At 39.9% G+C, this 281,393-nt stretch overlaps 4 protein-coding genes across 13 annotated transcripts; 1 reads left to right on the top strand and 3 right to left on the bottom strand.

Moving 5' to 3' along the window:
• The first annotated feature begins 10,552 nt into the window (after positions 1 to 10,552).
• On the top strand, positions 10,553 to 25,231 carry chst14 (carbohydrate (N-acetylgalactosamine 4-0) sulfotransferase 14). The gene is made up of 2 exons (XM_043690547.2): positions 10,553 to 10,849; positions 23,517 to 25,231. The coding sequence occupies exons 1-2, from the start codon at positions 10,565 to 10,567 to the stop codon at positions 24,333 to 24,335; spliced, it is 1,104 nt and encodes a 367-aa protein (XP_043546482.2). The 5' UTR covers positions 10,553 to 10,564; the 3' UTR covers positions 24,336 to 25,231.
• Positions 25,232 to 46,509: 21,278 nt separating this feature from the next.
• On the bottom strand, positions 46,510 to 182,323 carry cep135 (centrosomal protein 135). 2 transcript variants are annotated; one of them, XM_043690562.2, is made up of 27 exons: positions 182,225 to 182,323; positions 181,550 to 181,842; positions 173,163 to 173,311; positions 169,499 to 169,689; positions 164,637 to 164,804; positions 161,443 to 161,584; positions 149,003 to 149,087; positions 131,386 to 131,514; positions 127,360 to 127,575; positions 116,176 to 116,241; positions 109,260 to 109,410; positions 101,459 to 101,682; positions 99,559 to 99,714; positions 96,511 to 96,654; positions 94,515 to 94,592; positions 91,026 to 91,177; positions 74,307 to 74,422; positions 73,590 to 73,744; positions 72,888 to 72,943; positions 72,010 to 72,178; positions 70,009 to 70,119; positions 65,401 to 65,586; positions 58,463 to 58,672; positions 52,428 to 52,630; positions 51,452 to 51,556; positions 50,692 to 50,846; positions 46,510 to 48,209 (listed from the first exon to the last, which is right to left on the bottom strand). In XM_043690562.2, the coding sequence occupies exons 3-26, from the start codon at positions 173,273 to 173,275 to the stop codon at positions 50,699 to 50,701; spliced, it is 3,474 nt and encodes a 1,157-aa protein (XP_043546497.2). In that variant the 5' UTR covers positions 173,276 to 173,311; positions 181,550 to 181,842; positions 182,225 to 182,323; the 3' UTR covers positions 46,510 to 48,209; positions 50,692 to 50,698. The 2 variants fall into 2 exon arrangements, with proteins under 2 accessions (XP_043546497.2, XP_043546516.2); XM_043690581.2 differs by having other exon boundaries at positions 181,550 to 181,760; positions 182,225 to 182,289.
• A 9,333-nt stretch (positions 182,324 to 191,656) lies between these two features.
• exoc1 (exocyst complex component 1) lies at positions 191,657 to 257,057 on the bottom strand. 9 transcript variants are annotated; one of them, XM_087988246.1, is made up of 21 exons: positions 256,994 to 257,057; positions 248,549 to 248,673; positions 247,547 to 247,677; positions 245,015 to 245,174; positions 244,270 to 244,290; positions 237,606 to 237,793; positions 235,746 to 235,973; positions 234,356 to 234,488; positions 232,602 to 232,711; positions 228,972 to 229,025; positions 220,663 to 220,812; positions 218,114 to 218,219; positions 213,921 to 213,965; positions 207,875 to 208,038; positions 206,088 to 206,198; positions 204,028 to 204,107; positions 198,692 to 198,929; positions 197,221 to 197,404; positions 196,925 to 197,124; positions 195,662 to 195,856; positions 191,657 to 192,085 (listed from the first exon to the last, which is right to left on the bottom strand). In XM_087988246.1, exons 2-21 carry the CDS (start codon positions 248,670 to 248,672, stop codon positions 191,987 to 191,989), a joined length of 2,721 nt encoding a protein of 906 aa, XP_087844372.1. In that variant the 5' UTR covers position 248,673; positions 256,994 to 257,057; the 3' UTR covers positions 191,657 to 191,986. The 9 variants fall into 9 exon arrangements, with proteins under 9 accessions (XP_087844372.1, XP_087844340.1, XP_043546559.1 ...); XM_087988214.1 differs by lacking the exon at positions 191,657 to 192,085 and adding an exon at positions 192,118 to 195,119; XM_043690624.2 differs by lacking the exons at positions 191,657 to 192,085; positions 256,994 to 257,057 and adding exons at positions 192,118 to 195,119; positions 256,463 to 256,896.
• Positions 257,058 to 268,172: 11,115 nt separating this feature from the next.
• Positions 268,173 to 278,663, bottom strand: LOC122554977 (exocyst complex component 1-like). Its single transcript, XM_087991141.1, has 3 exons — positions 278,537 to 278,663; positions 270,607 to 270,737; positions 268,173 to 268,927 (listed from the first exon to the last, which is right to left on the bottom strand). Exons 1-3 carry the CDS (start codon positions 278,661 to 278,663, stop codon positions 268,670 to 268,672), a joined length of 516 nt encoding a protein of 171 aa, XP_087847267.1. The 3' UTR covers positions 268,173 to 268,669.
• Between the last annotated feature and the right edge of the window lie 2,730 nt (positions 278,664 to 281,393).

The following is a 281,393-nucleotide window of genomic DNA, read 5'->3' as shown; positions in this document are numbered from 1 at the left end:
TAATTATACATCCAATTACGAAATCTACACACTCCCCTCGTTCTCAGCTTTGTCGTCTTGTTTTTTTTCTATTTGCCCCTGAGAAGCTGCTCACCAACGCAACATTTCTGGGCAGCACAGTGCAATCACTTGGGTCTCAGACTGCTCAGCACAGACCGAGCTTCAGGCAGCGCTTTGAGCAATTCGCTACCCGAGCGCATTGACACGTTCACTCCGTTTGCCTCATTCGAACGGTTAAACTTACAACTCACCAATCTCTCTCCCCGATAACTCCAGTGACCCAGGAGGTAGCACCCAGGACCTGGCGTCTGCCACAAGCTGTGTATCAACTTGTATCCGCATGCACTGGCTCACCCATTCGGGAATAGCACCATGGGCAACTAAAACTTAGATGCCATATTATCACCTTTGTGTGGTTGAATACCAAATTTCCTATTAATGATTAAGTATCTTTTCTGCGATCAATTTGCTTAAATTTAAAATACTTTTGACAATTCTTTCTGTTCACAGACATGCCTGTCTGATGTTGGTAAACAAACATTATGTGTATTCAGAGTTATTCAGTTAATAACTGCGGGTGGCGCGGTGGCATAGTGGTTAGCACTGCTGCCTCACAGCACCAGAGACCCGGGTTCAATTTCCCACCTCAAGCAACTGTCTGTGTGGAGTTTGCACATTCTCCCCGTGTCTGCGTGGGTTTCCTCCCACAGTCCAAAGATGTGCAGGTTAGGTGAATTGGCTATGTAAATTGCCCGTAGTACAGGGGTAGGGGAATGGGTCTGGGTGGGTTGCGCTTCGGCGGGTCAGTGTGGACTTGTTGGGCCCAAGGGCCTGTTTCCACAGTGTAAATAATCTAATGTAAAATTGCGCGTTTTAAAATATATTGTGAATTTGAACAATAAATACAGTTAGCGTAGACTTGTTGGGCACTGTTTGAAACAATAACAGTAGACACAGTTTCCACTTTACCAGGCACACCATTACAAAGTACATAATAGCAGTCTTCCCATTCTATTCCATTTTCCCTCATCCTGAACTTGTTTTTGACAGAACATGGTTCAGAAATGCAAGGGGCTCAATTCTGTTCAGTCTTTTGACAATGATGAATCCAAAAGAGCTAAGTTTTACTGCATTGATTGATTTCTTCTCTTATGCCTATTTTTATTGCAAGCTGTGCACCTCCCACTCATTATTAGTCAGAGATTGGAACATTGTCAGGTAGGTTAGTAAATAGAACCAGAGCTGAAAACGTGTTGCTGGAAAAGCGCAGCAGGTCAGGCAGCAGCAGGAGAATCGACGTTTCAGGCTTGAGCCCTTCTTCAGGAATGATGCTGCCTGACCTGCTGCGCTTTTCCAGCAACACATTTTCAGCTCTGATCTCCAGCATCTGCAGTCCTCACTTTCTACTAGTAAATAGAACCAATTGAACTGGAAATCTGGCTATTTCTTCTATTGTCAGAAATACACATTGATGTATATTTTCAATTTCTTTTACTCTTCTCTCCTAAAATTGCTACCACTTGTACCATGGGTGCCAGTAGGTCTTTTGTGAGTAATCCAAGTCATCATTTTTATTGTTTGCTTGAATTAAAGCCGACAAGTTATTTAACTGAGGCAGATATTGCAGCCCTGTTCCCATTCTGATCCATTATCAGCACAGAGTTATCTTCCAGCAGGAGTCATTCACTAGCGACCAGAAGAAGATTTATATTTCCAACTTGATAGCCAATTATGACACCCCAATGTTGATTCAGTTTGTCTCAGTTTAGTAGTGACAAGGATAAAATGCAACAAGGGCTTCTGAGCCCAGGGCTCATCTGCTCCACTTTCCTTTTAGTTTCTTTTCTTGTTTTCTTTCCCTCTCCTTTCTTGCTTTTTTTTCTCTTATTTTACTTAACTTTTATTGAAGAGCGATGGTGGAGGCGGGTTTGGCTTCTCAGCAGTGTCTGCATCCAACGCGACTCATGGAGGCGCGACTCATTGTGGCGGAGGCGAGTTTGGGTCCAGTACGAGACCCAGCAGCATCGACAGTGGCTGCATTGGCAACCAGACTAGACTCAATTTTTTTATTTCAAAAATATACTTTATTCATAAAATTATTTGGATCTCTATACAATTGGTCATGCCATTCTAATGCACACATTATATTACTTTACATACAGATATTGAAATTGATTTTTCCTATATACAAGTCTGTACATTGACTATCCAGCTATTCTGCTGAGACATCAGCGGAGTCCAAATGACTGGGTGGGCCCCCTGTTCTTCTTAAGCAGGCAGATGTTACACGGTGGTCTTTCCCCACCGCGCCTTGGCGGCAGCTGCCCCAAGCTTCAGCGGGTCCCTCAACACGTAGTCCTGGACCTTGGAATGTGCCAGTCCGCAACACTCAGTCGGGGTCAGCTCCTTCAGCTGGAAGATCAGCAGGTTTCAGACCGCCCAAAGAGCATCTTTCACCAAGTTGATGATCCTCCAAGCACAGTTAATGTTCGTCTCAGTGTGCGTCCCGGGAACAGACCAAAGAGCATGGAGTCCCACGTCACGGCGCTGCTTGGGACGAACCTTGACAAACACCACTGCATTCCTCTCCAGACTTCCTTTGCATAGGCACATCCTAGAAGGAGGTGTGTGACAGTCTCATCCCCCCCGCAGCCGCTTCGAGGGCAGCGTGCGGTACGGCTGAGAGTCTGGGCATGCATAAAGGATCTCACTGGCAGAGCCCTTCTCACCACCAGCCAAGCCATGTCTTGGTGCTTGTTGGAAAGGTCTGGCGATGAGATATTCTGCCAAATGACTTTGACAGTCTGCTCAGGGAACCGCTCGATAGGATCCGCCCTCTCTTTTTCCCGAAGGGTCTCAAGGACACTACGTGCTGACAACTTCCTGATGGACTTGTGGTCAAAGGAGTTTTTCTTCATAAATTTCTCCACGAAAGACAGGTGATACGGAACAGTCCAACGACTTGGAGCGTTCCGCAGCAGCGAGGCTATGGCCATCCTTTGCAACACCGGGGACAGGTAGAACCTCAGTATGTAGTGACACTTGGTGTTTGTGTATCAGGGATCCACGCACAGCTTGATGCAGCCACACACAAAGGTGGCCATCAGGGTGAGGGTGGCGTTGGCCGTGTTTTATCCCCCATTGCACCGATCTTTATACATTGTGGCCCTTCGGACCCAGTCCATCTTTGATCTCCACATGAAGTGGAAGATGGCCCAGGTGACTGCGGCGGCACAGGTTCTGGGGATAGGCCAGACCTGTCCCACATATAACAATACTGACAGAACCTCACATCTGATGACCAGGTTTTTTCCTGCGATGGAGAGCGACCGCTGCTCCCATCTGCCCAGTTTCTGCCTCGCTTTCCTGATCCGACCCTCCCAAGTCTTGGCGCAAGCCCCAGCCCCCCCGAACCAAATACCCAGCACCTTCAGGTGGTCAGTCCTGATGGTGAAGAGGATAGAGGATTGGTCGGCCCAGTTCCCGAAGAGCATGGCCTCCCTCTTGCCTCAGTTTACCTTGGCCCCCGAGGCCCACTCGAACTGGTCACAGATACACGAGTCTGTGCGCGGACAGCAGATCCGAGCAGAAAACGTCAATGTCATCCATGTACAGGAAGGCCTTAACCTTTCGGCCCCCACTGCCAAGAATAGTCACCCCTCTCAGGCTCGCATCCTTCCTGATGGACTCGGCAAATGGCTCTATGCAGCACACAAACAAGGCAGGAGAGAGACGGCAGCCCTGCCTGACTCCCCGAACCAGACTCATTGCAGAAGTGGATTTGATTTGGGCTGGTGCAGTATTTGGCGGCATCAATGGCGGCTGCATTGGTGTGGTCCAGCAAGGACTCATCATGGTCAGGGTGTCCTGTGGTGGTGTGGCGAAGGGAACTTGTGCCTGGCCACCAGGCATGTGGTGGAATGCTTAACCAAATATTAACTGTTTCTGTCCTCATAGATGCTGTTAAAACTGCAGAATATTTCCAGCATTATTGGGTTTTTTTTGCAGATTTCCAAGGTTTTACCTTTGGACTGCATGTTCAATGGTGTCTACAAAACATCATTGGCAGAAACCTGAGATCAAATCACCAAACTGCTCCCAAAAGAAGAATTGTGATTGAGGATTCAAATATCATTAAATCCCTACAGTGTGCAAACATTGAACATGTTTACTTTACTTCTTTATTTTCCTGCCTTTATATTCTTGTTTGGTTTATTTTTCTGCATTTTAAGATGGCACCAGAGAGTGGTGGCACTATACTGTACATACTTTTCACTGCATTTTGTAAAAGATTTAACGTGACATAAATAAATCAATAAAATCATTGTCAGTTTACCCATTATCGACCAGGAGAGCTAGCTATTCTTCTTCTTACATGGTGGCTCAGTGGTTAGGGCATTGGTCAGGGGAAATGTAAAGGAATGGGTCTGTGTGGAATTCTCTTTGGAGTGTTGGCATGGACCTGTTGGGCCAAATAGCCTGTTTGCACACTGTAGGGATTTAATGATATTTGAATCCTCAATCACAATTCTTCTTATGGGAGCAGTTAGGTGATTTGATCTCAGGTTTCTGCCAATGATGTTTTGTAGACACCATTGAACATGCAGTCCAAAGGTAAAACCTTGGAAATCTGCAAAAAAAAACAATAATGCTGGAAATATTCTGCAGTTTTAACAGCATCTATGGGGACAGAAACAGTTAATATTTCAGGTTGTGACCTGTCTTCATAGTCTGACTTAAAATGTTAACATAGATTGCTACTGGATAGATGGCGCAACTTCCAATTCATTTTAACTCCTTCCCTCCTTTATTCTCTCCTTCCCAGTTCACCAAGTCAGAAGACCATATGACATAGGAGCAGAAATAGGCCATTCAACAGTTGGACAACAGTTGGAGGAAGCACTTTGGGTGGCAAAGGTGCAAAATATACTCTGAGTGGTGTATTTTAATGTACAAAACTAATAGGGGCTTGGCAGAAGCAGTATGAGTTGATAAGGGGATAGTAGTAGATGCAATGTATTCAGCTTTCCAACAAGCAAATATAGTGAAGAAAAGATTCTGGGGAAACTAGTGGGACTAAAGACTGATCAGCCTCCTGGATTTGAACGGTTGCAAACTAGGAATTTTAAGAAGGAAGGTACCAAGACAGTGAATGCACTGATAGTGAACTTCCAAGAATCCTTTGATTCTGGAAAAGTCCCAAAGTATTGGAAAACAGTCAATGTAACACACATTCGAATAGCAAGAGAGACAGATAAAAGCTAATTCTAGACTAATTAACTTAACATCAATCATTGGAAAGCTGTTGGGGTCCAATATAAAGGATGCAATAACAGAGCATTTAAAATACATGATAAAAACCAGAGTCAGCACGGCTGCATGAATTCTTTGAGCCGATATCAAGCAGCATAAACAAAGGGGAACAACTAAATGTAATATATTTAGATTTCCAAAAGATATTTAATAAAATATTGCACCTAAGGCTACTTACATTAATAGCCCATGGTGTTGAGGCTAGTTAATTAGCTTACTAAGAGAATACAGAGAGTGGGATAAGGAGGGCATTTTCAGGATGACAGCCTGTGACTAGTGGAGTGCTACTGTGATCAGTGCTGGGTTACAATTATTTTTAAATACGTATTAATGATTATATGATGGAAGTGAATGTACTATCACCGAGTTTGTGCAGGACTCAAAAATAGGTGGGAAAATGATGTTGCTGATGATACAAACAGTCCTCAAATGTATATAGACAGGGGAGCGGGCAAAAACTTGCAAGTGGAATAAAGTGGAAAAATATAGGTTTTGCACTTTGGCAGGAAGGCTAAATGACCTAAGTAGATAAAAACTGCAGAAAACTGCAGCATAGAGTGATTTGGAAGTCATCATGTACAAATCGCAAAAGAAAACATAAAAGTTCAGGAGAAGGTGACAGGAAATGCAAATTGAATTTTGGCCTTTATTTCAAAGGCAATGGAGTATAAAAGTGGGGAGGTCTTACTAAAACAAGGCGCTAATTAGACTACATGTAAAATAGTGTGACAAGCACAGTGAATGCTGGAGAAACTTAGCAGATCAGGCAGAATCAATGCAGAATCTTTTTCAGACTGAAGAAAAAACGATAACTCAGTTCTCTCTCCAAAAATGCTGCCAGACCTGTGAGTTTTTCCAATAGTATTTTGTGTTTGTTTCAGATTTTCAACGTCTACAGCAATGCACCCTTTAAACTGCACATGCAGCTGCTCCAAAGTTAGGCTGACTAAATTAATCTCAGACATTGAGGGATATTCTCGTGAGGAGAGGTTGAGTACCTTGGGTTGTGCTCAATGCAATTTTGAAGAATGAGAGGAAATCATGATGGAAACATATAGATTCTTAGAAGACTTGATACAGTAAATGCTGAGAGATTACTTCCCTTGTGGGAGAGACTTGTGGACCAGAGGATATAACCTAAGGGGGAGTGATTGCCCATTTAAAGCAGTGATGAGAAGGAATTTCTTCTCATAAAGAACTGTGAATCTATGGTATTCTTTACTGCAGAAGGCTGTAAAGCCTAAGCCAATATACTTATTCAAGGCTGCAACTGACATATTTTTATTCAGTAAGAGAGTCAAGAGTAAAGGCAGGAAAACGGATTCAAGGATTACCAGATCAACCATAATCTGATTGAATGGCTGAGCAAACTCAGTGGGCTGAGTGGCTTATTTTTGCACCAAGTTCTATGGTCTTTCACCTTTATAAATATTTACAAGTCTAACAATCTTGGTGTTTCCAATATTGCCTGGTATTTTTTAATTTCACATTCGTCATAGGTACTGCATTTTGGTTTTGTCATCATTTTGGCATTTCTTCTGACAGATTATGGAGTACTTTTTCAGTATTATTATCCTAGAATATTTACTGTTTGCTTAGTGTGAAGATCAAAATATAGTATCCTGACTCGAAACAGTCTGCTACAACTAAGGCAAGCAATCCATAAGTGGCTAAACAATCAGACTCATGATGAAATTGCTGCATTTAAAAAAAAAATCTTTGGATATGTTTGATTCATTGGCAAAAATACTGGATGACTACAATATCATCAAAGTGCTTAGGAACAGTATACACTGCACTTAGCATTATTAGGCAACCAAAAACAGTTTCTAAATTAGCACATAAAGTTTTGAGAAACATCATACTGTCATCAGATGTTCTTTCTCAAATTCAAGCCAACTGGAAATAAATATTATCTAGCTGAGCCACAGCATTCACTCAAAGATGCTGTTTTTGGCAGAAGGACATGGTTTCCAGTGAACAAGGAAGACTTTTTCTAGAGAACTCAAGTATCTCTGAATCATAGAGAAAGACTAGTGTTTATAGATGTTACAACTTAAGGGGGAAAGAAAGCAGATGTAATTTATACACCGTGCAATTGCGCAGAGTGACAGAATAAGAATGAGGAATTAATCTACCTGCCTTTAATTCAAAAGTAACACTTTTGGGAGATTATTGTATATACTGAAGATGGTAAATCCTAGTAAATTAGTATGCAGCAATCTCACTGGGATACTTAATTTACTTGATATTAACATTTTTGTGAATGCCATTCAACAGGTGATGAAGTATGTTGACAAAGACCTTTGATGGCAATAAAATAATAGACCTAAACAGTGACAGGGAGACTGAAAATAATTTTAAAATACCACGCTTAAGGACACCTCCCATCACTTGCCTGATGACCGACAATAGACTGATGGAGTGATATTTGGTTGGACTGGATTTGTCAGGCTTTTTGTGTAGAACATATACCTAGGCAACCCGGTAGATACCAGAGTTATAGCTGTAGTGGAACAGCTAGGGATGCAGCATGTTTTGGAGCACAAATCTTGAGTACTATTGCTGGATATTTGTGCAGTCTCCTAGTCCAGTCAGTTGTTTAGTTGTCCACTTCATCCAAGATTGATATGGCAGGACTGCAGAGCTCTGATCTGATCTATTGGTTGTGGGATCGCTTAGCTCTATCACTTGCTGCTTATACTGTTTAGCTTGCAAGTAGTCCTGCTTGGTAGCTTCACCAGGTTGACACCTCTTTTTTTTAATGTATGCCTGGTGCTGCTCCTGGTATTCCCTCCTATTCTCTCCATTTGTGTCAAGCTTTCCCTGGAATGCATCTGTTCTATTCACTTCCAACTACTCCCTGTGGAAGCATGTTCAACCATTTTATCACTTCTTGGCTCAAGACATTTCTTCTGATTTTATTATGGACTTTTTTTGATGACTATTATATACTGATGGCCTCTAATCAAGCTTTGCAGCGCAATAGTAAACATTCATTCCGAATCCTCTCTGTCAGATCTCTACCTAATTTTAAGTACCACTAAAAGATCATCTTTACAAGTTTATTAAAAATAAAAGACACTCGGCTTGTCATTCCATTTCTGATATGTCTATCCATGCATTTCTGGTATCATTTTTATAAATCTTCTGTGTGACCTTTCTATAGTGCAGGAGAGGTGGTGGTGTCATGGCAATGTCAGTTTGCTACTAACCCAGTGGTCCACATTAATGCTCTGGGGATAAAGTATTGATTCATATTTGTGGTAACACTCCATTGTGTGCAATGCCATTATCACTGTACTACATAGATTTTGAACAGGATATAGAGGACACATCAAACCTGGACAATTACCACATTAGTCTATTTGTGATCATCAGCAAAATTATAGAACTGGTCATCAACAGAGCTGAAAATGTGTTGCTGGAAAAGCGCAGCAGGTCAGGCAGCATCCAAGGAGCAGGAGAATCGCTTTTCCAGCAACACATTTTCAGCTCTGATCTCCAGCATCTGCAGTCCTCACTTTCTCCAAAACAGAGCTACCAATTGGCAGTTAATGAGCAATAATGCAATTACAGAAGCTCAATTTAGATTTCAGCAGGGCCAAACTGTATTACTGCATATCCTTGATCCAAATATGATCAAAACCAGAACTCCCAAGATGAGGTGACAGTAACAGCAAGGTAGTATTTGAATAAATGTAGCATCAAGTAACTCTTGCATAATCAGATGTAAATTCTCTGCTATTTGGAATCATGATGGTATGGCAACTGAGTAGAAAAAAAGAGAATGTTAGCTTTTATTAAAGTTGAATGGAATTTAAAAGTAGAGAAGTCTTGCTCCAAATGTACAGCACATTACAGCACCCACACCTAGAGTACAGTATACAGTCACCTTTCTGATGAGTTGTTATTTTTGCATTGGATCCTCCCCTGTCACCTTGGAACCTCTACCAATATCAGCTAATTCTGTGTGGCTGTTGATTTCCTCACTTTGCCCTCTGAATGCATAACAAGGTAGCAATAGATCACCTGAATCTCTACCTCCTCACCACAGATAACTTGTACCATAGCACTATGCTTCCAGACCCAGATCTACCAACTCCTGTCATTCAACATCAAATTCACAACTATAACTGTGAACATATCCTCCACCACTCAGTACACTAAACATATACCTCTGTAAATGACATTCACACTGCAAGGACCACATCCTAAACATCCATCACCTTGTGACACTGTCTCTCCAATGACAGACCCAAACGTCTCAGGAGAAGACAGAAACTGATGCAAGCTCCATTCTTCCACACCTGGATATACAGTAATTTCCTTTGCCATTGTGTTTTAGTCTGCCCCTCAGCCACAAACATCCTCCCTCACTTTTACTATTTGCACTTTAATCTGCCCACAGATACAGCATGCACCTTCCCTTTCAACTTGGTCCATGCTTACATTGAAACTAGGGATGCATTTTTCATTTTGGTGGTAGTTAATTGGAATCAACCACTGATTTCCAGCGAGATGTGCTTCTCATGAGATGCTAATGCCTGTAGATAAACTTCGTGGCACCTGAAATTAGGAACAAACACAGAAAATATGGAGCAGGTCTGGTAGCATCTGTGGAGAGAGAAAGACCGAATTAATGTTTTTTATCTGGGACCTGCAGTCGGGAGTTTCAACTCACCTTTTGAATTCAGAGATCGCAAAACTTTATCCTGCTGGCAAGAATCTGAATTTTGGACTCATCGAATTTTGTTCAGCTTGTTTCTAAGTTAGCCAATCTTCTATCTACACCAAGATGTCATACCCTTTTGGTGGATCAATGTTTCATGCTGCATATTATCAAGCGCCTGTTTGAAATCTGAATGCATTAAATCTACGACTATTCCTTTATGAACCCTGCTGTTGAATATTCAATGGGCTACAATTTTTGCAGAAGTGTTGCAATGTAGGTAATATGATCAGATCTCCAAGAATGGTTTCAACCAGAATTAGCGAGACTAAGAAACTCTGCATCGGTAACTTATCTGGAGACGGGAAATTCGGTCTCCCCAGGCGCGGACGAATTCCGGCGCATGCGCAGTGGAGGGTTTGATGTGTCAGCAAGGAAACTACAAATCCCAGCGTGCCGAGCGGGCGGCGCTGCGCATGTGTGTTGTGGCCGGAGGTGGGGTTGGAGCCGGGGATTGGGGTGGTCCGTACCGGGCCGGGGGGAGGGGCGGGCTGTGCCGGTGTGAGCGGAGCCGGGGCCATGGGCGGCCTGACGCTGGCTCGGGCCGTTCGGAGAGCGGTGCTGCTGCCGACTATGTTGACGTTCGGTGTGATCGTGGCGTCGGGTGGGCTGCTGCTGATGATCCAGAAGGGTATGCTGGCCGAGGTGGACACTCTGAGCGGCCGCTCGTACGGAGCCCGGGGCCCGGCCGGTGGCGGCGGCGACGACGACGGCGGTGATGGGGGACCAGGGGGGCGGCGAGGAGTTCAAGCTGCTGCCGGCATCGGGGACAAGTGGAAATGGGACGAGGACCCCGAGTACCAGGTGAGAACGGCATCGGCCCTTAATGTGACCAGTGACTGCTAACCACTAGTTACCACTGGTTATACTAGTTAAACCACTGTTATTGGTTTTAGATTCCCGACAGTGTGGAAACAGGCCCTTCGGCCCAACCAGTCCACACCGTCCCTCCGAAGAGTAACCCACCCAGACCCATTTCCCCCTGACTAATGCACCTAACACTATGGACGGTTTAGCATGGCCAACTCACCTGAGCTGCACATCTTTGTGACTGTGGGAGTAACGATGACGGGTTGTATTGTCACCAGGTAAGAGTCAGTATTGGATCAGTCGAGCTCCTCTACAATGTACCCTGCTACAAAGCAGAAACAATGTTGACACGTGAATGAGTAATATAAGGAATTTGTTTTTGTATGTGGTTTGTTCATGCAATATAGGTGTCACTGGCTGGGTGGTATTTACTGCCCCTCCCTAGCTGCCCATTTGAGGTTGGTAGTGAGCTCCTTTCTTGAACCACTGCATTCCATGTGTTGTAGGTAGATCCACATGGCTATAAGGAAGGAAATTCTAGGATTTTAACTCAATAACTTTGATGGAGCAGTGATATATTTATAAGTCAGCATGGTGAGTGACTAGGAGGAAAACTAACAAATGGTGGTGGTTGCATGTCTTTACAGCCCTTGACCTCCTATAGGTAGACATCATGCATTTGGAAGATGTTCTTCAAGGAGTGTAAGTGATTTTCTGATTTTATTAGCTGGTCAGCATCAGTGGTAGAGGGAGTGAATGTTTGTTTCCAATCAAGTGGGCTATTTTGTCCTGGATGATATTGAGCTTCTTGAGTATTGTTCAAGTGTCAATAATCCAGGCAATTGAAAAGGTTTCATCACATTATTGACTTGTACCTGTCTCATATCTTATCAGTGGTGGACTGGTTGATTGATTTGGTTTATTGTCATGTGTACTGAAGTACAGTAGTGCCTCAACATACGAACGACCCTGTTCGCGAACAAATCGGTTTACGAACAGGATTGTATGTAAAATTGTGCTTCAACGTACGTACGAAATTCAAGGTACAAGCGAAGGTGCGAATGCAAAAAGCCTGTGTGCGACCACGTGGTTTCATTGTTCTGCTTTGCCAAGCACGCTTTGAACACAAAAGCTCTCGAGCCCCGCGTGAACATTTTAAATGACAATATGATGTCCCATTTTCAGAAAATTCTGCAACAAAGAAAAAAACAAGTTTCTCTGGATTGTTTTCTTGTGGCATCACCAACCTCTAAGAGACAAAAAAGAGAAAAGACTCCAGAAATATCCGAACAATGGGAAAAATTGATTCAGTTCGCAACCTTTTTGGTTCGCGAACCGGGTCCCGGAACAGATTAAGTTCGTAAGTCGAGGCGCTACTGTACAGTGAAAAGCTTGCTTGCGAGCTGTACAGGCAAATCGGAGTAAGCAAGGTTGTACAGATCATTGGGTGGAAAAAAATTGGACAGAGTGAGGCAGATAGTTTACACCACATTGGATGTGCGTGAGGCAAGATCAACATTAACAAGATAAACATTATTTGAAGTTAGAGAGTCCATTCATCAGTCTACTAAAGGTAGGGAAAAAGCTGTTATTGGACCAGCTGGTGCGTGTGTTCAAGCTTCTGTACCTTCTGCCTGACAGAAGAGGTTAGAAGAGAGCATTACTGGAATGGGAGGGGTCTTTGATGTTGGCAGCCTTTCCACGGCAATGACAAGCGTGAATGGAGTCCATGGTTGGAAGGTTAGATTCCATGATGATTTGGGTTGTGCACACAACCGTCTGCAGTTTCTTACATTACTGGGCAGAGCAGTTGCCGTACCAGGCTATCATACTCTTGGACAGTATGCTTTTTGTGGTGCATCTGTAAAAGTTGGTGAAGATCCTTGTGGATATGCCAAAATTTCTGAGCTGCCTGAGGAAGAGGGGGTGTTGTTGTGCCTTCATGTGTCTTCACTGATTGCAGTCTACTGGTCAGGAAGCTGAGGACCCGGTTGCAGAGGTGTCTTCGTTGTCTGCTCTGAACATGTTATGTCAGGAGGCAAATTGCAAGGGACTGAGGTAGGCTCGTAAACTAGAGTTGATGTGGGCCATGACCCACCTCGTGAAGCACTTCATGATTATGGAGATCAGAGCCACTAAGTAGTAGTCATTAAGGCACATTGCATGTGTTTTCTTTGGTACTGGGATGGTGGTGGTCTTCCTGAAGAAGGTGGAGACTTCGGCTTGGAGGAAGAGGTTGAAGATGTCATTGAATACCTCCGCCAACTGATCTGCACAGGATCTAAGTGTTTGGCCGGGGACACCATCCAGGCCCGTCACTTTCCTTGGGTTGACTCAGGAAGACGGATCTGATGGCTGCAAAGGTGATGGAAGGAACAGGGGCATCCAGGGCTGTCAAAGCAGATGACACCACACTGCACAAACCGAACATAGAAACCATTGAGCACATCAGGGAGAGGTATGTCTTTGTCTGCTATTTTGTTCTGCTGCAATTTGTATCTCATTGTTGTTTAGGCCTTGTCACAGGCAGTGGGAGGTCGTATGGGCCTCTGACTTGGTTTGGTACTGCCTCTTGGCATCTCTGGCTTTGCGGAGGTCATATCTGGATTTTCCGTCTCGGTGTGTATCATCTGACACCAATGCCGCACACCTGGTCTTCAGTAGGGAGTGGATTTCCCAGTTCATCAAGGTTTCCGGTTGGAGAAAACCTGGGTTGACTTCCTTGGCACACAGTGCTCCAAGCATTTGCTAATGAATTCTGTCATGGTAATTGTGTACCTATCTAAGTTTTTTTGCTGAGTATTTGAATACAGTTAAGTCCACTGATTCCATGCAGTCCTAGAGATGCTCTTCTGCAGACGATACGAAGATTGGTGGAGTTGTGGATAGTGAGGAGGGCTATTGTCGGCTGCAAGGGGACTTAGATATGATGCAGAGCTGGGCTGAGGAGTGGCAGATGGAGTTCAACCCTGTTAAGTGTGAGGTTGTCCATTTTGGAAGGACAAATAAGAATGCGGAATACAGGGTTAACGGTAGAGTTCTTAGTAAGGTGGAGGAGCAGAGGGATCTTGGGGTCTACGTTCATAGATCTTTGAAAGTTGCCACTCAGGTGGATAGAGCTTGTAAGAAGGCCTATGGTGTATTAGCGTTCATTAGCAGAGGGATTGAATTCAAGAGTCGTGAGTTGATGTTGCAGCTGTATAGGACCTTGATAAGGCCACATTTGGAGTACTGTGTACAGTTCTGGTCGCCTCATTTTAGGAAAGATGTGGAAGCTTTGGAGCGGGTGCAGAGGAGATTTACCAGGATGTTGCCTGGAATGGAAAATAGGTCGTACGAGGATAGGTTGAGCGTGCTAAGCCTTTTCTCATTGGAAAGGAGAAGGATGAGGGGTGACTTGATAGAGGTGTATAAGATGATCAGGGGAATAGATAGAGTAGACAGTCAGAGACTTTTTCCCCGGGTACAATAGAGTGTTAAAAGGGGGCATAAATTTAAGGTGAAGGGTGGAAGGTATAGGGGGGATGTCAGGGGTAAGTTCTTTACCCAGAGAGTGGTGGGGACATGGAATGCGCTGCCTGTGGGAGTGGCAGAGTCAGAATCATTGGTGACCTTTAAGCGGCAATTGGATAGGTACATGAATAGGTGCTTAAGCTCGGACAAATGTTCGGCACAACATCGTGGGCCGAAGGGCCTGTTCTGTGCTGTATTGTTCTATGTTCTATGTTCTGCTGCCTTGGACTAGCATTGTATTTCTTTCTGTGAAGGATCTTCCTGTTTCAACTTGTAAGCTGGGAGAAGGAACATGGCATGGTGATCTAGTTTTCCAATTTGTAGACAGGAGTACTTGAATAATTTGGATTCAAGATGGCGTCAATACTGGGCAACACCTTGTGAGCTCCCTACAGCAGATCTAACTCTGCTATTTCTTCTAACCATTCAACACTTTTTAAAAACCTAAATTCTAAGCCTGTAAATCTATTCTTGTAGCCACAGCGTTTAGTTGTCGGTCTAATGCAATTTCTGATTAATCTGACACTGGTATGAATGTCACTTGCCATTAATCAACTCAAGATTGAATATTGTTCAAGATTGAATATCGTGCATTTGGACATGCACTTCAGTTTCTAAGGAGTTGAGATTGCACAATGTTCAGCAACAATCATCAGCAAATATGTTCATTTCTGTCCTTCTGATGGAAGAAGGGCCTTTGATGAAAGCTCAAGGTGGTTTGGGCCTAGAACCTCCCCTGAGAAACTCCTTCAATGATGTTCAGTGGCTAGGATCATTAACCATCTCATCCTTTGTTATATGACTCCACCCACAGGATTTTCTCGCTGATTTCCCATTGACTCTAATTTTGCTAGGGTTTCTTGATATGTATTCAGTTAAAGGCCGCCATGGAGTGAAGGGCAATCATCCTAATCTCTTGAGTACTGCCCTTTTGCCAATGTTGGGACCAAGGCTGCCAAGAGGTCAGGAGCTGAGTAGTTTTGAGTAAGTGCTGCTTGATAGCACTGTTGACGACAGCTTCCATTAATTAACTTAACTTATTATTGAGAGTAGACTGATGGCGTGGTAATTGACTGTATTGAATTTGTCCTGTTGTTTGTGTACAGGACATACCAGGGCAAGTTTACATATTGTTGGACAACTGCCAGTGTTGTAACTGTACTGGAACAGCTTGGCTAAGGGCATAGCTAGCTCTGGAGCACGAGTCTTCTGTACTTTTGCTGAAATCTTGTCAGGGCCCGTAGCCTTTTCTGTTTCATTGCCTTCAGCTATTTCATGGTATCATGTGGAGTGTATCAAATTAACTGAAGGATGATGGGAACCTCAACTGGAAGTGGTACAGAACATACAATATCCCAGATACCTCCATCCTGGGTACGGTATGATTTTCAGGTTGTTGCTTGACTAATGTGTGGATAGCCTTTGCAATTTTGGTACAAGGTACCAGATGTTTATAAGGAGGACTTTGCAGGGTCAACAGGCCTGTATATATTGATGGTTATTTCCTGTGTTTTGTCTGTTCAGTTTAATCTGTTTCATCAGATTTTGTAACAGCTGTAAACAAACGCTGGGCCATTAAGAGTCAGCCACATTGCATATTGGCCAGATTAGATGATAGATTTCTTTCCCTAAAAGGACATTAACAATTTACTACAATTGTCAGTGGTTTTGTGGTCACCAAATTCCAGACTATGTAGCAATAGAATTTGAATTTGTGTCTCCAAATTGGGTCTCTGCGTCACAAGTCATAGAGATGTATGCCTTCGGTCCAACTCATCCATGCCAACCAGATATCCTAACCTAATCTAATCCCATTTGCCAGCACTTGGCCGATATCCCTCTTAACCCTGCCTATTCATATACCTATCCAGACATGAGCCCAGTGACAATATCACCAGACTACTGCTTGCCCTAACTGAAATCAAAGAACAAGGCATACGATGACTTAAGAAAACAAAGAAGAAGCTGGCAGAATAACTATGGAAAATTAAGAAAGTGAAAAATCATTTAGCAATGTGAAGGGAAACAACAAAAGAAATATAAAGATAGGGCCACTGAGGGGCATACAGGATGAAATATTCAGTAATGGTAGAAATATTTTTTGAGTGAGTAATTGTGTCTTTCAAACTTTATTGTGTTTTTTTGAGAACTTAACCAAAAAGATTTGAGGGTAGGGAAATAGATATCTACACTGAAGTTAGGAAAACCTTTGACAAGGTTCTCAGTATAGACTAATTAGTAATGTTAGATCGCATGGGATTCAGGGAGAGCTTGCCAATTGGATACAAAACTGGCTAGACAGTAGGAGACAGGGTGGTGGAGGGTTGTTTTTCAGACTGGAGGCCTGTGACCAGTGGTGTTCTGCAGGGATCAGTGCTGGGTCCATGTTTGTTACGAACGATTTGGATGAGAATGTAAGGGTACGGATGACACCAAAATTGCTGGGATAGTCGCTAGTGAAGAAAGTTATCTAAGAATACAAAGGGATCATGTAGCCTTTTCTGGAGCATTTTAGCACTGGGTTAAGCTCCTCCAACTCTGTCTCTGATATAGGCCTCTTGTGTCTGGAGTGTCTCAGAAGAAATTAATTCACTTCAGATGGCAAAGGCGTTGAGGTTGCAACATCCGCCATGTATCTTCGAAGCTTGACAGAGAGGCAGAACCCACGGGTCCCGGAACAGTCAGAAAGGCTGTCAAGGAATCAGCACTGTTTGCAAGTTTGCAGCTTTTGTATTGTCCACGTGCTTGTTGAGGACCGTCTTTATACATCACTGGACCTGACTTCGTGTCAACCATGTCACTCACCCATTTGGGGCTGTTCCCATGGTTCCAATACCAAACGTCCCCTGAAGTCTGTCTGCCTTAGTGGAGTCTTGTGTCTTGTATTGGAATTCCCGATGCTGTTACACATGCCTGAGCATATATACCTTGCAAAATCTGGAATTGCTTTCTGGTCAATAAGCAAGGTGGCCTTGGCTCCTTTTGTTAATCTCCAGACTTTCCTGAAAAAGTTTGGGTATTTAATTAGCAGACAATAATTTTCTAATTTCGAAACACTGAGCCAATCTAGGTGAATCTTTTCTCAACCTATTTTGCCCCATCAAGCTTAGGCCCAAGCCTTTTACTATAATCAGTGGTAACTGAAGCAGCTGCTTCTCATTGAGACCGGAACTGAAATTGTATCCTTAATCTCTGTAAGGCCTCAGTATAGGGTCTTTAGTGTAGCCAAGGTCTGATGCAAACTTGTTTAGAGTCAAAAGCAAATTTTGTTAAAGACTGGTTCTGCAATCACTGAAATGTCCATCCCAGTATTGACCTCCATTAAAACTGGTTGATCCTTTTAACCAGATGTTTATTTTGGTTCAGATTTGGATGTTGCTAAGTGACTTAACTGTTCCAAACCAGATGTAGGTGTACTCCCCAGGTATGCGCTTTCTTGGATACTCGCCTGTAAGTTCTCTTAATCAACTTTTTAGGTCCAGTGGGACTCCTTTGCCTTGAGTCTGCATACTGGTAGCAACCACAGTAGCTTGCTGAATGCCAGGATGCTGAAGAAAATTTTAACCGTTTGGCTGAGGCTTGGCTTTGTTTTGGCATTTTGCTGTGGACTGACTTGCAGTTTCTCTGTTCAGGGTGTACCTTGAGTGAGGCTGTGCAATTGCTTTCACTCAAATGGTGTTCCCCAAACTGTCAGGAGGATTATTCATTGCTTTTCATCTGCCCCAATGCCATTTGCCCACAAAAAATAATATTCTTTCCACATACTGGGCCCAGTCTTTGGCAGGATCAAACAAGTCAAGCTTCTCAAATACTGGCATGATGCCAGAAATGCTGACCCCCCAACTCAAAGATGACTGTTGCGAGCAAATTTATTCATGTGCCTTGACACTTATCCAGCTGCCTTAGAGCCAGCTCTCTGAGTGAACAATATGTCTAACACCCCTGGCTGACAGATAAGAACAGGACTCCCTGATTGGACCAGATTAACGGCCCCAATCAGGGAATTCCTATTCAATGGCAATGACCTGCCTGACCTTGTGACGATCGCCAGACTTCCCTGTTTTGTGTTCTGTACTCTAGCTGAAATACACTGAACAGCTGCTGATAACCAAGAGAGTATTTCCCCATTCTGATTTCCTATCATGAGTCCATCTGTATGAAAAAGAAGAAAATAAAATACAAGTTACAAATTCAAAATGTTGAACTTTTAATCACTGCATATGATGAAATAATCTGTATTTTCTAAAGTGCATTGTCCAAATTGTGAAATCCATCTATATCATCATTTCTGATGTTTACTGTGATTTCAAGTTAGTCCTGGAGAAGCCTCCTTTTCTTCTGGAGAATCTATCTTACAACTAAGCCGTAGTTTAGGAATCCTAAGTTAAAGACATGGTGTAGCCTCTCCAAGATAATTCTGAATTCCTGTATTGTATGTAAAATAAGTAATGAAGAGACTGTTATTAATAGAAGTGTCACTTTCTGGCCAGTTGACCTAGACAGACTTCGATTAAGAGAACAGGCAGGTGATTTGCTGTTTTAAAACCACAATCTCGCTGGCATTTTTCCATGATCATCTGCTGAGTTATACAAATAATCAGGAGAACTTGCACAGACATAATTCTTGAGTTACTAAACTGAAAAGTACAAGAATAGTGAGATTCTGTTAGTTGAAGGATTGATGTTGGCCAATGTGCCATTACAACTCTCCTACTCTTTCAAATAATGTCATGATTTATGCCTACCTAAAGGGACCTGTGAATGAATTCCCTCATCCTGAATTGGCAGCTTGTGTGATGCTCAGAGAATGAACTTTCTGACTTGAACCCATCTGTTTCACTAATGTCCTTTTTAGGGGGGGGAAATCTGCCATCCTCACATGGCCTGGCCTACATGTGACTCCAGACCTATACAAATATGGTTTACTCTCAACTGTTGCGTTAGGAATGGGCAACAAATAGTGGCCTGGCCTGCGCCATCCATGTCTCATGGATGAATGTCCTCCATGGATGTGATTACTTACTTGCAGGACAGTGGGAGAGGGGAGATGGGCATCTGCCTCATCAGCCTGGACCAGGTGAAGGCCTTTCACAGGATATCACACTCCTGCATGAGTGACATACTGTCCAAATGGGCTTTGGGGAGAGAATCTGAATTGTATCCGACTGCTGTATACCAACATTGTTAGTGAATCTACAGTTGGGAATTGAAGTTTCCCAATCAGGTCTGGAGTCTGACAAGACTGCCCTCTTTCTCACCTGCCTTGTTTGTGTATTGAATAGAGTCAGTCGCTGAGTTCATCAGGAAGGATACAGATCTGAAAGGGGTGTCTATTCCACACAATGGAGGCTTGTGGGTGGATGACATCACTGTTCTCTGCTCACATATACAGTCAGTGCACAGACTCATGAGCGTTTGTGACCAGTTCAACTTGGCATAGGGAGCCAAAGTAAGAGCGAGGCCATGTTCTTTGGGAGCTGCGCCAACCCATCCTTTATCCCCATCACAGTCCAGACAAGCTATCCAAAGGTTCTGGGAATATGGTTCAAAGGAGCTGGGGCACACACAAGAACTTGGAAGGAGCAAATTGACCAGGTGAGACAGACACTGGCAGATAGGAGCACCACTGTCTCTCCATTGCAGAGCAAAGTATGGTAATCAGATGTGAGGCACTCTGTTGTTGTACATGGTGCAGGTCTGGCCCATTCCCAGAACCTGTGCCTTTGTAGTCACCTGAGTCATCTTCCAGTTCATCTGGAGGTCAAACATGTACCTAATTCTGCCCTCTTCCTGATGGCCACCTTTGGTCTAGGCACAGCTTGATGCAGCCATGCCATGTATCGAGGTTCTACTTGTTGCCACTATTACGAAAAATGGCCTTGTTACCGCAGACCGCTCCAAGTAGTTGGACCTTTCTATATCACCTGTCCTTCATGGAAAAATTTGTAAAACAAAATAGACCTTTGATCACAAGTCCATTAGGAAGTGGTCAACACGTAGCGTCCTTGACCCCTTGCAGGGAAAAGGAGATTCTGCTCCCTCTTAGAAGCAGACTGACAAAGTTATTTCTGGTGATGAGGCATTTTTCCAACTTTCCAGCAAACACAAGACATAGCTTGGCTGATGGTGTGAAGAGCACTATTTGTCAAATCCTTCATGTATGCCCAGCCTCTCTGTGCCACCACATGCTGTCCTTGAAGTGACTGCAAGGGCAAGACACCATCACACACCACCTTCTGGAATGTATCTTTGCAAAGGTCTGGAGAGAGTTGTAGTGGTTTTTGTAGAGGTTTTCCCCGAGCAACTCAGTGACGAAGGAATCTGTGCTCTATGGTCTATTCCCCAGAACGTACCAAGACAAACATTGACCGTGCCTGGAAGACCTGTCATCTGGGTGAAAGAAACTCTTCAGTCTGCCAAACCTGTTGGTCTTCCAGTGTAAAGAGTTGACCTTGAACAAGTGTTGCAGACATTTAAAATGCTTTAAGATGAATCCCCGGGACCTGAAAGTATATCCCAGGACTTTTTGGGAGGCTAGGGAGGAATTTGTACGGCCCCTAGCAGAGATATTTGTATAAGTGACAGCCATGGGTGAAGTGGCCAAAGATTAGAGGTTGGCTAATGTTGTGCCATCATTTAAAAGAGGCTTTAGATCAGATTCCCTACAGTATAGAAGCAGGCCCATCAGCCCAAAAGGTCCACACTGACCCTCCAAAGAGTAACCCACACAGGCCCACTCCACTACCCTATATTTAGCTCTGACTAATGCACCTAACACTATGGGCAATTTAGCATGGCCAATTCACCTGACCTGCATATCCTTTGGATTGTGGGAGGAAACCGGAGCACCCAGAGGAAACCGACACTGTAGGAAAATGCATGGAAACTACAGACCAGTATGCCTAATGTCTACGGTGGGTGAATTGTTATAGGGGATTCTGAGAGACAGGATCTATAGGAATTTGGGAAGGTATGGACTCATTTGGGATAGTCAACATGGCTATGTGTATGAATAATCGTGTCTTGCTAATTGATTTTTTTTTGAAGGAGTGACCAACAACTTAGATGAGGACAGTACAGTAGATACCTGCATGGACTTTAGCAAGACTTTTGAGAAGGTACCACATGGCAGGTTGTTGAGTAGGGTTAAATCTCACAGATTCGGGAAGAGCCAGCCAATTGGATTCAAAAGTAGCTTTTTGGTAGAAGACAGAGGGTGGTGGTAGTGTTGTTTTTCACACTGGAGGCCTGTAACCATCAGTGTGCCACAGGGGTCAGTGCTGGGTCTTTATTATTCGTCATTTATATCAATAATTTAGATGAGAATTTTGGAGGTATGGTTAGTAAGTTTGCAGATGACACCAAGATTGATGACATTGTGGATAGTGAAGAAGATTATCTGGGAATGTACCAAGATAGAGTCATAGAAATGTACAGCACGAAAACAGACCCTTCGGTCCAAATCGTTCATGCCGACCAAATATCCTAGTCCCACCTGTCAGCACCCGGCCCATATCCCTCCAAACCCTTCCTATTCATATACCCATCCAGATGATTTTTAAATGTTGCAATTGTACCAGCCTCCACCACTTCCTCTGTCAGCTCATTTCATACACTGAGAAAGTTGCCCTTTAGGTCTCTTTTATATTTTTCCCCTCTCACTCTAAACCTATGCCCTCTAATTCTGGGCTCTCCAATCCCAGGGAAAATACTTTGCCTATTGATCCTATCCATGCCCCTTATAATTTTGTAAACCTCTATAAGGTCACCCGACAGCCTCCGGCGCTCCAGGGAAAACATCCCCAGCCTGTTCAGCCTCTCCCTCTATAGCTCAAATCCTCCAAACTCGGCAACATCTTTGTAAATCTTTTCTGAACCCTTTCAAGTTTCACAACATCTTTCCGATAGGATGGAGACCAAAATTGCATGCAATATTCCAACAGTGGCCTAACCAATGTCCTGTACAGCCAAAACATGACTTCCCAACTCCTGTACTCAATACTCTGACCAATAAAGGAAAGCATACCAAACGCCTTCTTCACTATCCTATCTATCTGTGATTCTACTTCCAAGGAGCTATGAATCTGCACACCAAGGTCTCTTTGTTCAGCAACACTCTCTAGGACCTTACCATTAAGTGTATAAGTGCTGCTAAGATTTGCTTTCCCAAAATGCAGCACCTCGCATTTATCTGAATTAAACTCCATCTGCCATTCCTCAGCTCATTGGCCCATCTGACCAAGATCCTGTTGTAATCTGAGGTAACCTTCTTCGCTGTCTACTACACCTTCAATTTTGGTATAATCTGCAAACTTACTAACTATACCTTTTATGCTCACATCCAAATCATTTATATAAATGAGGAAAAGTAGTGGACCCAGCACCGTTCCTTGTGGCACTCCACTGGTCACAGGCCTCCAGTCTGAAAACAACCCTCCACCACCACCCTCTGTCTTCTACCATTGAGCCAGTTCTGTATCCAAATGCTAATTCAACTGGATCAGTGAGCCGAAGAATGGCAGGTGGAGATTAATTTAGATCAATGCAAGGTGTTGCATTTTGGCCGATCAAACCAGGGCAGAATGTACAAATGAATTTTTTAAAAGTGAGACATGTACCCCTCAGCCAAGGCTGACTCCTTAACTAGGAGAAAGTGAGAACCGCAGACGCTGGAGCTCAGAGTCAAGAGTGTGGTGCTGGAAAAGCACAGCTGGTCAGGCAGCATCTGAGGAGCAGGAGAATCGACGTTTTGGGCATAAGCCCTTCATCAGGAATGAGGCTTGTCCATTCTTCCTTCCCAGCTATCTGCTCTATCTTCCTTTCTTGACCTATCACCTTCACTCCCCACCTTCATCTACCTATCACACTCTCTCAGCTACCTTCCCACTCCCCACCCCAGCCCACAAGCCTCATTCCTGATGAAGGGGTTATGCCCGAAACATCGATTCTCCTGTTCCTCAGATGCTGCCTGACCGGCTGTGCTTTTCCAGCACCACACACTCGACTCGGACTCCTTAAATAGTTGAAGAAGATTTTCATACGCTAGTACTTTTGTTTTAGCATTTGTCTGGAAAAGTTACTGATATTGACAGAGGTTTGTATGCTCTATCTTCCTAATTACTTTCATGTTTTCCATGTCTTTTTCCAGATTATTCAAGATATTCGGAATAGGACCATTCAGAATGTATGCAAACCCAAAACGATGCCGCATAATATTTTTGATTTAACATCACCTCAGCGACGGAATTTACTGAAACACATCCTGGTCAATGATAAATACAGATTCTTGTATTGTTATGTACCCAAAGTTGCATGTTCTAACTGGAAACGTGTTATTAAAGTTCTGAGTGGTGTGCTGGATAATGTCCATGTCCAGATAAAAATGGATCACAAAAATGACCTGGTCTTCCTTGGAGATTTAAAAAACAGTGAAATTAAATACAGATTGAGACATTATTATAAATTTTTGTTTGTTCGAGACCCAATGGAGCGATTGTTGTCAGCTTATAAAAACAAGTTTGGGGAAATTGAGGCATACCAGCGGAGATATGGAATGGAGATAGTGAGAAGGTATAGAAAACACGTGGGACAATCCAGGGGAGATGATGTTACTTTTACAGAATTTCTTCAGTACTTGGTGGATGAAGATGTAGAATCAATGAATGAACATTGGATGCCTGTTTACAATCTATGCCAGCCATGTGCTGTGACATATGACTACATTGGTTCTTATGAACGATTGCAAAGTGATGCGCACCATGTACTTCGAAGTATTGGAGCCCCACTTCATGTGGAATTCCCTCAAAGGCAAGCATGGTATAAACCCATCACTAAAGAGACCATACATTACTACCTGTGTAAAGTGCCACAAGAACTTCTCAATGAACTTTTGCCAAAGTATATTCTAGACTTTTCACTTTATGCATACCCTCTCCCAAACGTTACAAGTGAATATTGCAGACATTGAAGGGCCAAGATGTGTTGGTAGAAACCCTTCTCTATTTATATTCTAAATGGTAAATATGGAGTTGTTAGTATTACACCAAGGTTATAACATTATTTTTGTGTGATGTCATTATATACCTGTACAGCACTAGGATTGTTACCTTCCTAAAGCAATGGTGGTTCTTTGCCGCTAATCCCTCCCTCATCTTGAGTTTAGCCATCATCAGTTAGTTTTCAGAAGTGAACATTAAATTATTGTCCAAGACCAATATTATTGGCACTAAGCTTCAACTACATTTCCCTCTATTTTTTCATCAGTAGAATATTCTGCAGTTTCTTGCCCACTTATTAATGATTACCATTGGAATAGTACTTATTATAATTTAGTGATGTTTATCATTCAATTCCATCTCATGTCAAAGAAAATCTGAGCAGAATAGCAACACAGTGAATCTTACTAGAGTGTAAACATATTTTTCCAGATTCAGATCTTTTGCTGTCTTTTAAATCTCATTTTCTTATTTAAGAAAAAGAGCAGGTCTCAAATCCTGAATCATTGATAATTCTCGAGTCTGGTTTTTAATTGTGCCACAGTAGCAAAAGCCTTAACAATGCAATCGAGAATTAGCTGTATTTGACCAGGCCCTGTGTTGCTTTTTGTTTATTCTCCCCACTATAATGAAGAGATTGAGTGGAGCAGAATATGCTTTTTTTAAATGAGCTTCTATAGGTTGGTGGTGGAAAATCAGTTGTATTTATATATTCCAAAAGCTGATATCAGTTGAGCGGAATACAAGGTATTGGGAGCAAGTTGGGCTGATAATAGTTCAGTTTTTTTAAAAGGGTCTATTTTTTATGAAGATATTACAAATGAAATAAAATATTACCACTTAAAATGAGTTTGTTTTCTTTTATTTGCTAAAAGTGTGAGTTGCAATTTGTTACATATGTTTAATGCCTATTTTAAAATGTCTGTTTTGACAATGATTTGATGTTGGTCTCCTCATTACAGACATTTCTTGTAATCCTTTCAGAATACTACCAAGAAAGTGGGGGTATTCATTTTTACAATGACAATTGAAAAGTAGAGATGTTAACTTTAGGAATTTTGATTAGACCATAGTTGAGAGTATTGTGAACAGTTCTGGTCTCTTTAGAAAAGAAAAGAACATGGAGGCAATGGGGAAAAGTGTCATGAGCTTTGTATGTAAACAGTGATCATTTTCAAAATGAGCCTTATTAAAGAAGCTGGACTGAAAAGGATTTTACTATGCCTTGGAATTTAAGTTAACAGTTTAATGAGTGCTTTGGCTGATCCCGTACTTACAGAAAGTCAATAACTTTGGAGAAAAGGCAAGCAAAGCTTTTAGGGAGAGGAGGTGAAACTTATAACTGTTAATTGCTGGATAACCTGAAAATAAACTATGGGGTGGGTCCATGTTTGTGGTTGCCTTGCAACCTTTCTCGGATTTAAGTCGATGAAAACACAAAACTAAGTGGTCAGTAAGGAAGATAGGTTAGATACAACAATAATCTCTTTTCTCAGCTGTCAAATTAAAGCTACGATTACTATGTAAACCATGAAAAGCAGAACTGTGACTACTTCCCAAAAACTCAGATCCAGCTTGGTTTCAATCTGAATTGAAGATCTTTTATCATTCTATCACTTTGAGCAATTTGTTTTCATCAAAAAAAACCAAGTGGACTGTTAGAAATCATCAAATTCTATCCTATCCTTTGTTTTCAAATCCTCAATGATCAGTGTTTTTTTTTTTCTCTTAGCTCCTCCACTTGAAATAGAGAAATATTATGTATAAATGTCACACTGTACCAATTATAAAACATGGCAATCTGTAGCAATGTTATTGGATATGAAGGTCATAAGATATAGGGGCTGAATAAGGTAATTTGGCCCATTGAGAATGCTCAGCCATTCCATCATGGCTGATATGTTTCTCAACCCCATTGTCCTGTCTTCTTCCCATAACCTTTGATCCCCTTGACAATCAAGAACCTATCTATCTCTGTCTTAAAGACACTCAATGACTAGGCCTCCATAGCCTTCTGTGGCAATGAGTTTCATATTTTCATCACCATCTGGCTATAGAAATTCCTCCTCATCTCAGTTCTAAAGGGTTGTTGTTTCACTCTGTGGTTGTGACCTCAAGGTGTAGTCTTTCCGACTAGTAGAAACATCTTCTCCATGTCCACACTATCCAGGTGTCTCAGTATTCTGTAAGTTTTGATGAGGTCCACCCCTCATCCTTCTAAACTCCATGGAGTACAGACCCAGGGTCCTCAATTGCTCCTCATGATGAACCCTTCTGCCCTGGGATCGTTCTTGTACATTTCTGGACCTCCTTCAATGCCAGCACATTCTTCCTTAAATATGGAGCCCCAAACTGCTCACAAGATTCCAAATGCAGTATGACCAGAGTATTATACAGCCTCAGCAGTACATGTCTGCTCTTGTATTCTAGCCATTCAAATGAATGCTAACATTACATTTTGTTTTTAACTGTCAACCGAACCTACATGTTAGTCTTAAAGTCCTCAACGAGGACTCCTAAGTCCTTTGTGCTTCAGATTTCTGAAGCCTTTCCCCATTTAGAAAATAGTCCATGTTTCTGTTCTTTCTTCAAAAGGGCATGACCTCACACTTTTCTACATTGTATTCCGTCTGCCACTTCTTTGCCCATTCTCTTAGCCTGACTAACTCCTTCTGCAGCCTCCCTGCTTTATTAACACTGCCTGTCCCTCCATCACTCTGTTGTCTGCAAACTTAACAACAATGCCCTGAATTCCTTTGTGCAGATTGTTAATCAACTAGGAGAAAGTGATGAAGGACCTATGCCCATAACGTCGATTCTCCTGATCCTCATATGCTTCCTGACCGGCTGTGCTTTCCCAGCACCACACTCTCGACTGCAGGTTGTTAATGTATAACATGAAGAGTAATGGTCCACAACTTCATTAATCACGAGCTGTCATTATCAAAAAGACTCCTTTATCCCTGCTCTCTGCCTTCTGCCAGTCAGCCATCCTCTATCCATGCCAGTATCTTGTCCCTAACCCCATGGGATCTTATTTTGCAGCCTCCTGTGTGGCACCTTGTGAAAGACCTGGAAATCCATGGGTTCTCGATCAAACAAACGTGCTTAACTCCTCAAATAATTCTAACATTTGTCATACCTCCCCTTGATGAACATGTTGACTCAACTCTATTTAACCATGCACTTGCAAGCATTCTGCAATCTCATCTTTAATGAAGGATTTCAAAGTTTGTGTAAAGATTTGTAGCTCTGGTGCCAGTTGCAGTTGTGAGTATGTTCATCGAGTTGGGAAATTGGTTTGCAGACATTTCATCCCCTTTCTAGGTAACATCCTCAGTGCTGTGGAGCCTCCTATGAAGTGCTGCTATACTGTGTCCGTTGGAATTTGTGATTTCATTCCCATTGTTTCCGGTTGCCAGTTCCAGTTGTTCGTTGCAGTGGTTAGTATAATTGGGTTTAGGTCTACGTGTTTAGTGATGGAGTCTGTGGATGAGTGCCAAGCTTCTAGGAATTCTCTGGCTGTCCTCTGCTTTGCTTGTCCTATTATTGTTGTGTTGTCCCAGTCGAACTTGTGGTCGTTGTCGCCTGTGCATATGGTTACTAGGGACAGCTGGTCATTGTGTTTAGTGGTTAGTTGGTGTTTATGAATGCAGATTGCTGGTTGTCTGCCTATTTGTCCTATAAAGTATTTCGTGCAGTATCTGGATAGAATCTTATACACCAAGTTTGTGTTGCACATAAGGGGAATTGGGTCTTTTGTTCTGGTGAGTTGTCTGAGCGTGGCTGTTGGTTTATGTGTTGTCATAAATCCTAGTGGTTGGAGGAGTCTGGCTCTGTCAGTTCTGAGAGTTTTTTATGTAAGGTAGAGTGGTTAATATGTGGGATGTCCTCATCACCTTGTTTGTCTGCCAGGTATCAACGAATGAAATTGCAGGGTTATCCATTCTTGGCAAAGACTTTGTAGAGGTGGTGGTCTTCTTTTCACAGGTCAGGAATGCTGCAGTATGTTGAAGTCCTATTGAACAGGATCCTAATGCAGCTTCTCATGTGTGTTTGGGTGGTTGCTGTTATAATTAGGATCTGGTCCATATGTGTGAACTCTAAAGTTAATAAAGGACTCTAAAGTCTTATCAATGACCAAGTTCAGGCTAACCAGCCAATAATTTCCCATCTTCTGCCTCCCTCCCTTCTTAAACAGGGGTGTTACATCAACCATTTTCCAATCCTCTGAGACCCTCCTTTACTCCAGTAATTACTGAAAGATCACCACCAATGCCTCCACAATTTCTTCAGCTATGTCCTTCAGAAATCCAAGGTGTAGTCCATCTGGTCCAGGTGCTATATTCACCTTTAGACCTTTCCACTTCCCCAGCATCTCCTTCATGATGGCCACTACACTTACTTCTGATCCCTGATTATTCTTATGTTCTGGTATGCTACTGGTGTACTCTACCATGAAGACTGAAGCAAAGTACCTATTCAGTTCCTCTGCCATTTATTTGTTCCCCATTATTACTTCTCCAGCCTCATTTTCTAGCAATCAAATGTCAACTCTTGCCTCTCTCTTACCTTTTTTACATCTTTAAAAAAAAACTCTCACAATCTTTTTCCTAACCAGGAAGGCTGTTTAACAAGCAGTGAAACTTAAGCTCAATTATATAAATTTGATTCACGACAATCATTAGTTCTATTATAGGGCAAGAACTTAAACTCATATAGGTGTATATTAGACATGTTTTCATAAAGTAACAATGAATTTAAAACCTTCTTATGTACTTTTTAATTAGAACTTGCAAATGTAAGTGGCTGCAGATAATGTATTTAAGTAAAGAATAAAGCAAAATCATAGAATCCCTACAGTGTGGAAGCAGGCCAGTCAGCCCACCGAGTCAACACTGACCCTCTGAAAAGCATCCCATCCAGACTCACCCCATTGCAGTAACCCTGCACTTTCCATGGCTAATCCACCTAGCCTGCACTTCCCTGGACACTATAGATAATTTAATATGACCAATCTACCCTAACCTTTGGACTGTTGGAAGAAATCAGAGTATCTAGAAGAAACCCACACAGACATGGAGGAGAACATGGTGGAATCGAACCTGGGCTCCTAATGCTGTGAGGCAGCAATGCTAACCACGCCACCCCAAAATTTAAGAACAAATATGGCAAGATGTGTTCAAAATTAGATTAAGGCAAAGGATTAAGCAGAATATTCTTGTATTGTCAAGGTGAATTACACACAAAAATAAAGACCATTTAAATTGAATTAAAGAATATGCCAGCCAATCAAATGGTGACACGCCCCCTTTAACATGTGGAAAAGTGCAAGATTTTGGGATGCACCATAACTTTAAGATGAAGTCGCTTATAATTCTAAAACTTAGGTCACCTGATTCAGAAGTAGAAAAGGAATCTTGTGCTGCAATGGTACCATCTCTAACTCTGAGCCAGAGGCCTGTTTTCAATTCTTACCTGCTTTAGAGGTGTGTACTAGTGTCTTTGAACAGGCTGATTAGAAAAGTATTTCCAAAATTAGGACATCAATTACAATTATAGTTTTACAGAATTTATTACATTTATTATAATATTTTTGATTCTTAATGGTGTTTGGAAGCTGCTGTAATTCCAACATTTTAAAAAAAGGGACAGACACAAAAGATCAATTTGGCCAAAGGTCAAATATATTAGTACGGTTGTAAACAAGAACAGACATGTCCAAGTCATTCAAGCTAACAATCCATATGGCTTCACTCTTTTTGAACAAAGGAAACAGCTTCTCTAAATTCCAAGCCCTTATATTTCCAAATATCTTTGATCCCCAAATTATCCTGTTTCTGCAGTCTAAGCTAAAAAACAGTTTGAATGTTTTAAGTTCCAATTAACAACATTCGGAGTCAATGCAAACTCACAGGTCTGAGTTCATATCTGCATTAAGATAGAATTTTTTTAAAAAAGAGGGCAATTAGAATTGCAATTTTGATCACATACTTCAACTTGAATTTCACTCAACATTTACTATGTTTTAGTTACTTCCTTAATCAGAATTCAGTGAAACTTAAGCGAGGGGTCTCTGTTGAAGGGACCTTTTCAAATAGCTAAGTAAAAACTCAAGGAAAAGTGAATGTTCACACATACAAAGGAATTAATTTAAGACAAAATAACATTAAAATGTATTAACTCCAAAATGTGCAGTTCACAGACCACGGGGAAGACAAGGCGATTCTTTGACTGTTCACTTCTGGAAGTATCAGTGACAAAACCAAAAATGAAAGTAACACTTTTCGAAGTGCTCACTAACCCCCTAAAGGACTGGTGCTCTCTCTCTCTCTCTCTCTCTCTCTCATATGTATATATATATATATAGTCTGAAACAAAAGCACAATTGTTTCTTCTTCATTGACATTCACTGTATCATAAAGTATTCAATGACACAAACACTGGACACTAGCTTGTACATACAAAATCAAGCAGGGGACACATAAACAAAAAGTTACCTTTTTTTGGAAACAGCAAAACTCACTCTAAATTGTTTCCAGATTAATTGCTTCTAGCTATTGTCTTTAACTTCAAAGTTTATTTTTGTCAACTTATCTGTATATACAAATGTAACTACAGCTGTGAAACTATTCAATTTATACACAGAGACCAATTTTAATCTTTTTTTGTTGTTCCCTACTCTGAATATATACAAAAAAATCCTTAAACAGAACTCTCAACAAGAATTCAAAGTGTTTAGCTTTTCCTGGAACGTTAAAATATTGAACTGTCTTTCCTCATCCATCTGCCCTTCAATAAATATAACTACCTCTGTATAGGAAACTATGCTGCAATTCTCTAAATATTTCCCTATTACTATCATGTCTTAGCTTGAAATAACTCCCAAAGATGTTTCTTCTCATTATCTTCATGTAAAACTTGGTGCACTTTTGAGAGACTCCACTTCCTTCTGTCTCCTCATTCATTCTTTAACATGTTAATCACTTTTTAAGATCCTCCCTTTTAAACCAGCTTGTCCCTCATAGCTTACTAATTCTGTAAATCTTTCCTAAATAAGGTGGCACCAGCAATGATGTATGTGTCTGCTTAGAGTGTGTAGTATTATCATCTAATGATTTACTAGCATCCCAAATGTCCCCATTGATCCATCACGAAAGAGCAAAACAACAAAACTAATACAGCAACTCCTTTCAAAGCGTCCACAGGTCTTTTGCATACTTTAATTTACAAAACTAAACCGCTTTAAAACATAATTATGTTTTTAACTAAAAGCTTTTTGCCTTAAAGCATTCTCACATTCATCAGCCAAAGGTTATATTAGCTTGAACCACAAAAGCAACCATAAAACATTAACCCGACGACCTTAAGTCACATGACTTTTTTCCTTAGAGTGTTTTACAACTAAAGCCAATTATACAAAGTATAATTTAATATACAATATAATACATTCATTTGCTTAATCAACTGAAATTTATCAATGATTAAAAATTAACTCAATCCTACAGAGGGAAGGTCTTGAATCTTTGTTGGAAAATAAAAAAAAAATTATGGCCAGAGACCAAGATAGTTATAGCCAGAAGGTGATAAATTTATATTAGACTGAAGTTTATTGGATTCGATAAGTATAATTCCACCTCTTTGAGTTATTCTGTTAGAACTAATCCAGTGTAAAAAAAAGACAATAAATTATAGATACCAAAAATGTGAAATCTTAAATTTAATTGTACAAAGCAATGATTCTTTTAAATTTGGATTTAACAAACTATATGACAAATTAAAAATTCACCACAAATTTACTTGAATTTATATTTCATTATAAATAAAATATATTTGAATCTATTTGCATAATATTCTTGTCTACATTTTGAAAGAAATATCTTACTTGGACCTTAATAATTAGAAGTCTTTTCTGGTCAAATGGCGTAATTTCAATGAACATCCATACAGAAATAATGAAAGAATTTGTAAGAGACTCATATTAAAGATACTCAAACTGAGATGTTATATCAGTCCAGAATGGCTACACATGATGGCAATCTTTTCTACAGCAAAAAAAAACTTGGTGTGGGTGACTTGAAAAAGTTTAGGAAATAGGAGGGAACATTGTTTCCCAGTCTCTTTGATATCGGGAATAACAGGAATAATTCTGCCTACAAATATTCCTTCCAGAATCTTATCCAGGAAAAACAAATTTGGAAAAATGAATTCAATTTCAATAAACATGTTCATATTTAGTGTGCCCCAAAAGTCTACTGCTTAGCCTTTGTTATTTTTTGACTTCATGCTGCTACTTGGCAACATTAAGCAAGGACATGGCATTAGCTTTTGCATGTACGCTGAAGACAGCTAACTTTACCTCACTGTTACATCTCTCAACTCCTTCACTGTCACCAAGGTGTCAGATGCTTATTTGACATCTAGTATTGGATGAACAAAAATTTCCTCCATTTAAATATTGGCAAGTATGAAGCCCTTGTTTTTGGTATCTGTTCCAAGCACCTTTTATAGGTACTGACTCCATCCCTCTCTCTTTAGAAACATTCTGAGTTTAAGTCAGTTCGTTTGGAATCTCTGTGTCACAATTATACCAGAGCTGATCTTCCAACCTCCTCCTCGTGCCATCGCGAATGGTTCTTCTTTACAACTCTCTAACATCGAAAAACATAAAAGTTAATTGGATCTCAAAGTGTGGAAAGAGGCCTTTCAGCATGGGTTCACACTGACCTCACCCCACCCCCCCTGCCTGAAGACCATTCCTCCCACCCAGCCGATCCCTACAAACCCCACCTAGCCTGCACATTCTTGGAGGCTATGGGGCAATTTCATATGGCCAATCCAACTAATCTGCACATCTTTGTACTGTGGGAGGAAACTGGAGGACCCACAAGAAACCCACACAGATAGGCACCCAAGGCTGGAATCAAACCTAATTCCCTGGCTCTATGAGATAGCAGTACTGACCACTACACTATCCCAGAGGTAACTTGGCAGGGGTGGGATATAAATTCCTGCCTCTGTAGAGGCTGGACCAATTCTTTTTATTCCCTTAATATTTGTTTTAATAGACTTGGGTACCATTGAGCAACTTCAGTTATAAGGATAGATTGAAAAAGTTGGCAGTGTTCTCCCTGGAGAGAAGGCGGCTGAGAGGAGATTTAATAAAGGTTTTCAAAGTCATGAACAGGCTGGATAGAGGATACAGGGAAAAGCTGTTCCCACTTGTAAAAGAAAAAAGCAATGAGAAGTCATGGATTTAAAGTAATGTGAAAAAGAAGCAAACATAATGGGAGAAAAATCTTTTTCACACAGCAAGTGGAGAGGGTATGGAATACACTGTCCAGAAATCTGGGGGAGGCAGGTTGAAATGAAACATTCAAGAGGGCTTTAGACGATTCTTTGGATAGAAATGATGTGCAGGAAAAGCGAAAATTGCAGGAGATTGGGATTTAGTAATAGTAATAATTTAGTCGGCACAATGGGCCAAATGGCCTCTTTCTGCATTGTAACATTTCTGTGATTCTGTGAACAAATAACAGAAATGTCAATAGTTCTGGATACATCCATAATGAGGATCTTGTTCAGTCAATGAGGAGACCAGTGTGGACCATATTCTAGGATAGAATGGGAAGAAGTTTTTTTTTATTAATCTTTCACGGGACGAGGGCATCACTGACTAGGTAGCTTTTATTGCCCATTGGCGGGGTTAAGAGTCAATTACATTGCTGTGGGTCTGTGGCAGTGTCCTTCCCTAAAGGGCATTAGTGAACCAGATGGGTTTTTTTTTCCCACCAGTTAGCAATGGATTTGTGGTTATCGTTAGATTCTCAATTCCAGATATTTATTGAATGCAAATCCTACCATAATGAGATTTGAACCTGGGAACTAGAACGTTATCTGGGTCTCTGAATTAACAGTCCAGTGATAATACCACTAGGCTGTCGCCTCCCTAAGTATTGCTATTCAATTTCTTATTGTCCATTTGCCTAAATCCTGATAATAAATTGCCTTTTAAAAACTGAACAAAAAAAATAAAAAACCAGTGAGAATTCCAAAAACCTTTGACTTTCTAATACCATTATACAGCAATTTTCATCCTTTAAACCATATGCTCACCATGTATTTAAACCTTTTCACTGCATTTTGTGATTTTAAGGTGCATATCTATATCTTGAATTTTTTCCTTCCTTGAAATCTGTGTGCTGAATATTATGTTCTCATATTGATGAAGGACCTATATAGAGTCATACAGCATGGAAACAAACCCTTTGCGCCAACTCATTTGCACTGACCAACAATCTCAATCTGACCTAGTCCCATTTGCCAACATTTGGTCCATATCCCTCTAAACCCTTCCTATTCATATACCCATCTACATGCCTTTTAAATGTTGTAATTGTATCAGCCTCCACCACTTCCTCTGGCAGCTAGTTCCATACATGCATCACCATTTGCGTGAAAAAGTCCACCCTCAGGTCCTTTTTAAATCTTTTCCCTTTCACCTTAAACCTATGGCCTTCTGCACCCTCTCAAGTTTAACAACATCCATACTATGGCAGGGCGATCAGAATTGTATATAATATTCTAAAATTGACCTAACCAGTGTCCTGTACAGCTTCAACATGATGCCCCAACTCTTATTCTCAATAAAACCTTTTTACCGCCTTGTCGACCTGCAACTCAACTTTCAAGCAATTATGCACCTGCACCCCTAGGTCTCTTTGATTGGCAGCACACCCCAGGGGCCCTATTATTAATTGCATAAGTCCTGCTCTGGTTTGCCGTACCAAAATGCTACACCTCACATTTATCTAAATTAGACTCCTTCTGTCTCTCCTTGGCTCACTGGCCTACCTGATCAAGGTCCTGTTATATTCTAAGATAATCTTCACTGTCCACTACATCACCTATTTTAACATCATCTGTAAACTTACTAAGTTGAAACTTTATTGCTGGAACAGCACAGCAGGTCAGGCAGCATCCAGGGAACAGGAGATTCAGGAAGGGCCTGTGCCCGAAACGTCGAATCTCCTGTTCCCTGGATGCTGCCTGACCTGCTGTGCTGTTCCAGCAATAAAGTTTCAACTTTGATCTCCAGCATCTGCAGACCTCACTTTCTCCTGTAAACTTACTAACCATTCCTCTTATATTCATATCCAAATCATTTATATAAATGATGAAAAGCAACAGACCCAACACTGACACTTGTGGCATACTGCTGGTCACAGGCCTCCTGTCTAAAAAAAGGAACGCCCTACCACAACTCTAGTGTTCTCCCTTCAAGCCAATTTTGTAACCAATTGGCTAATTCCCCCAGATCCAATGTGATCTGACCTTACTAACAAGTCTACTTTGCAGGATCTTGTCGAATGCTTTGCTGAAGTCCATATAGACAAAGTCTACTGCTCTACCTTCATCGATCCTCTTTGTCATGTCTTCAAAAGCTTCAGTCAAGTTAGTGAGACATGATTTCCCACGCACAAAGCCGTGTTGACTATCCCGAATCAGTCCTTGCCTTTCCAAATACTTGTAAATCCTGTTCCTCAGAATCCCCTCCAACAACTCATCCACCATTATAGTCAGTCTATAGTTCCCTGGCTTTTCCTCACGGCCCTTCTTAAATAATGACACCAAAATTAATTAATTTCCAGTCCTCTGGCATCTCATCCATGGCTATCATCTGAAAAAAAATTACTGCCTCACGTTTCTACGAACTGATGTTCAATCATTTTTGAAAGCCATAAGACCATAAGACCATAAGACATAGGAGCGGAAGTAAGGCCATTCGGCCCATCGAGTCCACTCCGCCATTCAATCATTGCTGATGGGTATTTCAACTCCACTTACCCGCATTCTCCCCGTAGCTCTTAATTCCTTGTGACATCAAGAATTTATCAATTTCTGCCTTGAAGACATTTAGCGTCCCAGCCTCCACTACACTCTGTGGCAATGAATTCCACAGGCCCACCACTCTCTGGCTGAAGAAATGTCTCCGCATTTCTGTTCTAAATTTACCCTCTCTAATTCTAAGGCTGTGTCCACGGGTCCTAGTCTCCTCGCCTAACGGAAACAATTTCCTAACGTCCACCCTCTCCAAGCCATGTATTATCTTGTAAGTTTCTATTAGATCTCCCTCTAATCTTCTAAACTCCAATGAATACAATCCCAGGATCCTCAGCCGTTCCTCATATGTTAGACCTACCATTCCAGGGATCATCCGTGTGAATCTCCGCTGGACACGCTCCAGTGCCAGTATGTCCTTCCTGAGGTGTGGGGACCAAAACTGGACACAGTACTCCAAATGGGGCCGAACCAGAGCTTTATAAAGTCTCAGTAGCACAACAGTGCTTTTATATTCCAACCCTCTTGAGATAATTGACAACATTGCATTCGCTTTCTTAATCACGGACTCAACCTGCATGTTTACCTTTAGAGAATCCTCAACTAGCACTCCCAGATCCCTCTGTACTTTGGCTTTACGAATTTTCTCACCGTTTAGAAAGTAATCCATGCTTCTATTCTTTTTTCCAAAGTGCAAGACCTCGCATTTGCTCATATTGAATTCCATTAGCCATTTCCTGGACCACTCCTCCAAACTGGCTAGAGGTCTAGAAGAAGCCTGAGGTTTGAATTTAGCAAAGTAATCAAGTAATCTGGCCTCTCAAACCTGCTCCATTATTGAAAAGGAACTTAGAAATGGGAGTGGAATAAGACCAGATCAGCTCCACAATTCAGTTCTAACCAATCGTCTCCCAAACCTGAGATTTCTCCTTGTGTTAGATTTCTCAACCAGTGAAACAATGGGTGGAGTTTTCCCAGCTCCTGAGTGATAAGGGCCATGATGAGAAAGTTTGGGAAATCACAGGATAAGTCCAGAGTGGTGTTTCTCAACATTGAGACCAAAAGTCCGATTTTTCCAACCAGATGCTGATTAGTGAGGTGAGTTTCTCACCAGTGAGCAGCAAGAGGCCTATTACCATACATTAGCATCATTAACATCTCAGTATTAGTTGCCTCATTAATATGTAGGTTCCCATGATGATATTCCCTGACATGAAAGTCAGATTGGCTACCTGGGACCAGCATCTTGAACAGCTGGCATCATCATCTCAGAGCAGGCTTATGAGCACTAACTGGGCACTCTGTTCATCATGGATATTAACATAATACATACCAGCCTCACCATATCATCACGGCATCTCTCAAGTCCACTTTCAATTCAAACTGCACTTTGGAATGCACCAGCTCCTTTCATTGGAATGCCACTGCACAGGACACTACTTGCAGAGATGGACACCACCCATCTCAGAGTTTCAACCAGGAAGCAGTTTTGCACTCACTGATTTTCTGCCTAGTTCGATGCTCACAATTATGGTTTGCAATTTTGTGCATTTTCCCCCAAGCCAGAATTTAAAGGCTCACAGTACGCCTACATTAACATGTCCTTTAGTGCAGACACAAAACGATGCAGCTTGTTGTGATTGTCAGCAGTGACCAGTCAAAGGGAGCAGACATGTTAGTCTGACACCAGTCCTACACCTGCACCACGTGCCAGCTGAGTATATGGTAGACACACTGCATATACATCAACCAAGTAGCCACATCTCAAGGTCCAAGTGGATTTGTCCTCAGCTGAGTTCAGGGAAAGACCCTACCATCAGCGAGACCCATATCATAAACCTCCGATACCAGTTTAGGGGCTTTGGCATGGTCAATCAACTATACAGGGCCTGTACGATCCAGGGAGTGAGTCCTGTGCATCCAATCCCAGGGTGTCATGGGGCTGTACAGATATCAGTCAGTGTTTGATCATTCATTGTTCAGATCTGTCTGGCTAAGACACTTAAAGAAGTGGCCCACACATAGTTCTGGGGTTCCATCAACTAAATATCAATAGGATTGGGGGTTTTATTGGGGGCACCACTGTGGGAGTTATGCTGGAGAAATCTGTTGTGTGGATTGGAGATAGCATGTTGAGATGTGAAGGGGGGGGTGGGGGTAGTAACTCCACATGTAAGGAAGGATGACTATAGATCATTAAAGAAAAAGAGGTAATGTACCATAGGAGGGGGTAATTAATTGTCTGTCAGGAGTACTATCCTGGCTTCCACGATGGGGTGGGTGGGGATGGTGGAGGAGAGGGGAATATGCACTCCTATATCTGGCATATTGAACCCAGATACAAGGGAATGGAGCTCTAATGTAGGAAGATGAAGATTGGTTAGATAGTTTGGGTGTATGGACATGGTAGTCTCAGCATCATAACAATGCTTTTTATCCCTTGATAATTTTCAGAAAACAATCATGAATGGGATATATGCCAATTATATCTGCAATCATAGAAACTAGTCAACAATAAATAAAGTCCTGTACATCAATCACATTTGATTTTGAATCATATTGACAATTATTTTACTAAGATTCACTTGATGTGACTTTTTTGACATGTCATATATTTCCTTCTAAATAAAATGAAATCAGAAAAAAGTCAACCTTTCTTACCTATTGGGCTTCTGTGATGTTCATAATGTGGAGGGCCAGCTCAAGCAATTCTTACAACAATCGTACTTATAAACTTTGGAAGAATCCTGAGTTCCAGCCAAAAATGTTACTGATTTCCTGCCTTCAATCCAGCAGAATCCCTTGGGAAAATATGAAAATATTGCAGGAGGATTTCAAGGCCAGTGTATTTTAAAGATTAGGATGTTTCGCTAAGATTTGTAGTCATTGATGTAAACAACAGGTGCTCTATAGAACAAAAATCTGTTATGTTTGGAATCTATTCATTATCAAACAACCCTTTGAATAGTCAACAATGTGGTGCTGGCAAGCATCAGAGGAACAGGAGAATCAACATTTTGGTAATTCATGTTGAAGGGCTTATGCCCGAAATGTTGATTCGCCTGCTCCTTGGATGCTGCCTGACCTGCTGTGCTTTTCCAGCACCACACTCTCAACTCTGATCTCCAGCGTCTGAAGTCCTCATTTTCTCCTGATTGATTTCAATCCTTTGAATAGGTAAAGTACAACCAAATGGAAGGTTTTCAGTACTCTTCTCAATTTCAGTTTATTGTTCACTTGTTTTTTTTCCCCCATTTCATTTGATTGTGATATTTGAAATTGTCAACTTTTAAAAAAAATGTCATTATTTTTTGAACTGTTTTCCCCCAATCCATGAGGAGGTGGACTTGAGTGAGCCATAGAGCCTTAAAGGGATTTACCAGGATAAGTTTGACACATAGATAAAAATGATGTCTGATGAACGGAGACACCATCATATTTTAAGATTCACGTTTGAAAGTAATGCCAAGGTCCCAGTATAATGTAGGTGTGCAGGAAAGAAAAAGGTGTCTAAAATTGCTGTCCTTCTGTTTTCATGTTTTGTGGCTATTCAGCTTCTATGAACAAAATATGAATGACCTGCATTTTAGATTGAATTTCAACCATAATCCATTTTAATAAACATTTCACATTTGAGCGTTAGAATAGATAAGGTTTTTAATGTTTTGCACCATACTGCAGAAGGGATGGAAGGTTTGTCTGTCTGCTCTTAAAAACAAATGCTGACTAGAGTGGGGATTCCCTTTGCTGGGAGCTCCCACTTTCCGAGTTCATTTGAGTGAATATGCTGAGGCTGACATGATCAGTGAAATCAAGGATACCACAAACACATCACTGTCCTGTGTGTTCAGGCCACGTAATTGCCCAAACCATGGAAAATATTTTTTTTTGATAATTTCTTTATAAGCCAGTTTTCCAGGGAGCTAAAAGGGAAATGAATGGGGCGCCCTCAGCAATGTGCATTAACAAAGAGACTGAGGGAGGGATTGAGGAAAATAAAGCTATGAAGTTAGCAAGTAAAATGTATAACTACATTTTTTCCTGAAAGTGTTAACCAACCAAATATGACCAAAAAAACAGATAAAATAAACTTTGAATGTAAGCTAGAAAGCAATAGCAAAACAGATATTAAGAGCTACTTTAACAATGTAAAATGAAAGGAATGCTGCAGTGAACATAAGCCCCATAGAAAATGAATCTGGATTACTAATACAGACATCCATGAAAAGACAGAAGAGTTGAATAAATACTTTGCATCAATTTTCACTGCAGAAGATACTAATAGTATTCCCAAATTAATAAATGTATAAAAGTGGGGAGATGGTAAATATAATAACAATTGCTAGAGGAAGGATATTAGGGAAATTAATGGAGCTGAAGACCAAATAGTCTTCTGGACCGAATGGGATGCAACCTAGGATATTAAAGGAAGTAGTTACAGAGATAGTGGATGCACTGGTAGCAATTTTCCAAGATTCTGAAAAAGTCCCAGAGGAGTGGAAAAATGCCAATCTAACACCCTGACACAAAAACCATATAGGATGGCTACCTTAACATCTGTCAATGAAGAAATGGTGTACTCTATTCTAAAGGATATAATAGAGCTTTTAGAAATACATAACTTAATCAAGCATTCAGCATGGCTTCATGTAAGGGAAAACACACCTGGCAAATTTATTAGAATTTTTGAGGACGTAATAAGCAGGATAGATAAAAGGGAACAAGCAGATGTTCATATTTCTAAAGAGATTTTGATGAGCTACTGTGTATAAGGCTTCTTCTTTAAGACCCCATTGTGTTGGAGGTATTTTATTAGCATGAATAGAATGTTGACTAATAAATAGAATATAGAAAGTTGGAATAAGCAGGGCCATTTATAAGATGGCAACCTGTATCTCTAGTGGAGTTTCACAGGGATCAATGTTGGGGACACAATTATTTAAAATATGCATCAATGACTACGATGATGGAAATGAATGTCTTATCACTAAGTTTGTTGACGAGATAGAAAATAGGTGGAAACTATGAGGATGATACAATCAATCAGTCTGTAGAGGTATATAAACAAGCTAAGATAGTAGGCAAAAACCTAGCAGATGGACTTTATTTAGGATTTTGAGGAGTTTGCACTTGGGCAGAAAGAATACAGGAGTTGAATCATAGGATCCTTACAGTGTGGGAACAGGCCATTTGGCCCAACATGTCCACACCAATCGTCTGAAGAGTAACCCACCCAGACTCATTCCCTTACCCTATTACTCTGCACGTCCCTGACTAATGCAACTAACCTACACATCCCTGTACTACGGGTAATTCAGCATGGCCAATTCACCCAACCTGCACATCTTTGGATGTTACTATTTAAATGGAGAAAGATTGCAGAAAGCTGCAACACAGAAGGATATGGGGGCTGTCATGCATGAATCACAATAGACAATAGGTGCAGGAGTAGGCCATTCAGCCCTTCGAGCCTGCACCGCCATTCAATATGATCAGGGCTGATCATTCCTAATCAGTATCCTGTTCCTGCCTTATCTCCATAACTCTTGATTCCACTATCTTTGAGAGCTCTATCCAACACTTTCTTAAATGATTCCAGAGACTGGGCCTCCACTGCCCTCTGGGACAGAGCATTCCACACAGCCACCACTCTCTAGGTGAAGAAGTTTCTCCTCATCTCTGTCCTAAATGGTCTACCCCGTATTTTTAAGCTGTGTCCTCTGGTTCGGCACTCACCCATCAGCGGAAACATGTTTCCTGCTGCCAGAGTGTCCAATCCTTTCATAATCTTACATGTCTCAATCAGATCCCCTCTCAGTCTTCTAAACTTAAGGGTATACAAGCCCAGTCGCTCCAGTCTTTCAGTGTAAGATAATCCCGCCATTCCAGGAATTGACCTCGTGAACCTACACTGCACTCCCTCAATAGCCAGAATGTCTTTCCTCAAATTTGGAGACCAGAACTGCACACAGTACTCCAGGTATGGTCTCACCAGGGCCCTGTACAGCTGCAGAAGCACCTCTTTGCTTCTATACTCAATTCCTCTTGTTATGAAGGCCAGCATGCTATTAGCCTTCTTCACTACCTGCTGTACCTGCATGCTTGCCTTCATTGACTGGTGTACAAGAACACCCAGATCTCTCTGTACTGCCCCTTTACCTAAATTGATTCCATTGAGGTAGTAATCTGCCTTCCTGTTCTTGCCACCAAAATGGATAACCATACATTTATCCACATTAAACTGCATCTGCCATGCATCTGCCCACTCACCTAACTTGTCCAGGTCACCCTGTAATCTCCTAACATCCTCATCACATTTCACCCTGCCACCCAGCTTTGTATCATCAGCAAATTTGCTAATGTTATTGCTGATACCATCTTCTATATCATTAACATATATTGTAAAAAGCTGTGGTCCCAGCATGGATCCCTGGGGTACCCCACTGGTCACTGCCTGCCATTCCGAAATGGAGCCGTTTGTCACTACCCTTTGTTTCCTATCAGCCAACCAATTTTCAATCCAATCTAGTACTTTGCCCCCAATACCATGTGCCCTAATTTTACTCACTAACCTCCTGTGTGGGACTTTATCAAAAGCTTTCTGAAAGTCCAGGTACACTACATCTACTGGATCTCCCTCGTCTATCTTCAGAGTTACATCCTCAAAGAATTCAAGAAGATCAGTCAAGCATGATTTCTCCTTCATAAATCCATGCTGACTCTGTCCTATCCTGTTACTACTATCCAGATGTGCCGTAATTTCATCCTTTATAATAGACTCCAGCATCTTTCCCATCACTGAGGTCAGACTAACTGGTCTACCCACCTTTCTTAAAAAGTTGTATAACATTAGTCACCCTCCAATCCTCAGGAACCGACCCCGAATCTATCGAACTCTGGAAAATAATCACCAACGCATCCACGATTTCCCGAGCCACCTCCTTCAGTACCCTGGGATGCAGACCATCAGGCCCCGGGGACTTATCAACCTTCAGACCTAACAGTCTCTTCAACACCAAATCCTGGCAAATATAAATTCCCTTCAGTTCAGGTCCTTCAGCCACTGTTACCTCAGGGAGATTGCTTGTGTCTTCCCCAGTGAACACAGATCTGAAGTACCCATTTAATTCTTCTGCCATTTCTTTGTTCCTCATAATATATTCCCGTTTCTGTCTTCAAGGGGCCAATTTTAGTCCTAACCATTTTTTTGCCTTGCACATACTTAAAAAAGCTTTTACTATCCTCCTTTATATTATTGGCCAGTTTAACTTTGTACCTCATTTTTCCTCTGCATATTTCCTTCTTAGTAATCCTCTGTTGTTCTTTAAAAGCTCCCCAGTCCTCCGTTTTCCCACTGATCTTTGCTATGTTATAGTTTTTCTCTTTTAACTTTATATGTTTCTTAACTTCCCTCGTCAGCCACGGCCGCTCATGCCTCCTCCTGGGATCTTTCTTCCTTTTAGGAATGAACTGATCCTGCAACTTCTGCATTATACACAGAAATATCTGCCATTGTTCCTCCACGGTCATCCCTGCTAAGGTATTGCACCATTGAACTTTGGCCAGCTCCTCCCTCATAGCTCCATAGTTCCCTTTATTCAACAGTAGTACTGTCACTTCCGACTGTACCCTCTCCCTCTCAAATTGCAGATTGAAGCTTAATGTATTATGGTCACTACTTCCCAATGGCTCCTTCACTTCGAGGTCTCTGACCAATTCTGGTTCGTTACACAATACCAGATCCAGAATTGCCTTCTCCCTGGTCGGCTCCAGCACCAGCTGCTCTAAGAATCCATCTCTGAGGCACTCCACAAAGTCTCTTTCTTGAGGTCCAATACCATCCTGATTCTCCCAGTCTACCTGCATGTTAAAATCCCCCATAACAACTGTAGTAAGATCTTTGCGACAGGCCAATTTCAGCTCCTGATTCAACTTGCATCCGACATCCAGACTACTGTTTGGGGGCCTGTAGATGACTCCCAAGAGAGTCTTTTTACCCTTAGTATTTTGCAGGTCTATCCACACTGACTCTACATCCCCTGATTCTAGGTCCCCCCGCGCAAGGGACTGAATATCCTCCCTTACCAACAAGGCCACCCCACCCCCTCTGCCCGTCAGTCTGTCCTTATGATAGCACGTGTAGCCTTGAATATTCATTTCCCAGGCCCTGTCCACTTGAAGCCACGTCTCAGTTATCCCCACAATATCGTATCTGCCAATTTCCAAAAGAGCCTCAAGCTCATCCATCTTATGTCTAATGCTTCGTGCATTCATGTATAGTATTTTTAATTTATTACTGCTCTCACCCTTCCCATCAACTCCTATTTCACTCAACCTTACAGCATGATCCCTTTCCTAGTTTTCTGCCTCATTGATACAGTTGTCTTTCTTGACTTCTCTTGTCCTAACTTTCCCTTCAATTTCCTTTTTAAACATCCAGTTTGTCCCCCCCCCTCCCCGCTACTTAGTTTAAATGTAGCGATGTTGCAGTAGCAAACCTGCCTGCCAGAATGCTGGTCCCTAACCTATTAAGGTGCAAACCGTCTCTCTAGTAGAATTTATGCTTACCATAAAATATACCCCAGTGATCCAAGAACTTAAATCCTTGCTTCCTGCACCAGTTCCCCAACCACACGTTCAAGTCGATTATCTCCCTGTTTCTGGCCACACCAGCCGAGGAACTGGAAGCAAACTGGAGATAACCACTTTGGACATTCTGCTTTTCAGCCTTCTTCCTAGTTCTCCGAAGTCCCGCTGTAGTATGTTCCTCCTCTTCTTCCCGACATCATTTGTGCCAACATGTACCACCACCTCTGGCTCTTCACCCTCGTCCTTGAGGATTTCCTGCACTTTGTCCGCGATGTCTTTCACCCTGGCACCAGGAAGGTAACACATCATCCTTAAATCCTGTCTGCTGCCACAAAAACCCCGGTCAGTTCCTCTCACGATGGAGTCCCCTATTACCACGGCTCTGTGCGATGTCTGACTCTTCCACTCTGCCTCTGCGCCAATTTTTGATTGACAGACCTGGCCGCCTTGCAAACTGGCAGTGTCATCAGTCTCTACTGTTTCCAAAAGCTTCAACTTGTTCCCGACAGGTCCTTCTCCCGGGGTCTCTTGAACCTGTCTTCTTTCTGCCTTCCTCATCGTCTGCTCTCTTCTGGCATGATTGGTGTAATAACCTCGCTGAAGGTCTTGTCCAGAAAGATCTCGTTCTCTCGGATGAGCCAAAGGTCCTCGAGTTCTTTCATCAGCGCTGCAATATGCTCGGTCAATAGTTGAATGTGCACACACTTTCCACACATATACGAGCCAGACACACCAGAGTCGTTGACCTCCCACATCAAGCACGTAGCGCACTGAACCGGCAGGGAAGTCATGTCTTCACCCTCTTCAACTGTGGCGTAATCACTTCATTCAACCTCCTTGTCAAAGACTCCTTAGCTGAAGCCTCACTCTTCGATCCAAACTTCCTTAGACCCTCTTTTTGTGGCAATCATGTGGACTTTTAATTTAGGTTAGAGGAGGAGGGAGGGAGGGAGACCCTACTTTGTAGGACCTGGGGTTTAGAACACACCCACTCTAATAGCAATCACTTACCTTCCCGACGGGCTTTGCGCTCCGCCTGAACTTCCGCCCAGCTCTCGCCGGTCTCTGCTGCGAAAAGACGAGCAAAAGCTCGCATAAAAATTCAGCAGATATAAGGGAAGACAAATGGAATGTTTACCTTTATTTCAAAGGGAATGGAAGAGAAATTCTTGCTAAAATGATACAAGGCACTAGTCAGACCTCAATAGAATACAGTGAAAGATTTTGGTTTCCTTACCTAAGGCATTGGAGGAGGTTTGGAGAAGGTTCACCAGGTTTATCCCAAGCATGTACAGATTTTATGAGGAGAGGTTGAGTAGGTTGGGCCTGTACTGAGTGGAGGTTAGAAGTGTAAGAGGTAACCTTATTGAAACATACAAGATTCTTAGGCAGTTTGACAGGATGGATTCTCAGAGGTTGCTTCCCCTTATGGGAGAGTTGAGGACCAGAGGGCATAATTTCTTTTCTAAAAGGTAGTGAATTTTGTGGAATTCTTTACAGCAGAGGATTGTAGAGGATGTGTCATTAAGTATGTTCAATGCTGAGATTAACAGATTTTTAATTAAGGATTATGGAGAAAAAGCAGTAGAGTTAAGGATCATCGAATCAGACATAATCTCATTGAATGTTGGAGGAGACTCAATGGGTTAATGGCTTAGGTGTGTTCCTGCGTCTTATACTCTAAATCAGAAACAAAGACTGACTCACTCAAACAGTATAATAATCGCCATTTTTATTAAAGTTTATTAAAGATTTTATAAATACATGCTGAATTAAATACAATTGGCAAATAAAACTCCAAAAGTTGGCATCTATTCAGTATTAAAACAAAAATATAACCAAACCTAAAATCATTTAAATAATAAAGATAAATTGAAGATAATTTAATGCAGTTCAAAATTTGGAATACTAAATAAGTCTCACAGGTATGCATCATAAAAACAAATGTCCACTTAAAGGTGAATCTTCACTTTGCAATGACATCAACAGCTGTAAACATTTGAGGCAGCTATGTTATATGACATTAGAACTACAGAACTGGAATATCTAATTGGATAATAATGTGAATATCAGATTTGATTTTAATGGGGAAACCATTACTTTTTAAATCAGTAACTTATTTCACTTATTTTATCCCAGTGGAATTTCGATGGCATCAAGAAGTCTAAGCAAAATATACTTGATCAAAATGTAAAGTTGCTATTTAATGATTATTATATATATTTATGAACTACACTCAAGAAATCAATACTGATTTCTTAGTAGTTATGTTAAAACATTGCTAATTCCAGCGTAAGAAGCTCATTTGCATTTATTAACCATGTTGTTAGCCTATTTTACTATTGGTATGTCTCAAGAGAATAAATGTGAAGATGGTAAGATCTTGGTTTACGCTGTATGGTCAAGGATGAGATAGCACATCAGTGACAGTTATTAATAATGAGACAATTTTGGGAATGGTAGCAAAAGTACTAGTCACAGTTAATGAGAACAAACATATTAATAAATATCTTGCATATAAAATAGAAAACCTAATTCAATACAAAAATATCTTTGCAGAATAAAAAGTATCTTCATAATGATTGACAGTATTGTACAGATATATACAGCTTAAGATGGGCATTGCATTAGATTGCGTAAATCTCAGTGCCACATTATCTTGAGGTCTGTTTAAGAAAGTATATGGGAAAATATATAATTAATAACACCATATTCAAATACTATAATTCACATAGTTTATAAACCAGCACTTTTTTTTCCTGTTTTTTTATATACCTTCTTGCAGCTTTACCACAGCAGAAAACATTTTGTTTTATGGTTCACTTCTCATTACACTAATATGGTAGATTTAATCCTGTGAAATAAAGGTATGCTCATGTAAGTAAATATATGTTCTATAAAGGCATTAAGAAAAACTAACTGAAAATTAATCATTTGCAATTTCCAACTCTAATGCTGTGCAGTCATTTGACAATGAGAAAGGGGCTAAATGTTGCTGCTGTTCTGTCACACATCACAGAACAAAAATATGGTTGGGCAAGCTCTTTTGTTTTAATAAGTAATATAATGCAGAAGTTCAAACCTACTTTAAGCACAGGTAGATGTTATCTGAACAATTGGAAAAAACGCTGTTCTTTTAATAACACTAAAATGTTAAACAAGCTGACAAATGTGCATAGAACATTGATCTATCTTGGAGTTATCACAATTCACTCCAATGACGAGAAATGTAATTAAAAAATTTGCCTGGAACTTAGAATACTTCATTTCAAAATTTTGCAAAAACTGATGAAATCAATACTGCAAAAGATTCAGCTTGCAACTTTGCAAACGCTGTTTTGGTGAGAACTATGGATCCATTTGTGAAACGTTCAACTGGCTTTAGTGATGGATACTCCTTCAAGAAACTTCTAAAACTGGGAAGAGAAAAATAGAAGTTTTAATTACAACATAAATTAAACAATTTTACATTATATAAAGCTTTGTATGAACCTGTGTTTGAAAAGGCAGACTATTGAACTTTATATAATGAACAAATGGCCTCCATTTGACCTTCAATATATATGCACCATCCCAGCTCCATAAATGTATATCTTCTCCACTTCATTTATCCTGCCAACTCATAAAAAAAATTCATTCACATGATATGGGATTTGCTGGAAAGGGTGGCAAATATTGTCCATCCCTAATTGCTCGAGAAAGTCGTGTTAAATTGTCTTCTTGAGCCATTGTAGCTCATGTGGTGCAATACATCCACAGTGGTGTTGGGGAGTTAAAAATCTTGACTTATTGTAGCTCCAAATCAGGATTATTTTTAATTTGGATGAGAACATGAAGGCGCTGGTGTTCCCATGTATCGACTGCCTTCGAGGAGTGGAGATTAAAACACTTCATACATATGTTTAACTGAGCCAAAGGCAAATATCACATTTCTGGGGTTCGTTTCTTCATCCTACCTTTCTAGTTATCCTTGTTGTATAGATTAATAATGCTCAGCCAGGAGGCAGCCACCCATGACACTGTTGAACTATAAGTCATTCTGTTATAATCTGTGTTTTGTCTCTGTGAATTTGCTGTATTGCGATTGACAAATTGGGGATGCTGTTTCTATAGCACAAACTTTTAACACTTTAAATACTATTTCTAAAGTACCATTTCTCTATAACATAGGGTTGCAGAAGAACTGACTGTACTAAGATTTAAAATGTCCTGAGAATTACTTTGAATGTTTCCTGAAAAATGCATCCTGTTAGACCCATTGAATGCTGGGAAAGAAAAGGGTTAATTAAATGTGAAGCCTAATAAAACGAATTCCATACCGGGAGGAGAAAATATACCTGCATGGCTACAGATCTCGAAATAGCTTCTTGAGGGATGTTAGAACATTTACAACTTTTTTAAAAAATCATTTTTGAAACTGTGAGATGAGAGTTGAAGGTGACCTTTTGTCAGTGAGCAGCAATTTGTTTTAAAAAAAAAGCAAGAACAAACAAACTGGTATTTGTTTATAAGACATGGCCTGGAAGTTAATTGCACATCGATTCTTGTGTAAATAATACTATAGACATTTTGGATCTAAAGGTGCATTGTGCTCAAGCGATGGCAGATGTTCGGACATTAACAGGGGCCATCACACGTCAGTGCTAACTCTCTAACAAAATGAATGTTGAAAAAAACACAAAGAGAAACCGAAGTTTGAACTGCATATTTTTGTTAGAAGGATTACAGTTGTGAAATCTATAGGATGGAGGTTTAATTACACCATGGTTATCCTCCTTTATCAACTTATTGCAAGTTCACAGAATAGAAACTCAATTATAAGAATTGAATGAATATTCCTCAGACCCAATGAAAACTACTTACATTGAAATGTGCCTTTAGAAATCAAGCAAGATATAATCCTACATTCATGCAATACTATGCATCGTGGAAACTGTTCAAGTGATCTGGCCAATTACGGCTCGTTTTTCTCTTTCACTTTATACCTTAATTGTGTCTGGCTATGTGCAAGTGTGGGCTATAATCAAAAAAGATTGTGAATAAGTCACAAACACTAATTAGATTACCTCGTTATATAGCTTTGCTCAGCTAAAGCTACTGCACTAATAATTAATTAATTATTTTACTTCAGCTATAAAAACTTGGTGCCTTGTATCAGTTAATCAAAACATCGGGTTTGGAACCATTGGGGCAATTTTGATGGCTATTGAATGCTTTAATTTTGCTGTGTTGCAAAGACAAGGATGGGGATCATTTAATTTGACTGTTGGTCTCTGTGTCATAACAGGGGACATAAAGGTATCCTGTCTTATCTGTACCACAGCTGTAACCCATGTTTCATTGAGTAGAGGTCATTAGAAAAAGCAATACGGGTCTTCTATGATTGTGATTTCAAATAAGAATTCTTTGTCTTGTCAACACTGAAGGATTCCTCTGTAAAACTGGAAGACATATCGCTGACAGATGATAAGATTTAGAAGATTATATTCTAATGCTATAATAGAATATAGCTGGATAGAAATGAGGCACTTAAGCCCCGGAAATGAAGGGAGGCAAGATTTCAGTTAGCTGGTTTAGACAGTGCTATCAGTGTGAGAAGTAAATTTGCTAAGGTATGAAGATTCTAGGAGGAATGGATAGCATCTCAACAGGGTATAGACTCCAGTGTTCTCTCAAAAGTTAATGAGTAGTGTCTGGCGATGACTCTTTGCCTTGTTGTGAGGAATATCTGCTTTCTGACCAAAATGTGTGCAAATCTTCCAAGCTTAATACTATACTATAAATGTGCAAAAAAAAGAGTATATAAAACACTAAATTGCAATGGCATATTTTGATTAACTAGTACGTCTCATATACCACTAGACTGTTAGATTTTTGAGGGGCTTATAAACTACTTACTTGTCAGTTAATAGTTAGTGCAACATTCTAATCCTTTTTTAGGCGAGCCCATATCCTGAGAATGTGAAACAGGGCTCACTGAGGTTCTCAGTGGAGACAAGGAGCTGATGGTGGTAGAAAGACCATGCCGATGCATCTCTTGAATTGCCCGCTCTCTGTGGAATGAACAATTTGTCAGACAAAAAGATCCTTTATTTCTGAGCATGTACTCTGGAAACTAATGACTTCAGTAACTTCATTTTGTGAAACCAACAGTACATGTTAAGCAAATGATTACTATAATACAAAGTAACATTCTGTAAAAATGGTAATGTATAGCTAGAACTAATAGAATACCCAGTGTGGAATTCCCTCTACCCTATCCCTGTAACCCTGCACCCATCCAGCCTGCACATCCCTGGACACTGTGGACAACTTAACATTGCCAATCCACCTAACCTGTACATCACTGGACTGTGGGAGGAAACCAGAGCACCCAGAGGAAAACCACACAGACATGGAGTGAATGTGCAAGTTATACATTGTCACCCAAGAGTGGAATTGAACCAGTGTCCCAGATGCTGTGAGGCAGCAGTGCTAACCACTGAGCCACTGTGATTGTTTTCAGTAATATTTTCCAGTGACACAAACCAATAATGAATCATCAAAGGTCGATATAACAGCCAAAACACAATAATCTGTTCTTTACAAGTTAATGCATTTTAAGATCTTCAAGTAGTTTAATATAATTGTTAAATATATTTTGTATTTTAAACATTACCTTTCAAAACGCTCTGTCGTTAACTGACGTTTGATAAGGTCAAGCTCTGTTTGAAGTTGTGAAGACTTAGCACGAAGCTGAATTATTTCTTTATTCTGGCTTGACCTGTGAGTAATTATTAGTTACATTAGATATAAGTTATGCATCAACAATTTCAGATTCAGTTGTCTAGATTTTTCACGAGCTATGTCTGTTCTCAGGCATAATGAAAGTGGATTGTATAACTGCATTAGAAGCAATTCATCAGACTTTCTTCATACAGTCACTTTCAGGATTTACGAGTGAAAGCCCAATACAAAATTTTGCAGAAAATACAACACAGCAACAAGCTCTTCCCTCCAGCGCAGAAAGAGAACATTCAGCCTATTGAGTCTGCACTGACACTTTGAACAGCATGCCACCCAGACCCACCCCTAGCATGCGCGTTTTTAGCACACCTAATCCACCTAGTCGGCATATCCCTGGGGCAGTGGTATTATTGCTGGACTGTTAATCTAGAGACCCAGGTATTGTTCTGGGGACACAGGTTCAAATTCTGCCACAGCAGATGGTGGAATTTGAATTCAATAAAAATCTGGAATTAAGAATCCAATAATGAGCATGAATCGATTGTTGGAAAAACCCATCTGGTCTGGCCTACATGTGACTCTAGACCCACAATGTGGTTGACGCTTAACTGCCCTCTGGGCAATTAGCAATGGGTAATAAATACTGACCTAGCCAATGACGCCCTCGCCCTGTAAATGAATAATTTAAAAAAAAACCCCCGATAGGTAAGTTTGCATGGCCAAATCACCTACATCTTTGGAGCAGGTTTGAAGGGCTGAGTATCCTAGTTTTGCCAGTTGCTCACAAGTTTGTAACCACAGCAGGCTTAATTCTGAGGAATACTCAGGATTCTTTTGCGATAGTTTCTATATTTTGAAAGAAACACTGAAAAAGCAGATGCTAAAATTAATAAATAATTACCACTCACACTTTGCTCTCTGCTAGAGTCAGCTTGTCCCCAAGAAGCTGTATTTCGGATTCTTTTTCATTCTTTGACAGGTGACACTGAAATTCCTTTTCTCGAGATGATGTCAACAATGTCTCAAGGTTCTTTACTGTGACCCGTTCAGTACACATCTGTTTCTTTAAAAGTTCAATTTCGGACTTCAAATCTTCCCGTTCACTTAAGGTCTAGATAGATACAAGGAAGAGTTTTTAAGCAGATTCAAAACATGTGCCACTTATCAAATTTTGGCTTATAAAGGGAAGATTAAATAAACCAATCAATTTTTACTGTTCCAATTAAGTTCATTCTAAGTTAAAGGGCAGATTTTGATTGAGAGATTTACAATCTTTCACAACACTTTACTTAAAACTTGCAAATCATAACTGGTCCCAACATTTTTCAGTGACAGTGGTTGGTGATGACTTGGCTATTTCTATTATTATGGGGCCAAACACCCTCAAAATATAAACAGAAGATAGCCTAGACCCTAACTTTCCTATTTTAAAGGCAAATGCCACGTGATGCATTCCGGATGCAATTTGATTGGTCAAACTACCAGTCTTGAAGAAAAACACACTTTATTCATACTCCATAGTGAAAATATAACAAAAGAGAGAAGCAATTGGAATAACTTAACTCTATTGGAAACTTAGTAGAGTAATAGATTATTTACCTACAAAATAGTAACTTTTCCAATATAGTAACATCCCATAAACACACCCTTGACAAAAGCAAATTCAGTTAAATAGATAGTCTCATATGCAATTCTCCAGTCCAGGAAGAAAAAACAGAAACAGAGTAGCATGGAGAAATGTACTGCAGCTTCCAAACACAACTTCAAGACCCCAGCAACTAAAAATTCTGGCTCTGTGGGAAGTTGACCCCACCCATTCAGGCTGCTTCTAATGTTCCAACTTTCATATAAATCCAAGGCCTCACAAGCTGTTTACTTTGTGGGCTTTGGAGCTGACTGCCAGCCACCTCTGTCACAACCTCTCTTCTGAAAAAAAACAAGGACAAAATATGCCTCTTAAAGTCATAGTATCGTTGCACTATTTACAAGTCCATGTTACACCTTTGGGTCATTAGTTCACCATCTCCCTATACCACTATCCCTTTTGTCAGTTTATTGTCCTCCTTTTCACCCTTGCATAGCATTTCTACTTTTTTCTTTCAAACAGTCTCGTTGCCTTTGGATTTTGCTGCTTTTTAATTTCAGTTTTTTATTTCAATATCATTGATTTGAAATGCTGACAGTGTTTCATTCTCTACATATTCTGCCTAACGTACTAAGAGTTTCCATCACTTTGTTTTTATTTGAGATTTCTTGCATTCTATATTTTGCTAAAGTAGATATAAGTTACGCCAACAAGGTATGAGATACTACACATTAGTAGGAAAAATAGGTGCCACATGATTATTGCTAAAGTAATTTAAGAACAAAGTAGAATGAGATCCTAAGTAAACAGAAAGTTTGCTTCTGGAGAAACTCAGCAGGTCCAGCAATGCCTGTGCAGAAAGCAACAGAGTAAATGTTTTGAGTCCATTGACATTTCTTCAGCATTCATTCAGCAATATGGAAAATTGCCCAATTATAAGTTGTACCCAAAATGCAAGACAAATCAAACCTGGTCAATTAAAGTCCTATTTGTTTACCTTCAAACATCAGCAGAGTGATGACAGGTATAACTGACAGCCCTATCATGCAGATTTGATCAATCGCTGATACCCAATTTGGCCTTGCAGTTCCTGACCTCATTATGCTCTTAGTATGAAGATGGACAAAAGAGCTGAACTCTCGAGGTGAGGCAAAAATGACTGACCTTCACAACAAGACTGCAGTTGACCAAGTGGGGTATCAAGGAGCCCCAATAAAATTAAAATCAACGTGAATCAAAGAAAACTCTCACCCCAGGACATCACTGCTGGACATCCTCAAGGTTCTAGTTCCAGAAGTCATTGTTGTGCATGGACCTTGGAGTTCCATGCAGAAGACAAAAAATTAGCGGTAACTCTATTTAGGTCATCAATATATCATAAAAGAATAGTGGTGCCATTGCTGACATTGGAGGAATACAGCTGGAGAGCAAATTCTATTCTGAAAATCAACTGTTCACTACTACTCTCTAATTATAGCCCCACTTCTTTTAATCCCATTGATTTTACTTTTGTTAACAAGGCTGTACTTCATTAACTGCCTTTTGAAAGTCTATATGGGCAGTTTGAGGGAGGCAGTGGTGTAGTGGTTATATCACTGGACTAGTAAAAGAGATTTTGGGGAGCTGGATTCAAACTCCATCATAGTGGATAGTGAAATTTAAATTCAATAAAACAAAACTGGAATTTAAAAAGGTGGTCTAATGGGCACCGTGTCAGCACTGTAGATTGTCATAAAAACCCATCTGGATGACTAATGTCTTTTAGGGAAGAAAATCTGCTGTCCTTACCTGGTCTGAATTATATGTCACTCCAGTCGCACAGCAATGTAGTTGACTCTCAACTGCCCTCTGGGCATTTAGGGATGGATAATAAATTCTGACCTTGACATTCATGCCCACATCCCAGGAACAAATTAAAATTAAACTTCAACTAAATTACCCTCATCTGGGGGAGCATAAGATCACCCTATATGCTGACAATGTCCTTTTGTTCTTGGTCAATCCAGAGAAGTCTGATCTTCGATTGACTCAAACAATTAATTTATTTGGCAGTTTCTCGGGCTACAGGATTAACTTTACAAAATCGGAAGCCATGCCGGTGGGGGGATTAGTGGAAGTGCCTGATCTGAAGGATGGAATGCAATTCCCGTTTAGATGGTCGTCAAAAGGTTTTTTGTATTTGGGAATTTTTATGACCCCTTCATTCCACCTGCTGTATAAAGCTAAATATGTACAACTACTGGAGAGAATAAAACAGGATTTGCAGTGGTGGGAGGGGTTACTGATATAATGGTTGGGCCAAATAGCTCTGATTAAAATGCACGTTCTTCCTTGCCTGTTGTATCCCATGAGATTGCTCCTGTTGTTGCTACCCAAGTGAGTGTTACGGAGGCTCACTGGTTGGCCAGGGTCTTTTATTTGGTGTCACAGGCACCCTCTAATTAAATTGACTAAATTACAGCTTTCGCAGGGTAAGGGAGGGGTGGATTTTCCGAATTTGAAGAAATATCAAATAAATGCCCTGTTAGCATATGTTGGTGACTGGGTATGGGGGGGATTCAGAGTCGATTTGGCTTGATGTTGAAGCCTCGCAGTTGAGAAGTCCCCTAGTTAATCTATTACTTATAGATAAGATGAAATCCGTGACTGAGCAGTGTAAGAATCCAATCACTTTATATACGGTGAAAACCTGGAGGATAATGAGGCAAGATGAGGGCAATTGGTCTAAGACCTCGCCGTTTACCCCATTGGTGGGAGCCCAAGATTTAAACCTGGGGCAACGGACTCTGGCTTTAAGTTACAGGAGAATAAGGGAATCTCTTGCCTGGGAGATTTGTTCAAGAGGGAGGTCTTGATGTCATTTAGCCAGTTAAGTCAGAAATATGGATTGGCTAATAGGGACCTTTTCTAGTGCTTTCAGATAAGGGAGAAAAGAGTACTCCAGGAACGGGTGCTCTTTCAGTCAGTACTTTGTATAATTTACAGAAAAGTCGTGCCTTGGGGTATGTGGAATCGAGAGCTAGGAGTGGATATTTTATCGGAGGTATGGGAAGATATATGGGGAAATGTAAGAAAAAATTTCATTATGTAACAGAGCGTAGGCTGGAATCAGTGGAAATCAGGTGCAAATTTGTTGCTGGCTGGAGTCATAACTGGCACATAGAAAGATGTTAGTAACTGCTGGAGGCCAGTCATCTCAGCTTCTGGACATTCTTTGCCTAAGTTCTTCAAGATAGTGCCCTAAGTGCAACCACCTTCAGCTGCTTCATCCATGACCTTCCCTCCATCATGATATCAGAAGTGGGGATGTTTGCAGATGACTGCACAACATTCAGCACCATTTGCAACTCCTCAGATACTGAAGCAATCCACATTTAAATGCAACAAGATCTGGTCAACATCCAGGCTTGGGCTGACAAATAGCAAATAATATTTGTGCCACACAAATGCTCGGCATTGGCCCTCTCCAATAAAAGCAAAACTACTACTACCTCTTGACATTCAGTGGTGACATTCAACCTTCACTGAGTCCCTCATCATCAAAATTCTGGGAGTTATCATTGACCAGAAACTCAACTCGACGTACCATATAAATATAGTGGCTACAAAAGTAGGGGTCAGAGGGTAGGAATACTGTGGCAAGTAACTCACTTCCTGACTAGCCAAAGTCTGTCCATCATTTGCAAGGCTGGATGATTGCAACCCCAAAAACACTCAGACCATCCAGGCCAAAACAGCCCGCTTGATTGGGACCACATCCACAAGCATCCACTCCCTCCACAACCGACGCTCAATAGCTGCAATTTAAGATGTACAGCAGAAATTCACCAAAGATCCTTAGACAGTAATTTCCAAATCCATGGCCATTTCTATCTGGAAAGACCCGGACAGCAGGTACATGGTAACACCACCACTTGCAAATTCCCCTCCAAGCCACTCACCATCCTGACATGAAAATATATTGCTGTTCCTTCACTGTCACTGGGTCAGAATTTTGGAATTGCCTCCCAAGGGACATTTAAGCGCTACCTACCTTGAATTGCAGTTCAAGAAGACAGCTCACCACCACCTTCTCAAAGGGTGACCAGAGATGGACAATAAATGCTGGTCAGTCAGTGACACCCGTGTCACATGAATGAATTTTTTAAAAAGCCTGAGTTTTGAACAAAAATTTAAATTTGTATAGTGCCCTTCCTTGCTAAATCACTTCAAAGGAAACAGTATTCTTTTGTAGCATAGTTACTGTTATAAAATGGGAAACATCAGTCCATTTGCACAATCAAACTCCCACAACCAGAAAGAACATAACAACTGGATAATCTATTTTGTGATGTTAATTGAAAGAATTTTAAAAAATGGTTAGGACACAAAGAGTAACTCCCTTGTTCCTTTCCAGAAACTATCAGGGGAGCTTTTACATTCATTTGAAAGCAGCTAGATGTTGATACCTCATTTGAAAGACAGATCCTCTAATAGTTCGAAATTGTTCAATACTACATTGGAACATCAGCTTCAAGTATACACTTAAGTCTTTGAAATGAATGCATTTGAATCTAATGTTAACACACCAGCTAACTGTGGAAATATTTATTCTGTTCAGGATCAGGTAAATCAAGTGTGAAGAATGTTATACCCTATAAGGAATAATAGTCACTTAAAGCTCCATGATAGCTATCATTTAGAGGATGATCTGTGAAAGTATCATAATTCAATCCTATCTTACTATAAAGGATAAAGTCAGAAGTCACAGAACACCAGGTTATAGACTAATAGGTTTATTTGAAATCACAAGCTTTCGAAACATAACCACTTTGTCAGGTGACCAAGGAACTATGTTCAGAAAGCTTGTGATTTCAAACAAACCTGTTGAGCAATAACCTGCAGTTATGCGATTTCTGACTTTATCCATCCCAGACCAACTCCAGCACCTCCACATCATTACTGTAAAGGATAACATGGCGTAAAATTACTATAATATCTTCACAATTCATCCTGTTAAACATTCTCTAGGAATACCACACATAAATAACAGCAAACATCCAATATATGAAGGAGGCTCTGGTAATGATATTAAATCTGTCGAGCGAATGTATAATTTCAAAAGATAATTGTGAAGGTGACTTGTTTTGTAATGTGCTCTTGATCAACTGTTCCAAAATCAAAGAAATAAAATGTTGTCATCTACGTTTGCATTCTTGCAATCAAAATTAAAGTCAATATTTAGGAAGTGGTCTACAAAAGTGGAAACACAAACTTACAATTTCTAATGATTATGTAAATAGTTCTTTCTTCATATTAATCGAACATTGCAAAATGTTGCTTTAAATCAAGCATAGATAATATTTCATCTAACCATACCCTTTCATGTTCCATATTCTTAGAAGTAAGTTGCCGTGATAATAATTCCTTATTCGAATCCAGTTGGGCACACAGTTCTCTGAGTGAAGTCAGGTCCCCTAAAACATGACATTTCTCAGCGTGCGTTTGCCGCAACTCTTCCTCCAGTTTGCTCATGCTTTTAGATATACAGGAAATCTCTTTCTCATATACTTGCTGGGCAGCTAGGTGCTAAATTAAAGAAGAATTCACACAAAAATATGACATTATATTGAAACAAAAGTTTAGTGATAGATAAGTTAATTGATGGTGCAATTTAGAAGTAAATATGAAATAAACAATATTTGATGTGTTTCTTTATTTTTTAATCAAAGTTTGACTTCTGCACACAACAGTACGTCTTCAAGGCATCACAAGGTGTAATCACCTGGGGCATTGCTTTTAAGGAAATTCCAGCTGCAGCAGTCAGTGATCATCCTACATCACACTGTATAATGCTCCAGGCTGTACTTACGAGACTCCTGTCCAGACAATATGGGGCAATCAGTTCCCCACAAAAGATGGGGATTGACCTTTCACTCTCCTACTACCAGCAATGATTCACAACCAGAAGTAAAGTAGAAAGCAAAAATAAAAGACAGTCAAAGCAAAGGGAAGCATCAAATAGGATAAGAATAAAGTTAAAAAGGCAAAAGTAAAGCCACTGTTTCTGAATGCGTGTGCTTTCATAAAATGATTGACAACTTGAATGCACAAATTGAGATAAATGAATATAATTTAACTGCCATCATGGAGACATAGATGTAAACTGACCATGACTGGGCACTCATCATCTAAGGATATTTGGCATTTATAGGTCACTAAACTGCAGAGGCAATTATAAGCATGGTATAAATCAGGAAATCAGAGATGCATGTAATGTTGGTAATACAGTAGTTAAATACATGTCGACTGGGTTAACCAATCAGTGCCAACACAGTGGAGGATGAATTCATGGAGTGTATAGGAGATGGGTAACAGTATATGTTGAGGAGCCCAAAAGGGATCAGGGTATTCTGGATTTATGTTGTTAACTTGAAAGGGCTAATTAATAACTTTTCTGTAAAGGAGCCTCTGGAAAACAGTGACCATAATATGATAGAATTTCATAATAAGCTTGAATACAATATTGTTCATTCTGAACTAGGGTCTTTTATCTGATGAAAAAAATGAAGGAAGTATGAGAGGCAAGTTGGTTATGGTGGATTGGAAAAATACATCAAAAGATTAGGCAGTAATGGTTAGTATTTAAGAATTACTTAGGAGAAAGTGAGGACTGCAGATGCTGGAGATCAGAGCTGAAAAATGTGTTGCTGGAAAAGCGCAGCAGGTCAGGCAGCATCCAAGGAGCAGGAGAATCGACGTTTCGGGCATAAGTCCTTCTTCAGGAATGAGGAGGGTGTGCGCCAAGCAGGCTAAGATAAAAGGTAGGGAGGACGGACTTGGGGGAGGGGCGTTGGGAATGCGATAGGTGGAAGGAGGTTAAGGTGAGGGTGATAGGCCGGAGAGGGGGTGGGGGCGGAGAGGTCAGGAAGAAGATTGCAGGTCAAGAAAGCGGTGCTGAGTCCGAGGGTTGGGATTGAGATAAGGTGGGGGGAGGAGAAATGAGGAAGCTGGAGAAATCTGCACTCATCCCTTATAGTTGGAGGGTTCCTAGGCGGAAGATGAGGCGCACTTCCTCCAGGCGTCGTGTGGCCATGGTCTAAGCCATGGAGGAGGCCAAGGACCTGCATGTCCTTGGCGGAGTGGGAGAGGGAGTTAAAGTGTTCAGCCACAGGACGGTTGGGTTGGTTGGTGCGGGTGTCCCAGAGGTGTTCTCTGAAACGTTCCGCAAGTAGGCGGCCTGTCTCCCCAATGTAGAGGAGGCCACATCGGGTGCAGCGGATGCAGTAAATGATGTGTGTGGAGGTGCAGGTGAATTTGTGACGGATATGGAAGGATCCCTTGGGGCCATGGAGGGAAGTGAGGGGGGAGGTGTGGGCGCAAGTTTGGCATTTCTTGCGGTTGCAGGGGAAGGTGCCGGGAGTGGAGGTTGGGTTGGTGGGGGGTGTGGACCTGACGAGTGAGTCGCGGAGGGAGTGGTCTTTCCGGAATGCTGATAGGGGAGGGGAGGGAAATATATCCTTGGTGGTGGGGTCTGTTTGGAGGTGGCGGAAAGGACGACGGATGATACGATACATCTGGAGGTTGGTGGGGTGGAAGGTGAGGACCAGTGGAGTTCTGTCCTGGTGGCGTTTGGAGGGGTGGGGTTCAAGGGCGGAGGAGCGTTAAGTGGAGGAGATGCGGTAGAGAGCATCGTCAACCACGTCTGAGGGGAAAACACGGTCTTTGAAGAAGGAGGCCATCTGGGTTGTTCGGTATTGGAATTGGTCCTCCTGGGAGCAGATGCGGCAGAGGCGAAGGAATTGGGAATATGGGATGGCGTTTTTACAGAGGACAGGGTGGGAGGAGGTGTAATCTAGGTAGCTGTGGGAGTCGGTTGGCTTATAGTGAATGTCCGTGTTGAGTCGGTCGCCCGAGACAGAAATGGAGAGGTCTAGGAAGGGGAGGGAGGAGTCTGAGACGGTCCAGGTAAATTTGTGGTCGGGGTGGAAGGTGTTAGTAAAGTGGATGAACTGTTCAACCTCCTCATGGTAGCGCCGATACAGTCATCGATGTAGTGGAGGAAAAGGTGGGAGGTGGTGCCAGTGGAGCTGCGGAAGCTGGACTGTTCCACATATCCGACGAAGAGGCAGGCATAGCTGGGGCCCATGCGGGTGCCCATGGCTACTCCTTTGGTTTGGAGGAAGTGGGAGGATTGGAAAGAGAAGTTGTTCAGAGTGAGGACCAGTTCAGTCAGTTGAAAGAGGGTGTCAGTGGAAGGGTACTGATTGAGTCGGCGGGAAAGGAAGAAGCGGAGGGCTTTGAGGCCTTCGTGATGGGGGGTGGAGGTGTATAGCGACTGGATGTCCATGGTGAAGATAAGGCGTTGGGGGCCGGGAAAGTGAAAATCATGGAGGAGGTGGAGGGTGTGGGTGGTGTCCCGAACGTAGGTGAGGAGTTCTTGGACTAAGGGGGACAGGACTGTGTCGAGGTAAATTTGAGGTCGGGGTGGAAGGTGTTAGTAAAGTGGACCTCAGACTCCTTCCTCCCCTTCCTAGACCTCTCCATTTCTATCTCGGGCGACTGACTCAACATGGACATTCACTATAAACTAACCGACTCCCACAGCTACCTAGATTACACCTCCTCCCACCCTGTCCTCTGTAAAAACGCCATCCCATATTCCCAATTCCTTCGCTTCCGCCGCATCTTCTCCCAGGAGGACCAATTCCAATACCGAACAACCCAGATGGCCTCCTTCTTCAAAGACTCCAATTTCCCCTCAGATGTGGTTGACGATGCTCTCTACCGCATCTCCTCCACTTACTGCTCCTCCGCCCTTGAACCCCACCCCTCCACCGCCCTTGAACCCCGCCCCTCCAATCGCCACCAGGACAGAACCCCACTGGTCCTCACCTACCACCCCACCAACCTACAGATACATCGTATCATCCGTCGTCATTTCCGCCACCTCCAAACAGACCCCACCACCAAGGATATATTTCCCTCCCCTCCCCTATCAGCGATCCGGAAAGACCACACCCTCCACGACTCCCTCGTCAGGTCCACACCCCCCACCAACCCAACTTCCACTCCCGGCACCTTCCCCTGCAACTGCAAGAAATGCCAAACTTGCACCCACACCCCCCCCCCCCCCACCTCACTTCGCTCCATGGCCCCAAGGGATCCTTCCATATCCGTCACAAATTCACCTGCACCTGCACCGTCACAAATTCACCTGCACACACATCATTTACTGCATCCGCTGCACCCGATGTGGTCTCCACTTCATTGGGGAGACAGGCCGCCTACTTGCGGAACATTTCAGAGAACACCTCTGGGACACCCGCACCAACCAACCCAACCGCCCTGTGCTGAACACTTTAACTCCCTCTCCCACTCCGCCAAGGACATGCAGGTCCTTGGCCTCCTCCATCGCCAGATCATGGCAACACGATGCCTGGAGGAAGAGTGCCTCATCTTCTGCCTAGGAACCCTCCAACCATAAGGGATGAATGCAGATTTCTCCAGCTTCCTCATTTCCCCTCCCCCCATCTTATCTCAGTCCCAACCTTCTGACTCAGCACCGCCTTCTTGACCTGGAATCTTCTTCGTGACCTCTCCGCCCCCACCCCCTCTCCGGCCCATCACCCTCACCTTAACCTCCTTCCACCTATCGCATTCCCAACGCCCCTCCCCCAAGTCCGTCCTCCCTACCTTTTTTCTTAGCCTGCTTGGCACACCCTCCTCATTCCTGAAGAAAGGCTTATGCCCGAAACGTCGATTCTCCTGCTCCTTGGATGCTGCCTGACCTGTTGCGCTTTTCTAGCAACACATTTTTCAGTTTAAGAATTACTACCCAGTCTAAAACAGATATTGATTCTTTTAAGGCACAAACACATAAAGGAACAGGCAATTCAACCATGGAGAACAAAATAAGTTAAAGATTGCATTGCATCAAAGGATGTGCCTTATAAGGATGCCAGAAAAACTGGTAAGTCTGATGATTGGGTGCAATTGAGAACCCAATAAATCAGGTCCAAGAAACTGATTAAGAAAGGGAAAAGAGAATACAAATACAAATCAGTGAGGACCATATGGATGGATAATGAAAGCTTTGTTAGGCATGTGAGAAGGAAAAGCTGGGTCAAATGTGGCCTTATTACAAGCGAGGACAGGAAAATTTATAGTGGAGAACAAGAAAATGGCAGAGAAACTAAACAGCATTTTTTAAAATCTCTTAAGAAAATATGGAATATCTTCCAGAAATACTATGCAACCAAGAGTCTTGTGAAACTGAGGAACTAAAAGAAGCCAGTACTAGTAAAGAAGTCGCACATGAAATGTTAACTGGATTGCAGATTCATAAATCCCACAGACCGGATGATATTCAACACATTGTGCTTAAGTAGTAGGTTACATAGATAGTGAATGCATTGGTAGTTATCTTTTAAAATTCGATAGATTCTGAAAAGGGTCCCATGGATTCAAAGCTAGCAAATGTAACTCCACTGCATATGAAGAGAGGAAGAGGGAGAATCAAGAACTACAGGCCTATTAGCTTGAAATCAGTAGTGCAGAAAATGTTAAAACCTATCAATACAGGCTGTGAGAACTGAACATTTAAAAAGGAATGGTAAAATTGGGCAGTCACAAAATTGATTTATGATAGATAAATCATGTTAGACATAGTTTTTGAGAGACTTTTGAGAACAATACACTGTAGCATTGATAAAATGGAACAGCGTATGTGATCAGAAGATATAGGAGCAGAAGTAGGCCATTCTGCCCATTGAATCTGCTCCATCTTTCAATTATATTTCGGCTGATCAGAATTTTCAACTCATCTTTTCTGCTTGTTCCCCATATGCTTGATGCCTTTGTTGATTAAGACCCTGTCTGTTTTCAACCTTGAATACACCTAATGACCCAACCTCTACAGCCTGCTGTGGTAAAGAATTCCAACAGCTCACTACCCTCAGAAAAAAACTGCTCCTCATCTTTTTCCTAACTAGATGATCCCTTACCTTGAGATTTTGCCCTTAGGTCCTAGATTTTCCCACAAGGAAACAACATGTATTCTGTCAAGCTCTCTAAGAATGTGAAATAATATCTGAGATAATAACCTTTAATAAGGTTGTCTCAAATTTTTCAAAGGTGCCAATGAATACAGGGCCAACGAATACAGGGCCAACCTACTCATGCTCAAAACCTTGCGTGCCCAGATAAACCGAGTGAATCTTGTCTGGACTGCTCGCAAATAGTATATCTCTTGCCTTAGAACTAGGGGCCACTGTTTAAAAGTGAAGATTACCCATTTAAAACACAGATGAGTTTTTTTTTTCTCTGAGGGTCATGAGTCTTTCATACTTTCTTCCTGAAAAAGTGTTGGAAACAGATTCTTGAATATTATTCATGCGAAGGTGAATAGATTGCTATTAACAAGGTGGTGAAAGGATATCAGGAGTAGATGGGAATGTGGATTAGAGGTTACAATCAGATCAGCCACAACATTATTGAATGGTGGAACAAGCTGTAGAGGCTGAATGGCCTACTCCTGCTTATTATTCAAATGGTTAATAAACAGACTTTGAGCAAATGTGAGGTCATCATTTGGATCTGAGAAGAATAGAACACCAGCCTTTCCTAATAGTAATTTCTGGAGATCCAGGTACATGGACCATTCAGTACCATAAAAACACTCAAAAATCTTGATCCATTTGTATCTGGGAAAGGAAGTCATGCTTCAGCTGTGCATGACCATTGTTAAACCTCACTTTCTGAGCATAGTGAGCAGTCTGGTCACCATACCTTATGAAGATATAATACGGAGCTAGCACAAAATAATTTATTTGAATGATACCTGGACACAAATTAAGGACGACATTATAAGGAGGGATTAAAGGATCTAGCGTAGTGTCACCTGGAATTTTCAATCTTAAGGTGCGATTTGCTGAGTGTTTTCAAAATATTGATGTTCCTGCTAGTTTGACTCTAAGATATAGAAATCAAAGTCAGAGCTCTGAAGAGTACTATTAGAAAACATATCTAGACACAAAAATCAGTAGAGTTCTCTTCCTCAAACAGCACTTGATGCTAGAACATTGGTAAATTTAAAACCAAAGATTGACAAATGTTTGCTTTTCAAAGGATTATGGAATATGGAGTGAAGGTTGGAACATGGAGCTTGTTTGCGGATCAGCCATGATTTCACTGAATTTCTAAATAAGCTCAAGATACTAAATTAAGTAATATATTTCTATATTACTTAAAATGACCAAATAGATACTAGACTTTATGTATATTATAGTTTTACAGATTTTATTGATAAATAATACCTCCTCTCTTTCCTTTTCAAGCTTGCCCACTCTTTCCTCAAGATGTCGTCTCTCTGTGTCCACAGACAGCAGCTCCAAACGAACTGAGCTGCTTTCGCCCTCTGCCTGATGAGCCTTGTGCTCCCAGTTCTCAGCCTGATTACTTGCCATTCGGAATTGTTCCAGCATATGATGAAGTTCTTGTTCCTATTGTTAGCAAAGAAATGTATAAATATTAAAAGACTGAAGAGTACATGCACCACGTAGACAATCATCATGATTTTCCTTTCATCTTCACCTTTAGGGTGGTGATCCATTAGGGAATGAATCAATGAGGTGACTTTGAGTAGAATAGGTCTACATTCCCCAGAAATTAGAGACAAAAAGTGACCTCATTGCAGCATAGAATCTTACGGGATTTACACATGGTAGATGTTGAAAGGATATTTCTACTAAACATACAGTCTCAAACTGGAGGTCACAGTCTCAGAAAAACATCAGGACTGATAGGAGGATAAATTCCTTCGTGCAAAAGGATGTTGGATCGTTGGAATTGTCGGTCACAGACAGTTGTGGGTGCTCAGACATTAAGAGGCAGTTAAGAGTCAGAGGCATTAACCAAGGGTTAATAGTTTTCTTCATTTCTAAAAAAAAAGTAAGAGATATATTGAGATAGAAGATCAGTTAATGTCAAAAAAGCATCAAATGGCCAACTTCTACTCTCGTTTGTTACATTCCACTTGAACACATATGCAGCAATTCCCACTGATGGCCAATGAGCAAGGTATTCTGAGTTTTGTACATGCATTTTACAAATACAGAAGTATTGCTATATGACCTCCAGTTACATTTCCAGAAAGCAGAATTATCTTTAACAGAACTGGTCAATTTGCATAAATCCAGCAGAAGCACCCTTCTTCTGCCAATAATTAGGAAACAGTGCATGAAAAGTACATCCTATGGAACTCAGAATCTGGATTTCCAAAATTCTTTTGGAATGTCAACTTGATATTGTTGATGCATCTGTACTCAGTAATGCCTACTGCCACATAGAAGGGAAGAGCTCTGGATGCATTTTAAACTTTTAATTGGTATTTCACTTTAAAGTCCACAAACAATGGAAACCTCAGAAGAGGGAAAATGTTTCAAGAGGAAGATATATTAGACTTGGAGCGAGCACAAAACAATTTATTCAAATGATAACTGAATTTAAATTAAGGAAAGATTACAGGAGTTAGCATAGTATCACCTGGAATTTTCAATCTTAAGGTGTGATTTGCTCTGTGTTTTCAAGATATTGAGGTTCCTGCTAGTTTGAGAGTCCAAGGTATAGAAATTAAAATCAGAGCTCTGAAGAATATTATTAGAAAACATATCTTGACACAAGTGTCAGTAGAGTTCTCTTCCTTTCAAGATCTACTGGTGATTTTAACAACAATTACCTAACATTGCAACTGGAGATTATTATTGATGTTTTTAAAGTAGGTTACATACATCAAAAGTTCTCTTCTTTCATTACCATAGCCTTCTTCTTTAATAAAATGCAGTGACTTGTTTGAATATTTTTGCATTGCTGGACTATAATTGGGCTGGGACAACAACACATCGGCTGTTGGTCCAGTTGCTATTAAAGACTGCTCAGAGAAAATGGTATGAGACCAGCATCATTGCTTTAATACAAGTTAGTTCTGTTGGTTCCTCATATCATCCTTGTAATTTTGCAAGGAATTATGAAACCCCAATGCTTTTTGCAGAGGAAATTTTCTTCCTTATCTGCTTTTGCTTAGATTTGACTCCAGATCATGAGCAATGCGATTGACTCTTAACTGCCCTTAGCAAGCTGCTGAGTTGAATCAAAGTGCCACAGAAAATTAGATTAAGAATGAAATTAGATTCAACACAAAATTGACCTAGGTGTCTGAAAGAATGAAAGCACACACTCCCCATTGAATGCAAAGATATTCTCCTCACTTATCCACAAAGTGAGAAGAACTATCCTAATGGCTAGTTAACAGCCTGAAATATCCATGCTCACCAAATTATACATTACAGCCAATGTTTCATCTTCTACCATCACCAATCTTAGATATGTCCTCTACTTAAAGGCAGGACAGATTCACCAGAGGTGGCTGTCTAAGGCCATGAGAAGGTGGGCTTTAGGGTCCTCAACATTGACTCTGTACCCATGAACTCTCACCCAGGTCAAACATGGATAAGGAAACCGCCTGCTGATGATCGCCTCCTGACCAGTGATAGTCAATGGATCAGTAATCTTCCGTGTTGAACAAGTTTGAAAGAAGTAGCAACGTTGGGGGAACTTCAATATTCACTGGCCTGTGGCGCATTATTGGACAACCAACAAGAAGGAAAATCCGACTTGTTTTTATCCTCATGAACTTACTTTTCATTAATGCATCGGACCACGACAACAGTAGCAGGATTGATCTCTGCACAATCCTTGTGGACTGTGGTGTAATGGAATTTGCAAATAACTGTAATATAATTGATATTAATCTGACATCAGCAAATTGATCAAAAGAGATTAGACTGGAAGAAGCATGTAAAGAGAGAGGTTTTAGACACTACACTAAACAGCTGTATTTAGTAACCTGTAAAGTTCAAATGTAAATAAGGAATGTTAAAGTACTCAAGAAAGTGGGCGTGTCTTATTCTAGGATAAGGATCTGTCACCATTTAAGAGTGTATGTGTGAACATCCACAGCTCAGAGATACTAATCAGACATATCTAACTATGCTAATAGCAGGGTAAGCTATCAGTAAAGACCAAGTACTGTCTTCTCACAGTATGACAACTGTGATAAATGGAACAGACTAAGAACAGATCTAGCAGGCTTAGAACTCAACATCCATAAGGCACATGACTCTCAACATCAGCAAAATTGTATTTATCCATAAACTCAAGATTCAGCAAACTCACAAACAACGATTACCATCAAGTCAAGGAAACCAACTCTGGTTCAATGAAGAATGCATGAAATCATCCCAGAAGCAGCACCAAACTAATTAAAAGTAAAGCGTCAACCTGGTGAAGTGTCAATGCAGAACTACTTGCATTCCAAACACTAAAAACAGCATAATAGGGAGGGCTAAGCGATATCATACTGTAAATCAGATCAAAGCTTTGTAGATCTGCCACATCCAATAGTGAAGAGTTGTGTACAATTAAACAACTAACAACAGGTAGAAGCATTAGGGCTTACCCATCCTCACCAACTTCAATTATAAGTACTGAGTGAATGGTCTGCTGGCATCTTCTGCTGTGGAGCTGCCGTTATAGATGCCAGCTTTCAGACAATTCAATTCACCTCTTGTGATATCAAGATAGGACTGAAGGCATTGGATATTGCACAAGGGCTAAGGCCCTGACGGCATCATAGCAATTGTACTGAAGAACAGATCTCTTCCCATGTCAAGCTGTGCGAGTACAGCTACAACAATAGAACCAACCCAACAATGTGGAAAGTTACTTGAGTATGTCCTGTCCAACAAAAGGAGAATAAATTAAATCCTGCCAAATACAGCTCCAGACATCAATACCACCTTCATCCAAACATGGACAAAAAAGTTTAATACCAGGTGAGATGAGAGTGACTTCCTTGATATCAAGGCACCAATTGATCAGGTATTGCATCAAAGACTCTAAGAAAATTGAAATCATATTTTTGAAGGCATTCAAAGGTTATAAGGTGCACACAGGAAAGGACAGCTATGTTGTCTTTAAATGGTAGAGCAAGATCGAAAGGCAAATGTCCTAATCTTGTTTCTAAGCCTACATTCCAATGAAATCTAAGGGGATCAGGCAGCAAAATGCCCACTGATTGGAGTCACATCAACATAACAGTAGATTCATCAGGTTGTTGGAAATGAATCAACTCTGTTTCAGTCCACTACTGCAGGAACTGTCCTAGGTCCAAACTGCTTCAACAATCAGCTTCTCCCCAATAGAAGGTCAAATCAGGATTGCTTGCTGATGACTTTAACTCAAGGACTAAAGTATTCCATGCTATATGTAGCTATAACTAGACAACATTTAGCCTTCAGCCGATAAGTCACGTGGGGCACATGTTGGACCATGCTGCCAATTTTGAAACATAATCTAGCCATATGCCCTTGGCAGTCAATAGCATCAATATCAGAGAGAATCAATAAGCCTAAAAATGTGTATTTTAGAAAAACAGGGCTGAGCTATGAAATAATCTCTTATCAACTAAAATTTGCTCTCAAATGGTTCAAACTGCAAAATTCTAATAAGGATTTTTCCACAATGTTCTAAATGTTAAAAAACATTTTAACTGATCAATATTAAATATAGAAAAGGCATTTTATTAAACTAAAGGACAGGTTAACGTTTCACCATGAATTATCATTAGAATGTCACAATTCTTCTGTAAGCAAGATTTGTACGAAGAACTTAACATGTACCTAGTCCTAAATTACATTCAAACCAAAGAACAAGCAAATAGATAACAAATAATTTGGTGGAGAATAATCAGAACAATAATGGATTAAAGCTTACATTCAGAAACCAACTGTTAGAAATAACAAACAGTTTTATGGATAACAATATGAAAATGTATTTAGTTTCTGATTATCTTTTATCATTGTTACCTTGGCAACCATTAAGCTCTCTATTCTTGCCACTTCGTTGATGTAGTTATGCACTCTTGATTTTAACTCATCCTTTTCATGCAAAGCTTGTTCCAATTCATTTGTGATTGTCTAATAGGAAAATTAGTGAAGGTTATCATAAGTTTTTTATTAATTAGTATAATAATTATAGAATCATTAAACTGCCTAGCATAAAGGCAACAAGGACCAAATTATCACAATTCATACTGGCACAACTTTCTAACCACTGTGTTCATCATTTCTACAGCAAATAAAAAATTTAAAGTTTTTGGATGGTATAGGTTAAAGATTGATCTCAAGTGTAACTAAAGTAACTCATACATAAAGGTGCGCTAAGTATCAATCATTTTTCTTCTTAGCCATAACATGGTTGATACACATTATACTCACACATTATCTCAATAACATTTCTAGTATAACTTTGACAAGGAATTGGTTGGCCAGAAAAATCATTGCCAAGGAGAATGCACCAACTACTTGATGACTGACAATTAACTGCCAAACTTTGAATAAATTTTAAATGAGGTAGGTTGACTCTGATTGGTCAAAGCACAGTTCTGAGAAATGAAAAACAGAATGAATATCACTTTGAATTGTTGAGGTGAAGCAGGTTCAACGTGTATACGAGTATGTCAATCCTAAATTGGTTGTCTGCCCAATTCTTACCACACCAGGGATTAATTAGCAAATGTTAGAATCACATCTAATATGGATACTGTATTTTGATTTTTACAGGTCTGGGCAAGTTGAATCAGTACTGTTCCTGAACTGTTTCATTCGATCCTTTACTGGTATGGACATAAAGCCACATACCCAGCATCAGTGGGCACTGAAATTCATAAACTACATTACTCAGTTGTGTGCTAGGTAGAATCTTCATTTGGCTTGGAGGCAGCATCTTTGTAGTGGTGAACACCAGAGCCCAGGACAAGGGGTTAGGTCAGGGTCCAGGGGCCCATCAGGTTCATGTTGAGGCTATGACTGGGGTCTTTGATTTCTCTCCTATTCCACACAATTCATGTTGCTATTACTTACCAACCTCACCTGTTGCCTCAAACCCCCATTGAGCCTTTTGATAGGATACTTTTCAGGACCAATGTTAGGCTCATTCATTATTTTGTGTGATGTACAGCAGAAATGACTTGAATAGGATAGTTGTTATCCCACACATAAAATTTTAAACAAAGTTTGGCAGTTAATTGTTGGTCATCATCTAATTGGTACATCCATCATGATAATGCCTCTACCAATCAATTGCTAACAAATCAGTATTCTCTTCTCAAAGTATAAATATTATCTTCCCTATATATTGGTGTTTCTCATTAATTATTCTGATGTGTGCAAGATGAAAAGCTTGGAAGAAATATGTCCCCTTTCATTCAAGTTCTATATTATTATATGACTAAATTAACAGATATGAAATGAGGAGGGTAAACAACTTACATAAATGCTGAAAGGGGAATTGGTAAAGAGTGTTACTGGTATGAGTAGCCATATAGGGAAATATATATTTTAAAAGTCAGAAAGGCAAAAAGGAGTTTCGGAGGTTGAGGCAGGCTTAAAAACAACACAAATGCTAAAACAAAAAGTGTAATCAGAGAAGCAACTTAAAGCAACTAGTCAAATTTACAAATGACAAAATAAGGGTATTGGTATTGACATGTTACTTCAGTTTTTACAGCATTAATTAAGGTGGAAGGAATGATGGAAGATGGAATCTGATGGCAACTAGTATGAAATACTAAACACGAAAGAAAAGGAAATAATATCGATGATGCATGAATTGCAAATTAAAACTGGAGACCACCATTAAGAGTTTGAAAAACATTCTGAATTTGGGAAATGTTTTAAGAGTTCAAATTTAAAATCAAAATTGAAATATAGCCTTATATGCTGAAAAGAATATTTCTATCTAACAAGTGTGGACAGGGAAGGGACAATTTGCACCTGATTAAATGTCAAATAAATAATTCATATTACCTGATTTTCCCTCGTCATTTGAGTCAAGTCATCTCTCAAACAACGATTTTCTTTAAATGCAGCATCTCGACACTGTTCTAATTCCTCTGACTCCTTATGAATAGAATCTAGTTGCCGACGTAAGGAATTTATTTCCCGGTCTCGGTTACTTAGAGTGTCATTCAAAAGGCTGAGCGAAAATAAAGTTTAAAAAACAAGTCAAATTTTCAGAAGATTTCAGTGTGACTATATTATAGCTTTAAGAGGTGCATTTTGTCTTGTTTTTTTTTCTGAAGAGAAGTTTTAAGAAAAGCTACTGAGCTTTCTATTCAAATCCAATAAAATAAACAGCCTGTGATGCCTTGCTTTTTTTTAAAAGTTGGAACAACAGAAGCAGCCTGAATGGGTGGGGTCAAGCTCTCACAGAAGCAGGATTTATAGTTTTAGTTTATCAGCTGCTGGGGTTACAAAACTGAAAGTGGAAGCCGTTTTGTCTCTCTCTGTTATAGCTAAAAGCTGGGGGTTCTCTGCTGCTAGAATTGCATGCAAGACATCGGTTTTACTGAATTTGCCTTTTTGCTATGGGTGTACTTATAGGATATTACTACATTGGAACAGTTACTGCTTAGTAGTTAAATAATCCATTATTTTGTTAAGTTCTCCAGTAGAGTTAAGTTATTCCAATTTCTCTTTTCTTTTGTTGTATTTTAACTACAGTGTATGAATAGAATATTTTACTTCAAAACTGGTAGTTTGGCCAATTGAATTGTATCCGGAACACAATGCCTAGTACTTGCCTTTAAAAGTCCGGACTATCTTCTTAATATATTTTGTGGGGGTTTGATCTGGTCCATAACTAAAGTTATCTATGAGTTCTGTTGTGTTACCACTATACTTACTCCAGGGCAGATTCTAATTCAGTCACAGTAATTTTCATATTGGTTATCGCCTTTTCCTAGAAATGGAGAAAATATGAACTGTATCAGTCAATTTCAAGAGCCATGAATACATAAAAAATTATTACTGGCCCATTAGTATTCAAGAATGGGTACACATGCGTAGCTCCAGCCTCCTGAAATCCCTTGGGAAGCCTATCACTTTCCCTTACATATCCTATTAGGATAATTGTTTACATTTCATCTGTAGCACCAATTGCTTGATCAGAATTTTAAGTTGATGCAACAACACAAATTTAATACTACTTTAGGGATTATAGAGTATGAAAATGTCTTTAATGGTGGACACACACACACACACACACAAGTTTTTTAATGCTAAGATTAAATTCTTTCTCTCCTCACATTAGGATATCAGGCAGGTTTGAACTACTGTTGCTAAAAATCTGCAGATTTCTCAAACCAAAAATTATAACATTTTTCACAAGACAATTCAAATCCAATATAATAAAAACAGGAAATACTGAAAATACTCTGCAACACAAGCAGCATTTGCAGAGAGACAAAGATTTTCAAGTGCCGAGTCCCACATCAAATTTCCTAGTATTCTCCAACAGGAATAAATATTATAATCTACTTACTGTTTGCTGAACACACAACAGAAAGGTTAACTTAATTTTGGAATAGTCATATTAGTGTATTCACCCGATTGGCAAGGTTCTCTTCTAAGGTAGCAATTTTTTCGGTTTTTTCATCCACAGCATCCTGCAAGCAATCCTTCTCCTGGTCTAGAGCAGATACTGTAGTTTTTAATAAATTGATTTCTTCTCGTAGACTAGAATTCTGTCGATTGTACTCACCTAAGCAACAAAATATAATATACTTTAAATTTGTTTGACCACTTGTAATGCACCTCCACAGTCTACATAATAACTTTACACTTGTATTTGCCTGCTTTTATACCAATGAAGTCATATACAACACTGTCAATCACAACATTCAATACGATAGGTTCTCAGTGCTTTCCAATTTACGGCTCCATCAGCCTCACATGAAGGTTGCTGTTTCTAATCCCATGCCCCAGACTGCTCTACCACTCTGCCTCTCTTTAGCTACTCATTTAGGACTCTGTACTTTGGCTACTGATTTAATATTCTCCACAACTTAAAAATTCCAATTCTGCCTTTGGAGGGGGGAGGAGGTTGGTGGTGTGTGATTTGCATATTATTTTATGTTGGATGTGCCAAATAAATAGCAAAATAACAAAATAGTACAAATAATAAAGTGGTTGCATGTTTTTACAACATTTTAAAACAACAATACAAAGGTCTAAAGTCCAGATTTAACCTGCATGGTTTGGACATAACGGTTTTTGAACCTGAAGAATTTAGCTTCGTAGATGCAATGTTATATTGGTATTACCGAGTCTCTCCTCTTGTCTGTCAATTCTGTCTTGAGCTGTCTGAAGTTCCTTGCTTTTCACACTCAACCGATGCTGTATGTCTACAAGAGACTTCTCCAGGTGGTCATTCAGCAACCTGAAACATTAGTACAATGCAGTCATTTCTTGGTAAGGATAATTATTGTTTAACATTTGAAAATGAGAAGTACAGGTAGTTCTTCTATAATGCGATGGTTGCGTTCCTGTGCAACCAAGCATTATAGAAAAATTGTGCTTTAGGTACAGTGCTTAAAGCATTGGTAATGTAATTATATTATAGCCAACACGTTTTAAAAGTGTGCATTTTATAAACATGTGTGCTCAATTTGGCAATTGCGTTAGTGAATTCGTATTAATGAATTGCATGTTATAGCAGAACAACCTGTATCCAAAAACATGATTTATCTTTGAATTTATTCCTCCCCAGTGCCTCGGGCCACCACCCCTTATCCTAGGCCCTCCTCTCCCTGCACCTCCTATCCGGCCGGTGTGGGTAAGTCTGATTCATGGAATCATCTTTAAGTGACTAACATGACTCAGGTATCCTTTGTTTCAGTATGTTTTCCTGAATGTGTTCGTGGAGTGTCTGGAACTTGTTATGGGCCAGGCAAAACCCCCTCAAAATATATCAAGAAGATAGCCTTGATCTTAACTTTTATCTTATTTAAAGGCAAGTGCAAGATTCTGTGTTCCAGATGTGATTAAATTGGTCAAACTGCTGGGCTTTAAGCAAAACACACTTTATTCTTATAACACAATGAAAATACACACAAAAAAAGTTATAACTCTAACTCTATTGAAATATTTAATAAAATAATGTGTATTTTAACCTAATCATCAACTGTTTCAATAATAGCCGCATCCCATAAACACAACCTTGGCAAAGGCAAATTCAACAAAACAAATTTTCTCACTTGCTATCTCCAGTCCAGGAGAAAGGAACACCAAAATATTGAATCCAGCAGAAGAGAGAGAATTTAAGCTTTTAGCTGCAGCAGAGAGAGCTGAATCTAGCTTCTTCAAGTTCAAAAACCCTACTTATACTTAAACTTAAAGCCAAACTAAAGTCCTGGATCTGTGTGAGGCTGACTCCATACATTCATTTTTTGACTAATTAAAGAAAAACCACATAAGAAGTGCAAAACGGTTTATCCACTATTTCTGAAAAGACATTCTGACACCACTGATAACACCTCTCTGCAAGAGAAACAGCACACAACAAATCCCTCTTAATGGCACAGTATCATCACAAGCTCCAAATCTTTAATAGCTCCTGCCTATCCATGTGCCACATCAATGAGAAGCCATACAGTATGTTGAGTGTACACTATGCCCAACACAATCACTTGCTTCTTCAATAAAACACTTCCACATTTATTGAGCGTTTACCTTTTGGATGGCTGATGCTCCGTATGAGCTGCATCCTGATGTCAACCAATATCTTCCACTGCCTGGCTTGGCGAGGAAAGCTGTGGTGCCACTCACTGCCTTGTCTGTTACAGCATTGCTTGCTGATGCTTGACCTATTCATTTTAACATATTCACTTCTCACTGCATGCTGTGATCCTCTTTCTCAAGTTCAATGGTTTACCTATTATGATCTGGCTATACATAAGCTCTCTAATGGGATTGTTCCACTGTTGGTTTCAAAGTTTTAAGCTGAACAGCTTGGAGATAAGAAAAGGATACTCTATTGGCAATACTTCAGAGAATGATAGAATCCCCACAGTATGGAAGCAGACCATTCGGTCCATTGAGTCCAACTGACCCACCGAAGAGCATCCACTTGGACCCTCCCACTACACCCATCCCTGTAACCCTGCATTTCCCATGGTTAATCCACATTGTCTGTACACTCCTGAATATGACGGACAATTTAACATGGCCAATCCACCTAACCTGTACACCTTTGGACTATGGGAAGAAACCGGAGCACCCGGAGGAAACTCATGCTGACAAGGGGAGAACGTGTAAACTCCATAGATAGTCACTCGAGGCTGGAATCGAATTGGGTTCTTGGCGCTAAATTAAAAGGACAGCACAAGATGATAAAGGAAGGTAGCAATAAGAGTGATGAAGATCAGAGTGTGGCAAAAAGGGATATACCATACAAACCTTAGAGTGCACCAACAGATACAAGGCGACAATTTCTATAAATAGAAATTCATTGCGCATTATGTGCATAAATAAATAAGTATAACCTGATAGCAAGTACCTTCAAATATTTGGAATCCAGTTGCTGTCAAGTTGCATTTTAGGAAGCTAGGAAAGGTGATGGACTATCATTATTAATTAAATATGACATTAATATAGTGGGCACACATGATCTTAATTCTACAGATCAAGATCTACAAGCTTGGGTAGAGATTATAAATAGCAAGGCTATTAAATCACTTCTGGAAATAGTTACTGTTGGGGATTGTAACCTATGTTATAGGATGGAGTATATAGATGATACAGGGCGAAATAAAGGTATAGCAATAACCGTGATTCATTTTAATCTACGTATAGATTGAGTGAAATAGATAGGCAAAGATAGTCTGGAGGATGAATTCACTGGTGTAGCCCAGACAATTTCTTAGAGCAGCACATATTTCGAACCAACCAGAGAGCAGAGTGTTTTCGATCTGATAACATGCTATGTGACAGAATTAATGAATTACCTCAAAGTAAAGGCAGCAGTGATCTCAACATGATTGAATTTTACATCCAGGTTCAGGGTGAGAAGAGTGGGTCTAAGACAAGTGTTTTAAAGTTAATTAAAGGCAATTCAAAGAAAATTAAGTTAAAAGGCAAGCAAGTTCAGACGAAGTGGCAAGCATTTAAGAATAACTTGCAGCAAAAGTATATTCCAGCGAGGAAAAAAAATGCCGTGAAAACGAGGCATAATCCATTACTAACTAAGGAGGTTAAGCATAGTATCAAATTGTATGTAAAAATGTACAGTCTGCAAAGATGGCGACCATCACCAAGGAGAAGGTGCTAGAAAAACTAAAGGTCTGAAGGTGACGACACCCCAGAGTTCTTATGGAGAAAACTGAACAGATAGTGGAGGCGTTAGTGGTGACCTTTCAGGAATCACTGGCGTAAGGGAGGATTCCAGAAGACTGGAAAATCGCTAATGTGACCCACTTGTTTACTAAGGGAGAAGTCAAAAGACAGGAAATTATAGGTCATTAGCCTGACTTCGGTCGTTGGCAAGATTTTTGAGTCTAATGTGAGGGATGAGATTTCTATATACAGAGGAACCTCGATTATTTTATGGACACGGGTTGGGAGTTTGGTTAATCGAATTCCAGAGAATCGAATACCAGATAACATGTTTTAGCCAAGTATCGGGACCTTGCAATCTTGCCGGATAATCGGATATTCAGATAATCGAATGGTGGATATTCAAGGTTCCTCTGTATTGGAAGTGCATGGTAAAATAGGGTAAAGTCAGCATGGTTTAATCAAGAGGCTGTGCCTGACAAATCTGTTAGAATTCTTTGAGGAGGTAATGAGCAGATTAGACCAAGGAGAGCCAATGAATGTTATCTACCTGGACCTCCTGAAGGCCTTTGATAAAATGCTGCACAGCAGGCTGCATGTTGTTAGATGAAAGGTACTAGCATGGATAGACTACTGGCTATTTGGCAGAAAGCAGAGAGTGGGGATAAAAGGGTCCGTCTCAGGATGGAAGCCAGTGATTAGTGGTGTACCACAAGGGTCAGAGTTGGGATCACAACCTTTTACTTTTTACATTAACAATCTAGATGGAGGAACTGAGGACATTCTGGATAAGTTTGCAGATGATACAAAGTTAGGTAGAGAGACAGGTAGCATTGAGGAGGTGGGGAGACTGCAGAAAGATTTAGACAGGTTACGAGAGTGAACAAAGAAGTGGCAGATGGAATACAGTGGCATAATAGGAAGGTGTGAGGTCATACACTTTGGTAGGAATAAGAGAGGCATGGACTATTTCCTAACATTTAGAAAATCCAGAAATCTGAAGTGCAAAGGGACGTGGGAGTCCTGGTCCAGGATTCTCTTAAGATAAACTTGCAAGTTGAGTTGGTAGTTAAGAAGGCAAACACAACATTGGCATTTATTTCGAGAGGTCTAGAATACAAAAGCAGGGATGTACTTCTGGGGCTTTATAAAGCTCTGGTCAGACCACATTTAGAGTACTGTGTGCAACTTTGGGCTCCATACCTCAGGAAGGATGTACCGGCCCTGGAGCAGGTCCAGAAGAGGTTCACAAAAATGATCCCAAGAATGAAAGGCTTAACAGATGAGGAACGTTGGAGGACTCTGGGTCAAACTCGATGGAAATTAGAAGGATGGGGGGGGGGGGGGAAGAAACCTGATTAAGCTGACAGAATACTGAATGGCCTGGATAGAGTGGACATTAGGAAGATGTTGAAATTGATAACAGACACTAGGACCCGAAGGCACAGCCTTAGAGTAAAGGAAAGAACCTTTATAACAGAGATAAAGAAAAAAATCTTTAGTTAGAGAGTGGTGAGTCTGTGGAATTCATTGCCACGGAAGGCTGTGGAGGCCAGGTCATTGAGTATATTTAAGATTGAGATAGATAAGTTCTTGATTACCAAGAGGATCAAAGGTTATGGGGAGAAAACAGGAGAATGCGGTTGAGAAACTTATCAGCCACAATCGAATGGCGGAGCAGTCTCGATGAGCTGAATGGCCTAATTTCTGCTCCATGTCTTATGGTTTTATAAGTGGTAGATCGTGACACTGGACAGAATTTAAAAACAAACAAAGAATGACCAAAGAAACGAGGTCAGGAGGGCTAGGGAGGAAGCTAATTAGAGAATTAATTTTGGGAAATGTAGACGTGTTGAGCAGAAATTTGATTAGATTAGATTTAGATTAGATTAGATTACATTACAGTGTGGAAACAGGCCCTTCGGCCGAACAAGACCACACCGACCCGCCGAAGCGCAACCCACCCATATCCCTACATTTACCCCTTACCTAACCACTACGGGCAATTTAGCATGGCCAATTCACCCACCCTGCACATCTTTGGACTGTGGGAGGAAACCGGAGCACCCGGAGGAAACCCACGCAGACACAGGGAGAATGTGCAAACTCCACACAGTCAGTCGCCTGAGGCGGGAATTGAACCCGGGTCTCTGGCGCTGTGAGGCAGCAGTGCTAACCACTGTGCCACCGTGCCGCCCACGGTGTCTGTCTTCACTTTCAAGTTCACAAATAACATTTCAGATATCTTGCATATCAAGAGGGGAAATTGAGGTAGGAACTTAAAATAAATACAATAAACAGGGAGAGGGTAACGTTGAAACTAAAGGCTTACATGTTCCCTGGTTGGGATAGCATACATCCTAGGTTTATAAAAGAAATGATTGTGAAAAGAAAAGATGCAATGCTTTTAACTTTCCAAAATTCTTTAAATTCTGGAAAAGTCCTGCCAGACTGGAAAATCGCGACTGCAGCTCCTACATTAAAGAAGGCAGGAAGCTACATTTAGTCTAAAATCAATCTTGCAAAATATCTACAATTATGGATGTTCACAAGGGCACTTAGAAAATCTTAATGTGATCAGGCAGAGTCAACATGTAATGTAGGCAGAAATGAGGATTGCAGATGCTGGAAACCAGAGTTTAGATTAGAGTGGTGCTGGAAAAGCACAGCAGGTCAGGCAGCATCCGAGGAGCAGGAAAATCGATGTTTCGGGCAAAAGCCTTTCATCAGGAATGGAGGCAGGGAGAGTACAATAGGTGAATGGGGGTGGGGATAGAGGTGATACGTCAGAGAGGAGGGTAGGGGAAGGTAGCAATCTAATCTAAACTCAAACATGTGAAGAGGGAAACCATATTTAACTAATTTATTGGAGTTCTTTGAGCAAGTTACAAATAATATGAATAAAAGTGATTTGCAGATGTGGTATACTTGTGAAGGAAACATAAAGAGTCTCCCAAGAAATATGGATAAGTTAGTATCATGGAAATGAATAACATAGAAAGGCCCTTCAGCCCATCATGTTCGTGCCAATCAAAAACAACGATTTAACTACACTAATCCTATTTTCCAGCATTTGCCTTATAATGCTTATATGCCTTGTCATCACAAATACACATCTAAATACTTCTTAAATATTAAGAAGGTTTCTGCCTCTATCACTCTCACAGACATTGAGTCCCAGATTCCCACCACTTTCATGGTGAAAAGGTTTTGCCTCACATTTCCTGTCAGAGGACCACGATTATCTGCATGTAGTCCAAGAGGTTGACCTCTCCGAAACTCTGTTAGACAACCCAGACATGATCCTTTTCACAGACGACTCCTCTTTTCGACCCTCAGATCATCAAATGCTAGCTGGCTACGTCATACGTACACCTTGTGAAACCCTTGAATCCACTGTGCGGATGGAAGGATCTTCTGCACAGGCGGCCAAACTGTGTGCCCTTACCAGAGCCTGTATACTTGCTGGCAAAATGTCTGTTAACATTTACACTGACTCCAACCTCAGTACAGCCTCTCGCAAACACCCCCAGCTCTGTTCCTCACTAATACCACAGGAAAGGGTACACCCATGGGAACCATCTGCTTTAAAAGCAACCACACGTCATGGTGGAATGCTGGAACAAGTAAATGTGTCCATTCCCTGCTCCTTACCCAGTCCACATGCCGATCCACTTCCACTGGGAGTATCTTGAACCTTGAAGTTCCCTGCAAGACTACTACAACTGCCACGTTCGCAACTCTTTAAACTGGAACTCAGACCAATTACTTGAGAACTTATAATGGCACCTATTTCATTTGCTGCCACAAAGCCTACTCCTTGCTGCAATTCTCCTGGACTGATGGTTGCTCTCTAGTGTATGTGGTCCCCTTTATATACCACTCACATTCCTCCTCGTTCCAACAGCCTTGGCCTCGCACAAGGGAGCTATAACTGGGCAGCTCTTTGCCATTCTCTTCCGCTCTTATGGGGCCACTCTACTGGCAACAGAGGTCAGAAAACTGTCCTCAGTTCTTGAGGAAATAGCAAATGACACAGCGACAACCCTTAACCAACTTAGTGCGGAGGTGGTCACCATTCATACAGTCACCCTACAAAACAGATTCGCCTTAGATTATCTACTAGCCGAGAATAGGGGCACTTGTGCTCTCATTGACTCTGAATGTTGCACCTATATTCCCAACTCCAGTGAGAACATTACCAACCTTGCTGATCACATTCGAAAGTCTGCCTCCAAGCTCCGTGACACCAGTTCTCCTTGGGATCTGCAGTGCTGGATGGGTGGATGGTTTGGTCCCTTGGAAAGGCACTCTTGCAGGGCCTTCTTATACTTGTCATTTTCATTATTGTTTCAGTTCTTATTATCTGTCTTATACAGTGTTGAGCACGCTTTGCCTTGCTATTACTAGCTCAGTCCCATTAACTTCCCAGTTGGTCAAGATCCCCCTCACTGAAATCACACACCCTGATAAAGCTGAGTACCCCAATGAATCTGAGCCTCCACCACTAGATAAACCCCCAGGCTCCGGTTACATTCTCCCTTTTGCAGGAAATTCTGATCTGCTGCTTTGATCTTATGATCAGAAATGGGGGAATGCGGAAGCTGATTTTGCTGGATTGCTCATTTGCAGAGATTTTGGTCTGTCATGGTGTTGCTCTCGCCTGGCTTATCTCTTGCCCTGGATGGCTGTAGCCTGCTAAAACATTCTGTAACAACCACATAACGTATGCTTTCCCCACATACCACATGAACTGTTTCTCTGTAGAAAGCACGACTCAGCCAAACATTATCAATAGGCGAATACAGTAAATGGAGTGTGCATTGACTTGAGGTCTCAGAATAATAGCTCGTTATGTACAGTCCTGAGAAACTGTCAGTTCAGCATCTTTTATACTACATAAAATTGCAGTGATCAGGAAGCGCTTTGGAGATGCACCTGAGTATGCAAAGGAACGGTGTGCTCCCTATGATATCATGCAATAAAGTTTGTCAATGCTCAAGGCCAGAGTCTGGGGAATTTCTTCAACATATACATAGATTAGCTTCTGTTAAACCTTTTTGTGGAGAAGGATACAAATGATTTCAAGAGGAAACTATTCAGTTTCTGAGAGGTTTCCCTGAACTCCACCATCAGTAATACTGACATAAAGAATGGTCTCCCATGTCTTGAGAGAATTTTTCCCTTTGCCAAAATTCTTCGAGCAGATTTCATCGAGTAAGATCAGCTCATCAAATATTCTAATAAAAGCAAAATTCTAGAGACGCTGTAAATCTGAAACAAACGAGAACGTGTGGGAGAAATTCAGCATTGTCTGTGGAGACAGAAACAGAGACAGCTTTTCAAATCCGATGTGACTCTTCTTGATTGAAGAAGTCATATTGGACATGAAACATTAACTCTATTTTTCTCTGCACAGATGCTGTTAGACATGCTGGCTTTCTCCAGTATGTTCTGTTTTTATTTCATCAAATATCCTTCCCAGCTAGGTTAAAAATACCTGTACCTTTGAATAATCTGTTTTCTGAAGACAGTCTGCAAGGCTTCAACTATATTTCTGAATGAATTTCAGGCAGAAATTACTTCTAGATAACCTCTCTCTTTGGTCATGACACTTCAATGACACCAGCAGCTTAAAACCAGGCAGACATAATACTTCAATTTCAAAGAAGATATACAATATTCAGGGTTAGTTTTAAAAATAAGAATAAGAATTGAATAAGACTGAAGATTAGAAGAGCTTATGAACACATGAAATAATCTTTCATCAATAACAATTAATTATTTTTGTTGCTTCTGTACGTCAGACTTTGGAATTGCAACCATAGTGATAATTTTAAAATTTTGCATCGGTCTCTCTTTAGTCCTCTTTCCTCCAATGAAAACAATTTGAAATCTCTGAACCTTTTATTTAATATATTTAACCTGTAATTCTTAAAATCTTTTATGCTAACAGATAGTTGTAAGATTACTCAAAGGTTTCCTCTTGGCATTTAACTAGCAAGTGGGTAGCGAGAGATGTGGTGGATTCTACTAGAAAAGAAAGGCATGCCTAAGGGGGACGGGGTTATTGTCTGTAAAGGTAATGGAATGAAAATGATTTCAAAAATATCCTTAGACATGAGAGTCAAAGTAGACCATTTAGTCATGTTGCCTCATTTAGTTTCGACGTTACCCTCTCCCTGTTTATTGTATTTATTTTAAGTTCCTACCTCAATTTCCCCTCTTGATATGCAAGATATCTGGAATGTTATTTGTGAACTGGAAAGTGAAGAAACTTCTTCACCCAGAGAGTGGTGGCTGTGTGGCATGCTCTGCCCCAGACGGCAGTGGAGGCCCAGTCTCTAGATTCGTTTAAGAAAGAGTTGGATAGAGCTCTCTAGGATAGTGGAATCAAGGGTTATGGAGATAAGGCAGGAACAGGATACTGATTAAGGATGATTAGCCACGATCATATTGAATGGTGGTGCAGGCTCGAAGGGCAGAATGGCCTACTCCTGCACCTATTGTCTATTATCAAATCTCTGCTCAACACGTCTACCAACACATATTTTGTTTTCTTTTCTTTGTATTTCTTAAGAGCAAATGTTAAGTTTTTATTATCTCTAATTAGCTTCCTCCCTGGCCCTCCTGACCTCGTTTCTTTGGTCATTCTTTGTTTGTTTTTAAATTCTGTCCAGTGTCACGATCTACCACTTATAAAACCATAAGACATGGAGCAGAAATTAGGCCATTCAGCTCCGCCATTCGATTGTGACTGATAAGTTTCTCAACCGCATTCTCCTGTTTTCTCCCCATAACCTTTGATCCTCTTGATAATCAGAACTTATCTATCTCAATCTTAAATATACTCAATGGCCTGGTCTCCACAATCTTCCGTGGCAATGAATTCCACAGACTCACCACTCTCTAGCTAAGATTTTTCTCTTTATCTCTGTTATAAAGGTTCTTTCCTTTACTCTAAGGCTGTGCCTTCGGGATCCAGTGTCTCTTACTAATTTCAACATCTTCCTAATGTCCACTCTGTCCAGGCCATTCAGTATTCTGTCAGCTTAATCAGGTCCCTCCTCATCCTTCTAATTTCCATCGAGTTTGACCCAGAGTCCTCAAACATTCCTCATCTGTTAAGCCTTTCATTCCTGGGATCATTTTTGTGAACCTCCTCTGGACCTGCTCCAGGGCCGGTACATCCTTCCTGAGGTATGGGGCCCAAAGTTGCACACAGTACTCTAAATGTGGTCCCAGAAGTACATCCCTGCTTTTGTATTCTAGACCTCTCGAAATAAATGCCAATGTTGTGTTTGCCTTCTTAACTACCAACTCAACTTGCAAGTTTATCTTAAGAGAATCCTGGACTAGGACTCCCACGTCCCTTTGCACTTCAGATTTCTGAATTTTCTAAACTTTAGAAAGTAGTCCGTGTTTCTATTATTCCTACCAAAGTGTATGATCTCACACCTTCCTATTCTGCCACTGTATTCCATCTGCCACTTCTTTGTTCACTCTCATGAACTGTCTAAATCTTTCTGCAGCCTCCCCACCTCCTCAATGCTACCTGTCCCTCTACCAATCTTTGTATCATCTGCAAACCTAGCCAGAATGTCCTCAGTTCCTTCATCTAGATTGTTAATGTAAAAAGCAAAAAGTTGTGATCCCAACTCTGACCCTTGTGGAACACCACTAATCACTGGCTTCCATCCTGAGAAGGACCCTTTTATCCACACTCTCTGCTTTCTGCCAGATAGCCAGTAGTCTATCCATGCTAGTACCTTGCATCTAGATTAGAAAGGCAACATGACTCAATAAGTTGAACAGCCTCCTTCTATGCCACAAAAACTCAAGAAAAATTGGACAAAATACTGGCAGAGGTAATGACTGGAGTGAAAATTGAAGACAGAATTATGCTGAATGGCTAGCTATATGCTTATAATAAATCACCTGGTCCAGATGATTCTTTCACTAATAGTTGTAAATCTGTGTTCTCTGGATACTCACAGTAGCATCACTTTAAATAATTTCTCTCACTTTTATACCTTAACAAATCTGTTACTGATTTTGAACTAAATCTCTCATCTTTCTCTGTCCCATGAAGAACTGTCCCTGCTGGTACTGAAAGTCTTTTATCCTTGGGGCAATTCTGGTAAATCTCTTCTTTACTCTCTAAACAGCCATTCTTCCTCAAGTGCTGTTATCCAAACAGACCATAATAATCTAGCGGAAGCAAAGCCCACTGCATTATTTAACAAAAATTCCTTACTTTTCTTTTTTATATTGCTGCTAAGAAAGTCAAGGATTTCATTGGCCTTTTTAATAGTCTCAACTTGTCAAAGAATAGTACAGCAGAAAGAGGCCATTCAGCCTGTCATGCCCATGCCTATAGTTTGAAAGAAATATTTAGTATCACACTCCAGTGTTTTTCTCTATAATTCTCAAGTTAGCCCTCTTTAAAAGCAAGTCCAAGTGCCGTCAGAATTTGCTTTCACAACTCTTTCACGTAGTATATTCCACATCTTTAACAATCCTCTTTATAAAAACAATTTCCATTTTCTATCTGTTTCGGTATCCACCTTCAAAGACCTGTGCACACACATGTCCAGATCTCACTGTTTCTACAGCACTTTAAAACTGCACTGTTTAGTTTACAGAACAAAAGAAAATACTGAGAATACTCAACACAACACAACAGCAATATAGCAACACTGATGCCTCACAGCACTAGGGACCTGGGTCAATTCCAGCCTCGGGTGAATGTCTTTGTGGGGTTTGCACATTCTCCCTGTGTCTGCTTGGGTTTCCTCTGAGTGCTCCAGTTTCCTTCAACAGTCCAAAGATGTGCAGGTTAGGTAGATTGGCCATGCTAAATTGACCATTGTGTCTGGCGATGTGCAGGCTAGATGGATTAGCCATGGGAAATGTAGGGTTATAGAGATGGGATTGGGCCTGGGTAGGGTGCTCTTTGGTGGGGTGGGGTGGACTCAATGGGCCAAATGGCCTGTCCCACACTGTCAAGATTCTATGATTATCAGGAGTGGGAAACAGAATTAATGGGTGGAATTTAGTGTACGTGATGTGGGTTCAATGAGAAACCACCCTCTCCATCAATTCTCCAATGGACATGCAACAAGAAATTCAATTGCAATAACAATTAGAAGATGGTCATTTAAAACGTGGGCAATGAACAGTATAATGGTAGATAAAGAAGAGGGGCTGGAAAGGCTGGTAACACACCAGGTAGAGAAGTTGCCATGCCTTGATGGGATACATTCCAGATTGCTGACAGGTAAGAGAGAAAATCACAGGGGAGTGGAGCATTGTAAATCTGATGCTGTTGTTTCATACAAGGGTAAAAAGGATAACTCAGGAAAATACAGACCTGCCAGCTTGACACCAATAGTGGGAAAACTGATGGAAGCCATAAGATAGGTTAAAATAAATACACATTTAAAGAAAAATAAGTTATGACTAAACAGTCAACATAACTTTGTCAACAGCAGGTCATGTGTGACAAATTTAATTGAGTTCTTTGATGAGATGACAGGCAGTGGATGAGGGTAATGCTGTGGATATTGGCCTTTCAGAAAGTAATTGATATTTTGCCACATGGCAGGTTGGTTCGCAAATTAGAAATGTTTGGGACCGACGGGTCTTTGGCAGCATGGATTAGAAGTTGGTTACAAGGTAGGAAAGCGAGGGTAGGTATAGATGGCCATTTCTCAGACTGGAGATGAATTGAAAGTGGTGTCCCCCAGAGATCAGTGTTAGGACCCTTGTCTTTTCTGATTAATAACAACAACTTGAGTGTTGAGGACAAAATCTTTAAATATGCAAAAGATACTAAACTAGGGAGAATAGTAAATTGTTAGGATGATGCTGAGTGACTTCAGAGGGACATTGACAACCTGACCAAATATGCAGACACCTAGCAAATGAAGTTCAACGTAGAGAAATGTGAGGTACTGCATACTGGCTAAATGGTACAATTTTGAGAGGAGCATAGGAGCAGAGGGACTTCGGGGTTCAAGTACATAATTCTCTGAAGTTGAAAGAGTTATTAAGAAAGCTTGTAGGATCCTTTGGTTTATATTAGATTCCCAGAGGATCAAAGCAAGGAAGTGATGCTACACCTCTACTAATCATTGAACAGAACACCAGTATTGTGTTCAATTCTAGGCACCACATTGAAGGAAAGATATTAAAGCTCTAACACAGAGTGTAAAGGAAATTTACGAGAATTATACCAGGAATAAGGAATTTTAGATCCAAGGAAAGGTTTGAGAAATTAGGCTTATTCTCCTCGGACAACACAAAATTATGAGATGACATTATTGAGGTGTTCAAAATTATGAACAATTTTGACAGTGGAATTGGTGGAAGCGTAGTCCACAGGAGGTTTTAAACGAGAACTGGATATGTAGTTGAAAGGAATACAGAGATAGGGCTGGAGAATGGGACTGGCTGGGTAGCTCTTTTGGGATGCCCGAACAGACATGATGGGCTGATGGCCTCTTTCAGTACTATAAAATTCTATAATTCTATGAAACATTTATATGTGGTTTGCATCAGGCCTATCAGGTTATCACGTGTTGAATATTTTCAAGACAGAGTTAGACATAGTTCTTCAGGTTAAAGGGATCAAAGATATAGGGACAAAGCGGGAATAGATCATATTGAACTGCACATCAGGCTTGAAGAGCTGAATGTCCTACTTCTGCCCCTATTTTCTACGTTTATATCCACGGATCCATAATTATTTTCAGCAGTCTTCAACCATCCACGTCAGTATGAAAGTTCAAACAGCACTGTGACAGAGCTCTATCCTGTTGCATATTATGAGACCTTATATTTTAAATTTTCTTTATGCTTGCCAGAATTGTGGTCATCTTAAATTGGTTACAGTATGGTTGCAAACAGCCAGTCTCAACGGAGCATACAAATCTGAAACCATACTCTTGCCATCTATGCCTCTCATATTTATAGAGATCGTTTGACATGGTTTTTCCTTTCTTAACATCTTTAATGATTTCTGAAAGCACAGGCACATAACTATCTTCCATTGCAAACAGTGAAATTTTCCTCAAATCAAAAGTAAAAGTTTACTCATAACTTGATTAGGGATACAAACCACAATATTTCATGTGAATTACAAGAGGCCCTTGAAGTCCATCAAGTGATTATATTCAGTTCAACATGTCCAGTTAAAAAGTTATTCTGGAGGAAAAGAACGGGTAGCTTTGAACTCTGCTTTGATTGATTATATTGTAGTCACATGAAACCAGTAATAGACATGGCTTGTGTTGGTGCCCCTATCTGCCTCCACCTCTGACTGGAGGTCAATGTAGTGCTCCATTCAGACTGATCTAAAATATCTTGCCACAGACATGGTCAAAATTAGGAGTTTATTCTTTAGATCTTTGGCAGTTGGTTACGAAACAAGAGTTTATCTTGGTATAACTGGCTATGTGGGTGGCAGTCCTATATACATTTTAACACTTTAACCAATTTGTAAAGATGTTCCAGGATTTTTCAGTCATTTTTCTTGGCTTGAAGATCTAGTCAAAGCTTACATGATTTTCAGGAGCTACACTAACTTTCCATCAGATTTCCACAGAGGTCTCTGGATCGAATTCAGGAATACGATAGTAAACACCTTATTTGGCACATTGACACTTGCATTCTTACATTTCTTTCTGGTTCTGCTTGCATAAGAGAATTATTGTTAGTTTCCCAACTAAGTTCTTTTTTCTTTGTTCAGAATGGTTGTATAACACAATGAAGTTCTTTCACCAACTTTTCTCCATCCCGCCTTCATCGTTGATTTTTCAGGAACAATTAGCATAAACCTGAGGCTTTCCCTTTTCTTATCTGCCATACCATCCATTCAACCTCATTCCAGAGAATGAATGAATACCATTCTGGAGAACAGAAATATATTATGATATGTAAAAAGGGTAGCTTACGAAGCTAGAGTCTAGTTCATATTTTTGTAGTGCTATGAGCTGGTTACAGCCAAGGATATGGAAAACACATCAGGTGCTTTTGGAAAGTGCTGTGAATGAAGAAAGCAGGGTATCAGTGTTGAAAAACGTTGCAGAAATTATCTATGTGGAGTAATAAAGCATTTTTCAAGAACGGGCTGAATTCACATTATAGCTGAAAAGTTCCACTTCATGCAGGTGAAATACTGGATTTCAGCTTCAAAAATAGCACATGCAAACCCAAAGCTGTGAAGGTGGAATCATGATATGATTTCAAGAATAGCAATAGGAATGGCTTCTTAGTATACCCCCCCAGGTCATCTAAATTAGGCCAGAGGGCAAACTCAGCATACAACTGATTGTAGTAACCAAAGTGTTTGTGAATTGTAAGGAATATTTAATGAGCCAGATGGTTGTGGTTCGTGAAGGCCGATCATCTTAGTTCCAGCAGCGTTGCTGCAGGAATCCTTCAGAACAATGAGTTAGGCCTGACTGTTTAAAAGCTGTTTCAAGTAGTGACCTTCCCAACATGATAATGCCCAGAGGCATATTTGATGATGACTGCACAATGTTTGGTATCAATTGTACTGCTCAAATAATGAACACACTGTGCATGCATACAGAAGGTCTAATAACATTTGGGCTTAAACTGGCATATGAAATCACATTCATGCTGCATAAGTAGCAGGCAACAAAATTCCAATAGGAGAAAAATTAAGCATCTTTTCGTGACAGTCAATAGTAACAGTGTTAAAATCTTGAACATCACCATAGACTAGAAATTAAATTGAACCATCTGCATGTATATCCTGTAAAAATAGCAGGTCAGAAGTTGGTAATTCTGTAGTCAGTTACTCAGCTCTTGATTCCTGTAAGCCTTTCAACCATCTATAAGGCATGAGGAATGTGATGGATATTCTACATTTGCCTGGGTGAATGCTGTTTAAAAAGCAGTCAAGAAAGCTGAAATGAAGTAATTCTTTTGTCTGGACTGCCTTAAGGAAAAAAGTGCAGTGTATACCTTTTACACCGTAATAACTAACCAAAGGAGCTTTGTCAGCTCTTCCCAAACTTGCAATGTCTACAGCCTAGAACATCAAGCCATTTCAGAAAAACATTACCTCCAAGTTCTGAAAACTATATCGCTCATCCTTCATTATCACTAGATCAAAATCCTTGTATTGTTTATTTCCCATTGTCACTGTGGGTGTACCTTCGTCACATGGACTGCAGACGTTCAAGGCAGTGGCTCATCATCACCTTCTCAAAGAAAACTTGGAAAGTGCAATAAACGCTGGACTTGGCAGTGTTACCCATAACCCATGAACAAATTTCAAAATAAATTCTACTGATCAGTAGTATCATGAGCAGTACCACTGACATCCGTATGTTTCACGTAAGGTTGAAGGATTATTAGACAAACTCCCCAGATTAATATTTACTTTCCATAAGCATTGGAATGGCTTAACTAGCAAGCTGAAACTCCAATTGTTCATAATATCTGCATGAACATAATGCAGCCCCTTTGATCATTGTGACTAACACAAGAACTCAAGTCTAACACAGGGGTTGTCCATACTAAGCAGGAGCCACTATATTACTATACTGAACTAACAATACTAAACTGTCGAGCTTTGTCACAATACCATTCCACATCTGTACAATTTTAAATTTTATATACAAACATCAGTTTTTCAAACCAACATATGAAGATAAGAACAAAAAAAACCCAACCTAATTGAACTCAGCTCGCCCTTGTGCTGTTCAGCATCATCAATGGTCTGAGAGAGTTTTTGTGATTGACACTTGTTTTTTTCTTCAAGTGCTGTTATTTCTTCCTTTTGTTTTGCTACTTTTTTCTTGAGGTTGAAGCATTCATTATCAAGCTGTATAAAAACAAAAATAAAAAGTACAGTATACAGTAACAATCTGCAATTATATTAAACTTACAATTAAAAAATATCCGCAAGCCAGCACAGGTTGGTAAGAGGCCAGAGAAATAACTTTAGGAATCAGGGAGCTGTAGCACAGAGGAGAAAGTGAGGACGGCAGATGCTGGAGACCAGAGTTGAAAAGTGTGGTGCTGGAAAAGCACAGCAGGCCAGGCAGCATCCGAGGAGCAGGAGAATCGATGTTTTGGGCATAAGCCTTTCTTCAGGAATGAGGCTGGTGTGCCAAGCGGGCTGAGATAAAAGGTGGGGGGGGGGGGGGGGCGGGCGCTGGGAATACGATAGGTAGAAAGAGGTGAGGGTGGGGGTGATAGACCGGAGTGGGAGTGGGGGCGGAGAGGTCGGGAAGAAGATTGCAGGTCAAGAGGGCTGTGCTGAATCCGGGGGTTGGGACTGAGATAAGGTGGGGGAGGGGAAATGAGGAAGCTGGTTGGATCATCCACACGGGATTAATGCAGATTTCTCCAGCTGCCCCCACCCCCTCTCCGGCCTATCACCCTCACCTCCTTCCACCTTTTGTATTCCCAGCGCCCCTCCCCCAAATTACCGCCCCCCGCCCCACCCCCCCTAACTTTTATCTCAGTCCGCTTGGCACACCAACCTCATTCCTGAAGAAGAGCTGTAGCACTGAATAAAAGTACAAAGATAAAGAGGAGCACGATCATAAAGGGATTTAAAAACTGCTGGAGTCTTAAATTTTGAGCTCAAGGATCGATTGTATGTTATTAACAAAAGTGAATGCAGAATGGCATATGGTGTGGGATAGGATACAGGCAGCAATGTTTCCGATGAGTAGAGGTTTATGTGGAGTGGAGGATTGGTGCCATCAATGATCCATCTAAGCTGTGTGGCTGTACACGCAGATGGTCACTCCAAGGTTTGTGACACTGACGTCTGGTTCTGGAGGTCTCTGCCACACACAGCCCTTGGATGCCCACACAACAGGAAATATAATTAGAGGGAATTATTATTTCGATTAGGGCAGGATCAAATTCTTTGAACAGATTCAAATGAAGGAAGACATATAGGGATATGAACTGAAAGCAGAAATAAAACTGTTGGCCCTTGAGGCTGTTCTGTACTTCTATAAGGCCGTGACAGATCAGTTTGTTTTGAATTCTATCCTCAAAACCCTTTGATTCTCTTGCCTAATAAGAATCTATCGACCTTTACCTTAAAAAATATTCAATGACCCCACCTGTTGCACAAACCTAGTTTAAAAAAAAATCGCCATTTCCATCCTGATCCCTCATTTTAAAACAGTGCCTGCTAGCTCTAGACTGAATCCACATCTTTTCTAAATCCACCTTGTCAAGACCCACTGATGCTCTTAGACACTTCAACCACGTCACCTCTGACTCTGAACTCCAATGGAAACAAGCCCAGTCTGTTCAACCTTTCCTTACAATATAAGCTGCTCGTTCTAGATATCAATCTAGTAAACCTCCTGTAACTACTTCCAATGCATTTACAGCTTTCCTTAAAAAACTGCACGTCGTATGAAAGACATTGTCTCAACAATGCCCAATATAACCGAAGCATAATATCCTCACTTTTTTGCTTAATTGTGACTCATAATAATCAAAAGCCTTTCATTTGCATTTTAAATACTTTCTATACCTGCATATTAACTTTGTGACTCATGTATTAGAACACTTATATCCTCTGTGTTTAAGAAAGGTATTTGAAGAGGAAAGACCCTGGAGATAGGACCACATTTTGCAAGTGAGGGAGGTCAAGTTTGATTTTAAACAAAGAGGAAAATGACAACAGTTTTGAAAAGGAGAGAGATAGTTCACAAGGAGAAGAAACTGTTTACAACATGAGCTGGTATGGGGTTAGAAAATGAGGGTGGGTTGTAATCAGAAGAAATGAGGTAACGAACAGGAGTCAGGTCTCACAGGCAAGATGACTTGCAGAGGGCATTAGCAGAGACTGACTTCAGGTTTAGAACAGAAAATAAATGTTGCCATTTTGTATCTGTTGTTTTCAATGCTTAAACCTTACTATTAATTTAAATAAATCACCACTTGGTGACTAGGACCAATATTACCTGTAAGATGCAAGTTCACAAGCAAAGGTCTAATGCAGGCCACATACATGAAATTTGTGCACAGAGCCATACAACAAAAAAGATTCAAAAGTGTTACACACTAGAGAAAAAAAAATCAACAACTCTAAATCAAAATTAAATGGCTGTTGAAGAAGAATTTTAAAAATCTGCATCTGCTGCCAATAGCTTGGCTTCCTGGGGTTCAGCTGTTCTCGATAAATTCCTTCATTCTGCTAAAGTTTCATCATGTGCTTGCAAAAGAGCTGCACTGCTGGAATTAACCCCAAGCAGTTGAATAGCAAAGGTAGAACTGATCTCATGTTTGTTTTCACATCAACAATAACATTTAATAATTCAATAAAATCTTAAGCAAAATGGTACAGGATATATCACTTATCTATCATATCCAATTAGGAAACAGAGTTCAAACAGAAAACAATACTGTCTGTTTACTGATAGTGAAATTGAGTTCCTCCAATTTAGGCACTTCTGCACTATCCTTATCCCTTTTCATGTCTTTGAAACTTAAGAGTTATGATCACTATCCCCAAAATGCTTACCCACTGAAACTTCAACCACTTAACCAGCTTCATTCCTTAGGATTAAGTCTAACACTAACCCACCTCTAGTTGGATTACAGGCACAAAAAAACTCTCCTGGATGCATTTTAAAATTCACCTAATCCTTTCACACTAAGATGATCCCAGTTAATCTCAGCAAATTTAAAGTCCCCTAAAATTATAATCCTGTTTCTCTCACACCTTTGTGATTTGTTGACATAGCTGCTCCTATATCTCCCTCTGACTGTTGGGATGCCTGTAGCATAATCCCGGTAAGGTAATTGCCTTTTTTTTATTGCTGAGCTCTACTCAGATAGCCTCATTTGAAGACTTTTCTAGGACGTCCTCCAAATTGAGATCATTTTGCACTCAACTAATGCGAATCATCAAAAGGTTTTTGCATTTTAAAGGTTACACTCTAAAAAGCTATGAATAAAATGTTGCAATTTAATCTCAAGACTTTCAAAGAATATTTAACAGTTTTGCTGTTATAGTTCATAGCATATTTGAAATCAGCTTTAGTAATTCTCAACCAGCCCACAACTCTACATTCAATAGATGTATTACTAAGTACGCCTACAGAGTAGATGTATTCAGACACAAAACGTATGAAGGCAATCCATTAAACTATTATTAACACTGTTTGCCTCGAGATACTTACTTCGTATGTTTTATTTTCTAACTGTGATATAGTCTGTTCCATTCGTTTTGTGTTGAGATCAGCTGTTTCAAGGATGCTCTAGTAAAGAAATTGCATTTTAAATACTTATAATTTGGCACAATTTCAGGAAATCATTCTTTAATTATTCAATTTTAGCACTGGTTAATAATTGGAATCTCAATCATCAACAGATACAGGCACTTCAAATCATTTCTATTTTCAATAACTTGCTGGTACCACATTCTGTGCACATCAGGGAATGTACAATTGATAAGGCATGTGATGCTCTCTTTATTTTGTCATACATATGCCTCACTCTTAAAAGTGCATTGATATAAATCAAAAATAGTTAGGTTGCAGGAACAGCACAAGCTTAAAAGAGAACGCTGAGATTTATTATAGACAGAATGGAGCTTAAAAGAAAAATGTTTCCCATAATTAACTATGCCATTGGTGAGACCATCTGCAGTGCAGGCTTTGGTCTCCTTACTTGAAAGAAAAAATGTAATAGCATTAAAAGCAGTCCAGAGGAAGTTCCTTCAAGTGATTCCTGGAAGAAGTGATTGTCTTATGATGAAAGATCGAACATCCGTCTTCTTTGGAATTCAGAAGAATATAAATATTCTTGAAACATGCAAGAGTCTGAGGAGAACTGACAGGGTGGGTGCTTAGTGAATATCTCACCTTCTGAGAGTCACAAGAACAAAGCAGCACAGTTTAAAATTGAAGGGCCTCCGATTTAAGACAAAAATAAGGAAAAGTGTATTCACTCAGAGGGCTATTGGACTGTGGAATTCCCTTTCCCAGAGGAGTGGAGACAGGATCACTGAATGTTTTTAAGGCTGAGTTAAACAGCTCCTTGACTGACAAGGGAGTCCAAAGATACAAGGGTAGAGGGGAAGACTGGAACTGGGGCCACAATCATATCAAATCAGAAGCTTATCAAATGGCATAGCAGGTTCAATGGGTTGAATGGCTTATTGCAATTCATATGTCTGTACAACACTCCCTATTCTTTAAATGTCTGTTACACTCTGAGGAGGAAGAGTGTTATTCAGTACAAAATTAGAAGAAAAGCTTTAAAGCATCCACAACCACCAGGAACTGCTGCACCCTTAAAACTCAAGAGACTTTAATTCCATGACTCTAGTTTGAATTTTAATGCTGTTTGTTTTACTGCAAGTCCAGAATACCAGTTGGGAATTCTAATTCCTAATGTGCAACAGAATTTGAGCTCTCAAAACAGCAATAATGGCCAACTCATTACTGACTTGATAAGTTTAAAATCAGAAAATAGAGTGGAGGAGTGTAACACAACAAAAAAAAAGAAATTTGAGAAAATATATCAGGGATAACGTGAAAATAAAATTAAAACTGTTAGAGATACATTCATTAAAACAGACAATTCATCTATCAATAAGTGAAATCAAACGTTGGTATTTAAAAAATTATTATATGCTATGTGAGGATAGGCCCCTCTAGTGGCAGTAAACATTTATCATTAAACAGCTTTTTAAAAGTGCAATGATCATGCAGTGTCATAATTTAAGTGATTAAAATGTTAGATCTTAAATAAGAAAGGGAGACAATGGCATAGTAGCACTGTTGCTGAATTAGTAATCCAGAAGCACAGGGTAATGCTGATGATTTATTTCAACCCCATTGTGGAAGCTGATGGAATTTCACTTCAAATAAATCTGGAATTAAAAGCTAGTCCTAGTAATAGTGACTGGGAAGCTATTGTTGTCATTAAAAGTCATCGGATTCATTAAACGTCCTTCAGGGAATGAAATTTGCCATCTTTACCTGGTCTGATCTACATGAGGCTCCAGGTCCACAGCAATGTGGTTGACTCTTAAATGCCTGAGGAAGCAACTCAATTCAGGGCAATTAAGGATGGGCATCAAATGCTGCTTGTCAGTGATGCCTACATCCCATAAAGAAATAAAAAAAATGTTTGTATGACACACTCAATGTTTTAATAATTATAAAATACCTTTACTCTCTCTCTCAAACTCTCTTTCTCAGCTGCCATTCTTTTCAGATCTGCTTTAGCTTCATCTCTTTCTTCCTCCATACGCATTTGGCAGATCGGTGATATTAGTACTTCCTTTTTTAATTTGTTCAACTCATCTTGATTCTGTAAGAAAAGGTTCATTTAAGAGGAGCAGGAAAATTAATTTCAAATTATTTAAATTATGCTTATACACAGGACAGCATCATAATTGCTAAGCTTGAAGACATCCAAAACTGTTGTCTTTGTCCTAATTTGCACCAAGTCCTGTTCTCCTGTCATAGAGATGGACAGCACGGAAACAGACCCTTCGGTCCAACCTGTCCACGCCGACCAGATCTCCCAACCCAATCTAGTCCCACCTGTCAGCAACCGGCCCATATCCCTCCAAACCCTTCCTATTCATAAACCCATGTTGCAATTATACCAGCCTCCACCACATCCTGTGGCAGCTCATTCCATACACGTACTGCGACCACCTAGTGGTCGCAGTAGTCTGGCTGTCAGTTCTGACATGCCGCAACCCAAAGGACTAGCCACACTACCATACATCAGGAGCATTTCAGAACTGACAGCCAGACTACTGCGACCACTAGGACTTATAACAGCACATAAACCAACAGCCACTCTCAGACAACAACTCACCAGAACGAAGGACCCGATACCCAGCATGAGCAAAACTAATGTAGTGTACAAAATCCCATGCAAGGGCTGCACAAAACACTATATAGGACAAACAGGAAGACAGCTAACGATCCATGAACATCAACTAGCCACGAAACGCCACGACCAGCTATCCTTAGTAGCCACACACGCAGACAACAAGCAACATGAATTCGACTGGGACAACACTACCATTATAGGGCAAGCCAACAAAGAACAGCCAGGGAATTCCTAGAAGCATGGCACTCATCCACAAACTCCATCAACAAACACATCGACCTGGATCCAATATACCGGCCACTACAGCGGACAGCTTAAACTGAAACCGGAAGCGGCAGGGACAGGCCACTATAAATGCCGGAGGAAACACCACAGAAGCGCTTCACAGGAGGCTCCCAAGCACTGAGTATGTCACCTAGACAGGGGACGAAACGTTTGCAACAAAAATTTCCAGCTCGGCGAACAGTACCATCTATGTGATCGCTGATCTAATCAGCTCTGAGTTAAACATCTTAACTATAAAATTCCTATCCTTGTTTTAAAATTCCTCTGTAGCTTTGCCAACCCTATTTATACAATCTTCTCTCAAGCACTCTAGCACAGCATGAATCACATAAAACCAGCATCCAGGTTCAGCAGGTAAAAGGAAAGGCAGACCGACTCAAGCCAAAATACAGCTAGAAATCTGAAATAAGAAAAACTAAAAATTTATTCCAGGACTTTCTGTTTTTATTTAATGAAATGGACCTTTGGCCTTTATTTCAAAGAGAACGGAATATAAAAATAGAGTTGCTAGAACTATAAATGGCACTATTCAGATTACACCTGGAATAGCTTCATTCATTTTGAATAGCTTCTCAGCAGATAAGTGCTCTTCCAGCACCACTAATCCAGAATCTGGTTTCCAGCATCTGCAGTCATTGTTTTTACCTACCTTCTCAGCAGCCAACTCTGAGAAACCTGTGCACTCTGTTCACAGTGTGATTCATATTTGTTGTGAAATGCCTTTAATTAGGGACAAGGTATTCAGATTGCCATGGTTGAACTAGAGAGAAGCATGGTAAAACATGGAAAGCTTGTGCAATTCAAAAGTGCAGAATAGTTACCAGATTGTTGGCTATTCCCTCATTTTAAACTTTACTAAGCTGATGGCGAAAAGCTCTGAGATGCATTGGCAACATATGACTTTCGGAAGGCAAACAATTTTTCTTTACACACAAGAACTGCTCTATGCTACCTCACACTTGATCTTGTCTGCAGAATGTGTCCAAAAAAGTCAATTTTATTTGCTTCCTTAAGAATTGAAGCTGTCTTAACTTGTGCCTTTGTTGGCCATTTAGCATTTCTGCACAGAGCAGCTTTAAAATAACCATAAAAAATCTGTTGTTAAGTTGATTTTGGGCAACATACTCTGACTTGCGTACGTTTCCAACATGTGCACAATTCACTGGAACATCACTGGAACATTAATGAACATGCCTAGAACAGCATGTATTTCAAGGTGTGTAGTGTCCAAAGGACGCTGCTGTGGCTGATCCTGTACTAGTGGACAATGAGTCAACTCACAGCTAGGCACATCAATTATTTGAGCGTGGGACTTGGTGTAAATTAAGGTATGTCTTCTAGAGATTTGACTGCTAAAATTCTGACTGCAATATTCTTGTATTCCCAAAAAGGGCAAATCAAATGCATTCCACATTATATTTACAATTCATTTTGGAGATATTCATGTTGTTATTTTTAACAGATCTAAATACTATATAATTAAATACATTTAATAAAGACAGCAGAATCTTCTTTTTGGTGTTTAATATTCGCTAATGTTCTGTACACACCTTCTGCAATCTATATTACTTTGCATTTATATGCATATTAATTTTAATTCCATATAGCCTTAAACCTGTCTGTTGATGTGCTTTAGATTATTTTGTTGAGAATCTCCCTTTATACAGCCCAGAGAAAAGTATGCAATATGAAAGAAAAATTCACCAAGGCAAAAATGCACATTTAAGATGGGTAACATGATTTGCCTTAAAAACTGGATAGTTTATTCAATGTTTTTTACAAGGATAGGCCTGCTGACACAAAGGTGTTTGTTCAGTAACAGTGATATCTCTCAAAAATAGGGTAGCAAATAGTAATAAAACCCAATTAACCAACAAACGATTTTAATTTAAATTTCTATCAGGTCAGAGCAATAAAGTGGGAAACAAAGTAGAACTACAAGCGGTACTTGCTTGATGTTTTTCAAAACTACTTGAAAATGGTCTTACACCAAATCCTCTTAGGAATACGGGCACTGAACAGACACCTTTCTATATAATGCACCAAATGACAAATTCACAATTTATTCTTACTCCATCATACCTGTTCATAAACCATAAGTAACCTGTCTCGTTCTGCAGTCACCATCTTGACATTGGACTGGATTTCTGCCATGTGTTGCTCAAAGTTATCCAACACTGCTTGTAATTCATCTCGCTCTCTGATAGCCTGTAGCAGCTCAGAGCTGAGGGTACTAGTCTGTGTGAAGTAACACCATAAATCTTTCATGAATTAAGCCTAATATTCCATAAGCAGGGTTTGTAAAAGAGGCTTTTATACAAAGCAGATGGACAGTGAACATACAGCATTGTAATTCTCACCTCATGAAGTTATGGAGCAATATAAACAAATGTGTTTCTTTCCTAAAACCATTGTGAGTGTACCTACACCACATGGACTGCTCTGACAAAGAAGCAGGCTCACCTCCTTCTTGAGGGCAATTAGCGATGAAAAGTGTCTAACCAACAACACACATATCCTATTAAAAAAAATATTTTTTAAGATACATCTAGGTTCTCAACTTTGTTTCTGAGGCCAGAGCTTCTGTAGCATACAAGGGTTCCTTTTTTCTTTCAGTATTTGTGATACAATAAAACAAAGAACCAGAAAATCACAATCTGCTGATTGACTTCCTTCTGTTTCTATAACTCTATAACAGATGATTCAGTCCCTTTGGGTGGACGACTGGTTTGTGATGCACAGTGAAGTCAGCAGCATGGATTCAATTCCTGTACCTATTGAGGTTAAGTAAAGGTCTCACATTCTCCAGCTGATCTCTTGTCTGATATGTGGTGACCCTCAAGTTAAATTCACAAGCCACTGCACTCTAATGAAAAAGAAGCCCTATGTTCTTCTTACACGATGGCAACGTTTCCTTTATAATAAGTATCAATGGCATCAACCTTTAAACTGTCTATCTGAAAGAAAAGTCATATAAATTAAATTAATAAATATGCTTAGTTAAGAATTAATTGGACTGGTGGTGTGTCATGACTACAGTTTGTGGGAATCCATCCCCATAATTTCCGCTAGGGTCAGTGTTGGCAGGCTAGAGCTCTGCTTCATTGTCCTTCTACAGCAGGGGAAGTTATCTCTTATAAAATTTTGCAACCAATTGCATCCTCTAAATAAGACTGAGTTCATAGGAAATTCAGTGGTAACACATGGTCTTGTATATAGCAAGCACCATCTGTAGTTATGCTGCACTTGTTTCTACAATTTTCTTGCATTTTTTTCTATTACATTTTTTGTAAAGGCTTCTGAAATACATACATAGTTCTATTTTAACTGTACTTCAAATGCTCCTCTTTGGTTATTCTTCCCACTCAATCCACTTCTAGTGCTCTTGGATAATCACTTATATCTTCAAGCTATGGTTGGAACACTCCTCAATAATTTCTAACTGCTCCCTAACATTTCTAGACTCTATACACTTACTCCATGCCTATCACACTAAACTAGTATTTTCAGAAACAGGATTATAGTTTTACCATTAATTACTTTCATTTCACTCCTCAGACTCTACATACCTCCTTACCTAAATGTAACCTCAAACACCTTCTCGACCATTCCTCTGTATTTGGATTTAAAAACATTGATGGCATATAATTAATTATTACCAAGGCATTTTCATTATGCAATTCAAATCTGACAATGCTAACACTGTCAGAACACTGTGGAATAAAAATATGATTTGACTTCCTTATTCACAGATCAGCAGCCTTGATAATCTGTAGCAGGTTACATTAGATAGTCATTAAATCCTGTGAGAAGTTATTTTACAAAAATCAAAAGTTTCAAACCTTTACTAGTTTAAAAGATGTATATCAAGATTGGAAAGTGAGGAAGAGTAAACATAAATGTGCAAGTTACATGAGTAAATTTAGTTAGTGAAAACTAAAACCCACTTCCTTTTGAAAATATTCATCAATGCTCTCAGTACCTTCACAGGTGAAACTCGCATTGGACTTCGCCCACGTCTTGGAGAACAGACTGGGCTGCCTTTTGCAGATATCATATCCTGCAGGTATTCTACTTCACCTTTGTAATAATCCCTTTCTTCTTCTAATGTCTTCACAAATTTATCTAGGCGAGACGGTGAGGTGTCCCCTTTCAGAACACCATGCTTTGTTCGCATTCTTTCCAATTCCAACACTATTTCTCGTTCTGAAGATTATTGAAAACATAAAAAGCCAAATTAACCAAAGCAAGAAATTAGAAAGCAACAAGAAGACTGCAGACACCATAATATCTGATTAATTCTTTGGTATTTTAATATGCCTGAATTACTTCAAAACTAAAACAAACTACTTCAAATATACAAATGCAATTTCTTTTGCTCACATTCAGAACTGATATAACAGTTGTTGATGGCCAGGTTAACATACATTAAAACTGAATACATTTCAAATATTCCAATAACACCATATTTTCTTCTTGTTCTCCCAAAATTACCATAGGAATAAATGTAGAACAAAGATTGGATGTGAAGTGGAGGGGTGTGCAATGCCCCAACCTACAAATGTTCTGTATCCCAGCCTAGCTACTGGCCATGAGTAAATATCATCTGTTTGAGATAATCCTACATATCATAGCCTCATTTTATCATTCTATCTCATGATTGTTGACAAACTTCAAGACAGAATGCCTGTCACTTAAAATTGATGCTTGTGAAGACTGTATTCCCCCATTGGGGTCTTTGAGGATGTTGCACAAGGACAACATGCTCTTTTTTTCTCGTGATATTTGTTGATTACTATCTCTTGCTTTTGTATGAAGCTGTAGCCAAAGAAGAAATTATTGTGAGTATATTTCTTGTCATGTAAAGGACTTATTAAGAGAGAGTTCACTATATTAGAGATTTCCACTTGTTCAATACCAACTACTCGTGGCATCCTCTTCCACAAAGCAATAACTCTAAATTAAATATCATGCATCATGAGGAATATCGGGCAATAATTCTCCGTTGCAGGATAATATAACCTCCTCCGATCATCTGTTTCCACCTCCCCATTCCACAAATTCTTTTTCAAGAATGATTTAAATCTTGATCTGCACAAGGTTAAACTACCTACAATTAACAGAACATGACAAAACCAGAAGACTGCCCATACAAAAGAATCTGACCACCTAATATATAATGTCTGTCATCTGGGCCCTTCTTATGATCTTTCACTGGGAACCGAATATACTTATGCTAAAAATATTTTCTTACAAATTTTTTGATGATTTGTCCTACCCATGAAACTTTAAGGTTAAATTCTTTCTTTTTCAATATACCTTCAGCAAAAAGGATTTGTTTAAATGCTTCATAATTTTTGACTGGATTATAGATCATCTTCATCGCCAAAGCACTACTGGATCTCTTTGTTTTTCACCCTCTTAGTTACATTTCTCCCCAGACTGCACTTACAAACTTGCATCTCCTCCTGAATACAACACTGGCATCCATGACAAAGATTAAAATCATTTGCAGTAATGAGTAGACTCAGATCTGTTATCCTCATCAATTCATATTCTCTCTCCCTGCAAAGTTACTGTTGAGAGCAATTAAAATCTAGCTTCCCTGTGAGCCTCTGTATAAAAACTAGGTTACCATAGTGAGTTAACTGGTCTTAGCTGCCATGCAGCTGCACTTTATTTTTAACGCTCTTTGTGTCTTTCATTCAAAGCAAAGTTACTTTCGGATTAGTCACTTGCTCATGGATTTTGAAGATCAATACTTTTTAAGAACAAGAGATAAGTCTCCAGTGAGCCACTAATGTCAGCAAGTAATGCGGCCATACTGGTTTCATGCCTGGCCTTTTGTCTATACGCTACGTCTTTACTTTGTTTGAAATATAGAAGCTATAGGTTTTGATAAGTTTGGAAGGGAACTATCATCACTGCAAGGTTTCTTCAAAAGAAATGTTGTTATATTTTTAGAAGAGGCCAAAGAGAGACATATCAAACAACAAAGAAAAATACAGCACAGGAACACCCCCTTCAGCCCTCCAAGCCTGTGCCGATCTAGATCCTCTATCTAAACCTGTCACCTATTTTCTGAAGATTAGATTAGATTAGATTACTTTCAGTGTGGAAACAGGCCCTTCGGCCCAACAAGTCCACACCGACCCGCCGAAGCGCAACCCACCCATACCCCTACATTTACCCCTTTAACCTAACACTACGGGCAATTTAGCATGGTCAATTCACCTGACCCGCACATCTTTGTGACTGTGGGAGGAAACCGGAGCACCCGGAGGAAACCCACGCAGACACGGGGAGAATGTGCAAACTCCACACAGTCAGTCGCCTGAGTCGGTATGCCTCTGCTCCCTACCCATTCATATATTTGTCTAGATACATCTTGAATGACGCTGTCATGCCCACCTCTACTACCTCCACTGGCAACACATTTCAGACAGCCACCAGCCTCTGTGTAATTAACTTTCCATATCTCCCTTAAACTTTTCCCCTCTCACCTTGAACTCGTGACCTCTAGCAACTGAGTCCCCACTCAGGGAAAAAGCTTCTTGCTACCTGTCCTGTCTATATCTCTCCTGATTTTGTAGACCTTAATGATGACCCCCCCTAAACCACTGTCTTTCTAATGAAAATAATCCTAATCTACTCAATCTCTCTTTATAGCTACCACCCTCCATACCAGGCCACATCCTGGTGAACCTCCTCTGTACCCTCTCCAAAGCATCCACATCTTTTTGGTAATGAGGTGATCAGAACTGTATGCAGTATTTCAAATGTGGCCAAACAAAGTCTTATACAATCGTAACATGACCTGCCAACTCATGTACACAATACCCCGTCCAATGAAGGAAAGCATGCCTTATGCCTTCTTGACCATTCTATTGACTTGTGTGGTCCTTTTCAGGGTACAATGGACTTGAACACCCAGATCTCTCTGTACGTTAATTTTATCCAGGATGTTTCCATTTACTGTATAGTTTGCTCTTGAACTGGATCTTCCAAAATGCATCACTTCTCATTTACCCGGATTGAACTCCATCTGCCATTTCTCAGTCCAACTCTCCAATCTATCTATATTCTGCTGCATTCTCTAACGGTCCCCTTCACAATTTGCTACTCCACCAATCTTACTGTCGTCTGAAAACTTGCTAATAAGACCAACTATTCCTTCCTCCAGATCATTTACGTATATCACAAACAACAGTGGTCCCAACATGGATCCCTCTGGAACACCACTGGTCACAATACTCTATTTTGAGAAACTCTTTTCCACTACTACTCTGTCTCCTGTTGCCTAGCCAGTTCTTTATCAATCCAGCTATGCGACCTCATTTTTTCCATCAGCCTACCATGGGGAACCTTATCAAACGCTTTACTGAAGTCCATGTATATGACATCTACAACCCTTCTCTCATCAATCAACTTTGTCATTTCCTCAAACAATTCTATTAAATTGGTAAGACATGACCTGCCCGCACAAAACCATGTTGCCGATCACTGACAAGCCCATTTTCTTCCAAATGGGAATAGATCCTATCCCTCAGTATCTTTTCCAGCAGCTTCCCTACTGCTGACGTCAGGCTCACTGGTCTATAATTACCTGGATCATCCCTGCTACCCTTCTTAAACAAGGGGACAACATTAGCAATCCTCCAGTCCTCAGGGACCTCACCCATGTTCAAGGACGCTGCAAAGATACGTTAAGGCCCTAGCTATTTCCTCTCTCGCTTCCCTCAGTAACCTGAGGTGGATCCCATCTGGACCTGGCGACTTGTCCACCTTAAGGCCTTTTAGAATATCCAACACTTCCTCCCACCTTATGCAGACTTGACCTAGAGTTATCAAACATCTATCCCAAACCTCAACAACCGCCATATCCCTCTCCTCTGTGAATACTGATGCAAAGTACTCGTTAAGAATCTCACCCATTTTCTCTGATTCCACGCATAACTTTCCTCCTTTGTCTTTGAGTGGGCCAACCCTTTCTCTCGTTACCCTCTTGCTCCTTATACAGAGGAACCTTGACTATCCGAATATCTGATTACCCGAAGATGATCTCAAGGCAGAAACATTACGTCAAAGAGTTGTTTCAACCCTGATTGTGTCTTTTGTTTACAAGTACAATGATTAAAAGTGAACTCGGCTCACTGAAATGGGGAGAACAGTCCTAGACAATCCAGGCACAGTCTCTAAGTGACTGTTCTCCTGTCTTCTCTCTCTCTCTCCCCACACCTTCCCTGGAGTTCTACACATGGGTGAACGCTAAATCTCCCCCTTCTCCAGATAATCTCTCCAACATTGTCCTGTACAGGGCAAAGTGGGAACTTGTCAAAACAGTGTGTGTGTGTGTGTGTGTGTGTGTGTGTGTGTGTGTGTGTCTGTGCGCGCGTGCGCTCTCTCTCCCCCTCTATCTGGAGACTTATCCCACAAATGCAGCAGCAGTCCGGTTTCCCCGGAGATGGGAGTGGACAGAGGGGTGGGTCCGCCGGGGGTGGGGTCAGTGGGTTGGAAGAGCAGGGCTGTGGGCGGATGGGGAGGCAGTGTTGGATGGGCGTACGGAGCTGGAGGCAGGCGGGCGCGCAGGATGGGAGTAGATGGGGTTGGGGTGGACGGGGTTGAGGACAGGGTTGGGGGTGGGCAGCGGAAGTGGCATGGGAGCGGGCATTGAGGGAGTGGATGGAGTTGGGGTGGGTGGGGGTGGGAGTGGGAGCAGACAGGGTTGGGGGAGGGCGGGGCGAGGGGTGGGAGCTGACGGGGTTGTTGGGGGGTTATGCAGACGGGGTTGGGGGTGGGCAGGGGCGTGGTGTCTCACACACATTGTGCTTTTTCCTAGTCTCCTAAATGGGGAGCAGACTTCACAGAAAACTCCGAGCCCCAGAGGAAATCAATTAACTGAATAATCAATTATCTGAATGAAATAGTGCCCGCCCATCTTGTTTGGATAATCGAGGTTCCTCTGTATATGAAAAAAAGTCTTTGGGATTTTCCTTAACTATGCTTACTGAAGATATTTCATGACCCCTTTTAGCCCTCTTAATTCCTCATATCAGATTGTTCCTACTTTCCTGATATTTTTCCAAAGCTTCATCTATTCTTCAGTCGCTTAGACCTTATGTATACTTCCTTTTTCCTCTTAGCTGGTCTTACAATTTCACCTGTGATCCATGGTTCCCTAATCTTGCCATATCTATCCTTCATTTTCACAGGGACATGGCTGTCCTGCACTTTAATCAACATCTTTTTAAAAGCCTCCCACATACCAAATGCAGATTTACCTTCAAACAGCTGCTTCCAATCCATATTCCCCAGCACCTGCCGAATGTTGGTATAGTTGGCATTCCCCCAATTTAGCACTCTTCCTTTAGAACCACTCTCGTCTTTATCCATAAGTATTCTAAAACTTACAGAATTGTAATCACTATTCCCAGAGTAATCCCCAATGTGCTATTGCTCCAGCACTTCATCCTTAATTTTTAAAAAGTTTTAGAAAGTATATATTTCTTGCTGCTTTTGTACTTCTGTCTTTCCTAATTTTTAAAATTTCCCGAAACAGTTTTCTCTTCTCATCACCTATCCCTTTTCATTTACTTTTATCCTCTTTAATTCAATGTCATGTGGGCAGAACTTGACTTTGGAAGGTCAATGCTTCTGCTTTGAAATGAAAACAAAAAAATCTGCCACGTCTCAGTTGTTCAGAAGGAAGTTACAATGTGAATAGGGATGCTTGAAGTGCATTGGACATCAGGTGTGGTCTGATAAATGCTGATATGGGGAATGGGGAGAGGGGGCATAGGAGCTCGGGCAAGTAGAGGAGCCAATTGGAGTCAAGTTCTATAGTTGTACATGATAACACAGGTGACACTTTGCTGATAAATGTAACTGATATTCACAGTCAAGATTTTCTTCCCTATTTGTCTGATTTGCCACACACGGATTCAACAGTTAGAACCGGACAAATAAAATTATTTCTAATTAAATACTGGGAAGTTCAAAAGTAATTAATTTTCATGCTTACCGAAAACCTTGCTCCCTGACCACCATTTCCAATCCTCACCTGGTCAATTGAAGCTGAACGTTACCATTTTCAACCATAAGGCATTGTGTTTTTGACCACAAATCAACTCCATTACGAAGACTGTCCAATTCCAACATTGTAATATTGCCAACTGCTATCCTGTCTTACCAAATTTGCTGCTGAAACCCTCATGTTACATCAAGACTTGATTGTTTCAGTGCTTTCTGGGCTGGGCTCTCATTTTGCATGCCAAATAGACCTGTACTCATCCAAATCTTTACTGCCCTTCGCCAATTCACAAAAAAGTTCCATTCACCCATCACCACTGTCCTCATTAGCCTAAATTAGCTCCCGAATAAACAAAAGATTAATTTAAAGATTCTCAACTTTGTTTTCAAGTTCAGGGTCTTCTCATTCCCGTTCCCTGCAACCTACTCCAGCTCAACCATCCTTTGAGATCCCTGAATTCTTCAATTCTGGCACCTTGTGCATGGCAAGTTTTAATTGTTTCAGCATTGGTGGCCAAGCATTCAACTACCAAATCTCTAACATTTCGACGCTAAATTCTGGATTATTTAATAAATCACATCTATTTCTGGACACTATGTTCAGCCCAGCTAACACATTTCCTGTTGTGCACAGTCAGAAGGACATGTTGTTCGATGCAATCTGTCAGTTGTTGAGACATACAGCTTACGGACCTGAGTTCTCGTTGGCACTGAAAGTTATATGCCACGTTAACTCATTGTGTGATGGCAGAATGTCTTTTTGGTTTATGGCAGCATCTCGTTAGCGAAGAATATGAATGGTGTGTTCACTACAAAATAACAGCATGAAATGGCTAGATTTACCTTACTTAAATTGTTGGGACACTCCCCTTCCAGGGTTATCCGAATATACTGGACGTTAATTCGGGATCATTAAGCAGGCTTTCAGTACTAGGTAGTACTGCATGTATTCACATACAGTTCCCTGTTCTGCATAGGTGAAAGAGATTTGTGCATAACTGTACCTTTTCCACAGAGAAAGGGTTACAATAATTGCCAACTCTTGTTGCATCTCTCCCAGCAATGCTTGGACAATCAAAGTCTACTTATCTGTTTGGAGGTAGATCAGTTAGCAAACATTGACAGTTAACAAATACAATTGTATCTGCAAGCCAACAAGAGTCCAACCAATGAGCACCCTCTTATTATGCTATATAAACTGGTGTTCCCTATCCAAGTCTGATTTCTTACATTCCGGTTTTGATGAGTGCAAGATGAAAAGATTGATTTTGTGTCCATTTTTCGTAATGTAATCGAAGTACAGAGATTAAACAAGTATAGGTTATTGCTATATTACACCAGAATTTGTAAGGTATTTAATACTATAAAAGAGTGAAAATGTTAACTTCAGAGTAGTACCAAAAGGTAGCTTTCATATTAGCTATAGCTTCATGAGATGAGTACAATACTAAATTCAAGTTATGATGTAAGTGTTTTTTAAGGTCATAAACAACAAATTTCATGCTATTAGAGGGACAGAAGTAAGAAAATTGTTTTTCTTTAAACCAACTAAGTTAATTTTAATTAAAACTATGCCTATATACATTTAATACAACAAAGCAATTTCTATGAAAATGAACTAGATTGAAATCAACTACTACATCTAACTGAAAAAAACTAGTATTTCGTGATTGCAGAAATTCAGGAAAGAATGCATATTTCCAAATCAGATGTACAGAAATATTATATTTGTTTCATGGCAGATCATCGATTACCTGTTGCTACTTGTTTATCAACTCTTTCAATCAGCCTTTGTTTATCCTGTTTTACTTGATTTAACAAATCGCTGAGAGTTTTAATTTCTTCCACTTTACATTGTAAATCTTCTTGAAGCTTGTTGCTGTCAGCATGTGTTGCAGTAAGCTCCTAGAAACAGTATTGTAATTATATGTTTGGAAAAGAATTTAAAATGTAGTAATTAGTAAGAAATATCAAATATTTCATGGGAGCATTCATTAGACTGTTATAATTATAACGCTGTGAAACATGCCCTCCGCAAATTAATGTTAACATATTCACACTTAGCTTTATTGTAGTAATTCTCCCAAGATATAGACTTTAGCTGAAGAAAGTCCCAGCCTCAATTGGTCATTGCACACTTGCTACAGGATTACTTCATAGAGAGAAAATTTTGAATACTTGTTTGACTCGAGATGGGTAATGCTTCAATGAGTCCCCATACCTTCCTCTATAAGTTAGCAAGGTTAGATCTCATGGAATACAGGGAGAACTAGCCATTTGGATACAGAACTGGCTTGAAGATACGAGTCAGAGGGTGGTGGTGAAGGGTTGCTTTTTAGACTGGAGGCCTGCGGCCAGTGATGTGCAAAAGGATCGATGCTGGGTCCACTGCTTTTCATCATTTATATAAATGATTTGGATGTGAACATAAGAGGTATGGTTAGTAAGTTTGAAGATAATGCCAAAATTATAGGTGTTGTGGACAGCGAAGAAGGTTACCTCAGAGTGCAACAGGATCTTGATCAGATGGGCTAATGAGCCAAGGAGTGGCAAATGGAGTTTAATTTAGGTAAATGTGAGGAACTGCATTTTGAAAAGGCAAATCAGGGCAGGACTTATACCATTATTGGCAAGATCCTGGGGAGTATTGCTGAACAAAGAGACCTCGGAATGCAGGTTCATAGTTTCTTGAAAGTGGAGTTGAAGGTAGATAGGACAGTGAAGAAGCATTTGGTGTGCTTTCCTTTATTGGTCAGAGCAGTGAGTACAGGAGTTGAGAGATCATATTGCAGTTGTACAGGACATTGGTTAGGTCACTTTTGGAACAGTGTGTGTAATTCTGATCTCCCTCCTATAGGAAGGATGTTGGTTCAGAAAAGATTTACAAGGATGTTGCCAGAATTCGAGGTTGAATAGACTTGGGATATTTTCCATGGAGTATCAAGAGGCTGAGGGGTGACCTTATAGAAGTTTATCAAATCATGAGGGGCATGGATAGGGTAAATAGACCAGGTCTTTTCCCTGGGGTGGGGGGAGTGCAGAAATAGTGGGCATAGGTTTAGGAAGAGGGGCGAAAAATTTAAAAGGCACCTAAGTGGCAACTTTTTCACGCAAAGGGCGGTGCATGTATGGAATGAGGTGCCAGAGAAGGTGGCGGAGGCTGGTACAATTACAACATTTAAAAGGCATCTGGATGGATATATGAATAGGAAGGGTTGAGAGGAATATGGGCCAAGTGCTGGCAAATGCGAATAGATTAATTTAGGATAGATGGTCAGCGCAGATGAGTTGGACTGAAGGGTCTGTTTCTGCGCTGTACATCTCTATGACTCTAAGTGCCTCTTTCAGCTTTTAGAATTCATAAGATTTGGGCCTTACACACCAAAAGAGATAATATTTGCCCCATTTCCCTTATAATCTGTTACTGGCATCAATAAAACCCTATATTCACCATTAACAAGATATTATCAATGTGCTTAGTGACTCGGGCCTGTGCTACTTCCTAAAATGGTGAATAATTGTGATAATAGCAGCAAACATACACCAAGTTCTTTCTTTCAGTGAAGAAAACATCAATGAATTATATTGCCAAGCAGTGAAATGATTCAGACCCTTGTAATAAATATAGTTTTGGAGTTGGCTGACAGCAAGTTACAAGGTACCAATTAATTCAAGAAGCTGAATATCTTGTAAATTGCCAGAGCAAACCTGGAATAGTTCAGTAGAACCAGAGAATGAAAGATTATCAAAATGGTGTTTTAGTATCAACTCATATTAAAAGATCAATTAAACATAAAAAATTATGACTAACATTTTTTCATACCTACTAATATTACACATTTTGTTCCATAGATGATTATTGTGACACAATGAAGGCATTGAATTATGATGACAAGGAATTGGTTAAGATGCTTCTGGGGGAAAAAAAAACTTGACAGTAACATGAAGTCAACTGTCCTACTGGTATAAAAATAAGCAAGATCGTGGTCTGTGTTGCAAAGGATCTTTGAGAAATTAGGTGTGACTAAAAATAGGGCAGTAAACTCAGGATCATTATGCTAGTTCAGTGGAGTGAAAACAGATGAGTCAAATCACAGCAGGTGGTCGAAGTGATGGTATAAGAGACTTTTTCAGATTAAGGGTATTGACAAGATGCCTGGAAGTAAGGAGACAGCCAAGCTGGGTCGGTTTCAATGAAACCAATTTCTTCATAAGGACCTGAACAGAGCAGTTAAGGATTTAAACTAGTAAATGGGGGGCAAGAAAATCTTGAGTGCAGAGAGAGGGACAACAGATAATTACGTTTAGGGAGCCAAATAATGTAAACTAGAAAGGTTAAAAGAACAGGTAGGGTTTTGAAAGCAACATATTCTAGGGCAGATAGAAAAGGTTAAGAAAGACAATGAGAATGAGAGTGAAGAAAAGTATAAGATAATTAGAGAGGTATCACAGCTGTTTGTTAATCACTTCTGAATTATAAACTCTTTGAATCCAGAGTTGTACAATATAGACTGGTATGTCCATGCAAAGCTAGTTAAGTTGACTATTGAACAAAGAAGGTAATGGATATCCTTGTCACAGAACTCCCTAGTGAAGTCAAGCATCCAGAAAAAAAAGGCAGATCTACCCAAAGTTACAGCAGCTACCTTACAGAAGGGAAGAGGCTAACTTGCACCTCGCCTAACGCATAGTAACCTTCAGTTTAAACTCAGTTGTATCTCTCTCAGGAGAGAGCAGCCTTTGGTCCTCTGACACTATGGCAACTTTCACTTTCATTTAACATTACAAACTACTCTGAACAAAACCCAGGCCAGCCAGTGATAATGTCACTGAGCAACTAAAAGACCTAGGCTAGTGCTCTGGGGACATGGTGGAATTGAAATGAAACGAATTGGTTAAAATGAAGAATCAAAATTGTGATATGAAAAACTTCAGATTTTTAATAACTGTTCATGGACTAAATGAATTGACAAATGATAAACTTTTACACACAGCAATGACTCTGTCTGGAAAAGACTGTTCAGAAACAAAGATAGGCTGTTACGCAGTGACTCAAGCAATTAGCCATGTCTTGCCGAGATTACATAAACAAAGCTGCTTTGACACCTCCTTGATAAACTGGATGCTTTATTGCCACATAAACAAGTGATTAGCCTGCAGAAGAATTTAAGGAGTTAATCACAGGGAAGCTGTGTCTTCGAATGACATTTCAGGTCAAATGTAACTAGAAACAAAGAAATTTCTTTTGATAAGGAAGCCAGCTGCAGACTTGCAGTAACTGGAATGAAAGTACTCTAAAGAAATCATCAACATATCACCTGAAGAATGAAAGTCTGTCTAAGATTCGAACATTAGAAGAACTCAACGACAGAACTTCGAAGAACAACACTGCAAAAGGACCAAACCCTGGAAACTCCTCCCAGAGTCAGATCATTGTTGATCATGGCCAGATTTCACCATCAATCAGGTAGTATCTAAGTTAGGTTGCAGGGTTATACCTGCTTACTTGAGGGCTCTAATATTTGGTTGCTACATTACTTGACTGTCTGTGCGATTTCTAAATAAGTAGCCAAATTAAAGGTAATTTGTGGTCATTCACCCACAACAAAATAGTATCATGATGCCATAAAATAGACTATTGCCAGTTGTCATAAAAACCCCATGATTTATTAATGTACTTCAGGGAAGAAATCTAACTTATCTAGTTTGGGTTAGATGTTATTCTAGATGCACAGCAAGGGTTGACTTTTAATTACCTTCTAAAATAGCCTAACAAGCCACTCAGCTCAAGGGCAACAAATGCTGAGCTTGCAAGTGTCACCCAAACCAATGAAACCTTTCTAAATAAGTTCCACCTTTCTTCATACAACCTCATCAGCATATTTTTCTAATTTTTTCTTCTTTTGTTAGATCGAGTGAATCCTTACAAGAGTGTAAAGGACTTGGAGTATACTTAAGAGGGAAATCAGGAGGGCAAAAAGGGGACATGAGATAGCTTTGGCAAATAGAATTAAGGAGAATCCAAAAAGTTTTTACAAATACATTAAGGACAAAAGGGTAACTAGGGAAAGAATAGGGCCCCTCAAAGATCAGCAAGGCGGCCTTTGTGTAGAGCCACAGCAAATGGGGAAAAAAACTAAATGAGTATTTTGTATCAATATTTACTGTGAAAAAGGATATGGAAGATATAGACTGTAGGGAAATAGATGGTGACAGCTTGCAAAATGTCCAGATTACAGAGGAGGAAGTGCTGGATGTCTTGAAACAAGTTAAGGTGAATAAATCCCCAGGACCTGATCAGGTGTACCCTAGAACTCTGTGGGAAGCTTGGGAAGTAAATGCTGGTTCCTCTTGCTGAGATATTTGTATCATCAAGAGTCACAGGTGAGGTGCCGGAAGACTGGAGGCTGGCAAAAGTGGTGCCACTGTTTAAGAAGGGTGGTAATGACAAGCCAGGGAACTATAGATCAGTGAGCCTGACGTCGGTGGTGGGCAATTTGTTGGAGGGAATCCTGAGAGACAGGATGTACATGTATTTGGAAAGGCAAGGACTGATTAAGGATACTCGACATGGCTTTGTGCGTGGGAGATCATGTCTTACAAACTTGATTGAGTTTTTTGAGGAAGTAACAAAGAAGATTGATGAGGGCAGAGCAGTAGATGTGATCTATGTGGACTTCAATAAGGCATTTGACAAGGTTCCCCATGGGAGACTGATTAGCAAGGTTAGATCTCATGGAATACAGGGAAAACTAGCCATTTGGATACAGAACTGGCTCAAAGATAGAAGACAGAGGGTGGAGGTGGAGGGTTGTTTCTCAGACTGGAGGCTTGTAACCAGTAGAGTGCCACAAGGATCGGTGCTGGGTCCTCTACTTTTTGTCATTTACATAAATGATTTGGATGCGAGCATAAGAGGTACAGCTAGTAAGTTTGCAAATGACACCAAAATTGGAGGTGTAGTGGACAGCGAAGAGGGTTACCTCAGATTACAACAGGATCTGGACCAGATGGGTCAATGGGCTGGGAAGTGGCAGATGGAGTTTAATTCAGATAAATGCGAGGTGCTGCATTTTGGGAAATCGAATCATAGCAGGACTTATACACTTAATGGTAAGGTCCTTGGGAGTGTTGCTGAACAAAAAGACCTTGGAGTGCAGATTCATAGCTCCTTGAAAGTGGAGTCGCAGGTAGCTAGGATAGTGAAGGCGGTGTTTGGTATGCTTTCCTTTATTGGTCAGAGTATTGAGTACAGGAGGTCATGTCGCAGCTATACAGGACATTGGTTAGGCCACTGTTGGAATACTGCATGCAATTCTGGTCTCCTTCCTATTTGAAAGATGTTGTAAAACTTGAAAGGGTTCAGAAAAGATTTACAAGGATGTTGCTATAGGGACAGGCTGAACACAGGCTGGGGCTGTTTCCCTTGGAGCGTCAGAGGCTGAGGGGTGACCTTATAGAGGTTTACAAAATTATGAGGGCCATGGATAGGGTAAATAGACAAAGCCTTTTCCTTGGGGTCGGGGAGTCCAGAACTACAGGGCATAGGTTTAGGATGAGAGGGGAAAGATATAAAAGAGACCTACGGGGCAACGTTTTCACACAGAGGGTGGTACGTGTATGGAATGAGCTATCCTCCACCAGAGGATGTGGTGGAGGCTGGTACAATTGCAACATTTAAGAGGCATTTGGATGGATATATGAATAGGAAGGATTTGGAGGCATATAGGCCAGGTGCCGGCAGGTCGGACTAGATTGGGTTGGGATATCTAGTCGGCATGGACGGGTTGGACCGAAGGGTCTGTTTCCATGCTGTACATCTCCATGACTCTACTACTTTTCCCTTAAATGGATTTACACTATTCACCATGATTATTCCTTGTGATAACAAGCTTCTCATTTTAACCATACTCCTCCAAATCGGATCTCCTGCACATTTTCAATTTTAATTGTCTTACTATTGGAGGCCATGGTGCCAAGCTGCCATGGGCCTAAATTCTAGAATTTTATCTTTCAGCTTCTCTTTACTGTCACCCTTACTGTCTGGGGATGTGCAGGGTAGGTGGATTAGCCATGGGGCTTTTAGGGTTGCAGGGATAGGGGGGGTGGGTATGAGTGGGGTACTTTTTGGAGGGCCGATTTGGATTTGACGGACCGAAAGGCCTGCTTCCACAGTGTAAGGTTTCTAATGACTTTCAGATAATTGTCTAACTCTCTCCTGAAAGCTTTAATTAAACTTACTTCCATTAAATCCTCTGGCAGTGTACATTCCAGAACCTAAATACAAGTTACATGAAAAAGATTTTCATGTCATTTCTGCTTCTTTCACAAAATACTTTAAAGCTGTGCCCTCTTATTCTTGATCCTTTCACGAGTGGAAGCTTCTCTCTATCCACCTTATCGAAACACATCGTGAATTTGAATGCCTTTATCAAATCTCCTCTAAGTCTTCTTTTCTCTCAGGAAAATGGTCTTAATTTCTCCAATCTATTTTCACAACGAAGTTTGTCAGTCCTAGAACTATTCAATCTTTTCTGCATCCTCCCGAATGTTTTCAAGTACAATATTCAGCCAATTAAAATTATATATTCAGAACATATATCAAATTCAGAATTTAAGATTCTCCCAACCCCAAAATAACATGCGTTATAAATGAAAAAAGGGACTTACTTTGGTCAGTCTGGCAATTGTTTCTTCAAATCCTTCCAGTTCTTTGTGCTGCTTCTTAATTTCATCCTGCAAGGATGAAGGTAGATTACTTAATTCTTAGTAATGCCATTCTTCATGTTCCTTGACAAATTGGGCAATTACATCCTTTTTGTCAACCAATAGCGAAAGATCCATAATCAAGTCAACAAACTTAACTAATGAGTTTGAGAATATGATGAGAACGTGAGGTTTCTGCCACCTAAGGTTAAATAAAGGGAGGGGAGACCAAAATCTTGAGATGGTTGTGGGGGGCACTAGGAGTTAATTTGTGATTGAAGTGACGGGAGGACTTGCAAATTATGATTCTGGATTTGATACATTAGATGACAGTGGCTTAGTAGTTGGAGTCGAGGATGGTGGTAGAAGGCTGTTTGTGCGGCCAGTAGCGTACCATGGGGATTAGTGCTGAGTTGTTATTGTTCATGACAAACTTATGAAAATATGGGTGAATGACAAGTAATTTTATAGATGACACAAATTTTGGGTGGGTTATAGTGAGGAAGGAGGTCTTGGGTTACAGGAGAATAAAGACAGATTGGTCAGATCAGTGGCAGATGGAATTTAACTCTGAAAAAGGTGAGGTGAGGTGATGCACTTTGGAAGAAGTAATAAGACAAGGGAGTACCTAATGAATGGCAGGATACTAGAAAGCTTAGAGGAACAGAGGGATTTTGGGGTGTCCACAGTTTCCAGAAGGATTGGGGAATTAAGGAGGTGTATAAGATGTGGCATCAGTCATGGCATAGATTATAAAGAGAACGGAAGTTACATTGGAGCTGTACCAAACTCTGGTTGAGCCAAAGCTGGAGAACTGTGTGCAATTATGGTCACTACACAACAGGAAGGACGTGAATGCACTGGAATAGTGCAGAGGATATTCACCAGGACTTTGCTTATGTTGGAGCATTTTAGCTATGAAGAGAGGTTGGATAGCCTCAGATTGTTTTCTTTGGAGCAGAGAAGGCTAATAGGGGACTTGTTGAGATGTATAAGATCAGAGAGAATAGAGACGGTGGATAGAAAGAAGCTGTTCCCTTTAGTTGATGGATCAATACAAGGAGGCATACTTTTAAGATGAAGTGCAAGACACTTGTAAAGGATTTCAGGAAAATTGTTTTCACTCATACTTGCTGGGAATCTTGAATGCACTGGGAAGGTTGTTGAGGCAGCAAACATTGCAACTTTTAACAAGTACAATGGATGAACACATGAAATGTCATATCATTGAAGGCTGTGGGCCAAGTGCTGGACAGTTAGATCAGTATAGATAGGTTAGCGCAGTCTACATGGGCCAAAAGCCTCTTCTGTGCTGTATGACTCTGTGGTAAAAATAGAAGTAAACAAGACAGGAGGCGGAGTTTTGGGAGGTTTCGTAAAGAGTGATTTGGCCAGGATGGTATTGTGAAGTCAAATTTTACAGCAGAGAAAGTTTTTGAATAAGTGGAAATGAAAGGCTGGAGATTGCAAATGTCATGGTGGTCAAAACAACCTTGATTATCCAAAAGAGAAGGGCGGGGAGTATTTTGTTTGGATAACTGATTATGCTTTTATGGGACCTTCAGATCTTGTTTGGATAATCGACATTCGGATAACCGAGGTTGTTCTGCAATTGCGGTGATAACACAAGATATAGAGCTTGGATTTAGTTGTACATTGAGTAGATCATTTAGAGTCATAGAGATGTACAGCATGGTAACAGACCTTTTGGTCCAACCGTCCAGATATCCAATCTAGTCCCACCTGCCAGCACCCGGCCCATATCCCTCCAAACCCTTCCTATTCATATACCCATCCAAATGCCTCTTAAATGTTGCAATTGTACCAGCCTCCACCACATCCTCTAGCAGCTCATTCCATACACGTACCATCCTCTGCGTGAAAAAGTTGCCCCTTAGGTCTCTTTTATATCTTTTCCCTCGCACTATAAACCTATGCCCTCTAGTTCTGGACTCCCCGACCCTAGGGATATGATTTGAATATTTATCCTATCCATGGCCCTCATAATTTTGTAAACCTCTGTAAGGTCACCCCTCAGCCTCTGACGCTCCAGGGAATACAGACCCAGCCTGTTCAGCCTCTCCCTATAGCTCAAATCCTCCAACCTTGGCCAGATCCTTGTAAATCTTTTCTGAACCCTTTCACATTTCACAACATCTTTCCAATAGGAAGGAGACCAGAATTGCACGCGATATTCCAACAGTGGCCTAACCAATGTCCTGTACAGCCGCAATATGACTTCTCAACTCCTGTACTCAATACTCTGACCAATAAAGGAAAGCATACCAAACGCCTTCTTCACTATCCTATCTACCTGTGACTCCACTTTCAAGGAGCTATGAACCTGCACTCCAAGGTCTTTTTGTTCAGCAACACTCCCTAGCACCTTACCATTAAGTGTGTTAGTCCTGCTAAGATTTGATTTCCCAAAATGCAGCACCTCGTGTTTATCTGAATTAAACTCCATCTGCCACTTCTCAGCCCATTGGCCCATCTGATTAAGATCCTGTTGTAATCTGAGGTAACCCTCTTCGCTGTCCACCACACCTCCAATTTTGGTGTCATCTGCAAACTTACTAACTGTACCTCTTATGCTCGCATCCAAATCATTTATATAAATGACAAAAAGTAGAGGACCCAGCACCGATCCTTGTGGCACTCCACTGGTCACAGGTCTCCAGTCTGAAAAACAACCCTCCACCTCCACCCTCTGTCTTCTACCTTTGAGCCAGTTCTGTATCCAAATGGCTAGTTCTCCCTTTATTCCATGAAACCTAATCTTGCTAATCACTCTCCCATGGAACCTTGTCAAATGCCTGACTGAAGTCCAAATAGATCACATCTACTGCTCTGCCCTCATCAATCTTCTTTGTTACTTCTTCAAAAAACTCAATCAACTTTGTGAGACATGATTTTCCATGCACAAAGCCATGTTGACTATCCCTAATCAGTCCTTGCTTTTCCAAATACATGTACATCCTGTCCCTCAGGATTCCCTCCAACAATTTGCCCACCACCGAGGTCAGGCTCACTGGTCTATAGTTCCCTGGCTTGTCTTTACCGCCTTTCTTTAACAATGGCACCACTTTTGCCAACCTCCAGTCTTCCGGCACCTCATATGTGACAATCGATGATACAAATATCTTAGCAAGAGGCCCAGCAATCACTTCTCTAGCTTCCCACAGAGTTTTCGGGTACACTTGATCAGGTCCTGGGGATTTATCCACCTTTAACCGTTTCAAGACATCCAGCACTTCCTCCTTTGTAATCTGGACATTTTGCAAGATGTCACCATCTATTTCCCTACGGTCGATATCTTCCATATCCTCTTCCACAGTAAATACTGATGCAAAATATTCATTTTGTATCTCCCCCATTTTCTGTGGCTCCACACAAAGGCCGCCGCCTTGCTGATCTTTGAGGGGCCCTATTCTCTCCCTAGTTCCCTTTTGTCCTTAATATATTTGTAAAAACCCTTTGGATTCTCCTTAATTCTATTTGCCAACGCTATCTCATGCCCCCTTTATTTAAACAGTAGTGTCTATTTCAGAATGAACATGCAGCCTCAGAGAATGTCATCAGTTTAAAGAGTACTGTGTTTGAGGTGAAAGCAGAATGCAGTGGCTTTGGGCCTCCCAAAGTTCAAATGAGGGAAGTCTTTATCTGTAACTTGCTATTAAACAGAAAGTTAAATTGTGGTGAGAAAGACTAGAGTGTGTTCATGCAGAGACTACCAGGTGTTTTAATAGGCAATGTGCAAATCAGGAAAGTAAGACTAAGGATGAACCTTTGCAGCACTCTGAAGCTAAATGTGACTTAATGGAAAAAGCCGCCATTGCCAGAGATCCACTAGCTGTGCTGGGTAAAGTAGGAGTGGGACCATAGGACAGTCTTGGTGAGATAGCTTGTTGAGGAGAGGTGGTGAAATATTAAGCTGATTGAGCTTTCATGATGTTGTACGTAAAGGAGAGATTGGGTTAAGGGATTAGAATTGGGAATCAAGGCAGAGTTAAGCACAATAAGTTAAATATAGAAGGAATAGTGATGAGGGCATTTACATTCAAGGATGAGCTTCTTCAGCAAAGCAGTGGTGCTTGAGCAAAAAGAAAAAAAATCACATCTAAGTACTGGGATAAAAAATGGATGGGTGATAAGAATTGGTTCTGGAGGGGATTGTGTGAAAAAGTATACCTAATAAAATGTGGGTGCTCAATCTGAGCCCATGAGAAACTTTCAAAAATATAAAAAGGATTGACTAATAGAGCAGAATCGAAGAGTGACGTGCTGGAAAAGCACAGCTGATCAGGCAGCATCTGAGGAGCAGGAGAATTGACATTTCAAGCATAATCGACCAATCAAAATTTGAGTCAAGACAAGTGGTGACGAAGATGTCCTCTTTAATTAAAGAAGAATGTCCAGTGAGTCAAAACCTCAAGTACCTCAATGCTGTGTCGTCTTTTGGTGAAATGTAGAGAGAGAAAGAGAGAATCAAACCAGTCTATGTGCAAGGCAGTGGTGGTAGTTGTCATGTGGACACTACACAAAGGGAGACCTAGGTGGGGAGAGGATGATGGTGGAGGGACAGGGCATGTAAACTTTGTATTTGTAAGATTTATACTTTTGTGCAGTTCATAAAGCAGCAGCTAGCAATACAATGAATATAGCCATTGCATTACAGCTGAAAAATGGGACAAATGATTATATGCCTTTGCAGTCAATGTACCTAAGTACTGAGTGGCAAACAGATATGTCTTACGATTTTGGAATTTGAGAGTGGGAGTGGGAAAGTTGTAACTGAGTCACTGTTTATTGCACTAATGGAAATTAGAGTTGAGTCCACATGATTCCATTCTTATCTGATCATATACAGAATGACCAGAAACAGCTGCTTATATTCCTGCTTTGCAAATTACCTTATGTTCTCCAACAATCTATTCTTAGTCCCTTCCTATTTCTCATCTTGATGACATCATCCAGAAAGCTGGCAACAATTTCTATAGATACTCTGAAAGTAGCTAGTTCTACCTCACTACCAGATTGCTTGACACCTCCCTCCCCCGCCCCACCCCATCAATTTTGTTAGAGCAATACCAGATGAACAGAAAATTCCTTAACTTAAATATTGGCAAGAGTGATGCTATTGTCTTCAGTCCCAGAAGCAAAATCCCTTCCCTAGCTCTGACTCCTGGGAACTTTCCATCTGGGAACTAAACAACAAAGAACAGCACAGGAACAGGCTCTTCTACCCACAAAGACTGCGGCAGCACATGAAAAATGAAAAACCTTTTGTCTCTGATCAGTTTTGTAACTGAAGTTCTTTACAGCTATAACATGACTTGCCAATTTTTATACATATGCCCCAACCGATGAAGGCAAGCATGCCACATGCCTTCTTGACCTTATCCATTTCAGTGAACTGTGGGCCTGTATGCCTAGATCACTATATTGATGCTACTAAAGATTCTGTCATTCACTGTATACTTTCCTCTTGCAGATTAAATTTTCCAAAATGCACCACCTGCCGCTTGTCCAGATTAAATTTTGTCTGCTGTTTCGCAGGCCACGTCTGCAGGCTATCTATGAAACAGGAGACAGTTCTACCGTTTGGGTACCCCGCACCGCCTGAGTCTACCTTTCAGGAACCCTTCACTGCCCAATTGTACCTCCTATTCAAGGTATGGGTACCCCGCACCGCCTGATTCTACCTCCCACCCAAAATTCATTTGCCTGAATATCCCAACCGACCCATCATCTCAGCTGCTCCTGCCCCAGCCCCACTAAGTTGATACTGTCCTATCCCCCCCCGGTGTAGGAACTCCCCACATACGTGGGTGGGACACCACCCATGCCCTCCACTTCCTTCAAGACTTCCACTTCTCTGGCCCCCAACGCCTCATCTTCGCTATGGACATGCAGTCCCTCTACACCTCCATCCGCCATGACCAGGGCCTCCAAGCTCTCAGTTTCTTCATCTCCCGACATCCCCACCAGTACCCTTCCGCTGACACTTTTATTCATTTGGCCAAACTGGTCCTCACCTTCAACAATTTCTCCTTCCAATCCTCCCATTTCCTCCAGATGAAAAGAGTAGCCATGGCCACCTGCATGGGGCCTCAGCTATGCCTGTCTCATTGTCTGTTACGTGGAAAAGTCCATCTTCCAGAGTTACACTGGCACCACTCCCCACCTTTTCCTCCGCTCCACTGATGACTGCATCAGCGCCACCTTGTGCTCTCATGAGGAGGTCGAACAGTTAATCAACTTCACCAACACATTCCACCCCAACCTCAAATTCACCTGGACCATCTCTGACACACCTCCCTCCCCTTCCTAGACCTCTCCCTCTCCATCCACGGTAACCGACTCAACACTGACATTTTTTACAAACCCACCAACTCCCACAGCTACCTGGATTACACCTCCTTCCATTCTACCTCATGCAAAAATGCTATCCCGTATTCCCAATTCCGCCGCCTCTATTGCATCTCCTCCAAGGAGGACCGGCTCCATCAAAGAATACACCAGATGGCCTCCTTCTTTAAAGACCGAAATTTCCCCTCCCACGCGGCTTAAGATACCCTCCAAAATATCACATCCTCGTCCTGCACCTCTGTCCTCGAACCCACCCCTCCAACCGCACAAGGACAGAACCTCCCCACCTGCCACCCCACCAACCTCTGCATAAATCACTTCATCCGCCAACATTTCCGCCACCAACAATGGACCCCACCACCAGGGATATATTTCCCTCCCACTCCTATCTGCTTTCCACAAAGACCATTCTCTCCGCGACTACCTGGTCAGGTCCATGCCCCCTAACAAGCCACCCTCCCCTCCCGGCACCTTCCCCTGCCACCGCAGGAATTGCAAAGCCTGTACCCACACCTCCCTACTCACCTCCGTCCAAGACCCCAAAGGAGGCTTCCACATCCATCAAAGTTTCACCTGCACTTCCACATGTCACATTGTATCCGCTGCTCTCAATGCGATCTCCTCTACATTGGCAAGACCGGTCGCCTTCTCGTACAGCACCTCAGAGAACATCTCCGGGACACCTGCAGCAATCAACCCCACCTCCCTGTGGCCAAATATTACAACTCCCCCGCCCATTCTGCCGAGCACATGCAGGTCCTGGGCCTCCTCCATTGCCACTTCTTCAACACCCGATGCCTGGAGGAAGAATGCCTTATCTTCTGCCTTGGTACCCTTTAATCCCAGGGCATCAATGTGGGTTTCACCAGTTTCCTCATGTCCTCTCCCCCCAAGCTTACCCCAGTTCCAACCTTCCAGCTCAGCACCACTCTCATGACCTGTCGCACCTGTCAATCTTCCTTCCCACCTATCCGCTCCACCCTCCTCTCCGACCTATCATCTTTACTCCCACCTCCCACTCTCAGCTACCATCTCCCCAGCCCCAACCCCACCCATTTATCTCTCCACCACCAAGGCTCCTAGTCTCATTCCTGATTAAGGACTCCAGCCCGAAATGTCGATTTTCCTGTTTCTCGGATGCTGCCTGACCTGCTGTGCTTTTCCAGCAACACACTCTCAACTGCAGGCCATCTATATCCTGCTGCATCCTCTGGCAATCCTCCCCATTATCTGTAGCTCGCCCAACCTTTGTGTCATCCGCTAACTTACTAATCTGACCACCTACATTCTCTTCTAAATCATTACAAACAACAGGGTGCCAGCACTGAACCCTATGGAACATCTGTGGTCCAGTCAGTAAAACACTGTTTTCTATGACTAAACCATGATTTGGAAGAGACAATCAAGGTATTTTTTAATGTATAATTTCAGTTACATCACACTGTAAATATTTGCTATAAATTCTGTGCCTTACAATTGTGTCCTCCACAACCACCTGATGAAGGAGCAGCGCTCTGAAAGCTAGTGCTTCCAATTAAACCTGTTGGACTATAACCTGGTGTTGTGTGATTTTTGACTAAACCAGTTCTGCATCCATTTTAACAGTTTACTGCAGATCATCTTGAACCAGCCTGACGTTCAAAGGCCTTGCAAAAGTCCATATGGACTTACATATTTGTCACTTTCTCAAAAAATTCAATCAAGTTTGTTAGACCCAACTTTCACTGCAAAAGCTATGTTGCCTAACACTAATAGGCCCATTTTTTTCCAAATGTGGGTAACTTTTATCCCTAAGAATCTTCTCCAATAATTTCCCTACCACTGACATAAAGCTGACGGCCTTCAATTTCCAAGATTATTCTATTGCACTTCTTAAACAAAGAAAAAACGGTGGTTACAATGTTTGGGACCCTGCCTGTGACTAAAGAGATATAAAGATTTCATATAATGCCATAGCAATTTCCTCAGCATTCTGGGATAGATCTCATCATGTCCTGAGGAGTTGTCTATCTTAATGCTTTTTAAAACACCCAACACCTCCTCCTTTTGTATATTGGCATGCCTCAGAATATCAACATTCCCCTCCCAAGACTCATCATCTATCAAAGCCATCTACTTTGTGAATACTAATAAAATATTCGTACAGGACTTCCTTCACTTCCTCTGGTTCCACGCACAAATTCCCCCTTCTGTCCTTGAGTGGACCTACCCTTTAAAATGCCTTGGGATCTTCCTTAATCCTGTTTGCCAAAGATATTTCATGGCCCCTTTTAGCCCTTCTAATTCCTTGTTTACTTTCCTCTATCAGAGGCTGAACTAGGCCGTTTAGATTTTTGGTGCTAAACTTGGCCCTGAAATGAGCTTCCAATCACATATCTGCACATCTCAAACTGCATCTCTGTAAAACCAACCAACTCTGCCAATAGCTCAACTTACCTGCTGATGAAACCCTCATCAGTGTCTTCATTACCACTAAATTCAAATACTCTCAGGTATTCTGCACGGTCTTTCACATCCTCCCCTCTGGAGACTTGGCTCATCCTAAACTCTGCTGCTAAATTTTGACGTCCTATTCATTTATCAACCCCTTTGATTTCTGTCCTGTGTTGGCTCCTGGTTAAAATTTATTTTAAAAATGTACACCCTTGTTTTTAAACTGCTCCATGGGCTCACCCTCCCCACTGCTGTTAGCTCCTCCAGCTCCATAATACTCCAAGATTTCTGAACTCTTTGGATTTTCACCTTTTCAGCATCCTTAATTTTAGCTGTCAATGATGACCGTGCCCTCAGCTTTGTTTGCAACTCTCACGCTAAGCATCCCTTCCTCTGCTCTTATTTGGGACACTATTAGAAACTGCACCTTTGACTAAGCTTTTGGTTATCTGCTTTAATATCTCCTTGCAGGCTCAGTGATTGATGATTTGTTTGATAACGCTTTTGTGAAAGCATTTTGTGTTTTGGGCCTTTTCGTTGTTTAAAGATGTTATATAAATCCCAGTTAAGTAAAATTTAGTGCATGACATTAAAGTATGATCAGTTATAGGACAATTATAAAACAGTATGCAAGATTAAAGATAAAATTTTCTCTTGCAATGAGCTGCCAGAAAAAGTGATGGAGGCTGGTACAATTGCAACATTTAAAAGGCATCTGGAGGGGTATATGAAATGGAACGGTTTAGAGGAATATGGGGCAAGTGCTGGAAAATGGAACTAGATTAGGTTAGGATATCTGGTTGGTACGGACAAGTTGGACAGAAAGATCTGCTTCCATGCTGTACATCTCTATGACTCTATAACTTTAGATGTCTTAAACAAGACAATGTTACAACATTCTCACTAAACAACTTCAGATGATAATTTGACCTTTGTCTACTTAATACCAGAAGTAAACATAATTAATTTGTGGGATTAGTCACAATTACATTTTGTCTATACAGCTTTTTTGTATCTTCTTATAATAGAGAAATCTGACTTACAACCCTGAACTTAGCTAACTGCTCACGGAGGTCTTCTATTTCTCTACACTGTCTCTTGGTTTCATTCTGGAAAATAAATAATAAACCCTTGTGAATCTCTGTAAAAGATGAGTATACCAATAGATATTGGTTTGAAAAATAGCTTCAAATTAGAGATCAATCACGTTAATAACAGTAAAATGCAATACACGGATCTAAATCAAAGCGTGATAAATAGCACGTTGCTTATTTAACTTTGATCCTCAAAAATGGTCAATCCTCTTAACTATATATGTCTGCCTTGCCCCAAACACTTGTTTATAGCTTTGATCGCTGATCTCTTTAGCCAAACTTATTCATTATATATAGATGCAATCTCTGAATGAATTCCTCCCTCTTCTCTCTCCTTTTGTGTGGTTATACTATCAGTATATGTATTATAAGTCTACTGACTCCCATAGCTACACTGACTTCACTTCCTCCCACCCTGTTTCCTGCAGGATTCTATTCTACTCACAAGGTTTTGCCATCTCTGTCAAATCTGCTTTGACCTTGAAACCTTCCACATAAATGTTTCCAATATGTCTTCATTTTACTCCTACTGAGAATTCCTATTTGGTGTGTCTGACAAGGTTTTTGGCTATGCCAATCCATTTCCACCAATTCTACTCTCACCCTTCCAAACACCTTTTCAAATGCAAAATGTTGCCTTCAGCAGCCTCCAAGCTCAAAAGATCGCCTGGTATTTCTACCATCTCCAGTATGGCGCTCCCACTAGAAACAATAAGGGAGCTATCACCACTTTCTCAAGGGCAATTAGACTTGTTTACAAACAATAGCCTCTTGCCAAAGACTCTCATATCCTATGATAAAAACAATAAGAGATAATTATGCCCAAAAAGAACCTAGAGTGCACCCACTGCAGCAACCTCTTATTTTCTGAAAAGTTTCTTCATCAACTTCTCTGAAAGCCTGTTGATCACGGTTTGTCTCAAGAAATTGCTCAAATCTATCCTGAATTAGCGTTTTGCTAGACTTCATATAATACTTTCAGAAGTATTTTTTAATGCTTTTCCAAATAATTTTTTGCATTCTTTTTCCTAATACATTCAACTCTAAATCTACCTCTCAGATACCTTTTCAGACTGAGAAACAGAATTTACTCTGGGTCATTCATCATTCATAACAAAACAACTCACCACCTTAGAACAAAATAAAATCCATCTGTAGGCTGAGCTATTGAAAAAAAAACTCTCTGGTATATTCATTAATATAACTAAGCAGTAAAAGCATGACTTTTGAGTTTCCAGATACAATGTACCTTTGCTTCTTGAATTTCTTTATCAGCAATTTCGAGTGCAATTTCTTTGTCCCTCTCCAACTGCTGTGCCAAATGGTCAATCTCATTCAATTCATTGCACAAGTGCTCATTTTTCGTGCTCAGATTTACAACTTCATTTGCTGCATCACTTTTTTTCTCCAGAAGTTCCTTCAGCTGCTTCTCCAAATCACAGTTAGTTCGCTGAAGATATTCAACCTGCAATTATTTTTTGAGAGGGAAAATCATCCTGATATCATCACGTACAGCATACCATTTTAAAACGTGAATGCAAGGTTAAATTAAACGAAGATTAATAAATAAAAGCATTATACAACAAATTCTATTATTTCGAAAGTTGTGTAGCTATAATTACAATATTGATTGGGTTCTATAAGCTTGCTTGCTATACATATTGTTGTCTTGGGACAAAGACATCAAAACATTTGGATATCAATTGACCCCTAAACTAACTACTTCAAACCTGCCTGGCAAATTTGGCCCTTAAATCAAAACAAATAATCTTCTCTTTATTCATATTCACAATGGTCTTTCATCTGTTCGGAGAGGACAAACCTATACCTCAAGTCTTACATTCAATTGATCTTCTGTGTGAGGCACACTGAATTTTCAATTAAGATTTCATGAACTGTTTTAAATTGTGTACTTGCTAAAGTCACAATTGAAGACATTTCAGCTCAACAATATCTGATAAACATCTCTCACCTATCCCTGTTATTCTCAACAATTTCCCTCTCCTCTACCACATTCTTAACTGTACAACTAGAAAAGCATACAACAGCTCCTGTCATTCTCTGGTGGATGAACCAGGAATGAGTAGAACGATTGCCCTGGCTTTTGTATATTCCCAAACAAAGTCAGGGGACAAACTTCCTCACCAGCTCCAGAATCGTTTCAGGGCCATTATGTAACAGGCATAGAGAATAGTGATGAAGGTTTATTGGGTAAAGGGCTTTTGTTCATCTTATAAAAGCTGAAAGACGAGTACAGCACTTCACCCTTCTCAACCATATTCCTCTCAATAATTCTTCTCCACTACTGACCATTCTCCTTTCCTCTATCGCATCCTACCACGTAGTTACAATGACACACTGCAACTCCAATCTTTCTCCATCCAAACACGCTCACCTCCTTCTTTGTTCTCTTTATATCATTCAGAGATTGTTAGCCATCAACACTCCAAGGATTCCATATAAGAAGCAGAGGCCATCCAATCCTGGTCATAATTTTCAACTGCCCCAGCTACTGGTGATGTGTCAGAGGACTGCAAATGTCGTCCTTTTATTTAAAAAGTGACGAAGAGATAAACCAGGAAATTACTAGTCAGTCAGTCTAACTTCAGTAATGGGTAAATTATTAGAAAGAATTCTGAGGGGCAGAATATACCTATACTTGAGACAGGAATTAATCAAAGATAGTCAGCATGGACTTGTTAAAGGAAAGCTGTGTTTGACAATTTTGACAGAAATTCCTGAGGAGGTAACCCGATTTTGATGAGAGTAATACATTTGATGTGGTTTATATGGACATGAGAAAGACCTCTGATTAGGATCCTCAAAACAGACTGAACAAGAAAGTAAGAGCCCATGGGATCCAAGGGAAAGTAGCACATTAGATTCAAAATGGCTGAGAAGCAGAGAACAGGGGTGATGGTGGAAGAACGTTTCTGTGATTATAAGTGATTCCAGTGGGGCTCTGCAGCACTCGGAACTGTATAAAATGCTGATTGGTCCAACATTGGAGTATCGCACGCTATTTTGGTCACTACATAACATGAATGATGTGATTGCAATAGAACAGGTATAAAGGAGATTTACAAAGAGGCTGCTTGGACAGAAGGGATTGAGATATGAAGACAGAATGTAGGGGCTGCTGTTGTTTTCCTTAGAGTAGCAAAAATTGAACGGGGGCCTCATAGAGGTGTATCAGATTATAGGAAGACTCCTTTTTCCATTAATAGAGGGCCAATAAACAGGAGACAGAACTAAGATAGGTAAAAAGTTAAGAGGAGAGTTGAGGAGAACTCCTTCATGGAATGGTGTAGAACTCATTGCCTGAAAGGGTGATCGTTTCAGAAACTCTGGTGACATTTAAGTCGTGTTTAGATATTCGTTCATGCTGACATAGCCTTCAGGGCTATGGGCCAAAAGCTGCAAAATGAAATTAGCGTAGTCAGATCTTTGTTGACCTGTATGGATACAAAGCGCAAATGTCTGCATTCTATGCTGTAAATGAGTTTTTCTATTAGGTGAGCATATCAAAGAAGTAGCTCACCTCTTTTAAGAAAAGAAGTAAATTTGATCACTTAGGTGAGAACTAAACAGAACACAATTACTTTTGCTATAAAATGTGGGAATACAGTGGCATAGAGGTAATGTCACTGGGCTGAAACCCATTCTACTGTTCTGGGACATGAGTTCACAGCTAGTAAATTTAAATACTTTGTTAAATCTGAGACTAAAAAGTTAATCTCAATAATGCTGATCATGAAAATATAATTGATGGTCTCAGAAACCAATGTCATTTCTAAGAAGGAAATCTGCCATATTTACCTGGTCTGGCATACGTATGATCCAGGCCCACAGAAATGTGGTTAACCCTAGAATACCTTCTAAAATAGTGTTATTAAGATATTCAGTTCAAGAACAAGTTGGGGTGATCTTGTAGTTATTGTTTTCTATTGACAAATGACATTCGCTGTTTTGCTGAATACTTGAAAGCAAAACAGGGGTAATGACTATTGATCTGGACAAGGAATCAGACACTGCTTTAAATTCCCAAACTCTCCCATGTTGGCTTTTAGGTGAGGTGTGACGTAATGCACTACTTAGCCCAGTGAAAAGTGTCATCAACCTGTTCAGTGCAGTTGTGAACTGTAGACTGGGAGTTGTGGTTGAAAGAAGCAATTAGTGAAGGTTAGTTCTATCGCTATTTTCATGGCTACTGGCAAAATGTGGCTTCTTGGTCCTGAAGACAGCGGTCCTATTGCAGGACATTCCAGAGTTCTATGAAATCTGCATGGAGGAACACATCTTCCTGAGCTCCCCACTTGTAATTCATGCCCTGTATGTACTGTATATTGCGTATTGCAATCAATTTAAGTACAGAAAGCATACTGCAGCTGATGAAACAATAAAGTGGTAGCATTGCAAGTGCAAAATGCTGAGGAGAATCAAGTGATTTTAGACTTTTCATTCCCAAAGTTTTCTAATACTCTGATCTTCCTTATCTCAGTTTCTGGGTCTTTGCTAAGATTGATTGCTATGACCTGGTCAATAAATAATACAGGATGGTAGCAGGCAAACAAAATGGATTTTGGTTTTTCTTTTTACTATCAAACATCACCATGATCCAAAAGTTCACTTACATGAAATTTACTCTGCTCTAATAACTACATTAGTGGATCTGAGACAGTAACCCCATCAGCTCTATCACAATATTTTGGTTAAAATAGACTCCAGCTCACAATAGCACAATTTAAATACATTAACAAACATGCTAACTTCCTGTGGAGAATACCAGCTCCAAATCCACGGGTGCATGATAAAAACTAACTGTAGAAAGGAGGACAAAGGAAATAAAGTGGTAGCATCAAGTTTTGCCTCTTCCAGTGGGATTTTACAACATGTCTAAACAAGTTGATTAACAAATATTTACAACTGTTATTATAATTACATACCAACCCAATTTCATCAGCCAGAATTAAAATCAGGCATTTAGTGTGGTTATCAAATACCCCTCATATTGTAATCTTGTAATGTCCAAGACCCACAAGAAAGAAACAGAACTTCCCTTTTTTTCCCAATAATAAAGCATCAAAATCATTTTCCTTAGCAATGCTGCACACCCTTTATCACACGTGGTCAATATATACACTAGCTATAATAAACAGATCACTCAATTATCTGCCACTTCAGAAATATTCGAGGAAATGTACCTCAAAAGCGTTTTGTCATAGTAATGGCTTACTTCTGGATAAATATCACAAATAAATAATAGAACTCGCACCTGAAGGTTTAAGTGTGCTATAAGTCGCTCATTACTTTTGTTTTTGGCTTCAAGAGAGATCACATCATGAGGACGGCCACCTTCCAGTGTCCGGTTCAAGCGTTCTATTTCCTCATCTCGTACTTCAATCTGCAAAAGAATGTTCATTGAGAAAAGGAGGAGTGTGATTAGGCTGAAAATAAGTATTTTATGTATTAAAGTATCTGTATCAAAGCATAATGATGGAGAGTCAATATTGTATTCTCTGGAAATGTTTATATTACTGGCATATACAAATGATAAAAATTCACATGCATTGAAATTGACATGAACACACACACACACTGAATACAAATAATGTAAGTGAAAGACTCTGAAAAAGACACACGGCATTCTCATTTTTAACTCCCTTGGCAGCACACTACATTACACCAAGATAAATGAATAATGCTATGTAATGAAATAGAAAGCATGGAAAGTGTGTTGACTGCAACATTCCCACTAAGGTGAGTGCATGTCTGGCTGTGCTTTTGATTGAAAGAGACCACACAGTACAAGGTGACAGTACAAAGAAATGAGAGGGAACACTGTCACAATTCCTGGAATTTTCAACACTGGTGACAATAGTTGATTAAAAAATATTTATTGCATGACAATAGGATGCATTTACAAAGCTTAAATCAAAATTCTATCCATTTTCATGAAGTGATGTAAGTGTTACATAAATTAAAATGCATTCTGTTGAAAATCTGACCATAACCACTATTAAATCTCTGTCCTGTGTTGGCTCCTGGTTAAAATTTATTTTGATGCATCAATGAGAAGTCAAGTGAAGGCACATTTTCAGCCATTCTGTCCAGTCTGAACTTCCTTCCCAAAATGAAAACAGAGTTAGGAAATAAGTTGCCAATGAATTTATGAAGCAGATAGTATAAACTGCTCAAAAGACAATTATGCTTTTTAATGGAATATGCAAGAATGGAAGTAGGCGGACTGAACTGGGAAAGAAAGGCTGCTTATTTCAACAAATAAATTTTATTAGTTTCTTTAGAGCAAGTGAATATTCAATGCATCTTATGGGTATTTTAAAAAAAGCAACATATCCTCTATAAATTTAATACAATTAACACTGTAAAGATGAAATGAAAGGTAACAAGATTAAAAAGAAATTCATGTTTATATATATTGTATTATATTCCTCACATACTGAAACTTATACTGTAGTTAATCTAGGAAATAAGAACTTTACTAGGAATCCAGGTCCACTCAGCAGAAACCCATCCTCAGAGTTGTTGCAATACCTGGAGTTAAAAAAGAATTTAATCCAAGCCAAGACCTTTTCTTCTTGCTTTCAATTTAGTTTCATCCTGGCACCAACATATTGGAAGAACTAACTTCGGAACTGTTCTTTGAGGGAACCAAGGCAATGAGTTAAGTAGGAGAAAGTGAGGTCTGCAGACGCTGGAGATCAAAGCTGAAACTTTATTGCTGGAACAGCACAGCAGGTCAGGCAGCATCTAGGGAACAGGAGATTCGACGTTTCGGGCACATGCCCTTCTTCAGGAATGAGCAGAGAGTGTTCAGCAGGAGAAGATAAAAGGTAGGAAGGAGGGACTTGGAGGAGGGGCGTTGGAAATGTGATAGGTGGAAAGAGGTCAAGGTGAGGGTGATAGGTCGGAGTAGGGTGGAGGCGGAGAGGTCAAGAAGAAGACTGCAGGTCAGGAAGGCGGTGCCGGGCTGGAGGGATTCGGCTGAGACAAGGTGGGGGAGGGGGGATGAAGAAACTGGTGAAGTCCAAGTTCATCCCCTGTGGTTGGAGGGTTCCCAGTCGGAAGATAAGACGCTCCTCCTCCGACCGTCGCGTTGTTGTGGTTTGGCGGTGGATGAGTCCAATGACCTGCATATCCTCGGTGGAGTGGGAGGGGGAGTTGAAATGCTGTGCTACAGGGTGATTGGGTTGGTTCGTCCGGGTGGCCCAGAGGTGCTCTCTGAATCGCTCCGCAAGTAGGCGGCCTGTCTCCCCAATATAGAGGAGGCCACACCGGCTGCAGCGGATGCAGTAGATAATGTGGGTGGAGGTGCAGGTGAATCTGTGGCGGATATGGAAGTTTCCTTTGGGGCCTTGGAGAGAAGTGAGGGGGGAGGTGTGGGCGCAAGTGTTGCACCTCCTGCAGTTGCAAGGGAAGGTGCCGGGAGTGGAGGTTGGGTTGGTGGGGGGTATGGATCTGACAAGGGAGTCGCGGAGGGAGTGGTCTCTACGGAAAGCTGATAGAGGAGGGGAGGGAAATATATCCTTGGTGGTGGGGTCCGTTTGGAGGTGGCGGAAGTGACGGCGGATGATGCGCTGTACCTGGAGATTGGTGGGTGGTAGGTGAGGACCAGTGGGGTTCTGTCCTGGTGGCGGTTTGAGGGGCGGGGCTCAAGGGCGGAGGAGCGGGAAGTGGAGGAGATGCGGTGGAGGGCATCGTCGATCACGTCGGGGGGGAAATTGCGGTCCTTGAAGAAGGAGGCCGTCTGTGTTGTGCGTATTTTGAACTGGTCCTCCTGGGAGCAGATGCGGCGGAGACGAAGGAATTGGGAGAATGGGATGGCGTTTTTACAGGGGGCGGGGCGGGAGGAGGTGTAGTCCAGGTAGCTGTGGGAGTCGGTCGGTTTGTAGTAGATGTCCGTGTTGATTCGGTCGTCTGAGATAGAAACAGAAAGGTCTAGGAAGGGGAGGGAGGAGTCCGAGACTGTCCAGGTGGACTCCTCCCTCCCCTTCCTAGACCTTTCTGTTTCTATCTCAGACGACCGAATCAACACGGACATCTACTACAAACCGACCGACTCCCACAGCTACCTGGACTACACCTCCTCCCACCCTGCCCCCTGTAAAAACGCCATCCCATTCTCCCAATTCCTTCGTCTCCGCCGCATCTGCTCCCAGGAGGACCAGTTCAAAATACGCACAACACAGACGGCCTCCTTCTTCAAGGACCGCAATTTCCCCCCCGACGTGATCGACGATGCCCTCCACCGCATCTCCTCCACTTCCCGCTCCTCCGCCCTTGAGCCCCGCCCCTCCAACCGCCACCAGGACAGAACCCCACTGGTCCTCACCTACCACCCCACCAATCTCCATGTACAGCGCATCATCCGCCGTCACTTCCGCCACCTCCAAACGGACCCCACCACCAAGGATATATTTCCCTCCCCTCCTCTATCAGCTTTCCGTAGAGACCACTCCCTCCGCGACTCCCTTGTCAGATCCATACCCCCCACCAACCCAACCTCCACTCCCGGCACCTTCCCTTGCAACCGCAGGAGGTGCAACACTTGCGCCCACACCTCCCCCCTCACTTCTCTCCAAGGCCCCAAAGGAAACTTCCATATCCGCCACAGATTCACCTGCACCTCCACCCACATTATCTACTGCATCCGCTGCAGCCGGTGTGGCCTCCTCTATATTGGGGAGACAGGCCGCCTACTTGCGGAGCGATTCAGAGAGCACCTCTGGGCCACCCGGACGAACCAACCCAATCACCCTGTAGCACAGCATTTCAACTCCCCCTCCCACTCCACCGAGGATATGCAGGTCATTGGACTCATCCACCGCCAAACCACAACAACGCGACGGTCGGAGGAGGAGCGTCTTATCTTCCGACTGGGAACCCTCCAACCACAGGGGATGAACTTGGACTTCACCAGTTTCTTCATCCCCCCTCCCCCCACCTTGTCTCAGCCGAATCCCTCCAGCCCGGCACCGCCTTCCTGACCTGCAGTCTTCTTCTTGACCTCTCCGCCTCCACCCTACTCCGACCTATCACCCTCACCTTGACCTCTTTCCACCTATCACATTTCCAACGCCCCTCCTCCCTACCTTTTATCTTCTCCTGCTGAACACTCTCTGCTCATTCCTGAAGAAGGGCATGTGCCCGAAACGTCGAATCTTCTGTTCCCTAGATGCTGCCTGACCTGCTGTGCTGTTCCAGCAATGAGTTAAGTAACCAGCTTGTTCTTTAGATAGCTCTCCAATAATAAAAAAGCTAACAAATATGACTGGCCCACAGCTCTTAGGATTTGCCACCGTAGCACCCACAACATCAAGTGTTTATGTCGTTGTGAGTTCCTTCCAAACACAGACTTGACCATTTAGAAGGACAAAGGCAGGTGAGTGTAAATATGATCAGCTGCAAGTTCCGCTTCAAGCCACATATCATCCTAACTTGGAACTATATCATATTCCATCACACTGCTGGATCAAAATCCTAGTATATCCTTTTCTAAAAGCATTGTATGTGTGAGGATATGCCAAAGACTACATAGGTTGAAGAATGGAGCTGATTATCGTACTCTCCAAGGGAATCAGAGTTGATTAATAAATCTGGCCAAACCAGCAAGCCTACCTTCCAAAAACAAACAACATGTGAAAACTCCATTAGCATCACCAAAGCCCCCACCACTAACATCCTGGGAAGGCACAATTAATTGAGATAATTTGAGGTTTTATAAAAGAAAGTGACATCTCAGCTCAGACAAAGCATTAAAGGTATGAGGTTAGAGTCTGTCTTTATCCTAGTCTTGAGTCAGACTGGTTCTATGTCCAAAGTAGGAATTAATAAAATTATTACATGGATTTACTGCCTGCAGATTATGCACTTTGAGTAAAATAGAATGTATCTGCAAATGCAAATTCACCCCATTGACTTATATCTGTGTGTGTCTATGAGAGTGTTCACAAATGTGCATGTGATGCGCACACACTCACTCACTCTCTCTCATGGACGCACACACCTATGAGGGAGTCTCCACTTCCTCCCTAGCACTCTGCTCTAAAGATAAAAGCACACTGCCATTCCTTTGGCCTTTAACCCAGTATAAGCTGATTGTGTTAACTTAGTTAATTCAGGATCTGCTTTTTATGTTGTAGTTAGGGACGTCATACCAAACACTCCACCAGGCATACTTTTTCACCATTCAGGAAAGTTTCAGTTATTTTTTCACTTGGTATGGTTTTACATCAACCCTTATTGATGGGTTTTGGTTAACCATTTGCCCTAGTTATCACATATGAAGGCAAGACACCAGTGACCTGTCCCTGCAATTTCTGTTTCTTGTACTTTCTTTGGGCATTGATGAAGATGCTATCTGTAGTCCTGCCATATCAGTACCAAGAAGTAAATCTACTCCCTCAACAGGTAATGTTTTTCCTAATCCAACAACTCTCTCTCCTTATAAAGGAAAATCACATTCCAGTTGTACTTCATATCAGGGAACCGGAGCTCCCATCAAACTCTCTGGAGGGAAAATTAATTCTTTCTCCAGTAAAAGTGACGTGTTGCTCCTGTGTCTCTTAGTATGGTTAAGTGTTTAGTTACCTCACCTGAAGAAAAGGAATCATCCTCCCTTTTGGCAAAAATCCTGCATGCCTCTCATCTACGTGACAATTTCCTTACTAGGAACCGAATTCAGCTCCAGCCTTTTTGTTATAGTTAACGCTACAACCTAGTCCACGGTAGTACCTTTTTGTGATCTTTCGCCAACCCATTTTTACTAATGCTTATGAGCCCTATGGGTCTACCTTGCAACTTTGATCATTCCAAATGCACATGGCCTGACATTTAACCTCCACTCTGTGATTTTATTTTTAATCCAAGGAGTAGTTCGTGGTGTGCTCCCCAGTGTCCATTCCCTACCCTGGTTTCCTGCCTCTCTTTCACTCTCCCACGTTTTTATTTTGCTCAAATCCCTGGGAGTGAAAGAAAAAAGGTTTATGCATCAATTCATAATCATGAGCCATTACAGCTACTGTACAATTCTTTCATGAGTTCTGATTATAGAAGGTAAGGAAGTTTTAAATTCTTCTAAAGAATAATTTCTCTGAGGGCATTATAAATATGATCAGTCTTTGATGTTCTTATCCACCTATCAAAATTATTGTGTTTAACGCTTTTAAACTCAATATAAGTTTGTCCATCTGTTTCTATAAGCTTTCAGGACCATCTCAAATGCATTTAGAATATCACTTCTCACCTCATCATAATCCCTAGATCATTCCTTTGTGCTTTACCAGTTAAATTACTTTGCATGGGCACATCCCACCTGCTTTTGGCCACCTCATTTGTGTTGCTATCTTCTCAAGTGATGGGAAAAAAAGCTTCCACATCCTTGTCTTCAAACTTTGGCAAAACTTGCTCAATCTTAAACGTCTCCTGACTGAATATAATGGCTTGTAATTAGAAACGTCCTCTTCTCTGTTTTTCCAAACCTTTGGGTTAGATTGAAGATGCATCATATTTAACTTAAATTCTTGTGTTCTCTCTCTCTCTCTCTCCTCCCTTTCTTTCTCTTTTCTTTCTCTTTCTCTCTCTCTTTCCTCTCTTTGGAATTCCAGTTTCAATTATCTCATTTCCATCTGCCTGAACTGCAACTCAAGTTTCACTGATGCATCTGATATACTATCTGCCCCACCTCTCTATTGCCGCTAAACCCAACTATTTCACTTATTAAGTCTAAACTCCCTGCCTTCTTACCTTGCTCTGGTAACTTTATATCCAGTCTGCTGACTAACTCTGCTAGTTTAGCTTTAGTTGTACCCTGCAACCAGACCAGGGAAACTTCTGACACATTCAGAACTATTTCCAGTGCCATTTGAAAAGTAATCACCCACTTTAAATACCAAAATGCAAAATTCCAGACCAACACTGTCTGCGTTTCAAAATCCAGGAATCCAGCCCCTGGTCATGTTATAACACGGAGACAGTCTGTTGAACTAGATCAGCATTTCTGTATTCACAACATAGTAAAATTAAACGACTGACTCCCAAATAGTCATTCCAATGGTTCCTAACCAAACTTTTAAATGATACTTTGTGAATAATTAATTTTTACACACCAACTTTCTCCATTAAATAAACAATTTACCTACTTTAAGATCTACAATAATTTTAGCAAACTGATTAATGTCTGTCCTTTAAACCTAAAACATGTTTTCAGCTTCCCATTCACACAAGAGACAGATAATAAATAAAAGAAAATAACACAAATGGCCAGATTACTTAAGTGGCGTTCCTAATGCATTGTTTCACAGGTGTAAACGTATGGACTTTCCGGAAACATTGATCAGGATCACCTTCTCAGTTCACCCAGGCAAAGGAACAATATTTCTAACTCAGTTTTCTACTGTGTGGACTTTTGGAAGTTGATGTATCAAATTAGGCAGGGAGCTTTCAAATTTTGATAGTCTTAGCAGCAGGCCAGAATCATTTCTCAGAAAACATAGTTCCACCCTGATACACTCATCAACTCTTCCCGAGGCTTCAATAATTATTCAACACCGGCCATATGCTTGAACACAGGGTCTCTTCCAGATTTGCTGGAAGCTCACATACTGATCTCATTAATAGCCAACTTCTGCTATCTGTTTAAACACAATGCTCTTCCCAGCTTTGCTGTGATGGTTGGAAGCCTTTAGGAAAGGATCAGCCTACAATTAACCCTTAAGCTTAACTCACAAACATCAAAGCTTACTTTTACCTCAAGCTGTCATAAAACTCACCAATCTTTTTCAGTTTGCAAATTAAAACTGATTACAGAATAAAATAAAAAATAATGAAAAATCAACAAGGATTCTAACATGGTGAGCTCTGACTTTATCAACTCCTCATTTTCCTGTTAGTCTTTTGACCAATCATAATGTAGTAAAACTGTAAATGTTTTTAATCTATATTAATATTGCTATTGCCAGTTAAACTTACACCCCTTAGTTCACCATTTTTACTTTTGCAACTGCACTGATGACTTACTCCTGATTATTCCCAATTTAATTCTGGAATTCCTTCATGGCTTAATGGTATTATCGCTAGATTATTAATCCAGAAACTCAACTAATGTTCTGGAGTCTCGGGTTCAAATCCGGCCATGACAAATGGTGGAATTTGAACTCAATTAAAAAAAACTGGAATTTATTGATGACCATGAAATTATTGTTGATTGTCAGAAGAAACGATCTGGTTCACTAATGGCCTTCAAAGAAGGAAATGTGCCAGCTCATGTGGTCTGGTCTATACACTACTTCGCACCCACAGCAATATGATTGACTCTCAATTGCCCTCTGAAATGGCCAAGTAAGCCATTCAGTTGTATCAATCGCTATGAAGTCTCAAAGAAATGAAACCGGACGGATTACCTGTCATCAACCCAGGCACTGGAAAATACAACAGCAGCAGCAGCCTTATCGATCTTGCAAAGTCCTTCTCACTAACGTATGGGGGATAATGCCAAAATTGGGAGAGCTGACTCACAGACAAGTCAAGCAACAGCCTGACATAGTTATACTCACAGAATCATACCTTAGACATTGTCCCAAATACAACCACTACCATCCCTGGATATGTCTTGTCCCACCAACAGAACAGATCTGGCAGAGGTGGCGGCAAAGTGGTACACTGTTGGAAGCAAGTTGCCCTGGAAGTCCTCAACATTGACTCCGGACCCCACGAGGTCTCCTGGCTTCAGGTTAAACATGGGCAAGAAAACCTCCTGTTGATTACCATGTACTGTCCTCCCTCCGCTGATAAATCAGTCTTCGTTCATGTTGAAGAACAATTGGAGGAAGCACCGAAGACAGCAAGGGCACAAAATGTATACTGTGTGGGGGATTTCAATGTTTATGGCTTGGCAGCAGCACTACTGATCAAGCTGGTCGATTCCTAAAGGACATTGCTGCTAGACTGGGTCTGCAGCAGGTGGTGAGGGAATCAACAAGAGGAAAAACATATTTGACGTCATCCTTACCCATCTATCAGCTGTAGATGAATCTGTCAATGACAGTATCGGTAAGAGCGACCACCTCACGATTCTTGTGGAGATGAAGTCCGCCTTCACAATGAGAAGAACCTCCATCGTGTTATGTAGCACTATCATCACGCTAAATGGGACAGACTTCGAACAGATCTAGCAACTCAAAACTGGGCATCCAAGACTGAGGTGCTGTGGGCCATCAGCAGCAGCGGAATTGTATTCCAGCACAATCTGCAAAGTCTTGGCCTAGCATATACCCCACCCAACCATTACCATTAAGCGAGAGGATCAACTCTGGTTCAATGGAGAGTGCATGAAGGCATGCTAGGAGCAGCACCAAGCATACCTGAAGATGAGGCATCAACCTAGTAAAGCCACCAAACAGGACTATTTGCATGCCGAGCAACATAAGCAGCAAGTGATAGACAAATTAAGCGATCCCACAACTAACAGATCAGGTCAAAGCTCTGCAGTCCTGCCACATCCAGTCATGACTGGTGGTGGACGATTAAATAACATACTGAAGGAGGATGTTCCACAAATATCCACAAATGATGGAAGAGCCCAGCCCATCAGTGCAAAAGATAAGGCTGAAGCTTTCTCAGCAATTTTCAATCGGAGGTGTCGAGTGGATGATCCAATTCGGCCTCCTTCAATGATCCAGCATTCCAGCTGATTCAATTCACTCCATGTGATACCAGGAAATGGTGGAGACATTGGATACTGCAAAGACCACAGCCCTGACAACATTTGGAGGGCGGCACGGTGGCAGGAGGGCGGCATGGTGGCACAGTGGTTAGCACTGCTGCCTCACAGCGCCAGAGACCCGGGTTCAATTCCCGACTCAGGCGACTGACTGTGTGGAGTTTGCACATTCTCCCCGTGTCTGCGTGGGTTTCCTCCGGGTGCTCCGGTTTCCTCCCACAGTTCAAAGATGTGCGGGTCAGGTGAATTGGCCATGCTAAATTGCCCATAGAGTTAGGTTAAAAGGGGCAAATGTAGGGGTATGGGTGGGTTGCGCTTCGGTGGGTCGGTGTGGACTTGTTGGGCCGAAGGGCCTGTTTCCACACTGTAAGTAATCTAATCTAATCTAATTTAAAAAAAAAATTCCAGCAATAGTACTGAAGGCTTGCCACTCCCCTAACCAAGCTGATCCAGTACAGTTACAACACTGGTGTCTACCCGACAATGTGGAAAATTGCCCAGGTATGGGTCTTGTACATTAAAAGCGAGTCAAATTCAACCTGGCCAATTACCACTCCATCAGTCTACCCTCGATTATCAGTAAAGTGATGGAAGGTATCATCAACAGAGCTATGAGTGATGTCCAGTTTGGGTTCCGTCAGGGTCACTCAGCCCCTGACCTCATTACAGCCTTGGTCTAAACATGGACAAAAGAGCTGAATTTCAGAGGTGAGGTGAGAGTGACAGCTTTGACATCAAGGCTGCATTTGACTAAGTGTCGCATCAAGGAGCCCTAGCAAAACTGCAATCAATGGGTATCGGGGGCAAACTCTCCAGCAGTTGGAGTCAGACCTGACACATAGGAAGTTTGTATTGTTTGTTGGAGTCATCTCAGCTCCAGGACACCTCTGCAGGAGTTCCTCAGGGTAGTGTCCTCGGCCCAACCACCTTCAGCTGCTTCATCAACAACCTTCCCTCTATCATAAGTGGGAATGTTTGCCGATGACTGCACAACGTTCAATACAATTCACGATTCCTCAGATACTGAAGCAGTTGATGTTCGAATGCAACAAGATCTAGACAACATCAAGGCTTGGGCTAACAACTAGCAAGTAACATTCACACCACACAAATGCCAGGCTGTGACCATCACCAATAAGAAACAATCTAATCGCGGGCCCATTGACATTCAGTAGTGTTGTCGTCTTGGAATCCCCCAAAATCAACATCGTTGAGGTTCCTATTTGACCAGAAACTCAACTGGACTCGCCACATAAACACAACAGCTACAAGAGCAGGTCAGAGACTCGGCATACTGCAGCGAGTAACTCACCTCCTGACTCCCCAAAGCCTGTCAACCATCTACAAGTCACAAGTTAGAAGTTGTGATAGAATACTCCCATTTACCTGGATGAGTGCAGTTCCAACAATGCTCAGGAAGCTTGACATCATCCAGGAGAAAGCAGCCCGATTGATTGGCACTACATACACAAGCATACACTCCGTCCACTTCAGATACTACCTACAAGATGCACTGCAAAAATTCAAAGATCCTCAGACAGCACCTTCCAAACCCATGATCACTTCCATCTAGAAGCTCAAGGATAGCATATATATAGAAACACCACCATTTTCAGGTTCCCCTCCAAGTCAGTCGCCATTCTCACTTAGAAATATATTGCTTTTCTTTCACTGTCCTTGGGTCAAAATCCTGAATTCTCTCCGAGGAATTATGGGTCAACCCACAGCAGGTGGACTGCAGTGGTTCAAGAAAGCAGCTCACCACACCTTCTCAAGGGCGAGTACGGATTGGCAATTAGTGCTGGCCAGCCAGGGACACCCACATCCCACAAATGAGTAAAGAATCATTTCAGCAAAGCTACAATTTATGTATCCCATGTACTTACAGAATTTTGACATTAACCCCTACAATGTCAGAGGAAAGTTCCGTATTTAAGCGACTCTAAGGATTTGGTATCCCATTAGTGGCAGGGAAGGTATGGACAAAACACCTGGATGCCAACTTCCACACACTGACATTTCCAGCACTACCCTCTACATATCTTGCAGGTTACTCATTCTTCTCTCTGCTGGGATCACCTCACATTATCATCTGAACATAGACTCACCCTCACCTTTTTGACATCTTGCACCCAACGTTTGCAGTCACCCTCCTGAAATTTTCTCAGTTTATCCTCTTCACACATTCTACTTGTGGCTCTGGTTTCTCTCCTTGTAGGGGAAAAGAGTGCCAAATTCTGGGGAGCAGCAGAGGATCGACAGTGGATTGCAGTCATATTAAAGATTGACCAGTACGGAGGAATAGGCACCACACATTAAGCAGGGTTGATCAGGTCACAGGCATTGGAGATGGAGAGAGGACGGTCTCCCATATACCTGGTGACAGCGTTAGGTATCACACTGCCACTTGGCACATAACAATTATTCAGGTTGAACTGATGTCACAATTAACTGAGATGACATGGTGTACACAATGTAGAGTTTGAGTCCTTTCCCCATATCAATAATAACTCAGGTCTTTTATCTCCTGTAAGATGAAAGAGGAACTGGGATGGAAGGAGATTCAGAATTCCTCAAAAGAAGGAAAGCACTCTGCAGATGTATTGTCATATGAATCTTTTGTACCCACAACGAGCAGAGATGCTCATCTCAATGGATACTTCTACAGAAATAGTTGGATTGTCACATGCTGAAACATACAAATAAGCAGGATCACAGCTGAAGACAGAATTCTCAGAGGATGCAGGTGACACCAAGCAATGGTCAGTTAGACCTTTACACCCAGACAAACAAGAACATTTGATCCACAGAAACACCACCACTTTTAATTTGCCCTGCAAATCACACACCAAGGCACTTGAAACTATGTCACTGTTTCTTCAGCATTGCTGGGGTACCCTGGAATCCCTTCTTAACAGTATTGTGGGTACACACAGGCCACATGGACTTCAACAGTTCAAGGAAGCGGCTCACCATCAATTTCTCAAGGACAATTAGGGATGGGTAACAAAGATTGATTTTTCCCATGCCCAGATCCCAGATGAATGTATTTAAAAAAAAGACACTAAGCTTTGAGAGTCATCCATAAAAGGGAGATTTGTGCATCCTGCAGTAGTGCCAAGACTTCTGCCTCAGTTCACCTCTATGTGAAGAGGCGCCATCTGCATGTGGTATCAATAGTGGCAGGCAGTATACCCAGATCAATGGCCTACTTCGTCTGTGTCCTCCAGGCTAGCAGAGAAGTACAGGTGGGCAAAGACAAGAAAGATGGAGGAGGAGCATACCTCTTCAGTTTCCTGTTCTCATCTCTTGTTTACCCACACACAACATAATTGTCCATGCCATTCATCCCAGACAAAGCCCTGCTGCTTTCTGCCTAATGACTGAGCCTGCATGAAGGTGGGTGTGGCAGAATTTGATGGAGCCCTCATACATTCCAGAATTTAGATGACAGTTGCTAGAGGTATGTCATCTGTCAGAGTAAGTAAACAAGCAACCTGTAACTAATACAGCTGAAGCTGTGGGGTTGCGCCAAACAGGAGTCCTACTAATGAATGAGAAAGTTATAATAGTTGTGTGTGGAAATCCACTTGGACAGGGAGCTGGGTGCAACAATGCTCATATTTATGCTTCTTTATTTGATTATAGGTTTTTCTTAATTTGAACTGCTCATTCTCTTGCCTCTTACTATGTTCCATATTTATCAAAATTCCACTTGAACAGTCACCTTCAGGTGATGGCAAGATCAGATTGGACGACAAGGGTTTTGGATTTTTGACTTGGAAATGATAGGGAACCATTCCAAATAAACTCAAGTATTCAGGATAGCTGGACTATGCACTTATGACGTTGTTCCAACCATCAGATTACTGATGAAGGGCTTACGTCCGAAACATCAATTCTCCTGCTCGGATGCTGGTTTACCTGCAGTGCTTTTCCAGCAACACACTCTTTACTCTGATCTCCAGCATCTGCAGTCCTCCCTTTCTCCTGACCATCTCTGGCAGTCAGGTGAGTGGCTTGCAGCCTACTTGGCTACATCAGGGTCCTCTTGCTCTTGTTGAGGATGCCAACTGGCCTCCACCATCCTCTTTCTGCAGCAGACCAAAACCTTCTGGAGATCCTTGTTGGGGATACTAAATGTACCCTAGATTTGTCCAGGCATATGAGTTACATTGTTAGCAATCTGAAGCTTTGCTCAATTATTGGTCATGTGACTCCTTTTAGACCTCTTTTCTTTATCAGCAGTAGAATTCCTTACAGGAATCATTAGCCATGTCAGCAGATGAATGTCTGTCACTCTCATCTCCCCTCTGAAATTCAGCTCATTTATCTATGTTTGAGCCAAGGCTTTAATGAGGTGAGAAGCCCTGTAGAACCCAAACTGGACATCAGTGAGCAGGTTATTGCTGAGCAAGTGCTGCTTGATAGGAGTATTGACGTTCCACCACTTCATTTTAGATAAAGTAGTCAGGCACGTGATTGAAGTATCAGTGGAGATTCATTTTGCAGACAGTGATTGTAACTCCATTAGATTCAAGATTGTTATGGGAAGGACAAGGATGGGCCTGAAATCAAAGGTCTAAACAGGGGATTTTAATAAGATGAGATATGATTTGGCTAGAGTATGCTGGGAACATATACTTTTAGGTAAATCAGTGTCAGAGTACTGGGACACAATCAAGAAGGAAATAGGGAGAGTACAGAGCCAACATGTTCCAATGAAGGTAAAGGATGGGATCAACAAATACAGTGAACCTTGCATATTGAGGGATATACAGGATTGGATAAAGAGGAAAAGGAAGGCCTGTAACTGATACAGCGGGCTCAGAACAGAGGCTCTCGAGGAGTTTGGAATGTGCAAGGAGGAATTTAAAACTAAATTTGGAGAGGGAAAAGGGGGCACTAAATGATAATGGCAGGTAAAATAAAGGAAAATGGGAAATTATTTTACTTGTACATTAAAGGATAAAACAAAAACTCAGGAAAGAGTAGAGCTCATTCAGGGCCACAGTAGTAATTTGTGTGTGGAGTCAGAGGATGTAGATAGGATTCTAAATAAATGTTTTGGCGAGAAAGACAATGTATAGGTAAAGAGGTCAGCCAAAAGGGCTATGATATAATTTTTAAAATGAGCATAGGCAGAAAGTAGATTCTGAGTGTTTGCAGGCTTAAAAGTAGATAAATCTCCTGGGCTGAATGAAATATATTTCAGGAATTTGAGTGAAGCAAGGTAGGAAATAGCAGGGTGGCAATTATTTTCAATTCTTCACTGGTCACAGGAAGGTACCAGAAGACTGGATGACAGCCAACGTCATACTATTATTCAACAAAGGTGCAAGGAAAAAAACCAGGAAACTACAGGCCAGTCTGTCTAATTTCAGTGACGAGGAAACTATTGGAAGTAATTCTGAATTAATATGCACTTGGAGAGGCAGAGATTAATCAAGAAGAGTCAAAATGATTTTGCAAAGGGGAGGTCATGACTGATGAACTTAATTAGTCTCTTCTTCGGAAAATTCAGTCATGTAGATAAGGGCAAAGCACCTGATATAGTCCACTTGGACAACAGCAAGGATTTTGATAAGGTCCCATTTGGGACATTTATAGTGGAAGTAGAGAGTGAAGGCATGTTTTAGTGACTGGAAAGCTGTGACCAGTGGGATCCTTGTAGAGTAACAAAAATAGACGCGGAGGCAAAGGCGGCGGAAGAATTGTTCGATGTCACGCCGCGTGTTGAACTCGTTAATCCAGGAGCGTAGGGGAATGAAGGTGAGGCCTCTGCTGAGGACTGATCTTTCATGCTCAGAGAGGGGTAGTTCTGGAGGGATGGTGAAAACACGGCAGAGCTGGGAGCTAGGACCTGGTGTGGGGCTGGAGCTGGGAGTGGGGGTGGTGGTGGGTGTGGGGGCGGGGACGGAGAAGGGCTTATGCCTGAAGAAGGGCTTATGCTTGAAACGTTGATTCTCCTGCTCCTTGGATGCTGCCTGACCTGCTGCATGTTTAATTATGCTGCGCTTTTCCAGCAACACATTTTCACAAGTGGGATCCCACAGGGAGCCCCAGCTATTTGTGGTATAATTTAATCATTTAGACTGAACGTGGGGGTGGGGGGTTGATCAGTAAGTTTGCACATGATACAAAAGGTGGTGGGTTGTTTTCCTTGGAGCAGAGAACACTGAGGAGGTGGAGGGTGGGGAACGTGATTGAGATGCATAAAACTAAGGGGTACCGGTAGGGTAGATGAGAAGAGACATTTTCCCTTGTGAAGGAATTAATGATCAGCGAGTGCAGATTTAAGGTCAGGGGCAGGAGATATAAAGGGCAAGTGAGGAAAACATTTTTCACCCAGCAGGTCATAGGAATCTTGAACTCACTGCCTGAAAGGGTGGTAAAGGCAGAAGCCTTTATTTAAGAAGTAATTAGATGAGTACTTGCAATGCTATGGCTGTGTATAAGGCTGTGGGCCAAGGGCTGGAAAATGAGATCGGGGTAGTTAGAAGCTTATTTTTGACAGGTACAGACTCAATGGGCCAAAGGGCTTTTTTTCTGTGCTGTAGATCTCTAAGATTCTAACCATCAGTAATCGGTTATTTACTGAACAGTATAAGTTAACTACTATGTTGTTCTAGAAGACATTAAGTAAGTAATCCTTTGACTATAAAACATTTTGTGTTATCCTGGATCATGGACACCATCATATGAACGCAAGTCTTTTTCTTTATTTGACAATAAGTTCCATCTACATTATTTCGATGTGTAAAAAAACATCTCTAACATTCTGTTGAAAAGTGAATCAGCTGGTGATTATGGTTCACGTTTCAGATTTCCAGCATCTGTAGCATTTTGCTCTTATCATAATTAAACATCATGTGCAACGCAGTCACTTTTTTTTTCTAATAAAACATTTTTACATTTTTTTGAGTGATTTACAAGTATTTAAATAAATACTACCCAATTTCAAAAGTACTGGTCACAATATATGACTACTACAGAATTCCATTTTTGAACCATGTTCATAAACAAAATCAAATCCCTACATAATAAAAAAAATTAAAAACCAGATCATCATCTATTCGATTATTCAAAATGTTTTTGTGACATATTCAAAAACCCCATACATTTAAATCCAAATAATAAATATTCAAAATCTCTTGGAGAAATTGCTTGCTGCCAGATCTTGGCTTGCTTTCTTTACTAACTAGTTGGCTGTGTTTCTGAACTCAATTACGATTTCTTTATTATTACCAACAATCCTAATGCTTAGCCTGACCTGCTCCAGCACTGCCTGGTCTGTGCTGATAGCCATCCAGTGCCATAGACTCTTTTGAAGGGATAAGAATGCACTTTGAACCTGCCAAACCTGGATGGTTGGTAAGGGATACTCTCTGATTGGTGGTTCAAGGTTTCTCCTCAAGTGAGGTCCACCAATGTTGGAGCAGTTTTTTTTCCAATTTTCAGACTGGGGGAGGTTAAAAAAACATGTATCTAATGTGCTCAGTCTGTACAAGCAACATTAGTGGGCGGCACAGTGGTTAGCACTGCTGCCTCACAGCGCCAGAAACCCGGGTTCAATTCCCACCTCAGGCGACTGACTGTATGGAGTTTGCACATTCTCCCCGTGTCTGTGTGGGTTTCCTCTGGGTGCTCCGGTTTCCTCCCACAGTCCAAAGATGTGCAGGCAAGGTGAATTGGCCACGCTAAATTGCCCGTAGTGTTAGGTAAGGGGTAAATGTAGGGGTATGGGTGGGTTGCGCTTCGGTGGGCTGGTGTGGACTTGTTGGGCCAAAGAGCCTGTTTCCACACTGTAATGTAATGTAATCTAATCTAATCTAATTATGGTTGGGCTTTGATTGCTGAAAAATGGGGCTTGAGTGATGGCTCTAGAATGTGGAATACTTTGGCCACTTCTAGTATAGTGGATAATTTAACATATTTTGCCTTTTGACTTAGCTTCATACTATGAGGACACTTCATATAGAATACAATAAACACATAAAATATCTGAAGACTGAGACTTGAGAAGAATGACTTTGCAAATAATCAGTTTGACTGAAAAAAATCTAGACGCACACATGTGATTTTGAAAATGTTCCCATTAGCTTTAAATTTAAAAAAATGAAAAGTTTGTTTCCACATATAACCATCTCACCTGCCTCTGGAATTTTCTCATCCCACGATCTGATTTTTCCAGTTCAGACTTCAGCTCATCAACTGTAGCTTGCAGATCCAGTATTCTGGAAGAATGATCACAAAAAGTCATAAATAAAGTTACAATAAAAAATCCCAATCTCTCAGATGGACACGAATATAGAGTAGGAAGAATAAATTCATTTTAAAAAAATCAGCAATTCAAACAGGGCTTCTAGAACAAGGGAACATAATCTTACAATCAATTGCTGGTGAAACTTAGCACATCTGGTAGCAATTGTGGGAAGAAAGCAGAGTTAACGTTTCAAGTCTAGTGACTCTTCATCAGAATGGTTAGCAGCTAGGAAACTGGTATTTATGCTGAAGACGAAGTTGGGGGGAGGGGGGGAAGAGGGTTTGGAGAGCTCAGCGGGTAGGTGCAGATGGAGAGAAGAGAGAGACAGAGAGAGATATGAATTCTTGGTGAACAAGGAGATTATGGATAGCAGGACAGGACAGGAGAACAGCTGAATAAGTGATAGTTAGAGCTAAGAATAGGAGAGATTGGGTGACTGTGCTAAAAGCAACCCATGTCATAACTGGACCAGGTGTGGATAGATAAAAAAAAAGGAAGGATGGTATCAGACCCTAAGTTATTGATTTGCTATTGAATCCAACAGACTGCAGGGTCCCCAAGTGGGAAATGATATGGCTGGAATACTGCAGCAGACCTGCCTTTGAAATGTTGGTGTGGGCACACAGTGGTGTGGCAATTGAAAACTGGCACACTCCTCCTCCATTCCCAATACCTCTTCACACCCCCATGGCATTTTCCCATGCAATCGCATAAGGTGTAACACCTGCCCATTTACCTCCTCCCTCCTCACCATCCAAGACCACAGACACACCTTCCAGGTGAAGCGGTGATTTAACTGTACTTGTTTCAATTTGGTATACTGTATTCACTATTCACATTGTGGTCTCCTCGACACTGGGGCAATAAAACGCAGACTGGGTGATGTGCTTTGAACACCTTCATTCAGTCTGCAAAAATGACCCTAATCTTCCTGTTGCCTGCCACTTCAACACACTACCATGTTCCCACACCAACATCTCTATGGCAGGGCTGCTGCAATGTTCTAGCAAGCCTCAGTGAAAGTTCAAAGAACAATGTCTGATTTTCTGATTGGGAACCCCAGCTTCTAGGACTCAAACATCAACTCTGCTTTCTTCTCACAGATCCTGGCAGGCCTGCTAAGATTCACCAGCAATTTCCATTTTTGTTATAGATCTCCAGCATCTGCAGTTCTTTATTTCATCTTACAACTGATGCTGGGTCAGTTAGTAAAGTTTCCATTGAAAAGGTAGCTGAAATGAGAAATTCTCCTTCAGTATTGAAATTGTTATTGAAACACCCTTTGTCAACAACACGAAAATAATAATTTTTCAGCCCTCCTCCATTCCGAAGAAAAGGCTGTGGACTTGGAAAAATTGACTGCTTATCTCTCTCCATAAACATTAGCATGCCACCTATATTTCCCGAGCATTTTCCGTTTTCACAGATGAAAATGGTATCAGGCAAGGGTACAGACATAATGAATTAAAGGCATGCAGATTGATGTGAGGTATTGATCTAATTTGATCTCTTGAATGGAATAGGATGTGGGGTTGAATTGTCTAACCCCAATGTTAGAATTATTCTGAGGCCAATGTCTGAAATAAAGAATTAGGGTAACTGTACGACCATACGACAAATATTTGAAATCAAATCAAACTAAACTATCGAAACGTGAGCAAATGGGTATCTTGGCAGTTTTTTTAATTAACTTTAAAATATATGTTTGCATATTTATACATTGAGATTTTAATGTCAAAAAAACATAGAAAAAGCATTATACATAACATTAAAAAAAATTAACTTATAGAGTCATAGAGCACAAAAACAGACCTTTTGGGCCAACTCATCCATGCCAACCAGTTTTCTCAAACAAAACTAGTCCCATTTGCCTTCTTTTGGCCCATATCCCTCTAAACAATTTCCTATTCATGTACACATCCAAGTGTCTTTTAAATGTTGAAACTATACTGCATCTACTCCTTGACACCAAATTTGTTAAGATATTATAGGTTGTCACTTTCACCTCACCTCTAGACTTCAGTTGTGTCTAAATTTGAAACAAGGTTACTATGTAGTCTGGAGCCATGCGTGGGTTACTGGGGAGCACCTGATGCTTAATCGTACTGCTGATTGGTAATATTGCAAATACTGCATAAATGAGTGTGTATATATATGCATGCTCTAATGGGCAATATTAATTGGGATATGAGGATCTTATGATGTAATGGTAGTATTCCTGCCACTGGATCAGAAGCCTGTTTTATGACACATCTCACTTAAGATGTGCCAGAACATGTCCAAATAATGGATTTTAAATAATTATAAGAACCAGTTTCCAAGGGCAGGAGGCCCATCTTTAGAAAGAAATGGTAGAACCAGAGGGTGATAGTTGAGGGGTGTTCTTGTGACTGGAAGTCCGTGTCCAGTGGGATCCTACAGGGATCAGTTTTGGGGCCTTTGCTGCTTGTGGTGTATATAGATGATTTAGACTTGAATGTAGGAGGACTGATGTTAGACGATACAAAAATTGGTGGGGTGGTAATTTGTGAGGAGGATAGCCTTAGATTACAGAAGGATAGATTGCCTGATGATTGGCAAATGGAATTCAATATGGATAAGTACAAAGTGATGCATTTGGGCAAGACAAACAAGACAAGGGAATACATGATCAACTCCCCCACCCCACGGAAAAAACTTTGTCTATTTATCCTATCCATGCCCTCATAATTTTGTAAACCTCTATAAAGTCACCCCTCAGCCTCCGACGCCCCAGGGAAAACAGCCCAGCCTGTTCAGACTCTCCCTATAGCTCAAATCCTCCAACCCTGGCAACATCCTTGTAAATCTTTTCTGTACCCTTTCAAGTTTCATAACATCTTTCCAATAGGAAGGACACCAGAATTGCATGCAATATTCCAACAGTGGCCTAACCAATGTCCTGTACAGCCGCAACATGACCTCCCAACTCCTGTACTTAATACTCTGACCATATAGATCATATCTGCCGCTCTGCCCTCATCAATCCTCTTTGTCCTGAACTAGAGGGCATAAGTTCAGGGTGAGAGGGGAAAAATATTGAAGAGACTTAAGGAGCAACCTTTTCAAGCAGAGGGTGGTACGTGTATGGAATGAGCTGCCAGAGGATGTGGTGGAGGCTGATACAATTGCAACATTTAAGAGGCATTTGGATGGGTATACGAATAGGAAGGGTTTGGAGGGATATGGGCCGGGTGCTGGCAGGTGGGACTATATTGGGTTGGGACATCTGGTTGGCATGAACGCGTTGGACCAAAGGGTCTGTTTCCATGCTGTACATCTCTATGACTCTATCAGTTGCTACCTGAAGAAGCACAGAAGATCAGAGGGACCTTTGTATGCATGTCCACTAGCCCTTTAACATAACAGTACAGGTAGATAAAATGGTTCAGAAGCCATATAGGATATTTTCCTTTATTAGCTGAGGTATGAAGCTTAACAGCAAGGAGATTATGCTGAAACTGAACAAAACGTCTAGGGTATTGTCTTCGGTTCTACTTTCCACATTAAAGGAGGGATGTGATTGTAATGGAGAGAGCATGGAGAAGATTTACCAGAACATTGCCCAGACTAAAATGTTTTAATTATGAAAAGAGATTGAACAGATTAGCATTGTTTTCCTTGAAGCAGCGAAGACTGAGGGGTTACATAGTTGAGATATATAAAATTCAGGGGAGGCATAGATGGGGTAGATAGGAATACATATTTCCCCATGGTGGAAGGATCAATAACCAAGGGACATTCATTTCAGGTAAGGGCCAGGAGATTTATAGGGGATATGAGAAAAGATTTTTTTTTCACCTAGAAATTGTAGGCATCTGGAACTCACTGCTTGAAAAAGTGATAGAGGCAGAAACCGTCATAACATTTAAGTATTTCAATGGGAACTATGATGCTAAGACTTAAAATCAAGTGCTGGAAAATGGGATTGGAATAGGTAGATACTTGTTTTTGACTGGCACAGACTTGACAGCCTGAAGGGCTTTTTTCTATGCTGTAAATCTCTATGAATCTATCATTAATGAGTAGTCTGCGCTTATGCTATACTGAACATGGGGAATAAATCAATGTGGAAGACAGGTTGGGACATCTGGTCGGCATGAACGGGTTGAACCAAAGGGTCTGTTTTCTTCCTTCACCAAACAGCTGTCTACTACACTACCACTGACTGCGTCCATTTTATTACTGATAAATTGAAGTTAGTTAGTCAGGCAGTAATTAGTCAGATTCTATCTACCCACTTTGCAGTCAGTGCCAGCCAATTAGGCATGTGCTGATAGGTATCTTCAACACTTTTTGACACTTGCATGATTCATTCTGGAGCACAGTTACACAAAATAAAAGTATCAGTGTCCCTTGTCATTGCTGTATTCGGTGCAAACAGATGTCTACTAATGGGATGTGGGGTGAAATTTAAGGATTAAATTGAAGGGAAGTACAAAAATTCAGAAAATAAATGAGAGAGCAGAGGTGCAGGGTAGTGAACGGACAAACAATAATCAAAGTGTGACAGACAGAGGTCGGAAATTAGAAACAGAGAAATGAATTATGATTAAAAAGTCAAAGCTTAAGGATCTTTATCAGAATTCATGCAGCATTTGCAACAAGATAGATGGGTTGATGGAACAAGTATAAATAAAATAACATGACTTGATGGCTACTATGGAGATGTGGTTATAGGGTGATCAAGACTGGAAAATCAATATTCAAGGGTATTTGTGTTCCAGAAGTTAGGTAAGAGAGAAAGGAAAGTGGGGTAGCTTTGATCATCAAGAAAGTTCTCAGTGTAACAGGTGCAGCAGGTCATGATGTGGAATCAGTTTGTGTAGAAATAAGGAATGGCAAGGGTTGGAAATCACTGGTGGGAATTGTCTATAGGCCCCTGAAACATTACTATACTGCAGGACAATATATAAATTTGGAAATAATGGGGCAGTGTAAGAAGGGCTCTACATTTGCCACAGATAATTTTAATCTGAACATTGTCTTGAAAAGTCAGATGAGTAGTGGTGACAGGGAAGACCAATTTCTAGAATGTATTGGGAACTGCTTTTTAGAACAGTATGTAACAGAACTTACTCAGGAACAGGTTATTTTAGATCTAGCCATGTGCAAAGTGCTAGGATTGACAAGAGATCTCGTAATTAGGGATCGACTAGGCAGGTAGCAATCAAAACATAGAAGAATTTCAATTTTAGTTTGAGGGAGATCAATTCAGGTCTCAATCGAATATTCTCAACTTCAATAAGGAAAATTACAGAGCCATGAAGGAACAATTGGGAAAATAGTCAAAGGGGAAAATCATTGGGTGAGCAGTGGCAAACTTTTAAACAGATTTCATAATGCTCAGTGAAAAAATTACATTCAAAAAGAAGAACTTGACCTGTAATTAACAGCAATCAGAAACAGTATCCAAGCAGAAACTAAGACTTACAAAGTGATGAAAAATAGTAAAATTATAAGGTCATGCACTTTAGTAGGAAGAATCAAAGGCAGACTATTTTTTAAATTCACTCATGGGATATAGGCGTCACTGGCTGGACAGCATTTACTGCTCATCCCTAGATGCCCTTGAGAAGTTGTTGATGAGGTGCTTTCTTGAAACACTGCAGTTCACATGCAGTAGGCCGACCTACAATGCTCTCAGGCATTGTGCTAGGTATGACTCCAACATTGGAGAGTCTTCCCCAACACCAACTGATTCTAGTTTTGCTTGGGCTCCTTGATACTACACTTGGTCGAATGCATCCTTGATGTCAAAATATATCACTCATCGCAACTCTGGAATTCAGCTTTTATTAATATTTGAACAAAGGCTATAATTAGGTCAGTAGCCAAATGGCCCTGGTGGATCCCAAACTGGGCATCACTGAGCAGGAGCATCTTGATAGCACCATTGATGACAATTTCAGTCAGTTTACAGATGCTTGAGAGTAGATTGATAATTGGCTGGGTTGGATTTGTCCTGCCTTCTGTGTACAGGACATACCTGAGCAATTTTTCACATTGTCAAGTAGATGACAGTTTCGTAACTGTATGGAAACTGCTTGGTTAGGGAATGGCAAGTTCTGACGCACAAGTCTTCAGTACTAATGCCAAGTGTTGTCAGGGCCCATAGCCTTTGCATTACCCAGTGCCTCCACCATTTGTTGACATCACATGAAGTGAATCCAATTCGCTGAAGACTGGTATCTGTGATGCTGGCAACCACTGGATGAGGCAGAGATGGATCATCCACGGTTGAAGATTGCTGCGAATATTTCAGCATTATCTTTTGCACTGATGTATTGCGCTCTTCTGTCAGTGACGATGCAGCTACTCCAGTGAGTTGTTTAATTGTCCACCATCATATACAATTGGATGCGGCAGGATTGCAGAGCTTAGATCTGATCTGTTGGTGGTGGAATCACTGTTTATTACTTGCTGTTTGACACACAATTAGTCCTATTTGGTCACTTCACTAGGTTAACATCTCATTTTTAGATTTCTCTGGGGTTGCTCCTGTCATGCATCTAGCACTTTCCATTGAATCAGGTCAATTCCTGTTGATGGCACTAGTAAAATGAGGATATGCCTTGCCATGAGGATGCAGATTGTGCGGGAGTGGAATACTGCTGCTACTGATAGCCCACAGTGCCTCACAGAGGCCCAATCTTGAGTTGTGAGATCTGATCAAAGTCTGTCCCATTTAGCATGGTGACAGTGCCACATAACAGAATGGAGGTTATTCTCAATGTGAAGGCGGATTTGTCTCCACAAGGGCTATGCGGTGGTCACTCTTACTGATACAATCATAGACAGACACATTTTCAGGCAGCAGATTGGCAAGGAGGAGGTCAAGCATGTTTTTCCCTTTGTTGGTTCCTCACTACCACTGTGGACCCAGCCAAGCCACCTAAGATAGTGCACATTGAAATCCTCCATCCAAAATATATTTTGCAGCCTTGCCACCCTCAGTGCATTCTCAAAGTGCTCAACATTGTCATACTTATAGAATTATACCTTGCAGATAATGTCAGGCTGTTGCTTGACTAATCTGTGAATCAGCTTTATCAATTTTGGCACGAGCCCCCAGATGTTAGTGCAGTGAACTATGCAGGGCTGACAAATGTCTTTTCTGGTGCCGAGGTCTGGTTTCGTTGCTTTGTCTTTGCAGTGATTGATACAACTGAATGGCTTGCTAGGTCATTTCAGAGGGTAATTGAGAATCAACTACATTGTTGTGGGTCTAGGAATCATATGTAAGCTAGACCAGGTGAGGATGGCAGATTTCCTTCCCTGAAGGATGTTAGTGAACCAGATGGGTTTTTCTGACAATTGACAACGGTTTCAAGGTCATCAGTAGATTCTTAATTGAATTCAAATTCCATCCACTGCCATGACAGGATTCAAACCTGGGTCCCCAGAAAATTAGATGAGTCTTTGGATTAATAGTCAAGTGATAATACCACTAGGTCATCATCTCCTATTATTTAAATAGAAAGAGACTTAAAAAAAAAAGTGCAACACAAAGCAATCTGTGTGTAACTGTACAGGAAACTCAAGGATCTAACATGCAGATGTGGAAAGTAAGAAGGTAAATGGAATTTTGGACTTAACTGCTAGGGAGATGGGAGTTTAAAAACAGAAAAGTATAAGGTGTAGGTTTGCTCGCTGAGCTGTAGGTTTGATATCCAGACGTTTCATCACCTGGCTAGGTAACATCATCACTGGCGACCTCCAAGTGAAGCGAAGCGAAGCAAAGCTGTTGTCTCCTGCTTTCTATTTATATGTTTGTCCTGGATGGGGCTCCTGGGGTTTGTGGTGATGTCATTTTCTGTTCGTTTTCTGAGGGGATGATAGATGGTATCTAGATCTATGTGTTAGTTTATGGCATTGTGGTTGGAGTGCCAGGCCTCTAGGAATTCTCTGGCATGTCTTTGCTTAGCCTGTCCCAGGATAGATATGTTGTCCCAGTCGAAATGGTGGTTTTTTTCCTCCGTGTGTAGGGCTACGAGGGAGAGAGGGTCATGTCTTTTTGTGGCTAGCTGGTGTTCATGTATCCTGGTGGCTAACTTTCTTCCTGTTTGTCCTACATAGTGTTTCTGGCAGTCCTTGCATGGAATTTTGTAGACGACGTTGGTTTTGTCCATGGGTTGTACTGGGTCTTTTAAGTTTGTTAGTTTTTGTTTGAGAGTGTTGGTGGGTTTGTGTGCTACTAGGATTCCGAAGGGTCTTAGTAGTCTGGCTGTCATTTCTGAAACTTCTTTGATGTATGGTAAGGTGGTTAGAGTTTCTGGCTGTGTCTGGTCGGCTTGTCGTGGTTTGTTCTTGAGGAATCTGCGGACTGTATTTTTTGAGTATCCGTTCTTCTTGAATACATTGTATAGGTGGTTCTCCTCTGTTTTCCGGTTCGTCTGTGCTACCGTGTGAGGTGGCTTATTGGAATAGTGTTCTGATAGCTTCGTTTATGTGTGTTGGGATGGTTGCTGGTGTAGTTAAGTATTTGGTCAGTGTTTGGTCAGTACACACGGAGGAAAAAACCCACCATTTCGACTGGGACAACACATCTATCCTGGGACAAGCTAAGCAAAGACATGCCAGAGAATTCCTGGAGGCCTGGCACTCCAATCACAATGCCATAAACAAACACACAGATCTAGATACCATCTATCAACCCCTCAGAAAACGAACAGGAAATGACATCACCACAAACCCCAGGAACCCCATCTAGGACAAACATAAAATGGAAAGCAGGAGACAACAGCTTCACTTCACGTGGAGGTTGCCAGTAATGATGTTACCTAGCCAGGTAATGAAATGTCTGGATATCAAACCTACAGCTCAGCGAGCAAACCTACACCCTAAACCTCAACCTGAGCTACAAAACTTGCACAGGAAAGTATTGTTATATCTGTACAAATGTTGATGAGGCTGCACCTGAACAGTTTTGGTCTTGCATTTAAGAAAGCATTTATTGAAATTGGAGGATGCTCAAAAGAGATTCTCTAAGTTGATTTCTGGGTTACAAGGATAGCTTTATCAAGAACAGCTAAACAGGTTAGGCCTTTACTCATTAGAGGTTAGAAGGGGTGATCTTATTGAAACATACAGCATTATTCAAAGTTTGTGCGAAGATTTGTAGCTCGGGTGCTCGTTGCTGTAGTTGTGTTCGCCGAGCTGGAAGTTTTTGTTGCAAACGTTTCGTCCCCTGGCGAGGCGACATCATCAGTGCTTGGGAGCCTCCTGCGAAGCGCTTCTTTGATGTTTCCTCCGGTGTTTATAGTGGTCTGTCCCTGCCGCTTCCGGTTGTCAGTTTCAGCTGTCCGCTGTAGTGGTTGGTTTATTGGGCATGGCATTCATCCACAAACTCCATCAACAAACACATCGACCTGGACCCAATATACCAACCACTACAGCGGACAGCTGAAACTGACAACCGGAAGCGGCAGGGACAGACCACTATAAACACCGGAGGAAACATCAAAGAAGTGCTTCGCAGGAGGCTCCCAAGCACTGATGATGTCGCCTAGCCAGGGGACGAAACGTTTGCAACAAAAACTTCCAGCTCGGCGAACAGAACCACAGCATACAGCATTATAACTGGTTTGGCAGGGTAGAAATTGTGAAGATATTTCCACTAGTGGGGAAGCATGAACTAGGGGAACACAGTTACAGAATAAGAGATCACTAATTTAAAACTGGAATTTCTTCACCCAGAAGGTAGCGAATATCTGAAATTTGCTACCCCCAAAAGAGCTATGGAGATTATTTCACTGCAAGTCTTTAAAGAGAGGTAGGCAGATTTTTGAAATATCAGGGAGTCAATACCAGGGCTATGCTCAGCTGGTATAAAACAGGAGTTTAGGCCTAGGGAAAATCTGCCATCTCCTTGTTGAATGATGGGGCAAGATTAATGGGCTAGATGCTGTACTCCTGCTCCTATTTCTTATGTTGCTCTTCTCTATTATTGATCTCAACCATATGAAACAATGATCAATCTTACTCAAATACTACACCACAAACACTTGATTCTCTCAACTTAATCTAACAATACCTTTTTTCTATTGGACTGAGAACATGCACAAACAGTTCAGAAATTCCTCCCACTTACCATTAAGATGATTTCAATCAACATAGCTAACTTAACTCCCCCAATGTCATCATTCTATAGTTCTTGCACATCTCAGTGTTTGTCTTCTGCAGTATTACTGCTCATTATTTGTAGTCCTCAGGACTAAGATCAGAGAAAATCTACCAGCATAGAAACACCAAAAACATAACAATGTAATTTAGAAACTACTTACCTTCTTGAAAGCATCTATTAATTAATGTTGCTTTCGACAATTTGTAATTCTTGTTTCTCCACCTTGTAATGATACTGTGGTTTTAATTGTTGTGATTTATCCTAGTTTCTTGTAAATAGCGATTGTGGGACAGGTGCAGAGCAATCTGAGGATAAGCACTTGTGAAGCCTTGGATTTTTTTTCTAAAGTCAGAACAATAGAAGCAGCCTGAATGGGTGTGATCAAGCTCCCACCCACAGAACCAGGATTGTTAGTTTTAACATTCAACACAATGCACTGGGGTTATAAAAACCTATCACATTTCTCTCTGCTACAGCTGAAAACTGGAGTTCTTTCCCTGGATTGTCTGTTCTTTTCTCACTTTCTTCTGTTAGGCTATTCTTTCCTTTCCTTTCTCTCTTTCAGAGCTAGTCTCTCTTTCTATTCTTCTTCTGCTTTCAATCGCAATTGAAACTGTTTCATTTCCTTTTCATGTTCAAGCTGCTTCATTTTCAAATAAATTTTAGCCATTTCCAAAGATTCCTGGCAATTGTAAAAGCTGCACAATTGCCACAACCATTTTCCCTTTTCTCACAGACACAGACAACTCCAACTCCAGTCTGTTTGCCAATTTGGAAAGCTGTGCCTTGCTCACTTTCTCTCAAACTCCTGAAGTGACTTCTTCTAACCCTAGGAAACTCTTAGTGACTAAGAGAGCCATTATTACATAAGGCACACTCTGTTTAAACCAACCGAGTTCAACACCCAAAATAAAAGACACTAACACTTGCTGCCTTTGAGTCCAATAATCCGAAACCCAATTTGGAATGAGAGATTCCGATCCCGGCAACCCCAAATATGTTATGGACCAGACCAGATCCCTCACAATATATTAAGAAGGAAGCCTAGACTCTAATTTTCTCTTTTTATAAAGGTAAATGTGAGATGCTATGTTCCAGATGCAATTCGAATGGCCAAACTACTCAACGTTAAGCAAATCACAATTTGTTCAAACACTATAGATAAAATAGACCAAAATAAAGAGGAAATCGGAATGACTTAACTCTATTGGAAGATTCAACAGAATTGAAGTGATTGAAACCAGGCCTAGGTAGATCCCATTGAGTATAAGATCTTTGATTGGGGCTGTTAACCTGGGCCAAAACAGGAGATTAAGAAGGTCTCCTCTGTCTAGGAACTGGCTTTGAGCTGGGTGGTCAGTGTCCATGTATTGTACACATGTAAATAAAGGGTGACTTGATGAAGGGATACTGGCCATTGTGCAATTATTTCAAGAATAACAGATTATTTCACTACTAAACAGTAACTGGTATAATACAGTAATATCCTATAAACACACCCTTGGCAAAAGGCAAATTCATAAAGCAGAATTGCCTTGCATGCAGTTCTCTGATTCAGGAGGAAAGAACATCAAAAGACAATTGTGAAAGGCAGAGAGCTCCAGCTTTTAACTGTAGCAGAGAGAGAGATGTGGCAGCTTTTCACAATCCCAGCAGCTCCTGTTGAATGCTAAAACTGAAATCCTGATTTGGTGGTAGGAGCTTGAATATACCCATTCAGGCTGCTTCTATTATTCCAACATCTTTTTAAAAATTCAAGATTTCACAAGTTGTTTATCTTCTCAAACTGCTCAGTACCTGTCACCCAATCTCTAAAAGAAACCAGGTCAAAATATACCTCAAACCACAGTATCATTAACAATTTATATTCACATTGTTCTACCTGCTCCACTACCCTGTATATCTTTTGCCAGAAAGTCATTTCTGAAGAGTCCACTTTGCTGGGCTACTCTTTTTGCACAGAGCCCATGTACGCTTAGAATCCTTAATTTTGCACTTGGAAATATGCTTATCCATTTTTGTCTAATACGTATTATTGAAGTTTTGATCCAAAAAAATTATCTTGGACAACCATAAGCTCCAGTTTAAACCTTGTTTCTAATTTTTTATTCTATTCCTTAATAATAAATGTGAAATTTCTATATAAATTCAGCTGATTTGTTCAGTTATGAATTATAAATACCTATTATCAGCCACACTCAAGAGGTCCATGAAATAAGGATCTTCCGTATGAATTTGTGGTGCTGATGCAATTTCAGATGGAGGAATTGGCTGATCAATTTGCATTCGTTGTCGACGGAATGGTATAGTGCGCTTTCTACCACCTGCATAAGGAAAATAAAGTTTTGATTTGCAATCAATCTGAATCTTTGAGATTTACTTTCAATATCCATTTCTTATCCTATTGTGCTATACATACGTTCCATGTTGATCACTGCACTATGATTGATTTGTCAAATCCTATTCCTCTAATTTAAGATGCAACTTTGAAATAACCTTGTTTAAACAAAATAAACTACTCCAACACTGATTGCTCTTAACATCTCTACATTTTGACAACATTCTGCTTCCAGCATCAGTAATCTTCCTCCATGTAGGTGTATACAAAATTCTTGATAACTGGTTGACACAGGTCTATTTGTTCTATGATGTCATTTTGTGACTTAACCTTCTGTGATGCAATATTATTTCCTGAGCATTAACATGACATTGATGTGATTGTGATGGTGTCACTGTAACCTCATATTTTGTTTGTTTTCTGATTCATATACAGTGAAATCATGAGGAGTTAAATTTGGACACCTGAACCCCAGTTGTGACGAAGCCGTCAGCCATTGTTAGTAGAATAGAAATCACATTTAAGGATGCCGATTGTAAGGTCAAGTTTTGGATGTTCTGGCATAACCAACTTGTACACGCTTACCTCTGACCCCACCAACTAACGTGATTAGACTTAGGATACTTTAGAGCATAATCATTATTCAACACAATGCTCTCTGTGTGAAAGGACATCCAAACCTTGCAAGTACAGCTAAACTGTAAGCAAGTTAGAAGTGCAATTGACTGGAGGTAAAGCAAATTAATACAGCAAATAAAAAAACCATGGCACAAAGCAAACAGCACACATCGCTAAAGAGTGCCAGATTTCACCATGCATATGTTAACCATTCTTAAACACAGCTTGGAACATTTTAACATTCCTTCCAGCAAAGATGGTGGTGAGAACAACTGGCTATCTCATCATCAAATCTGCTCAGCTAACACTCTTCAAGAACACACTCAGCTCTGCTCCAATCCTGGAGGAAAGATGCTTTGTCTTGGCAGAGAGCCTGGGCCACAATGAGTTCACTTGCACCAATGGATAGCTGGACCAGTACAAGAATTTCCAGCATTTTTGAAGCATGACTCAAGAAAGCTGATAAAATGTATCAATTGAAGGAAATTAAAATTATCATCATTACAAACAAGAGCCTACACAACCTGAAAACCCACTATCTACAGCAGCTAACCTCTCAGGTTTGAGGGCCAGCGAAAAGAAGCAGAAGTACAGTTCAATTTTTGTCTCTCTTTATTTATTCCTGGGATGAGGGCATTGCTGGCCAGGAACCATTTATTGCCCATCTCTAATTGGTCAGGGAGCAGTTGAGAGTCAACCACATTGCTACGGGTCTGGAATCACATGTATGCCACACCTGGTAAGGCTGAGAAGCAGGAGGCTGGAAGAACACAGTAAGCCAGACAGCATCAGAGGTAGAGAAGTCAACATTTCAGACACCTGAAATGTTGTCTTCTCCACCTCCTGATGCTGCCTGGCTTGCTGTGTTCTTCCAGCCTCCTGTTTATCTACCTTGGATTCCAGCATCTGCAGTTTTTTTATATCTCAGACCAGGTAAGGCTGGCAGTTTCCTTCCCTAAAGGACATTAGTGAACCAGATGGATTTTTCTGACAGACAACAATGGATTCATGTCGTCCTAAGACTGTTTGATTCCAGATATTTATTGAAATAATGGTCTAGAGACTACATTTGTGATGAGGAACTTGTCAAAGTTGTGATGGAAAGCACAATTGCCAACTACTTCCACCATGCAGGGTTCAAATGACTGTTCAAGATGGATAAAATGAGGAGGATCAGGGTCAGGCCAATCAATTTGATCACAAAGCTCCTTTTAGTAGCCTGTGAAACTAGTATGAAAATCCCAACAAAGACAATTAATGAATCTGACACTGATGTGTACAACATCATAAACTGCACAATGGGAACTGACTGATAAGGCAATCATAGATGCAATACATTCTTCAACCAAGGAGCCCAATGACTCTTTTGCTCACTGATCCACCTATTTTCCTAAATAAAGCTACATTGATGGCATGGCAGACCGCAACACAGCCATCTAAAGATGGTACATTAAGGTTAGAAGGACACAGATTTTCCAAATCAAATTCCCAACATTTTATAATGTCTTTTAATTTACAAGGTCAGTCCATTGTAAGGTGTGTATAAATTGCACATAAAGACATTTTTCATGTATTTGATGTTTTAGCATGTTTTCATTTAATATGGTATTTTTATCTGGAACATGTTTGTAGATAAATTCAGGCCTCCTCAGCTACCTTGAAACCCCTTTAACACAATCTGCTGGGTTAAAATCCTGCCATTTGACTCATCATGATTTTACTTTATTTGGAAGTGAAACAGAAAAATTCTCCACAAATAAAATGCACTTTGAAAGGCCTAAATTAATTGCACAATGGAACTTAATTAAATTTCTGGAAATCTTTTCAAGTAAATTACATTACTATTTTTTGGATATTTTTGGTACTTTCTCCATATTCAATGTAGAAACACAAAACATTTCAATATGCCAAAACTATTTAAAATTTTAAATGGTATTTAACACCTTAGTGATTTTCACTCTTAGAAATATCAACCTGTGCACACACACCACCTCAACACAACTGGATTTGATTTGTTTCTTGTACAGTACCAAGATGCTGACTTCCGATAAAATGAATAAAATTAGTCATGGACTGAGAACACACATCACACAATGAAGGGCAGTGCAGATCCAAGATGTTAGGTCTACTCAATCTACACATTGATGTTTAATTATCAGTCTCATATATATATATGAAAGAATATTTTCAATTACATTTCTCTATGGATAAGATTTTGCATTGTTACAATGAAAGACATATGACAGAGTCTACAATAGATTTCACTATGTTTCTAGCCATAATTGTAATTCAGTATACTTTTGGTACATTCTACAATTGCCAAACAGCACAACTTTATTAAACAAATTACTTCAATACAATTACATTCATGTTTCCTTTGAAGAAAATAAACAAAACAACTCGAAGAGTAGTATTCTTACCTGGAGTTTGCACAACCGCTTGCAGGTTTTTCTCTTGTAATTGCTGGATCTTATCAGTCTTTGCTTTACTCTCCTTTTCCAGGCATCGCACTTTATGCACATACTGGTTATTTAAAAACTTCAAATCTGCAGTGTCATGTTCCAATTTTCTTATGGTGTGTTTTAAATCTTCAGGTTAAAGGAATAATAATTGTAATGAAACCACACTTTGTAGCACAATAGCCAGTCACGTTAGTCACAATATAAGAAAGAAACCCAGTGCAGAAATGGCCCAGCAATTTGTAACAATTAACCATTTATTCTGAAAACAGCACTTTGTTTTTAGTATGACAAACTATTAACCAAAATATTTCAAGAAGTGAGCAAGAAGAGCATGGGTACCAGAAGTTGCACACCAAATCAGGGTAGCAAACCCTACTCTGGCCTCAGTCAAATAAACCAAGGTAGATCAATGTCTTGTACTGCACCTGGATAGGAAGCAGCAAAGCATTTCACATGGAAATAGCTTCTCCAAAGGAAGGCAATGGTCTGGAAGAGTTGGTAGTAATTTTATGCCTACATATAGCTGAGGTTTTAAATTTGTATGGTTAGGTAATGAAATGCACTAAACTGATAGAATGAGAAAAAATGTACTGCATAAAATTTCCTTGACCTTGATAATCTGATAGCATTTGCTCAATCCATTGAATTGTACAAGAAAAGCAATAGACCATTTAATACTTCCAAACAACGGAGAGATCCCACTTCCCTCCAATGCCCGATCAGTCTACTCTCAATCATCAGCAAAGAGATGAAAGTGATCATCTACAGTGCTACCAAATGGCATTTCCAAAACATCTCACTATCAGCTTGGTTTTTGCCAAGGCCAGATAGCTCCTGATCTTATTACAAAAACAGACAAAAGATATGGCATCAAGAAGCCCTGATAAAACTGGAGTCAATGGGAATCAGAGGGAGGTGGATCTCTCCATTGTTTGGAGTCACACTGTCAGAAAGGAAGATGCTTGTGGTTGTTGCAGGTCAATTATCTCAGCTCAGCACATCCCTGCATGAATTCCTCAGGGGTATATTCCAGGTACAATCATCTTCAGCTGCTTCACTAATAACCTTCCTGCCATCATAATGTCGGAAGCGGGGACGTCACTGATGACTGCACAATATTTCAAATCATTCGCAACACATCAGATACTGAAACAGTCCATATCCAAATGCAGCAAGACCTTGACTTGTATGATAAATAGCAAATAGCAGGCATGCATTCAAGTGGCTGGCAGTGATCATCTCCAACAAGAGGGAATTAAACTTTCGCTGCTTAATATTCAATGGCATTACCATTGCTGAATACGCACCACCAAAATCCTCGGTGTTATCATGAACCAATTAGAACAGGTACATAAACACTATGGCTACAAAAGCGATCAGAGCTCAGAATTCTGCATCTAATAGCTCATTTCACGTCTCTCCAAGACTTTTCCCCAATGCCACCATCTACAAGACACAAGCCAAGGATGTGATGGAATAATCCCCACGTGACTGGATGGGCACAGTTGCTACAGCACACAAGAAACTTGACACATCCAGGACAACATAGTCCACTAGATTTGCATCTCATCTAACACCATGCAGACTAATTTTTTCTTCACCAGCAATGCACTGTGGCAGCAGCATGCACCACCTCAATGTACAGTAGCAACTCCATGAACACCACCTATCAAACCCATAACCTCGACTACCTAGAAGGCATCAGATGCATGGGAGCACAACCATCCGGAATTTCCTGTCCAAGATATACACCATCCTGACTTGGAATTATACACTATCCCTCACTGTCACTGGGTCGAGATTCTGGAACTCACTCCCTAACAGCATTATCAATGTCCTCATTCTCCAAGGGTAGCAGTGGTTCAATGCAGCTGACTACCAACCTCTCCATTAGGGATTAGGTAACAAATCCTGTTCGAGTCAGTGACATTCACAATCCTTTGAATTAAAAAAAAATGAATGTGTACATGCAATCATCTGTATTAATTTGTTAGGAATATTTTACAAGATTAAATATTAAAATATGAATCTTTATATTATTTAAATATTCAAGGGGCTACAACATCCTTTCCTGTAGCATTTTTAGTGTTAGAGAACATATGGAGGAAAGGGAGATGTTAACTTTGTCTCTATGAATCAATAATAGATCACCGGAAAATCAAGGTCACAGATAAAGACTGATAAACCCTTAAGTCAAGAAAAGGATCATACTCTGGTCAGAGATTATTTGTCACAATTCGAAGTACTGGGTAAAAGTTCAAAATTTAACAAATATACTTATGGTACAATAAGAAAGAATTTGAATAAAAGGCCAAAACATAACAGACAAAACTTCAAATATATGTTGTCATGTACAGAAGAGTCCAATGCTGTATTATAGTCTAAGAATCGAAAATTTTCCTACCTGTCCCTAGGTCAATGAATTCTCAGCGTGGTAAGGACCTCACAGGCACCCAGGGTTGGATTTGCTTTGGATTGGATCTCAAGAAAAGACATGTATTTGTCTCTTGGGTATTTGAAATATATTCTCAAGATAGTTTGGAGTTGAGAACAGATTGCTTTATTTACATGACATTTTATAATTCAACATAATGTTAAGGAACTACTGTCACATTAGCAACTACTTGGTTGTGAATCACAAGCAGCGCTCTGTTCTGGACTGACATCCTTGTTACAGTGATAATCATGGGGAAATTCACACTTAATCTTAGAACAATACAAGTCTATTTTCAAGTCAAAATAGTACACTACTCCTATAGAACTTGGATCCATGACTCAAAATCCCTACATATTTCAATTCACTAATGCACAATGGGCATGATAATATAATTTACACAATACAATTCAATACAGAACAGGAAAAGGCCCTCCTGCCCACCAAACCTGCACCGACTCATAATCCTTATTTAGACCCGCTACTTATTGTCCATACACGGTTTGTATCCCTCTGACCACTTCCCATTCATGTGTCTACTAAGACATGCCTTAAATATTGCTAGCGTGCCTGCTTCCACCAACATTTTTTAGCAATGTATTCCAGGCACTCACCACCCTCTGTGTGAAAATCTTTCCCTGCACTTCTCTCCTAAACTTTCCCCCTCTTACCTTGAACCTGTGGTCTCTTGTACTTGACCTTTTCACCCTGGGAAAAAACCTCTGATTATCCACCCTATCCATGCCTCTCATAATTTTGAAGACCTCTATCAAGTCGCCCTTCAGCCTCCAGCTTTTCAATGAAAACAATCCAAATTTATCTAATATCTCCTCATAAGTAAAACTCTCCAAGAGAATGTGGGATCACTTGATCAGGTCCTGGAGATTTATCCATCTTTATGCTTTCTAAGACCTCCAGCACTTGTAATGTGAATTGTTTTTTTTTAGAAACATCAATATTTATTTCCCGGAGTTCTCTGGTCTCCATTTCTTTCTCCACAATAAAAACTAATTTGAAATATTCATTTACTATCTCTCCTATCTCCTGAGAATCAACACAAAGATAGCGTTTTTGATCTTTGAAGGTACCTACTCGCTCCTTAGTTGCTCCTTTGCTCTTAATGTACTTGCAGAATCTCTGAAATTTTCTTAATCCTATCTGTCAACACTATCTCATATTCCACCCTTTGTGATCCTGATTTCCCTCTTAAGAATGCCCTTACATTCTTTATACTCTAAGAAATTCATATGATCCCATTGTCTACATCTAATAAATGATTATTTTTTATTCTTGACCATCTTTATTCATTCATTGTTCCCTCATCTTACCAGCCTTATCTTTCACTCAGACAGGAACATAATTCATTTGAACTCTCGTTATCTCACTTCTGAAAGCCTCCCACTTGTCAGTAGCCCCTTTATCTCTGAACAGTCTACTCCAGTCAACTTTTGATAGTTCCTCTAGAGTTAACTACTTCACAATACATTCCTGGCTGACTCACACTTTTTCCGCTCTGCCTCTCATGCCCTTATTTGTAGCAAATTTTGCTCACCCTAAACCACTGACCTCACTGATCTGGTTCAGCAACACTCCAGTTTCAAAATTCCGATCTTGTTTTCATAAACCTCCATAATTTCACCCATCTTCATTTCTGTAACTTCTTTCAGCACCACAAATCTCGGAGGTATCTGCACTCTTACAATTCTGACCATTTAATCGTTCCTCCATTGATAGCCATGCTGCTTCCTAGGCCTCAAGCTCTGGAATTCCCTCCCCACATCGCTCCACCTCTCTACCCACTTTTCCTCCTTTCAGACACTTCTTAAAAGCCTAACTCTTTGAGCAAGCTTCAACCATCTATGCTAATATTACGCAGCTTGATATCATATTTTGATTCATAATACTCCGTGAGGCACCATGAGATACTTTATTATAATGAAAGTGCTTTAAAAATAGAGCATTAACATTAACAATTGATATTGAGAAGCGTGCCCTTAAACCCCACCTCATTGATCATACTTTGGTCACACTTCCCAAAAAAAATACTACTGCTGCTTTAGTTTGATATCTACCCTTATCTAATTAGCCTTTTCTTCATTCATTCACAGTTTGTGGACATTGTTGGCTCAGGCCAGCATTTATTGTCCAACCCTTGTAGTCCTTGAGAAGGTGGCAGTGAACTGCCTTCTTGAAATGCTGCAATCCATTTATGGAACCTTCGACTTTTGCTTTGTTAAAGGTATAATTTAATTGCAAATTGTGCAAGAAATATTTGAAAATACATGAAGACAAAATTAACCTCATTTGTTTACAAATTAAACATTAATATTATTTATATCACTGTTTCAAGAATTTGCGACAAGTTACACACATATCTCATGAATACCTTTGACATGTAGATCTGACTCTTCCTTTAACCTCAGTAATTCCTGATGGAGCTTGTTATTCTCTTGGACAAGACGTGCATTTTCAGCTCTATATGGTTCAAGTACAGAGTCCAAGTTCTTGCTCTCTTTCTCCGTTTTTCCAGATGACAGCTTGGCATTGCGAAGGCTTTCTGTTGTGTGCACCAAATCACTGCAACACATTCATTTTTTTTAGAACATGGCAAAGTGATGGGGAAACGTGCTAAACTCAATTAGTAGTAATTTCTTAAAAATTTACAAAATGCAAGAGATTTATTTTCATGTTTAGTTATTTCACCAAAGGCACAAATATTAATTTGATTTCATTTTTAACTACAAGTGCCCAAAAATGCACTTGTGAGAACTAACCAATAGGTGGGAGTAGTCAACCTTTTGCAGGAGGGGACCACATCAACATGTTAGAAAGAGTGATGCATGAAAACTATATATTGTGTTTAATTTCAGGTTCATTCTCAAGAATTTAAACAAAGTATTTACAAAAGCAGAGCGTTACCAACATTATGTTGGCCACCAGCATCTTTACATATGCACATAGTTCCAGTGATGTCAACAAAAATAATGCCCTCTGAAGTGCTTGCCACTTCTATGTGCAGGAATTCCATTTGCATTATCTTTAAAGCATTCATGAAATAGGAAAAAAATGGGGCCTGGCAGATTTGACCCATTTGAACCAATTTATTTCCATGGATTATAGGTGCTGAGTGTTTGCATACATGTTAGAATGTTATCTGCTTCTTCATACATGTTAGAATGTTACAGTTAGCAGAAGGGGCAGAAAACTGCACGGGCTGGATTTGAAATCAATGGTACAAGAGTGAAGGATCATGTTATTCATTGTGAGTCCTTTAACAGATATCACAATCTGTTTGGGATGGACCAGAATTTGCAACTAGCCCTGAATTTTGAAGCAAGTATTTCTCACTACTTATTCAGGGAATTTTATCTGGTCAGGATCCTGAAGAAAGACAGCAGAAACTTAACAGATAATTACAGAAAAAACATAGTGACTGTTTGTCTCCACCAGATGGTGATTCCAATTGTCAGAATAAATGTTGCCTCAGGTGATAACTACCTACTGATATGTGACTTCTTTAATATATAAAAAAAGCAAAGATCAAAAACAGGCTTTATCATCCCAGGAATCTAACTCAGATCATAATATAAAAATAGAAAAATGTTTCGCTTATATAAGAAATGGCTCTTTTCTGAGCTTTAAAGCAGAACACCACAAAATCATGGTAGCGTCATCTTTGTTCTAGTTAGCTGCTGTGGCACGTCAAAGCATTGTTAATGCTCATTCAATGGTTACTGTGCCACTTAGCGATGGTATTGACAATAAGTATAGCCTTACAAAAACTCAGGACTGGGGTGCTGGTGATTTCATCATCCGAAGACATTTCCGTCACCTCCAAACAGACCCCACCTCAGGGATATATTTCCCCACCCATTTCCACTTTCCGCAAAGACCGTTCTCTCCGTGACTACCTGGTCAGGTCCACGCCCCCCCTTCAACCCACCCTCCCTTCCTGGCACCTCCCCTGCCACTGCAGGAATTGCAAAACCTGCACCCACAACTCCTCCGTCACATCCAAGGCCCCAAAGGACCCTTCCACATCCATCAAAGTTTTACCTGCACATCCACCAATATCATTTATTGTACCCGTTGCTGCCGATGCGGTCTCCTCTACATTGAGGAGAAGGGACGCCTCCTAGCGGAGCGTTTTAGGGAACATCTCCGGGACACCCGCACCAATCAACCCCACCACCCTATGGCCCAACGTTTCAATTCCCCCTCCCACTGTGCTGAGGACATGAAGGTCCTGGGCCTCCTCCACCGCTGCTCCCTCACCACCTGATGCCTGGAGGAAGAGCGCCTCATCTACTGCCTTGGAACACTTCAACCCCATGGCATCAATGTGGATTTCACCAGTTTCCTCATTCCCCCTTCCCCCACCTCACCCCAGCTCCAGCCTTCCAGCTCAGCACTGTCCTCATGACCTGTCCTACCTGCCTATCTTCCTTTCCACCTATCCACTCCACCCTCCCCTCTGACCTATCACCTCCATCTCCACCTCTACTCACCCATTGTACTCTTTGCTACTTTTTCCCTATCCCCACCCTCCTCTCATTTATCTCTCCACTCTACAGGCACCCTGCCTCTATTCCTGATGAAGGGCTTTTGCCCGAAACGTCGATTTTCCTGCTCCTCAGATGCTGCCTGACTGCTGTACTTTTCCAGCACCACTCTTATCTAGACTTTGTCCACAGTGATCCAACACATTTAAAAGAACACATTTAACAGAAAACCAAAAATGTCAAACATTTGTCCATTGTTTTGGAAACTTTGCATGGTGGCAAAAGTATACAGTTCTGATATAACATGATGGTTGTGTTCCCCTATAGAAAATCGCGCAATGGAAAGCTGTCATAGAAAATCATGCTGTAAAAAATAGCTATAGAAAATCGCTATATCTGTCTCGTAGAAAATTCACATTATCCAAACAGTGTACATAATTCATTAATCGCATTATAGCCAATTCGCATTGACAAAGTATATTATACAAGAATGACCTGTAATACAGCTATTCCCCTAATAGAAGCCTCAATCCAAATTGGGTTCGCAATTGGGCTCATAGTCAAACCTCCTCAGCCTCTCAGGCTGCACCTGCATTGAAGCCAAGGTGACACCCAGCTTTGACCTTGGTCTGTTTGTCTCAGTCTTGGAACTTACATTTGTTCTTCTCAAGACAATTTACAAGCCTGCAATAGCTGGTTAGATGTTAGAGCTGGGCGTCCCCACTGTTCGCCATCAGCTGATATGTGTGTGTGTGTGTGTGTGGGGGGGTGGAAAATATCCAATTACTGTACATAGAGGAAGGGCCTGGCAAAGTTTATTAATTGCTTTGAAATCCAATTTTCCTAATCTTAAAATTATTCATCCTTATTGAGTTTTATAAAGTTAAAGTTAAAGATCTGGGAGGGCCTGCAAACTCCAAAAGTTTGGGCTTCTCAGCAAAGCACAACTTTCGAATGGAAACATGGTGAAAGGCATTTCAAAAAACACCAAATGCTGTGCAGATGCAAGCTTAATAATTTTTATTATAAATTTTGTAGTTTATCTTATAAACGTTATTGCTAAAATAAGTCCTTAACTTGGAGGAGAAACAAAAAACACTCCTAATCATTGTTTTACCTTTTCCCTTTGGGTTTTTAGCAGCTCTTGCCGAATGTTCATTTCTGATCGGTTATTTTTGAATGCCCTTGGTAGTTTTCCAAAAGAGCTTTATCTCCTTGTTGCTATATTTGATTGGTACATTGCAAATTTCTTCAACCCATTTGAGTTTGAAATTTTAGCCTATCAAGTATAAGCTTGGAACAAAATTTACAGATAGCAAAATGTGACATTCAAGTGCACTGGGGAATGTGATTATAAAATTACAAACCTATTCATAATTTTCCTGCCAATAATACTTATTAAATCAACAAAGCAAATTACAGAACAATGCTTTGAAATGCAACAAATATAGAGTTTTCCACCACAGAAGAAAATGCTCAGCTTGTCTAAAAAGTTATGATAGAGCAACACAGAAATAAAAAACTTATTGATTTCTTTCCTTTAAATACCTGAAAAGCTTTTCCACCAGTGGGAGAGTCTCAATCCCCAGGGGTTGCCTGTAGCCAAGCTGATCTAAACGTTTCCGCAGGTTTATAAACTTTCTCTCCGAGGTGGTAGTCATATTAAGAAATGGTTTGCTATAAATTTATGTACAGTCCTAGATATTAAAACAAATAGGAAATATAATACAAAATGATAAAAATAGAAATAGGCATAACTTTAAGGAATATGAATCTCAAGGAGGCATTCCAGACCCCTGCTCAACTTCCCATAATCCAATCTATTGGCCACAGAGAACTAAGAATCTGCAGCAAGGACATGACAACAAAGACCTTAGAACAAACAGAAATGTTCATACCACAATGGAAGATAATCACTGTAGAACTTTGGCACCTATAACCAATGAATACAAAATTCTGTAGGAAAGTCTATTTATTTGATCAACTCCTAAATTTGTATCAGGTTGGGTTGACCAGCACACTGTAAAGAGAGACTTGAGATTTTATGTTAAAATGAACTATCAAAAATAGGATTACATTGGCTGTTACGTAGATCACTGATATTATGAAGTAATTGGGACTGAGAGATTTCAGCTATACAGGGCTGGAAGATCAAGCTTTTTTCACTACAGCAGAGAAAATTCAATGATGATGTGGTAATACAGGTCTTCAAGAATGGAAGAATTACAGTAAGGTCACAAGTGACCAAATATTTCCATTTATCAGCAAAGTAGTAAGAAGTATCAATGACCAACGATCATAACTCCGGATTACCCATGCACAATAAGTGCAATATCTAATATTTTAAAAGAGGCGATCCTGCCAAGAGAATCAAATTTAGAGACTATCTAGGGAGGAACCCTAAAAATGACACCTGAAGTGATCTAGGAAGCTTGAAGGGAAAACACTGCAATTTCCTTGGTGTATCGTGGATTTTGAATGTAGTAGGAGAAAAGACAGTATTCTGGGTGAGAGACAGATTTGCATTTTCCACTTTCAAGAATATTGAGGGACAGGGATAAACATCAAGTTTCAACACTGGTCTGATTGTGCTAATTGGCTGAGGTGTCCAAGTGTGCTAGCCTGGGGTCAGGATCAAATGCCACTGCGTCCTGAAGATTCCAGCTGAAGAACCATCCACTAATCACCCTTGAGTTGCCTGTAAATTAATCTATTGCTTCCATGCTGGGTGTCAGGCAATAGGAAATGGAAGTGAAAAGGTCTCGAGTTCTGGATCCCAGTCAGCAACTCAGTTTAAGTGGAAATGGAAACAACACAAAGAATTTTAGCAAATCTACAAAGGCAAGAATCTCAAAAGCGAATGCTCAACAATCAACACTCCACTATCCATACTTCACAAATGATCCAGAGACTGATCCATATATCTTTTAATGCTTATCTTTATCTGACTCACTTGTTATTTCTAATCTGTGTTATAATGGTTGCGTTATTATTTCTTCTCACATTTAATAACTAATACAATCACTGTTCCATTAACTCAAAGAAGTCTTATTAAATTGTCTCCTTTTAAATAGAAATATTATTTGGTTTGGGGGGGAAAGTTATGTTGAAAGGTGACGATAATTTTTAATTAATCCTGTTGCATCTTACGCACGAACAATGGTGCTGCAAGTATCACTGTGGTCATAATATGGAGCTTTGTCTCTAACTTATTTTTCTTCAAGTGCATTTATGATATTGTTATGCATTGTATCAGGTTTTTGGGGATTTGTGATCACAGTTAACTAACATAGGTATTAAACCATTTTAAAGAAATTTTCAGGTGTTAATTGTTTAAAAACCCTTTTAGATATGATAAATTAATAATGCAGAAAGTTTATAGCCCATAACGGGTTGAAGTGGTGGAGGCAACCCTCTCGTCTTCAGCTGAAGGAGTCCTTGGGTCTACTTCCTCTTCTCCTGGCCCACCTTACGTCTGAAGGAGACACTTGTTTGACAAGGACTACTCTTTCACATGGGCACCCACTCTAACTCTGACTATTTGTTGATTATACCCTATTTTTGTGGCTAGCAATCTACGTTGTATTCATCACGTCTGAATCCTTTAAGCCAATGAGCAAAATAACATTTGCCCACTTGTCCACTTCCATTGCAAAGTCAGTATAAAATTTCCTAAAAACAAAATCTTCCATTTTCCCTAAACAACTTGGGCACCAGGTAGTGGCCTGGCAGCCTTCATATCTGTTTTCTTGAACTTTCTTTTCATCCTTATTTCAGAAATTGTTTGTGTCTGGGGAAGAGAAGTAGCTGATGTAGCAGTCATTACATGAAGTCTCATGTTACACCGGAAATACTGGAAGAGTTCAATTTTGAAAAGACCCCAATTTCCAACAGTTAACACCAGAAGAATTCTTCCCAAAGATGATAAACATAGTAGTGTCAGAACATTGTGTGTATCAGCATTTAGATTTTGTAATGGTGTGGCTTTAGGAGTGGGACAACCAAATTTTGTTGAGCCGTTTGCATCATTTGAGATGTACTATTTAATCTAAGTTTCACAGAGCTGTAAACCTTTGAAATTCCTAACAAAACCCTGCAATTCTGTGGACAACAATATCAGGCTGATTAAAAATAAATGAGAACATTAAAATTCAATCGCAAATTTTAGATGTGTTTTTCCTGTCTCTTCATTGCCTTCATGGTTCAAGAGATTGGCATGATTCCCAGAATAGAAGCTAAATTATCACGTCAAGATTCCAACTTCTGTATTGAAATATGATATTGTATGGATGTAAATAATAAATTTGTTTGTTCTATGTTGTTTTCTTTCATTTATCTAAACATTTTTTAAACAGCTTTGTACTATTCTTCCCTTAAGGATTTGGGAAGAGGAGGAACCTCAAATCAGACCTTTTTTTTATTTTTAAAATTAGCCTGTGTTGCTACTGTTATGAACTTGGGATATTTCTAAAGTGTCTTATGCACATTGCCTTCCATTAGGTTTTAATGTTTTGTGCTGGTTGAACAAAGATAGCATGCCATCTTCTTCTACTGCAGACAACGACTATCGAGAGAGAGTTCAATTTGAATCAACCACTTTTGAACTGGCATTTAACCATTATGAGCTGTTGTAGGAGTGTTTTACTGATCTGGTTAAGTAGAAGGAATGTAGTAGTCGTGGATTATTTTGTGTTGGATGTGAAATGTAAAGAAATGAAGCAAAACAAATATTAGTGGTTCGTTCTACCTACATATTTCACGTCAGCTTGAAATTGGGCAACGTCACTCAATCTTCATTTTAAAACATACGAAGTGTCCCGTATTGAGTGAGACACTGCACATTATAGAAAGTGGCTAATGTGCTATCACACTGGCAATCAATTGAAGTGAGTTTTTGGACACATTTACAATGTTAGTGAAAGAATAACTTTTGTACAATCACTTATTTAACACTGTGCCCATTACTCCCCCAACAGAAAGTGCTCTTCACCTGACATGTACTAGTATTATTTTCCTTGCAACTTGCATTCAATGTGCTGTCTTCACTCTCGTTAAAAATAATACTGCTATCTCTCTACTTCATTTTGCATCTGAGTGTTTCATGCCCACGCCCTATTCCTCATTAAAGTTAACACACACTTTATCCACACTCCAATACAGGATGAACACTACTTACAGTTTCTCTTCCTCCCAGACTGTTCATGGTTTTCGGCTTTCCACCTTGGCCCCTCATAGTATCCACCCTTAAAGTGCAGCTCCTATCTTCATCTTTGACTCTGCCTCTCACTTCAACAATCCAATTCCCACCACTATATGATAATCCTGGTTGCTGCAGTATGGTGGTGGTACGATACTGCCACTTACATGTAATATCTGCAGTCACATCAAGTAGTAGTGGGATTCTGGCATGTGTCATATGAGAAAATGGGTTTTAATTTGCACTGATTTTCATCAGATGTGGACTGTGTGATGGAGAGGCAATGGCCTCATGGTAATGTCTAGACTAGTAATCCAGAGGCTCATGTAATGCTCTGGGAACCCGGGTTTGAATCCCAACATGATAGATGGTGGAATTTGAAATAAGATTTTTTCTAAATAGGTCTTTATGATGAAACCATAGTCAATTATTGTAAAAACAGTCTGGTTCATTAATGTCCTTTAGGGAAGGAAAGCTGTTGTCCTGTTCTGGCCTACACATAACTCCAGACTCTAACAACGATGTGCTTGACTCTCAAGAGACCTCTGAAATGTCTTAGCAAGCCAATCAGTTGTATCAATCTAGAAAGCCTCAACAAAGGAATGAAACTAGACAGGCCACTTGGGATCAGCTAAGGCACCGAAAGTAACAATAGCGAATGTAGCACTGTCTGAAAAGTTCTCCGAACACCTGGGACAAGTGCTAAAACTGAAAGAGCTAACTCAGTTTAGTCACACAGCACCTATTACAGTCAATATAGTCACAGTCACAGAATCATATCTTGAACACACTGCCCCAGATAACAGCATCCCCATTCCTGATTATGTCCTGTCCCATTGTTCGGAGGCTAAGGGGTGATCTTATAGAGGTTTACAAAATTATGAGGGGCATAGATAGGATAAATAGACAAAGTCTGTTCCCTGGGGTCGGGGAGTCCAGAACTAGAGGGAATAGGTTTAGAGTGAGAGGGGAAAGATATAAAAGAGACCTAAGGTGCAGCTTTTTCATGCAGAGGGTGGTACATGTATGGAATGAGCTGCCAGAGGAAGTGGTGGAGGCTGGTACAATTGCAACATTTAAGAGGCATTTGGATAGGTATATGAATAGGAAGGGTTTGGAGGGATATGGACTGGGTGCTGGCAGGTGGGACTAGATTGGGTTGGATATCTGGTTGGCATGGACAGGTTGGACCGAAGGGACTGTTTCCATGCTGTACATCTCTATGACTCTATGACTCAATGGTTGTGGAAATTTACATTTGGGAGGGAACTGCCTAACATTGACTCTAGTCCCCATGAAATCTCATGACTTCAGGTCAAACAATGGCAAAGAAACCTGCTGATTATGACACCCTGCCCTTCCTTGGCTAATGAATCAGTACTCCATGTCAACCAACACTTGATGGAGACAGAGGTCGGCAAGTATGCAGGACATAATTTGTGTGGGGGACTTCAGTGAACACCAAAGGTGGCTTGTCAAGACCACTACTGACCAAATAGGTAGGGTTCCTGTGACATAGCTGCTGGATTAGGTTCTTGGCAGGTGCTGAAGGAACTAACATGGTGGGAATAACTTACTTGACCTCATCATGACCAATGCACATGCTGCAGATGCATCTATCAATGGCAGTATGGTAGGACTGACACGATCCTTGTGAAGAAAAGTTCTATTTTCATATTGAAAATACCCTCCCTCATATTTTGTGGCACTACCACCATGCTAAATCGCTACACTTCATACAGATCAGGCAACTCGATTGGATATCCTTGAGGTGCTTTGGACCATCAGCAGCATTGTACTCCAGCACAAACTGCAACCTCATGGCTTGGCATATTCTCCATTTCACCTTTGCTATCAATCTATGATCACTAGGAGACACGTACCTAAGAATGAGGTGTCAACCTGAAGTTACAAAACAACTATTTGTACAACAAATAGCACAAGTAACATATGATAGACAAAGCAAAGCAATTCGCAACAGTGGATTAGATCTGTAGTTCTGCCACATCCAGTCTTGAATGGTGATGGACAATTAAACAACTCACTGGAGGAGGAGTCTCCATAAACATCTCCATTCTCAAGAATGGGATCCCAGCGCATTAAGCACAAACAATAAGGTTGAAGCATTCATGACAATCTTCAGCCAGAAGTGTCAAATGGATGATCCATCTCCTTTTTCTCTCGAGGTCCCCAGCACTATAGATGCCAGTTTTCAGCCAATTCAATTCACTCCATGTAATATCAAGAAAGGAGTAAAGGTACTGGATACTGCAGAGGCTGTGACCTCTGACAACATTATGGCAATAGCACTGAAGACTTGTGCTCCAAAACTTGCCAGGCTTCTTGTCAAGTTATTTCAGTATAGCTGAAACAGTGATCCAACCAACAATGTGGGCAGTTGCCCAGATATGTTTTGCATACAAAAAGCAGGACAAATCCAATCTGATCCCACTCATGTACTCCAATTATCAGTAAAGTGATGGTAAGGCAGTCCTCTCAAGCAATAACCTGCTCACTGAAACTTAGTTTGGATTCCACTAGGACCACTTGGCTCCTGACCTCAATACAGCTGGTTAGGGTCATCCTGTCATGAATGAAGATGGTTGTGGTTGTTGGAGGTCAGTCTTCTCAGCTCCAGGACATTTTTGGTAGTGTCTTACACCCAACTATGTTCAGCTGCTTCTTCAAAGACCTTCTCTCCATCACAAGATCAGAAGTTGGGATGTTCACTGCACAATGTTCAGTAAAGTTCATGACTCCTCATACTGAAGCAGTCCATGTCCATGTGTAACAAGACCCAGAAAATATCCAGGTTTGGGCTGATAAATGGCAAATAACATTCATGCCACACAAGTGCTAAAAAATGAACATCTCCAAGATTGAATGTAATCATCAACCCATGACATATTCAATGGCATTACTGTCACTAAATCCCGTGCTATCAGCATGCTTGCAGGTTACCATTGACTAGAAACCAAACTGAACAAAATTAGTCATATGAATAGTAAGACAAAAACAGCAGGTCAGAGACTAGGAATTCAGAAGCCAGTATGTCACCTCCTGACTCCCCAAAGTTCAAGTTAAGAGTGTGGTGAAATAATTCCCACTTGCAGGAATGAGTGCAGCTTCGACAATACTCTAGAAATTTGACACCGTGAGGACAAAGCACCCCACTTAACTGGCACCACATCGACAAACATTCCATCTAGCATCAACACTGAAGTAGCAGCAGTGTGTACCATCTATAAAATGCACTTCAGAAATTCACCAAAATTCTTAACTGAGTACCTCCCAAAGGTACTGCCTGAAGGTTTCCCTCCGAACATTCACCAGTTTGAGTTGGAACTATGTCACTGTTCCTTCAGTGTCAATAGGTCAAAATCTTAGAACTTTCAAATCACTTGGAATACAATAGGACCATTATAGTGTGGAAACAGGCCATTTGGCCCAACAAGAAACTCGATTGAGTTTTTTTTAAGAAATAATGAAGGGAATTGATGAGAGAAGAGTGGTGGGTGTGGTCTATATGAACTTCAGTAAGGCATTTGACATGGTTTCTCATGGTAGATTGCTTAGCAAGATTAGATCATGTGGAGTACAGGGACCGGGACAACGAGCCATTTGGATACATAACTGACTTGAAGGTAAAAGACAGAAGGTGGTGGTGGAGGGCTGCTTTTCAGACTGGATGCCTGTGACCAATGGTGTTGGGTTCAATGCTTTTCATCATTTATATAAATGAACTGGATGTGAACATAGGAGGTAAAGTTAGTAAGTTTGCCAGTATTGGAGGTGTAGTGGACAGCAAAAAAGGTTACCTCCAGGTGCAATGGCATCTTAATCAGATGGCCAATGGACTGAGTGGCAGATGGAGTTTAATTTAGATAAATGTGAGGTGCTGCATTTTGGAAAGGCAAATTAGGACAGGACTTATACACTTAATGGGCAGGTCCTGAGGGCTTGTTGCTGAACAAAGAGATCTTGGAGTGCAGGTTCATGGTTCCTTGAAAATGGAGTCACAAGTAGATAGGATAGTGAATAAAGTGTTTGGTATACTTGACTTTATTGGACTGAGCATAGAGTACAGGAGTTGGGAAGTCATGTTGTGGCTGTACAGGATATTAGTTAGGCCACTTTTGGAATACTCATGTAATTCTCCCTTCTATAAGAAGGATGTTGTATGTTGTGAAACTTGAAAGGGTTCAGAAAAGACTTACAAGGATGTTGCCAGGCTTGGAGGATTTGAGCTTTAGGGAGAGGTTGAATAGGCTGGGGCTGGTTTCCCTGGAGCGTTGGAGGCTGAGGGGTGGCCTTATTGACGTTTATAAAATCATGAGGGTCATGGATAGGGTAAATCGACAAGATCTTCTGGGGGTGGCCAGACCATAGGGCATAGCTTTAGGGTGAGAGGGGAAATATTTATAAGGGACCTAAAGGGCAACTTTTTCATGCAGAGGGTGGTGCATGTATAGAATGAGCTGCCAGAGGACGTGTACAATAACATTTAAAAGGCAGGTGGATGGGTATATAAATCGGAAAGGCTTAGAGGAATATGGGCCAAAAGCTGCCAAATGGGACCAGATCTGGTCACATGGATGAGTTGGACCGAAGGGTCTGTTTCCATGCTGTACAGCTCTATAACTCTGTAATTTCAAAATGTTAACATGGAAGTGTAGCAAATGATAAAGTTGGCAAATAGAATGTTCACCTGTTATTGCAAAGGAAATGAAGAACATACCTGGGGCACTGCAGATGGTCTTGCAGCGCAAGCCACAGTCAAATCAGCAATGATCTTCCTGATTGGCAGAGTGGGCTCTATATGAATGAAAAGGCCTGCTGCTCCTTATATTTCTTATATCACCAGAACTCACTGCAGCCTCAGTTTGCCTTGATCATTTTGTTCAAGCTCTGGAATAGGGCTCAGGATAAACCGGAGGTGGTGCAAACAACTGGCAGAGGGAGAAAAAGCTGGGTTCAGGGTTTGTTTACTCTGCTGCAGCAATGAACAGTGTATTTGGTTTTAGCAAGACCCTAAACAGAGAATAAAAGAAAAGACGTGAAGATTATTGATATTGTTGCCAATTGCCAACAATGTAAATATTCCTGCTGCATGTTAACAATTAAACAGTATTGCTGCTGTCACTCAGTGATGGTGCCTAAGAGCCAGTCATACGCATGCGCAAACAGCGATGAGTGCCGGTTTCCGACCTTTCAATTTCTACCGGCCAAAGCTGGGCCCTTTAATTAAAGGCCTCCCCTGGCCTGAGCCCGGAAAGCCAAGCGCCGTCTTCCCCTTCCCGGGCCCGGGCCACAACGACCGCGGAGCCTCCGCCGCTCCTGGCCTTTCCGAATCGGCCCTGACTATTTCCAACACCTCCCGCTTCGCCAATCCGGACCGTGCCCGTCTCCTTACCGTGAGCTCCCCGGCTCCACCGCTCGTCTCCTCGCAGCTCCACCTGCCTCCGCCGGAACCCGAACCTCCCGCGGCAAGACGTTTGAAAATGGCGCGCACCCCCATCTACAATGACCGAGCTTCCCCACACCGCCACTCAGCGGGGCTAAGGGGAACAGCACTCAGACACTGCCCCCAGCGGGGCCAAGGGGAACAGCACCCAGACACTGCCCCCAGCGGGGCCAAGGGGAACAGCACCAGACACTGCCCCCAGCGGGGCCAAGGGGAACGACACCCAGACACTGCCCCCAGCGGGGCCAAGGGGAACGACACCCAGACACTGCCCCCAGCGGGGCCAAGGGGAACAGCACCCAGACACTGCCCCCAGCGGGGCCAAGGGTAACGACACCCAGATACTGCCTCCAGCTGGGCCAAGGGGAACGACACCCAGACTCTGTTCCCCCCCCAGCGGCGCCAAGGGGAACAGCACCCAGTCACTGCCCCCAGCGGGACCAAGGGGAACAGCACCCAGACGCTCCCCCCCCCACCCCAGTGGAGCCAAGGGGAACAGCACTCAGACACTTCCCCTAGTGGGGCCCGGGGAGTAACACTCAGACACTGCTCCCAGTGGGGCCAAGGGGAACAGCACCCAGACACTGCCCCCAGCGGAGCCAAGGGGAACAGCACCCAGACACTGCCCCCAGTGGGCCGGGGGAGTAACACCCAGACACTGCCCCCAGCGGGGCCAAGGGGAACAGCACCCAGACACTGCTTCCAGCGGGGCCAAGGGTAACGACACCCAGATACTGCCTCCAGCTGGGCCAAGGGGAACGACACCCAGACTCTGTTTCCCCCCCCCAGCGGCGCCAAGGGGAACAGCACCCAGTCACTGCCCCCAGCGGGACCAAGGGGAACAGCACCCAGACGCTCCCCCCCCCACCCCAGTGGAGCCAAGGGGAACAGCACTCAGACACTTCCCCTAGTGGGGCCCGGGGAGTAACACTCAGACACTGCTCCCAGTGGGGCCAAGGGGAACAGCACCCAGACACTGCCCCCAGTAGGGCCAAGGGGAACAGCACCCAGATACTGCCCCCAGTGGAGCCAAGGGGAACAGCTGCCAGACACTGCCCCCAGTGGGGCCGGGGGAGTAACACCCAGACACTGCCCCTGGAGGGGCCTAGGGGAATGGCACCCAGACACTGCTCCCAGTGGGGCCAAGGGGAATAACACCCAGACACTGCCCCTGGTGGGGCCATGGGGAATGGCACCCAGACACTGCCCCTGGTGGGGCCAAGCGGAGTGACACCCCCTCTTCCAAAACACACAGAGCAGGGCCAGGGAATTACAGTGCCACCCAGTGGGTGTGGCATACAGTTGCTGGAGTGGTTTGTTAGTGTCTTTGAGGCACTACCATTCAGCATAGTCATGGAGAATAATACCGAGTGGTAGTGCTAGGCCGATTCGCCTAACATCTACTTTTGAAATTAGTTATTAAAGAAGTAATGACATGTTTGGAAAATCAGTAATCAAGCAGAGTCAGCATGGCTTCATGAAAGGGAAATTGTGTCTGACGAATTTATTAGAATTTTTCAAGGATGTCTCAGCGAGGATAAGGGGTTTTATTCCTGATGAAGGGCTTTTGCCCGAAACGTCGATTTTGCTGAAGCTCCTCGGATGCTGCCTGAACTGCTGTGCTCTTCCAGCACCATTGATCCAGAGGATAAGGGGTAACCTATAGCTGTGTTTTATTTGAGCTCCCAGAGGACATTCAACCAGATACTTTAACAAAAGGTCAAGTCATAAGAGCCCATGGTGGTATATAGAGGTTGCATATTGGCATGGATAGAGAATTGGCTAATGGGCAGGAAAGTGAATGGGCATAAGGAGTTCTTTTTCAGAGGGCAAACTGGGACTGACCATTCAGGTTCCACAGTGATTCGTGCTGAGACTGCAACTTCTTACCATGCATATTAATGGAGGAAGTACTGTCGTCAAAGATGACACAAAAAGGCGGCAGGTCAAATTGCAAGGGATACAAACAGTTCACACGATATTAATAAGTAATGCAAATGTGCAAACAATTGGAAATGAAATAGAATGTGGGAAAACGTGAAACTGTTCATTTTGGAAGGGAGAATTACAAAATATTAAATATTTTGAGTTAAGATAAACTAGGGGACACAAGGGAACACAAAGGGACTTGGCGGTACTCGTGCATGAGAAAGCTTGCACACAGGTGCAACAGGTAATCAATAAAATATCCTTTATTGTCACACATACTCAAGTACAGAAATACAGGAGTACAGTGAAAAGTTTTACAACTTTTGTTGTTATCTCTTAAGGCGCCATCTTAGGTACAAGTACCTAGGTACAAATCTTAAGACACAAAAGAGGAATAAAAAGTAGTTGCATTATGTTACAGTGTTTTAAGAATAAGTTAAAAGTAAGACATAGTTAAAGGATTGACATTGCAATCAGATAGGAAAAACATCATTACATTGCAGCAGCTCAACGCAGGGACTTCCGTACATGGTCTGACTGCCTGCGCCAGACCCCAGATCAATAATCGAGCCCACTCTGCTCCAAGCCTCCAGTACACAACGTAGCGGCTCTCAGCTGCTTCAAGATAAGTTCCAAGATTGCTTCCCCATTGCCAGCCTCCACCAAGAGCTCACTCCCCACGCTGGACGCTGCTCCAGGACTGCTTCTTCACACCGGCCGCTGCTGAGGAAGGCTAATGGAATGTTGACCCTTATTTCAAGGTAGTTGAGGTATAAAATAGGGAAGTCTTACTGTAAATGTTCAAGGTGATGGTGAGACCGTATCTGGAGTATTGAGAGTAGTCTTGGCCCCTTTAACTAAGGAAAGATTTCATTGAAGACAGTTCAGAGAAGGTTCACTATGTTCTGAAGTTGAAGGCGTGTACTGTACCTTTAAGAGAGAGTGAACTGAACTGAAAGCTTTCAAGCACCTGTGTCACGTGACTAGATAGCAGTCTTAGAGTGTAGTGGAAAATTGAAAATATGTAACATTTGGCTGTGAAATGGATACCTGAGTTGATTGCTGTTTTGACAAAAAAAATAAGCACTACCGCACTTAGGTGGTAGTGTGGGGGTTAAAAAAAAATAAAAAATTAAAAGGCAGGTATTTTGAAAATCAGATAGAGCAACTGCCATTGAGAGAGACCCAAGAGATTAGGAAACACTCTCTATCATAGGTACCTTTTCATATGTAACATATTTGCCGTAAAAAGAAAGATGACCCAGGGAGATCCTCAGCCAGAAGAAGAAAGCCACTGTAGACAACAACCGCTGTATGGTTTTGAAATTAAGTTGATGTAATTTTTAATAAGTGTTTTATTGGAGCAGTATATTGTTATAGAGTTCATAGAGTCATAGAGATGTACAGCATGGAAACAGAGCCTTCGGTCCAACCCGTCCACACCAACCAGATATCCCAACCCATTCTAGTCCCCCCTGCCAGCACCCGGCCCATATCCCTCCAAACCCTTCCTATTCATATACCCATCCAAATTCCTCTTAAATGTTGCAATTGTACCAGCCTCCACTACATCGTCTGGCAGCTTATTCCATACACGTACCACCCTCTGCGTGAAAATTGAAGGCAGGTAATAAGCAATTAAGAGAAAGGGGAGCTGAGAGTTGTGGATAGTTGTTTAATGTTCACCTTTAGAGTTCACAAATAAATTGATATTATTTTCTTTAAATAGTGGAACTTAGGAGTTCTCTCTCACCCATATTTTAACAGATTATGAGGCGAGGTAAGCTTTTTGGGTGTTTGGTTTAATTAATGGAAGGGTTCACTGCCATGTCATATCAACTAGGATGATCCCTGCTGTGGAGGCATTATCTTAAGAGCAAAGGCTAAACAGGTTGGGACCCTACTCATTGGAATTTAGAAGAATGAGAGGTGATCTCATTGAAACATATAGGATTTTTAAGGGGCTTGACAGAGTAAATGCTGAGAAATATTTCCCCCATGGCACTGTCTCAGACCAGAAGGCATAGTTCCAGAATAAGGGACTGACAATTTAAGATTGAGATGAGGAAGACATCTCTCAGAGGGTTGAGTGTCTTTGGAACTCCTTGCCACAGAGAGCTGTTGGGGCAGAGTCCTTATGTATATTTATGGCTGAAATAGATTCTTGATCAATTGGGAAATCAAGACTTACAGGGAAAAGGCAGGAAAGTGGACACGAGGAATGTCAGATCAGCCATGATCCTATTGAATTGGTAGGCACAAGATGATCTACTCCGGTTCATATTTCTTATGGTTTTGTGGTAATGAGTGGTAACTTGACCAGGTTACTAATTTGAGGCATGGATATAGTGGATAATTGTCTTTTTTCCCAGGGTGGAAACATCTAGGGGGCACACGTTTAAGCTATGAGGGGGAAAGTTTAATGGAGCTGTGTAAGGAAAGTATTTTTTCACAAAGAGGATGGCAGGTGCCTAGAATGTGCTGCCAGGGAAGGCAGGAATAGTTAAGAAAGCCAAGTTTAAGAGGTATTTAGACATACATATTAACAGGCAGGGCACAGAGGGCATACAGATTTGATTTTATTGTCATGCTTTGCTTATGAGCAGTACAGGCAGATCATAGTAAGCAAGGACATACAGATCATAGAGTGGAAAAAATACTTAGAGGCATTCAGGTTACATTACACAAGGTGTGCACTAGGCAAGATCAACTTTAGCAAGATCAGCATTATTTGAAGTTAAAGAGTCCATTCATCAGTCTAGTAACAGCCAGAAAGAAGCTGTTCTTGAACCTGCTGGTGCATGTTCAAGCTTCTGTATCTTTTGCCTGATGGAAGAGGTTGTAGGAGAGTATTACTAGGGTGCAATGGATCTTTGATGTTGGCAGCTTTACCGCAACAACGAGCCATGTAAATGGAGACCATGGATAGAAGGTTGGCTTCTGCAATGGTCTGGGCTGTGCACACAACTTTCTGTAGTTTTTTTATGTCCTGGGCAGAGCAGTTGCCATAAAGGGTGTTATGCATCTGGACAGTATACTTTCAATGGTGTATCTGTAGAAGTTGGTGAGGGTCCTTATGGACATGCCAAATTTCCTGAGCTGCCTGAAGAAGAGGCGTTGTGCCTCCCTGACCATTGTATCTATGTGGAAAGTCCAGGACAGGTTGTTGGTTATTGTCACTCCTAGGAACTTGGACACTCTCTGCTCTCTCAAACTCAGCTCCATTGATGTAGATGGGTGTGTATTCTCCTCCCTTGCTTCTGAAGTCAATGATCAGTTCTTTAGTTTTGCTCACATTGAGAGAATTGTTCTTACTGCACGATGTCACCAAGCCCTCTATCTCCTTTCAGACTCCTTGTTAGATATCCATCCTATCACTGGTATCATCAGCACATTTGTAGATGGTGTTGTTTAGAATTTGGCAACACAGTTGTGGGTGTACATGCAGGCAGGTAGGATTAGTTTAGAAATGCATCATGTTCACTGCAGATATAGTGGGGTGAAGGGCCTGTTTCTCCCCATGACAGACATCAAGCGTCCTATCATTTCCTGTTTTCTGCCTCTCTCTCTCTTGAGTAGAAGGGTTATGTTTGCTACAATCTAGTCCAATGTAACCTTTCCTGAATTTTAGAAATTTCACCTTGTTAAGACTACTACCTCATTAACAATCAGTTTTAATATATTTGGATGAAGTCCATCTGGACTCAAAGACCTATCACAGCCCATAGTTTGCTTACTATAATCACAAGGTAAGTGATAATTTCATTGTCTTTCCCTTTCTTTCACCTCTTGATTTACAGCTATAATGGGAATGTTTTTGTAGCCTCTAAAGTGAGGACAGAGGCAGAAATTTTGATCATTTTAACCACCATTTCTTTATTATCAACTCCCCATTCTCACTCGTGGACCAACACACTTTAATCTTTTTTAAAATACCTTTACCTCTCACTATGTTTTTACAATTCTAGCTTCCTTTCATACACTCATGCCTTGCTCCTGATTAACCTTTTAGTCAAATCAAAGTAAAATACCGCAGATGCTGGAAAATGTGAACAACAACAGAAAATGCTGGAGAAATGCAGGGTATGTGATGGCATTTTCTCTGAAACAATAACAAATGGCTGGAGAAACTCAGGTCTTGCAGCATCTGTGACAAGGAAAGAGTTAATGCTTCAAGTCCAGAGATTCTTCATCAGAATAAAGCTTTAATAGCTGCCTGGGAGATTTAAGTGTTAGCAGGATATATCATAGAGTCTTAGAGTTGCTCTGGGAATACTGCTGTGTAGTCTAACATGGAGACTTCATCTTCTGAAAACTTCTTCTTAATTAGTTTTAGAGGAGATATGCTTCTCAGGGATAACAAGCTCTGGGAAAACAAGTAGCCATGTCCATGATGAGGATTTTCTGACAGCCAGTCATAGAGGCAGAGTCAATTTGCCTGCATTTGGTCCACGTCCCTCTAAACATTTCCTATTCATGTATATCCAATTTTTTTTTTAAAGTGTTGTAATCACCTTTGCCACTTCTTCTGGCAGCTCCTTCATATATGCACCATCCTCTGTATGAAAAAGGTTGCCCCTTGGGTCTCTTTTAAATCTTCCTGAAGAAGGGCTTATGTCCGAAACGTCAATTCTCCTGTTCCTTGGATGCTGCCTGACTTGCTGCGCTTTTCCAGCAACACATTTTCAGCTCTTTTAAATCTGTCTCCTTTTACTTTAAATTTATGTCCCCTAGTTTTGGACTCTCCCTACCTGGGGGAAAAACCTTGGCTATTCAACCTATCTATGACCCCTCGTGATTTATAAACTTCTATAATGTTACCCCTCGGCCTCCTCCGCTCCAGGAAGAAAAGATCCGGCCTCTCCTATCATTCAAGCCCTCCAGTCTCAGTAACATCCTCAAATCCTTTTTGCACCTATTCCAGTATAATAACATCCTTCCTATAGCAAGGCGATCAGAATTCTACGCAGTACTCTAAATGTGGCCTTACCAAAGTCTTGTACAACTGTAACATTATGTCCCAACTCTTGTACTCAATGTTTTGACTGGAGAAGTCCCAAACACCTTCTTCACAACCCTGTCTGTGATGTCACATTCAAGGAACTATGTACCCACGCCCCCAGGTGACTCTGTTCAACGCCATTCCCAGTTATCAATAACGGAGAGACCAGCCCTAGTTTTCCTTACCAAAATACAACACCTCACATTTTTGTTTAATTTAAACGCCATCGGCCATTCCTTGACACAGTTCATCACAATCATGTTGTACTGCGATAACCTTCTTCATTGTCCGCTCTACCACCAATTTTGGTGTCATTTACAAACGTCTTAACCATGCCTCATATATACTCCTCAAAATTGTTTGTATAAATGACAAAAAAAAAAGTGGACACAGCATCAATCCTTGCAGTACACCACTGGTCACAGGCCTCCAGTCTGAACAACACTATGTCTCCTACTGTCAAGCAAATTCCCTATCTAATTGGCTAGCTGTCCCTGCATCCAATGTGATCTAACCTTACTAACCCTTTTGTTTTGGCTGAGGTCCCACACAGTTCTTGTTGAATGGTTGCCTAAATGCTGGCACAGGAATAACGTGCAGGTTTTATTGCATGTTTGGACCTTTCCAGGATCTGACGTTGGTAGGTTATGCAAAGCCTTGCTATAACCTTGAGGTGGTATGGCCAGTAAAAACGTTGGCTGATGCAGGCTTGGGATTTTGCATATACTGGCTTGACAGCCATCAGAAGTTAGTGAGTGAGTTCCAACATCTGTCTACAGTACCTCGGTGTCATCACATCCTGGTAGATCACTGTCCACTTGTTTCCAGGTCTGTGATGAGATCATTATTTTTAATACAGCAACATTGTGACTGCTTCTGCCTCAGCTTCAATGTGAGTTGTGTTTCCTCAGTCAGATTGTTGGGCTGCTATCAAGGAAGCTGTATTCATTGCCTCCTTGGGATCTTCACAGATGCCCCAAAAAAATGTTTCAGATAATCACCTGAGGGTCTTCTATTTGCGCTGCCACCTCAGCCTCTGCTGCTTGAGATTATCTGGCCATGAACCTTGTGAACATGGTCAGATAATGCCAGGTAGTTTCTCCTACAGCTGTTTGGTCTGCTTGATCTCAATAGGCTTCTCGGAGTCTGGGGATGCTATTACCTTTGCTCCATTTCCAAGGAACAGATCAATCACATCCAGATGAAAATGGGAGATGATACTCACAGTCACTTGTACTTAGGCAAGTTTGCACTCAAGCTACACCCAGTAAAGGGAAATTTTTAATTCATTCATGGAATGTGGTAATTTGTGGTTGATCCAGCTACGTGCTGAAGCTTTGGGCAGCTGCCGCCAAGGCGTAGTGGGGAAAGACCACTGTGTAAGGTCCTTGTGCCAAAGAATAGCAGGGGCCCACTCAGTAATTATGCTCAGCTGACACCTCAGCTAAATGCCTAGAGGCTAGATGGTTAACATACAGAATTGTAAATATCAATGACTCAATCTGTTCTCTGAATGTAAAGACAGTATATATCTGAATGGCATTATCAACTGTACAGGTACCAAAGGTTTCTATGGGTAAAGTATATTTTTGAAATCAAAAAATGCCTGTCCCCAGTTGGCCTTGAGATGGTGTTGGTGAATTGTCTTCTTGACTTACTGCAGTCCATATGCTGTAGGGTGACCCACGATGCCCTTAAGAAGAGAATTCCAGGATTTTGACCCAGCGACGGTTAAGGAACAGTGATAATTCTAAATAAGAGTAGCGAGTGGCTTCAAGGGAAACTTGCAGGGTAATGGTGTTCCTATGTATCTGCTGTCCATGTCCTTCTCAAAGGAAGTGGTTGTGGGTTTGAATGTGCTGTCAAACAGCCTTGGTGAAATTCTGTAGTGCATCTCGTAGATGGTGTACACACTGATGGTAGATGCATCTGCAAAGGTAGTAGGGTGACTGGATGTTTGTGGATATAGTGCCAAAGTGGGCTGCTTTGTTCTGGATGGTGTCAAACTTCTTAAATGTTGTTGGAGCTGCACTCATCCAGGCACATGGGAATATTCGATCACACTCCTGACTTGTGCTTTGTAGATGGTGGACAGGCTTTAGAGAGTCAGGAAGCAAGTTACTTACTGCTGTCTTCCTAACTTCTGACCTGCTCTTGTAGGAGGTCTTCTGCTCTTGTGGTCACTGTATGAATGAGGTGAGGGTTCTCAATTTGTTACAATTCTGGATGGTATAACCACAAATAGTTATGGCCTTGGAATGAGGACAGATGAACTGACTTCCTTCTTTTTTAAATTCAACCTCTCCCTCAGATGTTTAAAAATTCTCCTTGTTCATAATGCAGGCAAGTTATCTCGCATTGAAGCAACTTGACCAAAATAAACTGCACATGCACAAAGCATGGCACACTAAAACACAAGTGATTGTTCTGATCAGAAGTGGAGCCAAAAATCATTTCCAGTGAGCATCACTTTATTTATATAGTTGGTTTGCTGCCAAATTTTAACCATCTTAACAACATAAAAATGTAACAGAACTCAAAGACCAGATCCTCTATTGCACAGGTCACTGAAAAGTATCCAGGGTCAATATAGGATTTGATGTGCTTCAATGCTATTAATTATCCACAATTGTCCAATACTGTTAGCACAACAAACCTCAAAACACTAGCATGCACTTGTAAATAAAGAAACATGTTCAAACAAGCAGCAAATTATGGAAAAACTCATGATCAGTTAACATGTATATTATTAAGACAGGTAAGTGGATATTTCAGCACCATCAAGAAGCGGTTTCTGAAAACTTAATGCTCTTTCCATAGTTGCTCCACTGAATATTTCCAAATTTTCTATTTCTTGTGCATTGGTATTGTATTGGGAACTATGGAATAAAGCATAGGGTAGAAAATGAAACACAAGTATGTAATTTATTTTATTGGTAGTGTTTTAAACGCAGCAATACAATGAGGCCATCAGAATGTTATTGTTTACAAAATAAATAATAGATCGTATTTATTGGCATTGAAACAGAATCCAAGTGGGATGGTCATGTAGGTTATTATATTGATCCCCAGCTCAAACAAGGATTTTGATCGACAGTAATTTTCCAAAATTAATAGTAATACAAAATTTAAAAGGTGTTTAATATCTTTAGAATTATTAGCTTTATCAGTAGGTACTTGCAGTGACAGCACTGTACACATCTTAGTGAATATAAATAGCCCGACACATCTTTTATTGATAGAATGCAAATGACATGGAAATTTTGAGAAGTATATGGTGCTAATACATTAGTATATAGGTTAGAATCCCATTAAATATATGAACCTTTTTACTAACAGTTAATAACCATGAAATATCATTCAACTGCCTGTAAAACAAAAGATGCTACCTGCATACAAAATGCATATCAAGTTATTTAAGTTAATGTATCAGTAACAATTATAGATTATCAGGATTCATTCACATCCTGTACTGAAATATCTTCCTTTCATCTGTTAGCGCCCCCTCCCCCCAGCAAAGAATATGATACTTAAAGAAAATTCTACAAGTTTGTCATAATTTCTGCACTAAGAAGGGAGCTCCACATTTTATAATAAAGACTGAAAACCTGATTCATTTCTGATGCAAGAATTATCACTTATTTGTTATGACCAAAGAACTCCATTTTCAGTGCAGTTTTAACAATTATATATTACTGTAGTTTGCTTGTAGGCATTTCAAAACCTAATTCACTCTTTCACAATAATGCATCAGAACATTTAGTAAATTTTGCACAGTCATGATTAGTGTTTCTAAATAATTAATGCACATGTTACATCATAACAAAATAGCCCAAACACGAGATAAATACCAGCCAAGATGGAGTTTTTGTTATTTTTCTATTTTGGGAATATCAAAAATCAAAGTTCGGGAACTTGTACGCTTATGTGCAAGAACATCCATGCTGTGTTGCTAGTGTTAAATAATTGATTTTCTAGAGAAGTTTGCATTGAATTGGAAACTAAATATCACAGTCAACTTAAATTGCTGGAAGCCAGATATACAAAATTAAAAGTTTTCTGAAGAGCCTTAATTCTCTGCCATTCTATTTTCATTCTGTATCCTAAATTTACTAGTTGAATTATATTTACTGAAGGTTCAATAAGTAGTTAAAAATCTGTTTATGTATTTCTAATTAAACAATTCACTAATGACATCTCTCTCACTCTCGAGTACTTCATTAAAGTTTGCTTCTGTTTGCCGTTATGTTCTACATGCTCAATTTACACTGAACCAGTGCACATTAATTCTTTTTTCCCTCAGGCACTAGAATAAAGAGTAAATTGGCATGTTAACATTTGTTTTACAATATATGCTAGATATTAGGCTGAATTATTTTGTGTAATTTGGGTTGAAATTTTCAGTGACTAAAAAATATTTTACAAGAACCAAAGAGAAGCACTTTAAAGTTCTGGTTCAGTTTGGTTCACAAAATGGCCATTTTATGGAAATGCCTGATCAGTGTTCCTCATGGCATTATTATAGTTCATTATTGGGTTCACAGAAAAATCAAAATGTATTTATTAGCTTGTAAAGAACAGAATGAATTGGTCCATCAGGTTTGTATTTTTTTAAAAATCCCTTATAACCTTCTGAATCAGGTCAATGGATACTAAAGAAAAGTACTGCCTAATATTAAAGTTGATTCAGGAATGGAAGTAATGCAGTTTGTATAATTTCAATGGGAGATATTAAAAATCTAATTGCCTCAAATAATTAATGAAGAGACTGTGACTGATTGAGAAGAAAGGTCACAGTCTCCCAACTAAAATTGTTATTGAAGCCCATTAGTCTGAATGATTGCAACCAATTAAATTATTATTAATAAAGTATTTTTTAAAAATCAGTGAAAGTTGTGGGTGTTGCAGTTCTTGACTGATTCAATGACCAAGATGTATGAAAAATAACTTTAACAATCTTGGTTATGATCCAAAGTATTGATATTTCAAAGTGGTTTTACCATAATAAAAACACAAATGATCCAATAATTGTAATTATTCCATGGCACTTGCACAAGTGTAATCCAGTGCAAATAACACAAGTGAAATTGTGATAGGCTGAATTAAGCAATTTTCAGCATATTAGCATATATTCTGAATTTTAACTAGATCAGCAGAGATTTTTGTATTATTCTAGAATATAGTAACCATTTTCCTGAAAGAAATTGTTATGAGATGCATTGATAGAAGAACCGGCTTTCTTAAAATACAGCTTCATTTGGCAATACTTCAAGGCTCAGTAATTTTTCAAAATTTGTGAAGCTTTTCACAAAGCTCTACTAGAAAACAATTAACAGTCTCAAATCTCCCATTACTCAGAAATTGTGATTTCTAACACAAGATGCTCATTTTAAGATAGAGTCAAGGGTGGTATTTTTAAAATAAATTACCAATCCATATAGCTAGAAATACAAAATTCCAGGTGTTACACATCAAAACTTTCCGAACCTGAAACTTTTCATCACATAAAGTAATATATCACAGAATTGTGCATTTGCATCCCTAATTGAACATATTGTTAGATGTGCATGTAAATTAGTTAACAGAGTGTCAGAAAAAAGAGCTTTTCAGCTTTGGCCTAAGTATCTATTTTTTAAATATACAAATAATATTATGCCAGCATTAGATGTCAATTATTTCCATGAAGAGCTATTACAGGCTTTAGCAAAGAACGTGAAAATGGTGCTTGACACCTCGTTACTTTTCAGACAATATTAGTTATTAATGCGACTGTGCAATACTTGAGAAATACTCTAGAATGTCCTGGATGGTGAATTCCATAGTAATTCCAGAGCCAGGATAACAACGAGCTATCAGACCCTCAAAGTGCTTGTATTGACGAATGAACTCATCCTGCATGGAATGCCACATAACCTTCAAGGAAAAATAAATGTCATTAACAAAAACCTGTTTAATCCATTTCCAAATTCTTTGGCTTGGATAGAAAATCAGACATTAAATTTGAAAATCTTATTAATTTGAACCCTCAATGTTTAAACTCAATCAGAAGGAACTCTTTTCTTATTCTCCTTATGCCATTGGTTCCAACATGGACCACAAACAGATCATCCCATTCTTCTTCAGTAAGCAACAGAACCTTTAAAACTTCTGAAACAAAAACAGAAGTTGCTGGAAAGGCTCAGCAGGGCTGGTAGCTTTGGTGCAGAGAAATCAAAGTTAAAGTTTCAGGTCCAATGACCCTTCCTCAGAACACCTCACTTGAAAACATATTGCTACTTGCCACCAGATCAAAGCCTTCAGATTCCTATCTAAAAATATTATACAAGTACCTTCATTGTATGGATGAGAAAGAGTTTCAGGAAAGTAGCTCAGTAAGGCCCACTTCCAGGAATACATTTTTTTTAAAAAGCACAAGTTGAAGCAGAATTAACTTTACATATTCAATGGATACTCACCTGCAGCAAGTTTTCTTCCTCACAGAGATGCTTGTCCACTTTTTTGTACAGGTTGTCCAGTCCTTTTTTCACTTCCTTTCCAGGATATTCTTTAATGACTTTTCGTAGCTCTTGCTTGTTGAATGCTAGCTGATAGCTCACTTCCTCTTCCCTGATGCCCTGTGCCACACGAGCTTCAATTCCCTCAAAGAAATGCTGTATTCACAAGAAAATAGTTAATGGTGACATCAAAGCAACGTCGTAGTTCACTTAATGATCCATGAAAATTTGCCATGACAAACTTAACTTACAGCAAATACAATTTCAGGAAATACACGACAACAAACTGTAGCACTATCATTAGGCTGGTAACCAACTCGTGTTTTCTGGGCTAGTATTTTAGTTGTGATTTGCTCACCTAGAATTTGCTTATAAGAATAAAATTGTTTTTCAATAATTTATTTTAATCCCAGCAAGATTTCAAACACTTCTATATAAAAACTGTTTTTGTATTTTAGACTCTGTTTTCCAGCGATTGTAAATTTAATAAATATTCCAACATTATGAAAACTGCACAAATACAAAATTTAAAAATCAAACTTCAGTTTCTTAAATCATTTTGAGCAACAGAATTTTGTAAAATTACTTCAAAAAATGTTTGTGTAGTTATTTACATCCTTACCTGATTTGAATAACTGTGCCATTGCAACAATGTTAGAAATTGAAACTGCTTTGTGTAATGAACACACAGATTTTCTTTAAAAATCAATTGTACATTATTTCAAATACTGCTCTCCAAAAAAAAACAATGTATTTAGTAATTTTGTCATTACATTTTTAAAAAAGTATACGATTTGATTTCTACCAACACATACCACTTAATATAGTTATTGTAACTTTGTTAACATATCTTTGTTAACATAAGTTAATACTGTTATTTCCACATTTGGAGTTATCAATAGTTTGCTAATGCTCCTGCATTAATGATTAATTTTCCACTATATAGCAAGCTTTTTCATAACCCAAAAGATAGTGCACATTCCTTAAGACTGAAAATCCCATACAATTGACATTTTCAGTATTCCTTTTAAAATGTGCCACGCGGAATAGAAAAAAAATTCAGTATAGGTTATTAAATAGGATTGGATCAGTCCAGGATTAATGTTCGAACAACATTCCTTCTTTTGTTCTCCAAAAATCTCATGATCTCAAGAAGAACTCTTAGCAACTTCAGAGTAAGGGCAAACATGAAGCTTTGTATGAGAGTGGAATAAAACAACTCACATTAAGTTTCTCAAGAGGTTGTCCCAAAGAGTATATCACATAAAATTGCAAATGCTCTGTATATTTCTGTTTGGCTTCTCTCCTTTCCATTTCAAGGCATGCAATTTTCAGACGAGAGAGCGTTGAGAAAATGTGGTGAAAGTTTTCCATCATCACAACATCTCTTGGTGTCTTCTGACTTTCATTAGCGACTTTTTCCACTGAGAATGGAATATATAATAAATTATGTAAAAAAAGCTATCACAAATACAGATACCAAATCAATGCATTCAGTTCACTTTTTAACAGCCTCTCACCATTGTTGTAAACAGCCCGAATTAGTTTGGTGTAAGCCTTGTCGAGGTCCCCCCTACGTTCAGCAATTTTGAAGATGGACTCTGCTAGTTCTGCAAATTCTTCAAACCCACTAACAAATGGTAGAATTCCAACTTTACTCTTCTTTGATATCTTAACTTCTTCCATCTGTTTAATTTGATTCAACTGAAAGAACATACAAATGACAAATTATTCAAAACTATCTATTTACAGACCTGAAATCTGGGCATTAACCTAAAGACAAAACCGTTTCAAATTATTTATAACATTCATCAACAAAAGTCCTCTTATACACTTAAATGGCCAGATCAGAACATTCATTTTAGGGGAGAGACACTTACAGAGAAAAGAAGCTCGATAATTGTTTCTGATTCATTCGCCACAAAACCAAAATTGTTAGCACAAGTAAAGAACTCTGTGGCTGCATATTGTAGATTGACCGAAGTTTACTCATTCCAGCCAATTTCAGTGCAAATTATTACTAGGTGCTAATTTAGCCAATGCTGAACTTTGCTGTATTACAATTACTTGAAAAAAAGAATGAATAGTTAAAATCTTACATCATACTTCCAGCCAAAAGACTATCAAATTTCCTTTCTTTTGCACCATGGACTACATTGTTCAATGTGTGGGATATCATTCTTGTAGGAGCTATCTTTGCTACGCATTAGACAAAATAGATTACATGCCTTATTTAAAGTGGAACAGTTGCTTTTCTTCACCAAAATGCCATGGAAATTTGATTTAAAGAAAATATTTTCAAACAGCCATGTGACCAAAAAGCAAAGAGAAAGTGAGAGCCTTTTTAAAAGGCTTGAGGTTCCCAAATTGCACAGCTGATTAACGCAATGAATAGCTGAGACCCACAGACACAAGGTCCTGATTCATTTTCTGTTTATACTAAGTGAACTAAGCTTCGTTTATGTGGGCAGGGTGTGCCACTGCATTCCTGGGTTAAGGATAGAAAATTGTCCAGAATTCCTAATCTTGATCATTATCCTGTAACGTTTGGTGGAGGTGGAGATTTGGTGAGGGCAGGACCAGCTTGGCTGTGATGCACATTACAGTGAAATAGTCTTCTCAAGTTTTCACAAAAAGGTTAGTTCCACAGATGAGATGCTAAAGGATGCCTTCCACTCAGGAAATAAATCCAACATCTTCAGTAGAAAGAAAATGGCAGGAAATGATTAATAAAAAGACAAAATGACGAAGAGAATATCTAATTTATTTTCATTACTTTGAGAAGACTCTGCCTAATATATAGTTTCCTTCATATTATTCATTTCAAGGCTATTAAGGTTTGTTCCTGTTCTCCAAAAATTTCCAAACTAGAAAATTATTTTGATGCACATCTATAATTATGATAAAACCTGCTGGATACAATTTGAGTAAATACAGCAAACACCATAAGACACAACTTGTGTCAATGAATGTTTTGGTTTAGATACTTACAATGCATTTGTCAAAATTTCTCTTGACTGTTACAAGTACGTTTCCTAATGTGGTACTGAGAAAGGAGGCAGGATCCACATTCTCTGCTGTCCAAACGTGATGACTCATCTTCACCAACATATACAATGAGTTGAAGCTGTCAATCTTGTCCCCAAGTGAAATGAGGTTGTTTAGCTCTGGTTCAATACAGCGGAAAACCTTTATCATCATTGATCGAATGATACCTGCCTCCTCTTTTCTGCAATTATAAACATGGCTTTTAGTCAAACAATTAAACATTGAAAAATTACACACAGAAGTCAGTTTTTTTTTTAAAGCCTTTTTGACATTGAAAATCATTATTATTAGTGTAGTGGCCGAAGGCACACAAATAAAATGTGTAGTACTGCTATTATGCAATTCATTGATCTTTTGAAAACACATTTGAATGAGTGTACTTGGAACACAAATTCTAAAAAAACATTGAACAACTTTCTTCAACATAGTGCAAATCAAATCCAGGATATGTCATTTACCAGAACAAAGCTGAATTACCTTTCTAGCTTACACACATTATACCTTTTCATGACACAGAATGTTTAATGACAAACAGGAAGTTTCAGTTTCAATTCTAATCAGAATTGTAAACATTTGAATATGTATAACATACAATCATTTTACATTTTGTAGATTGACAGTCAAGGCTCAATTTGGTGTAAAATCACTTGGTGTAAAATCATTTTTCTGAGAGTTTTGTATTCAATTATATAATACAGGACATAGAGTGGTTAGTGGCGTGGTACAATCAATCCCTCCATCAATGTTAGCGAAACTAACGAGCTGGTCATTGACTTCGGGAACACCTCAGTTTGTATCAACGTGCAGAGGTGGAGATGGTCGACAGCATCGAGTTCCTGGAAGTGATGATCACCAATAATCTGTCCTGATCCATCCACATTGCACAACAGTCAAGAAAGCACAATAACATCTCTACTTCCTTAGGAGGTTAAGGAAATTTGGCATGCCCACAAAGACTCCGACCAATTTTTAATAGATGAAACCAGCCTTCCATCCTTTGACTCCATCTATACTTCCCGCTGCCTTGGGAAAGCAACCAACATAATCAAAGACTCCTCCCACCCCCGTTATACTCTTTTCCACCTCTTCTGTCGGACAGAAGACATAAAAGTTTGAATACACGTATGAACAGATTCAAGAACAGCTTATTCCCTATTATCAGACTTTTGAGCAGACCTCTCAAATGTTAATTCTGATCCCGGTCTCTGCATCTTCTCTGTGGCTCTAATACCATATCCCACACTCTGTTCTGCTGACGCACTTTGTATGGTATAAACTGCTTATCTCGCAGACAAAACAACATTTTTCACTGTAACTCAATATAGGGGCCAACAAAAAAAAAATCAGTTAATTAAACAGACCTTAGCTGTAAAGCATGTTAAGACTAGAGTTGTTCAGTTGAGGGGATTTTGGTATGCTGAGTTGCTGTATTCAGCAAGTGATCGACTAATTCAAGACAGAACTTTAGAATCAAGTGGCAAATGGATTTGTATCATTTGCCTATTAGATAGATTCAGGGAATAGAACATGGAACTACTGTCTAATTCTTTGTTTGTTTGAAAGCTTTACTTAAGCTTAGGAGAATTATGACTTCCTTTGGTACCAGACAAACTTCAAAAGGATATCAAGGTATAAGTCAAGGACCAAAACACCAATACAGGCTGGATATTGCTTGGGTCCAGTAAAACTCTACGCATACAAGTTATAGTAAGCAAGATACTGAAATCCAATACTAAATATGGGTGTGTAAAGTGTGACCTTTTGTCATTTTCTATTCAAGTATAACAAACATATTTTTTTTGTTGTTTTACATATCTGTTACACTTCATAAATTAAAGCAGAAGTCATGATTTAACAATGACTATTTTACCACTGTCTATGACATCACAAGAAAGTGTTTGGTGTAACTATTAACATAGATACAGCGACAAGGGTTTTTATTACTCCTGGACTCAAAATATTATCAGACTTTGAAACTCTGCCTCAGAGTGATGGAGGTGGAGTCATTGACTATTTTGAGAAGGCCAACAGATTATGATTAGGCAATGGAATTAAAGGTTATTCAGATAGATGAGAATGTGGAATTTGAAACATTAACAGATCAGCCATGATCATAATAATTGGTTGAGCAGGTTTGAGGGGCCACATGGCCTACTTCAGCTCCTAATGAATATATATTATATATATGAGGGGTGGAGAGAATGAGGATTTTACTTATGGGAAAAAATATTTGGAGCTGGGAATGGGAAACTGCTTTATATGAAAAAGACAAAAACACTTTAAATCCACATACTTGGATGGAATCAGTTGGAGATTAAGTTGAAACTGGTGTTCCTCAGGGATTGGTGTTGGGACCCTTGGCTTTTCTGATTTATATAAACAATTTGGACACTTGTGTTGACAGCAAAATCTCTAAATTTGCAGATATGCTCAGCTACGAAAAATAGTGAATTGTGAGGATGATGCTGAGAGACATCTACAGAGAGACATTGACAAGTTGGTCAAATAGGTGGACATCTGGCTTGGGATTTTAAGAGCGGCATAGGATACATAAGCAAAGAGGTGATGCTACACATCTACAAGTCATTGTTTAGACCACATTTGGAGTAGTGTTCAGTTCTAAACATCTTATTTAAGGAAAGATATTAAAGCCCTGGAGATTTATTAAAATGATATCAGGAATTAAGGATTTTAGATAAGGAAAGATTAGAGAAATTGGGTTTATTCTCCTTATCACAAAGAAGATTAAGAGGTGACCTTACTGAGGTGTTCAAAATCATTAACGTTTTTGACAGGGGAAAGGAAGATACTCTGTTTCCACTCGTCAGTATATCAGTAACTGGAGGTCACAACTTGAAGTTGCTCCACAAGAGAGCTTGGACTGAGATGAAGAGAAACTTCTTTCCTCAGTTATTAGGATTTGGAATGTGCTGCCTGGGATAGTGATGTAGGTGGGTTTAAGAAAAGGCTTCAAGAGAGACCTGGATATATATTTGAATGTTAGAGTGATGAATTTTTACGAAGATAGGGCTGAAGAGTGAGACTAACTGGGTAGTACAGACACAGTGGGTCAAATGACCTCCTTCTATACTGTAAAATTCTATGATTCAATGATTTTATGATTTAAGATAGCTGCTGGAGAGATTTTGTTAAGCTTTGTTAAGATGTTACGATTCCCTGGAAGGACAAAGTTTGCAATGCTAAAATAAAATTGTAGCTTATATAGATTTTTAATTATTGATTTGTCATTGTTCCACTACATTTTAATAATTATTTGCATTGTGATGGCACAAATTTGAAATACAATTTTCTTTTGATCCCAAATTGCATCAAGGGATGCTATACTGGATTTTTAATAATTGTGGTCAAGACTTAAAACTGTACACACAAAACCTGAATGTGTCAATTTATGTACCATTGAAAAAAAGTGCTACATCACAGAGTTAGTTACTCTACCATACAAGTACATCAATGGCGACTGAGCCTTCATTTAAGGTTCCTGTCAGAAATGACAGATATGGATGATGTAACTATTTATATGACAGCGACACAATGTGTTGCACAACCAAGTGATTGATAACACGTAGAAACTATTCCGTTACATGGATGATTCACAAATTTAAAATCAACCATTAACACCCTCACTTACTTCATTATCAAAGCTATGGGAGATCATTTAAACTGTAAACATAAGAAAACAGAAATGGATGAAAAAAAGCATTACATGGTCAATTTATGATTAAATCAATAACGCATGTTCCATCTCCCTTTGTTTTGTGGGAAGTGTGCAGCATGCTCATTTCTCATGGCCATTCAGTAAGTTTAATACTGATAATGTGAAAACATATCTTAATTTTGTGGGCTCGGATCACATTTAAGTCATAGAGTCATAAAGATGTACAGCATGGAAACAGACACTTCGGTCCATGCCAACTAGATATCCCAACCCAATCTAGTCCCACCTGCCAGCACCTGGTCCATATCCCTCCAAACCCTTCCTATTCATATACCTATCCAAATGCCTTTTGTTGCAATTGTACTAGCCTCCACCACTTCCTCTGGCAGCTCATTCCATACACGTACCACCCTCTGTGTGAAAAAGTTGCCCCTTAGGTCTCTTTTATATCTTTCCCCCATCACCCTAAACCTATGCCCTCTAGTTCTGGACTCCCTGATGCCAGGGAAAAGAGATTGTCTATTTGTACTATCCTATCCTAAAATCCATAATTTTATAAACCTCTAAGGTCACCTCTCAGCCTCTGACACTCCAGGGAAAACAGCCCCAGCCTGTTCAGCCTCGCCCTATAGCTCAAATCGTCCAACCCTGGCAACATCCTTGTAAATCTCTTCTGAACCCTTTCTAGTTTCACGACATCTTTCCGATAGGAAGGAGACCAGAATTCCAAGCAATATTCCAACAGTGGCCTAACCAATGTCCTGAACAGCCACAACATGACCTCCCAACTCCTGTACTCAATACTCTGACCAATAAAGGAAAGCATACCAAACGCCCTTCTTCACTGTCCTATCTACCTGCGACTCCACTTTCAAGGAGCTATGAACCTGCACTCCAAGGTCTCTTTGTTCAGCAACACTCCCTAGGATCTTACCGTTAAGGTGTATAAGTCCTGCTAAGATTTGCTTTCCCAAAATGCAGCACCTCGCATTTATCTGAGTTAAACTCCATCTGCCACTTCTCAGCCCATTGGCCCAGCTGGTCAAGATCCTGTTGTAATCTGAGGTAACCTTCTTCGCTGTCCACTATACCTCCAATTTTGGTGTCATCTGCAAACTTACTAACTGTACTTCTTATGGCCATTTAGTAATCCAAATCATTCATGTAAATGACAAAAAGTAGAGGACCCAGCACCGATCCTTGTGGCACTCCATTGGTCACAGGCCTCCAGTCTGAAAAACAACCCACCACCACCACCCTCTCTGACTTCTACATTTAAGCCTAGTTCTCCCTTTATTCCGTGAGATCTAACCTTGCTAACCAGTCTCCCATGGGGAACGTTGTCGAACGCCTTACTAAAGTCCATATACATCACATCTACTGCTCTACCCTCATAAATCCTCTTTGTCACTTCTTCAAAAAACTCAATCAAGTTTGTGAGACATGATTTCCCACACACAAAGCCATGTTGACTATCCCTAATCAGTCCTTGCTTTTCCAAATACATGTACATCCTGTCCTAGAGACTGGCTGAAAATTTCCCTCAATTTACTAGTCACAGAAAGTTTTCAGTAATGTTGATGCTTAGCATCTCGACACTTACTCAGATGGTAATAAATGTCTGTCTCCCAAAAGAGTATGTTGTCGAGAGAGAAGTAGCCCATCCACATCAGTGGAGTCTGCCTAAATGGTAAAAAAAAATTAAATGTACCACAAGTCACTTTATTTAAGGTAACTTTAAAATATGACTTTCTTTTCATTTTAATAAACAATTAGAACAAAAGAATACAACACAAATTTTAGAGATCCATCTATGTTTGAAGTTTCTGGATTTAATTAAATATTCAGCCCACTGCAACTAAACTTAGTTTACATTGCTGCATGGTCAGTTTCAATTTTACAAGCAAATGAAGTTCAAAAAGGATGTTGGCCATTGCATTACTGAAATAAGGAAAAGTTGCAGTGATTCAGTGAACCAAATGCCTTAGAACATGAGATGCATAGACTTGTTTTGTCTGCAGGCCTCTGTACCCTGCCTTCAGTCAGAAATATGAACAAGGTGGGAATCATTCATTGTGATTTTCCAATAAATGGCAGAGAACGGGCTTGTTATCCTTAACAGACTTTTTATTTAAACTGAACCAGACAGGCCAGATAGGCCTCTAGGCCTGTCTAGAGTGCTGCACTCCAGACCAGTGGATTTCTCCTTACCACCCCCAAATTTTCTTCACAATGTTGTTGCTACCTGCCAAATGGAGAGATAGCGACTCATTTTGCTCACATACCTCCAGCAAGATTGGTTGGAAGCAGGATCAAATCAGGCCCCCAGCAGTGATCTCTCCTATTTCTTTCTTGGTCCTGCCTCTAAGCCCTGACAACCCAAGTCTAAAAGGTGCATTTTATCAAATTTTGGCACATTCTAAATGAAGAAGTGCTGCATGCTCCATCTTGTTCCACTCTTTAATGAACTAGATTTCCACTGATTTGGTTTACAGAGAAAGACATTCAGGAAAACAAAAACTGCAGGTGCTGATTTTAAAACCTAGATTGTTAATAGAGGAAAGGAACATGTGATCGTCTTTTCCATCCAGGAGTATCTACTTTGGCAGAGCTTCATATATTCGAGTAAGGCCCTACAATACATGGGTAAGTCAGTTGTGTGCCACATAAATTCAAGTTCTTCTGCTTGGATCTGATAAATGAAGGTGTAAGGGAAAATATTCAAGATTTGTTGAACATAAAAAGTGAGAAAAATGTTACTGTCAAGGGCCTTGATTGTGAATGACACTAGTGGAGCCAGTGAGGATGAAAAACATGCTGCAAACATTGTGTAGAGTTCATACTGAGGAGAAAGGGGAGCTGATATTAAGACTGAAATGACCACATGGGAGCAATGATTACATGCAGTGCTAAGTATTTTATTTCTATTATCCTAATAAGATTGAGCTGCAGTCACAAATAATTTGACTAACTAACTAGCGGATCAATTCATGCAAATAATCTAAAAATAGAAGGAATTTGTATTTAATCATATGGTTTAAGTGTTTGGGCACAAATGTTAAGACACTACATTCTGAAACTGATTTGAGTATAAGGTTGCTAATACTTTTTATTCCTCTTTTTCCAACTTTTTTTTATAACTGGTAGCATATAATCAGTTTTCATGTCTTTGCTAAACTTCCATTAAAGCTCCACTATTCACAAGAATACATGGCACTATTTTTATTGATGAGCAATGCATCTTAATGGTTTCAGATAATTTGCTAATGCAAAGGAAATGCAACAAATTCATAAATGGCTAAATCACCAAATTCTCTTTTAAACTTAAATGAAACATATCAAGATCTTCATAAATTCCTTGTTGCGTTAATGATTTTTGATGTCCCTTCTAGAAATTTTAAATGTAAGGAAAAAGCAAACTGTTTCCAGTATACTTATCTATCATAATCATAATAGGGGTTGCAATTTTCAAAACAGCTAGTCTTGAAACAGATTAAACAATATCATTTTTTAATCAATTTTTCAAAATACAATCAACAGTTTAAATTATTGTCTCCCATAGCCTGATTTAAAAAAATGACTATTTTTCTCCTTTGGAAATAAAGATAGTATATTTTTTCATTCTTTTCATAATTATACTTGTAAAATATTAAAAGGTCATACCACAACAGATCCTGGTAATGCTGGGCTCTGTTGTAACTTGAAGAATTTGCTAATGAAGTCTTGTTCAGCCAAACACAGGGGCTCTAACTCACTTAGGACCTGCTCAAAAATCTGCATAAATAGAACAATGTTTAATACAGGTAATCAGATTATCAAGTTTTATTTATATACATACAACATATGAAAAGGAGGCAGCCATTTGGCCCTTTGACCCTGCTCTGCCATTTATTAAAATCATGGCTGATCTGCTTGCATCATCAAATCCATACACCTGCCAATCCTTGATAACCTTTCATCCTATTACTCAAAAAGAACCTATCCTTCTCTGCATTATAAATATTCAAAAACTTTGTTTCTATTGCCTTTTCAAGAAAGATCTGAAAACTCAACTGAGAAAAAAATTAACCACATCTCTGTTTTACTTTAGTGATCCATTATCAAGTCACCTCTTCTAAACTTTAGTAGAATTAAGCCTAATCTATCCCATCTTTCCTCATAAGACAACGCACCCATTCCAAGTATTAGTCTGGTAAGCCAGTTCTAAACTGCTTTCATTGAATTGATATACGTTCTTTATTAACCAGACCAATGCTGTGCACAATAGTAGAGATGTAGTCTCACCAATGTCCTGTATAACTGAAGCATAACCTCTCTATTTTTGTTTTCAAATATCCCAACAATAAGGATAACATTCTACAAGCTTTCCTAGCGTATGTACTATAGAACTCTATTGTAGACACAAAGACACGTACATAGAAGGTGCTCATGACTTTTGTGTTTACTAATCGATATGTATTAAGTCAGAACCTTCAGGAAATTTATCACTCCTGCAGTCCAATTTCCAAGTAGAAAATTGTTTCATCATTCAATTGTTTCATATATCTTAAAAAAGGTTAAAAATGCTGGCTTTGCAAATTACACACAGAGTTCAGGAATGTACAACTAACTGATAAGACCAGCATATGTTTTCAAACTTAAATCTCAAGAAATTCTTGAACTTGCAGACCTTTTGGTTCAGTTACACCACAGTCTTATTCGTGACTTCCAGATTTTTGATCCAGCTCCGCTGAAAGAACGATGATATAGTTTCAAGTCAAGATGGTTTATGGCCTGGAGGGAAAGATGCATATTGTGGCGTTCCCATGCATCTGTTGCCCTTATCCTTCTAGGTGGCAGAGGTCACAGGTTGAAGGAGGCTTGGTTAGTTGCCACAGATCTTTGAGGTTGTACGCAACACAGTCATTTTGCGGCAGTGGTCAAGGGAGTAGATTTTAAAAGGTTAAAATATCCTCCAATGTTTCAAATTGTTAACTTTGCAATATGTTAACTGTGTTTCTCTCATCACAGATATTGCCTGTCCTGATGAGCCTTGCCACCATTTTGTCTAATTTCAGACTTCCACTAGAGCACTATGAATTTGTGAACTAAAGGAAAGAAATTTGTATTTGAAAAAAAAACAAGAATTAGACACAATAGATCCTTTCGTTCCCAAATTCATAGAAATATTGTGCTCTTTATACAGCATATGAACTGAAAATCATAGTATGATCCTTATTAACATAGGAAAAGACAATAAAACTGAAAGTAAATCTGAAACAAGGACCATGTTAGAAGGCTTAAAAAAAAGGAAAGCTTCAACGTAACAGGCCCCAACACAAACTAAATAAATCTCAACTACATTTTTGTAATACAGCTATTTTCATCTTCCAATAATTAAAACATATGAATGGTTCCTTTGGTGCAAGTATTTCACAAGTAAAAGAAGTTACACAAAAGAAGGTATTTACCTTATCAAACTTTGTTCGATCAGCCACATCAAGGTCTGATGCAGACATATTTCCCATGTCCAGCAGTGACGATGACTGAGAGCGACGATTCCCTGATCCTTGAACAGACAGTTTGTTTAGGCTGGAGGTGGATCCAGTAAGTTTCCCAGAACTTCCATGGAGACCTGCAGTGCCATTTATTTCAAATTATTGAAATCAATTTCCAAATACATTACTGGGATTCAAATATCCTAAATATCACAGGTATGGTTAGGAATAAGATCTTTAATAAAAATCAAAATATTTTAATGAGTCTTCGAGAATTATTTTATTTCATAGCTGGTGGTGTAATACTGTTCAACTTTTAAAAACTCCCCCTTGCAGTTAATCCTTTGCTTATACAATAATTGCAGAATTCAATTTTTTGGGCAAAGCATACTTTGAACTATGAGTAAACCGGACAGGTTTATCAAGAATGATTTCCAGGAACCCTTAGGCTTCCACCATTTTAGTCTCAGTGTCCAGCATCCCTTCATCAAGATAAGGAGAACTCAGTTCCTTGAAATTGTCCTTGTCAGCTTGTTTGAATAAAATGAAGTAATTGAGAGACATCACTTTGAAAAATATTACATGGAAACAATTTGACAAGTATCTGCTATGAATTCAAAGTTTTGCGGCCTCACTTCATCAACCCTAAAAGTCAGTTTGAACCATGTGAACTGGATTTCTATTGCATACAATAAAGGGTTGCTGAAATTCATTTTAATGTTGCTAAGTTGGTATAAGCAAAGAAAGAAAATGAATAAATGGCATAATTGTTCTAGACGGGGTTCCAGATGATGTAAATAACATAAGCACATTTACTCTGTCATAAATCTGCATAAAGTTCTGTTCAATAGAGTAGCATAACAAACAAAGATATCCAGGAAGTTTAGACCACAACTAAAGAAGATTTTGAAGCACCCATAGATTTACATGTATTATTCTTTGTGTAAATAAGTGATTCTCTTAGGTATTAGATCAATTTTTACATCATCTACTTTGCTTCTAATAAAATTCAAAGTTGACCTTCAAATAAGACAAACAAACATCACCAGCATGACATTCTTTTCATGTTTAACACCACAGTTTGAAGACATAGATATGTGTATCTTATCTGAGCTACTGCCCTAATCCAGGAAAGCCCCTCAATATTTTTTGAAAAGAACAGGAATAAAGGCAAAACTATATATATATATATATAAAAATATAAATATGAACCACAAAATGAAAAAAAAAGGAAAATCGAAAGTTTGGTAGGAAGCAGCTTTGCATTTGGAAGCTGAGCCATAATCAAGAAAAGGACATGTTACCAAAGATAAAGGAGCTATCATAATTTGACAACAGAACCAACATGAATGGGGTAGCTATCTCTTTCCACTGACAGTAATGATTCTGTATGCTTGGATATTCTCAATGCAAGTGAATGTTCTTTAGCCAGGTTTGTGACTGACACAAAAATGGGTGGAAAGTAAGTAACATTGCTGGCACAAGGAGTCCACTGAGAGGTACAAACACAATATGTGAGGAGGCAAAAATGTGGCAGATAGAACATAACGTGGGAAAATTTGAAGTTATGTACTTTGGCAGAAAGAATAGAGGAAAATAAGTATTATTCAAGTGGGGAGAGACTGCAGAAAATTGCAGCCAAGAAGGATTAAAGCATTCTTGAAACATAAGATTTTTAGGGTGCTTGACAGAGGAATATTCTGAAAAATTACTTCCCCTGGTAGGAGAGTTGAAGATCAAAGGGTACAACTTCAAAGTAAGTGGTCACCAATTTAAGTGAGAGAGGAGGATGTTTTCTTCTCGGGGGTTAGTGAATCTGTGGAATTCCTTACTACAGAGGGCTGTCGAGGCTAGGTTGGCAAACATATTAAAAGCTGAAATAGACAGAATTTTAAATCATTAAGGGAATCAAGGGCTATGGGGATATGAAGAAAAGTGGACTCAAGGATTACAGATCAGCCCTGGGTGGCATGGTGACTCAGTGGTTAGCACTGCTACCTCACAGCACCAAGGTCCCAGGTTCAATTCCAGCCTTGGCAATGTCTGTATGGAGTTTGCACATTCTCCCCGTGCCTACGTGGGTTTCCTCTGTGCGCTCCGGTTTCCTCCCACAGTCCAAAGATGTGCAGGTCAGGTGAATTGGCCATGCTTAATTGCCCATAGTGTTATGCGCATTAGTCAGCGGGAAATGGGTCCGGGTGGGTTATTCTTCGGAGAGTCAGTGTGGACTAGTTGGGCCGAAGGGTCTGTTTCCATACTGTAGGGATTCTAATCTAATTTAAATAATTGAATGGTGAAGCAGCCTTGATGAGCCGAAAGAACTATTACTGTTTCTACATCTGATGGTCTTAATCCAATTCTTTATGAGTAATTTTGGCAAAACATCATAAGATTCCCAGGAATCTAAGTCATTTCTATTGAGTTTAAAAGTTGTCTGCAGCAATTTTTAGAAATAGTTATTTGAGTGGCATAAAGCATCTTTTACAGAATTGTGGTTTAGCATCAAAAATGCAAACAATTTGTAAATTGATTAGTTGCAAATCTCTGCAGGATTGAAACAGATTAAATATATTGAGCTAAGTTTCATTTTTTATTCATTCATAGGATGTGAGCAACACTGGCCTGTATTTTTTTGTCCACTCGTGTTGTCCAGAGGACTAAGAGCCAGCCACATTGCTAGGAGACTGGAGGCCAGACGAGGTATAAGAAAAGCACATCTCCTTTCCTAAAGGAGGCAGGTGAAGCAGACAGGCTTTTGCAACAGTTTCAAAGTTAAAGCATGGCTTAAAGTGTTTTGGATGAATTGCATGGCACACAATTATGTGCTTTACAGTCCATTATCAATGCAAGTGCACAAATTCCTCAGCAAATCACATGGTGAGTGAGTCTTAAGTTCTCACCACAAGTGGGATCTTCCAGAGTTGAAAGTGCTGGGGTCATATTCAAAAGGTCAGTTGGACACAACTTCAGACACGGAAAGCTAGGAATTTCATTATAGCCTGTAAAGCCCAGAAATGCCTGCCAAGGCTGCAGTGACTTCCTGGTTTACTGATGCTGTCCTTTAAATGCAGCTAACAGGGTCATGGACAAGATTAGATTAGATTTAGACAAAACAGACATCATATTCCTGAGTGACCATATAAGGAGGTCATCTCATCAGACCTTCCAGTCTGGGCAGAAATCACAGTGAGAGTCTCCTGCACCCCACAACCATTACTGGCACCATTTACTCTCTACCTCACACGAAGAAACCTTCACCAAGTCTAACTCAGACAATGCACATGTATGGCAGAGTTATAGCCTGCAAGTCTCAGCATCATGAAAGCATTAGAAATTACATTTGCAAGAAGGTTTAGTAGTTTGAGAGGGTGAGGTGACTGTGAGATAACATGTTAAATTACTGTCATTGCAGACTGCAACCAAGGGAACGGATCCATAATTCAAAGCCCATTGCCAGATAGGATGTTCAGGAATGGCAAAGACAAGATGAAGACTCACTGCATCGTGAAGCAGTTAAATGATAAATAGGGATAAAAGCAGATATGGAGCACACAGAGGATGTGGGACAACTGGTTTCAACTACATGAGTTTCTCAGGGTGGCTTCCTAGGCCCAACTCTCTCCAGCTGTTACATCAATGACCTCCTCTCCATCATTAAGGTTAAAAGGGTGGATATTCAACAACAACTGCACAACATTCACAACCTGTCAGATAATGAAACTGTCCATGTCCAAATGCAGAAAGGCCTGGACAATATCCAGACTCAGCTCACAAGTGGCAAGTACTATTTGTACAATGCAAGTGCGAGTCAATGATATTTCCGACAAGAGAGAGTCTAACAGCTAATAGTACCATTATTGTTGAAACTCTCCCATCAAGGTCTGGGGGTTACTATTGGCCAGAATCTGAACTTGGCTATGGCTACAAAAGCAGGCCGGATGCTACTTTACTTTTGAACTGTACCATAAACAATATTACTTTATTTGAAAGTTAAAATATTTAAACTTCTTCTCATTAATGTGATATATTTAGTCTTGGAAAATACACTTCTTGAATATTAGCGATGATATTCAATACACGCTACTTGAATATCATCGCTAATTTACTAAACTAATATATAGTACAGAATAAGCAAATAAAAAGCATCCTTGCCTCTGCAAAGTGCCTAACATTAAGAGGGATAATAAAACGTCGTGGGACAAGAACTGCAACAATTGCACTCCCTTCCAGAAAGTTCTCTTGCGTACAGACCTAGAGCTCTGGCTCAAAGTTTTGGGTTGGCATTAGGTGTGATGTGCACATCCATTGAATGTGGACGGTCCTCCATATTAATGGATTTTGCAAACCCACAAAATACCTACTGCCTATAGGGCTATCAGCTAGTACAAAGGTGGTTATGGTCTGTCAAAGCACGTTCGTGACGATTAACGGTCCAAGGGTCGTGGGAAGATTCGTAGCTCGGGTGCCCGTTGTTGTGGCTCCGTATGCCGAGCCGGGTACGTGGGGACACACACACACACACTCCCTGTTCAGCACTCATCAGGGACTGTTCCCTCTGGGACACACTGGTCCATTTCTCCTCCATTCCCAACACTTCCTCACGGCATCTTCCCATGCAATCACAAGAAAATGTAACACCTGTCTGTTTACCTCCTCACCATCCAAGACCCCAGACAGACCTTCCCAGGTGAAAAAGCGATTTACCTGTACTTCACCCAACCTAGTCAACTGTATCCGCTGTTCAGTGTGGCTTCCTCTACACTGGCGAGACAACTTACAAACTGGCTGATTGCTTTGCAGAACACCTACATTCTGCCTGTAAAAGTGACTCCAAGCTTTAGAGTTCACACCATCGATTTCCCACGCCAACATTTCTGTCACAGGCCTGATACAGGTGTTCGGGCAAGCTTCAGCATAAATGCAAAGAACAGCATCTCATTTACCTCCAGGACTTCAACTTCAGTATCTTTAGAGACTGAATCCATCCTTTTTTATTTAACCCCACTCTCACACCCAGTCCTGTTATGACATGGGTTGTTTTTAGCATAGCCAACTTAATTTCACCCTCTGTCAGGTCTGTTATCTTACTTTTTTTTTCAGCATAAACTACCCATACTCTGCTACACTCAGCTGTCAGAATTACTTCACCTGATGAAGGAGCAGCACTCGGAAAACTTGTGATTTCAAATAAACCTTTTCAACTATAACTTGGTGTCATGTGACTTCTGACCTTGATCACTTTTTCAGCTTCTTGTTCTCCCTGGTTTAGCTACTCCTTTCAACTCTCTCTCTCTCTGTGTGGGCTCCATCACCACCTATCCACTCAACTCTGCCTTTCTATATCCTCCCTCAACCTTGTCTTCAGCAAAACTACCAGCTTTTCCTCTGATAGAGACACCAGACTCTAAACATTAGCTCTGCTTTCTTCCCACAGATGCTGCTAGGCCTGCTGAGTTTTGCTAGCAATTTCAGGTTTTTGTGACATTAACAGTATTGGCCATTCTAAAATGCTGAATAAAAGCAGTATCTAGGTGATACCATTGTAAGTGAATGAGAAGTTGAACCTTTGGGCAAAATCAAAATATGGAGTATATTGGAGTACAGTATATAATACACGCAACATATTAGTACAAAGATATTCAAAGTACTGTCAATGCTGGATAGATACTGTACAAATTCCCTGTTCACTTCATGACAGATAAATCTCAAGAGCTACCAACAATCAAATCAATTCCAGAAGGAAGAGGTGAGGCTGAATTTACCACTTACAGTTAAATGCTAATGTTTTCATCAATGCAAATAAAGGAAGTTGCAACATTAAATGGTTTTTTTTAAAAATAGGGAACTTTTGCAGTTGAAAAGAACCATCAATTTCCCAATGGTGCTTGAAATTATACAATTAAACATTCAGCAGAGCAAGCGATTATCCAACATGCTAATAGATAACTGAAAATACAACGTTGTTGTTAAAGACTTTATCAAAGGGTATTAGCAGTTTGACAAAGGAGACAATACTTACTCTCTAGGTCTTGTTTGACAGCACTCTCTTTTCGAGGAAGTGTGGCTGTGAGAGATTAGGTTGCAGGCATTGAAACACAAATATATGTTAGATTTTAGGCCTGTAGCATAAACCATGTAGATGAACGATATTTGTTAGATACTATGCAGACAGGTTAGTACATGCAAGCAAGACACTACAATATTGATGTTATGTTAAATAGCTTGAAATGTTACTATGCAACTATGTTTCTTTCGTGGTTCACTTTAGCAGACATTATCCCGACAAACTCAGGAATGACATATTATTTATGCTACAATTAAAGCTATCAGAATTTATCTGAAATTCAAAGCAGAAAGGCAAAGAAAGAGATTTAATTTGAAGTTTTTTGAAATGATGTGTTTTAATGGAATATAATCAAGTTTGGAAAAATAGTCTCAAGGGCTTTCCATGGCCAAAATAATATTCCAAAAATAATATTCTGTATCCTCTGTTTGAACAGAATTTTAAAAAGTGAATAAATTCCTCTCTTGGCTTTCCATTTCATCATCCCTACTATAGCTTGTATTCCATTTCATATTTCTAGCACGCATTAGCTAAACAAAAAGTTTTCCTTTTTGAAAGTCTCAGCTCCTGCATAATCTGTCAAAGTCTCTGAAAGAACATTTTCTTTCTCCAATCCTGAAAATCCTCAATATCCTCAAGCGAATCCCTCTATTTCCATTCAAAGTTCCAAGAGATAGCTCCTACTTCAACCCACATTGTTCAATAATCAGCTTGATTACTCTCCCTAGGAATTCCTCCAATAATTCTACTTCATTCCTGCAGTGCAGATGAAAATAACATGGTAATCCAGATGCAGCTTCAGACAAAATCAGGTAGAATATTGACAGAGTCATAGACGTACAGCATGAAAACAGACCCTCCGTGTCGACGAAATATCCAAAATAAATCTTGTCCCATTTGCCAGCATTGGCCGATACCTTTCTAAACCCTTCCTATTTATATACTCATTCAGATGCCTTTTAAAATGTTTTAATTGTAGTTGACGTCAAATAAAAGCAAAATACTGTGGATGCTGGAAATTGGAAAAAAAAAACCCAGAAAATGCTAGAGCAACTCAACAGTCTGGCAGCATCTGTGTCACACCAGACAATATTATTCTGGTGTACAATATGACTTTTCTTTGGAAAAAAGTCACATCGCACTCAAAAACGTAATTCCATTTCTCTTTCCACTGATGTGCCTAACCCTAACCTAAGGACCTGGACAGCAGGATTAATTTCAGATTGATTAGTTTGGACAGAATGAAAAAACTAGTCTCTTTCAAATGCTGTAAAAATCTATGCATAGTTCAAGACTTTTCTTTCCATTCAATAACCCTCCTTCCATTTACCTAATCTATCCATATTGCTTTGAATTTTACATACTGGTTAGAATATACATAACTGCACTTAAGTTAAGATCAGTTTGCTTTCCACATCACTCAAAATTATAATACAGTAGTGCCCCATATCCTCAAGGGATACATTCCAGGACCTACTGCAGAAGCCTGAAACCGCGGATAGGAACAAACCCATTCAATTAAATGGGAAACGTACCTTCCCGGAAGCCTCCTCATCCCTGGTTCTGGAATGTTCCCTATAATATGTTCCGGCCATGGTAAACCGCATGTAACTGAAACCGCAGAAAAGGATTCCGTGGATATGGGGGTGTCTCTCTAAAAGTCACTTCAATCCTGATCCATGTAGCATTTCACAACCATCAGCTTTGTCTGTGATGTCTTCTCATTGATAACCTGTTCCATTTTGATACCTATCCATGCATAAATAGTCCTTGTTGGCTTTCCAGCTGCCAATTCCCAATTTCTCTTTTACAGCAAGGTATAAACCTTCGGAGAAACAGTGTTACTCCACCTCTCTTTACTGAAACACACAGTACTCCTCACTCATCTTTCTTTAGCCAAGTTTTGATAAATCCTAACTTTTTTTTCTATTTATACTCAGTTTTTATTCACATCTCATATTTCTTGCATCCATGGGTGTACGTCATGGATCATTTTCATCTTCCCTTCTATAATTATGTGAATCCTTCCTCCTTGAGAGTTCAAACATCTAGGATAGTTCACATCTTGAAAATTACATGACCATCTTATTTTAGCATTTCCAACTGCCATCTCAATTCAAGTGCGTGTTGGGATTTAAATTTTTACAATAATGTTTTAAGGACCAATATTGCCGTAGCCAAATATACTCCCCCGACTTTCACATTCCTTGAAAATGTTTTGTTCGGCCAAATATCACTGCACTCAACTACAGTTTTAGAGTCATAGGGCTGTATAGCATAGAAACTGACCCTTTGGTCCAACTCGTCCATGCTGACCAGATATATTAAATATATCTAGTCCCATGTGCCAGCATTTGGCTCATATCCCTGTAAACCATTCCTTTTCATATACTCATCTAGATAGCTTTTAAATATTGTAATTGTACCAGCCTGCAACACTTTCTCTGGCAGCTCATTCCATACAGGCACTTCCCTCTGCATGAAAAAGTTGCCCCTTAGGTCCTTTTCAAATCTTTCTCCTCTCACTTTAAACCTATGCCCTCCTGTTTTGGACTTGTACACCCTGGGGAAAAGACCTTGCCTATTTATCCTATCCATGCCCATGATTTTATCAAATCTCTATATGGTTACTCCTCAGCCTCTGACACTCTATGGAAAATAGCCCTAGTCTGTTCAGCCTCTCTCTATAGCTCAAACGCTTTAATCCTGGCAATATCCTTGTAAATATTTTCTGAACGCCATTTTTAAAAAAACATTTTCCCAAATGGATTTGAAACATACAAATTATTACGTCTAATTGACAGCCAATCAACTAGGAGTCCTTCCACTGAAACTCCAAATAACCTAAATAACCTTGAACCTCAATTATAAATACATTTTTATCAATTTCACTCAAATAGAACTAGAAAACCAGTCAGTTTCAAACTACTCAAATTAGTGCACTATGTCTTGTTCTGCCAAAAACCTGCTCTATTGTTCAGAAAAATCTAAGTAGCATTTGATGTCAAAAGTTGCTATCAAACTTAATATAGCCAAATTAGAGATTACCGATTTCAGCTAAATGAAGCAGAAATTTGAAAAATTTGATGCAGAAGTTGACACAAAATTATTTAAATCATGATCAAGGATAGTGCTCATGCCATTGAATTCAGTTAAAGAATAAAAATATAATTCTGATAATGAAACAACAGTAATCATTTAGCAGTGGCAAAGTTATAATATAATTACATGTAGATTAATTGTGCAATTGCTTCAAACTGAATTAAGTTATTTCCTAAACAGAGTTTCAAAAACTGGAAATGATTAAAAAGAAAATTCAAATTCAAAGTTGTATTAACTCAAACGTCATGAAATTGTAATACATCACATTTTCAAGTTGCACATTTATTCAATTGATGTTGCATAGAAAATATGCCAACACAGCAATTAAATAATATTAGGAAATAAGCAAATTATGGCTTGCTTTAACATCAAGTTATACAAAGTTAAAAATCACAACACCAGGTTATAGTCCAACAGGTTTAATTGGAAGCACTAGCTTTCGGAGCGCTGCTCCTTCATCAGGTGGTTGTGATGAAAGTTCTGAAAGTTACTGAGACAACCACCTGATGAAGGAGCAGCGCTCTGAAAGCTAGTGCTTCCAAATAAACCAGGTGTTGTATGATTTTTAACTTTGTCCATCCCAGTCCAACACTGGCTCCTCCACATCAAGTTAGAGAAAACCCTTCAAATTTCAGTCTGATAATGCATTTTATCACGATAATTCTATTGAATGCAAATAATCTTCTAAAAAGTCAAAAATTAAGATTAGGATCACACTCCATTTGACAAATTTAACATCAAAACTCATTATTTGACGGTACAGATGAATTTGAAAAATTATTACTGCTATATTCATGTTGGATCAAGATGTCATCTTTCAGCTAATCCAACATGAATCTGAAATGCTAACCAAAAACAGAAGCAAATTACCCCTCATGAGGAAGTAATGAAATCACACTATGTAACTTGTAGAGGAAAATGCCAATTTTACCAGGATACCAGTGTCTGCAAATATCTTTGCGTTAATAATGATCAGAAGTGAGGTAAGGCTTAGAAAGGATCTAAGTAAGTAGGATGGACCCCAGCTAATGTATGTTTAGACTTACCAAACTTTTTTCCTTCCTTTGATGTGCCAGTCATCTTGATCTTTGCAACCTCAAAGAATTCCTTGATTTCTCTTTCATATAACCTGGATATATAATCTACATAGTTCTGCACAGAAAAAAGGCAAGGTATTCATATTTTTAATATAATCAATTATACTGCGCATTGTGTATTACACACATATATACATAGTTGTTTCAATCCATTAAAGATCATGTGACTAGTGAGTTCATAATGGTAAACAGTTGCGAGACTTTAAGAGTCAAAAATCAATCTGTAAAATCCAGTTTCAGCTTGGTTGTTCAAGAGTATATGCTATCTTTCTGCACAAATAAACTCCACTATGTCAAGAGAAATAAAGAGAAAGTTGTCAAGTTTTAAAACTCCAAGTCAAAGAAATGCAATTAATTGACTGAGGACATGCAGATCTGCAATAATGAACACTGCCCATCACACCAGTTCCAAAAACAGGAGTCACACTGGACTCGAAACATGAACTCTGTTTCTCTCTCCAGAGATACTTCCAAACCTACTGAGTTTCTCCAGCACTTTCCATTCATATTGCTATTCACTGCTGCTGACTTGCTAGGGTACAAAATTGTGGATTACCTGAAGCTGATGTGGGAATAATTCCATTTGCCAATCTCAATCAAGGTTAATCACAAATGTTCATCAAGCTAGTAAGCTAGTCAATCATCAATCAGTGCCCTGGAGATTTGCAGACCTATCTCTTTCAATAAGTAGATTTTGAGATCTAACACAGATGGTTGGTTCATCACAAATTACATTGAATATATTACCTTACAGATATTGCAACCCCAAAAAGACTGCACTTACCTCCCTTACTGCCCCTTTCTCTCCCACCACTGCTCCTGCTTAAAGCATAGTCAAGATGTTCCATATATATATGACAACCACCTGGCATGTTAGACCAATAAGATTGACTGGATCACAAAGTAGTTGAAAACAAACTAAAACTCTGTGCCATCATCCCCATCCTTGCTGACCTACACTGGTTCCTGGTTTCCTAACCACAACTTCAAAATTTTTATTTTTGTTTTCAAATTTGTCCATGGCCTCACCTCTTCCTTTCTGTAATCTCCTCCTGCCCTATAACCCTCAGAACTGTGTGTTCCCACATCGAACTTTACAGCGCAATACAAGCCCTTCACAGCCTCGATGTTGTGCCGACCTGTGAAACCAATCTGAAGCCCATCTGATCTACATTATTCTTTTGTCATTTAAATCAACATGCTCATAGACTGCCTTCTCTGGGGTTCTTGTGGCCCAGCAATAATGCTCCACCTCTGAATCAGGAGGCCGGTTCAAGTCCCACCTCTCCAGACTTGTGAAATAACATCTCTCAACACGTTCAATAGAAATATCTACAAAGATTCCCCCCCCCCCCCCAAGTCCTCTAAATTAAATGTACAATGTAAACACAATCATATAATTCTCAGTTAATTACAGCCCAATTATTCACTACTACCCAATAATATAAATTCCAATCAAAGTTGTTACCAGCTTTAGGACAAAAGGCATAATAGAATTGGGATCTGCACCAGGCTGTATCTTTTACTAATTGCCTGATCAAGACTGCTGCTGCAGTACAATGGCATTTATTACCAAGATCACACTCAGCCATCACCCTCTACTCCTCGGTACATTTCTCGGAGTAGCTCACCTTGCTCAAACCTTCTCAATTTTTATTCAAAAATAATAATCACTCTCTACCACTCTCAACCACATCTGGGAAGACTGGTAATGCCAGAACTCCAGATGTTACAGACATGGGTTCAAACGGTAATGATGAAACTAGAATTCAATAAAAGAATCTGGAATAAAAATGTAATATATTGGCAGCCATGTAAACATTGTCAATTGTTATTAAATAAAATCTAGTTCACCAACATCTTTTAGGCAAGGAAATTTGGCATCCTAACCTGGTTTTGCCTACAAACAGATCTGCAGCAATGTGGCTGACTCTTCTTTGCCCTCCGGGTAATAAGGAGCAGATAATAACCAACACTCACACCTCATTAATGAAATAATTATTTGATGATTTCAACCTCCATCTCAACTTTAGTTTTTTCCCTCCTCAATTCACTTCCCACTCATTCTCTAAAATCTCTCTCCGTGCAAACTGTTTAACCCATGCCATCTCAGTACTCTTGCTGGATCATCTCTGATCACTTCCTTGTAATATCTACCACCCGCATCCTCCTCCTTTTCCCAACCTCCTTTGGGATCTGCATCTGAACAAGACTATCCCTTAATGCACTTACAACTGCACTTCAAAATTGCAATCATTAGCCTTTGTTTGCTGACAAAAACAAAGAAGCATTAAAGTGTGATCAACTGGCACACATTTTGCACCCCACTGGTAAGTTTGTCATTCAAAAATAACTGAAACAAAAATTATATTATTTTGACATTTACTCAGATAGCCAAGATATGAAGACCACTAAATGAGTATTTTTTTCCCCCAAAGTTAAAACAGAATTAAAATAGATGGTAAAGATCTATGATTCAGTGCAAGCCATTTATTTACCTTATTCAATCCTTCATATTTCTCATGATCAGTATTCTTTAACCATTCCATGAGCTTTGCATATCTAAGTAGATCTCGATGGAAAGGAAGATGTTTAGGGAGAGACAGCTCAACTGAGTGCTGAGCCAATGTGGAGCTTTGATCGTGGCCCTAAAAATATAAACAACATAAATAATCCACTGTTACATTAAAGACTGGCAAAAACCTAATCAATTTATAATTTTTGCATTGATCAGATATGAACTCGGTACCTTTCTATTGCGCTACATGCCAATCTTCTGAACTACTGGGAAAGTTATGAATAAATTAAACAAAACTAACAAAAACAAACAAACCAGTATACTGATAGCATTATCATTCTGAAAGCTGCACCTGGCTCGTCACATTTTAAAAGTCATGCTGTTTGTTTTCAAGTTAATCCTCACCATAAGAGTAACAGAGGGAAGTAATCTTCCCCCTACTCAAAATACTGAACTACCTGCTTCCTACAACTGGATTCCAGACCCCCTTGCTGATTGTAAACTTTGATTTATATTGATATTCATTTCTTCTGTCAGTACAATACTTGATAGTTTTAAAAACTTTATTTTGAATACAATTCAAGGTCCAACAATTATTAAGAATGAATGATTAATTCTGTAACAATCATAATGACAATTCTATGATTTTACTCTTGATATTGGATTTTGATTGATGAAGACAAAGAAGCCAACCCGAGTAAATTAAAAAAAGATTTATACTGACATACAATCTGAAATATACAAGTTACAATAACCATTAGTTACAGTGTGTTCTGAATAAACTAAAATCAAAAACAAATTAATTACTACTGAAAATGTTAATATACTATTGTTGTAGGGAAAAAACATGTTTTTCCTCTAACATTTATTTGATGATAAATGCATCATTAAGTAAATAATATCTTTTGCTAGTTGCAGTTTATAGTATTAAAATATTTTTAATCGCTTTATCATTATTGGCAATTCACATCACGTCTACTTGGTTTTGTGATAATATTATTCTCTCCTGGAAACACAATTCTAGAGTTTTTGAGTAAATAATTTCAAGCTGACATTGTCATATTCCTTCATTCTTGCATTGTAAACTTGCGGGTTTTGTTATTTGCTTGAAACATTCAAACCACTGCCATCTGCTTATCCAGGTAAACATAAGAAATCCTTCCACATTAATCCAAAATGGAATAGAGTGTTTTCAGGATTTCTTCCTCAATCAACACCAAAAATAATCAATGATTTAATTCCTGACTGTAGATCTTGTAGTTTCCTACATAATAGCAGCAACTATAATTCAAAATAATTAATTTGTCGTAAAGTATTTTGAGGCATGACAAACAAATAAAAGGCACAACTTAAATGTATGTATACCGCAAAAACTACGGCCACTGAAAACCTTAAATAAAAACAGAAAATGAAGTAAAGTTAACAGATCTGGCAGCATCGTGGAAGAAGATTCTAATACCCAGGCCACAAGCGGTGATGGGGACTCAGGGTGGACTAGTGGCAGGAATGCCCGCGATAACACTGTGACCTTTTCTACAGGTTCACCAGCCTGATTTCTACCTGCAGATAGCACATCAAACTCAGTACACTAACTGTGGCTTTGGTGCTCCAGAGCTGCTGCCAAACTTGAATATTTCCAGTATTTTTGGTTTTGATTGAAGTGTCAGTTCATACTTCCCTTGATTTAATAATCTCAATTACCATGAACAGATAGAAAATTACAATGTTTGTGTCCTGCTAGCAATTTTCAGGTTGTTAAAACAGTGCGTGTAGCAGAAGTATTCTTTACTTTGTTTTGCATCTTGCATTCTAGTACATCGTCTGCACTATCTGTGCAGACATTTTGAAATTCATGCAGTTACTTAGAAAATAATTCTCTCCCCAATTTAAAATGTCAAAAGTTTTTAACTGTATCCTGAAGTTGCTGTCTATTTCCTTGAACACAACTCTGATTTCAACTAATGCTGATTTCTTTGACCTTGCATGAAGTAGTAAAGGCGCTCTTTCTTTTTGAAAAAAAACTCATGTTTCCATGGTCAATACCTGAAAACTGTTTCTCCTGTTACAGATAAACTCACATGCAAAAACATCCTGTTTGGGAATCCTTGTTTCAGGTTATCTAACCAAAATCAACATTGGAGCAACTAATTTACTAGTTACATCCTAGTTTCTGTTACAGCTGTTTTCTAAAACAGACCTAAAGTATAAGGAAAACTGCTGTATTCAGTAACTTGTGCAAGCCAGCCAAAGCAACAGCCACCTGTATGCAATGTTGGAATTTATCAAAAGATAAAATACTTCTTTATCCCCCCCAAAAAAGAAAAGTAATTTAGCAGGCAGGATAATGCAAATAAGACACTAGTCATCAGTTACATTCCATGCATATTTTTTGTAGTACAAATCTGAATTGCTAATGAAAATTTAATAGTTGTTAGTTGTTTCTTACTGTTTCACTGAATAAATTGAACAGAAAATTCCAGATAAATTCCAGTCAATTTGTTAACCAGCCTTATTGGACTAAAGTGTTCTATTTGACAGTAACAATAATAAATTACATTTAAAGGAGATCTGTACACCATTTCTTTGAAACTGTTAGATTGAGGCAAACCAGAAGAAACCATTTCGTTTACATCTCCTTTGATCAGTAAGACACAGGAGTGTGATGAATACAAAAAGAGCAACGGGTTTTTCACAGCAATTTTCATTAATGATATGCAAGTGAAATTCTGCACAAATATCTGCCTGTTTGGGAGAGAAATACCAATAAATAAGACAATAGTGCTGAGAGAATGAGGGAAATAATGCTAAATTATTTTAACATACAGTATCTAAACCAAGATATTGATCGCTATTTCTGTTTGATCGAGGGACTTGGGTAGAGCAAAGCAGAAGAATTGTTGAAATAGCCTTTTTGCCAAAATTGTGCACCCTGCACTCATCAGGATTTCTGCAAGAAAACGAATACAAAGGGGAAAAATTTGTTTTTAGTAAATCAACTTGTTAAGAGATGCAATGACACACCTCTGGAGCAGGTGCATTATGAAACCAGGCCTCCTGGCTCAGAGGTAGGAGCACTACCACTACACCACCATACTTGCATGGAAAGAAAGCACTGATCTGTTGGCAAGTAGACTTTGGTAGAGGTGTTGCCATTACACCTGCTTCAACATAATGAAAAAGGCATCAGCCATTTGCTGGTTGATTCCTCGGGGCAATAAAATGGCAGTTATCTATCCAACAATTGAAATTCCTTGCCTGAATAGGTTGTTGATTACTACAGCATGAAGTTAAAAAGTGACTCAAAGCTCTCTGTAAGAAAGAGATTTTTTTAAAGCTGCAGGTTAAGGAGCATGGTCAGTATGAGGGAGAATTCATCTTAAGTAAATTTGGGAATCTGATTTAACACCAATGCAAGACAGAGTGTATTTTCTGGGAATTTGGTTCAACTTTGGTACAGAAGGAAAAAAAGAGGTGATTTAAGTAAGCTTTGCTGCAAAATAAAACATTTGGTTCGAATATCAAGGGAAGCTACCCTTACTTGATCTGGCCAACATGTGACTCCAGATCCACAACAATGTGGTTGTCTCTTAACTTCCCTCTGAGCAATTAGGGATGAGCAGTAAATGCTGGCCTAACCAGTAACAACCACTTGCAGTGAATGAATTAAAAAAAATCAAGTGTCAACAATGGGTGGAAATAAATACAATAGCAATAAGTAGAGACACACCTAGGGACCTTAATAAGGCCAATACATTCTCTGGACCTGAAAAGTTGCATCCTGGAATACTCGAGGAAGTAGCTACACAGATAATAGATGCATTGGTAATAATTTTCCAAAAATCCTTAGATTCTGGAAAAGTCACAAATGATTGGAAAACTACCAATACAATATCTTAATCAAAAAGGGTGACTACAAGCAGATAATTACAGACAAGTTAGGTTAACATCAATCACGAGAAAAATATTTGTGTTTACTATAAAGGATGTAACAGCAGAGCATTTAGATATACTTATAATCAAGCAGGGAGCATGGCTTCATAAAAGGGACATCATGCTTTACAAGTATATTAGAATTATTGAGGTATCAAACAGATAAAGGAATGTAAAATATTTGGATGGAAAATAGTGATATATTTGAATTTCCAGAAGGTTTTCAGTAGGGTACTGTTCATAAAGATACTTAATAAAAGTCCATAAAAACAAGAGCAAACTTCCCTCTAATTTCTTTTCCTTCTGCATGCTCCTTCTCCATAGCACTGGTTTCAGGGAGTCATGCAGCAGCATGGCAGTGTGTGCAGAGCTATCCATTGGTTACGTGGCCATGCAGTTTAGAGGACATTTTTGTCAGGGTACTATTATCACGCAGAACTGGTTAACTAATACAAGGCAAAGACAGGATGGAAGAGGTGGATTTTCAGGATGATAAACTATAGCTAAAAGGAGTGCCACAGGGATCAGTGCTAGGCCATAGCAATTTACTACATTAATTAATGAACTGGATGTTGGAAGTAAATATACCATCCACAAGTTTGTAGATAACCTAAAAATAGGTGGAAAAGCAAGTGGTAAAGATGGTACAAATAGTCTGCAGAGGCAAATGGACATATTATACAAGTAAGCAAAAACTTATCAGATGGAATACAGCATGGAGAATTCTGAGAAATGGCAGGAAGCACTGGCAGGAAATGGCAGGAAAAGCCGAACATTAGAATGCTGCAGCACAGAGGACCATGGTATCGTGCGTACAAATTCAGCACATAATAGGGAAGACAAATGGAACGTTGGCCTTTATTGTGAAAGGAATGGAATATCAAAGTACGGAAAAGTCTTGCTAAACTATACAATGCACTGGTCAGCTTGCACCTAGAATATGGTGAATGGTTTTAGTCCCCTTATCTAAGGAAAGAAACAGGCATTGTAAGCAGTCCAGAGAAGGTTCACTGGATTAGTCCCAGGCATGGAGGGAGTATTTTATGAGGAGAGGTTTAGTAGGTTGGATCTGTATGCATTGGAATTTGGAAGAATGAAACACCTTATTGAAACATATGAGGTTCTTAGACAGTTTGACAGGGTACACGTTGAGAAGTTATTTCTCTACATTATAGTGTCCAGGACGAGAGAGCTTAACCTCAGAGGAAGGGATCACCCATTTAAGACAGAGGGGAACAGAAAGTTATTCTGCAAATAATGTATTCACAAGCTGTATACTGTCAAAGAATTGTTTGTAAAGATAGAAGTGTTTACATTGGCATGGGAGGTCAGTGAATAGAGGATACAGAAATAATATAATTGGCCAAAGATCTAATGGTGATTTGAGGAGAAATTTATTTACTCAGTGAGTTACTACAACCAACAGCGTGAAAAAGAAACTATTCAAAGAAGACTACATTGTAATTTTCAACTGGGACTGTTATATACATTTTTAAAAGAAAATGCTGCAATGCTATGGCTAAGAGCAGTCTTATTTTCGAATTTTATCACTGCTCAGTGTACAGACCTCCATTATAATAAAAAGTTGTTCAATTGACCATTACAAAGGAGCTAAGATTTTACAGTGAAACTTCATCAGGGTGTTTAAAAATATTTGAAACAGTCAAAAGCAATATTAACATGTTCCACTATGGTTTAATTTAATTTAGAAAAATTAAAACAAACAAAAGAACAAAATATCAGAATACAAACCTTACAAAGGAAAGTGGAAGTAAAACACGGATCCATGGCGACTTAGGAATATTACCACTAGTTGCTAGGCAAGCATCAGCCATTATGAAAGTTGAAAAATGTGGTGCTGGAAAAACAGCAGGCCAGGCAGCATCCGAGGAGCAGGAGAATCGACGTTTCGGGCATAAGCCCTTCTTCAGGAATGAGGCTGGTGTGCCAAGCGCGCTGAGATAAAAGGTGGGGGGGGGGAATTTGGGGGAGGGGCGCTGGGAATACGATAGGTGGAAGGAGGTGAGGGTGAGGGTGATAGGCCGGAGACGGGGTGGGGGCAGAGAGGTCGGGAAGAAGATTGCAGGTCAAGAGGGCGGTGCTGAATCCGAGGGTTGGGACTGAGATAAGGTGGGGGGGAGGGGAAATGAGGAAGCTGGAGAAATCTACATTCATCCCGTGTGGTTGGAGGGTTCTTAGATGGAAGATGAGGCGCTCTTCCTCCAGGCATCGTGTGGCCAGGGTCTGGCGATGGAGGAGGCTAAGGACCTGCATGTCATTGGCGGAGTGGGAGGGTGAGTTAAAGTGTTCAGCCACGGGGTGGTTGGGTTGGTTGGTGTGGGTGTCCCAGAGGTGTTCCCTGAAACGTTCCGCAAGTAGGCGGCCTGTCTCCCCAATGTAGAGGAGACCACATCGGGTGAAGCGGATACAGTAAATGATGTGTGTGGAGGTGCAGGTGAATTTGGGACGGATATAGAAGGATCCATTGGGGCCTTGGAGGGAGGTGAGGGGGGAGGTGTGGGCGCAAGTTTTGCACTTCCTGCGGTTGCAGGGAAAGGTGCCGGGAGTGGAGGTTGGGTTGGTGGGGGGTGTGGACCTGACGAGGGAGTCGCGGAGGGAGTGGCCTCTTCTGAATGCTGATAGGGGTGGAGAGGGAAATATAGCCCTGGTGGTGGGGTCTGTCACGAGGTGGCGGAAATGATGGAGGATGATACGATGTATCTGGATGTTGGTGGGGTGGTAGGTGAGCACCAGTGGGGTTCTGTCCTGGTGGTGATTGGAGGGGCGGGGTTCAAGGGCGGAGGTGTGGGAAGTGGAGGAGATGCGGTGGAGAGCGTCATCGACCACATCGGAGGGGAAATTGCGGTCTTTGAAGAAGGAGGCCATTTGAGTTGTTCGGTAGTGGAATTGGGTGAGGTTGGGGTTGGAGCAGACGGAATGGAGGGCTGCGTGTTGTGAGGGTGAGAGGTTGGAGTGGGTGAGAGGGGTGGACAGTTTGAGGCGGTCAATGTCGCGGCGGCAGTTCCACTACCGAACAACTCAAATGGCCTCCTTCTTCAAAGACCGCAATTTCCCCTCCGATGTGGTCGACGATGCTCTCCTCCGCATCTCCTCCACTTCCCGCACCTCCGCCCTTGAACCCCGCCCCTCCAATTGCCACCAAGACAAAACCCCACTGGTCCTCACCTTCCACCCCACCAACCTCCTTATACATCGTATCATCCTCCATCATTTCCGCCACCTCCAGACAGACCCCACCACCAGGGATATATTTCCCTCTCCCCCCCCCTATCAGCATTCAGGAGAGACCACTCCCTCCGCGACTCCCTCGTCAGGTCCACACCCCCCACCAACCCAACCTCCACTCCCGGCACCTTCCCCTGCAACCACAAGAAGTGCAAAACTTGTGCCCACACCTCCCCCCTCACCTCCCTCCAAGGCCCCAATGGATCCTTCTATATCCGTCGCAAATTCATCTGCACCTCCACACATATCATTTACTGTATCCGCTGCATGCACTCCTCTACATTGGGGAGACAGGTCGCCTACTTGCGGAACGTTTCAGGGGACACCTCTGGGACACCTGCACCAACCAACTCAACCACCCCGTGGCTGAACACTTTAGCTCCCCCTCCCACTCCGCCAATGACATGCAGGTCCTTGGCCTCCTCCATCGCCAGACCCTGGCCAGACGACGCCTGGAGGAAGAGCGCCTCATCTTCCACCTAGGAACCCTCCAACCACACGGGATGAATGTAGATTTCTCCAGCTTCCTCACTTCCCCTCCCCCCACCTTATCTCAGTCCCAATCCTCAGATTCAGTACCGCCCTCTTGACCTGCAATCCTCTTCCTGACCTCTCTGTCCCCACCCCCTCTCTAGCCTATCACCCTCACCCTTACCTCCTTCCACCTATCGTATTCCCAGCGCCCCTCCCCCCTTATCTTTTATCTCAGCCCGCTTGGCACACCAGCCTCATTCTTGAAGAAGGGCTTATGCCCGAAACGTCGATTCTCCTGCTCCTCGGATGCTGCCTGGCCTGCTGTGTTTTTCCAGCACCACATTTTTCAACTCTGGTACTCCAGCATTCTGCAGTCCTCACTTTCTCCTCATCAGCCATTATGAAGCCTTACAAATAATAAACACTTAGTGTTGAGAACTAAGTGATATAACAAGTTTTACTTTGTTTAGTGAGAGGTTAATGGTCTGCAGTTCTAAACTGCAAATATTTACATTTTTGTTGAAGTGAAAACTACTGAAAGCGAAAGTTAAAAACACTGTATTTAGTACTCAAAAGAAAGATTTAAAAGCTTGACAAGCAGCAACAGCTGAAATCGTTCACCATGCTCAGTGTACTCACAGAAACTGAGTGGTAGGAAGCTCTGCGATAGTGCAAGGTGAGAGTCTGAGTAAACTAATTTAAAACAAGAAACATGAAATGAAAGTGCGATGGAGAAAATGAGAATCAATATAAAAATTTACCACCACTAACATACTGACAATGGTAATTTATGGGAGCTGATTGGAAAACAGATCTATCTTCCAACAATTATCAAGTTACAACAAAAGCAAGGTTAAGTTCTTCGAAGTTCTGAATTTCAGACAGTAACTTGCTAAAGACAGCCCTGTACAATTGATAAATTGCCATAAACCAAGAGACTATTTATAATGCAATTCAAACTTGTTGAATGTATGCATATGCTATATACGCATACTGAATTGTGTGTAACACTTCATTTTCTTAAAGCTTCTTTTCATATTTAGTTTCATATTGTCCATTGCTATCCAAATACCTGCGGTTTACCAGTATGATAGAAAAGCGACGCTGAAACACTGACTTACCTGGAAGTAAACGCAGGAAACAGGCTTATTCTTTGTAGTCTTTTACTCCTCTTATACTCCAATATTATATTATCTGACCTAACAGTTAATTGTGATGAAGCAGATATAATTCTGCATTCACAGTTTGGGCAAAGTACATTTAAAAAGATAACATTGGTATGTAAAATTGCTTAGTTGTAATCTACACTCTGTCTTTCAAGAACAGATACTAAATCACTTATTATTAAGTGACTGATTTTTCCCAGTTGTCCTTACAATAAATCTTGTACTGATAAAATAGGACTTCTATCCAAGCAAAATAGAGTAGATAGGTTATGCTTGAAGAGGGGTGGTGAACCTTTTTACACTGGAAGGCCACATTGTATTTAACCAAGAACCAAGATCTTCTGGGGCTGCATGCTGAGAATTTAACGTATGCAACAAAATGTCATATTTTTGTCAAAATATTTACCAATTTTAATTAAATGAGATTATGAGAACTTTAAATAAAATAAAATTTCAGCAGACACATTGATTTGCTTGGCAAAATTGACAACAGAACTAATACTTAGTGAAAAACATAAACTCATTACATGGTTTGTTGTCTATGATTGCAAGATAGAAATCGGATATTTGGTTCCAACATAGTTGACCGCAGCTTTAATTGGTCATCCAGGTGAATATCCGTCATCTGACATCTCAAGCACATTGTAATTTGTGTCACATATGAACATGTTGATTCACAACAGCAGGTTGTGCAAAAACAAGACAGCATTCGACGAGCATGTTGACATAGACATGGGTATTCAACTGCATTTTTCCATATTTCAATGTGATCCTTCTTAGCTTCAAATAGAGATTTCAGAATATTATCTTCTGAGAGCTCAATCAATTCTATCCACAAGTCATCAGACGCTTTGCAGGCCTCAACCAGGTGTTAAAAAACTAGAGTTGAATAGTGTGGTGCTGGAAAAGCAGAGATAGTCAGGCAGCATCTGAGAAGCAGGAGAATCGATGTTTCGAGCATAAAGCCTTCATCGGGAATCTTTCCCGTGGTTGAAAAGCTACTTTCAGTGTGAAATTATGTTTCTCAAAATCTGCAAATATTTCATTGTATTCTTCAGTCAGGGAGTCTGGAACAGCTGTGTATTCTTTGACGCTGCACTTCCCTAATGATTTGCCTGTATCCTGTTCATTAATTACCTTTGACAATTCAGGAAAGCGTTCAGCTGAAAGTTCTGATCGGGTAAGGAGAGTTTTGAAAAAGGTCAGATTTTTCCGAAAAGACTGGACTTTTAGCCACATATCATAAATAGATTTAGTGTTACATTGCAATAAATATTTAGATCATTTTGCTTTGACACTATACCACACAAAAATGCAACATTTCTGCAGAAATCCTCTTTTGACAAATCACATGGTTAATTCACTTCCTCAAAGTCTTACGGTTTGTTTTTGCAAAGATAAACATTTTACAAGTATCTGTCCTTGTGACAACCAGCTCACTTTAGAATGATATGGCAGATCCACACTGAAGCATGCTGCAAAATTGGCAATGCCATGATGCATTTGCTCGAATGTATTTTACAACATCTATAACTTTATTAATGTGTCACTTCAAATGGTAGATTTGGCATAGAGATTCTGTTGATGCAAAAGACAATGAAAGGAAATCAAAGTATCTGGAATTGACGATTCTTCCTGTAGTAACACAACAATTCTTCACATTTTCCTCTCATAGAAGGTGCAGTGTCTGTGCATACACTTGTTAAATTACATAAATTCAGTTTCGCTTCACAGCAATTTTCTATGAAGATAGCAAAGGTGTCAATTCCACATAGTAAGAGTATCCAAAGCTAAGAACTCCTCGTGGCAATGAAACTCCACAGTTATAACACAAGTAAAAAATAACACTTACGCTGAGTTAGTAATGTCAGTGGATTCAAGGCAATCGAACAATAAATGTCTTCACTTTGGCATATTGTATGACGTTGTTCTGTTACATTGAGGCTATCTCGTGTTGCCGATCAGTTATGGCCCTTCTTGAAAAAGGTAGTAGTTTGTACGTGTTAACGTTATCTGAATCTGAGTATCTTATAACTTCAGCAATACATTCTTCTATGATTTCCACATCGCTAAATGGTTTACGTCTTCTTCCATGTATGCTACCATATAAGTTATTTCAGTAATATCAGTCCCTTGTCCTGATCTCGTTTTAAATATTGCTGCTGCTGTTGCTTTCGATCTTTCACTTTCTTGAGTGCAGACTTTCAGGGACCTCCTTCCAGTTTGTGGTCCTTATGAACTGCACAATGCTAATATGCCCTTGTATTTCTTCACTGTTGCAATTATGGCATCACAGAGCAAATACATCATTTTATCTTTCACAGCAACTACGTAATACTGCAATTCCCATTCTTCATTGAATACTCTGTTCGCTTCCTTTAATGTTCTTGGTTTTTGACATGACTGGGTTACCAGTAAAAATTTTAAAAATGGTACACAGATTTAAAAAGGTGTATTTAGTATTTGCAGATAAAAAGGCAGAAGGCCACAACTAGTCCCCAAAAGGCCACATGTGGTCTTAAGGCTGCAGGTTCCCCACCCCTGTGCTAGAATATTGATGCTTACGACATGAATGAAAAACCATCCAGCTATTGATAACATCATCCTTGAAGGGAAGCCTGGAATTTGTCCATTTGTACAATTATCTAGAACAGATCACATAAGAAAACTAAAGGAGAAATTCAATGAAAACCTGGGAGATGTAAAAATTTTAAATAAAGGATCATCTTTGCTAAGCATCAGTTGTTCCAAATAAGCAAAGATCAGATTTTTTTTTATGATTTGGAGCTGCCGGTGTTGGACTGGGGTGGACAAAGTTAAAAATCACAACATCAGGTTATAATCCAACAGGTTTATTTGGAAGCACTAGCTTTCAGAGCGCCACTCCTTCATCAGGTGGTTGTGGAAGTTAAGATCATGCTCACAGAATTTATAGCCAAAGGAGTCCTGTGTCATGGAGATGTGATACAATAAACAATCAGATTAAAACTTCCGTGGCAACAAATTTAGGTTGGAAATATCTTTCCCCAAAAAAACACATTAAAGGATATATAATTAGAGTCAGAAAATGAAACATGCTTCAATAGAAAAGTATTTGACTTACCTGCTGGACAAAAACATTATTAAGATGGTTGGCAAGTCTCCTGGCAAATTGTTCCCGAAGATCTTTGAACTGCTGCTGCTGCTGCTTCACTGCTTGAAGCTCATCATGTCCTGGTATAGATAAACATTAAATTAAGATAAATATTTGAAGAAAAACTTTACTATGATCCCCACTTATAAATGGGTTTTTGCCTAAATACAGTTTTGTTGAAACACAGAAAATTGGTAACACTGAAAATTTGCCACTCTTTTTAAGGTACTCCTTCCCAAAACCACAAGATTTGCCTTTTAAAGGTGCCATATATTAAGTCACATATTTTTTGTTTCAGCTTTCACCCTTTATTCACAGATTAAAACAAGCTGTATTCAGAATCACAACTTCACCCTAGATCAATACAAATGTTGCATGACTTGTACTTAATTGTTAATTCTCTAATGACAAGTCACATATTGTTAATGCTTGTCTTTTGTTTTAAGTAACTGAAGTACTTCACAGAACATGTCGATTGTTGAATTTCTGAAACGATGAAAAAGCTATTTGCTTAAAACAACTTGTTTGGTTAAAAAAAATTATGAACTCCTCAGTAAATCTTGATAAGAACAGGACAACTTATCATCGCTGAATGGCATTACCATCACTGAATCCGCGAATTCAGTGAATCAACATCCAAGGAGTTACCATCGACCAGAAATCCACCATACAATTACTCAAGTGCAGGTCAGAGCTATGAATACAGCTGCAACTAATTCACCTTCTGATTGCCCAAAGCCTATTCACCATTTACAAAGTACAACTCCGGAGAATGATGGAATACAGAAGGCGGCAATGGCCCAGTGGTATTGTCACAAGACAATTAATCCAGAGACCCATGCAACATTCTGGGGATCCGGGTTCAAATCCTTCTACGGCAAATGGTGGAATTTGAATTCAACGAAAATCTGGCATTACAAGTCTAATGATAATTATGAAACAGTTATCGATTGTTGGAAAAGCACACCTGGTTCACTAACATCCTTTAAAGAAGTATACTTTCGTCCTTACCTAGTCTGGCCTATATATGATTCCAAGCCCATAGCAATGTGCCCTCTGGGCAATTAGGGATGGGCAATAAATGCTGGTCTAGCCAGTGACGTCCTTATTCTGCGAACAATTTTAAAAACTCCCTACTTAACTTGATGAATGCAACTCGGCACTATCAAGGATGATAGTGCCTGACTTGCACAACATCCACTTCCTCCAACACCAATGCTCAGTAGCAGCTGTGTGAACAATCTACAAGATGCACTGCAGAAATTCACTTCAGATCTTAGACAGCATCTTTGAAACTCATGGCCACTTCTATCTAGAAGAAAAAGGGGAGGAGACACATGGGACTATCACCATCTGCAAGTTTCCCTCCAAGCCACTTACCGTCCTAACTTGGAAATATTTTGCCATTCCTTCATTGTTGCTGGGTCAAAATTCTGGATTCCCTCCCTAACAGTACTGTGAATCTATCTAGGTTTAAGGTGGCAGCTCACCACCACCTTCTCAAGTGCAACTGTGGAAGGACAATAAATGCTAGCCAGCCAGCAACACCCAGGTCCCACAAGTGGGTTAAAGAAAAAAACCGATGCTGTGGAAATAATGGAACGCATATGCCTAATAGGAAAATACAGAACAATAAAGATCTTCACAAAGTAACAAAACATAAGAAAAAAAATATTGTTCGATGTATTATATATCAAAAATTTACAAAAATTGAATTATAATACCTGGTCGAAGGGCTACATTCATACATTGCAAAAGGGCCTCTGCAGCATTGGTGCATGCTTCAATTCCTTTAGAAGAAGAAAGATCCCCATCTGTAAGGGCTTTAATATGGCCTTTGGATAGATCTAAATAGTTCTGCAAAATAAGCACACATACAGTGAATGTGACAAAGAAATACAATGCATTTACAAGATATAAGTGGAATCAAGCATTCAGAGTTTTGGTTTGTATTACCTGCTTAACCTCAGGGATCTGATTAGTTTCAAGTTATAATCAGAGTACTGTCACAATTTGTATTTAAGTATAACTTCCAGTTGCTTACCATAGCAACACAGGAATTTATTTGATTAACTCATTACTCAATGCTATTAAATTCAGGCAAGAAATGTGATGAGTGCACCAATGTAGAAAACTATTACCTTGTTTAAGAAGCTCCAAATAAATCTGTATGCAAGGTTAGAGTTTCTATTTAGCTAATGTGCAGTGTTTGTTGGAGCATATCGTTGGCACAGCTACAATTCAAGAATCATAGAATCCCTTCTTTGTGGAAGCAGTCCATTCAGGCCATCGAGTCAACACTGCCCCTCTGAACAGCATCCCAGACAGATCTATCCGATCCTATTCCCATTTTTCTGCATTTCTGACTACTTGATGTTGACAAATTTACTGTTTCCTTCACTTCTGATGGTTACTTTTGTACTTCCCTAGATTTTCTCATCAATAAATTCCCTCTCAGATTTACAAACTATTGACAAGCTGGTTTAAACCCTCCCCAATAGCGCCAGTAAATCTTCCTTTGGAGAATAATAATCCTGCCTTGCTAAGTTAGAACCCGTCTTCCTTGTACACGTCCTACTAACTCCAGACATGTCCCAATGCCAGAGAAATCTAAATTCTCCCTTCCTACACCATTTCTCCAGCCATTAGAATTCAACAAAAATAAGGAAAAGTTGAAAAATTTTGGACTTTACAAACACATGCAAATACCAGCTGCTGAAAATGTGTTGCTGGAAAAGCGCAGCAGGTCAGGCAGCAAAGGAGAAGGAGAATCGACGTTTCCTGAAGAAGGGCTTATGCCCGAAACGTCGATTCTCCTGCTCCTTGGATGCTGCCTGACCTGCTGCGCTTTTCCAGCAACACATTTTCAGCTCTGATCTCCAGCATCTGCAGTCCTCACTTTCTCCACATGTAAATACCACCTGACTTCCGATCTTCTAACCACTTTCTTAGGATAAATGCAAGCGGTGGCAGATTAGCATATCCATTTTAAGTACGTTGTTTGAAATTCTATAGTATAACTGAAGAGGTAGAAACATTCAGCATTAATGCAGCAATCAATATTAATTCACTATTAGATTGGAAGGGAGTAGGGAGTAAGAATATCTCACGTACCACCAGAAATTCTATTTCTTCCAGAAGCTTCATATTGTTAGTGTTACTGAGCTGAATGAGATCATTGCTTTGAGAGATGTGATCCATCTGCTCCTTTACACTCTGCAGCATTTCTTCATAACTGCTCAGCTTATGCTCAATTTCATCTACTTCTTTAAGTGCTTCATCCAGCAGCTGCATCAGAATGTTCACCTGCTTTTCTGAAGCCATGATCGATTGGATATTGGCCTGAAAGTAAGACAATTTCTATGTCAGCTTATGTTAGTGTTACAATCTTTGTTAACTCTACTTTTTAAACTACTTACCATAGGTTCTTTTAGCTCTGATTTCAGACCATCCCAGCTATCCAAAATTTTGATCTATATTTATTAAAATCTAGTTAAGCTTTCAATAAACAGGAAAATAAAAAGCAATCACTGCTCAGTGAAATTTAAAGGTACAGTGCATTGCACTATTTTATTGCTCCAATGTCTTAATTTCGAAAATGACAGAATTGCACTGAATTTAATCTAATCTTTAAAACAGGAAGCAAATACACAAACTAAGTTCATACATTCAAACTAAGTTCACATATTCAGCTCTTTGATCAGATCATGGTGATCCAACTGTAAGCTCTACTTTCATGTCTACTCCCTACATCCTTTGACCCTCTTAGCAGTCAAGAATCTGTTCAGTTCAGTCTTGAGAAAATTCAAAGACTCTGCTTCTGCTGGTCGTAAAATAACAGCAAAATTTCAGTTACGTCTACAATTACGTTTTGTCTATCTGAGACAATTTGGAGATAGTGAGACTTTTTCCAGCTCCACACTTTATCAACTTTTAGACAAAAAAAAAACCCCAAAAAAAAACTGACACGGGAAATCGGAAATAAAAGCAGAAATTGCTGGTAAAATGTCAGCAGGTTTGGCAGCATCAATGGAGTTAACGTTTCGGGTCGAGTGACCCTTCTTCGAGTAGTTTAAACATAAATTGATTCTGAAGGCAGAAATCCACGTTATCTTTCATAAAAGAATCTAAGACACAAAATTGAAAATTCCTGAAAGGACAAACTATCAGAATTTTCTTCTAATTGTCAAAGATTGTTTTGCTAAAGTTTCAAGTAGAGTCTTTTTCATTACAGGCAGTACTTTTCAATTGCCTTGATTCAAACAAAGTAGTTCAATACATTCCTGAACAGTCACGGAGTTACCCTGGATATAGCTGCTAAAGAAGGAAAATTCAAAAAATGCCAAAAAAGAATAAAAACATGCTAGAAAGATGGCTTCATTGAGAATCAAATTTATGACCTTTTCAGCATGAACCAACATATTTAAACGGCAGCAGATGGGAAGGGTTTGTTTTTTGGATCCATCTACATCATGGACAACCTTAACAGACAACAGTAGGAAAGGAAACATTTTAGCTCTATAACTTAGACATTTAATATCTGGACATTAAGGTCTCTGTACAATATCTAAACTTTAAAGGGGGCAACCAAACCAACTACTATTACAATCTATAATCAACATTGTACTTTAGCCACCCAAAATGATTAAAGTGATCAACAGAAAAGGAAATACATTCAGTTCTGCCACAACGCAACCCAGTATTATTTTAAAAAATCACGTACTAGCAGCACCATTTAAAATAATGGGCCAGAATCGCACTATAACCAATACACGCTATAGAAAAGTGTCCCCAATTTGTCAATAGGGTTATAGTGAATTCGCATTAACGTGCGATATAGCAGAACAACCTGTACATCTTACAAGATATCAGACGTCATATATCCAGGCATAGCTTGACACTGAACATGCTGTCATCCCAATTCCCTCTTTCCTATAGAGCAAACTACTAATATTTTTATATTCTAATACTCACCCCATCCAGCACCTGCAATTCTCTAGATAGTTTTTCTGCAAATGCTTCAGCATTCGAGATGGCATATTCACAACCATCCATCATTATCTCAATATCCTGTTCTTCTCTTGTATTCAGCTCCTGGTAGTCATCCAAAGATTCCTCATCTCCACCAGCCACACTCTGATTTTCACCGCTTGGAACAGACTCTTTAGAGAAATTGATAAGATGTTGTTTGATTTAATGTCATAATGTTAGATTACTATTAAAAAGTATGTAATTTGGTAACAAGGTATAAATCATTTAACTGGACAACACATTTTGGTACCTTCAAAATCATATTTAAAAAGATATTTCAGAATCAGTAATAACTAAGTGAGGGGGAAAAAATCAATGGGTTGACTGCACTAAAAGAAACACTCCATTTTACAGAACCTCTTAGTTCCAGGCTGCACAGAAAATGTAAAGCACTGTCTGACAGCTCACCTTGTGTGGTTATGAAGAAACGTGACAATGTTACATAAAATACTAAATAAAAACTGAAAAATTACAGATGCTGAAAATCAAAAATTGCTGGAAAAGCTCAGAAGATATGGCAGCATCTGTGAAGAGAAACCAGAGTTTAACGTTTTGGGTCCAGTAACCCTTCCTCAGAACAGGTTTGTGCTTAATATACATATAACAATAGATTATAATTAAGTTCACAAACATCCATGATGATTGATGATTTATATGAAGATTGTATGTCTTATTAATGGACTTAAAATGTTCAAAGCTATGATGTAGGCCCTTGGACTGCCTACACATTTCATGATTTAACGTATGGGTGGGTTTATTTAGTGTTGTTGTTGAGTCACACAGGTCAGTAAAGTTCCTCATTTCACCCTGGTAAGTATGGGGTTAGCCAATTTGAGCTGTTGCAGCGGTGGGGGTCAGAGGTTCTTTAGTTGGCTTCAGTGTTTCTAGGTTAGTTAACAGGAATGTCAAGTGTTCTTATACTGTTTTACTACATCTCCTTTACAAGTTATGTGGGTTCAGGCTCAGCTGCAATACTTCCTATGATGAAAATCCTTTGCTGACAATCACGGTCAAGCTCACAGATGCAGAATGGTGACTTGAGCAAAGCATGTGGTTAAGAGAATTTAGCAGAACAAGATTTCAGCATTAAATATTAATTAAAACCAGGATCAACTAATGACTCCTGAAACAATGCAATACACTGCAGCAACTATTATTAACACCGTCCAACTCAAAGTGGTAAACACAGATTTTCTAACAAGTCCATTCAGTGGAGAAAATCCTACTTCAGTTATTCCATGTCTATCTATAACTGCTCATTGTAATTCAAGTTATACAGTTCATACCTATCTAATCCAGGTCTTTGCTGCACCAGAGAATGTGTCGGACCTGGGGAGGTCAAGTATTTTCAATGCACAAAATAAAAGAATTCACCTTGACTTTAATTAATCATATGGCTAATGGATGAATAAATTTCCAATTGGCATCAAAAACTGTATCTAGGGCATCCAAAGTGGACAAAGTGCAACAAAATTAATTTATGAATAAAGATCAATGCAGAGCCACTAGATACCATTACAGGAGAACTGGAAGAACAGCAAGTACCGGAGATGCCGGATTAAGGTCATACAGCCTTTACTAAGCCATAATACAAACAACTGAAGGCAACACCACACAATAACTATTTAACATTGGTAATGCAATAATTTTCATTTTCTCTGAACAAATGTGGATCCAAACTTCCACTGTAAACATCAAATTAGTTGATCTATCCAACTCATAACCTTCATAATTTACTCAATGAACAATGTTACCAGTTAAGATGTTGAGAAAAAGTAGAAAGCCAGCGTGGTTGCAAATTATAACATTTTCTGAAGATCTCTCGCATGAAATATCTTTAAACATATTTACTTCATCAAATATTTTCAAGTTATATAAATTGCTAATGGTAAGTTTTATTGGTCATCCTTCAGTCGTACACATTCGTATATTCAGCAGATTTCTAAATATGAATGATATACAAGAATATTGCATATTCCTGGAATTATGTTAATTGCCAAGTGTTCTATGGTTACATTTGTTTCGATATAGTGATATTTAATCACATATATTATATGAAAAATGATGTAGTTTAAAGAATGTTAGGTTAAATAGTTCAGTTTTCATTAGTATCTTATTTTGCGCACTTCAATAAGCCCTATTGAAAGGAAATTAAAAAGTAGCTCACAATTTATCATCATTTTACACTCGGGGTTTAAATAAGTACTAAAGTTCTAATAAAAGCTACAAAATAGTAAATAAAAACTATTTCAGAGTATAATGGTTAAGAACAATTTCTCATGTACATTTCAATGCTTCAAAACAGAAATATCATTAATCCATAATTCATGAAACTATTTTTTAAACTAGTTAATGAAAAAGGCCAAAATGAGTGAATTATATCCTTTGCATGCTACAAAAATAAAGTATTCAGTTAGCATGTTTAAACTCATCTCAATTTTTAAATCAATGATCATTGAAGACTGATTTTTGGTATGTACAATTAGCAATAACAATTCTGCTTAAAATTTCAGACATCATAAAATTGTAACTTCCATACAGTGGGAAAAGATAAAAGTGATACCAGTAGAAACTACATAACTAACATTTTCTAGGCCAAAGCCTTAACATGAAATGTATGTTTTGTGTCAACTTGCTTTTATTTCATTTTTACAAGACAAAATGAAAGAGTTATGTTCTTTAAGCATAATTTCTGATATTAAAATATCAATTTTACTAAATTTCATTGTTTGCTGAAGGTATCATGTTTTAAACATTGAGCTAGATCTGCCAATATTGGGAGCAATAATGCATGAACTTAAAATGATTATGTGCATAGGGACCCTGAGGAAGTCTAAACATAATCTAAATGCTTGAAGGGCTCCCTATATGGATACTTATTCCAGGGAAAGATACCTGCCATATCATCCTGATCTAGTCTACCTCAGAATCTCAAATGTGGTTAATTCTAAACTGCTCTCTGAAATGGCTTTGCAAGCCACTATCCCTGGGACAATTAGAGTGGGCTAAGAATGTTCGCCCAAATGCCCCCAACCCAGGAAAATAAAGAAAAATCAGTTGCTCGACTCAGAATTATATGTGGCATCAAAGTTATAAACTGATTGGTATCCCTCGGAGATAACACCAATGGAAATCAGGAATCAGCATCGATGGATCAGAATTTGAAGCATGGATTGAAGACAATGGTTTCAGTCTTCTAAATGTTACAACTCCTTCACTGACTTTCAACTTGAAGAAAATTGACTCTCCTTTTTCATTCTTTAAAAAAGTGTCCATTAATATCTCATCAGAATTAACTTAGTCCTCTGAACTTATACTTGATTAATCTGTTATACCTTGTCTGTGGCTTTGATGATTTTTCCAACAAAGGGATGCCCAAATTATGCATGATTTGGAGATGCTGGTTTTGGATTAGGATTTGCAAAGTTAAAAGTCAAACAACACCAGGTTATAGTCCAACAGATTTATTTGGAAGCACTAGCTTTCATAGCGCTGCTCCTTCATCAGATGGTTGTGGAGTATAAGATCGTAAGACACAAAATTTATAGCAAAAGTTTACAGTATGATGTAACTGAAATTATACATTGAAAAGGACCTGGTTTGTTTGTTAAGTTTCTCATCTTTTAGAATGACCATGTTGGTTTCAGTTCTTTCATACATAAATCGCATGCGTTTTTTAAAAGTTACATTCTCAAGTGAACTTTAACAACTGGTGACATGTTGGCCTAGATAATGAATTGAAGGTGTGAGCTGCCCTGTGAGAGACTCTGTCTGTGTCATAATGGCCATTGCACTATACACACACAAAAAACGTGGACACACACACACACACACACTCTCCTACAGACCCATACACTCACGCCGACCCTCTCTCATACGCTCACACATACACTCCCACACTCACCCTCTCACAGACTTATACCCCTTTACACTCACACACACCCACATTCACTCATACGCCCGCCCCCACCCCACATGCATGGGCGCATGCACGCGCGCGCACGCACACACACACACACACACACAAACACACAAACACACACACACACACACACACACACACACACACACACACAAACACACACAAACACACACAAACACACACACACGTTTGTGGGAGGAATTTGTACATGCAGAATTACATTTTATTTTGCTCAAAAACTGAATGAATCCATGTAAGATTCTGTAAATCCGTTTTTTAGATTTGAATCAGTCTGACCACAGTGGCACAGACAGAGTCTCACAAAGAGCAGCTCACACTTTCAATGCATTATCTGGGCCAACATGACACCAATTGTTAAAGTTCACTTCAGAACGTAACTTTTATAAAATGTTCTGCGATTTACATATGAAAGAGCTGAAACCAACATGCTCATTTTAAAAGACGAGAGACTTAAACAATCCAGGTCTTTTTCAATATATAACTTCAGTTACATCACATTGTAAACTTTTGCTATAAATTCTGTGTCTTACGATCTTATACTCAACAACCACCTGATGAAGGAGCAGTACTCAAAGTTAGTGCTTCCAAATAAACCTACTGGACTAAAATCTGGGGCTGTGATTTTCAAATTATGCACAATAGCATTAAGAGTGGCCTTAAATTAATTGTTGCCTCAAATTAATTGTTGCCTCCATCACTATCGCTCGAGTGAACTCCAGCATCTCCAGAAATTCCAAATTATTTCTCTTGTTAATCCTTTGAGGCAAATACTACTACATTCATGACCTGGGATATTCAGGTTTCACTGGTAATAAAACAGGATAGCACAGACAGCAGTATTTTGAATGAATTGCTAGTTCAGGGTTTCCTCTCCTCGAGTTTTCTGTCTTCCCTGATCTGTACTGGCTCTTGAAGGAGGCCTCACCACATCATATTTGATGATGCCGAGAGCAGCAATTCAGGGGGGTTTCTTACAGAACTCAAAGTTAATATCAAAACTCAAAGTAAAACATTCAGAGAGTCCTTGGATCACTTCCTTTGATGATCACAAGAGCACAGCCAAGAGTCAAGCTCTTGAAAGAAGAGTTCTGTTGAGGATGCTGCCAGACCTGCCGAGTTTCATCAGCAATTTGTTTTTGTTGCCGATCTCCAGCATCCACAGTTCTTTGCTTCATCTCAAAAGAAGATAGGTATAGCCAAGGTTTAGCTACTTGATTAACTGAATTCAGCTGTGACTGTCTAAATATGGTGTTGATGTTTGGCATGTCAGCTCAGAAGAATATTTCAGCATTTGGCATTTTGTCCTGCCATACTGAAGGCAGCTAAAGTGAAAATGGTTGAGTTCTTGGCATGACACTGGTACACAGTCCAAATCTCACATAAGCACAGCGAAGTAGACACGGCTCCTGTTTTGTTCCAGTGTGGCAGATAAACTTTTACCTCTTCACTTCAATCTGATTTATGAAGCTTGCTGAAGACTACAACTGCTTTGTAATTCCTCTATTGTTGTTCTTTGTTCACCTCTGGCTTACCTTTGCATATCTTATCAAATACTTTCCATCTTCAGTCGCTCAGCTTGCAGCTGGCATTGTTCTACTACCCGTAACTTGCTCTCCAAAGCTTATTGCTTCCTATTTCAAAATGCATCTCTTCAATTTCAATCACCTCCCACACACTTCAAAATACTCCAATATAAATACTTTTCCATATTAACACAGACCGTTGTCCTAACAAAACCATGAAAATTTATCATGTCAACAACGTCAGCACAAATACTTGGCCTGCCATCCACTGGATGAACATGGGGCAGTCCAGTGAAAACTAGATTTGCAATTAATCAAAAACTGAAAATTTAACTTATTAAACTGAAAACTCTCACAAGATAGATTGTAGTCATTGATCACCATCTTAAAACAGAGCAAATGCATTCTCATGATGCTATCCACTGGAACATGCAACAGGCATCCATCGCTTGCTTACACTGCTATAATCGGTTTTCAGAATCAGAACAAAAAAGACTTAGGAAGCAAGCAAATATGTAGAAATTAAAAGAGGAAATGTTGGAAATACATGTTAAACATCTGAAAAGATAGGTTAATAATTCAGATGGAGACAATACATCTTATGAAAAGAAGGGATTCAAGAGAGAACAAAAACATGGGAAGAAAGAAAAAACAGATCAACAATCCTTTTTGTGATATTTAATTTCAAAATGCTTTCCAATAAAGTCAGATTTTGGATTCTAAGGATTAATTTACAAAAATCAAGTAATCTGGTTTTAAAAACTTTGATAGAGGAAGAAGGCAGCTGGCACCTTTGGAAAAACAGTAATATGGGTATTTTAAACTTACTTTTCAAAGAAAAAAGTGAACCATATTATCCAACAATGAAGAGGTCATTATCATATTCCAATACTTGCTATTGACAATCATGCATGCAATATCAGAAAGTCTCTTCATTCCAAAAGCAAAGGCTTGGCTAATCAGGCCTTCACATGCGAATTGCTCCAAGATGCTTTCGTGCTGTGAACTGTATTATACAAAAGGTGCTTTTTCTCCCTTCTCTTTATTTGAACCCCTGTACTGCATTAGATAAGGGAGCACATGAATTACAGAATCACACCAGAAAGAAAGAAAGAAAGGAAGGAAGAAAAATGTTACCAACCTTCTGTAACTTTAGGAAGTTCTTTGCAGAGAAAGAATAGAGAAAGAGGATTAAAGGAAGGTAAGCAAAGAAATATTACAGCAACAGATTACAATACAGATTATAAAAGGTACTATATTACTTTGAGTTCTTTAACACACCAAGGCTTGTCTACATTCAGCGTCGCAACAGGTTTTCAAGTAATGGCATCACAACTGAAGTCATTGATTCCACTCAGCTTTGACATCTAAATTTTAAGTATTTACAGATATGAAGCACTAATAACTAGTCATTAAAACATCCATTTATAAAGCACTATACCAATTCAAATTTTGTGTACAGAAATGTATCCTACAGTCACTGGCCATACCGTGCAATTTATAAAGGACAAGAGGTAAAACATATAGTGAAATGACATGGAACAGTGTAACATTTCACTGGATTTCAATATTGTAATGTACCTATTATTGAAATGTTGAAAAAGCCTCATTACCTACCTACCAAACAAGTAATAACTTTTCACAGCTGCCAATTATATTGTGTTTAATACTATGAGCTAAAAAGATTATAGGTGCTAGAAAGAACTGCAAGGAACAAATTCCATTTTGTAACAGAAACTGAAAGGAGACCTACAGTGTCCATACTGACGAGCAAGTCATCACAACAATTCAACATAAGTAGAAAGTTTACTTTCAAACTTATTTTGCACTAAGTGAGACCAGCAATTTCCTTAAAAAAAACTGATCATAATCACATCAGGTCTTACCTTCCAATAATTGAGAGCTAACATTGACAAACTCAAGTTTCTTTCTAAGGTATCGCTGATTGAGCTTCCAAATACAGGAAATAAAAGCATTTTTCTCTGCTGTGCTGCTGGCAACCCACTTGTAAACTTTTTCGAAGTGCAAATCAAACTCTGGATTCTCCTGCAAACATGAATTATAGAAATCCATTTAAAGCACTGAAAATTTGAAAAACAACAATTGTGATAAAGTAGTGATAGTGATAAAATAGATGATAGTGATATGGCTGAGGTTGAGGTTATATTTCAAACTGCTCCAAACAGTTTATCTTTATAATCAAATGAATAATTTTTGTGTATAAAGCAGCATTTGAATTCTGGTACCTTGTTGATAGGTTCCTTTCTGTCAATGCTGTAAACAGACTCGGCATCCCATCAAAGACCAAGTTCAAGCTTCCAACTCATAATGCTTTCATCACTGAAACAAACCAATTCTCCTGCCATAAAACTTTTCTTGTTTACTAAATTAGGCTAGAACTCTGTCCTATCCAGACTTTAATACTTATGCTCTCCTCTCCATCCTTCGCCCTCTAAACTTCAACTCATCCAAACCTTTGATACATATGTCCTATACCAGATCAAACCCTGCTCTAATTTTCACTGGCCTCTGCTGAGGTGTTGGAGAGCCAGTCATCAAATTTAAAATTCTAATTCTCATGTTTAAATTCATTGCTGGACTTTCCCCATTTCCATCTCTTACTCTGCTGTAAGCCTTTTCCTCAACTCCACCCCTAATGTATTATTCCTGAGTCCCAGGTTCTCATTTATATTCATCCCACCAATGGGAGTTGTTCTTTCATCTGCCTTTGTCCCCAAGTGCTTGATCTGTGATCTTCCACCTATATTTTCTCTATTAAGACCATATCAAAATGCCTGCCTTTTGAGGAAAATTTTGGTCACCCTTTCTCATATCTTTCTTGGTGTAATGTTGATATTTTGATTACATATGTGAAATACAATGGATATGTTCCTATATTAAAGTTACTGTGTAAATGTACGTTGTTTATTGATAGCTATAAAGCTATCAATATCTATGAAATGTTAGAAGTGATAATCTTCATTGCCAAGTGCATCCCATGACATGGCTTGTTTAAAGCGTATTTAATTATATAAAAGGAAGAAGTTCACCAGCTATATTTTTGGTCAAAATGAGGGATTCTCAGTGGCAATGAGAAGACATGGCATCCACAAGATCTAAATGCACAAACTTCTGTCCAGTTACCTTTGTGAGCTGAGGCACCAGTTGCACTGCAGGAAGGACAAAGTCAGTCCAGTGGAAGTCATAATTGTGTTAAAGGAATTACATTATTTAGTTCAATTAACTGATATCAACACATACTGGGGGGAAAATAAAAGGACAGAAGCAGTTCTGGACTCTCCTTCTTTGCAGCTGCTCACCTAACATCAGCTCCAAACTGTCAGCAAAACATTCCACAGGAAATCCAGCAGATTTCTGGTCCTGGATACGAGTTGTGAGGTTTGCGATGGGAAATTTCAGTATCAGTTGAATGTGGCTGTATTTTGTTAAGTATAAAGATTTTCCCAGCAAGTGTGTATTTCCCAACTAGCATCCAGAATTAAGAAGTTTTTAAGATTTCCTGTGGAGCTGTTTAGCTTACTCACCCTCCCATTTTTGGGTACTGGTGCATCTTGCTGTGTATGTAGATTGGTAGAGCTCTGTGGAACAGAGTGGTCAAAGATTAATATCTCCGACAAAGGTTGTTTTTCCATTTTAAATGAACTTACCATTTTGTTGAGAGGAGTTGAATAGGGGTAAGGAAATACTTCTTGTTGAAAATGTGGTCACACATCTTTTCCTGCTTCAAATCAATTTTTCTCCATTAGAGTCTTATTTTGTATTTTCCTGGTCACTGCTAGTACAGGTAGAGTGGGGTGTTGGGCTATCAGCTTCCGTCTTAACAAAGCCAAGTTTTACAATTAATTAACAGGATATGTACTTATAGGATGCAATTTGGATTTTTGCCAAATTCTCTCCCCCCACTAGAAAGCCATATTCTATCAGATGCAACTGCAGACACTAAAGTTAGAGCAAATTGATACCAATGTGCTAACTTATTTGATCTGAGTGCTCAATTTACCTTCTAATTCAAACTTCAAATGAAAGAAGTGATATTATGAAACCCAAAATGATTTCTCAATGTTAGCGAAATATAAAAGAGTTGGGCAGGGGAGAGGGAATAAAAAGCTCAAAAGTAATAAGTTATCTTTTAGAAGTTATCCTTTCTAGTTTCTCGATAAAAAGCTGTAAAGCAAGAAATTAACCTTGAACATCAAGAATGGAAACAACAATGAGCCTAAAGGTTTCTCCAGCATAAAGATGCTGGAACATTTTAAAGTTGTTAGTATGACTGAACCACTAAACAAAATAGAGAACAAGAAAAAGATCATGGTTATTATCACTGTACGTTCTAACACTTGCACTAAAATGCTGAATAATTCTTAGTGTCCTCAGGCCTTTAACTACTTCACTCATACCTTGTTAGCATCTTTGGCATCAACGACAGCCAAATCTCGCAATGCCCATTCAGTTTGCCGTTTGTAGAAATCCCCCTTATCAGATTTCTTCACCTTTACAACATTTACCTGGACTGGTCGCTCGGTTGTTACTATAAATATCAAACATTAAGAAATCAACAAATCAGACATAGACAAAAACATAATTAAAGAGGGTGCAGTAGCAATCTACAATACTAATAAGAACTAGTATTTAATAATTTATGAAGGTTGCACGCCAGGTATGAACTACACCCTGCTGAGCTTTAAGCCACTCGAGTTTCTTTATCCTTGGTACCATCCATTTTTTGATGACAGCTCTGTGGAAAGCTTTGACTCACTCTTCTACACAAAAGGTATAATACATTTGCAAGATCTATTGTGCACAAAACAAAACACTTTCCATCTCAATCTTCAAATCAGGCTCATCCTACACTCTCTATAAGCTCAAGAGCATTCAAATATTTGCTACCTGCACCCCATACACTGCACCCTATTCCCACTGATTGATCACATTTGAATTACACACAAAGCTTCAACTGCCTTTTAGTTAGGCACTGCATCAATTGCTCTCTTTGTTCTCCCCACTACCCTCCTCCCTTTGAGACTGCATTTCATTGGGAATAATCATTATCAAGTTTAAAACTACACATTTTAATGTTTGCTGAGAATAACTGGCTTTAATTGATCAATGTGAATGAATGCAGTTAGCTAAATACAAACAAAGTAGCTCTAAAAGGTGGTAGAGTCAAGTTAGCATTCAAAGTCAGTTTCAACTGACTTCTCACAGTGTGTGAATAACTGTGGAAATCTGTTTACTATATTCTGTCAATTTGAAGTCAAAATTAAAGGTGTATAGATTAACTGTAATAAAAGCAATCGCTCAGATTGCTTGAGAAAATTAAAGTGTTGTGCATCCCTAGACACACATGCCAACAAAACATCAATTAAAATTGACCGATCGTATACAGTATCAAACTATACCTGTAGCACACAAAAAGCAGTTTTTCTTCTTTTTGCCTGCCTTGCAGACATTGACTATGCTGAGCAATCGTTCATCATGTGGAGTGAAAATATCTCTCTGTAAAGCATGCTTGATTGCTGTCATTCTGAACACCAAGATTAAAAAAAAAGTTCCATTTAGTTTACTTATTAGTGTAAGGTTAACAGAAACAAAACATCCGTAATCTTGAAAATTGTAGGGCACAAACAAATGGACTAGGCAAAAGTGAGGACTGCAGATGCTGGAAACCAGAGTTTAAATTAGAGTGATGCTGGAAAAGCACAGCAGGTCAGGAGCATCCGAGGAGCAGGAAAATCGATGTTTCAGGCAAAAGCCCTTCGTCAGCCGTTCTTGACGAAGGGCTTTTGCCCGAAACGTCGATTTTCCTGTTCCTCGGATGCTGCCTGACCTGCTGTGCTTTTCCAGCACCACTCTGACCTAAACACAAACAAATGAATACCACTGTGGATTTGAATAATGAACATTCATATCTTTGAAGCTTGGTTTCAGAAATTGGTTGGGCTGATTGATTTGCATTCCAATGGGATTAATTCTATAGTTCCAGACCCAGGATAAAGTTGGATGGTTAGATGTAGGAAATATTAATCCAAGTTCATACTTTTGGAGTACAAAACTGATTTGTTTGAGGCAATGACAGATTGCTGAGGTGAAAACGAAGAAGCTTCAAACATATATGGTAATACATATATTCCCTAGAGTAAAAGGATACAAATTTTAATTGTAAAAATGAAGTATTTCCATTTCCAAATACACAGTACACTTCATGACAAATGTAAAACTTCAACAGGACATGTTAAGGGAGGCCTACAAAGAATAAAAACACCAGAATGTTTCAGAATCTTGCCATAGAACAGATTCTTCACATGATGAGTTTCCAATTTCAGTAGTGAGGCACTAATGAGAGACATTTTTTTCTGATTTGTTCACGGGATACAACTGTTATCGGTTAGGCCAGCATTTATCACCAATCCTTAATTGCTCAGTTGGCAGTTAGGTGTTAGTCACATTGCTGTGGGTCTGGACTCACATGTAAGCCAACCCAGGTAAAGAGCCATGTGGGGTTCTCATCAGGACAGCACACAAATAATTACATGGATCGCCATCAGAATGGCATTTCACTGAATTCAAATTTTTCCCCAAAGTGGGATTTGAACCCATGTCCTCAGAACATTAGACTGGGGTTCTGGATTACTAATGCAATGACAATACCACTATACCACCTCTAAATGAAGCAAAGTACTTATCCCTCAAAGGAAAGTTAATCTATAAGTATCGAGAGACAGTAACACCAGTTAAAACCAGACAGTTCAAAACAGATACTGAGAAACAAATCTCTGGGGAATAATGCATGAAGATCAAAATGGGTAAAACATAGTAAACAAAGACCTCAGTAAGTTATATTCCCACATTAATGACAGTTCCTAACTTGTTCTGCCCGTATTCATGAATAAGTAGATTTAGTAAAGAACAACAACAAAAAAGGAATTTTTCTACAGTCAGCAAAGTTACATTTTATGCACTCTGGATGCATAAACATGAGAACACTGAACAGGAGTAGGCTACTCAGCCCTTAACACTTTAATTACATCATGTTTGATCTGCATTTTAATTCCATAAGGTGCTCCATATTCTTCAATTTTCCTCTCAAAAAAATCCACTTAATCCAACATTGAGTTTTTCATTTGACCTAGCTTCAATTTCTTGAAAGAGTTCCATGTTTCCACTACCCTTTCTTTGAAGATGTGATATCATCCCTGAACAGTTTAGCTCTAACTTTTATTGCTGCACCTCAATTTTGGCAAGAAACACAGCACTGAAAACAATTAAATGTTTAAACATGATAAAGGACTTGTTCATTTTAAATGACTTTTTAAAGTAACTTAATCATGGTCCAGAAACCTTTACAGAATTTACTTTTACAACATGGAAAATCCTACCTACAGATTTTAACTATTTGACTATTTTATAAAAACAGATTAAAAATGTTTTGTCTCTTTTCTATCAATTCCACATTCCTTTCCTTTTTTATTTTGGTTTTTGGATGATTTTAAATTGAAAAATGGTGAAAACACATTTTGTCAAAGCTTCTGCATTCCACTCATCAGGACAATACATAAGAACACCAATAAACTGGAAACCAAAATTTATATTACATAAGTGGAGTGTGCTAACTAGTTGACAAGAGGACTTTGGTAGAGTGTTGCCATGGAATGTGCAGCAGTAAATGATTGTCTGCTGCTACCAAGCATTGTTTGGATTTCAAGTGAGGCAGTTGACTCTGAATGGTCACGGTATTGCTCTGAGAAATGCACTGGACAATGGCCTTCTCCTGTTTTACTGAGTTGAAACAGGCACAACGTGTGTTTTATCTGCAAAGAAAAGGACCCTATGCGTTGACATGTAAATTCCAGTACACAAGTGCACCATACTGTGAGCCCAACTCATAACCCTAAATTGTAGGACAGTTTCTCCAGCTAGGAGAATTAAGTCAGTTTGGGGGAAAGCAATCAACTTAAGTGTTTTCTAGTGCATGGAGCTTCCACTCCAGAAAAGTACAGATAGAAATTTTAAGGTTGATAGACCTGAAAAAGTTTAGAATTGAGAGAAATTCTGACAAAGGAAACCATATTTCTGGATTACACAGGCACAGAATTATCAATCATAAAAACAGGCCACACATCCTAACCTATTCATGTCAGTCTTTCTCAGAGATGTATACCTACACATTTATGGTGATACTGATGTCAACTGTCTTTGCAACTTCTCCAGTGTCTCTATAGGCTTTTTACAAAAATGGTAACCAGAACTGCATCAGTGCCCCAATCATCGTCTAACCAAGATTTGATCCTTTAGCATAACTTCCCTGTTTTTAAACTCTATCCATCTGGAAATCAAACTTAGCGCTTGGACTATATTTTTCTATTATGACCATATGAACCTGTGGGGAAACTTTTAGTGCATTTGTACTCTTTGTTCCACCCTCCATTCCATTTAGAATTGCATTTCCCTGAAAATAATAGTTGAATTAACAATTCTTCCTACCAAAACATACTACCTCACATTTGTGTGTGTTGAACTTCACTTGCTAATTATTTGGCCATTCTGCAAGTTTCATGGCCTCGGACAATTTGTTCAAGTTTTCTCAGGATTAACTCCACCTCCTCCCAATTTAGTGTCATACACAAGCTCAAATTCCATTCTTGATTCCAAAGTCAAAATTGTTAATGTAAATTGAAGAGCAATAGCTCAGTACAGTTTCACATGGAACACCATTTCCTACCTGGTCATTCTGAATAACCCTCTATTCTCACACACTGCCTTCTGTCCTGAAACCAGCCAACGATTCTTTCTGCCACTTGGTTCTGACTGCATATTGACTCATCTTACTCATTAGTCTATTCCAGGGTATTTTTGAAAATCCAGATAAAGTACATCTACTGCATTATCATTAGCTGACCTCTTCATTCTCTTTCGCAGAAAGTGAAATAATTCAAGCAAGGTTTTTCATTTTTAAATTCACATTAAACAATTTATGAATCAAGTCTGAATCTAGATTGGTTGGTGAATGTAGGAAAGCAAGTTAATTTTACATCAAGTTCTTATTTTGTATCGAAAAACAGTTTATAAAACTATAAGGAACTTGCTGCCAACTATAATAGTTTATGCAACTTACATCAACCTGGGGTAAAAATAATTATTTTCTGCGAGCTCTCCTTGAGACTTCCAAATGCTACTTTTGGATTTTCAAGGGCTAATTTTATTCTCTCAAACTCCTTTATTAGGTATACAATCACATTACTTTTTGTATTTATATTAACAAGCTACGTACATTTGAGTAGAAGTTAAGCTTGAGACCAAGTTATTAGCCAAAAGAAGGGGATCAACTTATACACAAATAAAATTTGAGGAGTTAAAATCCACCATCTCTCATCTTCTTACTACCTGTTGCAATGTTACATCAGATCACAGAATTGCCAGTCAGGGACTGTTCCTGTCAGCCACTCTCCCTAAAATTAGCGCAAAGGGAGCCAAAATATACTTATTTTTATTATTCTACACGGACACAAGCAGCCTGAAGAGCCATTTTCATATCAGTTGGCTTACACTTAGGGCAAGTTTAACTTTAGCAGTAAGCAAGTAGGAAGAATTCAGTTTTTTAAAGGGTCGGGTGTCAACTTGCAAATAACCTAGCCAAACGTCAGGTTCAAACTTTACACAAAATTGATTATTACTCAAATATATACAATGAGGTATTTGGATGCTCACAGAAACAGAATTGGAGATTGATAATCATCAACCCTCCAATAGCCACAATACAAAAAGGAAAACAAAGTTTTTGGAAGTCACAGTGTTTAACTTGGCACAAGACCAGCATAAGTAAGCAAAGGTTTTCTTCCAATGTAACTGACACACACTTCTACATCTAAAAAGCCATCACCTGGACTGATGAGATTTGCAGCTAACCTGTTTCCATTGTTTATACACAAAGCAGGAAGATTTTAAATAGGTAGTTACTATGCTTTTAATTACAATTTACATCACTATCTCAAATTTAAATTTAATAATTAATAAAGTAGTGATCTGATCTGGCATCAATAGAGTTTGTTGAAGAGCATTCATTCCAAACTTTGCTCACTCTGTAGAATATGTTTCCTAATTTCACTCCAGAAATATCTGGATCTATTTTTAAGGTTGTGCTCCCGAGTCCTCGCCTGACCTAAATTAATTTCTCTCATTACAATATTATAAATATTTCTCTCATTAAGTGACTAAATGTTCAAAGTATTCAATTGGCTGTGAAGTACTTTGGAATAGCTGAAAATCACGACAGACACAATAAAAATTCTAGTCATTCTTTATTATTTAGGATTGTACTATGTGCAAAATGATGTATTTTTGTCAATCACAATCTCTGCACCTCTTATTTCTTAAAATGTGCAATGCAGATGTGATAATACGTAAATGCCAATCTTTCTTATGATGAATTCAGTTCAGTATTAAATTACCCCATTAGAACTGTGTTCATTACAACAGTATTCACTATATTTTCCTTCCAAAAGTCGGTCCTGAACTTAGCTAGAGACTCCACACACAGTCTTTTGCAAGGAATATCTTTAAACTTTCCAGGCTCCGAGTTTGAACATTCCTTTCTTGGTAAGTTTAAAATGTCTCCCTCTCCCTTTCAGCCTCACTCACCACTGCTGCTCAGTGTTCATACAATGCTTGACACTCCTCCAATCATACGCTGTTTTATGCACTTGCTGCAGATAGCCTCAACTACATCTACTTTGCGAGCATATCAGCAACATGGGAGAGAAACGGCTTACGAATGGAGGGTGTCTTCTGACTCTGTCACTTTCACATTTGGGTTGAGGAGGCAAGTGTTTTCTCACTGGTTAATCCTGTGATTGGATTTTCACAGGCTTGTTAAAACCTTCACATTAAACTAATGACTCAGCTTCCTTTATTCTGTGCAAGCTTTTATTTAAAGCTTTCAATTTAAATCTCTCACAGTGTATTTCAGAATGCAATTCAAACAATCTGGGTGTCAAACTTTTCCCAAAACTGGCCAAAAAAAAATCTATAGCTACAACTGGAACTCTGTTCCTCGATAGCTGCGGTCTGACCAATTGAGATGCCAGTATGTCCTTTCATTCAGATTTTTGACACCTGCATAACTTTATACTTTAAATCCTAGGTTGCTGTTGGAAGAGTTGCTGCAGTGCCACTTGTTGATGCCACTGAGCATTGGTGGTGGAGTGAGTGAATGTTTAAAATGATGGGATTAAAGTGGAGAATAAAGTTAAAACTCTTTAAATGTGCAAATTTCAAAGCAAGCAAACTTTGAGGAACACTTTGTAGTTTTTATAAATGGCTTGGATGAGGAAGTTGAGGGGTAGGTTAGTAAATTTGCAAATGACACAAAGGTTAGAGGTGTCGTCGATAATATAGAGGGCTACTGCAGGCTGCAGCATGACACAGACAGGATGCAGAGCAAGGCTGAGAAATAGCAGATGGACTTCAACCTGGATAAATGCGAAGTGATGCATTTGGAAGGTCAAACTTGAATGCTGAATATAGGATTAAAGACAGGATTCTTGACAGTGTGGAGGAACAAAGGGATCTGGTGTGCAAGTACATAGATCCCTCAAAATTGCCACCCAAGTGGATAGGGTTGTTAAGAAAGCATACAGTGTTTTGGCTTTCATTAACAGGGGGATCAAGTTTAAGAGCTGCAAGGTTTTGCGACAGCTCTACAAGTCCCTGGTGAGACCACACTTGGAATATTGTGTCCAGTTCTGGCCGCCCTACTATAGGAAAGATAGAGACTTTGAAAAGGGTGCAAAGTAGGTTTACCAGGAAGCTGCCTGGACTGGAGGGCTTGCCTTATGAAGAAAGGTTGAATAAGTTCGGACTTTTCTTTCTGGAGAGAAGGAGGAAGAGAGGTAACCTGATCGAGGCATACAAGATAATGAGTGGAACAGATAGTCAATAGCCAGAGACTTTCCCCCAGGGCAGGATTGACTGGTACAAGGAGAGATAGTTTAAAGATATTACGGGGAAGGTATAAAGGAGACGTCAAAGGTAGGTTCTTTACGCAGAGATGTGAATGCATGGATTGTGTTGCCAGCAGTGGTGGTGGAAGCAGAGTCATTGGGGACGTTTAAGCGACTACTGGGCATGCACAGGGATTGCAGTGAGTTGAGGGGTGCGTAGGTTGTTATTATAATTTACATTAGGATTCAACTTCAGCACATCATCGTGGGCCAAAGGGCTGTTCTGTGCTGTACATTTCTATGTTCTGAAGTGACTAAAAACTAGAATGTGACAGATGTTTCTGGCATTTCATTAACAGCAAACATTCTAAGGTGCTTTAAAATGATAAAATTAAATGTTGAACAGTGAAAATATAGGAGAGATTACCAAAAACATGATCACAGAAGTAGGTTTTAAGCAGCATGGGAAGAGATGGCCAGCCAGACAAACCCTCAGATACTGAGCGGCAAGGGACTAGCGTTAAGAGGCAGAGTAAAGATAGGATGGAATGAGGCTGTGGAGGGATTTGAACTTAAGCTTTAGGAGACTAGAGGCCAATGGAGAACAGTAGGAAGTGGTATTATAGACAAAATACCACCCAATATCTGCGGAAGACCATTGGGACTTACTTGAAGAGCAGCTCGGGACATGAACTAAGGCAAAGTTAGCAGCAGGGAAAGTGAAGTCAGAACGGTGGGGTGCTTTGCTCTGGGGAAGGAAATAAGCCATCTGAATGACTGATTCTACATGGATTTTGACTAAGATCACACAGAGGCAAAGATACAGAGTTACTGTAGTGGAGAAAAGCAAGTGGTTTTAACAGTATGAAGGCTATCCAATATACATGACCAGCACCAGATAGGTCAAACAACCCAAGAAGAAAGCAAGGGAGGGTAACTATAATGTATATACTATATTTATACGAACCATGGAAATTCATGTAGATAGGAAAGAGGAAGGAATCAGGAATGGAGAAAATTTGAAGGAAACCATGTAGTAATGAGTTTGCAGAGTTCTTTGGAACAGGTTGCAGTGAAATCATACCACCACAGATATTAAAGAAAAGAACTGACAGTAGAGGAATTTGAAATCATCAACAGAACTAATTGCCATGGACGGGATGATAAGAGCAAGAATGGTGCACTGCAGCTATAATCACAAAAACTGGTGTCGGTAACTTTGACCAAGATAGACTGGGAATGAAGGAATTTGACCACAGGGTGATTGAAGCAATAAATTACAATTTTTTAAAAACTCACATTATCAGTACAGTTATTACTTATTAAATACTGTATATTAACAAGTTCAATTATATACCAAAAAAGATTTGGCCTTACTCATTGATATTGCCACATTAGAGACCCAGGACGAGTCTGGTTGTCTTCCTACATAGAAACTGCAATGAACTGAGATCTGTCAAACCAGTGAGCTCTGGAGAGATCCTTGTGCACTGATAATGATATTAGGTATTAGTCGGACAGGCCCCCCTCACAATTTTTGTGGATTTTTAAAAAATTTATGCTGATCCTCCTTTAGTTTAATTGGAAAACTGTTGATGTTTGTTCAGCGACACTGGGCGATTTACAAACGACTTCAATGGTTCATCAGGATAGATCCAATCAGTGAGTACTACAGGAACTGGAAGTGGTCTCACTGTCACTTCTACATTGAACAGATAGGAAGATACTAACAGATGGTTCCTACTTTATAATGCACCACAGTTTTATCACAATAAAACAATGACGCCCAAATTTAAAGAGACACCTTTCAATTAAGAGAACCCCCGATTATCGGACACTTTGAAACAACTCTGGCTCGAACCTGATCATGTTCCCCCTCCCCGCCATGCTGTTAGCCCCGGCGTTTACCTTAAGACAGAAAGCAATGCCCCTCCAACATCAACAGATCCTCAACAACAAACCTCCCGGAGCCGGATCCGGAAGTGAGCCACCCTTACAGTCACATCCGGATACACCCCGCCCTCCCTATGTGACAATTTGAAAGGCGCCCATCATTGAGACTGGCAAAGTGTTGCCTCTCCTCTCGATGTTGACATGATGTGTTGGCTCTAAATTCGCATTTCCAGCTGTTTTCCTCGGGCCGTCAGAGATTTTAACCCACTGTTATGTGCAAACATTTAATGGATTTCATTTTGTTTTGTTGAATTGTGCAAATTCATTTCGTTATTTGAAAATTTAATCAACTTTTCTTCCAGATTTCCACTTTCTTTTGTCTTCGTATGATCCATACCTGGCTTTTCCATCCTCTCAACTTAGAACCATAGAATCATAAGGTACAGAAGAGGCCTTTTGGCTGCCAAAAAATAAACTACCTACACTAGTCTTACTTTCCCATACTAGACTCACAGCCTTGAATGCTTTGATACTTGAACTGTTCATACAAACATTTTTAAAGGTTGTGAATTATCCACCTCAACTATCCTCCCAGACAGTGCATTCCAGATCCCATCCCCTTCTGAATGTAAGTTTTTATCCTCAAAACCCCTCTAGAACTGCAGCCTTTCACTTTAAATGTGATTCCCTTGTTCTTGACCCTTCAACCTTTGACCCTCAAACTTAATTTCTGGCAATAGTTATCAAGTGATATCCACCCTGAGTAACTTACAGCAATCTTGACTATCCTTTCTCATATTCCATTCTCTGTAAGAACTTTGCTTCTTTCTCCCAAATTCTACATTTCTATTGCATCTACTTTTAAAATGCACCAACACTTTCTAATATATCTACATTTCTCCTAAACAAAAGGACCTTTAATAAGGTTCACGTGTATTCACTGCATTTCCAATCCTAATTTTCTGAGCCCTTCCTCTTAATGTCTGAGGCAAATGGAGGGATGAAACAAAAGTGTAATTGGAGGGAGCATGTGAAAAATTAAATGAATATAACGAAGGCCATAAGACATAGGAGCAGAAATCAGGACATTCAGCCCATCAACACTACTCCATTATTCAATCAAGGCTGATAAATTTCTCAATCCCATTCTCCTGTTTTCTCCCCGTAATCCTTGATCCCTTTTACAATCAAGAACTTATCCATCTCAGTCTTAAATATACTCAATAACCTGGACTCCACAGTCTTCTGTGGCAGTCAATCCCATAGATTCATCACTCTTGGCTGAAGAAGTTTCTCCTCTTTTCCATTCTAAAATGTCTTTACTGTAAGGCTGTGCCCTTGAGTCCTAGTTTCTCCCACCAATGGAAACATCCTCCCAACAGCCACTTTGTCCAGGCCATCCAGTATTCTGTAAGTTTCAATTAGATCGCTCCTCATCCTTCTAAACTCCATCGAGTGTTGACCCAGAGTCTTCAAATATTTCCCATATGTTAAGCTTTTCATTGCTGCAACCATTCTCATGAACCTCCTCTGAACCTGTTCTAGGTCCACTAAACACTTCCAGAGATATGGGGGCCAAATCTGTGCATAATACTCCAAATATGTTCTGACCAGAACCTTATAGAGCCCAGAGGTACATCCCTGCTTTTATATTCAAGTCATCTCAAAATGAATGCCAACATTGCATTTGCCTTCTGAAATAGTGACTCTGATAAAGTATGAAAGAAATAATAGCTCGAAAGATCCTCCGTTTTTACAAGAATTCAATAATAAAAATTACTTTTATAAAAGGCTAAGATAGGTGACCATGAGAATGAATGTATCCTGGCAAAGATTCAGTTATTCTGAGGAGCACAAACTATGCTCTCAAACGGGGTGCTCCCTCAATACTCAAAACAAGCTGTGGGTGACCCCTGCGGGACAACTTTATGTTCCTTCTTTGCTCCTATCTATCTTAATTGATTATGTGCATAATTGCACACACTTGTGCAAGGAGGGAATGGTTAATACTTTACTACAAACTTGGTGGCACCCAGATTTCGAGAAAGCAGCTGAGAAATGAGCTGAAGCATTCCTAATTTACGAATGCTGGAAAAGGGATGCCCTGCAGTTCTGGAACTATCCCCTTGCCTGGTGGGTCCTTTACTTGTCTACAACTTGATTTTATAGAATTACTTAGCGTACATTGTTATAGATATTGTCTAGTAATAATAGATGTATTTAGTAGATGGATCAAGTCCATCCCAATTACTGATAATATTGCTACAATAGTGGTGAAAAAGTGGGAAAATATCTGCATGAGTTAATAAAAACTCTTCAAAGTTTACATTCACAGGTACACTGAGCCTACCATTTTAGGGAGACTACCCTACCGTAGAACCTGGAGATTTTGTCCTGATTTTGTCCTGGGACCAGGGCAAATCGATGCCAAAGCAGAAAGGACAGTTTCAGGTGTTGCTGACTACTCCCACAGCTGTGAAAGTGCAAGGACAACTCTACTGGATTCATAGAAAGGACAGTGAATGATTCAGTGAAGAAACAGACAAGGACAAAGAAAAAATGCACTGGATACTGGTGATTTTGACGACTATGTGGGATTTACTTTGGGGGCAGAAGACTTTCATGCTGACACTGCTTTGTCCCTGGGAGGTGACCAAGACGATCTATACATCATAATGCCTTTTTGTATTTGGCTTATCAAAGTGTCCAAATGATGGGAAAAGTAACTGATTGTTGGGTATGTGCTCATGCACTGCCCTATTCACAGCGAGGATATCCCTCTGTGGCTAGTCTCCTTTAGATGGCCTGAAGTAGCTGAATGGCTAATTCTCTGGTCGTCTGATGATTCAGACAGACTTAATGAAGTACAGGAATTGAACCTAACTGAAATTTGACTAAATTTGTTTATTTTCTTTACGATTGGTCCTCTGTCCTTAACAGAACACCAGGGTCCTTTTGGAAGGACCCTACTTCTGGGGCATGGAAAGGTGGATATTTTAGCTTAACCGCTTATAGTGGCAGCTATTTTATTTGCGGACTCAAGGCTTATCCATGCCTCCCCTCAGACTGATGGGGATCATGTTACATTGAGTATGTGGTTCTTCACCCCTGAGGACTAAAAGGTACCTCCCTGCTCTTTTCACATTTTTTAGTATGACTTCCCCCACTATTGGCTTTCATTTACAGGGCACTCAATTAAGTAGATTAAGGACAATCCTGGAAATTGGTGGTAGTGACACTGCAAATGTCCTGACTAATATTAATGCTGAAATTGTCGCTATCAGGACAGTAGCCCTTCAGAACTGCTTGGATTTGGACTTTCTACTTGCTAAGGAGGGTGGGACCTCTGCCACTGTAGGAAAGGAATGTTGGACTTTTATTCCTCACCGTTTCTCCAATATCACCGATCCCACAAGGCACAATACCCATAAAATTCAGCAGCTACACAACATGGACTCTGGTGAGATGGGTAGTACCGTGGAATGGTGGCCATTTAAGGATATTTTTGGGAGCTTTGGGAATGTCATTTTTCATCTTCTTCAGCCTTAGTGTCCTTACGGTGTTTCTCCTGTTCCCTTTTATTTTCCTCTCATCGAGCCTCTCACACTCAGCTTTCAACATCTTTCAGCTTTTGGGAATTCTATCAGTTATACATACCTCTATCCATCTATCGCATGCGTTAGACATCTTGTTGTCCTTGGACATATAGAGCAAATAGGCCTGGACTAGAACTCCCAAGTCTCTGCACGTCAGACTTCTGAATTTTCTCCCCATTTAGAAAACAGTCCATGCTTCTATTCTTACCAAAGTGCATGACCTCATACTTTCCACATTGTACTGTGTCTGCCAATTCTTTGTCCACTCTCCTAACTTGTCCAAATCCTTCTGCACCCTCCCTGCCTCCTCAATACTACCTGTCCCTCTAGCTATCTTTGTATTATCTGCAAACTTAGCTAGAATGCCCTCAGTACCTTCATCATGATCGTTAATGTATAAAGTGAAAAATTGTGGTCCCAACACTGACCCTTACAGAACACCATTTGTCACTGGCTTCAATCCTGAGAAGGACCCTTTTATCCCCACTCTCTGCTTTCTGCCAGACAGCAAAACTTCTATCCATGCTAATACCTTCCTTCTAACACCATGGGCCCTTATCTTACCCAGCAGCCTCCTGTGCGGTACCTTGTCAAAAACCTTCTTGAAGTCCAGGTAGATAACATCCATAGGTTCTCCTTGGCCTAACCTGCTTGCTACTTCCTCAAAAAATTCTAGCAGATTTGTCAGGCATGACCTTCCCTTGATGAAACCATGCTGACTTTCCCCTATTTTACCGTACACTTCCAAGTATTCTGAAATCTCATCCTTCACAATGAACTCCAAAATCTTATCCATGACCGAGGTTAGGTTAATTGGTCTGTAATTTTCCATCTTTTGCCTTACTCCCTTTTTAAACAGGGTTGTCACGTTAGTGATTTTCCAGTCCTCTGGGACCCTTCCTGCCTCTAGCGATTCCTGAAAGATTATTACTAAAGCCTCCACCATATTTTCAGCTATCTCATTAAGAACTCTTGGATGTAGTCCATCTGGTCCAATGATTTATCCACCTTCAGACCATTTAGCTTTTCTAGCACCTTCTTGCTGATGGCCACCATACTCAGCTCTGCCCCCTGACTCTCTTGAATTTTTGGCATATTACTCGTGCCTTCCATCATGAAGACTAACGCAAAGTAATTATTCAGTTCCTTGGCCATTTCCTTGTTCCTATTACTATCCAGCATCATTTTCCAGTGGTGCAATGTTGACTTTTGCCTCTCTTTTGCCCTTTATATGTCTAAAAAAACTCTTGCAGTCTTCCTTTATATTACTGGCTAACTTACCCTCATATTTAATCTCCCTCCTTCTTACTTTGTTACCCTCTTTAGTCTTTGTAAGCTTCCTCTGATTTCCCACTGCCCTTCACCACATTATATGCTTTCTCTTTTCCTTTTATGCTATCCCTGATATCTCTAGTTAGCCATGGTTGCCTCATCCTCCCTATACCTTGCTTCTTTTCCCTTGGGATGAATTTTTGCTGTGTCTCCTGAATTACTCCCAGAAACTCCTGCCATTGCTGTTTCACTATCTTCCCTGTTAAACTCTCCCAGTCAATTCTGCCCAGCTCCTCCCTCAGCTTTTATTCAGCTGTAATACCATTACCTCTGATTCTATCTTCTCCCTCTCAAATTGCACAGTAAATTTTATCATAATATGATCACTGCCTCCTAAGGGTTCCTTCACCGTAAGCTCCCTTATCAAATCTGCCTCATTGCACAACACTAAATCCAGTATTGCCTGTTCCCTTGTGGGTTCCCCCACAAGCTGCTCCAAAAGGCCATCTTGTAGATATTCCACAAATTCCTTTTCTTGCAATCCACTGCCAACCTGATTTTCCCAATCCACCTGCATACTAAAAAACCCCTTGATCACTGTAACTTTGCCTTTCAACACACCGTTTATATCTCCTGGTGTATCTTGCGCCCCAGCTCCTGACTACTGTTTGGAAGCTTCTACATAACTCCAACTGTGTTTTTTTTATTTTTGTGGTTCCTCAATTCGACACCATCTGACCCTACTTTGTTTCTTACTATTGATTTAATTTCATAACAGAGTGAGGGAAGATTTTTTAAGGGATTTAATATCTCTGAAAGTGAATTAAACTTCAGCCAAGGACAAAATGTCGCCTAGATTAAGAGAAGCAAGAGAGGGAATAATGGAAACTCTGACCATTATTTTCCAGTCATATCTGGCTTAGTTGCAAAGCCAAAGGATTGACAGATAGCTAATGCCTTACCATTGTATTAAATAAAAGGGAGAAAGTAAGATCTAGACTGACTAATTACAAGCCAGTTGATCTCACTTTGGAGGTGAAACAACTATTGGAAAACGTTATGAACAAGATAACAGTTTTTTTTTAAAAGGCGTACATTAATCAGACACAGTTTGGTACAGACTTGTAAAGGGAATGTTATGTTTGATTAACGGTTGAATTTTTTGAGGAGTTCACAAGAAGAGTTGATAAGAGCAGTGCATTTAATGTAGTCTATTTGGATTTTAGCCAGTCTTTTGATAAAGTCCCACACAACAACTTGGCAAATTAATGTTTGATTGGTGGTAGACGTGTATGTCTGAGTGTGTGTGTATATGTGTCTATACATGTGTAGACAGGTTGCTTGTCTTTTCACCCTGCTGCATAGTAAATGTTCAGCAACCTCAAATAATTGGGGTAATGTATGTCTTTGTGACCAGCAAGCTATTTTTAGTGGGGCTGTGTAGCGTTCAGTATTATGACCTTCGCCAATTATGAAATGTATCAATTGGTAGAATTTCATGAAATTCAGCTAAATGTAAATTTTGAAGAGTTTCATGGATGGCTTGTCTTCATGACCTTCAACAAATTATCTCACACAGTTCTCTGCTGCTCATCCTCTACACCACATCTCCATGGCACTCTACTTACGCTATCTTGTACTCACCTGCAGCAAAATGTTTGTCAGTGTCATGACCTTCTGCTATAGGGTTAAGGTGTCATAGGTGCCATAGTTAAAACCTAGATGTACATGCTGTTAAAGGCTGCTCTAAATTACCCAATCAGTTTAATGCTGTGTCTATCATCTGGAGGAATGCTGAGCAATCCAGCAAGGTGGTTAATAACCTTCTGAACGCTACAAGGGTAAAAGTGTGGCACCATTTTCTCTCTACTACAAGATACTCACTTTAGATTAGATTAGATTAGATTACTTACAGTGTGGAAACAGGCCCTTCGGCCCAACAAGTCCACACCGACCCGCCGAAGCGCACCCACCCAGTCCCATTCCCCTATATTTACCCCTGCATCTAACACTACAGGCAATTTAGCATGGCTAATTCACCTGACCTGCACATGTTTTGGACTGTGGGAGGAAACCGGATCACCCGGAGGAAACCCACGCAGACACAGGGAGAATGTGCAAACTCCACACAGAGAGTCGCCTGAGGCGGGAATTGAACCCGGGTCTCTGGCGCTGTGAGGCAGCTGTGCCACCGTGCCGCCCACAATGTTCTCCCAATGCACCAATTTACTGTCAAAGTTTATGGACTACCATTCATAACCTTGCCCTAACGGGTCTTACCCACCCTAACTACTTCTCCCCACCCAAGTTATTAACCTTCTCTACCTGATGCACTTTCTACTTAATCCTACTTGTGACACCTCACCACATCTGCTAATAATAGCTGCCAACCGTCACAGTTGCCTGGATATCTGTTTGTCCTAAAAGGCATGGAAGACAAGCATGCCAAGAGAATCCCAAGCAGGCAGAAAAGAGCCCTGAGACGCCTATTCCAATGCATGAGGTGGGTGCCTGTGCGTAACGTAGCCTATCAGCAGCATTGCAAAACAAAGTATTGGTGAGGTGCCAAGTGCATCTCACTGTTAAAGCCTTGTGTGGAAAAATTGGAAATATTTTTCTTTACATTCAGAATTCATTTTTCAGTTCTTGCCATATTTTTCCAACTGCATCACCCTTGCTCATATTGTTTGGGGCTGGGAAGATACTTCACACTGAATTGACCATACTGTAGAGGCTTTACTTTTTAAAATATTTTCACATGGGGTGAGCATTGCTGGAACAGTCAGCTTATCCCAAACTTCCCTTGAAAAGATTATAGTAATCTACCAACTTGACCAGCTGCAGTCCATTTTCAGGAGAAGAGTTTCAGAGGCAAGGACAGGGTGAGACTTTCTGCAACATCTGCTATCTTAACACCAGATCTGTCAATCAGGCAATGAGTGTCATTAAATGATTGACCACCATGCTAAGGGAGGGGGCAAGGGTTTGCTTTACAGGCTTCCTGCTTGGCAATGTCTCAATTATCTGCCAAGTAAGTACAGGCTATGGCAGGACAAGGCATTAAATTGGCATTAATTTTCCTGGTCCAGAAATAATCAGGAAGGTGATTGATCCCCGCCAGGTAAATGCCCTTGTGTCTAAACTTGCCTCTGAGGGTATTAAATGTCTCACATTGTTCCTCATTGAGGTTTATAGAGGAGAATTGCTTCCTGAACACCCTAGGTAGCTCCCTGAACACATCAGTCTCCTGATAGGTGCCCCTTTTTCCTCAATGCCCTATTTCCAACAGTCCATTTTACTCTGAATGACCTCTTCTTATTCTCCTTGTTATGATGTACAGCCAGCAGTGTTGTTAATAGTACACCCAAATCGGGAAGCAACTGGGTTTTGGCACTTGGAAGTCACCAAGAAGTCTTTAATCATCAGGCACACTATTTTCTCCAGATCTTTGTGACTTGAATAATCATTGAAAGCATCAAAGACATGGAGAATCATTTTAACAACCAGAAGAAATCAAACAAAGAATTAACCTGTATGTAGTTGAGCCTTTTAAATAATGTCGTTAAGTGGCCCTTTATGATGTTGAACAACCGTTATATGATATAAAGAGAGGACTTTGCTGGAGTGATGAGCTCAAAGCTATTATGGTTGGTGTCAAATCAACCTTGCATGTTACCAGTTCTGAATTCTTCCAGCTGACATTCACTATATATGCACTAACACTCTCACATTTATGGCACCAATATGATTCAGCGCGAATGTACACACGTGTACCTCAACCATCCTTTTGTAGTTCACAATTTCCAAGGGTATTTGTTAGGTAAGGGGTAAATGTAGGGGTATGGGTGGGTTGCGCTTCGGCGGGTCGGTGTGGACGTTGGGCCGAAGGGCCTGTTTCCACACTGTAAGTAATCTAATCTAATCTAATCTAATGTTGTCAATTTTTCACCTTAGCATTGCAATCTATCTGGCCTGTGTAAATGTTTGATGATTAATTCAATTCTATTTCTGTTGAAAATTTTATTGTAGCAAACCGTTAAATACAACCGAGTACAATTCTGTTTGTCAGTTTCTGAGAGAAACAAATTGTTACTAAGGACTGTTTTTGTCTTGCAGTAATATAACTAACTTCCATAGGAATTAGAAGTTAATTAGGAACTGAAATCTAAGTATGATCTATCTATGCAATCATTGCACATCAGCTGGGTATTTCCCATTGTAAATTTAATTATTAGCAGATAGTGTGTTAATTAGCAAAGAGGCAAGCTCAGTTTGTAAAACAGACGTTAACTGAAACAAATACACCATTAAGTGATACTTAAGTAATGCTTTTAATGTACAAAATGTTCCAATGCATTATACAGTGTAAAAGTACTTTATAATAATTTCAAAATGGCACAAATAAACTACAGCAGGTACAAAATAATTAGCAGTATTAAGAAAGTCGCCACGAACATTCATTTTCAGGAATAGAACCACAAAACAAGAACCTAGGCGACGTGTCATGCAAACTTTATCCATATTATCTGTTAAATCTGAAACAATTTCTTCAAAGGCAGCTCCTTAAGAGTGAATAGGATAGATAGAGGTTGGAATGATGTAATGGAAAAGTCAGATTGGAGAAGTTGTTTAAAATGATAGATTAAACTGACCATCCGAAAATCAGTGTCTGAAGAACTATGAAACGCAATTTATCAGGAAGCAGAATTGGAAAAGATCCAAACAGGTGAAAAAGAAATAGCAATTTGGCAGCTTGCTTGAATGATTTTTAAATGAACTTCTAGCCCTCCCTCATAGAAAATATATCTGCAAGATACAGAGATGAAGCATTATTGTATTGTGTCAAACCAGGTTTTTTTCAACCACACCTTATAGCTAACACCCTCCAAACCAGGCAAATCCTATCCTGGTAAACATTTCTATACCCTCTCCAAAGCCTCCACAACCTTCTTGCAGTGTGGTGACAAGAACAGTATGCAATATTCCAAACATGGCTTGACTAAAATACACAGATATTTGAACTCTAGAGGAACAAAGAAATGGAAATTGTCTGTGAAAGTGATAGTGAGGGCTCAGACAGCTCTCACTATTTTCCTGTTCCTACTTCTAGTCATTTTGTTCTTATATTCTTATCCTGGATGGTGTCCTGCGTTATGGGAATTGGCCCTTAAAACAAAGTGAAGTGAAAATTCAGAGGTGGAATGGTCAGAAAGGTACCCAGTTTATTAATGGGTGTGGATCAGGGTAAATTGTCCATATGAAATTCGAGTCATGCGACTCAAAATGGTTTAATTGATGAGATTTAATACTTTGAATATTTTTATTGATCAGGCCAGATTAGGGCAACGTGGTAGCTCAGTGGTTAGCACTGCTGCCTCACAGTGCCAGGGACCTGGGTTTGATTCCCATCTTGGGCAACTATCTGTGTGGAGTTTGCATATTCTCCCCATTTCTGTGTGGGTTTCCTTCAGGTGCTCCAGTTTTCTCCCATAATCCAAAAATGTACAAGTTAGGTGAATTGGCAGTTCTAAACTGTCCATAGTGTTCAGGGATGTATAGGTTAGGTGCATTGGTTAGGGATAAATATAGAGGAATGGGTCTGGGTGGGTTACTTTTCGGAGAGTCAGTGTGGACTTGTTCGGCTGAAGGGCCTGTTTCCACACTGTAGGGATTCTATTTTATTCTAAATATTAGGATTGCAGTTTCACTCTTATTTATTTATGGGAACTTTTATTTGACAATAACAATAATGTTAGCCTGTCTCTGTGGAAATAAATCATTATACCTTGAGATTTGATCACTGACCCAAAGTTTTAATTATTACATATGAAAACACATTTATTGGAGGTGAAATTGGTCTTGAGCCTTTGCTCATTGGAGGGCTGATCAATTTTCTATTGAAAAGCATTAGGGATGTTGTAAAACAAGTGACTGTGTAACAGCTCCAACCTAGTTTCATCTCCATGGACATAGTTATCAATTGTTTGATCTGTTTTTGTGGTGGCTTAACAGCAACAGGAGAAAAGAAATGCACTTATATATGCCATAAGTTAGGATATCTGAAAATGCTGTCAATCTAATGGAATGTAGTCATTGTTGTAATTCAGAAATATTGCAGACAATTTAGGCACATCAAGCTCCCACAAACAGCAATATGATAATGACTGGAAATATCTATTTTAATGATGTTGATTGAGAGAGCTAGATATTGGTTCGGACACTAGAGTTAACGGCTTGCTGTTGTACAAAATAGTGCCATGGGATTTTTTTGTGTTGACCTCAGAAGATTGACAATCTTTTGTTTAAGATCTGAAAGATGGCATCTCTGCCAGGGCAGCACTTCTTCAGGAGTGGAATGTTGATTTGTTTTTTTTTTGTGCTCAGGTCCTGTAGAAGGACATGAAACCGCAACTTACTAACTTGGAAAGTCTGAGTGTTTCCAATGAGTGTTTCCGAGCTATGGCTGATGTGTATTCAAGACATCTAAAACAGCATCTTTAGTTTCATATTACTCATTGGTTTCATGTTTAGGAAGGAGGCTTCTTTTATCAATCCATATTCAAGTGTAGTTTTAATCTGGATTCAGTAACTGAGAAAGAACATTTAATTTGAAATAATTGAATCTGAAAACTAATATTCAATAGTGCATGTTTGTAATAATCTGTCATACTTAGCATGTCTTTAAAGTCACAATGGAAATATAGTTTGATTCTCAGAAGCAAAATATGTGTATATCATTAAAGGATTAATGATTGTTATCTATTTTTCTGCCAATGGACAGCTACTGACATGAGCTGCACACTTGAAACATTGTGTGTATTTCTTATCTACACAAAGACAAGCATACACAGTTGCAAATATACAACACACACATATTTAAAGCAAGCATACAATCCCCTCTGTTCAAATTTGAACTGGCGCCAATTAAATAATCAATGTCAAAATTAACAAATAATATCTTCTTTCCCAGGTAGTGGTGATTCAGCTCTTGCAAACATCGGACAAAGGTATATTTGGAGGCTGTGCTGGAAGTTTCCCAGCCGTAAACTTCATCAAAATGCATATCAAAGTGTGGATTATCCTAAAAGTTGAATTCAAAAGACAAATTAGCTATTTTATCATTTATTATTTAGCTTTACTATTTAAGGAAACCAGCAAAAGACATTGTTATCTAAAATAAACTAAATAAAACATTTTAAGAAAATTTCCTCCACTTAACTGCATCATTTCCCTACTTGTTCCTTCCACCATATTCACCATAAAGAATAAAACATTTAAGACGGTTTTATGGTGCAGTGCTATCTCACCTGCCCCAGAGGTGTGCCTGAACAGGATTGATTAGAAGTATTTTGCTTTAAGAAATGCTAACAGCAAAATCATATTCTAATATCAATATTCTTTGTTCAGTCTATTAATATTGTTGGAGTGAAATTCCTCAGAATTCTAGTGTCCTGCCACTGTTACAGTGATTGTCAACAGAAAAACACAAAGAATGGTGGAGATCAAACAATCTCTGCAATTTCTGGGAAGAAATTTCTGGTCCTTTATGGTCATTTATGCAGAAAAGACAAGAAGAGGCAAAGCTGAGGCTGAGGTCACTGTATCAGATCCCACTCCTTAGGTTCATATGGATTTGCTGTATGAGTGAATTTTGGAACATAGGGTGAAAACAAAAAGATCAGTCTTTACATGAGTTAAAGTGGATATCATTGGTGAGGTTCAGGCTAGACAGATTTTTTTTTCAAATGAAGTACTTTTGCAGATGTGCTCCTTCCGCAGGAAGTCCAATGGAAGAAAGACTGGAACTGGGAAATGGCAGAAAGTGAAAGCTTGGGAAACATTATTGCAATTTAAGTGCAGACATTAATGTGTCCAGCTTTGTTAGTGCTGTAGATATACCTGTTGCAGTGTTTGTACTGCTTGTCCAATGGTGATGAGATGCCCTCCCACTGGTCTTGCAAACTCTGGCAGGACAGCACCGGAGGGTACTGGCAGTTACAATCCAGTCACTAAAGCTAAGGTTGCAATCCATGGACAAACAAACATTAAAATACATTCAAAACATACATCAATAATTACTTGGTATTACAGAATTTAAACTTTGCTAAAAGGGACAAAAGTTGATGCTTCTTGTCTTGCAAGCATCAGAACTGGTATACAAGAAACTGATTTGACAAATGGGACACAAATTTCTACAGCACAAGGGTGGTGATTGGTTGAGTCATCATTGGCATGGCTATGTAATAGCAAAGTTAACTGGCAATGTTAATTCAGCATAGCGTTATTGTCATAGCACCTACCTTCATGCCCCCAATTTGCCACAACATTCTTGGGGTGCTGTAAACTTTCAGCCCTGGCATCAAGCCATGCTTAATGGAAGCATGGATTGGAGAATCATTGCAAAACTACGACTGCCATGGATTGATTCTGGCAACTTGCAAAATTTACCCTTAACCATTTGTCAATATGGAGGGAAGTGTATGATTGGAGGAAGAGTTACATTAGGTCTAATGCATACACGTTATACAGCAGTACTGGCAAAATATGAAAGTAGAACAGTTAGAGAAGATAATGCTCAATGATCATAATTATTTTCTAATTTAGGAATGAGTTTTCATTTTTGTACATATTTTAAAGATACGAATTATAAAGATGTAAAGATCAGAAGTGCAAAACACACGTGTGACATTGTTGGAAAGAGGAATAAGTAATACAATATAGATCAAGCTCATTTAGTTTGATCAAGATCGAGCTACTTACTTGGTCTGCTTCTTTTCCATCCACAAGTTTAAGATCTTCAAGAAACCATGTATTGATTTTCTCAAATTGTTCATCTTGACTCGAAGCTATGTTTTTCACAAAAGTGATTTGCACCTCTTTACAATTTGTTACTGAAGTAAAAAGATGCGTATAGTGATGTAGATATACTCAAAATAAATGTCACCATATTAAACTGACTTCACAAAACATCAAAACATGAAATTAAAATATAAAATCAAAACTTGATTTTTCTTGCAATGTTTTGTCCTCAGTTTACTGTAAGAAAGAATGGTTTCCATTCAATGTAAATTCTGTTTTTAATTGATGGTGGGCAAGAGAAAAGGATAATGTTATTTTGTGTGAATATTTTCCATAAAATTGTTAAAACATCAAATTAAAGAGTTGGCTGAAGGAATAAATTGTGTTGCAAATTGGAAAATACAGATTAGCAATTTAGATATTATTCTGTCTATATATCAAAATGTGACTGAACAGAAAGTTCTGTGCATATTAATTATGCAATCACAACAAAGAAAACCTTCAAAAAAAATTAGAAAAATAACAACTCAATATTTCAGTGAGACATTTCTTTTTATTAAGGGTAATCAGAAGAGTGATTTTGGAATCTAAAAGTATATCACTAGCTAATGACCCTTGATCAAAAGGTGAACATGTACCAACTTTGAAATGAGCTTGGCTTTGCTGGCCATTTTAAAGCAAGATTCAGTCATTATTTCAAACATGAAGAAGGCAATTGTGCAAGAAAATGGACATTTTGAAACTACTGCGCAGCTTGTAACTTAATATCTAAATCATAAAATCATTGATGTAATTGCATCACACACTGCCCAATGTTAGTTACATCATATTTAGATGATAAGGCTGGATTATATCTGAGAGCAGATTCCCTACACCCAATAAAAATATTAGGTCCAGCCCACCTTAACCTACCTGGTGCACTTTGTGTTAAATTTATAGGTAGACCTTTAATTGTTAACTTAAATAATTTAATGAAGTGAGACTTCTGCCACTGGGAGGAAATCTTGCCTCATTGAGGTGCTGATTAATTTCAGTACTGCTGGGCACAGTCAGTTAGCCATTCAGAGCAGTCAGAACCAGGACGGTTTCCATATAAAGGACGAGGAGCCACATGTCGGGGAACCCATTGCCCATCTTGACCTTTTCTGCCCCATTTTTGGCTGTTTTCCTCATGGAAAGAGAGAAAGGCAGGTATTGCAGGAGAGGAAAGTGGGTGGCACAGCTCTTACATTTGATGCAGGTAGAAAGGGTTTGCCAAGTGAGTGAATAGGCAGTGCAGAGGGCATACAGGATTGGTGGTTACATGAATTTGGGGTTGTGAGTGAGCAAGCAGAGATGTTACAGGCAATAGAGAGTGCTAGAGCACAAACTTTGTTGAACATGGGTACAGTAGCAGAGATAGAGTGAGTGTAAGGTACTGGAGAGAGGATGATGGCATTAACTTGGTTAAGTGGTGAACCTAATTGAGCTTCTTACTGGCTGACATTACGATTCATTCCTATACTTGCCCAGTTGGCAAACTTGGATCAAGCTGGCCTGGACTGGTGTCATGGCCTCCTCTCGGAATCCTGGAGGAAAAGGATGTCTTGTGCCTGCACTATCTGAACCAGCAGGACCCTGAGGTCCCTGTCCATAAATCAAGGTGCAAACTTCCTCCTGTCTACCACATTTGGGGAAAATGTTAGGAGCTGTACAGAACAGCTCGGGACTCACGTCATTTATCTGTTTGTGAAACCAGGTATTGTGAGCATGTGAAGAGATGGCATTTTCATAAAAATGTCACTGGACCAGTAATCTTTATGATCATACTAATGCTCTAGGAATGTGGGTTCAAGTCTCATTATGAGACTATGATGGAATATAAAAAGGGAATAATATCTAGTATTGAAAGTGCACCTGAGTAATGATGATCATCATTGATTGTCATAAAAACAAATTCAATTCATCATTTAGGGAAGGAAATCTGCTGTCCTTATTAGGCCTGGCCCTACATGTAACTCCAAATCCACAGTAACGTATTTGATTATTAACTACCCTCTAAATTGACCTGATAAGTTAGTCAGGTCATGAGCAATTTGAGGATTTGGTAACAAAATAAGTTTTAAAAAGGAGATTGAGCGAACTCCCCTCTTTTTAATCCCCTTGTTTGGCCAAAACAAAGATTTCTAATTCTTTTTTACAAAAATAGCTATATCATAACCAATTAAAATGAAGTACATGACAAAGTTAATGAGGCAATTTTAAGGTTTTCTTACTTACTAATTTTATTACTTACTATTCTTGAGAAAATTGATAAAACACTCCATCCAACACACAAAAATAGCGATATAAAATTTTAAAAGGGGATGATGTGTACTACAATAGAATGGTCAAGCATATGTAGATTAAAAACTCTCTGGCTACCACTCTGCCAAATAGCTACTGAAATATGATTCATTAATGTATTTCTGAGTCTGACTTCATTTTGTTTCTAATCTGGATACTTGCAATCAATCATTCATGTTTAATGTGTGCAATTTATCAGACTTGCTGAAACATCTACGTTGAAACAAAAAAGTGTAAATTTTTTGATGCTTGACTCAATTGACTGTGTTCAATATATTTTGATTAGCTGATGATTTCAGTTCAGATGATTTTATTTTTAATGCACTGATTTCCCAAACTTGTTGCAGTCTGTGGTAAGTTTATCAATGCCACCATTTCGGGTCCATGTTCCTTCCTTTTTAAAAATAATTTGAAATGGTTTTAAATTATCTGGACACATTTCCAGTCACAGCTAACAATATCATACTTTGGATGCAGAAAGATCTAGCCCTGGCAATACTGAAACAGTTTGTGGTGATGGGAGAATCCAAACGACCATCACAACCAGAATTGAAACTATTTTGGATTCAGAAGGATCAGATCACAGTAGAGGACATCATTTTATTAGGGGGAATAAGAATGATCATCCCAAGCAAGGATCACCGTCAGATGTTGACAGTTCCACCAGGGTCATCCAGAGGTTTCCAAAATGAAGATGCTAGCAAGAGATTATGTCTGATGGTCAGGACTAGATGCAAACATATTGTGTTGGTGGGACAGTGCCCAGAATGCCAACAAGGTCAAAATTACTAGTAGCAGCTCCCCCACATTTGTGGGAATTGTTGGGTAAACCCTGGACTGCTTATATGTCAAATATTCAGGTCCTTTCATAGGCTCAGTGTCCTTAGTCTTTGTGGATGCCCATTCAAAGTGCCTGAATATGTATAGAGTTAATTTGTCAAACATGGGGACAAAGATTAAAAAAAAATTCACAAATCTTTTGCAATACATGGACTCCATGAAGTGTTGGTCATTGTAAAAGGACCGTCACTTGAGTATTTCCTAAAAGTAAATGATACTTGATATATAACGACAGCTCCACACAATCCATCATTCAATGTTCTGGCAGAAAGAGCAGACCAAATTTTGAAGGCAGGCTTAAAGAAACAGCAACAAAAAACAGAAGTTGTTGGGAAAGCTCAGCAGGTCTGACAGTATCTTTGAAGAGAAATCAGAGTCAACATTTCGGATGTTGTGATCCTTCCTTTGATTTTTCTTCCCAGATGCTGCCAGACCTGCTGAGCTTTTCCAGCAAATTCTGTTTTTGTTTTTAATTTACAGTTCTTTTAGTTTTTATTAAAGAAGCAGCCTACAATTTCACTAGATACCAAACTATCCCAGGTTCCTGTTTGGTTATTGCAACACACCTCAGGGATAGCTCCAGCAGAGTTGTTAATGGGGACAAGACTCCGCACCAGATTAAATCAGATCTTCCAGGTGCTGGGGTGGTGGGGGTGGGGGGTGCTGGGGTGGGGGGGTGGGGGTGGTTGATGTGGGTGGGATGTGCATTGGCATCAGGGATGCCAATTCTGCATACAAGACTCTGTTTAGCGAGAGAGACAGTTTACTTCAGGGGATGATGTTTAATATAGGTACCACAAGAATGGTCTTGTATGGGTAAGAGGCAAGGTCAGGTCCAGGGGTAGGTGTGACAGTACGTGGACCATATGAAACCAGCAAATGCTGCGGAATCAAAACATGCCCAGCTTCTCAACTGCCTTTCTTAAAGTTCTGGAACCCATGGGTTCTCCCTCTCTGTCAAGCCTTGAAAGTAACTCGGAAGTTGATATGAACACGGCAAATATCACTCTCAATGCCTTTGCTACCTGAAGAAGAGAGTGAATTTCTTCTGTGTCACCCCAGTAACAAGAGTTAAGCTACTGTGTATTACACGCTGCCTGTATCAGAAGCAGAGTTTGGAGGAACTTGACCCAGTGGTAAAATGCCCCAGGAGCAATGACAAAAAAAGAACTGGCCTATGTCCTTGGACTCAGAGGGGGATAAATGTAGAGACTATGATGAGGTCAGCCAGTTGGACTTCAGAATGAGTTCACGACTGGGACTGTTAACCTGGTCCATTCAGGGAACCCTGGCTGATAGATGTAAACAAAAGTATCAGCTGTTCTCTTCACACTGAGAACTGGCTCTGACAGTATTGGATCAACGTCAATGACTCTCTACATGTAAATGAAGGAAGACTTGCTGATGGGACACTGGCCTCAGGCATTATTTTAGAGGATAACTGGAAGCAGAGACTATCTTGTCAAATGTACAGTTTTTTGGATTTTCCAGTGTTTGATTTTGATGAGGCAGGCACACTAACCTGAACATATGAATGCCTGATCTACCTTCTCCTGAAGCTGGCTTCCACACCAGGGGAACTGTTTTGTAAAGATTATTATATTTAGATTAGTCTTTTTCTCTTTTGCTCCAGAAATGTATTACATTATTGTTTAGGTGAGACATTAATGCCAGGCCCAAATCTGCTCGGATTGATGCCAAAGTGCCCATGGCAGTATTCAAAGAACAGCAGAGTTGCCACTGCTGGTGTTGTGGCCAATACTTATACCTCATTCAACATCATCGAGGAATAGCTTATCTATATATTATCATGAGTTGATTGTTGAGTTTGAAACATATAAGAGTGATATTGAATAATTTATGTGCTTTTCTGAAAATTAGTAGAACTGCTACAACTAATTAGAGGCATATTACTGTCAAACAGGAGTGAGGGCTTGAGCTGATTTTCTACATTTGTGTAGCCAGTAAAGTGGAGCCAGTGGTAATGGTTTATTGGAATTTTTGAGTCTCTCCGTTATTCCCTTATATGCTTCAGTGCTGGTTACTTCCATGAACTATATATGCACTTGTGTAATATTCATTTTACAAAAACATAACTCAAGGGTGTAACTAAAGCTCCACTGAGAACTGAATTGGATGTGGGATGTTTTGTCCTTTCAAATGTTGTTATCCATTTGAGGAATTGATAGACATTTTTATGAGATGTGATCTAGTGCGAATCATTAATCGGCTTTATGTTACAGACAGCAAACGAACATACAGATAATAACAGTTAAAGCAAATCCCACTTCTTTGTTCTATCCCATGTCTATCCTCAAAAAAAGGGAGAAATATTAGGTTGGATTTTGCAGTATCAGTATGGTGACATTATCACCATGGAACTTTGGAGAAGCCCTGTACCATCCAGAGTGCGATGTGAACTATTAATGTGCTAGTCCCAAGTTGTAGTGTTTCAATTAAAGCTACATCTGACAGTTTGCTACATCAATAGACAAAATAGAATCAACATAACTTAGAGCTACTGCCAAATTAATGACACTTTCAAATTTTACACTTCTATTTTCAGCACAAGGAGTCTCCTCTCAATTCACAAACTCTTAATTATGAAGCTGGTACCATTTTAAAAGTCAAAATTGATTCACTTTTTAAACATTACTTAACATTAAACTTGTAAAAAGTATGACTGATTTTGTTACAAAGTAAATTACTGTGACCCAATTGTTTTAATACATGTTTTTTTAAAAAGAGTCAAAGATGCAGTCATTGCACAGAATTAAGCAATACAGCTTTCTATAACAATCTTTTCAGACCCACCCCTTTCTAGATCCATATGGCCCTGTGCATTTCTTTCCTTCACACAAAATCCTTTCCAATCAGTGATCATCTCTGCTTCCACCACCTTCATATTTTCAATCCATCACTCATTAAAAAGTTCTTCCTCAAATCCCACCCTGCATCTCTGACACAAAATTCTAAATCTGTGTCCTTCAGTTTTTGTACCATCAGCTGATAGGAATACTTTTTCCTTGTCTGCCTTATCAATATAATTGCACAAAATTATTTCACTTTTCAAGTTTCTTTTATGCTTTTGCTTTTGTAAAATGATTTCTATTGAAGGTGAAATATTCCAATGTATTTTTACAATAGCAGTTTTTTCTTTAGGTTTTGAGGTGCAGAGTGTAATTCTTGCACACAACTTCCACCCAAATTTAGCCTGAGCTGCAGGGTCCCATTGTAATCCATGACAGGACCTGAGAAGTGCACCTCCTCTGCACACCTCCATTCTCCATCTGCACACCTCCATCCTACCCCCCAAAAAAAACACCCACCTCCAAGGCAGCCAGAATTCTCCCCATTAGAATCGCAACATGTTTGTGGGAAGTTTATTTGATGTCACTAATAGTGCTGTCACTGCAATGCTCATCACAAAATCTGGGCCATTAATAAATGAAATTTCCTGTTCCTTAAAAGAGCTGTCTGACTTGGTTTGGGTATCACTTATAGCTGCAGGTCCTCAGCCTAGGCTTTGTAAATAGCATGCTTAAACTTTTAGGGCTGGTCTTTCTCTTGACCATATCTATTGCATAAGAAGAAAAGTCTTAAAGCTACATATCTCTCATGAGCTTTGGATCACCCAAAGCTACTTCAATATTTTTTGAAGTCTTGTCACTGTGGCAATGTTGGAGACATAGATGCCAACTGATACACAATAAAATCCCACAAACTGCAATAAACTAATGTCTGGATGATCTTTCTTTACTAATGTTGATTAAAGTAAAGACTTGTATTTTTTTCTTCAGAACAGTTTCATGGGATCTTTTATATCCACTTCAGAGGCAAACTTGATCTCAGTTTAATGTCTCATCCAAAGGATTGCATTTCAATCCGTGCTGCCTTCCTCAGTGCTGTACTCAAAGTATGTCAAGTCTCGAGGGTGGGTTTCGTACCCAAAACCTAGTGATTCAGAGGTTGGCTATGATCTGTGATAGCCACAGCAAATAGAAGAAAGTAAAACGATGCATTTAAGTTTACAATTGCACTTATTTAAGTTACATTGAACTCCTTCTGTGGCGATATAACTGTAATGGCAAAATGTGATCTGCTTCTACCTCAACCATTGCTGCAATTAGCTAACTGAACATTTGAACATGTTTAAGCACTTTTAATCATGAAAGGCACTTCTTGCATTTTTGTATCTATCATGCAATAAATGTAGTTTTTTAAAAAATTAAAATTATGCCAGATATCATCGAGAGTAATGGTGGCTCAGAGGTATTTTTCCAGGGCTACTAACAGTTCCGAAGCAATAATGAAATGCTGCAACTGCAGGCTACAGAAAAATGACTGAACTAATACAAAAGATAAACCCAGTGAATTTATAAAATAAACCCATCAATTTAAGAAACTTTAAAAAAAAGGAAACAGACCCCAATCATGATCAAACCTAAAAACTCAGAGATCCAAATACTTTGTGTGCAGCTGCAACCAAGATAATTGTACAGCAGATGACCTATAAAAGATTTTTCATTTAAATTTCAATCAAACATTTAATTGTTGTCTTCTATTTTTATGAATTATTAAGTCTCCAATGGTTTACTTCTTAAGATAAATTATTTTGTGATTGAATTAAATTAGTATTTATTCCCTTGTAGTTTGCTTAAGAGGTACTTACAATTTACAGAGTTAATGAGGACAGTTTGGTACTGTATATAAGTACAGAAGTTACCTGAACTGCAAAGGTAATACCTTTCATCTTCCTGTGTAGTTGTCATTACTTCAATCACAGCAAATAAACGATCTCCATTTGGATGAAACATTTTCTTCTTTAGTGCTTTTCTGAGTAAGGCTGCCATTTTCTTAAGCAGACTTTCAGATGTGCAACATTTGGCAAACTTACTTCACTCACTGTACCTGAACACAAATCAGAAGCTATCATGTATACAATCTGCATTATGGGAACTAAGTGATGTTTCTATGGATTTAAACACTATGATACACAAAACATGATTGGATTGCAGTTTCAATCAATATTCCAGCAGGATTGGTCCCAAGAGAAATGTCTAGTAAGTCATTTGCAATCCATATAGATTCCATTATAGTCATTAGTTGAGATATTGATTTAATAGTATTTTCCATTAGGAAATTTACTGTACAAGATGGAAATAAAATATATTTTGAAGTTAAAATAGTGTCACAGTTCATAAAAATTGTCTTTGTCAGTAGATTTGCTGTGACTATCATCTAAAATATTAAATTTTCTTGCCTGATAGTTTCTCTAAAAAAAAAGTAGTTTCAATGCTGAGTGACAAGTTTATCTTCATTGTACTAGCCATGTGGAATGTTGCTTTCAATATTAGCTTCTTACTGCCATTTTAGAAAATTTATGTTTTTATTTTTGTATCTAAGTACTAATCAACCTGTGTGTGTGGCCAAATACTATTTATTCTGTCACTAACTTTTGAAGATGCTGTTTTTTTTGTTACATGTTGCTGGTTTACATTATGTGCAACTAATGTTCAAATCTGGGAGTTTTATGATGAATAGTTTGAGAGTTTTGTAGATGTACAAGATAACTGTTCTTTTCCAGATTTCTCCTTTTGGATATTAAATTACTGCCATGCAGGGGATACAATTCTACACCAGATGGGGATGATAAAATAGCTTGTCCACTACCTTAACAATAAATATGAGTAGGCTAGTTAATTGTGCGGTTAAGTGGAAGTATCTTAGTGATGTTTATCTTATCTTCACCTACTATAATCAGTTCATACATCCACAACAACAAACAGATATACTAGAATTAGAATTAGAATCCCTATAGTGTAGAAACAGGCCCTTCGGCCCAACGAGTCCATACCGACTCTCCAACGAGTAACCCACCCAGACCCATTTCCCTACCTTATATTTAACACTGATTAATAACCTACATTATGGGCAATTTAGCATGACCAATTCACCTGACTTGCACATCTTTGGATTGTGGGAGGAAACCGGAGCACCCAGAGGAAACCCACGCAGACACGGGGAGAATGTGTAAACTCCACACAGATAATTGCCTGAGGCTGGAATTGAACCTGGGTCCCTGGCGTTGTGAGGCAATAGTGCTAACCTCTGCCATGTTTCCATCAAAAGTGGTAAGAATGCAGATGAATGGAACTGTATAAAATCAATTCCCCAAAGTAGCATTCAATTTTAGTGCAGGTAAAATGATATAGATCTAATTTTTGAGCTATGCTCAAAGTTTATTCATATATTGTGACATTTATTTAAGTTTTCCAGATTAAAACCTAACATTATTATTAGTAGGTATTCCAACCAAAGTTATCTCAATCATCTCAGTTAGCGTAACTCACTGATGTGTGGCATCACAAGACCATCTGCAGTATACTCTGGATCTTTTGAGAAATATGGAAACTTTCCAATGTTTGCTACATATTAAAAAGGTAAAGATTCTTCTTGCAAATATTACATATTGATATGCAAAAATCTTTGTGTTATATCTGAAATTTAGTATGCCAGTCAAATCTAGGCCTGTAATATTCATACATACACCTAATTTGCCTTTCCATTGCCAGGTTAGCATCAGTGAACTATCTCTATGTGCCTATGTGCTGACGTCATTGACAAATTGATGTTTGCTTTCAATCCATGAGATGTAGGTGCATAATGCACTTTTGTGGCCTAGAAAAGATTGCAGCTAAACAGGGTGCAACCTTTTGGGCAGCAGGAATGATAAGTGAAATAATATGCAGCTGCCCTGGGGATGAGGAAATATACTGCTATTGTAAATGACAGTGGTGTTCACCTGAGCTACCATGCTATAAATTTGCATGCCAGCACTGCCATTTTATTATAAATCTTGTTTTCTTGGGACAGACCATCAGTCTTTTGTACCCTGATGGAGGAAGCTTATCTTATGATGTCAATTAATCCTTTCAGCTCCTCAATTAAACCGACACAACATTTGGGAAACCAAGAAACAATACCAGACTAGAGTCCCACATTAACCACACGAGGACATATTGACCGTGACAAGGCTTACATGATATAATTGGCTGCAAAATGAAGTTGAGTAGAATCTGACAACAATACAACCGTCCCTGATGAGCTCAATGCATTCTATGCTCATTTTGAACAGGAGGTCAGTGAAATGATGTCACCTGCTCCAACAGCCTCAGATGCGCCTGTATCCACAATCATCATGCAGACCTCAGATTGGCCTTCAAGAGTGAACTCATGGAAAACGACTGGCCCGGATAGAGACCAGCTGCACACTCAGATCCTGTGTGGAACAGCTGGCAGGAATCTTTGCAGACATCTTTAACCTTTTCTTACTCCGATGTGAGATCCCCACCTACTTCACAAAGACCACTATCATCCCAGTGCCAATAAAAAAATCAGGCAGCTTGCCTTCATGACTACTGCCTGGTGGCTCTGACATCCATCATTATGGAGTGCTTTGAGGGGTTAATAATGGCACACATCAACTTCAACCTCCCAGACTGCCTTGATCTGCTACAGTTTGCTTACCATCTTAGGTCCACTGCAGACATCTTCTTCCTGGCCCTACACTCATCTCTGGA

The sequence above is a fragment of the Chiloscyllium plagiosum genome, unplaced genomic scaffold (genome assembly GCF_037043375.1).
Source record: "Chiloscyllium plagiosum isolate Xiang-an unplaced genomic scaffold, Cpla_swu_hap1 HiC_scaffold_1, whole genome shotgun sequence".
Lineage (NCBI taxonomy): Eukaryota > Metazoa > Chordata > Chondrichthyes > Orectolobiformes > Hemiscylliidae > Chiloscyllium > Chiloscyllium plagiosum.
This window is presented reverse-complemented; position numbering and strand designations above follow the sequence as displayed.

Bases quoted from the DNA above. Each gene is read 5' to 3' on its own strand.
- chst14 (XM_043690547.2), top strand. From the start codon at position 10,565: ATGGGCGGCCTGACGCTGGCTCGGGCCGTTCGGAGAGCGGTGCTGCTG. The intron at 10,850-23,516 runs GTGAGAACGGCA...GTCTTTTTCCAG, and splicing joins ACGAGGACCCCGAGTACCAG to ATTATTCAAGATATTCGGAA.
- exoc1 (XM_087988214.1), bottom strand. From the start codon at position 248,672: ATGACAGCAATCAAGCATGCTTTACAGAGAGATATTTTCACTCCACAT. The intron at 208,039-213,920 runs GTAAGTATTGTC...ATGGCACTGCAG, and splicing joins TGTCAAACAAGACCTAGAGA to GTCTCCATGGAAGTTCTGGG. The intron at 197,405-198,691 runs GTAAGTATCTAA...ATGTTCTTTCAG, and splicing joins GAAATTTTGACAAATGCATT to TTGAATCAAATTAAACAGAT.
- LOC122554977 (XM_087991141.1), bottom strand. From the start codon at position 278,663: ATGGCAGCCTTACTCAGAAAAGCACTAAAGAAGAAAATGTTTCATCCA. The intron at 270,738-278,536 runs GTAACTTCTGTA...TTTTTACTTCAG, and splicing joins GTATTACCTTTGCAGTTCAG to TAACAAATTGTAAAGAGGTG. The intron at 268,928-270,606 runs GTAAGTAGCTCG...TTCAACTTTTAG, and splicing joins ATGGAAAAGAAGCAGACCAA to GATAATCCACACTTTGATAT.
- cep135 (XM_043690562.2), bottom strand. From the start codon at position 173,275: ATGACTACCACCTCGGAGAGAAAGTTTATAAACCTGCGGAAACGTTTA. The intron at 116,242-127,359 runs GTACATTGTATC...TCATCCTTGCAG, and splicing joins AAGAAATTCAAGAAGCAAAG to GATGAAATTAAGAAGCAGCA. The intron at 52,631-58,462 runs GTATGGTTAGAT...GTATCTATCTAG, and splicing joins AGAATATGGAACATGAAAGG to ACCTTAAGTGAACGGGAAGA.